This window comes from Pseudophryne corroboree, chromosome 3, assembly GCF_028390025.1.
Source record: "Pseudophryne corroboree isolate aPseCor3 chromosome 3, aPseCor3.hap2, whole genome shotgun sequence".
Lineage (NCBI taxonomy): Eukaryota > Metazoa > Chordata > Amphibia > Anura > Myobatrachidae > Pseudophryne > Pseudophryne corroboree.
The window spans coordinates 631,123,263-631,411,620 of record NC_086446.1 but is presented as its reverse complement, the minus strand read 5'-3'; the positions used below and the strand labels follow the sequence as shown (position 1 = coordinate 631,411,620).

The window sequence follows — 288,358 nt, the reverse complement described above, 5'->3', positions numbered from 1 at the left end:
GTGGAACTTAACAACAATGGGAGTTGATTTACCTTTCATCGCATACTATGTCCAAATGTACCAACCATATCGAAATGCACTTTAAACTACTGCATGACCTTAATTTTACCCCTGCTAAGTTGCATAGGATCTCGCCTACAGTGCCCAAATTATGTTGGAGGAACTGTGCGGAGGTGGGCAACACCTTCCATATCTTCTGGGCATGTCCTATACTGCGTCAGCTCTGGAAAGATGTGTTTACACTTGCCTCCACGGTTATCCATACCCCCCTTTCTGTGACGCCCTCTCTGGTCTTATTACATATTTACCCAAAGGATCTCTCTAATACAGATTGATATGTTTTGGGCCACATCTTCATTGCCACTAGAGCGGCGATAGCACAGGATTGGATGAGTCCCTCTCCTCCGACCCTCCTAAAAATTGTCCGGAAGGTCCACCATGCTTTTCAAATGGAGACCTCTGGCATACCCCACTCATTTACGGCTAATTCCCCACTAGTAAAATGGTCCCGGAGGCATGAGTATTCGACTTCTCGAGATGAAGCTACTTTAATTTTAAATACAGATTGATCACCAGACCAGGAATTATAGGGTTCCCCATTGTTATATATTACTCATTGACATTCTATATTGTATCAACTCTCTTTGTGTGATGTATTGTATATGTTTTATGTATCAGTAACCAATATGGAAGTTGGGTTTTGGACTCCCCCTTCTTGGTTTCTGGGGGGGGGTTTCCCCCTTTTTTTCCTTCTGTATCCCCCCTCCCCCTTCCGTGATTCACGGAATTAAACTTTCAATAAAAAAAAGATTGATGGGAAAAAAAACTCCTCACACAACCCTTGTGCACCAATTTTTTACTCTCCTGTGTGCCATACAGACCTGTAGACAGTCACATATTTGCCAAAATAAAAAACAAACATATCAAAAATTGCTTTAACTTGCCTAATAATGCTTGCAATTTCTATTAAAATGAATGGCTGTGTTCTGATTGGTCAGAGCGTGAGAACACAGATTTAGATTAATATTATACTACCTGATGGGTTCAAGATGCCTGAAAGCTGATAACACACCAGTCTACAGTATATGAACCTACCTTATGAGCAGATTCATTCAACTGCGGAGATTCAATTAGCTGCAGAGAAAAAAAACAGGTTAAGTGCACCCTCTGGGACTTAAAGCGTAGGGTACCTGATAGATTTCAGCACTTAACGCAGGGGGTTACCGCACAAGGAAACTGTCTAATAATTTATTAGCGCTGGACGTTAAACCCAGAGCTTTACCCATGCAGTAAAGACCACAGGTAATTGCGTCTGCCCCTTAATGTCAATATATATTTAAATCTTAGTGAATTTAAAATAAACATACTGGTAGGTAAAAAGGCCACTGAAAAGTGTATATGTGTAAGTCAGTTTATGTTTGTGTATGTTTGTGATTGTGTGTGAGCGTGTGTGTGTGTGTGTGTGTGTGTGTGTGTGTGTGTGTGTGTGTGTGTGTGTGTGTGATACTGCAGATATGTCAGCAAGCTACAATGGTGCCTGTACTGATGAAAATGATTAGTTATTAACTGTAGAGTGCTATATACAGTAACATGTCAGTGAAATATAGATAAATCATAACAGCATGCAGTCTTATTTGGAACCAGCACTGGTTAGACCCTAATACCCAAACTTTGCAGGTCCAGGTTCAGTCCAGGTTCTAAGGATAGCCAAGCTGGAGTCCAGTATGTTAAATCAAATTGATTGAGGTACTAATTAATACCCATTTTCTATCGAAATGTCAGGCCAGGGTCAGACCCCGTTCACACCACAGCTTCAATCCGGGTTACTCCTCGGTCGGCCCCATTTACATTGCACCTGTTTGCAGTCTTTCTGTTCTGACAGCACTTGGAGAACACATCTCCAAGCACTGGTGATCATGCTCCCCATAGGCTTGTAATGGTACCCAGTCCAGAGGAGCAGTGTCACCAGTTTACACTGCACCCTTACTCAGGTCTTCCCGTGTCTGACCCTGGTAGCTACCCAGGTTAGATATCCATGTAATTGGGCCTGGCGTTTTTTTGGGGGGACCCTTTTCCACTGAGCCGCAATCCGGGTTGACCGGGCAATAACCCATGTTTTTGCACAGTGAAAAAGGGGTATAATTCACCTGTGTTCAACCATGTCCTAACACTTGGACTGTAATATCGGAGTTTGGGTGTCTGTGGGTTAGACATTCATAAAGAGTACACCGAACCATCCTAATATTCAAAATAACATGTTATTACAAGACAGAATGATAAAGAGGCAACAAAGTCCAGCAGTTGCGTCCAAAATGCTTTGCTCCTGGATATCCCACTTACTTTATGATTGCAGTCACCTGTGTTGAACTAATGAATTGACGAGAAGTGTATGTTACCAGGTGACTGTGATCATAAGTGCTAAGTCCAGAAGCAATCATTTTGTACCTAGTTTACTGGAAAGGGTCATGTTTGGGATCTTCTCTCAACACCAGCCATCTGTAACCAGGAGTGGTTCTAGGTGCGGGCAAGCAGTGACAGCGCCCGGGGCGCTTTGGCCAGGGGGCGCGGCCGCAGGCACCGCCGCCTACCCGCACCCCACTCCCCGGCTGCAATAGACGCCGTGGGCTGTGTGGGCGTCCGCTGCAGCCGGCTCCAGTGACAGACACTAGAGGTCATTATTGACCTCTAGTGTCTGTGCGGCGCTGCTATGGGAGAGACGTCATGACGTCTCTCCCGTAGAGAGGAGCCGTGGCGGCCAGACGGAGCAGCAGAAGCAGCAGCGGTCGGGAAGCAGGTGCGGGGCAGTGGTAAGTATTGTTTTTGATTTTTGTGTTTGTTTGTAAGCCGCTACAAAGGGGCAGAGCAACAGGGGGCACAGCTACTGGGGGCACAGCAACAGGGTGCACAACTACTGGGGGCAAAGCAACAGGGGGCACAGTAACATAGGGCACTACTACTGGGGCAAAGCAACAGGGGCACACTAACTCTTTTACGGCGGGGGGGGGGGGCGCCAGTGGAAACTTTCGCACTGGGCGCCACAAGGTGTAGAACCGGCCCTGTCTGTAACAACAAGTGTGGCCCAGAATGTAATCAAACTCATGCTGCTCTAGTAGCGGTGTACCTATAATAGGCAGCCGGGCGGAACCTCAGACAATAACTTTTCTCAGTGCATCAAATTAAAAGGCATTCATTTAAAATGATTATGTATTTGATATAAAAGTCTCAATAAATTGCACATTTCTTAATGGTAGACCTAGAAGTAGATACATTACATTTGTGTTTGGGTTTTTTTTTGTATGTGCCCACCCATCATTTACAAATGTTTTTGATAGTTTGTATATGGAACTGAATGCTTCAGGATCACCCAGGGCCCCCAAATAGAACTTGATAAATGTGAACTTTGGTTTATTTGCTCAACTGACTCTTAACTGATTTGTACAAAGCAAACGTTGAGGCATTTCGCTGTATAATAATGACAACTGTTACAACTGTATCCATGGATTTGCACTGTGTGTATATTTATTGCCATCTCTCTAGCTAGTGTTCCTGTACAATGCAGTAGACTGCAGAGAAGACGCTGGAAGAGAAAAAATAAGATTTTACTCACCGGTAAATCTATTTCTCGTAGTCCGTAGTGGATGCTGGGGACTCCGTAAGGACCATGGGGAATAGACGGGCTCCGCAGGAGACTGGGCTCTCTAAGAAAGATTTAGTACTACTGGTGTGCACTGGCTCCTCCCTCTATGCCCCTCCTCCAGACCTCAGTTAAGGAAACTGTGCCCGGAAGAGCTGACATTACAAGGAAAGGATTTTGGAATCCAGGGTAAGACTCATACCAGCCACACCAATCACACCGTATAACTTGTGATAAACTTACCCAGTCAACAGTATGAACAACAACAGAGCATCAACAATGGATGCCAACATAACGTAACCCTTTATTAAGCAATAACTATATACACGTATTGCAGAAAGTCCGCACTTGGGACGGGCGCCCAGCATCCACTACGGACTACGAGAAAATAAGATTTAACTCACCGGTAAATCTATTTCTCGTAGTCCGTAGTGGATGCTGGGACTCCGTAAGGACCATGTGGAATAGCGGCTCCGCAGGAGACTGGGCACAACTAAAGAAAGCTTTAGGACTACCTGGTGTGCACTGGCTCCGCCCATTATGACCCTCCTCCAGACCTCAGTTAGGATACTGTGCCCGGAAGAGCTGACACAATAAGGAAGGATTTTGAATCCCGGGTAAGACTCATACCAGCCACACCAATCACACCGTATAACTCGTGATACTATACCCAGTTAACAGTATGAAATATAACTGAGCCTCTCAACAGATGGCTCAACAATAACCCTTTAGTTAAACAATAACTATATACAAGTATTGCAGACAATCCGCACTTGGGATGGGCGCCCAGCATCCACTACGGACTACGAGAAATAGATTTACCGGTGAGTAAAATCTTATTTTCTCTGACGTCCTAAGTGGATGCTGGGACTCCGTAAGGACCATGGGGATTATACCAAAGCTCCCAAACGGGCGGGAGAGTGCGGATGACTCTGCAGCGCCGAATGGCCAAACTCTAGGTCCTCCTCAGCCAGGGTGTCAAACTTGTAGAATTTATCAAATGTGTTTGACCCCGACCAAGTAGCTGCTCGGCAAAGTTGTAGAGCCGAGACCCCTCGGGCAGCCGCCCAAGAAGAGCCCACCTTCCTCGTGGAATGGGCTTTCACTGATTTAGGATGCGGCAGTCCAGCCGCAGAATGTGCAAGCTGAATCGTACTACAGATCCAGCGAGCAACAGTCTGCTTTGAAGCAGGAGCACCCAGCTTGTTGGGTGCATACAGGATAAACAATGAGTCAGTTTTCCTGACACTAGCTGTCCTGGAAACATAAATTCTCAGGGCCCTGACTACGTCCAACAACTTGGAAGCCTCCAAGTCTTTAGTAGCCGCAGGCACCACGATAGGTTGGTTCAAATGAAAGGCTGATACCACCTTAGGGAGAAACTGGGGACGAGTCCTCAATTCTGCCCTATCCATATGGAAAATCAGATAAGGGCTTTTACATGACAAAGCCGCCAATTCTGACACACGCCTGGCCGAAGCCAAGGCCAACAGCATGACCACTTTCCACGTGAGATATTTTAATTCCACGGTTTTAAGTGGCTCAAACCAATGTGACTTTAGGAAATCCAACACCACGTTGAGATTAGTGATGAGCGGGTTCGGTTCCTCGGAATCCGAACCCCCCCGAACTTCAGCCTTTTTACACGGGTCCGAGGCAGACTCGGATCTTCCCGCCTTGCTCGGTTAACCCGAGCGCGCCCGAACGTCATCATCCCGCTGTCGGATTCTCGCGAGGCTCGGATTCTATATAAGGAGCTGCGCGTCGCCGCCATTTTCACACGTGCATTGAGATTGATAGGGAGAGGACGTGGCTGGCGTCCTCTCCGTTTAGAATAGAAATAGATAGAGAGTGAGAGTGAGACACTTGATTTACTGGAGCTTAGGAGTACTCAGAGAGTGCAGAGTTTACTAGTGACTGACCAGTGACCACCAGTGCAGTTTTATTATTATTTAATATAATCCGTTCTCTGCCTGAAAAAAAACGATACACAGTGACACAGTATACCATATCTGTGCTCAGCCTCAGTGTGCTGCATCATCTATGTATATCTGACTGTGCTGAGTGCTCACTGCTCACACAGCTTAATTGTGGGGGAGACTGGGGAGCAGTTATAGCAGGAGTACATTAACAGTGCACACTTTTGCTGCCAGAGTGCCACTGCCAGTGTGACTGACCAGTGACCACTGACCACCAGTATATTGTGATTGTCTGCCTGAAAAAGTTAAACACTCGTCGTGTGGTGTTTTTATTCTATAAACGCATTCTGCTGACAGTGTCCAGCAGGTCCGTCATTATATAATATATACCTGTCCTGCACTAGTGATATATATATATTTTTTATATCATTATCATCCAGTCTATATTAGCAGCAGACGCAGTACGGTAGTCCACGGCTGTAGCTACCTCTGTGTCGGCAGTCGCTCGTCCATTCATAATTGTATACCACCTACCTGTGGTGTTTTTTTTTTTCTATCTTCTTGATACTAGTAGCTTACTTTAGGAGTCTGCAGTGCTGACAGTGTCCAGCAGGTCCGTCATTATATAATATATACCTGTCCGGCTGCAGTAGTGATATATATATATTTTTTATATCATTATCATCCAGTCTATATTAGCAGCAGACGCAGTACGGTAGTCCACGGCTGTAGCTACCTCTGTGTCGGCAGTCGCTCGTCCATCCATAATTGTATACCACCTACCTGTTGTGTTGTTTTTTTTTCTATCTTCTTGATACTAGTAGCTTACTTTAGGAGTCTGCAGTGCTGACAGTGTCCAGCAGGTCCGTCATTATATAATATATACCTGTCCGGCTGCAGTAGTGATATATATATATTTTTATATCATTATCATCCAGTCTATATTAGCAGCAGACGCAGTACGGTAGTCCACGGCTGTAGCTACCTCTGTGTCGGCAGTCGCTCGTCCATCCATAATTGTATACCACCTACCTGTGGTGTTTTTTTTTTCTATCTTCTTGATACTAGTAGCTTACTTTAGGAGTCTGCAGTGCTGACAGTGTCCAGCAGGTCCGTCATTATATAATATATACCTGTCCGGCTGCAGTAGTGATATATATATATATTTTTTATATCATTATCATCCAGTCTATATTAGCAGCAGACGCAGTACGGTAGTCCATGGCTGTAGCTACCTCTGTGTCGGCAGTCGCTTGTCCATCCATAATTGTATACCACCTACCTGTGGTGTTTTTTTTCTTTCTATCTTCTTGATACTAGTAGCTTACTTTAGGAGTCTGCAGTGCTGACAGTGTCCAGCAGGTCCGTCATTATATAATATATACCTGTCCGGCTGCAGTAGTGATATATATATATTTTTTATATCATTATCATCCAGTCTATATTAGCAGCAGACGCAGTACGGTAGTCCACGGCTGTAGCTACCTCTGTGTCGGCAGTCGCTCGTCCATCCATAAGTATACTAGTATCCATCCATCTCCATTGTTTACCTGAGGAACCTTTTAGTTGTGCCTATTAAAATATGGAGAACAAAAATGTTGAGGTTCCAAAAATAGGGAAAGATCAAGATCGACTTCCACCTCGTGCTGAAGCTGCTGCCACTAGTCATGGCCGAGACGATGAAATGCCATCAACGTCGTCTGCCAAGGCCGATGCCCAATGTCATAGTACAGAGCATGTAAAATCCAAAACACCAAATATCAGTAAAAAAAGGACTCAAAAATCTAAAATAAAATTGTCGGAGGAGAAGCGTAAACTTGCCAATATGCCATTTACCACACGGGGTGGCAAGGAACGGCTGAGGCCCTGGCCTATGTTCATGGCTAGTGGTTCAGCTTCACATGAGGATGGAAGCACTCAGCCTCTCGCTAGAAAAATGAAAAGACTCAAGCTGGCAAAAGCACAGCAAAGAACTGTGCGTTCTTCGAAATCACAAATCCACAAGGAGAGTCCAATTGTGTCGTTTGCGATGCCTGACCTTCCCAACACTGGACGTGAAGAGCATGCGCCTTCCACAATTTGCACGCCCCCTGCAAGTGCTGGAAGGAGCACCCGCAGTCCAGTTCCTGATAGTCAGATTGAAGATGTCAGTGTTGAAGTACACCAGGATGAGGAGGATATGGGTGTTGCTGGCGCTGGGGAGGAAATTGACCAGGAGGATTCTGATGGTGAGGTGGTTTGTTTAAGTCAGGCACCCGGGGAGACACCTGTTGTCCGTGGGAGGAATAGGGCCATTGACATGCCTGGTGAAAATACCAAAAAAATCAGCTCTTCGGTGTGGAAGTATTTCAACAGAAATGCGGACAACATTTGTCAAGCCGTGTGTTGCCTTTGTCAAGCTGTAATAAGTAGGGGTAAGGACGTTAACCACCTCGGAACATCCTCCCTTATACGTCACCTGCAGCGCATTCATCATAAGTCAGTGACAAGTTCAAAAACTTTGGGCGACAGCGGAAGCAGTCCACTGACCAGTAAATCCCTTCCTCTTGTAACCAAGCTCACGCAAACCACCCCACCAACTCCCTCAGTGTCAATTTCCTCCTTCCCCAGGAATGCCAATAGTCCTGCAGGCCATGTCACTGGCAATTCTGACGAGTCCTCTCCTGCCTGGGATTCCTCCGATGCATCCTTGCGTGTAACGCCTACTGCTGCTGGCGCTGCTGTTGTTGCTGCTGGGAGTCGATGGTCATCCCAGAGGGGAAGTCGTAAGACCACTTTTACTACTTCCACCAAGCAAATGACTGTCCAACAGTCCTTTGCGAGGAAGATGAAATATCACAGCAGTCATCCTGCTGCAAAGTGGATAACTGAGGCCTTGGCATCCTGGGCGGTGAGAAACGTGGTTCCGGTATCCATCATTACTGCAGAGCCAACTAGAGACTTGTTGGAGGTACTGTGTCCCCGGTACCAAATACCATCTAGGTTCCATTTCTCTAGGCAGGCGATACCGAAAATGTACACAGACCTCAGAAAAAAACTCACCAGTGTCCTAAAAAATGCAGTTGTACCCAATGTCCACTTAACCACGGACATGTGGACAAGTGGAGCAGGGCAGGCTCAGGACTATATGACTGTGACAGCCCACTGGGTAGATGTATGGACTCCCACCGCAAGAACAGCAGCGGCGGCACCAGTAGCAGCATCTCGCAAACGCCAACTCTTTCCTAGGCAGGCTACGCTTTGTATCACCGCTTTCCAGAATACGCACACAGCTGAAAACCTCTTACGGCAACTGAGGAAGATCATCGCGGAATGGCTTACCCCAATTGGACTCTCCTGTGGATTTGTGGCATCGGACAACGCCAGCAATATTGTGTGTGCATTAAATCTGGGCAAATTCCAGCACGTCCCATGTTTTGCACATACCTTGAATTTGGTGGTGCAGAATTATTTAAAAAACGAGAGGGGCGTGCAAGAGATGCTGTCGGTGGCCAGAAGAATTGCGGGACACTTTCGGCGTACAGGCACCACGTACAGAAGACTGGAGCACCACCAAAAACGCCTGAACCTGCCCTGCCATCATCTGAAGCAAGAAGTGGTAACGAGGTGGAATTCAACCCTCTATATGCTTCAGAGGTTGGAGGAGCAGCAAAAGGCCATTCAAGCCTATACAACTGAGCACGATATAGGAGGTGGAATGCACCTGTCTCAAGCGCAGTAGAGAATGATTTCAACGTTGTGCAAGGTTCTGCAACCTTTTGAACTTGCCACACGTGAAGTCAGTTCAGACACTGCCAGCCTGAGTCAGGTCATTCCCCTCATCAGGCTTTTGCAGAAGAAGCTGGAGACATTGAAGGAGGAGCTAACACAGAGCGATTCCGCTAGGCATGTGGGACTTGTGGATGGAGCCCTTAATTCGCTTAACAAGGATTCACGGGTGGTCAATCTGTTGAAATCAGAGCACTACATTTTGGCCACCGTGCTCGATCCTAGATTTAAAACCTACCTTGGATCTCTCTTTCCGGCAGACACAAGTCTGCTGGGGTTCAAAGAACTGCTGGTGACAAAATTGTCAAGTCAAGCGGAACGCGACCTGTCAACATCTCCTCCTTCACATTCTCCCGCAACTGGGGGTGCGAGGAAAAGGCTCAGAATTCCGAGCCCACCCGCTGGCGGTGAAGCAGGGCAGTCTGGAGCGACTGCTGATGCTGACATCTGGTCCGGACTGAAGGACCTGACAACGATTACGGACATGTCGTCTACTGTCACTGCATATGATTCTCTCCCCATTGAAAGAATGGTGGAGGATTATATGAGTGACCACATCCAAGTAGGCACGTCAGACAGTCCGTACTTATACTGGCAGGAAAAAGAGGCAATTTGGAGGCCCTTGCACAAACTGGCTTTATTCTACCTAAGTTGCCCTCCCACAAGTGTGTACTCCGAAAGAGTGTTTAGTGCCGCCGCTCACCTTGTCAGCAATCGGCGTACGAGGTTACATCCAGAAAATGTGGAGAAGATGATGTTCATTAAAATGAATTATAATCAATTCCTCCGTGGAGACATTCACCAGCAGCAATTGCCTCCACAAAGTACACAGGGAGCTGAGATGGTGGATTCCAGTGGGGACGAATTGATAATCTGTGAGGAGGGGGATGTACACGGTGATATATCGGAGGATGATGATGAGGTGGACATCTTGCCTCTGTAGAGCCAGTTTGTGCAAGGAGAGATTAATTGCTTCTTTTTTGGTGGGGGTCCAAACCAACCCGTCATTTCAGTCACAGTCGTGTGGCAGACCTTGTCACTGAAATGATGGGTTGGTTAAAGTGTGCATGTCCTGTTTATACAACATAAGGGTGGGTGGGAGGGCCCAAGGACAATTCCATCTTGCACCTCTTTTTTCTTTCATTTTTCTTTGCGTCATGTGCTGTTTGGGGAGTAGTTTTTGGAAGGGCCATCCTGCGTGACACTGCAGTGCCACTCCTAGATGGGCCAGGTGTTTGTGTCGGCCACTTGGGTCGCTTATCTTAGTCACACAGCTACCTCATTGCGCCTCTTTTTTTCTTTGCGTCATGTGCTGTTTGAGGGGTGTTTTTTGGAAGGGCCATCCTGCGTGACACTGCAGTGCCACTCCTAGATGGGCCAGGTGTTTGTGTCGGCCACTAGGGTCGCTTATCTTAGTCACACAGCTACCTCATTGCGCATCTTTTTTTTCTTCTTTGCGTCATGTGCTGTTTGGGGAGTAGTTTTTTGAAGGGCCATCCTGCGTGACACTGCAGTGCCACTCCTAGATGGGCCAGGTGTTTGTGTCGGCCACTAGGGTCGCTTAGCTTAGTCACACAGCTACCTCATTGCGCCTCTTTTTTTCTTTGCGTCATGTGCTGTTTGGGGGGTGTTTTTTGGAAGGGCCATCCTGCGTGACACTGCAGTGCCACTCCTAGATGGGCCAGGTGTTTGTGTCGGCCACTTGGGTCGCTTATCTTAGTCACACAGCTACCTCATTGCGCCTCTTTTTTTCTTTGCGTCATGTGCTGTTTGGGGGGTGTTTTTTGGAAGGGCCATCCTGCGTGACACTGCAGTGCCACTCCTAGATGGGCCAGGTGTTTGTGTCGGCCACTAGGGTCGCTTATCTTAGTCACACAGCTACCTCATTGCGCATCTTTTTTTTCTTCTTTGCGTCATGTGCTGTTTGGGGAGTAGTTTTTTGAAGGGCCATCCTGCGTGACACTGCAGTGCCACTCCTAGATGGGCCAGGTGTTTGTGTCGGCCACTAGGGTCGCTTAGCTTAGTCACACAGCTACCTCATTGCGCCTCTTTTTTTCTTTGCGTCATGTGCTGTTTGGGGGGTGTTTTTTGGAAGGGCCATCCTGCGTGACACTGCAGTGCCACTCCTAGATGGGCCAGGTGTTTGTGTCGGCCACTAGGGTCGCTTATCTTAGTCACACAGCTACCTCATTGCACATCTTTTTTTTCTTCTTTGCGTCATGTGCTGTTTGGGGAGTAGTTTTTTGAAGGGCTATCCTGCGTGACACTGCAGTGACACTCCTAGATGGGCCAGGTGTTTGTGTCGGCCACTAGGGTCGCTTAGCTTAGTCACACAGCTACCTCATTGCGCCTCTTTTTTTCTTTGCGTCATGTGCTGTTTGGGGGGTGTTTTTTGGAAGGGCCATCCTGCGTGACACTGCAGTGCCACTCCTGGATGGGCCAGGTGTTTGTGTCGGCCACTTGGGTCGCTTAGCTTAGCCACACAGCTACCTCATTGCACCTCTTTTTTTCTTTGCGTCATGTGCTGTTTGGGGAGTAGTTTTTTGAAGGGCCATCCTGCGTGACACTGCAGTGCCACTCCTAGATGGGCCAGGTGTTTGAGTCGGCCACTTGGGTCGCTGAGCTTAGTCATCCAGCGACCTCGGTGCAAATTTTAGGACTAAAAATAGTATTGTGAGGTGTGAGGTGTTCAGAATAGACTGAAAATGAGTGGAAATTATGGTTATTGAGGTTAATAATACTTTGGGATCAAAATGACCCCCAAATTCTATGATTTAAGCTGTTTTTTAGGGTTTTTTGAAAAAAACACCCGAATCCAAAACACACCCGAATCCGACAAAAAAAATTCGGTGAGGTTTTGCCAAAACGCGTTCGAACCCAAAACACGGCCGCGGAACCGAACACAAAACCAAAACACAAAACCCGAAAAATTTCCGGTGCTCATCACTAGTTGAGATCCCAAGGTGCCACTGGAGGCACAAAAGGGGGCTGAATATGCAGCACTCCCTTAACAAAAGTCTGAACTTCAGGTAGTGAAGCCAGTTCTCTCTGGAAGAAAATCGATAGAGCCGAAATCTGGACCTTAATGGAACCCAATTTTAGGCCCATAGTCACCCCTGACTGTAGGAAGTGCAGAAAACGGCCCAGCTGAAATTCCTCCGTTGGGGCCTTCCTGGCCTCACACCACGCAACATATTTTCGCCAAATGCGGTGATAATGGTTTGCGGTCACTTCTTTCCTAGCTTTAATCAGCGTAGGAATGACTTCCTCCGGAATGCCCTTTTCCTTCAGGATCCGGCGTTCAACCGCCATGCCGTCAAACGCAGCCGCGGTAAGTCTTGGAACAGACAGGGCCCCTGCTGCAGCAGGTCCTGTCTGAGCGGCAGAGGCCATGGGTCCTCTGAGATCATCTCTTGAAGTTCCGGGTACCAAGCTCTTCTTGGCCAATCCGGAACAATGAGTATAGTTCTTACTCCTCTTCTCCTTATTATTCTCAGTACCTTGGGTATGAGAGGAAGAGGAGGGAACACATAAACCGACCGGTACACCCACGGTGTCACTAGAGCGTCCACAGCTATTGCCTGAGGGTCTCTCGACCTGGCGCAATATCTTTCTAGCTTTTTGTTTAGGCGGGACGCCATCATGTCCACCTGTGGCCTTTCCCAATGGTTTACAATCATTTGGAAGACTTCTGGATGAAGTCCCCACTCTCCCGGCTGGAGGTCGTGCCTGCTGAGGAAGTCTGCTTCCCAGTTGTCCACTCCAGGAATGAACACTGCTGACAGTGCTAACACGTGATTTTCCGCCCATCGGAGAATCCTTGTGGCTTCTGCCATCGCCGTCCTGCTTCTTGTGCCGCCCTGTCGGTTTACATGGGCGACTGCCGTGATGTTGTCTGACTGGATCAGTACCGGCTGGTTTTGAAGCAGGGGTTTTGCCTGACTTAGGGCATTGTAAATGGCCCTCAGTTCCAGAATATTTATGTGTAGGGAAGTCTCCTGACTTGACCATAGTCCTTGGAAGTTTCTTCCCTGTGTGACTGCCCCCCAGCCTCGAAGGCTGGCATCCGTGGTCACCAGGACCAAGTCCTGTATGCCGAATCTGCGGCCCTATTGAAGATGAGCACTTTACAGCCACCACAGCAGAGACACCCTGGTCCTTGGAATCAGCCGATGCATCTGAAGATGCGATCCGGACCACTTGTCCAACAGGTCCCACTGAAAAGTCCTTGCATGGAACCTGCCGAATGGAATTGCTTCGTAGGAAGCTACCATTTTTCCCAGGACTCGCGTGCAGTGATGCACCGACACCTGTTTTGGTTTTAGGAGGCCTCTGACTAGAGATGACAGCTCCTTGGCCTTCTCCTCCGGGAGAAACACTTTTTTCTGTTCTGTGTCCAGAACCATCCCCAGGAACAGTAGACGTGTCGTAGGGACCAGCTGTGACTTTAGAATATTTAGAATCCAACCGTGCTGTTGTAGCACCTCCCAAGATAGTGCTACCCCGACCAACAACTGCTCCCTGGACCTCGCCTTTATCAGGAGATCGTCCAAGTACGGGATAATTAAAACTCCCTTTTTTCGAAGGAGTATCATCATTTCGGCCATTACCTTGGTAAATACCCTCGGTGCCGTGGACAGACCAAACGGCAACGTCTGGAATTGGTAATGACAATCCTGTACCACAAATCTGAGGTACTCCTGGTGAGGATGGTAAATGGGGACATGCAGGTAAGCATCCTTGATGTCCAGTGATACCATGTAATCCCCCTCGTCCAGGCTTGCAATAACCGCCCTGAGCGATTCCATCTTGAACTTTAATTTTTTTATATATGTGTTCAAGGATTTCAAATTTAAAATGGGTCTCACCGAACCGTCCGGTTTCGGTACCACAAACATTGTGGAATAGTAACCCCGTCCTTGTTGAAGGAGGGGCACCTTGACTATCACCTGCTGGGAATACAGCTTGTGTATTGCCTCTAACACTGCCTCCCTGCCTGAGGGAGTTGTAGGCAAGGCAGATTTGAGGAAACGGCGGGGGGGAGACGTCTCGAATTCCAGCTTGTACCCCTGAGATACTACTTGAAGGATCCAGGGATCCACCCGTGAGCGAGCCCACTGATTGCTGAAGTTTTTGAGACGGGCCCCCACCGTACCTGGCTCCGCCTGTGGAGCCCCAGCGTCATGCGGCGGACTTGGAGGAAGCGGGGGAGGACTTTTGCTCCTGGGAACTGGCTGTATGCTGCAGCTTTTTCCCTCTACCTCTGCCTCTGGGCAGAAAGGACGCGCCTTTAACCCGCTTGCCCTTATGGGGCCGAAAGGACTGTACCTGATAATACGGTGCTTTCTTTGGCTGTGAGGGAACATGGGGTAAAAATGCTGACTTCCCAGCTGTTGCTGTGGAAACGAGGTCCGAGAGACCATCCCCGAACTCCTCACCCTTATAAGGCAAAACTTCCATGTGCCTTTTAGAATCTGCATCACCTGTCCACTGCCGAGTCCATAACCCTCTCCTGGCAGAAATGGACATTGCACTTATTTTAGATGCCAGCCGGCAAATATCCCTCTGTGCATCTCTCATGTATAAGACTGCGTCTTTAATATGCTCTACGGTTAGCAATATAGTGTCCCTGTCTAGGGTATCAATATTTTCCGACAGGGAATCTGACCACGCAGCTGCAGCACTGCACATCCATGCTGAAGCAATAGCTGGTCTCAGTATAATACCTGTGTGTGTATATACAGACTTCAGGATAGCCTCCTGCTTCCTATCAGCAGGCTCCTTTAGGGCGGCCGTATCCGGAGACGGTAGTGCCACCTTCTTTGACAAGCGTGTGAGCGCTTTATCCACCCTAGGGGATGTTTCCCAACGTGACCTATCCTCTGGCGGGAAAGGGTACGCCATTAGTAACCATTTAGAAATTACCAGTTTCTTATCGGGGGAAGCCCACGCTTCTTCACACACTTCATTTAATTCCTCAGATGGGGGAAAAAATAAGAATTTACTCACCGGTAATTCTATTTCTCGTAGTCCGTAGTGGATGCTGGGAACTCCGTAAGGACCATGGGGAAATAGCGGGCTCCGAAGGAGGCTGGGCACTCTAGAAAGATTTCAGACTACCTGGTGTGCACTGGCTCCTCCCACTATGACCCTCCTCCAAGCCTCAGTTAGGATACTGTGCCCGGACGAGCGTACACAATAAGGAAGGATTTTGAATCCCGGGTAAGACTCATACCAGCCACACCAATCACACCGTACAACTTGTGATATGAAACCCAGTTAACAGTATGAAACAACTGAGCCTCTCAACAGATGGCTCAACAATAACCCGATTTAGTTACAATAACTATGTACAAGTATTGCAGATAAACCGCACTTGGGATGGGCGCCCAGCATCCACTACGGACTACGAGAAATAGAATTACCGGTGAGTAAATTCTTATTTTCTCTAACGTCCTAGTGGATGCTGGGAACTCCGTAAGGACCATGGGGATTATACCAAAGCTCCCAAACGGGCGGGAGAGTGCGGATGACTCTGCAACACCGAATGAGAGAACTCCAGGTCCTCCTCAGCCAGGGTATCAAATTTATAGAATTTTGCAAACGTGTTTGCCCCTGACCAAGTAGCAGCTCGGCAAAGTTGTAAAGCCGAGACCCCTCGGGCAGCCGCCCAAGATGAGCCCACCTTCCTTGTGGAATGGGCATTGACAGATTTAGGCTGTGGCAGGCCTGCCACAGAATGTGCAAGTTGAATTGTACTACAAATCCAACGAGCAATAGTCTGCTTAGAAGCAGGAGCACCCAGCTTGTTGGGTGCATATAGGATAAACAGCGAGTCAGATTTTCTGACTCCAGCCGTCCTGGAAACATATATTTTCAGGGCCCTGACCACGTCTAACAACTTGGAGTCCTCCAAGTCCCTAGTGGCCGCAGGCACCACAATAGGCTGGTTCAAATGAAACGCTGACACCACCTTAGGGAGAAACTGGGGACGAGTCCTCAATTCTGCCCTATCCATATGGAAAATCAGATAAGGGCTTTTATAAGACAAAGCCGCCAATTCTGATACTCGCCTGGCAGAAGCCAAGGCCAATAACATGACCACCTTCCACGTGAGATATTTCAGATCCACGGTTTTTAGTGGTTCAAACCAATGTGATTTTAAGAAACTCAACACCACGTTGAGATCCCAAGGTGCCACAGGAGGCACATATGGGGTCTGAATATGCAGCACTCCCTTTACAAATGTCTGAACTTCAGGTACTGAAGCTAGTTCTTTCTGAAAGAAAATCGATAGAGCCGAGATCTGTACCTTAATGGAACCCAGTTTTAGGCCCATATTCACTCCTGCTTGCAGGAAATGCAGAAATCGACCTAGTTGAAATTCCTCAGTTGGGGCCTTTTCGGCCTCACACCATGCAACATATTTCCGCCATATGCGGTGATAATGATTTGCTGTAACCTCTTTCCTGGCTTTAATAAGCGTAGGAATGACTTCCTCCGGAATGCCCTTTTCTTTCAGGATCCGGCGTTCAACCGCCATGCCGTCAAACGCAGCCGCGGTAAGTCTTGGAACAGACAGGGCCCCTGCTGTAGCAGGTCTTGTCTTAGCGGCAGAGGCCACGGGTCCTCTGAGATCATCTCTTGAAGTTCCGGGTACCATGTTCTTCTTGGCCAATCCGGAACCACGAGAATTGTGTTTACTCCTCGCTTTCTTATTATTCTCAATACCTTTGGTATGAGAGGCAGCGGAGGGAACACATAAACTGACTGGTACACCCACGGTGTCACCAGAGCGTCCACAGCTATCGCTTGAGGGTCTCTTGACCTGGCGCAATACCTCTCTAGTTTTTTGTTTAGGCGGGACGCCATCATGTCCACCTGTGGACGACCCTACTGATGTACAATCATTTGGAAGACTTCTGGATGAAGTCCCCACTCTCCCTGGTGGAGGTCGTGTCTGCTGAGGAAGTCTGCTTCCCAGTTGTCCACTCCCGGAATGAACACTGCTGACAGTGCTAGTACATGATTTTCCGCCCATCGGAGAATTCTTGTGGCTTCTGTCATTGCCATCCTGCTTCTTGTGCCGCCCTGTCGATTCACATGGGCGACTGCCGTGATGTTGTCTGACTGGATCAGCACCGGCTGGTGTAGGAGCAGGGATTTTGCTTGACTTAGGGCATTGTAGATGGCCCTTAGTTCCAGAATATTTATGTGAAGGGAAGTCTCCTGACTTGTCCATAGTCCTTGGAAGTTTCTTCCCTTTGTGACTGCCCCCCAGCCTCGCAGGCTGGCATCCGTGGTCACCAGGACCCAGTCCTGAATGCCGAATCTGCGACCCTCCAGAAGATGAGCACTCTGCAGCCACCACAGAAGAGACACCCTGGTTCTTGCAGACAGGGTTATCAAGCGATGCATCTGAAGATGCGATCCGGACCACTTGTCCAACAGGTCCCACTGAAAGATTCTGGCATGGAACCTGCCGAATGGAATTGCTTCGTAAGAAGCTACCATCTTTCCCAGGACCCGCGTGCAGTGATGCACCGATACCTGTTTTGGTTTCAGGAGGTCTCTGACTAGAGAAGACAACTCCCTGGCTTTCTCCTCCGGGAGAAACACTTTTTTCTGGACTGTGTCCAGAATCATCCCCAGGAACAGTAGACATGTCATCGGGACCAGCTGTGACTTTGGGATATTCAGAATCCAGCCGTGCTGGTTCAGCACTTCCTGAGATAGTGCTACTCCCACCAACAACTGTTCTTTGGACCGTGCCTTTATTAGGAGATCGTCCAAGTACGGGATAATTAAAACTCCCTTTCTTCGAAGGAGTATCATCATTTCCGCCATAACCTTGGTAAATACCCTTGGTGCCGTGGAGAGTCCAAACGGCAGCGTCTGGAATTGGTAATGGCAATCCTGTACCACAAATCTGAGGTACTCCTGGTGAGGATGGTAAATGGGGACATGTAGGTAAGCATCCTTGATGTCCAGGGAAACCATGTAATCCCCCTCGTCCAGGCTTGCAATAACCGCCCTGAGCGATTCCATCTTGAACTTGAATTTTTTTATGTACATGTTCAAGGACTTCAAATTTAAAATGGGTCTCACCGAACCGTCCGGCTTCGGTACCACAAATAGTGTGGAATAGTAACCCCGGCCTTGTTGAAGTAGGGGTACCTTGATTATCACCTGCTGAGAATACAGCTTGTGAATTGCCGCTAGCACCGCCTCCCTGTCTGAGGGAGCAATCAGCAAGGCAGATTTTAGGAACCGGTGGGGTGGAGCCGCCTCGAATTCCAGCATGTATCCCTGAGATACTACTTGAAGGATCCAGGGATCCACCTGTGAGCGAGCCCACTGATCGCTGAAATTTCTGAGGCGGGCCCCCACCGTACCTGGCTCCACCTGTGGAGCCCCACCGTCCTGCGGCGGACTTGGAAGAGGAAGCGGGGGAGGACTTTTGTTCCTGGGAACCTGCTGTCTGTTGCAGCCTTTTTCCCCTACCTCTGCCTCTAGACAGAAAAGACCCTCCTTTTCCACGCTTGCTTTTCTGGGTCCGAAAGGACTGAACCTGATAAAATGGCGCCTTCTTAGGCTGTGAGGGAACATGGGGTAAAAATGCTGACTTCCCAGACGTTGCTGTGGAAACTAGGTCGGAGAGACCATACCCAAATAATTCCTCCCCTTTATAAGGCAAAACTTCCATGTGCCTCTTGGAATCTGCATCTCCCGTCCACTGACGAGTCCATAAGCATCTCCTAGCAGAGATAGACAATGCACTTACTTTAGATGCCAGCCGGCAAATTTCCCTCTGTGCATCTCTCATATATAAGACTGAATCTTTTATATGGTCAATCGTTAGCAGAATAGTGTCTCTGTCTAGTGTGTCAATATTTTCTGACAGTTTATCTGACCATGCAGCAGCAGCACTGCACATCCAAGCTGACGCAATAGCTGGTCTAAGTATAACGCCTGAGTGTGTGTATACAGACTTCAGGATTGCCTCCTGCTTTCTATCAGCAGGCTCCTTAAGGGCGGCCGTATCCAGAGAGGGTAGTGCCACCTTTTTTGACAAACGTGTGAGCGCTTTATCCACCCTAGGTGGTGTTTCCCAACGTGACCTATCCTCTGGCGGGAAAGGGAACGCCATTAGTACCTTCTTAGGAATTACAAATTTTTTATCAGGGAAAAGCCACGCTTCTTCACACACTTCATTTAGTTCATCTGATGGGGGAAAAACTACGGGTAGTTTTTTCTCCCCAAACATAATACCCTTTTTTGTGGTACCTGGATGTAAATCAGAAATGTTTAACACCTCTTTCATTGCCTCAATCATGCAGTGAATGGCCCTGACAGGCATTAGGTTTGACTCATCGTCGTTGACACTGTTATCAGTATCCGTGTCGACATCCGGGTCTGCAAACTGAGGTAGCGGGCGTTTTAGAGCCCCTGACGACCCCTGAGGCACCTGGACAGGCACGAGCTGAGATCCCGGCTGTCCCACATTTGGCATGTCGTCAAATTTCTTATGTAAAGAATCTATACGTGCACTCATTTCTTTCCATAAGTTCATCCACTCGGGTGTCTGCCCCGCAGGGGGTGACGTCCCATCAAAATGCATCTGCTCCGCCTCCACCTCATTATCCTCATCAAACATGTCGACACAGCCGTACCGACACACCCCACACACACAGGGAATGCTCAACAGAGGACAGGACCCACAAAAAGCCCTTTGGGGGGACAGAGTGAGAGTATGCCAGCACACACCAGAGCGCTATATTTATACAGGGACTAACTGAGTTATGTCCCTAATAGCTGCTTTTCATATAATATATATGTATATATACTGCCAAATTTAATGCCCCCCCTCTCTTTTCCCTCTTACTGTTACTGTATATTGCAGGGAAGAGCCAGGGAGCTTCCTTCCAGCCGAGCTGTGAGGGAAAAATGGCGCCAGTGTGCTGAGGAGATAGGCTCCGCCCCTTTTTCGCGGCCTATTCTCCCGCTTTTTATGGCATTCTGGCAGGGGTATTTGCCTCATATATAGCCTCTGGGGCTATATATTGAGGTATTTTAGCCAGCCAAGGTGTTATTATTGCTGCCTCAGGGCGCCCCCCCCCCAGCGCCCTGCACCCTCAGTGACCGGAGTGTGAAGTGTGAGAGGAGCAATGGCGCACAGCTGCAGTGCTGTGCGCTACCTTGGTGAAGACAGAGTCTTCATGCCGCCGATTTTCCGGACCATCTTCTTGCTTCTGGCTCTGTAAGGGGGACGGCGGCGCGGCTCCGGGACCGAACACCAAGGACTGGGCATGCGGTCGATCCCTCTGGAGCTAATGGTGTCCAGTAGCCTAAGAAGCCCAATCCGGCTGCAAGCAGGCGAGTTCGCTTCTTCTCCCCTTAGTCCCTCGCTGCAGTGAGCCTGTTGCCAGCAGGTCTCACTGAAAATAAAAAACCTAAGTCTATTCTTTCTAAGAGCTCAGGAGAGCCCCTAGTGTGCATCCAACCTCGGCCGGGCACGAATTCTAACTGGGGCTTGGAGGAGGGTCATAGTGGGAGGAGCCAGTGCACACCAGGTAGTCTGAAATCTTTCTAGAGTGCCCAGCCTCCTTCGGAGCCCGCTATTTCCCCATGGTCCTTACGGAGTTCCCAGCATCCACTAGGACGTCAGAGAAACTACTGGTAGTTTTTTCTCTCCAAACATAATACCCTTTTTTGTGGTTCCTGGGGTAACATCAGAAATGTGCAACACATTTTTCATTGCCTCAATCATGTAACGTGTGGCCCTATTGGAAGTTACATTAGTCTCATCGTCGTCGACACTGGAGTCAGTATCCGTGTCGACATCTGTGTCTGCCATCTGAGGTAGCGGGCGTTTTAGAGCCCCTGATGGCTTTTGAGACGCCTGGGCAGGCACAGGCTGAGAAGCCGGCTGTCCCATATTTGGTATGTCGTCAAACCTTTTATGTAAGGACTTGACACTTTCACGTAATTCCTTCCACAAGTCCATCCACTCAAGTGTCGGCCCCGCAGGGGGTGACATCACATTTATCGGCATCTGCTCCGCCTCCACATAAGCCTCCTCATCAAACATGTCGACACAGCCGTACCGACACACCGCACACACACAGGGAATGCTCTGACAGAGGACAGGACCCCACAAAGCCCTTTGGGGAGACAGAGAGAGAGTATGCCAGCACACACCAGAGCGCTATATAACACAGGGATGAACACTATAACTGAGTGATTTTCCCTTATAGCTGCTTTATATATATACTGCTGCGCCTAAATTTAGTGCCCCCCCTCTCTTTTTTACCCTTTGTAGTCTTAAAAACTGCAGGGGAGAGCCTGGGAGCGATCCTTCCAGCGGAGCTGTGAGGGAAAAATGGCGCCAGTGTGCTGAGGGAGATAGCCCCGCCCCTTTTTTGGCTGACTTTTTCCCGCTTTTTTATGGATCTCTGGCAGGGGTATTTTTCACATATATAGCCTCTAGGACTATATATTGTGATTTTTTTGCCAGCCAAGGTGTTAATATTGCTGCTCAGGGCGCCCCCCCCCCCCCCCCCCCCAGCGCCCTGCACCCATCAGTGACCGGAGTGTGAGGTGTGCATGAGGAGCAATGGCGCACAGCTGCAGTGCTGTGCGCTACCTTGTTGAAGACCGAAGTCTTCTGCCGCCGATTTTCAGGACCATCTTCTTGCTTCTGGCTCTGTAAGGGGGACGGCGGCGCGGCTCCGGGACCGGACGATCGAGGTCGGGCCCTGTGTTCGATCCCTCTGGAGCTAATGGTGTCCAGTAGCCTAAGAAGCCCAAGCTAGCTGCAAGCAGGTAGGTTCGCTTCTTCTCCCCTTAGGCCCTCGTAGCAGTGAATCTGTTGCCAGCAGATCTCACTGAAAATAAAAAAACCTAAAATATACTTTCTTTTCTAGGAGCTCAGGAGAGCCCCTAGTGTGCATCCAGCTCAGCCGGGCACAAGATTCTAACTGAGGTCTGGAGGAGGGTCATAGTGGGAGGAGCCAGTGCACACCAGGTAGTTCTAAAGCTTTCTTTAGTTATGCCCAGTCTCCTGCGGAGCCGCTATTCCCCATGGTCCTTACGGAGTCCCAGCATCCACTTAGGACGTCAGAGAAATAGATTTACCGGTGAGTAAAATCTTATTTTCTCTAACGTCCTAGTGGATGCTGGGGACTCCGTAAGGACCATGGGGATTATACCAAAGCTCCCAAACGGGCGGGAGAGTGCGGATGACTCTGCAGCACCGAATGGGCAAACACAAGGTCCTCCTCAGCCAGGGTATCAAACTTGTAGAACTTAGCAAATGTGTTTGAACCCGACCAAGTAGCTGCTTGGCAAAGCTGTAATGCCGAGACCCCTCGGGCAGCCGCCCAAGAAGAGCCCACTTTCCTTGTGGAATGGGCTTTCACTGATTATGGATGCGGCAATCCAGCCGCAGAATGAGCCTGCTGAATCGTGCTACAGATCCAGCGAGCAATAGTTTGCTTTGAAGCAGGGGCACCCAGCTTTGTTGGATGCATACAGGATAAACAGCGAGTCAGTGTTCCTGACTCCAGCCGTCCTGGCTACATAGATCTTCAAAGCCCTGACTACATCAAGCAACTTGGAATCCTCCAAGTCACGAGTAGCCGCAGGCACCAAAATAGGTTGGTTCAAATGAAAAGATGACACCACCTTCGGCAGAAATTGCGGACGAGTCCGTAATTCTGCCCTGTACATATGGAAAACTAGATAGGGGCTTTTACATGACAAAGCCGCCAATTCTGACACACGCCTAGCCGAAGCTAAGGCCAATAGCATGACCACCTTCCACGTGAGATACTTTAGCTCCACGGTCTTAAGTGGCTCAAACCAGTGGGATTTCAGGAAACCCAACACCACGTTGAGATCCCAAGGTGCCACTGGTGGCACAAAAGGGGGCTGAATATGCAGCACTCCCTTAACAAACGTCTGAACTTCAGGAAGAGAAGCCAGTTCCTTTTGAAAGAAAATAGATAGGGCCGAAATCTGGACCTTTAGGGACCCCAACTTCAGGCCCATAGTCACTCCAGACTGTAGGAAGTGCAGGAACCAGCCCAGCTGGAATTCCTCTGTAGGGGCCTTCCTGGCCTCACACCAGGCAACATATTTTCGCCATATACGGTGATAGTGTTTTGCTGTCACGTCCTTCCTAGCCTTTATCAGCGTAGGAATAACTTCATCCGGAATGCCTTTTTCCGCTAGGATCCTGCGTTCAACCGCCATGCCATAAAACGCAGCCGCGGTAAGTCTTGGAACAGACAGGGCCCCTGTTGCAACAGGTCCTGTCTGAGAGGCAGAGGCCATGGGTCCTCTGTGAGCATTTCTTGCAGTTCCGGGTACCAAGTCCTTCTTGGCCAATCCGGAACAATAAGTATTGTTCTCACTCCTCTTTTTCTTACGATTCTCAGCACCTTGGGTATGAGAGGAAGAGGAGGAAACACATAGACCGACTGGAACAGGGCGTCCACAGCTATCGCCTGAGGGTCTCTTGACCTGGCGCAATACCTTTGTAGCTTTTTGTTGAGACGGGACGCCATCATGTCCACCTGTGGCAGTTCCCATCGATTTGCAATCTGAGTGAAGACTTCGTGATGAAGTCCCCACTCTCCCGGGTGGAGGTCGTGCCTGCTGAGGAAGTCTGCTTCCCAGTTGTCCACTCCCGGAATGAACACTGCTGACAGTGCTTGCACGTAATTCTCCGCCCAACGAAGAATCCTGGTGGCTTCTGCCATCGCCACTCTGCTTCTTGTGCCGCCCTGGCGGTTTACATGAGCCACTGCGGTGATGTTGTCTGACTGAATCAGCACCGGTTGGTTGCGAAGCAGAGGCTCCGCTTGACTCAGGGTGTTGTATATGGCCCTTAGTTCCAGGATATTTATGTGCAGACAAGCCTCCTCACTTGTCCACAACCCTTGGAAGTTTCTTCCCTGAGTGACTGCCCCCCATCCTCGGAGGCTCGCATCCGTGGTCACCAGGACCCAGTCCTGTATGCCGAACCTGCGGCCCTCGAGAAGGTGAGCACTCTGCAGCCACCACAGAAGAGACACCCTGGCCCTCGGGGACAGGGTTATCAGCCGATGCATCTGAAGATGCGATCCGGACCACTTGTCCAACAGATCCCACTGAAAGATCCTCGCATGGAACCTGCCGAAGGGAATGGCTTCGTATGATGCCACCATCTTTCCCCGGACTCGCGTGCAGCGATGCACCGACACCTGTTTCGGTTTTAAGAGGTCTCTGACTATAGTCACGAGCTCTTGAGCCTTCTCCGCCGGGAGAAACACCTTCTTCTGGTCCGTGTCCAGAATCATGCCCAGAAAAGGCAGACGCGTAGTAGGAATCAGCTGCGACTTTGGAATATTCAGAATCCAGCCGTGCTGTTGCAACACTTCCTGAGAGTGTGCTACGCTGATTAGCAACTGCTCTCTGGACCTCGCCTTTATGAGGAGATCGTCCAAGTATGGGATAATTGTGACTCCTTGCTTTCGAAGGAGCACCATCATTTCTGCCATTACCTTGGTAAATATTCTCGGTGCCGTGAAGAGCCCAAACGGCACCGTCTGGAATTGGTAATGACAGTCCTGTACCACAAATCTGAGGTACTCCTGATGAGGTGGATAAATGGGGACATGCAAGTAAGCATCCTTGATGTCCAGAGACACCATAAAATCCCCCTCTTCCAGGCTTGCAATGACCGCTCTGAGCGATTCCATTTTGAACTTGAATCTTTTCAGATAAATGTTCAGGGATATTAAATTCAATATGGGTCTGACCGAACCGTCCGGTTTCGGTACCACAAACATTGTGGAATAGTATCCTCTTCCTTGTTGAAGGAGGGAAACCTTTACCACCACCTGCTGGAGATATAACTTGTGAATTGCCGCTAACACTACTTCCCTTTCTATGGGGGAAGCTGGCAGGGCCGATTTGAGGTAACGGTGAGGGGGCATCACTTCGAATTCCAGCTTGTATCCCTGAGACACAATCTGTATAGCCCAGGGATCCACCTGTGAGTGAACCCACTGGTGGCTAAAATTTCGGAGACGCGCCCCCACCGCTCCTGGCTCCTGTGGAGCCCCAGCGTCATGCGGTGGATTTAGTGGAAGCTGGGGAGGACTTCTGTTCCTGGGAACTAGCTGTATGGTGCAGATTCTTTCCTCTACCTCTGCCTCTGGCAAGAAAGGACGCACCTCTGACCTTCTTGCTTCTCTGTGATCGAAAGGACTGCATTTGGTAATACGGTGCTTTCTTAGGCTGTGAGGGAATATATGGCAAAAGTTTGACTTCCCAGCCGTAGCTGTGGAAACTAGGTCCGAGAGACCGTCCCCAAACAATTCCTCACCCTTTTAAGGTAACACCTCCATGTGCTTTTTGGAGTCGGTATCACCTGTCCATTGCCGAGTCCACAGGACCCTTCTGGCAGAAATTGACATTGCATTTATTCTAGAGCCCAGTAGGCAAATGTCCCTCTGTGCATCCCTCATATATAGGACAGCGTCTTTTATATGCCCCAGGGTCAGTAAAATGGTATCCTTGTCTAAGGTATCCATTTCCTCAGACAGATTATCTGTCCATGCTGCTACAGCACTACACATCCAGGCCGACGCAATAGCCGGCCTCAGTATAGTACCTGAGTGTGCATAAACAGACTTCAGGATACTTTCCTGCTTCCTATCTGCAGGATCCTTTAGGGCGGCCGTATCCTGTGACGGCAGGGCCACCTTTTTAGATAAGCGTGTCAGAGCTTTATCTACCCTAGGGGAGGATTCCCAGCGCATCCTGTCCGTTGGCGGGAAAGGGTACGCCATAAGTAACCTCTTGGAAATCAGCACTTTCTTATCGGGGGAATCCCACGCTTTTTTACATAATTCATTTAACTCATGTGAAGGGGGAAAAGTCACCTCTTGCTTTTTCTCCCCATACATATACACCCTTTTGTCAGGGACAGGGTTTACCTCTGATATGTGCAATACATCCTTCATTGCTATAATCATGTAGCGGATGGCTTTAGCCATTTTAGGCTGCAATTTTGCATCATTGTCATCGACACTGGAGTCAGAATCCGTGTCGATATTTGTGTCAACCATTTTGGATAGTGGGCGCTTCTGAGACCCTGACGGCCTCTGCACTGTAGGATCAGGCATGGGCTGAGACCCCGACTGTCCCAAGGCATCAGCTTTATCCAACCTTTTATGTAAGGAGTTTACATTATCATTTAACACCTTCCACATATCCATCCAATCAGGTGTCGGCGCCGTCGGCGGAGACACGTCATTCATCTGTACTTGCTCTGCCTCCACATAGCCCTCTTCGTCAAACATGTCGACACACGCGTACCGACACACCACACACACAGGGGATGCTCTATATGAGGACAGGACCCCCACAAGGCCTTTTGGAGAGACAGAGAGAGAGTATGCCAGCACACACCCCAGCGCTATATGACCCAGGAATCACACAGTAACTTAGTGTTTATCCAGTAGCTGCTATATATATATTAAATGCGCTAAATTTATGTGCCCCCCCTCTCTTTTTACCCTTACTACCGTGAGTCTGCAGGGGAGAGCCTGGGGAGCTTCCTCTCAGCGGAGCTGTGGAGAGAAAATGGCTCTGTTGAGTGCTGAGGAAGAAGGCCCCGCCCCCTCAGCGGCGGGCTTCTGTCCCGCGATTTTGTGTAAAATTAATGGCGGGGGCTCATGCATATAACAGTGTCCAACTGTATATATGCTGCTTTTGCCAGGAGGTATCTAATTGCTGCCCAGGGTGCCCCCCCCTGCGCACTGCACCCTACATTGACCGGAGTGTGTGGGTTAGTGTGGGCGCAATGGCGCACAGCTGCAGTGCTGTGCGCTACCTCATATGAAGACAGGAGTCTTCTGCCGCCGATTTTGACGTCTTCTTTCTTTCTTTGACGGCTTCTGACTTCTGGCTCTGCGAGGGGGACGGCGGCGCGGCTCCGGGAACGGATGACAAGGTCAGGTCCTGTGTTCGATCCCTCTGGAGATAATGGTGTCCAGTAGCCTAAGAAGCGCAACCTAGCCGCAGTTAGTAGGTTTGCTTCTCTCCCCTCAGTCCCACGTAGCAGAGAGTCTGTTGCCAGCAGAAGCTCTCTGAAAATAAAAAAACCTAACTAAAATACTTTCTTATTAGCAAGCTCAGGAGAGCTCACTAAAATGCACCCAGCTCTGTCCGGGCACAGATTCTAACTGAGGTCTGGAGGAGGGGCATAGAGGGAGGAGCCAGTGCACACCAGGTAGTACTAAATCTTTCTTAAAGTGCCCAGTCTCCTGCGGAGCCCGTCTATTCTCCATGGTCCTTACGGAGTCCCCAGCATCCACTAGGACGTTAGAGAAAGGAAGTTCATGCATCTGATCAAAATGTATAAAATGAAAACTGAAATGTTTCTTATTCACACAGAAAGTTTTACCATTCTTGACAGTACTCAAAAGACTACAAAATTAGAATCATTGGGGTATATTTACTAAGGTCCCGATTTTGACCGAGATGCCGTTTTTTCTTCAAAGTGTCATCTCTGTAATTTACTAAGCAAAAATCACAGCAGTGATGAGGGCATTCGTAATATTTTGGAAGTCCTAGGAAAAAATCACGAATCAATACACCATCGGTCAAATACGCCTGCAATTTGGTAGAAATCGGGAATTTACTAAAAAGTGCAAATCACAAACACTGCCGACAATAGCCAAACACTGCCGTGCAGAAATACAATTCGTAAAAAAGTGCTAAAAAAAAACAGACCTGCTTTTTTATCCCGTGTTTGGATAGGCATGCAGGGATCCATGAGATCCGTGCATGTTTATCAGTGGGAAGGGGATGGGAAAGTGTTCATTTTTAGAAAAAAAATTGCGTGGGGTCCCCCCTCCTAAGCAAAACCAGCCTCGGGCTCTTTGAGCCGGTCCTGGTTGCAAAAATATGGGGGGGAAATTGACAGGGGTTCCCCCATATTTAAACAACCAGCACCGGGCTCTGCGCCTGGTCCTGGTTCCAAAAATACGGGGGACAAAAAGCGTAGGGGTCCCCCGTATTTTTGAAACCAGCACCGGGCTCCACTAGCTGGACAGATAATGCCACAGCCGGGGGTCACTTTTATACAGCGCCCTGCGGCCGTGGCAATAAATACCCAACTAGTCACCCCTGGCCGGGGTACCCTGGAGGAGTGGGAACCCCTTCAATCAAGGGGTCCCCCCCCTCCAGCCACCCAAAGGCCAGGGGTGAAGCCCGAGGCTGTCCCCCCCCCATCCATGGGCTGCGGATGGGAGGCTGATAGCCATTGTGTAAAAAAATGAATATTGTTTTTAGTAGCAGTACTACAAGTCCCAGCAAGCCTCCCCCGCAAGCTGGTACTTGGAGAACCACAAGTACCAGCATGCGGTGGAAAACCGGGCCCGCTGGTACCTGTAGTACTACTACTAAAAAAATACCCCAATAAAAACATAAGACACACACCTTGAAAGTATAACTTTAATACATACATCCACACCACCATATACACATACTTACCTTATGTTCACACGAGGGTCGGTCCTCTTCTCCATGTAGAATCCATGGTGTACCTGTTGAAAAAATTATACTCACAAAATCCAGGGTAGAAGGCTCTTCTGCTTGTAATCCATTTGTAATCCACGTACTTGTCAAAATAAAAAAACGGACACCCGACCTCGAACTGAAAGGGGCCCCATGTTTTCACATGGGACCCCTTTCCCCGAATGCCAGGAACCCCCTCTGACTTATGTCTAAGTGGGTTCCATCAGCCAATCAGGGAACGCCACGTTGTGGCATCCTCCTTATCGGCTGTGTGCTCCTGTACTGTCTGACAGGCGGCACACGGCAGTGTTACAATGTAGCGCCTATGCGCTCCATTGTAACCAATGGTGGGAACTTTGTGGTCAGCGGTTGACCGAAAGTAACCTCACCGCTGACCACAAAGTCCCCCCCAGCCCTTGGATGGGGGGGGACAGCCTCGGGCTTCACCCCTGGCCCTTGGGTGGCCAGGGGTGACTAGTTGGGTATTTAATGCCACGGCCGCAGGGCGCTGTATAAAAGGCGCTGTGGCATTATCTGTCCAGCTAGTGGAGCCCGGTGCTGGTTTCAAAAATACGGGGGACCCCTACGCTTTTTGTCCCCCGTATTTTTGGAACCAGGACCAGGCGCAGAGCCCGGTGCTGGTTGTTTAAATATGGGGGAACCCCTGTCAATTTTTTCCCCATATTTTTGCAACCAGGACCGGCTCAAAGAGCCCGAGGCTGGTTTGGCTTAGGAGGGGGGACCCCACGCAATTTTTTTTTTAAAGTTTAAACATTTTTTTTTTTTTTTACAAGGTGCACAATGAAGCCCAGCACGGATCTCTCAGAACCGGCCGAGATTCATTGTATTAAAGTCGGCAGTGTTTTACAAGTCACTCACGTAAAACACTGCCTAAAAAAACGAATGACATAGACATCGGAAAAAACGAAAATGCAGAATACGGCAGCTTAGTAAATTAGTCGTAATAAATTCAAAAAGTTGCATATTTACACTTTCGATGTCATTCGTGATTGAACTTTGACCTCAAACGGAAAATTACGAATGTTAGTAAATTTACCCCATTGTCTTTGGGGTTTGAGAAGAGACTGGAGCTTGTGGTAGAAATCCACACAAGCACAAGGAGAACATTTAAACTGTCTACAGGTAAAGTATTGGTCACAATCAAGCCCATGACCCTATGGCTATAAAAACGGCAATACTAACCACTGTACCACCATCCAGGTGTACAAACTGTTCAATGAATGCTGTCATACTATTTGATAGAGTATCTTAAGGTGCGTACACACTGGCCGATATATCGGGCGTTCTATTGAATGGCAAGTGTGTACGAACGACATGTCTGTGAACGCCATTGTTCACAGACATATCACATTGGCCCTGCAGTACAACTAATGGCCAATATATCTAATGATAAATTGGTGCATCGCTGTGTGCCGACCACCCGTACACATGCTGCAGCAGCCGGCGGTGATTGACAACTGAACTGGGCGGGCGCACATAAACGCTTAACACACTGCCCGGTCCGTCCATAGATACTGTATATGTTATATCTACTAGTGTGTACCCACCATTAGACTTGCAATCCATCTAAAGATTGATTGTCAAATCCTGCTGGTTGGAATGAAAATCTGGTAATATATGGGAGCAAATGACAATTGCGCTGAAATGCCGTAAAACTAACAAACTGTCGTTCAAACAAATTGGTTAAAATAAAATGGATTTAACCAATTTGTCTGATGGACCATTTTTTTCTGCTTTTCAGTGTTTGGGAGCAAATGGTCAATTATCCTTTGCTCCCACACATTACCAGATTTTCGTTCCAACCAGCCAGAATGAACAAGCAAGACATATATATAATATGTGTCCTATATTTAAGTGGCATCACCAGCAAGTAATTATTTTGTGATTTCCCAAATGTTTTTTATTTTGGTAAATTTTTTTCCATTTTTGCAGTTTGTAGGCAGCTGACAACACATAGCAAATAAGAGTCAGCCTGCAGCAACAGCATTCTGTCCACCGTCATTTAATCAGGTTCAGTTAAGGGCATCAGATAAAAGTGTTTGTTGAAACACTGATTAGCCATGAACTTTTAGGAAAACAGAACATTTCCAACCCCTTCATCTTTTACATGAATTTATCTCTTTTATGCTTTAATAAGTGTCTGAATACAATACAAAGGTACTGTATATACAAAGAATAATTACTGTATTACGTACTGTATTTTAAAGAGAATTAAATAAATAGTCACCCTCATCAGTTTTATCACAATGATTAGTGAGATTATCGAGGCTGTTGTTTTTAGAAGATTTGCAATGCAATGTTGATTTTTCTTTTCTCCACAGAACATAATAGCTACAGTACATCCGGAAAGTATTCACAGCGCTTCGCTTTTTCCACATTTTGTTATGTCACAGCCTTATTCCACAATGGAATAAATTCATTTTTCCCTCAAAATTCTACACACAATACCCCATAACGACAATGTGGAAAAAGTTTTATTGAGATTTTTGCTAATTTATTAAAGGTAAAAAAAACTAAGAAATCACATATACATACGGGGTTGGACTGGCCCACAGGGGTACAGACAGTGCCAGATTAAGGTCCTCATGGGCCTGGAGCTGAAATTCACAAAAGGCCTATTGTGTGCTGCCAAAGGGGGTGTGACCAGCATGGTGGGGGTGTGGCAACTGATATGAGGGTGTGGTCTGTACCGCAGGGTGTGGCTAGCACCATGGAGGACATAGCTACCCACCTACCTTCAACCCCCTCAATCTCCATCCCTTCTTTGTTTATGTTTAGCATACACCACCTATTATATTATTGCCCACTGAAGTAAAAAAAAAAAAAAAAGATACATAAAAATACATAGCATACGGTATGAGCCGAAATTCACATTATAGCACATGGTATGAGCCAAGATTCAAATTATAGCACACGGAATGAGCCAAAATTCACTATATGCCACCTGGAATGAGCCAAAATTCACGATATGCCACACAGTATAAGCCAAAATTCACTATATGCCACACAGAATGAGCCAAAGGGGGTCATTCCGAGTTGTTCGTTCGGTAAATTTCTTCGCATCGCAGCGATTTTCCGCTTAGTGCGCATGCGCAATGTTCGCACTGCGACTGCGCCAAGTAAATTTGCTATGAAGTTAGGAATTTTACTCATGGCTTTTTCATCGTTCAGGCGATCGTAATGTGATTGACAGGAAGTGGGTGTTTCTGGGCGGAAACTGGCCGTTTTATGGGTGTGTGTGTAAAAACGCTACAGTTTCTGGGAAAAACGCGGGAGTGGCTGGAGAAACGGAGGAGTGTCTGGGCGAACGCTGGGTGTGTTTGTGACGTCAAACCAGGAACGACAAGCACTGAACTGATCGCAGATGCCGAGTAAGTCTGGAGCTACTCAGAAACTGCTAAGACTTGTGTAATCGCAATATTGCGAATCTTTCGTTCGCAATTTTACTATGCTAAGATTCACTCCCAGTAGGCGGCGGCTTAGCGTGTGCAAAGCTGCTAAAAACAGCTTGCGAGCGAACAACTCGGAATGACCACCAATATTCACTATATGCCACATGGAATGAGCCAAAATTCACTATATGCCACACAGTATAAGCCAAAATTCACTATATTCCACACATTATGATCCAAATTTCACAATATGCCACACAGTATGATCCACAATTCAGGGACAGGGAGAGAGAGTGACAGCAGGGACAGGGAGAGTGAAAGCAGGGACATAGGTAAGCAGGGGAACATTACCTGAGATGAGCAGCAGAGGTGCGGAAGGGACTGTGGTTGTCGTTGGCGGAGGAGACCACATACAGCGACGGTGACGGCAGTGAGAAGGAGGCCTTCAGTGCGGCGGCGGTGAGGTCCCTCTGACCGCTACCATTAATGGTCAGCGGCGGCCGGCTGTGAGTCTAGTGCCTCACAGGTCCGGCGCTCTACACAGCCGCATAGTCGGCGTGGGTGCCAGGGCTGCCATCAGAGATTGTGGGGCCCGGGACTGACTAAATAGGCAGGGCCCCCCTGCGGAATCACACATATAACATGCAGGTATAGGGCACACTGCACACAGGGACATATAGTATGACATGTAGGTCTAGGACACGCCGCACACAGGAATATACAGTATAATATGTAGGTATAGGACACCCCGCACACAGGAATATACAGTATAATATGTACAGTAGGTCTAGAACACGTTGCACACATTACAGTAAGATAGTTATCTGGAGATCTAACTCATCATCATACAGTGGTTTTATTAATTCCATTGAGCTACATATATTTTAGCACCTAATCTTCTCAGCCAGTAACTGTGTTATGTTCTGCGCATCCATGTTGCCTCTATGCAGCCCTAGTTGCGGCCCTGGCCAAGGGGACGAAGGATGCACATTTTTCTAGTGAAAACAAACCACCACCAATTAAACATACTATATACAAAGTAGAACCAAACCCAACCCAAGAAAACAGCATGGAGAAACACATCCAAATATTAAATAATTGTACTGTCATGCATGAGAAGGCTGCACACACTGATGTTCCATTCCCCTCTACCTCAATAACTGCAGCTTTGCACATACAAATGTTCCAGCCCCCTTCTACCTCACCCAGCATATGAAACTTACCCTCCATCGTTCTCCTTCTCTTCCAGGCTGTTCCTCCGACGCCGTGCTCCTCTCTCTTCCAGGCAGGAGGAAGCAGGACTGGGGCCCTCCTTTACATGCGCTGGTAGCAGTGGCGGCCGGCAGGTGGGCACAGGAGGGAGTAGCGGCAGACGCGTGCAGGAGAGAGTAGCAGCAGACGGGTGCAGGAGAGGGTACTGGCAAGTGGGCGCACACAGGAGGGAGTAGCAGCGGGAGGTAGTGGAATGGGGTCTACAGTAGTGCACTGGCAGTAGCAATGGCAGCAGACTGGCCACTTCCCTCGCCTCCTGCTGCACACTAAAAAAAAAAAAAAAAGACTTCCGAGTCAGTAGAAGAAGTGCCTCATACCGGCCCACTTCAATCACTATATATATATATATATATATATATACTACCCGGTAAGGCGGCACTCAGAAGTCAATCACGTCTTAAGGCAGAAGATTACAACGTTTCGGAGACCTTTATTCACACTCCGTCATCAGGTAAAACAAACATACAAAAGACATACCTTAAATAGAATCCCCACCACGAGTGACGCTAGGCGCGCGGCTCCGCGCCCGCTGATGACGTCCGTACTCCTCACAACCACAGAAAGGCCTCCATGTGACCCAGCATGTGATTTCAGAGAGTGGACGCTCGTTGATGACGTCCGCTCCGGTCCTAGCAACACCATAACGATCACTGTAAACAAAGCAAAAAATACAGTACATTTAAAAACAAAGGGACATATCGGAATCTGTGTCAAGGACACTTAGCAAAACACTCCCTTCCATACAATAAGGCTGAAAATATCCAACTGGCAGCAAAATACATCTTATAACAAACCCCTTATTAAACAGAGAATCACATTATAATCGATGGGAGTACATACAAACTCCCCAAGGATGTAAAAACACATTGCAATCTACAGAAAGCAATGAAGACCAGGAGTTTCATTTAGACCTCTAGGTGAAAGTGTTCCTAGCTCATGGATCCACCGTGCTTCCTTCTGTAAGAGGCGTAGAGATCGATCCCCACCTCTAAGCCTAGCCGGTTCATGATCTATGATGATATACTTAAGTGATGCCAAACTGTGCCCAGCACTTAAAAAGTGTCGTGCCACAGGTTGGTCACTATTACCAGAACTAAGGGCATTCCGAATTGCCAATTTATGATTGGCCATGCGCTCTCTGAGGGTGCGGTCAGTTTTTCCTATGTAGTTTTTGCCACAAGGACATACAATCATATATATTATAAATTTTGTGGTGCATGTAACTCGATGTCTGATCTCGTATTTCCTACCACTATGTGGATGTGAGAAAAATTTTCCCACCATCAACGCACTACACGTGACACAGTTAAGACACCTAAAGCATCCTTTTTTAAGGGTCATGAAGTTACTTTGCATACTCTGATGGGATTGAAGACCCGTAATATCCGTTTTCATTACCCAGTCCCTGATGTTACGTCCGCGTGTATAACATGGCATGATAGTTGTATTACCCAAATTTAGATCTTGATCAGTGGCAACTATAGGCCATAACTTCCTTGCTGAATTGATCACAAATCCACTTGCGGTACTATAATGGTTAACCCAGGGCATCCTGCTAGATTCTTGTTTAGCATTCCTGGAATGTAGCAAAGACTCCCTGCTGCATCCCAAGGCTCGTGCCTTAGCCTTAAGTAATAAATCCATGTCATACCCTCTGCTGTTAAATTTGCGAACCATGTCATCTATCTGAACTACTGCCTGTTCGTGATTACTACAAATCCTGATAGCACGCAGGAACTGTGAATAGGGTAACCCAAATTTCAATGGTCTAGGATGAAAGCTCCGTGCATGGAGCAATGTATTCCTGTCGGTCAACTTACTGTATAATTCTGTGGAGATTTTACCATGCATAATCATCACCTTAACATCTAGGTAATTAACTGTATCAGGGCTAATATTATACGTAAATTTGACCAGATGATCAGATCCATTATGTTCTTCTAATAATTGAATGAGGGCATCCTGTCCCCCTGACCAAATCATGAACAGGTCAACGATGTATCTCACGTAGAAATGGATATGCTCATTGAAAGAACAATTATTGAAAAATATATCCTGTTCAACCATAAACATATAAGCATTTGCGTACGACGGGGCCACACTGGACCCCATCGCACACCCAGATGTTGCAAATAAAATTTCCCATCAAAGAGAAAGAAATTGCACTTCAAAACCATTTCTAGCAGCTCCAAGAAAAATTCAACCTCAGGACCCTTATACAAAGCATTACCAGTTATCAGCCTTTTAACAGCCAATAAGCCCTGCTCATTCGGAATCACTGTGTAAAGGCTAGAAATATCAATGCTGCTTAGCAGGCTACCTGATTTAATATCACCCAATGACTCTAGCTTATTAAGAAACATAGTGGTATCAAGTAAGTACCTAGAGTGATTGGCTATACAAGGCTGAAGTAGCGCATCAAGGTATGTAGATACCTTTTGGAATAAACCACCTCGGGCAGAAATGATCGGTCTGCCAGGGGGATCTATAACACTCTTGTGGATTTTAGGTAGTGAATAAAGAACTGGTGTCACTGGTGATTCAGTTATTAATGCCAACATCACTTCACTAGTGATGACACCAGCATCAACAGCCCTTTGGAGTGTATCCCTTAATTGTTTACAGAAAACTTTGGTGGGGTCCCCCTTAAGTAATCTATATACATTATTGTCCCCCAACTGATGCTCAAGTTCAGCCCTGTATGTACCAATATCTTGTATCACGATAGCCCCGCCTTTATCAGCGGGGCGTATCGTGATATCCGTGTATGATGAAAGATCACGTAAAGCATTATACTCATCCTTAGTCATATTATTAGCCACAAATTTATTAGCTACTGTATTGTCAGACAACTCAGCACTGTCCACAGAACTGTCCAGCATACGACTGAAGGTTTTAATAGCAGCGCTATTGGAAACTGGATCAAATCTGGATCTTTTCTGTAGTTTCACCAATTGAGCCGGTAACTCTTGCTGCCCTTGAGATCTAGAAGTGGATTTAGACCCCCTAAAGTGTTCATGCAATTTCAATTTTCTTGCATGAACACTTTAGGGGGTCTAAATCCACTTCTAAATCTCAAGGGCAGCAAGAGTTACCGGCTCAATTGGTGAAACTACAGAAAAGATCCAGATTTGATCCAGTTTCCAATAGCGCTGCTATTAAAACCTTCAGTCGTATGCTGGACAGTTCTGTGGACAGTGCTGAGTTGTCTGACAATACAGTAGCTAATAAATTTGTGGCTAATAATATGACTAAGGATGAGTATAATGCTTTACGTGATCTTTCATCATACACGGATATCACGATACGCCCCGCTGATAAAGGCGGGGCTATCGTGATACACGATATTGGTACATACAGGGCTGAACTTGAGCATCAGTTGGGGGACAATAATGTATATAGATTACTTAAGGGGGACCCCACCAAAGTTTTCTGTAAACAATTAAGGGATACACTCCAAAGGGCTGTTGATGCTGGTGTCATCACTAGTGAAGTGATGTTGGCATTAATAACTGAATCACCAGTGACACCAGTTCTTTATTCACTACCTAAAATCCACAAGAGTGTTATAGATCCCCCTGGCAGACCGATCATTTCTGCCCGAGGTGGTTTATTCCAAAAGGTATCTACATACCTTGATGCGCTACTTCAGCCTTGTATAGCCAATCACTCTAGGTACTTACTTGATACCACTATGTTTCTTAATAAGCTAGAGTCATTGGGTGATATTAAATCAGGTAGCCTGCTAAGCAGCATTGATATTTCTAGCCTTTACACAGTGATTCCGAATGAGCAGGGCTTATTGGCTGTTAAAAGGCTGATAACTGGTAATGCTTTGTATAAGGGTCCTGAGGTTGAATTTTTCTTGGAGCTGCTAGAAATGGTTTTGAAGTGCAATTTCTTTCTCTTTGATGGGAAATTTTATTTGCAAACATCTGGGTGTGCAATGGGGTCCAGTGTGGCCCCGTCGTACGCAAATGCTTATATGTTTATGGTTGAACAGGATATATTTTTCAGTAATTGTTCTTTCAATGAGCATATCCATTTCTACGTGAGATACATCGATGACCTGTTCATGATCTGGTCAGGGGGACAGGATGCCCTCATTCAATTATTAGAAGAACATAATGGATCTGGTCATCCGGTCAAATTTACGTATAATATTAGCCCTGATACAGTTAATTACCTAGATGTTAAGGTGATGATTAAGCATGGTAAAATCTCCACAGAATTATACAGTAAGTTGACCGACAGGAATACATTGCTCCATGCACGGAGCTTTCATCCTAGACCATTGAAATTTGGGTTACCCTATTCATAGTTCCTGCGTGCTATCAGGATTTGTAGTAATCACGAGCAGGCAGTAGTTCAGATAGATGACATGGTTCGCAAATTTAACAGCAGAGGGTATGACATGGATTTATTACTTAAGGCTAAGGCACGAGCCTTGGGATGCAGCAGGGAGTCTTTGCTACATTCCAGGAATGCTAAACAAGAATCTAGCAGGATGCCCTGGGTTAACCATTATAGTACCGCAGGTGGATTTGTGATCAATTCAGCAAGGAAGTTATGGCCTATAGTTGCCACTGATCAAGATCTAAATTTGGGTAATACAACTATCATGCCATGTTATACACGCGGACGTAACATCAGGGACTGGGTAATGAAAACGGATATTACGGGTCTTCAATCCCATCAGAGTATGCAAAGTAACTTCATGACCCTTAAAAAAGGATGCTTTAGGTGTCTTAACTGTGTCACGTGTAGTGCGTTGATGGTGGGAAAATTTTTCTCACATCCACATAGTGGTAGGAAATACGAGATCAGACATCAAGTTACATGCACCACAAAATTTATAATATATATGATTGTATGTCCTTGTGGCAAAAACTACATAGGAAAAACTGACCGCACCCTCAGAGAGCGCATGGCCAATCATAAATTGGCAATTCGGAATGCCCTTAGTTCTGGTAATAGTGACCAACCTGTGGCACGACACTTTTTAAGTGCTGGGCACAGTTTGGCATCACTTAAGTATATCATCATAGATCATGAACCGGCTAGGCTTAGAGGTGGGGATCGATCGCTACGCCTCTTACAGAAGGAAGCACGGTGGATCCATGAGCTAGGAACACTTTCACCTAGAGGTCTAAATGAAACTCCTGGTCTTCATTGCTTTCTGTAGATTGCAATGTGTTTTTACATCCTTGGGGAGTTTGTATGTACTCCCATCGATTATAATGTGATTCTCTGTTTAATAAGGGGTTTGTTATAAGATGTATTTTGCTGCCAGTTGGATATTTTCAGCCTTATTGTATGGAAGGGAGTGTTTTGCTAAGTGTCCTTGACACAGATTCCGATATGTCCCTTTGTTTTTAAATGTACTGTATTTTTTGCTTTGTTTACAGTGATCGTTATGGTGTTGCTAGGACCGGAGCGGACGTCATCAACGAGCGTCCACTCTCTGAAATCACATGCTGGGTCACATGGAGGCCTTTCTGTGGTTGTGAGGAGTACGGACGTCATCAGCGGGCGCCCGCCCTCCGGAGCCGCGCGCCTAGCGTCACTCGTGGTGGGGATTCTATTTAAGGTATGTCTTTTGTATGTTTGTTTTACCTGATGACGGAGTGTGAATAAAGGTCTCCGAAACGTTGTAATCTTCTGCCTTAAGACGTGATTGACTTCTGAGTGCCGCCTTACCGGGTAGTATGTTGTGGGCCCATGCGGGCTTCTAGGAGGGCACCAGAGCAGATGCAGATTTAATTGGAGTGCTGCCCTAATTGTGGATGTATATATATATATATATATATATATGTATATATATATATATATATATATGAGAGAGAGATAGTATTAGATATATATATATATATATATATATATGTAAGAAGAAGGAGGTTGTGCAATCAATGTTAACGTCCTTAAAAGTCCATATAATCCGTATGTAATTTCTGATGTCGGTGCTAGCTCTTCTAAACAGTGTAACCACACTGTTAATGTAAACTGAAAAAGAATGATGAAGGCGCACTCAGTGAATCAAGGTATAAAGTAGATTTACTACAAGTAACAGGCTCACATACATCAAGGTTTAAACGTGGTTGTGGATGCAAGAGGTGGAGATATACTAAAACTACTAAGTAAAAGAGAGACTTTTTGGATATACAAACTAAACACTCTCGCACCGTCGATTATAGAATATATTAGCATATTGTCCACTCTGCATAATTTAATCTCCCTTCTATACGGTTAATTCTGCTGTTATAGATATCTTTCCCTTTTAATGATATATTTCATCCTTTTATTCTTTCTATTTCCTTATATTATTATTATAGTATCTTAATTGAGTAATTTATGATTAGACGGTTTGGTACAGATAAAGAGTGTATGATAAAAGTAAGATTCTGTGTTATGATTAACGAATTATATATCTGTAATGTATGCCACTGACTGGTGATATTGCTATAAGCAACTGATTGGGGTTGCGTTTTAGACTGGTTGAGTTGCCATATGGGGGGGAGAAACGGCGGGTGGTGTGACCTTTCCATGTTTGCCCCGGCTTCTTCCGGCAGTTGCGGTGGTAGCTTGGTTTGTTCTTGTCCCTGCGGTCGCCCCTCCCTTAGTGGGTACGTATCCCCGCCAGTTGTTTCACTAATTATTAAAGAATTTATATCGAACTAAATATAAGTCATCTAATAGAAAACTGTTTGGTGTTTTATAATATTGTTATTAATTTGTTCTTTACTGCCTAAATTCTATACTGACTGATTTGAACTTCAGTTACAGACATTTTAGTACTGCTTGCTATATACGTTTTATAGTTTTTTCTCCTGATCTTTTTTATGATAATCTTTGTATGATAATCTTTTTAACATTAGTATATTCTTTTTATAAATAAAGTCTACTCAGAATATATATATCTGTATTAAAGAAAAGTAAGATAAAAGATGTTTATAGAGTTACTGTTATAAAAGTTTGTATAAGATTGATAGTAATATGTCACACCTGAATATATGATGTGAGCAATCAGTGCGTATAAAAAGACATCGCTGGAGACACTGACCACACCCCCTGACGAAGTCATACAGTGACGAAACGCGTTGGGCGTGGCCTAAACGAAGACGTGTTCGTTCTAACTAAGAACACTTGTTCCGTAAGCTGAGACGCTGACCTGATAATTGTTGCATGCCGGCAACCTGAGAGACGGACCGCTGTGAGAGACACTGGATACAGCGCTTTCGATTTCCATGAGCCGGTGATTTTAAACCTTGATGTATGTGAGCCTGTTACTTGTAGTAAATCTACTTTATACCTTGATTCACTGAGTGCGCCTTCATCATTCTTTTTCATATATATATATGTGTTAATAAAAAGCTGCGCATTAGACACACTTTCCTTTTGACGTATTAGTCCATTATTAGTGTCCTGTGTCCCGTTCCTTATGATGTACGCTGCCGCTTCCTCCGTTAGGAAATAGAGCCACTAATTCCAATGTACATGTAACGAAAGAAGAGTGGAGGGCGCAGGTATAAATAAAAGGGTTTACAATTCCATTTATTAAGAACAAATGCTCACATACATCTCAGTTTAAAATAGTGAACTCAATCCTCCATACGACAGTCAAGCCTCGGAACCGCTCTCTCCCATACTCGATCGTCCGTCTAGTTTCAGGGATCACGGGTGCCGCTCGTTCTTTCACCGGGACCAAGACAAAGTTCAGACAGTCTGTCTGGCCTGTGGAGCAAATAGAACTCACTAAATATAAAAAAGAAAAGCTACGCAAGGTGCAAGCTGATTACGAGCAACACAGAGTCTATACATGGCTGGCTAATACTGCCAGCAATCAAGGAGGCTCACGCCCAAGCCGGAGGCGTAGATGGAGAACACCCAGACATCAACAAAGTACATCAGCTAGTGACACTGACGACACAGTCGCCTCAGAAACAGTCTCCACTTCTAAGGAAGTCCCTTTAGGGGCCATCACCCGGGCAGTGGCCTCGGGAAAGAGAAAAAACCCACAAGGCGGGGCGGCCAGTCGAGGAGGCAGGAGGGGCGGAAGACCCCCCCGGGCACATCGGACTTAATCTTTAATCTGTCCACCTCCCCTCTTTCCCCAGCAGAAACAGCTGTGCTCAGTAAGGGCCTCTCATATATACCCACCAACTTTCCGAATAAATTTGGGTGGAAGGTTGAGACATATAAGTTCAATAGGACGTTAAAACTTAAAGAACATTTCGGTAAAACTACGGAGAAATCTACTGAGAGTGCTTCGAAGCCACAGATCAGGAAATTGGGACAACCTTCGCAATTTGATCCAGTATCCCAGCATCCCTCAATCAGAACTTTCACACGTATGATGGACTCCCTACAGGATGAACCAGCCCCGATGATGTACAAGAATCTTACCAAAGAAGAAGATCTCGCCCTTAAGTCCCTTGGGGACAGGCAGGACATCATCATCAGGGGGGCGGATAAGGGGGGTGCTATTGTAGTGATGAATACGACAGATTACATCAAAGAATGTGATCGATTATTATCTGATTGTGATACATACCTAGCATTGGATAGTGACCCCACCACGGCCTTTAAGGCCGAACTTGACTCCATATTATTGGAGGCCAAGGGGGAGGGGCTCATTTCATCAGAAATTTATAACAAATTAATCTGTGTACACCCGGTGGTCCCTGTGTTTTACATTATCCCAAAAGTTCACAAGGATGCCAGAAATCCTCCCGGGCGTCCGATTATATCGGCCAGGGGTTCCTTATGTGAACCAATATCGATCTTTTTAGACACGTTTTTGCAACCGTGTGTACAGGCCACTTTTTCACATTTGAAAGATACGAATATGCTCCTTAACAAATTGCTATCCTTAGACAGGATACCACCCGGGATGACCATGGCATCCATGGACGTAACAAGCCTATATACTTGCATTCCTCATCAGGCTGGCATCATGGCAGTCAAGCATTTGATCTCAAATAATGCCGCCTATGAGGGGCCTGACATTGAGTTCTTTGCACAGTTATTAGAGTTTACGCTAACCAAGAATTATTTTTTATTCAATGGGCGTTTTTTTCAACAAATTGCCGGATGTGCCATGGGGTCGGCAGTGGCTCCATCCCTGGCTAATGCGTACATGTGGGAAGTGGAGAGACAACTGTTCTTTACGGACACGTCCATCTCCACACATGTAATATTGTATTACAGGTACATTGATGATTTACTGCTGTTCTGGGATGGGGAACCAGAGGCTGTGAGATCCCTTGTTGATAAACAGAACGCCTCGGATAGTCCAGTGAAGCTCACTTTAGTCATGGATGAACAACAAATCTGTTTTTTAGATGTGAAAATTATGATCAAACATGGTCAGATACAGACATCCATCTATACTAAACCTACAGACCGCAACACTCTGTTGCGGTTTGATAGCTTCCATCCCCCGGCCACAGTCAGAGGTTTACCCTTTTCCCAGTTCCTCAGAGTTCGTAGGATTACTAGTGAACCCGACGAGCTGGAGTTACAATTAAATATCATGACAGAGAAATTCTTACAAAGAGGATATCCTCTGAAATTGTTACAGATAGCGAGAAAGAAAGCCATTGCTAAGAGTAGATTGGAGCTACTCCAAGGCCATTCAGCCAAATCCTCTGACAACCGGGTTCCATGGATAAATGAATTTAACACAGCCAGTCGGAGAACGGGTAAACAAATGAAACAGCTATGGCCGATGGTGGCATCGGACGCCAGTCTACCCACCTTACAACACAAAACAATCATGCCATGTTATACCCGCAGTGCAAACCTCAAAGATCTATTGGTAAAAAGTGACGTCACAGGGTTCACTAGTACAGCATCTGCGACAAATTTCTTGAGTCGTAAGCCAGGATGCTATAAGTGCCTGGGATGCACGACCTGCAGCTACATGCTGACAGGGAATTATACATCCCCATACAGGAAAAAAGATCCCAATTAAAAGGCCACTGACATGCAGCTCTAATTTTGTAATTTATGTGCTCTCTTGCCCTTGCAGTACCTACTATGTAGGAAAATCACAATGCCAATTTAAGGAGCGGATGGCCCAACACAGGTCGGCCATCCGGGCAGCACTACAATCGGGAGCAAGCGAACAGCCTGTAGCACGGCATTTCGCCCATGCACGACACCCATTAGCCTCCCTGCGATACAAAATTGTAGACCAGGTTCCAGCATCCCTCCGGGGAGGAAACAGGGCAAAAAAACTGCTACAGCTCGAATCACGGTGGATCTACAAATTAGACACCATTAACCCCAGAGCAGTGCCGTAACTAGGCATTTTAGCGCTGTGTGCAAGAAACGATAGTGGTGCCCCCCCCCCCAATGTAAGATAGGGGCAGTGCGCGCCGTAGGCGCGCCAAAAATTATAGGGGCGTGGCTTAATGGGGAAGGGGCGTGGCCACAAAATAATAGCAATTCATACTACGGTGCACAGTAGTCTACATTATTCAAATTACGCTGCACAGTAGCGCCACTACACCAGGTAGAGCCCCTTTTATACATTACAATAGACAGCGTCCCCCTTTTTACACATTACAGCAGCCAGTCCCCCTTTTTACACATTGCGGCATCCAGTCCCCCTTTTTACACATTGCGGCAGCCAGTCCCCATTTTTACACATTGCGGCATCCAGGACCCCTTTTTACACATTGCGGCAGCCAGGCCTCCTTTTTACACATTGCGGCAGCCGGGACCCCATTTTACACATTGCGGCAGTCGGGACCCCTTTTTACACATTGCGGCAGCCGGGACCCCTTTTTACACATTGCGGCAGCTGGGACCCCTTTTTACACATTGCGGCAGCTGGGACCCCATTTTACACATTGCGGCAGACGAGACCCCGTTTTACACATTGTGGCAGACGAGACCCCATTTTACACATTGCGGCAGACGGTGAGAGAGAGAGAGAGAGAGAGAGAGAGAGGGAGGGAGGATATACTTACCTTCTCCCCGCTGACAGGCTCCTCGTGCAGCTTCCTCTCGGTGCAGGCTGTGTGAGGTGAGAAGGAGGAGGAGGGAGGGGGAGCAGGGAGCCGCAGCAGCGCTATTTGATTGGTAGTAAGCGCCGCTGCAGCATCCCCCTCTCCTCCTGTATTGGTTGCCTGGCGCTGCAGTGGATGCTGGGGAACCGCATCCCAGCATCCTTAGCAGCGCCGGGCAGCCAATACAGGAGGAGAGGGGGATGCTGCAGCGGCGCTTACTACCAATCAAATAGCGCTGCTGCGGCTCACTGCTCCCCCTCCCTCCTCCTCCTTCTCTCCGCTGCCCGGCGCTGGTCCTCTTCTCCCTACACAGCGGGGCGCACGGCGCAGACTTCGGCGGCATGTAATGAGTCAATTTGACTCATTACATGCCGCTGGCTGTTGCGCCCTCAGGGCAACTGCGCTGTGTGCCAAGCCCCCTTGGCACAGACGTAGTTACGGCCCTGCCCCAGAGGTCTGAATGACAGCTTAGGGCTGAGCTGCTTTCTTTAAAAGTAGGGAGTTAAACATAGATCAGCAAGACAAGTAATATGCACCAACTAGAGGGCTGGTATGTCCCACACTGGGATGTGTGACTGGATTCGTGACACACAAAAAATAGGATAATGTCTGGAGCCAATAGAATAGGTGCTATGTGCTGCTTAATGTTTAATATTTGTATATATATAAAATATGCTTCATGTGTAACGATAACAGGTTTTTGCAGGACCCAGAATGTGATGCAGTGCTCATTTTATTGTATTATATTTTCACCAAGCTTCACACTGGGATATTTAGAGCCAGTGTGTCTTATATCGGCACTATTTATCACATTGTATAGAAGATTAACAGTCTGATTTATGATACTGTTTTATGTCTGTCCAGCCCTGATGTGTGAACGGGCTGCACGGAGTTGTGCTGTGTACACACACTGTTTTTAGGAGTGGATAATGTATTTATTGACATGTTTCCATGCCAACAGCCGCTGCAGGGCGCCGTCGGGCTACGTGGTGACGTAGCTTCCGAGAACAGAGGAGTCACGTGTCCGGAAGTACGGGACCTGGAGCCGCGGGCGGCGCCTTCGCACCGGAGGCTGGCGTTTCATGGAGGGGTGAGTTATTTAAGTTTGTACACTGTGTGATACACTTGTTTTGTGTTTCCTGAAGACGGGGGTCCGTCCCCCGAAACGTTGAAATAAACACGGGTCGGTTTTTCACCAATTTCTTGAGACTCTGAGTGCCGCCTCCTTTTTGCGATTATATATATATATATATATATATATATCAGTCAGTCTATTTTAACCCGACACTCATGTTTTTTAGAAGTCACACAGACGATACTTGCTTGGGTACCTTCCTCTGTGGAGCCCCCCAATTAAAGCAGCAATGGATGAAGACGGCACTCCGACCCTAACAGCATAAAGTAGTTTAATGTGCTAAACAGAGCACGTAACCCCATAATTCTGATGATGGGGTTATGTGCCCTGTTGAGCACATTAAACCACTTGGAATGATGCTTTAAGCTATTGCTGCTATACAGTATATATATACAAATCCAAAGTCGAGAATAAACGGCACTCACAAGGTATATTTAAAAAAAAAAAAAAAAAAACTAGTATATATTTTGACGTTTCAGAGCATCTGCTCCTTCTTCCAGAAACCAGAAAACACCAGAATCCGAAACGTCAAAATATATACCAGTTTTTTTTGTTTGCTTTTTTAAATATACCTCCTGAGTGCCGTTTATTTTCGACTTTGGATTTGTACACATTCCAGGACTCAGGCAACGGGGGAGGCTGTCCATGAGACTATGGGGTATATTTACTAAAATTCGTATTTTTCAGAATGAGGTTAAAGTTCAAACACGAATGACATCGAAAGTGTAAATTTGCAACTTTTTGAATTTATTACGACTAATTTACTAAGCTGTCGTATTTTGCATTTTCGTGTTTTCCGATGTCGATGTCATTCGTATTTTTTGGCAGTGTTTTACGGGAGTGAATAGTAAAACACTGCCGACATTAACACAATGAATCTCGGCCGGATCTGTGAGATCCGTGCAGGGCTTCATTGTTCACCTTTCGTAAAAAAAATAACATTGTTACAAATCTAAAAAAAAAAATGCGTGGGGTCCCCCCCTCCCCCTAAGCAAAACCAGCCTTGGGCTCTTTGAGCCAGTCCTGGTTGACAAAATATGGGGGAAAAAATGATAGGGGTTTCCCCATATTTCATAAACCAACAGCGGGCTCTGCGCCTGGTCCTGGTTCCAAAAATACGGGGGTCAAAAAGCGTAGGGGTCCCCTGTATTTTTGAAACCAGCACCGGGCTCCACTAGCCAGGTACATAATGTCACAGCCGGGGGACACTTTTATACTGGTCCCGGCGGCCCTGGCATTACATACCCAACTAGTCACCCCTGGCCGGGGTACCCTGGAGGAGTGTGAACCCCTTAAATCAAGGGGTCCCCCCCCTCCAGCCACCCAAGGGCCAGGGGTGAAGCCCGAGGCTGTCCCCCCCATCCAAGGGCGGCAGATGGGGGGCTGATAGCCTTTTGAAAAAATGTGAATATTGTTTTAAGTAGCAGTACTACAAGTCCCAGCAAGCCTCCCCCGCAAGCTGGTACTTGGAGAACCACAAGTACCAGCATGCGGTGGAAAACCAGGCCCGCTGGTACCTGTAGTACTACTACTAAAAAAATACCCCCAAAAAAATAGGACACACACACACCGTGACAGTATAAGTTTATTACATACATGCACACCTCCAAACATACATACTTACCTATGTTCACACGAAGCTCGTCCTCTTCTCCATGTAGAATCCTAGGGGTACCTGTGAAAAAAATTATACTCACATAATCCAGTGTACCTTCTGTTCTTTGTATAATCCACGTACTTGGCAAAATAAAAAAACGGTTGACCAAAAGTAACCTCACCACTGACCACAAAGTTCCCACCATTGGAAACAATGGAGCGCATAGGCGCTACATTGTATCTCTGCCGTGTGCTGCCTGACAGACACTACAGGAGCACACAGCCAATCAGGAGGGTGCCACGACGTGGCGCTCCCTGATTGGCTGAAGGGACCCTCTTTGACAGGAGTCAGGGGGGGTCCTGGCAGTCGGGGAAGGGGGTCCCATGTGTAAACATGGGACCCCTTTCAGTGCGTGGTCGGGTTTCCGTTTTTTTATTTTGCCAAGTACGTGGATTATACAAAGAACAGAAGGTACACTGGATTATGTGAGTATAATTTTTTTCACAGGTACCCCTAGGATTCTACATGGAGAAGAGGACCGAGCCTTGTGTGAACATAGGTAAGTATGTATGTTTGGAGGTGTGCATGTATGTAATAAACTTATACTGTCACGGTGTGTGTGTCCTGTTTTTTTGGGGTATTATTTTAGTAGTAGTACTACCGGTACCAGCGGGCCCGGTTTTCCACCGCATGCTGGTACTTGTGGTTCTCCAAGTACCAGCTTGCGGGGGAGGCTTGCTGGGACTTGTAGTACTGCTACTAAAAACAATATTCACATTTTTTTCAAAAGGCTATCAGCCCCCCATATGCCGCCCTTGGATGGGGGGGACAGCCTCGGGCTTCACCCCTGGCCCTTGGGTGGCTGGAGGGGGGGACCCCTTGATTTAAGGGGTTCACACTCCTCCAGGGTACCCCGGCCAGGGGTGACTAGTTGGGTATGTAATGCCAGGGCCGCAGGGACCTAGATAAAAGTGTCCCCCGGCTGTGGCATTATGTACCTGGCTAGTGGAGCCCGGTGCTGGTTTCAAAAATACGGGGGACCCCTACGCTTTTTGTCCCCCGTATTTTTGGAACCAGGACCAGGCGCAGAGCCCGGTGCTGGTTGATTAAATATGGGGGAACCCCTGACATTTTTTCCCCCATATTTTTTCAACCAGGTCCGGCTCAAAGAGCCCGAGGCTGGTTTTGCTTAGGAGGGGGGCCCCCACGCATTTTTTTCCTGCAAATTTAACACTTTCCCACCCCTTCCCCCTGATAAACGTGCACGGATCTCATGGATCCGTGCATGCCTATCAGAACACGGTAAAAAAAAGCAGGTCTGTTTTAAATCTGCTTTTTTTTACGATTTGTATTTTTTCACGGCAGTGTTTGGCTATTGCCGGCAGTGTTCGTGAAATACACTTTTTAGTAAATTACCGAGTTGTATCAAAAAACAGTCGTATTTGACCGATGGTGTATTCATTCGTATTTTTTTTCTTTGACTTCCAAAAAAATACGAATGCCCTCATCACTGCCGAGATTTGAGTTTAGTAAATTCCCGAGATGACACTTTGAAGAAAAAACACCATATCGGTCAAAATCGGGAGCTTAGTAAATATACCCCACTGAGTGCCGACCGACTTGGAGGACTCATATATATATATATATACATATATATATATATATATACATACATATATATATACATACATATATATACATATATATATTAGAGATGAGCGCCGGAAATTTTTCAGGTTTTGTGTTTTGGTTTTGGGTTCGGTTCCGCGGCCGTGTTTTGGGTTCGACCGCGTTTTGGCAAAACCTCACCGAATTTTTTTTGTCGGATTCGGGTGTGTTTTGGATTCGGGTGTTTTTTTTTAAAAACACTAAAAAACAGCTTAAATCATAGAATTTGGGGGTCATTTTGATCCCAAAGTATTATTAACCTCAAAAACCATAATTTACACTCATTTTCAGTCTATTCTGAATACCTCACACCTCACAATATTATTTTTAGTCCTAAAATTTGCACCTAGGTCGCTGGATGACTAAGCTAAGCGACCCTAGTGGCCGACACAAACACCGGGCCCATCTAGGAGTGGCACTGCAGTGTCACGCAGGATGTCCCTTCCAAAAAACCCTCCCCAAACAGCACATGACGCAAAGAAAAAAAGAGGCGCAATGAGGTAGCTGTGTGAGTAAGATAAGCGACCCTAGTGGCCGACACAAACACCGGGCCCATCTAGGAGTGTCACTGCAGTGTCACGCAGGATGTCCCTTCCAAAAAACCCTCCCCAAACAGCACATGACGCAAAGAAAAAAAGAGGCGCAATGAGATATCTAATTACCTGTGGATGTGGGAAACAATACGTGGGACGTACAACACGTACTCTCCATATACGATTCTCTGAACACAGGAGAAATATTCAGAAGGGTCTTAATACCCATCCCCTTTCGTTTCATATATCACGCTGCCAGAGACAAGGTCTAAATGAAGTAACCATAAAAGCAATAGAACAAATAAGGGTAACCAAACGGGGCGGAGATAGATTCAATCTATTATGCAAAAGAGAGGCATATTGGATCTATGTTCAAGGAACTCTAATGCCAGGCGGTCTTAATGACACGGTGGAATTGAATAATATTTAAGATGTCCCTTGATCCTATGTAACTCCACTATACATATAAGAAAATGTATTACTCTGTATATAATTATTTATAAGAATATATAAAAATACCTATCTTCTAATTACTATAGAGATATGGATTTTTTGGATCTAATTATTAAATAATTGGATTATGGTGATAATAATTAATATTGTATGTGTGTCAAATTCTATTAAGAGGCACGGCTAATAACATCTCCTCTATTTATGTTAAACCATCTGCTCTACTTCCATCTCTAGACATCTATTATGAACGTTTATAAGTGTGTGAAAATCTGCAGTTTTTCCTCTGAAAAATATGAGTGGTTTAAATAATGAACTAATCAATTGATAGATAAATATTTTAATAAGAACGAATTAAAGTTTGTGTTTATATTCATATTTATATATATATACTAATATTAGTGTTATATGTCCGGACAAAGAAGTCAATTTAACTGTGGCTATAAGTGTGTGCATATGATTAACCAACTGGATATTTATTTAAATCTACTGTAATTATTACTGTCAATGTAATTGTATTGAGCTTTATATTAATACATTCATTGGCAATAACACTCCGTGCATTTGAATTTTGGTAGAATTATAGGGCTTAAAGCAGACTGTTTGATTGTTTTTCCGATAGAAGCGAAGTAGAATTTGTCTATGCTTCTGACCATTTTAATTATATATATATATATCATTGTATTACACTATTAGAAAAAAACAATATTGTCTCCCTAATTGGGACTTGTGATGCAGTCATTTAACTACGGAAGAATACGAGCAAATTGAAGTCTGCCTACGTATGCGTTCCATTCCTATAATGAGGCTTGGTATGGACACGTGATGAATATTATGCCCTCATTAGCGGGAGTATCTCTGCTATTTAAATGGAAGCACGGAGTAATGGTGACATATCTCTCTGAGGAAGCCGCTGAGCTATTATCAGGCGGAGAAACGCGTAAGAGCTCTCACCAACTGTCCGGTACCGGCCGTGCTAAAATGTTTCCACCTGCTTAGACCTGGACCCGTGGCGTTTGGAACTCCGGATAAGACCCACTAAAAACGGCTATTAAAAGCACCAGGAGTCGGGAGTCACCAACCATCGGTCCATAACGGATCAATTCCGGATCCTTGAAGCAAGTTGTATTCATGGCTAATTGACTTTCTATACAAGCCTGGCAGTCGATATTACATTGATATATGTCAAATCTATCAATATTGCTCTAAATCTCTTCTACGAACAGTCGCCTACTATGTTGCAGTGTGAACTGTCAATCACTGCCTCACTTGCTGCTATCAATTGAACGGTTCACGACTAATTCACTGTGCTCTGCAAGAGACTGTCATACTGATTGAGTTTTTATACAAAGGATTAATTTGAATGAGTCTTCGGACTATATTTAATAATCTCTATGTTCTGAATTGCATTATATTAATTGTTCTGAATTGCATTATATTAATTGTATTAATTACGTCATACCTTGCACGGATAACCGGTTTCTAGGATTTAGCCATATTTATGTGTTTTTTAATATGTTTTATTTGTGTAAAAATTAAAAGCACACTTATGTTTTAAATTAGCGCTGTTTTGGTGTGTATGTACAATGAGGTAGCTGTGTGAGTAAGATAAGCGACCCTAGTGGCCGACACAAACACCGGGCCCATCTAGGAGTGTCACTGCAGTGTCACGCAGGATGTCCCTTCCAAAAAACCCTCCCCAAACAGCACATGACGCAAAGAAAAAAAGAGGCGCAATGAGGTAGCTGTGTGAGTAAGATAAGTGACCCTAGTGGCCGACACAAACACCGGGCCCATCTAGGAGTGTCACTGCAGTGTCACGCAGGATGTCCCTTCCAAAAAACCCTCCCCAAACAGCACATGACGCAAAGAAAAAAAGAGGCGCAATGAGGTAGCTGTGTGAGTAAGATAAGCGACCCTAGTGGCCGACACAAACACCGGGCCCATCTAGGAGTGTCACTGCAGTGTCACGCAGGATGTCCCTTCCAAAAAACCCTCCCCAAAGAGCACATGACGCAAAGAAAAATTAAAGAAAAAAGAGGTGCAAGATGGAATTGTCCTTGGGCCCTCCCACCCACCCTTATGTTGTATAAACAGGACATGCACACTTTAACCAACCCATCATTTCAGTGACAGGGTCTGCCACACGACTGTGACTGAAATGACGGGTTGGTTTGGACCCCCACCAAAAAAGAAGCAATTAATCTCTCCTTGCACAAACTGGCTCTACAGAGGCAAGATGTCCACCTCATCATCATCCTCCGATATATCACCGTGTACATCCCCCTCCTCACAGATTATCAATTCGTCCCCACTGGAATCCACCATCTCAGCTCCCTGTGTACTTTGTGGAGGCAATTGCTGCTGGTCAATGTCTCCACGGAGGAATTGATTATAATTCATTTTAATGAACATCATCTTCTCCACATTTTCTGGATGTAACCTCGTACGCCGATTGCTGACAAGGTGAGCGGCGGCACTAAACACTCTTTCGGAGTACACACTTGTGGGAGGGCAACTTAGGTAGAATAAAGCCAGTTTGTGCAAGGGCCTCCAAATTGCCTCTTTTTCCTGCCAGTATAAGTACGGACTGTGTGACGTGCCTACTTGGATGCGGTCACTCATATAATCCTCCACCATTCTTTCAATGGTGAGAGAATCATATGCAGTGACAGTAGACGACATGTCCGTAATCGTTGTCAGGTCCTTCAGTCCGGACCAGATGTCAGCATCAGCAGTCGCTCCAGACTGCCCTGCATCACCGCCAGCGGGTGGGCTCGGAATTCTGAGCCTTTTCCTCGCACCCCCAGTTGCGGGAGAATGTGAAGGAGGAGATGTTGACAGGTCTGTACTGTGTCTGCTGCTAATATAGACTGGATGATAATGAGATGTAGTATGTATAAAGAAGAAAGAAAAAAAAAACCACGGGTAGGTGGTATACAATTATGGATGGACTGCCGAGTGCCGACACAGAGGTAGCTACAGCCGTGGACTACCGTACTGTACTGTGTCTGCTGCTAATATAGACTGGTTGATAATGAGATGTAGTATGTATAAAGAAGAAAGAAAAAAAAAACCACGGGTAGGTGGTATACAATTATGGATGGACTGCCGAGTGCCGACACAGAGGTAGCTACAGCCGTGGACTACCGTACTGTACTGTGTCTGCTGCTAATATAGACTGGATGATAATGAGATGTAGTATGTATAAAGAAGAAAGAAGAAAAAAACCACGGGTAGGTGGTATACAATTATGGATGGACTGCCGAGTGCCGACACAGAGGTAGCTACAGCCGTGGACTACCGTACTGTACTGTGTCTGCTGCTAATATAGACTGGATGATAATGAGATGTAGTATGTATGTATAAAGAAGAAAGAAAAAAAAAACACGGGTAGGTGGTATACAATTATGGATGGACTGCCGAGTGCCGACACAGAGGTAGCTACAGCCGTGAACTACCGTACTGTGTCTGCTGCTAATATAGACTGGTTGATAATGAGATGTAGTATGTATAAAGAAGAAAGAAAAAAAAAACACGGGTAGGTGGTATACAATTATGGATGGACTGCCGAGTGCCGACACAGAGGTAGCTACAGCCGTGGACTACCGTACTGTACTGTGTCTGCTGCTAATATAGACTGGATGATAATGAGATGTAGTATGTATAAAGAAGAAAGAAAAAAAAAACCACGGGTAGGTGGTATACAATTATGGATGGACTGCCGAGTGCCGACACAGAGGTAGCTACAGCCGTGAACTACCGTACTGTGTCTGCTGCTAGTAGACTGGATGATAAATAATGATATAAAAAATATATATATATCACTACTGCAGCCGGACAGGTATATATTATATAATGACGGACCTGCTGGAGTGGACACTGTCTGTCAGCAGAATGAGTTTTTTAATTTTTATAGAATAAAAAAACACCACACAAGTCACACGACGAGTGTACTTTTTCAGGCAGACATTCAATCACAATATACTATACTGGTGGTCAGTGTGGTCAGGTCACTGGTCACAGTGGTCAGTGGTCAGTCACACTGGCAGTGGCACTCTGGCAGCAAAAGTGTGCACTGTTTAATATGTACTCCTGGCTCCTGCTATAAACTATAACTGCTCCCCAGTCTCCCCCACAATTAAGCTGTGTGAGCACAGTCAGATATTATACATAGATGATGCAGCACACTGGGCTGAGCACAGATATGGTATGTGAGTGTGACTGAGTCACTGTGTATCGTTTTTTTCAGGCAGAGAACAAGAACAGAACGGATTATTAAATAATAATAAATTATAAAACTGCACTGGTGGTCAGGTCACTGGTCATCAGTCACTAGTATAACTCCTCCTAAGCTCCAGTAAGTAAATGAAGTGTCTCACTCTCACTCTCCTATCTATTTTAATTTCTAAACGGAGAGGACGCCAGCCACGTCCTCTCCCTATCAATCTCAATGCACGTGTGAAAATGGCCGCGACGCGCGGCTCCTTATATAGAATCCGAGTCTCGCGATAGAATCCGAGCCTCGCGAGAATCCGACAGCGTGATGATGACGTTCGGGCGCGCTCGGGTTAACCGAGCAAGGCGGGAAGATCCGAGTCGCTCGGACCCGTGTAAAAAAACATGAAGTTCGGGCGGGTTCGGATTCAGAGAAACCGAACCCGCTCATCTCTAATATATATATACATACACATATACATATATATACATACACATATACATATATATATATATATATATATATATATATACATACACATACACATATACATATATATATATATATATATATACATACACATATATATATATATACATATACATTATACTGTATTGGGCATCATGCAAAATGCTACATAGTTAAATATATATTTATAGAATTATTATATTTATATTGTAAATACAGCCAGCCCTTGAAGTGTCTGACAACTCACCGTGACCTCTCTACTGAGGAGCGACGGCGTCAGACACTCTTCAGCAGTACAGGCAGCCAGAGCTTCCTTCACGGGGCTTCGCTCTGAGCTGCGTAGCTGGAGACTGGGAGCGCCGGCGGGGTGGTGCCTTTGTGACGTCATACGTCATAACGTCTGCGGCGTGGAGGAGTCGCCGAGTCTCTGTGCAAGAACACGGCACAGGGAGGGATAGGAAAGCCTTTCACTGCGCCGCCATTGTAGTAATCTTAATGCTTGTGGCGGCATTTCATTAAATCTGAACCGCCAGCGGCGGAGGAGGGGAGGAGGGGGCAGGCAGCGAGGATGTTAGAATGCTGCATTAGAAGGAAAAAAAAATTCCTGCCTACAGCAGCATAGAGCAGTGGAGATGCTGTGGGCCTATTTGTAGGTGTGGGCCTGGAGCGGCAGCTCCATCTGCCCCATTGTTAATCCGGCCCTGGGTACAGAAGAAACCACCGGTAGGCCTCACTGCCTGGGGGGACCTCCTCCTCTAGGAATTAGGTTCTAGACTGTGCCCTTGAATTATATATTATACTTATGTTACCTTATACTGCACAGGATTATGATGTAGTCTCTACATTGCTGTCATTAATCTGGCACATTATCATGCATGCACTAGCATTAAATAGGATTTTAATACCTACTGGTAAATCCTTTTCTCTTAGTCCGTAGAGGATGCTGGGGATGCTTCAAGAACCATGGGGTATAGACGGGATCCGCAGGAGACATGGGCACACTATAAGACTTTGAATGGGTGTGAACTGGCTCCTTCCTCTATGCCCCTCCCCAGACTCCAGTTATGGGAACTGTGCCCAGGGAGACGGACATTTAGAGGAAAAGGATTTATTTAATTAATTTAAAATAAGATTTTACTCACCGGTAAATCTATTTCTCGTAGTCCGTAGTGGATGCTGGGACTCCGTAAGGACCATGGGGAATAGCGGCTCCACAGGAGACTGGGCACAACTAAAGAAAGCTTTAGGACTACCTGGTGTGCACTGGCTCCTCCCACTATGACCCTCCTCCAGACCTCAGTTAGGATACTGTGCCCGGAAGAGCTGACACAATAAGGAAGGATTTTGAATCCCGGGTAAGACTCATACCAGCCACACCAATCACACCGTATAACTCGTGATACTATACCCAGTTAACAGTATGAAATATAACTGAGCCTCTCAACAGATGGCTCAACAATAACCCTTTAGTTAGGCAATAACTATATACAAGTATTGCAGACAATCCGCACTTGGGATGGGCGCCCAGCATCCACTACGGACTACGAGAAATAGATTTACCGGTGAGTAAAATCTTATTTTCTCTGACGTCCTAAGTGGATGCTGGGACTCCGTAAGGACCATGGGGATTATACCAAAGCTCCCAAACGGGAGAGAGAGTGCGGATGACTCTGCAGCACCGAATGAGCAAACTCTAGGTCCTCCTCAGCCAGGGTATCAGACTTGTAGACTCTTGCAAAAATGTTTGAACCCGACCAAGTAACAGCTCGGCAAATTTGTAAAGCCGAGACCCCTCGGGCAGCCGCCCAAGAAGAGCCCACTTTCCTCGTGGAATGGGCTTTTACAGATTTAGGGTGCGGCAGTCCAGCCGCAGAATGTGCAAGTTGAATCGTGCTACAGATCCAGCGAGCAATAGTCTGCTTAGAAGCAGGAGCACCCAGCTTGTTGGGTGCATACAGGATAAATAGCGAGTCAGTTTTCCTGACTCCAGCCGTCCTGGAAACATATATTTTTCAGGGCCCTGACTACGTCCAGTAACTTGGAATCCTCCAAGTCCCAAGTAGCCGCAGGCACCACAATAGGTTGGTTCACATGAAAAACTGATACCACCTAAGGAAGGAATTGGGAACGAGTCCTCAATTCCGCCTTATCCATATAAAAAATCAGATAAGGGCTTTTGCATGACAAAGCCGCCAATTCTGATACACGCCTGGCCGACGCCAAGGCCAACAGCATGACCACTTTCCACGTGAGGTATTTTAGCTCCACGGATTTAAGTGGCTCAACCCAATGCGACTTCAGGAAATCCAACACCACGTTGAGATCCCACGGCGCCACTGGAGGCACAAACGGGGGCTGACTATGCAGCACTCCCTTAACAAAAGTCTGAACTTCAGGCAGTGAAACCAGTTCTATTTTTGGAAGAAAATCGATAGAGCCGAAATCTGGACCTTAATGGAACCCAATTTTAGGCCCATAGTCACCCCTGACTGTAGGAAGTGCAGAAATCGACCTAGCTGAAATTCCTCCGTTGGGGCCTTCCTGGCCTCACAGCACGCAACATATTTCCGCCATATGCGGTGATAATGGTTTGCGTTCACTTCTTTCCTAGCTTTAATTAGCGTAGGGATGACTTCCTCCGGAATGCCCTTTTCCTTCAGGATCCGGCGTTCAACCGCCATGCCGTCAAACGCAGCCGCGGTACGTCTTGGAACAGACAGGCCCCCTGCTGCAGCAGGTCCTGTCTGAGCGGCAGAGGCCATGGGTCCTCTGAGATCATTTCTTGGAGTTCTGGGTACCAAGCTCTTCTTGGCCAATCCGGAACAATGAGTATAGTTCTTACTCCTCTCCTTCTTATTATTCTCATTACCCTGGGTATGAGAGGCAGAGAAGGGAACACATACACCGACTGGTACACCCACGGTGTTACCAGAGCGTCCACAGCTATCGCCTGAGGGTCCCTTGACCTGGCGCAATATCTTTTTAGCTTTTTGTTGAGGAGGGACGCCATCATATCCACCTGTGGCCTTTCCCAACGGTGTACAATCATTTGGAAGACTTCTGGATGAAGTCCCCACTCTCCCGGGTGGAGGTCGTGTCTGCTGAGAAAGTCTGCTTCCCAGTTGTCCACTCCGGGAATGAACACTGCTGACAGTGCTAACACATGATTTTCCGCCCATCGGAGAATCCTTGTGGCTTCTGCCATCGCCATCCTGCTTCTTGTGCCGCCCTGTCGGTTTACATGAGCGACCGCCGTGATGTTGTCTGACTGGATCAGCACCGGCCGGTGTTGAAGCAGGGGTCTAGCCTGACTTAGGGCATTGTAAATGGCCCTTAGTTCCAGAATATTTATGTGTAGGGAAGTCTCCTGACTTTTCCATAGTCCTTGGAAGTTTCTTCCCTGTGTGACTGCCCCCGAGCCTCGAAGGCTGCCATCCGTGGTCACCAGGACCCAGTCCTGTATGCCGAATCTGCGGCCCTCTCGAAGATGAACACTCTGCAGCCACCACAACAGCGACACCCTGGCCCTTGGAGACAGGGTTATCCGCCGATGCATCTGAAGATGCGACCCGGACCACTTGTCCAACAGATCCCACTGGAAGATCCTTGCATGGAACCTGCCGAATGGAATTTCTTCGTAAGAAGCTACCATCTTTCCCAGGGCTCGCGTGCATTGATGCACCGACACCTGTATTTGTATTAGGAGGTCTCTGACTAGAGATGACAACTCCTTGGCCTTCTCCTCCGGGAGAAACCCTTTTTCCTGTTCTGTGTCCAGAACCATACCCCGGAACAGTAGACGCGTCGTAGGAACCAGCTGCGACTTTGGAATATTCAGAATCCAGCCGTGCTGTTGTAGCACTTCCCGAGATAGTGCTACTCCGACGAACAACTGCTCCCTGGACCTCGTCTTTATAAGGAGATCGTCCAATTACGGGATAATTATTTCGGCCATTACCTTGGTAAATACCCTCGGTGCCGGGGCCTGACCAACGGCAACGTCTGGAATTGGTAATGACAATCCTGTACCACAATTTTGAGGTACTCCTGGTGAGGAGGGTAAATAGGGACATGCAGGTAAGCATCCTTGATGTCCAGTGATACCATGAAATTCTCCAGGCTTGCAATAATCGCCCTGAGCGATTCCATTTTGAACTTGAACCTTCGTATATAAGTGTTCAAGGATTTCAATTTTAGAATGGGTCTCACCGAACCGTCTGGTTTCGGTACCCCAAACATTTTGGAATAGTAACCCCGGCCTTGTTGAAGGAGGGGTCCCTTGATTTCACCTGCTGGAAGTACAGCTCGTGAATTGCCGCCAATACTACCTCCCTTTCTCCGAGGGCAGCAGGCAAGGCTTATGTGAGGTAACGGCGAGGGGGAGTCGCCTCGAACTCCAGCTTGTATCCCTGTGATACTACTTGCAGAACCTAGGGATCCACCTGTGGGCAAGCCCACTGGTCCCTGAAGTTCCCGAGACGCGCCCCCACCGCACTTGTCTCCACCTGTGGAGCCCCAGCGTCATGCGGTGGACTCAGAGGAAGCGGGGGAAGATTTTTGATCCTGGGAACTGGCTGTCTGGTGCAGCTTTTTCCTTCTTCTTTTGTCTCTGTGCAGAAAGGAAGCGCCTTTGACCCGCTTGCTTTTCTTAAGCCGAAAGGACTGTACCTGAAAATACGGTGTTTTCTTAGGCTGTGAGGAAACCTGAGGTAAAAAAATTTCTTCCCAGCTGTTGCTGTGGATACGAGTTCCCAGAGACCATCCCCAAACAATTCCTCACCCTTATAAGGCAGAATCTCCATGTGCCTTTTAAAGGCAGCATCACCTGTCCACTGCCGGGTCTCTAATACCCTCCTGGCAGAATGGACATTGCCTTAATTCTGGATGCCAGCCGGCAAAATATCCCTCTGTGCATCCCTCATATATAAGACAACGTCTTTAATATGCTTTATGTTAGCAAAATATTATCTCTGTCTAGGGTATTAATATTATCTGACAGGGTATCAGACCACGCTGCAGCAGCACTATTCATGCTGAGGCAATTGCAGGTCTCAGTATAGTACCTGAGTGTGTATATACAGACTTCAGGATAGCCTCCTTCAAAGTGGCCGTATCCTAAGACGGCAGTGCCACCTTTTTTGACAAACGTGTGAGCGCCTTATCCACCCTAGGGGATATCTCCCAACGTGACCTATCCTCTGGCGGGAAAGGGTACGCCATCAGTAACTTTTTAGAAATTACCAGTTTCTTATCGGGGGAACCCACGCTTCTTTACACACTTCATTCACTCATCTGATGGGGGAACAAAACACTGGCTGCTTTTTCTCCCCAAACATAAAACCCTTTTTATGTGGTACTTGGGTTCATGTCAGAAATGTGTAACAAATTTTTCATTGCCGAGATCATGCAACGGATGTTCCTAGTGGATTGTGTATATGTCTCAAACTCGTCGACACTGGAGTCAGACTCCGTGTCGACATCTGTGTCTGCCATCTGAGGTAACGGGCGTTTTTTGAGCCCCTGATGGCCTTTGAGACGCCTGGGCAGGTGCGGGCTGAGAAGCCGGCTGTCCCACAGCTGTTACGTCATCTAGCCTTTTATGTAAGGAGTTGACATTGTCGGTTAATACCTTCCACCTATCCATCCACTCTGATGTCGGCCCCACAGGGGGCGACATCCCATTTATCGGCCTCTGCTCTGCCTCCACGTAACCTTCCTCATCCAACATGTCGACACAGCCGTACCGACACACCGCACACACACAGGGAATGCTCTGACTGAGGACAGGACCCCACAAAGTCCTTTGGGGAGACAGAGAGAGAGTATGCCAGCACACACCAGAGCGCTATATAATGCAGGAATTAACAATATAACTGAGTGATTTTTCCCCCAATAGCTGCTTGTATACACATATTGCGCCTAAATTTAGAGCCCCCCCTCTATTTTTAACCCTTTGAGCCTGAAAACTACAGGGGAGAGCCTGGGGAGCTGTCTTCCAGCTGCACTGTGAAGAAAAAATGGCGCCAGTGTGCTGAGGGAGATAGCCCCGCCCCTTTTTCGGCGGACTTTTCTCCCGCTTTTTTTCATGGATTCTGGCAGGGGTATTTTTCACATATATAGCCTCTGGGACTATATATTGTGATTTTTTGCCAGCCAAGGTATTCATATTGCTGCTCAGGGCGCCCCCCCCCCCCCCCAGCGCCCTGCACCCATCAGTGACCGGAATGTGAGGTGTGCATGAGGAGCAATGGCGCACAGCTGCAGTGCTGTGCGCTACCTTGTTGAAGACCGAAGTCTTCTGCCGCCGATTTCCAGGACCATCTTCATGCTTCTGGCTCTGTAAGGGGGACGGCGGCGCGGCTCCGGGACCGAACGATCGAGGTCGGGTCCTGTGTTCGATACTTTCTTTTCTAGGAGCTCAGGAGAGCCCCTAGTGTGCATCCAGCTCAGCCGGGCACAAGATTCTAACTGAGGTCTGGAGGAGGGTCATAGTGGGAGGAGCCAGTGCACACCAGGTAGTCCTAAAGCTTTCTTTAGTTGTGCCCAGTCTCCTGCGGAGCCGCTATTCCCCATGGTCCTTACGGAGTCCCAGCATCCACTTAGGACGTCAGAGAAACTAAGGTGAGATACATACCAGCTCACACCACTAACACGCCGTACAACATGGCATTCAACAACAACGCATGCAACGGCATGACCAACAACAGTCACAGATTGACTGAACTCAACGCAACATGAGCGTAACTATAACCAAACTGCAGATACAGCCCGCACTGGGACGGGCGCCCAGCATCCTCTACGGACTAAGAGAAAAGGATTTACCGGTAGGTATTAAAATCCTATTTTCTCATACATCCTAGAGAATGCTGGGGATGCTTCAAGAACCATAGGGTTTATACCGAAGCTCTAGAACGGCGGGAGAGTGCGGATGACTCTGCAGCACCGATTGACCAAACAAGAGGTCCTCCTCAGCCAGGGTATCATACTTGTAAAACTTTGCAAAGGTGTTTGAACCCGACCAAGTAGCAGCTCGGCAAAGAGGTAACGCCGAGACCCCCCGGGCAGCCGCCCAGGATGAGCCCACCTTTCTGGTAGAATGGGCTTTCACCGATTTCGGTAACGGCAAGCCTGCCGTAGAAAGAGCCTGCTGCATCGTATTACAAATCCAGTGCGCAATAGTCTGCTTAGAAGCAGGAGCCACAATCTTGTTGGGAGCCCACAGGACAAACAGAGCCTCTGTTTTCCTAATCTGCGCCGTTCTGGCGACATAGATCTTCAAAGCTCTGACCACATCGAGATACTTTGACTCCGCCAAGGCATCAGTAGCCACTGGCACCACAATTGGCTGGTTAACATGAAATGATGAAACCACTTTTGGCAGAAATTGCTGACGAGTTCTCAACTCCGCTCTATCAGCATGGAAAATCAAACAGGGGCTTTTGTGAGACAAAGCCGCCAACTCAGACACTCACCTTGTAGACGCCAAGGCCAACAACATGACCACTTTCCAAGTAAGAAATTTTAACTCAACCTTGCGCAAAGGTTCAAACCAATGTGATTGCAAGAATTGCAACACCACATTAAGGTCCCATGGTGCCACTGGGGGCACAAAGGGAGGTTGGATGTGCAGCACGCATTTTACGAAGGTCTGAACTTCTGGAAGGGAGGCCAATTCATTTTGAAAAAAGATCGACAAGGCGGAAATCTGTACTTTAATAGAGCCTAACTTTAGGCCCGCATCCACACCTGCTTGTAGGAAATGGAGCAAACGCCCCAGGTGAAATTCTTCCGTAGGAACTGTCTTGGATTCACACCAAGACACATATTTTCTCCAAATACGGTGGTAATGCTTTGCTGTTACTTTTTTTCTAGCCTGAAGAAGTGTAGGAATGACTTCACTGGGAATACCCTTCCGGGCTAGGATTTGGCGTTCAACCGCCACGCTGTCAAACGCAGCCGCGGTAAGTCCTCATACACGCATGGCCCCTGTTGTAACAGGTCCTCCCGAAGAGGAAGAGGCCAGGGATCTTCTATGAGCAACTCCTGAAGATCTGGATACCAGGCCCTTTTTGGCCAATTCGGAACAATGAGGATCGCATGAACCCCTGTTCTTCTTATAATTTTTATCACCTTTGGAGTGAGTGGAAGTGGAGGGAACACATAGACCGACTGAAAAACCCACGGTGTCACTAGGGCGTCCATCGCCTGTAGGTCCCTTGACCTGGAACAATATCTCTGAAGTTTCTTGTTGAGGCAGGACGCCATCATATCCACTTGAGGAACTCCCCAATGACTTGTCACTTGTGCAAAGACCTCTTGATGAAGACCCCACTCTCCTAGATGGAGATTGTGTCTGCTGAGGTAGTCTGCTTCCCAGTTGTTCACTCCTGGAATGAAGACCGCTGCCAGAGCGCTGGCATGTCTTTCCGCCCAGCAAAGAATCTTTGTGGCCTCGGCCATCGCCGCTCTGCTCTTTGTTCTGCCCTGGTGGTTTATGTACGCCACTGCTGTCACGTTGTCTGACTGAATCAAGACCGGCAGACCTCCCGTTGTGGATGGCTCTTAATTCCAGAATGTTTATGTGTAGACAAGCTTCCTGGCTTGACCACTTTCCCTGAAAGTTTTTTCCCTGTGTGACTGCTACCCAGCCTCGGAGGCTTGCATCCGTGGTCACCAGGATCCAATCCTGAATCCCGAACCTGCGTCCCTCCAGAAGGTGAGAACAGTGCAGCCACCACAGAAGGGAAAATCTCACCCAAGCCGAAGCAACGGCAGGCCTGAGTAGCGACCCTGTAGTGACATAAATGGATTTCAGGGTATTTTCCTGCTTACGATCCGCAGGATCCTTTAGGGCTGCCGTGTCAGGGGACGGAAGCGCTACCTTTTTGGATAGACGCGATAAAGCTTTGTCTACCGTGGGGATTGACTCCCACCTTTCCCTGTCCCCAGAGGGGAACGGATATGCCATTGCAATTCTTTTGGGAACATGTATCTTTTTGTCAGGATTTTCCCAAGCTTTTTCAAAAAGTGCGTTCAGTTCAAGAGAGGGAGGAAACGTTACCTCAGGTTTCTTTCCTTTAAACATACAGACCCTAGTATCAGGAACAGCAGGGTCCTCAGTGATATCTAATACGTCTTTTATCGCCACAATCATGTACTGAATACTCTTATCCAGTTATGGATGTAATCTGGCATCACTATTGTCGACACTGGAATCAGAGTCCGTGTCGGTATCTGTATCTGCTATCTGGGTAAATGCACGTTTCCTTGACCCCGAAGGGGTCTGGACCTGTGACAAAGCATCCTCCATGGATTTCCTCCATGTCTGGTTCTTAGACTCAGATTTATCAAATCTTTTAGCCAACTTAGTCACATTTGCGTTTAAAACACTTAACATATTCACCCAATCATCTGTCGGGGGTGCCGACACTGCCACTCTCACAGAATTGTCTGTCCCCACTCCAGCGTCCTCCTGGGAAGAGCATTCAGCCTCAGACATGTCGACACACACACACAGCCCCAACCACACTGGGGCTATAGGAGACAGACCCACACTAAAGCCTGCCAGAGAGACCCAGAGAGAGGTCTGCCAGCTCACACCCAGCGCCTATCCCAGTACTGAGGCCAGTAAAAAGACTGCCCAGACCTGCCAGCGCTTTTTTATATAAAAATAAACCACCAAATTGCCAGTGCCCCCCCGTTTTGCACCTGTTACTTGCACAGTGTGGAGGACAGAGCCAGCGTCTCTGCAGCCTTCTGTGAAGAGTAAAATGGTGCTGGTCAGAGCTGTGCGCGCTTCCGTCCCGCTCAAATTCTTTATACTGGCAGGGGTCCCTTAACTAGTGCCCGGGCACTGTTAACTACTATGCCAGTGCTGTCTGAAGTCCCCCCATGCTGCCCAGGGCGCCCACCCTGCGCCCTGCACCCTCAGTGCCGTGATCTGTGTGGGAGATTGGCGCGCAGCATGGCCGCTGCGCGGTACCTCAGATGCGTCTTCTACTGTCACTGAAGTCTTCAGTTCTTCTCATACTCACCCGGCTTCAATCTTCTGGCTCTGTGAGGGGGGTGACGGCGCGGCTCCAGGAACAAGCAGCTAGGCGTACCAAGTGATCAAACCCTCTGGAGCGTTTGGTGTCCAGTAGCCTAAGAAGCAGAGCCCTTGAACTCTTAAGAAGTAGGTCTGCTTCTCTCCCCTCAGTCCCACGATGCAGGGAGCCTGTTGCCAGCAGGTCTCCCTGAAAATAACAAAACTAATAATGTCTTTTCCTGAGAAACTCTGGAGAGCTCCTCAGTGTGCATCCAGTCTCACTGGGCACAAAATCTAACTGGAGTCTGGGGGAGGGGCATAGAGGGAGGAGCCAGTTCACACCCATTCAAAGTCTTATAGTGTGCCCATGTCTCCTGCGGATCCCGTCTATACCCCATGGTTCTTGAAGCATCCCCAGCATCCTCTAGGATGTATGAGAAATTTCTATATAAATTATCAAGGAGCCAGACCAGGTACTCTCTAATGGTTAGCCAATCCTCTGTAGTGGCAGACCACACACCCTTTAGAGGCTGGCCACACCTCTAAGCATGGGCCCCTACCACTACCCCGATGGGCCCTTTATGCTCCAGTCCGACACTGTGTACATAAATATTCACAGCCTTTGCCATTAAGCTGAAAATTGAGCTCAGGTGCATCCTGTTTTCACTGATCATCCTTAATATGTTCCTACAGTTTAATTGGAGTCCATCTGTGGTAAATTCAGTTGATTGGACATGATTTGGAGAGGCACACAACTGTCTATATAAGGTCCCACACTTGAGAGTGCATGTCTGAGCACAAACCAAGCATGAAGTGAAATGAATTGTCTGTAGACCTCCGAGACAGGATTGTCTCGAGGCACAAATCTGGGGAAGGGCACAGAAAAATATCTGCTGCTTCAAATGTTCCAATGAGCATGGTGGCCTCCATTATCCATAAATGGAAGAAGTTTGGAACCACCAGGACTCTTCCTAGAGCTGGCCGGCAATCTAAACTGAGCGATCAGGGGAGAAGAGCCCTAGTCAGGGAGGTGACCAAGAACCCGATGGCCACTCTGTCTGAGCTACAGCATTCCTGTGTGGAGAGAGAACCTTCCAGAAGGACAACCATTACTGCAGCAATCCACCAATCAGGCCTGTATGGTAGAGTGGCCAGACGGAAGCCACTCCTCAGTAAAAAGCACATAGCAGCTGTCAAAGTCGAAAAATATCATGCTACACGTTGCCATATATTCACCCCATGCGCTTGCCCGCTGCACGTGCACATTCTCTCCCGTGCGTGCGGATACTCGCAGCTGCGTGATGGCACTTCCTCGGCCATGCGCTCGAGCGCGTGGTATGTGCATTTACGGTAGAGTTTGTGTGCGTCTAGTCGGCGACTCAGTCGTTACATAGTAAAACCAAATAGTATGTTTTATAGGTAATGTTCCCCTTAATAATAACTGTAAGTCTGTTTAGTGTAACTGGGCGCTGGACAAAGGAATTCCTCTTTGTATGATACGAAGGGTCAGACAGGGTTTGAGCAGTTGTGTTTGGTACCTAACTAAAGAACATTTTATTAGAAACAAACCGGTGCTGGTTAGGTAAAGATTAATCGCTCCTGCGTATAGTTATGTCTATTAGTAGTTTCTGGACATTTACTATATTTGCGGTTCGTTATCCATGCGGCGGGAATCCTGAGATTCCCTCCCACCTGAGCAGTTCGATATAGTCACAGCCCACCTGTTCAAACTAACCTATGACCTTTTGTTATAGTGCGAGGAGACATTCCTGTGTCCAATGAACAATGAGATTATAGGACCCTTTGTAGTGCACTGTATATTGGGGGTCATTCCGAGTTGTTCGCTCTGTAAATTTCTTCGCATCGCAGCGATTTTCCGCATAGTGCGCATGCGCAATGTCCGCACTGCGACTGCGCCAAGTAAATTTGCTATGCAGTTAGGAATTTTACTCACGGTTTTTTCTTCGTTCTGGTGATCGTAATGTGATTGACAGGAAGTGGGTGTTTCTGGGCGGAAACTGGACGTTTTATGGGAGTGTGTGAAAAAACGCTACCGTTTCTGGGGAAAACGCGGGAGTGGCTGGAGAAACTAAGGAGTGTCTGGGCGAACGCTGGGTGTGTTTGTGACGTCAAACCAGGAACGACAAGCACTGAACTGATCGCAGATGCCGAGTAAGTCTCGAGTTACTCAGAAACTGCACAGAGATGTCTTATCGCAATATTGCGAATCTTTCGTTCGCAATTTTAAGAAGCTAAGATTCACTCCCAGTAGGCGGCGGCTTAGCGTGTGCAAAGCTGCTAAAAGCAGCTTGCGAGCGAACAACTCGGAATGACCACCATTGTGTATATAAGGGTCACTGTCCCCAGACCGGCCAGTACTCTCTCTCATCAACATTTATCTCTGATAATTGGAGGACTGGATCCGGTTGCGCTAGCGAGTGTTCCCCGTATGGTATGTTTCTCTGTGGCCACTTTGTTACCCATGTAATGTTAGCCGTTCATTCTTAGTCTATGTATTTGTGTTTGTGATTGTGCCGCTATTGTATATTCACGTGTAGTTATTCTGTTAGATATTTATGTTAGCCTGTAGTGTATGAACTGTTAACTGTTTTTCCTTTTTTACTTAGCTAAATATTGTTAGTAAAGGTGTTGGAACCTTAGCAAGGTATTGTGTGTTTATTACATTTCTGAGGGTAATCGGAGCGTCTCAATCGCTCAAGCAGCTTTTATATTAGCAAGGTTAAGCAGCGTTATATCGCTACAGTATTTCAGTAGTAAGGTTTACAGTACAAACTCAATCTATCAGTGTGTTGCATACAAGGTTTACTGAGTGTCATCCCGTGAGCGTCTGCACCGCTCGTGTTCCCCTCGTGGTCACGAGCGTCCGCTACGCTGTTTGCGTAGCATTACGGTAGTCGGCCGCCTATAGCGTGCTCGACACCAATCGTTAAGCAGTGAGCGAGCGTGCCGCATGTGCGTCTCGACCACGGCTGAGCGTCTGCTACGCTAAGTGCGTACCCTTACGGTACCCCATACGCCAATTGCGTACTGAGTCTCTTACCCATATATATTGAATTTTATAAGGTAATAAATCGGCATTATCAATTGGGGCCTCGTCCGTCCTCCACATATCCACACTAGTGCACACAGACTTTATCTGTCAGCAAAGGGTGGGAAAGCAGTATCCTTTCGTATCCGTATTGGTGGTGAGGGATACAGTGGTGCTGACTAGATAAGCGTCTGTTACGCTACGCTGTAGGAGTGCTGGGGTGGAATCCGGAACCGGAAGGTAGGAAGGTAAGAACAATACGCTATTATCTTTTAAAACTGTTTATTTCTGTTTTGCGTACACACGCACGCACACACCTGCATTTCTTTTCATTTGTACATTGTTGCATCTCACTCTCTTGTTGCCATTAGAATCGATTATTAGACACGTGCCGAGGAAATCTGGTGCTATTTAGTTGAGATTATAAAGGATAATTTTTAAGGGAATACTGTGTGGTGTACGGTAAGCGATTACAGTTGAACATCGTTTACATTTATAGAAACGTGTTAGTTGTGTTTCTGTGGACATATCTGGCCTGCGTACACGTGTCCCTAACAAAGGGTGGGACTAGCGTACGTGACGCGAGGGTCGATGCACGGAGCGTATATTACGCAACGGAGCGTACGGATACGCCCACCGAAACTCAAATCACACAATAGCATTATCTTTGGTGTGGGCGGTATAGTATAGCCACCTGATAATAGCACAGGTTTGTTCAGTTTCCAAAAAGCTTAGTTAAAAGAGAACCTTTTTCTATTTGCAATACTCAGGGATTGGACTACTGCCTGTATGAAAGGAATTTCTGTACAGAAAGATCAGTGTGCACATGAGTAAATAGGAGTGAGTGTGGAAATAAAGGTATTATTTTGTGAACCCAGAAATCGGGATCCCGTCGGAGACCACATCAGGTGAGTGGACACTTGGTGGCGTGGGACTGGCTTGCCCGCGTTAACATTATACAAGGTAAAAGGAGCAAGTAGTATCCGCAGACAAAAGGACTGCGAAGGTTTAAGCGCAGCCCGGGGGGTTTTGCGTAGTACCCATATAGACAAGTTGAGCTCCGGCTGAAGGTTTCACAGCCTAAACAACCGATTCCGTTGGTCATACAGCGTATAAATATTAAGTTACTTATGCGCAGTGCGACTGGACCGCACGTAATTGTGTGCATTAGTTTGTTACCTTGATACCCATTAAAATTTACTGTGGGATCATAAACGCTATTTGTACATTCTAACGTGATTTGTGTAGGTTTTTGTTATTTTAAGGGAGTTTCGCTGTTCACTCAGGAAATCTCCAACAACCAATACTTACTGGGGAGGGTAGCATACTCCCACACGCCCCAGTAAATAGAGGTTACAAAAAGATCCCGCGAATTGGGTACGACCAGTGGTGGGCACATTGCTGGAACTCGTATTGGCCAATTGGGGCGTAAAGTGAGTGAAGGCACTAGTTGAACTTTCACCGTCGCCTTACCGCGGGCAACTTGGTTTGTTTTGTAAGAATTCGCTGAGACAGCAATATCTGCAAACAATGGGGGCCAATTGCTCAAAGAAGGGACGTCCAACAAGGGTTCACGTTGGTATTTGTTGGCCCAAAGGGTCAGCACGGTATATAATGTGTGAAGAATACGGATCACACACACAGGTATTATGCAAAGAATGGGAACGAATGACAGAGGATGATGGGGAACAGTTTCCCCGGGTAGGCAGTTTGAACCCTGAGATATTGCAAAATCTAAGAAGAAGGATAGGTCTAATAAAATCTGCAAAGCAGAGGATTAGACATTACGATTGTTTACAGGTATGGCAACAGGAAAGTGAAATACAACAGGAGTTAGCTCAGAAAGCAAATTCAAATCCTGATAGAAGTCTGATAGCAACGGCACCACCACCGTATATAGTAGGGGAAAAAGTGGCTGCAGAGAATGGCATGCGGGTGTTCGATAAGGGTGCACTTAACCAATGTAGTAGTGATAAGAATAAAATGAAAGTTAATGCAAATGTTGATACTAACGCTAACCCATGCAAGTTGTATCCCATTTTAAACTTCCCCCAGGAATACGACCAGGAAGATGAGTCCACTACGATTTCAGCTCTCTCTCTAGCGGCCACCATAAACGATACTCCAGTGGGTACCGCCCAACCAGTAAGAGTGGTATCAAAGGCCCATAGTTCAGGGACAGGTGAGGTTGTGTCTAAAGGTAAGTACGGCACTGTACAATATGCTGAAACTGTTGCACCACATACTGTAGAATCAACCCAGAATGAAGTAATTAATCTTAATCCTGTTAGAGTGATAGCGGTCCCCAATGGGAAGACCGACACAAATGGGGTCACACCCATCAGGAATATTGCAATGCACTGTCCCTGGTCCCGAGCAGAATTAAGAACAATTTTGTCTGAATTCCCTGATCCCAGAAAAGATTTAGCCGCATGTCAGAGGTTCATTAAGGACCTGGGTAACTCCACTGAACCTAACAACAAAGATTGGCGGACACTACTGCGGGCATGCCTGCCCTCTAGTATTGACCCTGTGAAATTTATAGCTGACTGTAAATTAGACGAAGAGGTACCCCTTACGGATGAGTATAATCAAGATAACGTAACCAGAATCAATCTGCAGCTGGGAATATACTTCCCAGCTGTGGTAAAATGGAACAAAATTTTCTCCATCAAACAAATGGAAGGAGAAACTGCCTCTGACTATTTCCACCGGGCACTGGAGGAAATGGCTAAATATACTGGGATCGTGGACATTGAGGCAAATATACACCATAGAGAGGTAGCGGTGTCCGTCTTGATGGACGGTTTAAAGGAGGTATTAAGGAATAGGGTACAAACCACTCACCCTAACTGGAGAGGCATGTCGGTGGCCGCCTTAAGAGAGACTGCTGTTGGGCACGACAGGAACATCACAAGACGCAGGGAGTCACAGAGTGATAAACTGATGGCTATAAGTATCCAAGCCCTTACAACAAGGCCGCCTCAGTCTAAATCTCAGACCCCTGGTGGTAAGTCGTATATGGTAAAATGTTACAATTGTAGCAGGGAAGGACATTTTGCACGTAACTGCACCAGTAACGCACACAATGCATATAAAAACTCTAGACAACGACATGACATACGAGATTGGGATCAAGGACCGCAGAGACGGAGTTATGAGCCACACGCAGGGGAAACAAGAAGGTATCCCCCAAGAAGAGACTGGCAAGTCTCTGATAGTTCCTATTTACCCCCTTCACAGGTAATGGCTGCCAGCGCAATGCAGGGAGGTCACCACGCACCATAGGGGTGGGGCCACACCTGTAATCTGCAGCCAGTGTAATTAATTGCGAGCCTTGGAAGTGAACCCGAGGTCACAATTGATGTAGCTGGTAAATCTCTAAATTTCCTTGTAGATACGGGGGCGGCCAAGTCAGTGATAAATTCGACCATGGGCATGAGAACCACTGGTAAAACAATTCCAGCCATGGGAGTAACATGAGTAGTGCAACAATATCCTTTAAGCAAACCAGCAGAGATTATGATAGGGCCTTTGCACACCAAGCATTCTTTTCTGCCGGCTGCATCGGCTCCGACTAATCTCCTAGGGAGAGATTTACTGTGCAAAATGGGATGCGTCATATATTGTACTCCTGAAGGTGTGTTCTTGGATATACCCGAAAACCACGCTCAGGAAGCGCAGGATATGCTAGACTCCCCTACAAGATTAATGTCACACTCTGTTATTGTAAATAGGTGTCCGTCCAAGGTAGAAGAAATGACTTCCCAGATACCGGAGTCACTTTGGACCAAGGACGGACAAGACACTGGATTAATGGCAAACGTAGCCCCAGTAGTTGTGCAAGTAAAAGATGGTAGGATAGCTCCAAAAATCCCACAATACCCTCTGAAGCCAGAGGTGGAGTTAGGAGTTTACCCTGTAATAGAGCGCTTGCTACAACAGGGCATTCTGGTAAGGACGTCCAGCACTGCCAATAGTCCCATCTTCCCTGTTAAAAAGAGTGGTGGGAGGGGTTACAGATTAGTGCAGGATCTAAGGGGGATCAACAAAATAGTTGAGAGTCAATTCCCTGTAGTGCCAAATCCAGCTGTCATCCTTATGCAAATCCCTCCCACTGCCAAATTTTTCACTGTGATTGACCTCTGCTCCGCCTTCTTCTCGGTACCTCTGCACCCTGACAGTCAATACTTATTCGCATTTACATACAGAGGAGTTCAGTACACCTGGACTCGCTTACCACAAGGTTTCATTGACAGCCCAAGTATTTTCTCTCAGGCCTTGCATGATTGTTTACAGTCTTTCCAACCTGAGAGTGGATCAGTATTAACAGTACGTAGATGATTTACTGCTGTGTTCTGATTCACTAGAAGCGTCCCTGAGAGATACGAAACAACTCCTGTTTCATCTTTCAGACACAGGACACAAGGTTTCCAAAGATAAGTTACAGTTATGCCAGACCAGGGTGAAGTATTTAGGACACTGTCTGACACAAGGACTGAGACACCTCACCGCTGATAGAATTCAAGCAATTCGTGACATGACCCTGCCACAAACCCAGCAACAGATTAGAACATTTTTAGGAATGTGTGGGTATTGCCGTAACTGGATCCCAGGTTTTTCCATACTGGCCCTACCTTTACAGGAGATGGTCTCATCAAGCAAACCTGATCGGATTTCGCACACAGACGAGTCTGAGATGGCATTTGAGAGACTTAAACAGTGCCTAACGCAGGCACCAGCATTAGGTATGCCAGATTATGGAAAACCCTTTGAACTGTACGGAACAGAGAGTGCTGGGTGCGCAGCAGGTGTCTTAACCCAGAAGCATGGTGATGCCAGCAGGCCGTTAGCCTACTATAGCGCTCAGCTAGATACGGTAGCGCGATCCCTCCCCACATGCTTGCGAAGTGTTGCAGCGATAGCATTGCTAGTAAGTAAAAGCGAAGATGTAGTGCTAGGACACAACCTCACAATTCATACACCACATGCAGTGTCAGCTTTACTGAATTCTGCCCAAACCAGGCACGTCTCATCAGCGCGGTTTACAAGATGGGAATCAAGTCTTATTGACCAGCACAACAGCATTGAAGGTTGCCGAGAGAGAGACTTGGGTCCATTCGTCTCATTGTAAAAAGGTTGCTGACCCAGAGAGGTCCCGTGATAAAGAACAGACGGTAAAGGTTGTATCACTAGAGTGTCTGTTCAGGGAGGATTGAGACGACACCTGAGCACTGAGAATAATAAGACCAGAGGCGTTTGTCGAGCCGGATTTCTTTTTCCCTTTTGTTATTTTCTCCAGTTCCCATCTCCCTCCTATTCTCCTCCCCGCTTCTTATTTTTCTCCTTTTTACTCCTCTAAGATGGACTTGCCCCAAGAGACTGTGATCTGGATTTTCCTGTTGACCATGATTGGTCATAGAATCATCCTTTGATAGATATTGATCAATGACAACAGGTCATATTTTGCATCACAATTATTTTATATTTGATTCACGGTATTATTTACAGACACGTGGTACGGCGATGGGAACCAGGTTCGCCCCGAGCTTCGCGAACCTATACATGGGTGGTTTTGAAGACCAACATGTGTGGGGGAGCGAGCTCGGGGCGGGCCTGGTTCTCTATTGTCGCTTTATAGATGATTTATTTTTTATTTGGGATCACAACCAAGCACCCCTCACACCTTTTTTAAATAGTTTTAATAATAATCACTTTGGTCTTACCTTCACTAGTAATTATAATTTTACTAATATCACTTACCTAGATATAGCTCTCTCCGTTGAAAATAATACAATAACTACAGAAACCCATGTTAAGGAGGTAGATCAACATGGGTTTCTAAATTATCAGAGTAATCATTTGAAAAAATGGCGGGATAATATCCCAAAAGGACAATTTATCCGTATGAAACGGAATTGTTCATCAGAACTGGCCTTTGAGAGACAAGCACATAGACTACACAATTCCTTTATGGAACAGGGCTATCCTAGAGAGGTGATAGATAAAGCTTACAAGGAAGTACAGGGAATGAAAAGAGAGCCCATACTTATGAGATCAAAAAATAAAAATAAAAATGATAATAATAAAAATAATAATAATAAAAATAAAAGTAAAAACAAAGGACAAGTAGAAGATGGAGAAATTGATAGGTCACTGAATTTTGTAACTCAATACAACTCACACGCGGTGGAAATTAAAAACATCATAAAAAAGAATAGTCAACTTTTAGTGTTAGATAACTATATTGGGGATCTCATTGGACCAGAAAAGGGAGTAACATTTCGAAAAGCAGGGAATATTAAAAGTATACTAGCCCCAAGTCATTATAAAAAGACAAATAAAAATAGAAATAATGAGAATAAAGGGGAAAATTGGCTACCAATAAAATTACCTATGGGTTTCCACAGATGTGGGAAAGATAGATGTGAGACCTGTAAGTTTACTGAAAAAAAGTCCACTACCATAAGATCATTTGTCACAAATGAATGCTATAATATTAAAGATTTTATAAATTGTAGTTCCAATTATGTCATATATGTACTAACTTGTGGTTGTGGTAAACAATACGTGGGACGTACCACAAGGACCTTACACACGAGATTTATGGAGCATAAACGAAACATCACTAAAAATTTGAAAACGCATTGCCTGTCAAGTCATGTATCAAATTGTGTGGAGGGTTCACTTGATAAAATTAATATAATTGGCATTGAGCAAATTGGAGCGACACAGAGAGGGGGTGATCGCTTTAATAGGCTATGCAGACGCGAAGCATTTTGGATTTTTAGATTATGCACACTAAAACCGCAAGGATTAAATGATACTGTGGAATTAAACAATATATGAATACATAAAAATTAACAAACTGAATACTAATTGGCTAGAATTTGAGCATCTATATGATTGATATATGTAGATAATTCTTTCCCTATAATTGTGAGATATGATATTATACTACATCATATGCTTATATATCTTCCTCCTTCTAATAGTTGATTCCTATGATTAGGTTCCCTTCTATATATATATATATGTGCGTATATATTTTGAGGTATATGCACATATATATATTTATGTTTATATATATGTAATATCATTTTTAACTGTTATCTTTAGCCTCCAGATATATTATTTGCGATATGATGAATTAATAAATTAATAAATTATTAATATAACAAAATATTATTATGTGTTTGATTGTTTGAAAATCATGTGATAACTGTGGTGGTTGTTATCATTATAACTACTATACTTATTATGAGTATTATTATTTAATATATATTTTATAATAATTTCTTAATATGAACTGAGATAGATTAAATATATCATTGGTGTGGAAAATTGCGATGATGATTGATATATAGTCTATTAAGTAACGATTAATGTATGTATAGCAAACCGATGCTTGTTTTTAAATAATATCACATAAGTAATATATATATAATGAATGAGCAAAACACGAGATTAATATAAACAGGAACTGATACCATAACAACCATGAAAACGCTTGATGGAACGCATGATTGGAACGCACGGAGTGCGCATGCGCAATCTACGGAAACAGGAAAGAGAGGGAGGTTCCTGAGCTCCGTTAAATACAGAGCGGTGTAAGACAGCACCATTCACTCATTCATTCTCTCTGAAGAAGCCGCCGAGCTGCACAAAGGCGGGGAAACGCGTTAGAGAAGTGCTATCCTCGGCTGGGATCAATTGCTGCATACAACCAGCACCGCAAGCGTGAGGACCTGTCTGGAGTAAAAGGAGTGAGACGTCACCCCGGTAAAACCTTACCATGGTCTGAAGACACGCCGAGTTGCTGTTTGCTTAGCGTGGCCACGCTGGACTGATAAGTACAATAACATATTAAGATCTGTCTGCAGTTGTTACAATTAAGCAAGGAGATTCCTGCACTAATACGCTTGCTACTAACCAATTTCAAGCCTTGAACTATAATCAAACCATCAGCTGAAAGAGATTTATGCTTTTTAACTTTTTCCATGCTTCATTAAGGCATGCTAATGGCTACTAACATTCAGCCTACTAATTCAGCCTAAATTATTCCGGAGTGGCTACATTATTTACCATATATTATATATGTTTTAAATGATAATAGAATTAACACCGGCCGTGTGATTCATGTTTGTCTTGTAATTGTTAATTAAATGTTATATGTTTTAAATATATATTGATTTGTACAGCGCTTCATTATTCTTTATATAACCTATGACCTTTTGTTATAGTGCGAGGAGACATTCCTGTGTCCAATGAACAATGAGATTATAGGACCCTTTGTAGTGCACTGTATATTGTGTATATAAGGGTCACTGTCCCCAGACCGGCCAGTACTCTCTCTCATCAACATTTATCTCTGATAATTGGAGGACTGGATCCGGTTGCGCTAGCGAGTGTTCCCCGTATGGTATGTTTCTCTGTGGCCACTTTGTTACCCATGTAATGTTAGCCGTTCATTCTTAGTCTATGTATTTGTGTTTGTGATTGTGCCGCTATTGTATATTCACGTGTAGTTATTCTGTTAGATATTTATGTTAGCCTGTAGTGTATGAACTGTTAACTGTTTTTCCTTTTTTACTTAGCTAAATATTGTTAGTAAAGGTGTTGGAACCTTAGCAAGGTATTGTGTGTTTATTACATTGCTGAGGGTAATCGGAGCGTCTCAATCGCTCAAGCAGCTTTTATATTAGCAAGGTTAAGCAGCGTTATTTCGCTACAGTATTTCAGTAGTAAGGTTTACAGTACAAACTCAATCTTTCAGTGTGTTGCATACAAGGTTTACTGAGTGTCATCCAGTGAGCGTCTGCGCCGCTCGTGTTCCCCTCGTGGTCACGAGCGTCCGCTACGCTGTTTGCGTAGCATTACGGTAGTCGGCCGCCTATAGCGTGCTCGACACCAATCGTTAAGCTGTGAGCGAGCGTGCCGCATGTGCGTCTCGACCACGGCTGAGCGTCTGCTACGCTAAGTGCGTACCCTTACGGTACCCCATACGCCAATTGCGTACTGAGTCTCTTACCCATATATATTGAATTTTATAAGGTAATAAATCGGCATTATCACAGCCCATCTGGAGTTTGCCAAAATGCACCTGTAGGACTCTCAGACCATGAGAAACAAAATTATCTGGTCTGATGAGACAAAGATTGAACTCTTTGGCGTGAATGCCAGGCGTCATGTTTGGTGGAAACCAGGCACCACTCATCACCAGGCCAATACCATCCCTACAGTGTAGCATGGTGGTTGCACCATCATGCTGTGGGGATGTTTATCAGCAGCAGGAACTGGGAGGCTAGTCAGGATAGAGGTATAAGATGAATCCAGCAATGTACAGAGACATCCTGGATGAAAACCTGCTCCAGAACGGTCTTGACCTCCGACTGGGGACTGGGGCCCTAAGCACACAGCCAAGATATCAAAGGAGTGGCTTCAGGACAACTCTGTGAATGTCCTTGAGTAGCCCAGCCAGGGCCCAGAATCCGACTGAACATCTCTGGAGAGGTCTGAAAATGGCTGTGCACCGATGCTTCCCATCCAACCTGATGGAGCTTGAGAGGTGCTGCAAAGAGGAATGGGCAAAGCTGCCCAAAGATAGGCGTTCCAAGCTTGTGGCATCATATTCAAAATGACTTGACGCTGTAATTGCTGCCAAAGGTGCATCAACAAAGTATTGAACAAAGGCTGTGAATACTTATGTATATGTGAGTTCTTATTTTTTTATTTTTAATAAATTTGCAAATATCTAAAAAAAAAAAATTCACGTTGTCATTATGGGGTATTGTGTGTAGAATTTTTGAGGGGAAACATTTTGTAATAAGGCTGTAACATAACAAAATGTGGAAAAAGTAAAGCACTGTGAATACTTTCTGTATGCACTGTATGTTAACACTGTGTATGTATAGAGATATGTATATATATTGTATATGTCACTCAAATGTTGAAGCACTCCTTTTATAAATGACATTAAAACGTTGACTTTGATAACGTAGTCGTTTGTATGCTAGGAGCACAGCACCATTTGAGTGACCTGTACTATGAACGGGATGTTGTTATGTAACCGGTCACATTACCTCCCCCTACATCCCGTCCCCTCACAATCCTGACAGTCGGCATGTCTACTAGCAGGGACTATTCCACGACACCCATAGAGTGGGAATAGAACCCATGGCTACCGCAGCGTGATGAGCGCAGCGAGCATGCAAGGTGCCTGCTACGCTCACCTAACCCCCCCCCGCCGGCATTCTGCAGCTGGGATCCCGGCGTTGGGATTATGACCGCTGGGAGTTACACACCCGTATGTGCCCTCTGTGAGAGCACCCAACAAAACAAGAAAAATATATATATTGGAAACCAGTCCCCACATAGAGAGAGAGAGATAAATAGCTGTAGTATACTGATAGACAGAAAAATAAATGTAGAAACCCCTAGAGAGAGAAAGAGACACTGTAGATCAGGGGTGGTAGTCATGTGACCGCCGGTCGGCTGACCGACAGTCACATGACCTCCTCCGTGAGCCCGACGGCTCACTATCCCGATGGTCGGCATGCCGACCAACAGGGACTATTTCCACTCGTGGGTGTCCACGACACCCATAGAGTGGGAATAGAACCCGTGGCGACTGCAGGTCGCCACCGAGCCCGCAGCGTGGCGAGTGCAGCGAGCCCGCAAGGGGCTTGCTGCACTCTCCCCTCCCCGCCGGGATCCCGGCGTCGGTATGCTGCCGGGATCCCGGCGTCGGTAAGGTGACCGGTGGTCAGGAGACCGCCGGTCACCCGTACTACACTCGTAGATCAGGGGTGGAAAACTTCCGTCCCGCTGGCCGTATAAGGCCCGCAAAGCCGTTGGTTCCGGCCTACCTGCTTGTGTCAGTGAGACACGCCGCCACTCAGTCCGGCGGCAACGTGTCTCAGCAGTCAGGGAGGAGAGCGCAGCTACTATGTCCAACGGCAGGTAAGATCTCAAACCAGCCGCCGGTTCATGAGCCAATCAGAGCTCGCGGACCAGCAGCCAATCAGGAGCCGCCGCTGCCGGTCCACGAGCTCTGATTGGCTCACGAACCGGCGGCTGGTTTGAGGTCCTACACGCCGCCGCCCGTCATAGCCACACTCTCCTCCCTGTCCTGACCCCCTGATACCCGCCGGATGGAGCAGCAGCAGCAGTGAGCAGCAAAGTATGGTGGGGGGGGCACTGTTGGGGCATTTGTGGATCTGACACTGCGGGGGCATTTGTATACCTGGCACTGTGGGGGCATTTGTGGATCTGGCACTGTGGAGGCATTTGTATACCTGACACTGTGGGGGCATTTGTATACCTGACACTGTGGGGGCATTTGTGGATCTGGCACTGTGGGGGCATTTGTGGATCTGGCACTGTGGGGCATTTGTGGATCTGACACTGTTGGGGGCATTTGTAAACCTGACACTGTGGGGGCATTTGTATACCTGACACTGTGGGGGCATTTGTGGATCTGGCACTGTGGGGGCATTTGTGGATCTGGCACTGTGGGGCATTTGTGGATCTGACACTGTTGGGGGCATTTGTAAACCTGACACTGTGGGGGCATTTGTATACCTGACACTGTGGGAGCATTTGTGGATCTGGCACTGTGGGGGCAATTGTGGATCTGGCACTGTGGGGGCAATTGTGGATCTGGCACTGCACTATTGGGGGCATATGTGTATCACGTCCCATTTTAATTGACCACACCCATTTTTTTGGTGCACACACACAGTACCTCTAAGGGGCAGACCTACTGGGGGGCAGGGTCATTTTTTAAGTTGAGAATTTTTGTATGGCCCCGAAGGATTTTATAAATATCCAAATGGTCCTTGGTAGAAAAAAGGTTCCCCAACCCTGCTGTAGATAGATAGAAACCCCCTAGAGATATAGAGACTGTAGATAGACGGTAGCGTCTAGTTTCCCTTCGTGGAGAGGACCTTTCCCATAAGTCCCTGGGTCCATGTCACAAACTATTTAGAATAGTAACCTGTGGCGAGCGAAGCGTAGCGAGACACCGAGCCCGAAGTGTGGCAAGCGAAGCGAGCCTGCGAGGGTCCAATGGTGCATAGAAAAAAAATAACCTTAAACAACAGGAGAACGGAGAAAACATTTAGGTGCAGTAAGGGCGTAAGTTTTCTCCTGCCCTCTCGTTATGTCATTTCCAGGTCCTGTTCACAAAGGGAACATAGACACAATGATAGATAGATAGATAGATAGATAGATAGATAGATAGATAGATAGATAGATAGAAACTGACAGAGAGATACTGTAAATATATCACACACATAGCTAAAACTTACTTCACATGTAGGATCATAGCTCCTGAGTGTGGTCTCTGGAATCCCCTGTCAGGTCTCTCCCCCACGCTGCATGCTCCTGCCTCTGAGCTGCATGCCTCAGCTCAGTGTTCAGTTTGTGCTCAGCAGGGACGACTTCTGCACAATGGAAATGGGGGCATCTAGAGGCACCCGGCAGTACTGCACTCGGCTGTGACAGTGATAGTAGCTCTCTGTTAGCTTCTGGGCGGCTCATAACAGCCATCCTCTGATCGGAGATGTAGACAGTGTCTGCCGGCCAGCACTGATCAGGGAGGGTTTCTGGGTATTTAGAAACCCCCCTGCATGCACTACTGAATATATCATGTAGATCCAACTGCTAACAACAGTTTTTAAGAAACAAAATTACTTCCTAATATATTCACACAGTTGCTGCCCAGCCTATAATAAAGATGCCACCAACGGTTTAATTCTATATAACTACAAACTAGAGGTAGAACATCTGTTATACTGTATATGGCTATTCTACTTTGTCTCAGAGATATTATCAATAGAGGAGTCAGGAGTGTACAGTAAATGTGCTGGCTGTTCACTGTTTCCAGTGGTGCAAGTAAAAAAAATGTCTTATAGGTACTGTGTGCATGCGTGGTGAAAAGGGGTGTGGCCAAATGTCATATTGGGTGTGGCCAATTAAAATGGGGGCATGATACACATATGGGGGGACAGATACACATCGCCCCAGAGTGTCAGATACACATAGCCCCAGAGTGTCAGATACACATATGCCCCCACAGTGCCAGATATGTCCCCACTGCGCTATATACATATGCCCCCACAGTGCCAGATACACATGCCCCCACAGTGCCAGATACACATATGCCCCCAGAGTGCCAGATATGCCCCAGCAGTGCAACTCACCGTTGTTGCTGCTGCCTGGGGCTGGCACTATCTTCTGCTGCTGGCCTGCTGCTGGGGAGAGGAGCGCGCAGCACGGGCTCCTCCTGCCCCTCTCCTGCCCTCAGTCCGGTCTCCTGTATAATAAAACTGGCGCCAATCAGGGCTCGCGGTCCGGCAGCAGTGGCTCCTGATTGGATGCCGGCTTCTGATTGGCTCTCAAACCGACTCAGTGCACGCCGCTGCCTGACTCAAGGGGACTTGGACAGGTAAGAGTGGAGAGGTGCATGCTACACTCTCCTCTCTCCAACATCAGGTGTCTGCAAGGTGGCGGCCTGGCGGTTCGGCGTACCTGCTGGGATTTTCTTACAGGTGCGCCATACCGCCCCGTACCGCCATACTTGCAGCACTGACTGTTTCAGAGGTCTTATCTACTATGGCTATCTACTGTGTTTAAGGGGGATATTTATCAAAGCTTGGAGAGAGATAAAGTGAAGAGGTTGCCTATACCAACCAATCAGCTTCTGTCATTATATATACTGTGCTACAAAAAAAGACAGAAGCTGATTAGTTGGTCATTTATCTCTCTTCGCTTTATCTCTCTCCAAGATTTAATAAATCTCTCTCTAAGTGAGTACTACTACTCAGGAGTTGTACACAGAGCTTCAGTATTTTTGTGTTGTTTTTTGTTTGATTTTTATTCTATAAATAAACACAGGATTTCTTGAGGGAGAATGCCATATTTTTTATTTTAGAGCGATTGTCGCCAGCTCATGAAGGATGCATAATTAGCATGTAACAAGCTATTGTCTGTCATATACAAAGTACAGTTTATGTAATACAGTACCGCAGACATACTGAATGCAGGCCCAATGTCACACGGTGTTATGAAGGGCCCACCAGGGGAATGCAGTGGTATTGGCCCATATTTAGGAGTGTGGTCAGTCTCCAGAAAGGATGTGGCCAGAGGCCACATTGGTTTTCCCAGCCATTAGAGAGTATATGGTAGAGATGAGCGCCGGAAATTTTTCGGGTTTTGTGTTTTGGTTTTGGGTTCGGTTCCGCGGCCGTGTTTTGGGTTCGACCGCGTTTTGGCAAAACCTCACCGAATTTTTTTTGTCGGATTCGGGTGTGTTTTGGATTCGGGTGTTTTTTTCAAAAAACCCTAAAAAACAGCTTAAATCATAGAATTTGGGGGTCATTTTGATCCCAAAGTATTATTAACCTCAAAAACCATAATTTACACTCATTTTCAGTCTATTCTGAATACCTCACACCTCACAATATTATTTTTAGTCCTAAAATTTGCACCGAGGTCGCTGTGTGAGTAAGATAAGCGACCCTAGTGGCCGACACAAACACCGGGCCCATCTAGGAGTGGCACTGCAGTGTCACGCAGGATGTCCCTTCCAAAAAACCCTCCCCAAACAGCACATGACGCAAAGAAAAAAAGAGGCGCAATGAGGTAGCTGTGTGAGTAAGATAAGCGACCCTAGTGGCCGACACAAACACCGGGCCCATCTAGGAGTGGCACTGCAGTGTCACGCAGGATGTCCCTTCCAAAAAACCCTCCCCAAACAGCACATGACGCAAAGAAAAAAAGAGGCGCAATGAGGTAGCTGACTGTGTGAGTAAGATAAGCAACCCTAGTGGCCGACACAAACACCGGGCCCATCTAGGAGTGGCACTGCAGTGTCACGCAGGATGGCCCTTTCAAAAAACCCTCCCCAAACAGCACATGACGCAAAGAAAAAAAGAGGCGCAATGAGGTAGCTGACTGTGTGAGTAAGATAAGCGACCCTAGTGGCCGACACAAACACCGGGCCCATCTAGGAGTGGCACTGCAGTGTCACGCAGGATGGCCCTTCCAAAAAACCCTCCCCAAACAGCACATGACGCAAAGAAAAAAAGAGGCGCAATGAGGTAGCTGACTGTGTGAGTAAGATAAGCGACCCTAGTGGCCGACACAAACACCGGGCCCATCTAGGAGTGGCACTGCAGTGTCACGCAGGATGGCCCTTCCAAAAAACCCTCCCCAAACAGCACATGACGCAAAGAAAAAAAGAGGCGCAATGAGGTAGCTGACTGTGTGAGTAAGATAAGCGACCCTAGTGGCCGACACAAACACCGGGCCCATCTAGGAGTGGCACTGCAGTGTCACGCAGGATGGCCCTTCCAAAAAACCCTCCCCAAACAGCACATGACGCAAAGAAAAAAAGAGGCGCAATGAGGTAGCTGACTGTGTGAGTAAGATAAGCGACCCTAGTGGCCGACACAAACACCGGGCCCATCTAGGAGTGGCACTGCAGTGTCACGCAGGATGGCCCTTCCAAAAAACTCTCCCCAAACAGCACATGACGCAAAGAAAAAAAGAGGCGCAATGAGGTAGCTGACTGTGTGAGTAAGATAAGCGACCCTAGTGGCCGACACAAACACCGGGCCCATCTAGGAGTGGCACTGCAGTGTCACGCAGGATGGCCCTTCCAAAAAACCCTCCCCAAACAGCACATGACGCAAAGAAAAATAAAAGAAAAAAGAGGTGCAAGATGGAATTGTCCTTGGGCCCTCCCACCCACCCTTATGTTGTATAAACAGGACATGCACACTTTAACCAACCCATCATTTCAGTGACAGGGTCTGCCACACGACTGTGACTGATATGACGGGTTGGTTTGGACCCCCCCCAAAAAAGAAGCAATTAATCTCTCCTTGCACAAACTGGCTCTACAGAGGCAAGATGTCCACCTCATCATCATCCTCCGATATATCACCGTGTACATCCCCCTCCTCACAGATTATCAATTCGTCCCCACTGGAATCCACCATCTCAGCTCCCTGTGTACTTTGTGGAGGCAATTGCTGCTGGTCAATGTCTCCGCGGAGGAATTGATTATAATTCATTTTAATGAACATCATCTTCTCCACATTTTCTGGATGTAACCTCGTACGCCGATTGCTGACAAGGTGAGCGGCGGCACTAAACACTCTTTCGGAGTACACACTTGTGGGAGGGCAACTTAGGTAGAATAAAGCCAGTTTGTGCAAGGGCCTCCAAATTGCCTCTTTTTCCTGCCAGTATAAGTACGGACTGTGTGACGTGCCTACTTGGATGCGGTCACTCATATAATCCTCCACCATTCTTTCAATGTTGAGAGAATCATATGCAGTGACAGTAGACGACATGTCCGTAATCGTTGTCAGGTCCTTCAGTCCGGACCAGATGTCAGCATCAGCAGTCGCTCCAGACTGCCCTGCATCACCGCCAGCGGGTGGGCTCGGAATTCTGAGCCTTTTCCTCGCACCCCCAGTTGCGGGAGAATGTGAAGGAGGAGATGTTGACAGGTCGCGTTCCGCTTGACTTGACAATTTTCTCACCAGCAGGTCTTTCAACCCCAGCAGACTTGTGTCTGCCGGAAAGAGAGATCCAAGGTAGGTTTTAAATCTAGGATCGAGCACGGTGGCCAAAATGTAGTGCTCTGATTTCAACAGATTGACCACCCGTGAATCCTTGTTAAGCGAATTAAGGGCTCCATCCACAAGTCCCACATGCCTAGCGGAATCGCTCCGTGTTAGCTCCTCCTTCAATGTCTCCAGCTTCTTCTGCAAAAGCCTGATGAGGGGAATGACCTGACTCAGGCTGGCAGTGTCTGAACTGACTTCACGTGTGGCAAGTTCAAAGGGCATCAGAACCTTGCACAACGTTGAAATCATTCTCCACTGCACTTGAGACAGGTGCATTCCACCTCCTATATCGTGCTCAATTGTATAGGCTTGAATGGCCTTTTGCTGCTCCTCCAACCTCTGAAGCATATAGAGGGTTGAATTCCACCTCGTTACCACTTCTTGCTTCAGATGATGGCAGGGCAGGTTCAGTAGTTTTTGGTGGTGCTCCAGTCTTCTGTACGTGGTGCCTGTACGCCGAAAGTGTCCCGCAATTCTTCTGGCCACCGACAGCATCTCTTGCACGCCCCTGTCGTTTTTTAAAAAATTCTGCACCACCAAATTCAAGGTATGTGCAAAACATGGGACGTGCTGGAATTTGCCCATATTTAATGCACACACAATATTGCTGGCATTGTCCGATGCCACAAATCCACAGGAGAGTCCAATTGGGGTAAGCCATTCTGCGATGATCTTCCTCAGTTGCCGTAAGAGGTTTTTAGCTGTGTGCGTATTCTGGAAAGCGGTGATACAAAGCGTAGCCTGCCTAGGAAAGAGTTGGCGTTTGCGAGATGCTGCTACTGGTGCCGCCGCTGCTGTTCTTGCGGCGGGAGTCCATACATCTACCCAGTGGGCTGTCACAGTCATATAGTCCTGACCCTGCCCTGCTCCACTTGTCCACATGTCCGTGGTTAAGTGGACATTGGGTACAACTGCATTTTTTAGGACACTGGTGAGTCTTTTTCTGACGTCCGTGTACATTTTCGGTATCGCCTGCCTACAGAAGTGGAACCTAGATGGTATTTGGTAACGGGGGCACACTGCCTCAATAAATTGTCTAGTTCCCTGTGAACTAACGGCGGATACCGGACGCACGTCTAACACCAACATAGTTGTCAAGGCCTCAGTTATCCGCTTTGCAGCAGGATGACTGCTGTGATATTTCATCTTCCTCGCAAAGGACTGTTGGACAGTCAATTGCTTACTGGAAGTAGTACAAGTGGGCTTACGACTTCCCCTCTGGGATGACCATCGACTCCCAGCAGCAACAACAGCAGCGCCAGCAGCAGTAGGCGTTACACGCAAGGATGCATCGGAGGAATCCCAGGCAGGAGAGGACTCGTCAGAATTGCCAGTGACATGGCCTGCAGGACAATAGGCATTCCTGGGGAAGGAGGAAATTGACACTGAGGGAGTTGGTGGGGTGGTTTGCGTGAGCTTGGTTACAAGAGGAAGGGATTTACTGGTCAGTGGACTGCTTCCGCTGTCGCCCAAAGTTTTTGAACTTGTCACTGACTTATTATGAATGCGCTGCAGGTGACGTATAAGGGAGGATGTTCCGAGGTGGTTAACGTCCTTACCCCTACTTATTACAGCTTGACAAAGGGAACACACGGCTTGACAAATGTTGTCCGCATTTCTGGTGAAATACTTCCACACCGAAGAGCTGATTTTTTTGGTATTTTCACCAGGCATGTCAACGGCCATATTCCTCCCACGGACAACAGGTGTCTCCCTGGGTGCCTGACTTAAACAAACCACCTCACCATCAGAATCCTCCTGGTCAATTTCCTCCCCAACGCCAGCAACACCCATATCCTCCTCATCCTGGTGTACTTCAACACTGACATCTTCAATCTGACTATCAGGAACTGGACTGCGGGTGCTCCTTCCAGCACTTGCAGGGGGCGTGCAAATGGTGGAAGGCGCATGCTCTTCACGTCCAGTGTTGGGAAGGTCAGGCATCGCAACCGACACAATTGGACTCTCCTTGTGGATTTGGGATTTCGAAGAACGCACAGTTCTTTGCGGTGCTTTTGCCAGCTTGAGTCTTTTCAGTTTTCTAGCGAGAGGCTGAGTGCTTCCATCCTCATGTGAAGCTGAACCACTAGCCATGAACATAGGCCAGGGCCTCAGCCGTTCCTTGCCACTCCGTGTGGTAAATGGCATATTGGCAAGTTTACGCTTCTCCTCCGACAATTTTATTTTAGGTTTTGGAGTCCTTTTTTTACTGATATTTGGTGTTTTGGATTTGACATGCTCTGTACTATGACATTGGGCATCGGCCTTGGCAGACGACGTTGCTGGCATTTCATCGTCTCGGCCATGACCAGTGGCAGCAGCTTCAGCACGAGGTGGAAGTGGATCTTGATCTTTCCCTAATTTTGGAACCTCAACATTTTTGTTCTCCATATTTTAATAGGCACAACTAAAAGGCACCTCAGGTAAACAATGGAAATGGATGGATACTAGTATACAATTATGGATGGACTGCCGAGTGCCGACACAGAGGTAGCTACAGCCGTGGACTATTGTACTGTACTGTGTCTGCTGCTAATATAGACTGGATGATAATGAGATGTAGTATGTATGTATAAAGAAGAAAGAAAAAAAAACCACGGGTAGGTGGTATACAATTATGGACGGACTGCCGAGTGCCGACACAGAGGTAGCTACAGCCGTGGACTACCGTACTGTACTGTGTCTGCTGCTAATATAGACTGGATGATAATGAGATGTAGTATGTATAAAGAAGAAAGAAAAAAAAACCACGGGTAGGTGGTATACAATTATGGATGGACTGCCGAGTGCCGACACAGAGGTAGCTACAGCCGTGGACTACCGTACTGTACTGTGTCTGCTGCTAATATAGACTGGATGATAATGAGATGTAGTATGTATAAAGAAGAAAGAAAAAAAAACCACGGGTAGGTGGTATACAATTATGGACGGACTGCCGAGTGCCGACACAGAGGTAGCTACAGCCGTGGACTACCGTACTGTACTGTGTCTGCTGCTAATATAGACTGGATGATAATGAGATGTAGTATGTATAAAGAAGAAAGAAAAAAAAACCACGGGTAGGTGGTATACAATTATGGACTGACTGCCGAGTGCCGACACAGAGGTAGCTACAGCCGTGGACTACCGTACTGTACTGTGTCTGCTGCTAATATAGACTGGATGATAATGAGATGTAGTATGTATAAAGAAGAAAGAAAAAAAAACCACGGGTAGGTGGTATACAATTATGGATGGACTGCCGAGTGCCGACACAGAGGTAGCTACAGCCGTGGACTACCGTACTGTACTGTGTCTGCTGCTAATATAGACTGGATGATAATGAGATGTAGTATGTATAAAGAAGAAAGAAAAAAAAAACACGGGTAGGTGGTATACAATTATGGACGGACTGCCGAGTGCCGACACAGAGGTAGCTACAGCCGTGGACTACCGTACTGTGTCTGCTGCTAATATAGACTGGTTGATAATGAGATGTAGTATGTATAAAGAAGAAAGAAAAAAAAAACCACGGGTAGGTGGTATACAATTATGGACGGACTGCCGAGTGCCGACACAGAGGTAGCTACAGCCGTGGACTACCGTACTGTACTGTGTCTGCTGCTAATATAGACTGGATGATAATGAGATGTAGTATGTATAAAGAAGAAAGAAAAAAAAACCACGGGTAGGTGGTATACAATTATGGACGGACTGCCGAGTGCCGAAACAGAGGTAGCTACAGCCGTGGACTACCGTACTGTACTGTGTCTGCTGCTAATATAGACTGGATGATAATGAGATGTAGTATGTATAAAGAAGAAAGAAAAAAAAACCACGGGTAGGTGGTATACAATTATGGATGGACTGCCGAGTGCCGACACAGAGGTAGCTACAGCCGTGGACTACCGTACTGTGTCTGCTGCTAATATAGACTGGTTGATAATGAGATGTAGTATGTATAAAGAAGAAAGAAAAAAAAAACCACGGGTAGGTGGTATACAATTATGGACGGACTGCCGAGTGCCGACACAGAGGTAGCTACAGCCGTGGACTACCGTACTGTACTGTGTCTGCTGCTAATATAGACTGGATGATAATGAGATGTAGTATGTATAAAGAAGAAAGAAAAAAAAACCACGGGTAGGTGGTATACAATTATGGATGGACTGCCGAGTGCCGACACAGAGGTAGCTACAGCCGTGAACTACCGTACTGTGTCTGCTGCGACTGGATGATAAATAATGATATAAAAAATATATATATATCACTACTGCAGCCGGACAGGTATATATTATATAATGACGGACCTGCTGGACACTGTCTGTCAGCAGAATGAGTTTTTTATTTTATAGAATAAAAAAACACCACACAAGTCACACGACGTGTGTTTAACTTTTACAGGCAGACATTCACAATACAATATAGTATACTATATACTGGTGGTCAGGTCACTGGTCAGTCACACTGGCAGTGGCACTCCTGCAGAAAAAAAGTGTGCACTGTTTAATTTTAATATGTACTCCTGGCTCCTGCTATAACCTAACTGCTCCCCAGTCTCCCCCACAATTAAGCTGTGTGAGCACAGTCAGATATTATACATAGATGATGCAGCAGCACACTGGGCTGAGCACAGATATGGTATGTGACTGAGTCACTGTGTATCGTTTTTTCAGGCAGAGAACGGATTATATTAAATAATATAAAACTGCACTGGTGGTCACTGGTCAGTCACTAGCATAACTAACTAATACTATCAGCAAAATTCTGCACTCTCTGTCTGAGTACTCCTCCTAAGCTCCAGTAAATGAAGTGTCACTGTCTCACTCTGTCACTAGTATAACTAACTAATACAACTATCAGCAAAATTCTGCACTCTCTGTCTGAGTACTCCTCCTAAGCTCCAGTAAATGAAGTGTCACTGTCTCACTCTCACTCTCCTATCTATTTCTTCTCTAAACGGAGAGGACGCCAGCCACGTCCTCTCACTATCAATCTCAATGCACGTGTAAAATGGCGGCGACGCGCGGCTCCTTATATAGAATCCGAGTCTCGCGATAGAATCCGAGCCTCGCGATAGAATCCGAGCCTCGCGAGAATCCGACAGCGTCATGATGACGTTCGGGCGCGCTCGGGTTAACCGAGCAAGGCGGGAAGATCCGAGTCGCTCGGATCCGTGTAAAAAAAGCTGAAGTTCGGGCGGGTTCGGATTCCGAGGAACCGAACCCGCTCATCTCTAGTATATGGTCTGGGCCCCTTGATAAATATATACAGTAAATACTGCTAATGCATGCAGGATGACAGGGGCAAACGCAGGATTTAGCGAGGGGAGTTTCCGTGGGTGGGTGTATATGTATACGTCCATGTATGTGTACTATATATATATATATATATATACATACACATACTCACACATACATACATACATACATACATACATACATATACACACATATGTATATATATTATATATATATATATATATATGTACAAATAAATATATATATATATATATATATATATATATATACCAGTGTTGTGCACTGAGGATAGTAGCTGAAGAGACACACATGGGGGTGTAAAGGGGAAGGGGGGTTATGCTTTCACTCACCCCAACTCCTGACATTTACTGTCTCCCACTGTCTGCGGCTGTAAGCTCCGGGGACTAATGGAAGAAGATCCAGGGAAGGATGATCCCTGCTGGCCACGGCTGCATGCTCCGGCGGGGGTCGTGTCGGGTCTAAGTACACGCGGCTGCATGCTCAGGTGCGGGAGGTCAGGTCTTGAGCGGGGATTAGTGCCCACGGCTCAGCAGCACTCCGCGGTCGCGGCTTTTACTGAGGTGGAGACACTGCTGTCTCCATCTCAAAATAGAAAATTTGTCTCTTCAGGGGGGGTTTCCAGGTACTCGGGAAACCCCCCTCCGTGCACCATTGGCTAATGTACCAGGTTAATAACAGCAATGCACTGTAGACAATACACCTTAGTCCTGTGCAGTATTAGGTAACATACATATAATTCAAGTGCACATTCTGTAATATGAATCTTAGTGTAGGGGATGGGGCCCCACGTAGTGGGGCCCACCAGGGTTTTCCTCTGTACCCCTGTAGGCCAATCCAACCCTATGCAGGCCCAATGATCACAGTAAGTCACGTACCAGACTCTTTCTCTGGTGCGATGATCCATAGAAACATACACACAGCAGACTTGTTCAGAAAATCAGTTGCCACTGGGCATGTGCAGCAGCTCCCTTCTGCCCTTTATACTGCATGTAGTGTCCACTGGCCAAGCTGTGGGGAAGGGGGGTTTCTGAGCAACTGGAACCCCCCCTACATTTGCCTATGATTGTGGTTTAATGAAACTTAGATGGACCTTTACTTGTACACAGTTATATAGTCACCACCATTACCTAAATATATATATGTGATTTGGAAAATACAGTGTTTGGAATATATATAGTTGTTACAAGTTACAAAATAACATATGGCATATATCTTGTGGCTTTAATCAATTTTGTAAACGTTGTTACTTGATGAGATTTGTGTTGCTGCTTTTTATGGATTAAAGAATCTACTTTTGCACCTTAACCTTTGGGATCAGTCTCTGAGTGCCGCTGCATGTCTCCAATTTTGCCTATATATATATATATATATATATATATATATATATATATATATAATTTTTTAAATATTTCCTTGGTTTTAGCTATTCTATTTATAACTGTAGATGACTAGCTCATATCCGACTCAGTCCTTACCGCCAAGCTTGGTTCTGAAACAGAGGCAATAAGTCATCTTCCTCAGAAAGCTCAGATCTCACATTGCTTGGAACATTCATATCTGTTTTGAACTAAGTTATTACGCATAATTTAAAATATATGTACTCAATTGTGGTATCTAAAGTAGTCGTATTTGTGTCAATATATAATTGACTTAGATGAAGAACAAAACAAAAAGTTATTTCGGTAAAACTGATTCAGAGCTTAATAGTGAAAAGTGGCCTCTATTAGCTTAAAGCTTATACGGTTAACAAACAAATATATGTCATGAACTCTGCTAAAATGAGAATGTCTGTCTGTATTTTCTTATCCAACACTGACATCTAATGGTGAATTTAGCAGCAGCAATGCTCATTATTAATTGTATTAAAGGGGATCTGGTCCTTAGGTCGACTGCACTTAGGTCGACACTCATTAGAAACATAGAATTTGATGGCAGATAAGACCCACTTGGCCCATCTAGTATGCCCCTTTTTATTTACCATATTATTATCTCAAACCTTATTTGATCCTTATTTCTATGTAATGATATCCTTGTCTATCCCATCCATGTTTAAATTTCTCTACTGTCTTAGCCTCTATCACCTCTGATGGGAGGCTATTCCACTTGCCCACTACCCTTTCTGTGAAGTAATTTTTCCTCAAATTTGCCCTGAACCTCCCCCCCTCCAGTCATGCCCTCATGTCCTATTCTCTTCATTCGGAGAATGTCTCTTTCCTGGACTTTGTTAAAACCCTTGATATATTTGAAAGTTTCTATCATGTCTCCCCTTTCCCTTCTCTGCTCCAAACTATACATATTGAGATTTTCTTATTCTTCCTGGGTATGTTTTGTGATATAGACCATGCACCATTTTTGTTGCTCGTCTTTGTACAGTCTGTAATGTATTAATATCCTTTTGAAGATATGGGCTCCAGAATTGAACACAGTAATCTAGATGAGGCCGCACCAATGACCTATACAGTGGCATTATTATTACTTCTTTCTGTCTGCTGCTGATTCCTCTCCCAATGCAGCCAAGCATCTGACTAGCCTTCCTCATTGCTTTGTTACATTTCTTATCTGCCTTTGTCATCTGAAATAGTTACTCCTAGATCCCTTTCCTCCTCAGTAGTTTCCAGTATAGTGCCATTAATACTGTATTTATCCTTAGGATTTTTGAGACCCAAGTGCATGATTTTGCATTTTTTGGCATTAAACTGTAATTGCCACACTCTTGACCATTCCTCTAGTCTACCTAGATCCTCAATCATTTGTTTTACCCCACCTGGGTCATTTGTTGTACCCCACTATTGGTCGACATACATTAGGTCGACATCGTCACTAGGTGGACATGAGTGTTTAAATGTTTTTCTTTTTTGAACTTTTTCATACTCAACGATCCACGTGGACTAAAATTAGGAACGGTAACCTGTACCAAGCACAGCGGTAGCGGAGCGAGCGAGCCATGCGAGGGGACATGGTGCACTAATTGGAGTTTACGGTCACTTTACGAAGAAAACGACACCAAATTAGAAAAAAAAAAAGCTCATGTCAACCTTTTTCCATGTTGACCTTGTTCGTGTCAACCTAAAGACCCTGTCGAACTATTTCAGTTGTCGACCTAGCCACTGTCGACCAATAGTGTATCTGTCGACCTAGATACAGACCTATGATCCACACCCATATTAAAGTCTGGTTAAAGTCTAATTTTGAATTGATGTCAGCTGGCATCTGATACCCCTTTTACACTGCCGCTAAAAACCCGGGTTATTGCTGTTATAACCCGGGAGCAGCTCAGTGTAAAAGGGTTTACCCGTGTCCAGTGACCCAGGAATCCAACCCGGCTAGCTTGCAGGGTTGGTCCCGGGAAGGATCTGGGTCACGGTGTAGTGTAAACGGGTAAGCCTGGTCAACGCGACCCTGCATCCATTCACTGCATAGAAAGAGGAGGCGCTTGGAGATCATCTGATCTCCAAGAGCTGCTTCCACACGCAACGGCATTGGCATCACCAACTCGGCATATTGGCAAGTCGGGCCACCTGCCTGAAAGGGGTCTCGCTGAGTCGCACCTGGGAAGGAGCTGTGTACAAATCCCAGGTGCGACTTGGTATTTAGGTATAAAAGCAGTGTAAGTTTAGTCCTCCTTGTGAAGAGCTTATTGCAACCGCAAGTACCTGGGTTTTAGCAAACCAGCATGGTCAGTATAGGAAATACTTATTTTAAAGGGAATTTTATTGTATCTCTGTAACATTTTATTGTTGTTGTTCAATCTTTCTATTTTATTTTAATACAAATGCTTTTAGTGTTTTTGCAGCCCTGTTTCTTCTTACAGAGCACTTGTATACGCTTTTAAGAAAATTGGGTTTTATGGTTTACGCCGATATTGTTTTCATATGTAACAATAAAAGTGAGAACCTTATGAACGTGTTCACTGAGGACCACGTAGCCGCCTTGCACAATTTTTTCAAGGGTCGCACCACGTCAGTCCACCCAAGAAGATCCAACAGACAGAGTAGAATGGGTTGTGATGGTAGCAGTAGCTGGACGACCAGCCTGTACATAAGCATGTGCAATCACCATTCTAATCCATCTGGCCAAGGTCTGCTTATTAGCAGGCTGGCCACGTTTGTGAAAACCAAAAAGGACAAAGAGGGAATCAGATCTCCTAAGAGAAGCTGTTCTCTTCACATAAATACGGAGAGCCCGTACCACATCCAAAGACCGCTCTTTGGAGGATAAACCTGGAGAGGTAAATGCCAGAACCACAATTTCCTGGTTAAGGTGGAAAGACGAACCCACCTTAGGCAAATAACCAGGACGAGTTCTAAGAACCACCTGGTCACGGTGAAAAATCAGAAAGGGATACCTGCAGGACAAGTCACCCAAGTCTGAAACCCGTCTAGCAGAGGCAATAGCCAGCAGGAACAAGACCTTAAGAGTAAGCCACCTAAGGTCTACAGACTCAAGAGGTTCAAACGGAGACTCTTGTAAGATGTCCAGAACAACCGACAAATCCCAAGGAGCCACAGGCGGGACATAGGGAGGTTGAATCCGTAAAACACCCTGAGTGAATGTATGAACATCAGGCAGAGTCACAATTTTTCTCTGAAACCATATCGACAAGGCAGAAATATGAACCTTACGAAGGCCTAAGTCCAGGCCCTGTTGCAGGAAGGCCAAAAGCTTAGCAGTGCTGAACTTATATGCATCATAATGGTCCCACATTAGGTGAAGTAAGAATTCCAGACCCTATAATAAATCCGAGCAGACGCCGGTTTACGGGCCTTCAACATAGTTTGAATGACCACCTCAGAAAATCCTTTGGCCCTCAGTACGGAAGCTTTAAGAGCCATGCCATCAAAGCCAGTCGGGCCAAATTCTGGTAGACACAAGGGCCCTGAACGAGGAGGTCTGGGCGCTGTGGAAGTAGAAGAGGATGCTCTATCGAGAGACCTTGCAGGTCTGAGAACCAATGCTGTCTGGGCCAGGCTGGAGCGATTAGAAGTAGAATTCCTCCTTCTTGCTCGAACTTCCTTATCACCCCGGGCAGAAGTGACACAGGAGGGAACACGTACGGCAGCCGAAAGTTCCATGGAATTGACAGTGCATCCACGAACACTGCTTGAGGATCCCTTGTCCTTGCTCCGAAGACGGAACCTTGTGATTGTGTCGAGACGCCATCAGGTCTATACCTGGTAGGCCCCACTAGGAGTTGAAAGACTTCTGGATGAAGGCTCCACTCTCCGGCATGTACGTTCTGACAACTGAGGAAGTCCGCTTCCTAGTTGAAGACTCCCGGATTGAACACTGCCGAGATGGCTGGCAGATGGCATTCGGCCCAGCAAAGGATTTTTGACACTTCCATCATTGCCATTCGGCTTCAAGTGCCGCCTTGATGATTTATGTATGCCACCATTGTGGCGGTGTCAGACTGTACTTGAACAGGCCTGTTCTGTACTAGAGTCAGGGCTAGTGTCAACGCATTGAACACTGCCTGCAATTCTAGAATGTTTATCAGGAGGAGAGATTCCTCCCTTGTCCACTGACCCTGAAGACAGTGTTGCTCCAACACCGCTCCCCAGCCCCGCAGATTGGCATCCGTCATCAGAAGGACCCAGTTGGAGATCCAGAAGGGACGACCCCTGCTCAATTGCTGGTCCTGTAGCCATCAGCTCAGTGACAAGCGGACCTCCGGAGTCAAGGAGATCATGTGAGTCCTGATCCAGTGAGGCAGGCCGTCCCACTTGGAGAGTATCAACCGCTGCAGAGGGCGGGAATGAAATTGAGCGCACTCTACCATGTCGAAAGCCGACACCATGAAGCTTAGTACTTGCATCGCCGAGTGTACCGACACACGTGGGTGAGCGAGGAAGCATCTTATCTTGTCCTGAAGTTTCAGGACCTTTTCCGGAGACAAAAACAACCGCTGGTAGAGGGTGTCCAATAGTGCTCCCAGGTGCACCATGCTCTGAGCAGGGACCAGGGAAGATTTCTTCCAGCTGATGAGCCTCCCGTGGGCTTGCAGGAATTGGACCATCAGTTCCAGATAACAGAGGAGAACCTCTGGAGAGTTCGCCAGGATCAACAAGTCGTCCAGATACGGCAGGATCCTGATACCCTGACGGCGGAGCAGAGCCATCATGACCACCATGATCTTGGTGAAAATTCTTGGAGCCATGATCAGACCGAAAGGTAAGGCCTGGAATTGAAAATGTAGGTTGCCAATAGCAAACCGCAGGTATTGCTGATGCGACACTGCAATAGGTATATGCAGGTAAGCATCCTGTATGTCCATGTATGTCCAGGGATACCATATAGTCCTTGGGCTCCAAAGCCAGAACAATAAAGCAAAGCATTTCCATACGGAATTTGGAAACTTTCACAAATTTGTTCAAAGATTTGAGGTTGAGAATGGGCCGAGAGGACCCATTCAGTTTCGGGACTAGGAACAGCGTGGAATAGAACCCCCTGCCTCTCTGAGCCAGAGGCACCGGAACTCTCACTCCTGTATCCAGGAGACATTGTACCACCAAATGGAGAGTTTTTGCTTTTACCTGATCCAAAGGGATGTTTGTTGAGCAAAATTGGCGAGGGGGACATTTCTTGAAAGAAATGGCGTATCCGTGAGTGACGACTTCCCTTACCAAGGCGTACGAAGTGGTCTGTAACCACGCCTGAGAAAACCGTAGAAGTCGGCCTCCCACCCTGGGATCCCCCAGGGGGAGGCCCACTCCATCATGCAGCAGGCTTGTCTGTTTTGGAAGCAGGCTAAGGGGCAGCCTAGGCACGTTTAGGTTTGGGCTTATAGGTTTTGGAAGTGCGAGCCTGTTTAAGGTACGCCTGACCCTTTGCTTTACCTGGAGGTCGAAAAGAACGAAAGGAAGTACTCTTAGCCTTCATAGCCGAAGAAGAAGTACTAGGCAGACATGTAGTCTTAGCTGATGCCAAGTCAGCAACAATCTTGTTGAGATCTTCCCCAAAAAGAATGTTTCCCTTAAAAGGGATCACCTCCAAGGTTTTTTTAGAGTCCAGATCTACAGACCAGGACCGCAACCAGAGAATTCGTAGAGTCAGAATGGACGTAGTAAACACCTTGGCCGCCAGGACACCTGCATCAGATGCCGCCTCCTGAATATAATGAGAGGCTGTAATAATATATGAAAGACACTGGTTAGCATTATCAGGAAAATCCGACGGTAGTTCCGCTTCAACTTCCTGAACCCAGGCTTCAGTAGCTTTTGCCGCCAAAGAAGACGCAATAGTGGGCCTATGCACAGCTCCAGCAAGAGTGTAAATGGACTTCAAGCAACCCTCCACACGCTTATCCGTCTGTTCGGGGGTCATTCCGAGTTGTTCGCTCGGTAAAAATCTTCGCATCGCAGCGATTTTCCGCTTAATGCGCATGCGCAATGTCCGCACTGCGACTGCGCCAAGTAAATTTGCTATGCACTTAGGAATTTTACTCACGGCTTTTTCATCGTTCTGGCGATCGTAATGTGATTGACAGGAAATGGGTGTTACTGGGCGGAAACAGGCCGTTTTATGGGCGTGTGGGAAAAAACGCTACCGTTTCCGGAAAAACGCAGGAGTGGCCGGAGAAACGGGGGAGTGTCTGGGCGAACGCTGGGTGTGTTTGTGACGTCAAACCAGGAACGACAAGCACTGAACTGATCGCAGATGCCGAGTAAGTCTGGAGCTACTCAGAAACTGCTACGAGGTGTGTAATCGCAATATTGCGAATACATCGTTCGCAATTTTAAGATGCTAAGATTCACTCCAGTAGGCGGCGGCTTAGCATGAGCAAATCTGCTAAAATCCGCTTGCGAGCGAACAACTCGGAATGACCCCCGTTCCTTCAGTGAGGTGACGGTAGTGACAGGCAGAGCAGAGGACACCACGAGACGACCGGCGGAGGTGTTTCCCAATTTTCACTCAACTCTGCAGCGAGAGGATAACGAGCTACTGTAGCATCTTTTTAGACAGGGAAAATTTATTTCCTGGATTTTCCCAGGATTTCTGACGAATGTCAACCAAGTGATCAGAATGAGGTAAAACTAGTTCAGTAACCTTCTGTCGTTTAAACTTATCTGGTTTCTTAGAGGTAGCTGGAGGCTCTTAGTCATCGTCGATTTAAAGAATCAGCCTGATAGTCTCCAAGAAGTCAGGAACATCCACTTGTGTCAGAGATACCCCATAAAAAGCATCTGCATCAGTGTCTGAAAGGTCAGTGTAAGCGCCATCTTCATCGGACAAGGTATCCGAAACATATGTGGATTGTGAGGAAGTAATGGCCCGTTTAGATAACCCTTTGGTCTAAGGCGGGCGAGAGTCAGGATTTTGCTTAGCCATAGACTTATTTAATTGCTGTAACTGAGAGTACAGGGTATCTGCCCATGGGCGGATTAACTGCAGGGACAATATGTGGCTGTAATGGCACAGGAGGTCCCATAGGGGGCGCAAGTCTAGTTACTAGTGTAGTCAGTAAATTAGAGAAAGCAGCCCAAGGTGGGTCTTGATTTGCCCCCGTTGCTGTAGACTGACAATGGGGTATAGAACCCCCAGTAACTGAACCCTCAGCTGCTATGTTTTCCTCCGAGCAATCCGTGGCGTCAGTGGTAGATCAGCCATGGATCTACCACCCTGTTTAGCAGACATTATATGTAAGCGTAACTTAAGGGTGAAATAGTACAAAATAAGCAGACAAAATACCTGACAAAAAAAACCCTGTATAGTATGACTGCAAAGCAGAGCACAAACAGAGGATTTAAGAGGTATGTGGTGACTGTAAAACACAGAGAAAAATACTATAACAGGATTTTAATACCTACCGGTAAATCCTTTTCTCCTAGTCCGTAGATGATGCTGGGGTCCATTTCATGACCATGGGGTATAGACGGTTCCACAGGAGCCATGGGCACGTTAAGACTTTTCAAGGGTGTGAACTGGCTCCTCCCTCTAAGCCCCTCCTCCAGACCTCAGTTATAGGAACTGTGCGCAGGGAGACGGACATTTCGAGGAAAGGATTTACTTTTATACTAATGGTGAGATTCATACCAGCTCACACCTCAACCATGCCGCACAACATGGCATTCAACCTAACACACGCCAACAGGCATGAACCATTTACAGCAACATGCTGAAAACAAGTGTAACACACTTGTGTAACTAACTGAAACAAAACTGCAGGTAAAGTACGCACTGGGTCGGGCGCCCAGCATCCTCTACGGACTAGGAGAAAAGGATTTACCGGTAGGTATTAAAATCCTGTTTTCTCCTAGAGGATGCTGGGGTCCATTTCATGACCATGGGGTTTATACCAAAGCTCCAGTACGGGCGGGAGAGTGCGGATGACCCTGCAACACCGATTGACCAAACTTGAGGTCCTCATTGGCCAAAGTGTAAAAATTTAGCAAAAGTGTTTGACTCTGACCAAGTAGCTGCTCGGCAAAGTTGCCCAGGACGAGCCCACCTTCCTAGTAGAATGGGCCTTCACCGACGTAGGTAACGGAAACCAGCCATAGAATGAGCGTGCTGAATCGTACCTCTGATCCAGCGTGCAATAGTCTGCTTAGAAGCAGGACACCTAAACTTGCTGGGAGCATACAGGACAAACAGAGCCTCTGTTTTCCGTAACCAAGCTGTTCTTGCGACATAAATCTTCAAAGCTCTAACCACATCTAGAGACTGTGACTCAGTGAAGGTGTCAGTAGCTACTGCCACCACAATAGGTTGGTTTATGTGGAAGGACGAAACCACCTTTGGAAGAAATTGTTGACGAGTTCTTAACTCTGCCCTATCTTCATGGAAGATCAGGTAAGGGCTCTTCTGAGACAAGGCCCCCAACTCAGACACCCGTCTTGCGGATGCCAAGGCCAAAAGCATCACCACTTTCCAAGTGAGAAAACTTCAATTCTATCTCCTGCAGAGGTTCAAACCAATCTGATTGAAGGATCTGCAACACCACATTAAGGTCCCATGGTGCCACTGGAGGCACAAATGGAGGCTGGATGTGCAGAACCCCTTTCACGAACGTCTGAACTTCTGGAAAGGAGGCCAATTGTTTTTGAAAGAAAACTGATAAGGCCGAAATCTGGACCTTGATTGACCCCAATCTAAGGCCCGCATCCACACCAGCCTGCAGAAAATGGAGAAAACGTCCCAACTCAAACTCTTCCGTAGGAGCCTTCTTGGATTCACACCAAGACACATATTTTCTCCAAATACGGTGGTAATGTTTAGACGTTACTCCTTTCCTGGCCTGAATAAGAGTGGGGATGACTTCCTTGGGAATACCCTTTCGGGCTAGGATCCGGCGCTCAACAGCCATGCCGTCAAACGTAGCCGCGGCAAGTCTTGATACACACACGGCCCCTGCTGTAGTAGGTCCTTTCGAGGAGGAAGAGGCCGAGGCTCTTCTATGAGCAACTCATGAAGATCTGGATACCAAGCCCTCCTTGGCCAGTCTGGGGCAATGAAGATTGCTTGAACTCTTGTTCTTCTTATTATTTTGAGAACTTTTGGAATCAGTGGAAGTGGAGGGAAAACATATACCGACCGAAACACCCACTGTGTCACCAGTGCATCCACTGCTATTGCTTGAGGGTCTCTCGACCTGGAACAATATCTCTGAAGCTTCTTGTTTAATCGAGATGTCATCATGTCTACTTGAGGAACTCCCCAAAGACTTGTCACCTCTGCGAAGACATCTTGGTGGGGGCCCCACTCTCCTGTATGGAGATCGTGTCTGCTGAGGAAGTCTGCTTCCCAGTTGTCCACTCCCGCAATGAAAATTGCTGACAGAGCTCTTACATGTCTTTCTGCCCAGAGGAGAGTCCTTGTCACCTCTGCCATTGCTGCTCTGCTTTTCGTTCCGCCTTGCCTGTTTATGTACACGACTGCTGTTACATTGTCCGACTGGATCTGCACGGGATGATCTTGAAGAAGATGTACCGCTTGTAGAAGGCCGTTGTAAATGGCTCTCAATTCCAGAACGTTTATGTGAAGGCAGTCTTCCTGACTTGACCATTTTCCTTTAAAGCTTTCCCCCTGTGTGACAGCTCCCCAGCCTCGGAGACTTGCATCCGTGGTTATTAGGACCCAGTCATGAATCCCAAACCTGCATCCCTCTAGTAGGTGAGAACTGTGTAGCCACCACAGGAGCGAAATCCTGGCTTTGGGGGACAGGATTATTCCGGTGCATGTGTAGGTGGGATCCGGACCACTTGTCCAACAGGTCTCACTGGAATACTCTGGCATGAAATCGGCCAAACTGTATGGCCTTGTTAGGCCGCTACCATTTTCCCCAACAACCGAATGCATTGATGGATCAACACGCTTGTTGGTTTCAATATTTGTTTGACCATTTTCTGGATTTCCAGAGCCTTTTCCACTGGAAGAAATACTCTCCGTACTTCTGTGTCCAGAATCATCCCTAAAAAGGACAATCTTGTGGTCGGTTCCAACTGCGACTTTGGAAAATTCATGATCCAACCGTGTTGTTGGAGTATTGACAGGGAGAGTGCGATGTTCTGGACCAACTGTTCCCTGGATCTCGCTTTTATCAGAAGATCTTCCAGATAAGGATTATATTGACTCCTTTTTTACGAAGGGGGATCATCATCTCCTCCATCACCTTGGTGAATACCCTCTGTGCCGTGGAGAGTCCGAACGGCAACGTCTGGAACTGGTAACGGCAATACTGTACTGCGAATCTCAGATGAGCTTGGTGAGGAGGATAAATGGGAACATGCAAGTAAGCATCCTTTATGTCTACTGACACCATGAAGTCCCCCTCCTCCAGACTGGAAATCACTACCCTCAGGGATTCCATCTTGAACTTGAACCTTTTCAGGTAGAGATTCAGATTTTTCAGGTTTAAAATCGGTCTGACCGAGCCGCCCGGCTTCGGAACTATGAAGAGGCTTGAATAAAAACCTTCTCCTTGCTGTGACAAGGGTAACAGGACAATGACCTGATCCTGACATAATTTTTGAATTGCCGTTGTTACTGCCTCTCTTCTGGAAGAGAAGCTGGCAAGGTCGATTTGAAAAATCGGCATGGGGGGACGTCTTGAAACTCTAGTTTGTACCCATGGGACACTATTTGTAAGACCCATGGGTCCAGGCCAGATTGAATCCAGATTTGACTGAAAAGTTTCAGACGTGCTCCCACCTGAGCGGACTCCCACAAGGGAGCCCCAGCGTCATGCTGCAGATTTGCCAGAAGCAGGGGTGGACTTCTGCTCCTGCGAACCGGGAGACGCTGCGGATTTCTTTCCTTTCCCCATTCCCCTACCTGCAAAAAAGGGGGAACCTTTGGCCTTTTTGTATTTGTTGGCCGAAAGGACTGCATGTGAGAGTGATGTGTCTTTTTTGCCAGTGTAGTAGCATAAGGCAAGAATGTCGACTTACCTGCGGTAGCCGCCAAGACTAACGCACCCAGCCCATCACCAAACAAGGCCTCACCTTAATACGGGAGAGCCTCCATATTTCTTTTGGAATCTGCATCAGCATTCCACTGGCGAATCCACAACGCCCTCCGAGCCAATACTGCCATGGTAGCGGTTCTTGATCCCAAGAGACCAATATATTTCATGGTTTCTAGTACGTACGCAGCAGCATCTTTGATATGACCTAACGTTAGGAGTATCTCGTCTCCATCTATTGTGTCAATGTCTAATGACAAGTTTTCTGACCACTTCTCAATAGCACTACTCACCCACGCACAGACAATGGCAGGCCATAGTAGTGTCCCATTGGCCACATCAATAGATCACCTCACTCACTTGCGTCTGTCGGCTCCTTAAGTGAAGCCATTCCAGGTGCAGGGAGAAACACCTTTTCTCTTTTATGACAGGGCCCTGTCTAAAATGCGGGGTGACTCCCACCTTTTGGAAAAAGGTAAGCTGACTGAATTCCTTTTGGGAATCTGAAATTTCTTTTCAGGTTAAATCAGACTCCCTCCAAGAGACTGTTCCTGAGGTGGAGGGAAAATTACATTACTTCTTTACTAAAGTAAACCCTCTCCTTGTGGTAAAAGAGGGGCTTCGTAACTTCTAACACCACCTTTATAGCTAAAACATGTTTTGAATGCTTTTTTGCTAATTTAGGACCTATTCCCCTGGAATCACTAGTGTCGACACAGGAAAAAGAGTCCGTGTCGGTATCAGTTTGTACTACTTGCAAATTTGTATGTGACCCAGAGGGGTCCCTGTGGATGAAAGGCAGAACTATTAAAAATCACATCTTCAACAGATTATATTCAGTTTTCTGTATGAGATTCAGTAGTGATTCACACTATCATGTAACCTTTCACCCAGTCAGGCTCTTGGTGTCATATTACACCTCTGTGTCTCTAACATGTCTTCCACAGAGGAAGAGATATCCTGCCACAGAAATGTCACACACGTGCTCAACCACACCACAGACACTCCGGGACTTATAGGGGACAAACCCACAGTAAAATCTGTCAGAGGGACACAGATAGGATTTGCCAGTTCACAACCCAGCGCCAGTAACACAATGTCTGTGAACACAAAATGCCCACTGACATGCAGTGCTTTTATAATGCTAATCACACAATTATATAGCACCAAATTCACTGTGGGCCCCCCCCTGTTTTGTACCCTGATACTTGTTCAGTAGTGGAGGATGACCAGCGTTGTCTCTGCAGCCTGAGGAGAGAGAGAAAATGGTGCTGAGCAGTGTGCTGGCTGACTGAGGAGGAAGCTCCACTCTTCAATGGTGTGTTTCTCCTCAGCTTTTATGAGGTAATTTTTTATACTGGCGGGGATAGGACTGTGCCTCAGCAATTTATGCCCCTTATTTATGCCAGTTTCCATAGGTTTCATGCTGCCCAGGGCGCCCCCCCACGCCCTGCACCCTGCAGTGCCTGTGTATGTGTGGTCAACATGGCGCGCTGCGCTCCCGCCAGCCACGCGGTACCTTTAGCCGTCACTTTCTTGATTGAAGATCTGTCTTCTAACACTCACCTGTCTTCTGACTTCTGGCTCTGTGAGGGGGGTGACGGCATGCTGTGGGAGTGGGCATCTAGGCACGGCTAGCGTTCAGTTCCCTTCAGGAGCTAATGGTGTCCTGTCAGCCAGAAGCAGAGCCATGAAACTCTTTAGGAAGTTGGTTCCTACTTCTGCCCCCTCAGTCCCATGAAGCAGGGAGACTGTTGCCAGCAGTTCTCCCTGAAAATAACAAATCTAACATAAGTCTTTTCAGAGAAACTCAGTAGAGCTCCTCTGGAGTGCATCCAGTCTGCCTGGGCACATTTCTAAAACTGAGGTCTGCAGGAGGGGCATAGAGGGAGGAGCCAGTTCACACCCTTGAAAAGTCTTAATGTGCCCATGGCTCCTGCGGAACCGTCTATACCCCATGGTCATGAAATGGACCCCAGCATCCTCTAGGACGTATCAGAAATTATATGATAACTCTAAATCACTTAGCCACCCTCAGGGTACAAAATATAGGGATGGCAATATGTGTGAGATACACGAAATAGAAATCAAACAGCAGCTATTGGCACACACTCAGTCACATATACAATGCAGAAATTATTAAAACAATAAAACTGCACTGGACTAGCAATACTAAGTACAAACTGTACCACTAAGTAAAGCTATATAGGTATATAGATATAACAATGCACAGTAAAGACTGGATGTATATCACAGGGTACTTGTACTAAATATATCCCTGTAGTTGTGCACTTGTTCTTAACTAACACTGTCTAAATGACATGTAGAATACTTAAGTGTCTTGTAAATGCACAGCGCTGATGATGCAGGCGGCTTTACAGAGGAGACATTGCCCAGCAGTCCCAGAATCAGCTCAGCATGTGTGTAATGGCGCCCAAATGCTGACAGGGAGTGAGGGAGACAGAGAGATGCAGTTCCCGGGTGGAAACATTTGCAGTAAATGGCGCCTGGGGCTGGGGGTGGGGCTACAGGTCAGAGCCTTATCCCCTTGCTGGACTTCACCACCGGGTACTGCGGGGCCTATTAAAGTGGATTATGAGGTAATCCAACCTGTGCCCCTTGCCCTGGTGGTCTAGTAGGGTCCCTGTACGGCCACAGTATCCACGGCAGCGCGCTCGGCCCGTCTCCTAGAGACAGCGGTGGATCGCGGTTTTCAGCGGGTCTCGTCTGGGGGACCCTCTTACCTCTTCCCTGTACTGCGGCCACTCGATCCTGGAGAGCAGCGGTCAGTGTGTGTGCCTGAAGAGAAACCGGAGCCTTCCGCTGTAAGTACCCGGCAACCAGGGCACGGGAGTATACAGCGCTGCTGGGGGAGGTGAGGGAGCCGCAGCACGATATGTCAGAATGACATATAGCACTTTTAAGTGCCTGTGCTGCTGCCTTTGAAGTCTTCTGTCTTCTAAAAAAGCTCTTTTCAGGGCTGCCTAGCGCAGCCCTCCCTGTTAGCTGCCTGCACCACAGTCACCAACTTACAAACTGAGCTCCTGTGCACGGAGGAGGGGTTATAGAGGAGGCGGCGCTGTGCATCTTGGGAACAGTCAAAGCTTTTAGCCTGTTGGTGCCTCGGATCAAGATCCAACTCTACACCCCGATGTTATCCCTGTGGAACCCCAGTGTACTCCGCTACAGAAATCCTAATGTCGATCGCCTAGTCTCGTATTGCTGGCAAATGGACCGGATGATGCCAGCACAACCACAGGGATGTAGGTGGGCAGAAATTACAGTTGAACTCTAGTCTCTGACCAGTTTCGCTTCTATATGGAAGCTCTATCATTTTGGTCAATACAGGAAATATTTGTTTTAAAGGAATTTTATAGTGTCTCTGTCACAAGAGTAATCAAATTTTTTTTTTTTTCAAAAACTCTCTCTTTACGAAGTCTTTTTATATGCTTTTTTAAAAATAGTTTTTTGTTGTTGTTTGCACCCATATTCCTCACCTTCTCCTTGCCCTGAATTATTTCCTCTGGGTGTCCTGTCAGTGTCCCACTCTCACCCTTCCGTCCCACTCTTACAGGGTATTGAAAATGAGCAGGACTGACTGGATCGCAGCAGAACACACCTCAATCAGGGCTGGAGTCAGGGGTGCATGCAGTGTTGATGTTGAACACAGCTGAGCGTCTTTTTTAACACTGCGCACACACACCAATTGATTAGAATACCATCCATCCAACTGTCTGCTAAAGAATGAATCTGTGGTATTGTGTGCAAATGTTCTGCTGACATAAGGGACTAGTTTCACCAAGCGGTGACTATTGAAAGCCACAAAGCAAGGCATGTGTGGCACTTGGGAGGTCATTCCGAGTTGGTCGCTAAGTTTTTCGTTCGCACAACATATTCGCAAAGTTGCGTTAATGTAGTAAATTTGCGAACATCCGCCCCCAACGTATTTTTGCACATTCGTACGCAGTATTACACAAAGTGGGCGTACGCCAAATGACATCGCAGTAATGCGAAACCATCGCAGCAATGCGAAACCATCGCATTAACACATACTTCATCGTAAAAATACTAAGTTGTAGTAGATTTACACATTTTTCCTTAAAAGTGCACACTTTTAAGGAAAAACGCACAACAATGGCCCTCATTCCGAGTTGGTCGCTCGCAAGGCGATTTTAGCAGAGTTGCTCACGCTAAGCCGCCGCCTACTGGGAGTGAATCTTAGCATCTTAAAATTGCGAACGATGTATTCGCAATATTGCGATTACACACCTCGTAGCAGTTTCAGAGTAGCTCCAGACTTACTCGCCATCTGCGATCAGTTCAGTGCTTGTCGTTCCTGGTTTGACGTCACAAACACACCCAGCGTTCGCCCAGACACTCCCCCGTTTCTCCGGCCACTCCTGCGTTTTTTCCGGAAACGGTAGCGTTTTTTCCCACACGCCCATAAAACGGCCTGTTTCCGCCCAGTAACACCCATTTCCTGTCAATCACATTACGATCGCCAGACCGATGAAAAAGCCGTGAGTAAAATTCCTAATTACATAGCAAATTTACTTGGCGCAGTCGCAGTGCGAACATTGCGCATGCGCATTAAGCGGAAAATCGCTGCGATGCGAAGATTTTTACCGAGCGATCAACTCGGAATGAGGGCCAATGTGTTTTTTTGCTATTAAGTCAAATTACACCTTTCAGTTTAAAGTCCACAAGCCCTCATCAATTACGAATCCAATTAGTGTAATGATTGATAATGGCCCTCATTCCGAGTTGATCGGTCGCAAGGCGAATTTAGCAGAGTTACACACGCTAAGCCGCCGCCTACTGGGAGTGAATCTTAGCTTCTTAAAATTGCGACCGATGTATTCGCAATATTGCGATTACTAACTACTTAGCAGTTTCAGAGTAGCTTCAGACTTACTCTGCCTGTGCGATCAGTTCAGTGCTTGTCGTTCCTGGTTGACGTCACAAACACACCCAGCGTTCGCCCAGGCACTCCCACCGTTTATCCGGCCACTCCTGCGTTTTTTCTGGAAACGGTAGCGTTTTCAGCCACACGCCCCTGAAACGCCGTGTTTCCGCCCAGTAACACCCATTTCCTGTCAATCACATTACGATCGCCGGAGCGAAGAAAAAGCCATGAGTAAAAATACTATCTTCATAGTAAAGTTACTTGGCGCAGTCGCAGTGCGAACATTGCGCATGCGTACTAAGCGGATTTTCACTGCGATGCGATGAAAAATACCGAGCGAACAACTCGGAATGAGGGCCAATGTTCCTAACCAATTAAGTCAGCCAAAAATACCTGAAGAACACTTTGTTGCCATAATTGGCCATCAACATGTAAAAGTCTAAAATATAAATATAGATGTTTTAAATGTTTTTTTTTTTTTTTTGGTGTAAAGGTGTTGTTTGTGAATGAAGGTGTTTACATGTTTATTAACACAATAATCTCCTAATTTTTTTATTTTTTTAAAATCTTACGTTAGATGTGTGAAATGTTTTAGGAAATCAATTTCTGCTTGGCAATCTGCTGATCCTTTTTTGCATTAATAAACACAACACCCGGTTAACTTTAAATAACTTGTTTTTATTTTTACATTTTTTGTAATCAGTAAAAATAAAAATACAAAATGTAATCAAGCAAATTTTTGTAACTGATCAATACAATTCAATAATCCATGCAGGTGTTGGCGCATGTTTTCCAGAATGCCCCCAAAACTTGTGGGATCTCCAACTGCAACATCTGAAATTAAGATGCAACATAAACATTAATAACTTAATCACATTACTTATTATCCAAGCAAGGCACAAAGCACACTTAAATGCATGCATGTCCAAACTGCTGGCCTCCAGCTGTTGTGAAACTACATATACCAGCATGCCTTGACACAGTTTTGTGGTCAGAGAATGCCAAAGCTGTGTCAGGGCATGCTGGGATGTGTAGTTTTTCACCAGCTGGAGGGCCGCAGTTTGGACAGGCCTGCTTTAATGCCTAAGTGACTACATCATGGCTGCTTTAAGGATAAATCAGTAGCAGAACAACACACAAGCCTGCTCAGCAATGTTTTTGTATTTTTTACAAGAAAGTGTACCACACCATGGGGTACATTTACTACTACGGGAGTTCTATTTAAGATGGGACGTTGACCATAGCAACCAATCAAATTAAACATGTTATCTTGTAAAAGTGGGCATAAAAATTACAATTATAATCTTATTGGTTGCTATGGGCAACATCCCATGTTAAAGAGAACTACCATCTTAGTAAATGTAACACCATGTTGGCATTCAATCACATCTGTAGTGAAGAGAATTAAAGTTTTGGAGGTTTGGTCCTGCATCATCACACTGCATATCACTATCTTCAGAAGGACTACATATCCTAGCATGCCCACACTACCTGAAAACCGCCTTTACTAAATAAGGTCAAACAGGTTTTGAAAAATACAATAAGCATTTTGTGAGTGTAACTTTCACACCACAAATCATTGTGTTGTTCGGTTGGCTAACAAAGTGAAGCATGTGATTTGAAAGTGCAAACATTATGAATACACAGGCACAAGTGTAAAAGACTAACAACATACTAAACTCCACTCAGGTAGAAATGTTAGGCTGAAAACTGAGCACATATTAAACCATGTTGTCCTGGCAACCCTGTCGAACTAATGAGTGTCGACCTAGAGTGGACACACAAAACATTGCACACATAAACACTACATATAATGATACTCACAAAAATTTCAATGCAACATGAACACCATCAATAATAACTCAAAATGTTTTCCTTGCTAGCTGATTTTCAACAGTACAACAGTGCATGTTTTTACATTGTAAGTGTAAGTAGGTAATATTTATTTTACAAATGTTAAAACACTTACTTTGCTCTGCAACATGATGATCACCACTGAGTCCATCAGGGGCTTCTTCTGCCCATTCACTGGGTGGTGAAGGCAGCTGGATGGGGGAAGGAGGAGGGATTGGGGAAGGAGGAGGGATGGGGGAAGGAGGCTGGATGGGGGAAGGAGGAGGGATTGGGGAAGGAGGAGAGATGGGGTAAGGAGGAGGGATCGGGGATGTATTTTCTGAGGGTGGGTCTGATTGAGAGGGCGAGGGGGCGGAGAGAATGTTTGGGGCGGAGAGAATGTTTGTCCAATAGAAGGTGAGGGGGGCTGAGAAGGGGAGTTGGAAGGAGAAGGAGAAGGGGACTGGGAAGGAGGAGAAGGGGGCACAGAAAGAGAAGGAGAGGTGGGCTGAGAAGGGGAGTGGAAAGGGGAGGGGGACTGGGAAGCTGAGGGGGACTGGGAAGCTGAGGGGGAATGGGAAGCTGAGGGGGACTGGGAAGCTGAGGGGGACTGGGAAGGGGAGGGGGAGTGAGAAGGGGAGGGGGAGTGAGAAGGGGAGGGGGGCTGAGAAGGGGCCTGATGTTGCCTCCCTGCATCAGCTTGCCGTTGTGGTCGTCCTATAATGATATATGTATTATATTTTAGATTGCATGTTAAATTTCAGAAACACCATTTGTCAATTACACTGTTCTGTCCCATGTAAAAGACACAGGGCTTGGTTTTTTTTTTATTCTTATGATTTTTAAAACTGTTCATGTTGTCCACAGCAACCAAAATGATTATACTAAACTTTTTTGATGCTCATTACTGAATCTATTCCATTGAGTCATATTGATTGGTATAGGCAACATCACCAGATCACTATTCAAGCCACCTTATTATATAGACACCACTGATCAAGTTATTTGGTACAGTTTCCAGCCTGGGTATTAATTCTGTACAACATGCACTTGTTTTGAATCACTTTGCTACAGTCAGTACTGTTTGCCCTAACCACACACACTGTCATATTTATTAAATTAGTTCAGTTAGTGTTGCAATTACAGACTACCACTTAGTGTAAATTTGCTAAGTTTATGCTAATAATCTCTGTTATGTAATGTAACTTACTGCGTGCACGCATTTGCCGGATTTGCTGGCGGATCACCGCCAACAGTTCCGGAGTCCTCCTGTGGAGATCACTCCATCTCCTCTCGAGTTGGATGATGGTCCGCCTGCTGCGGACGCGAGACCTCAGTAGGTGGCGGACCTCCGCGTAGGCCTCGCGCTTAACCCAATTTGGGATAAAGCGCCCAACGCGGCTTACGCGGCGGACCATCACCGCAACCAGGACGCGGAGCTCCCGCCTGGTGAAAGGTGCTGCACGCATCATGGCAATGGCGTTTTCCTTATTTGGGCATATATTTATAGTGTGTGTTAGCATGTTATTTGTCTAAAATCTATGCTGTCATTTCAATAAACTTTATTGATCTTTGCAATGCTGTGAAGAGCAGAGTGGTAATTTCGCACGAGCGGAAATACGCAGTCGCGGAAGAGGAAAAATCAAATAAAAATTTAACACACAACCACCAACTAAAACACCCACACAAACACACACACACACACACACACACACACACACACACACACACACACTTTGTTTAAAATTTAAAAAATACTCTGTGTACTCACCACATTTTGTGTGATAATTCAGCTGCACAGTCACAAAGTGGCCAACATTTAGTTTCATTTGTTTGTGTTTTTTTCATTAAAAACAGGATTAGATGAAAGAAAACTAATAAGGACACTATTTAGCAACATCACATTATTAGATTCTAAAATAAAACATTGTAAGCTTAACTTGTTTAAGGTTATTTTTAAAAAACATAATTAGAGATTCCCACACACCCGATTAATTACACAATGACCTTACAATAGCAAGCCAAATTACATCGTAACAAAATGAGCATAAGCATACAGTGTTTTAGATTATTTTCGAAAAGTAAATCAAAATACACTATACCTGAAATATTCTTCAACAATGCTTGCCCTGACTTGGCTTCCCCTCCGTGAAACACTCCCCCCACCGAATCGACGGACAACCCCTGGCTCCTCATCTGGCAATTCCTCTGTCTGAGGAAGCTCTACGCTACTCCTTACCGCGATGTTATGTAGTATAGCGCACAGGACCACTATTTTACTTGCCATCTCCGGCGAATACATGATGTCGCCACCAGTGCGGTGGAGCACACGAAAACGGCCTTTAAGGACCCCAATTGTGCGCTCCACCAGCTGTCTAGTGGCAGTAAGCGCGGAGTTAAATTCCGTCTGTGGTCCTGGCCTGGGATTACGGTAAGGAGTCATGAGCCAGGGGGTGCAAGGATATCCACGGTCTCCTGTTTGAGGAGAAGAAAAAATTAGAAAGAGTATATTCCTAAAATTGTTTAAAAATGGCTGGAAATTATGTTGGCCAACTCACCCAATAACCACATGTCTGCTCGTTGTCTTGATCTTAATCTGTGCCATATCCCTGATTGTCTAATGACATAAGCATCATGCGAGTTTCCGAGAAACTTGGCATTCAGGGAAAGGATCTGGAGGGATGGCCCACAAACAACCATTACATTCAGAGAATGAAACAGTTTCCTGTTTCTATAAATTTCTTCATTATGTCTTGGTGGCACAATAGCTACATGTGTGCCATCCACAACCCCAATAACATGTGGGAAGCGACTACCACCTTCCTCAAATTGCCGCTTCACCACATCTAGGGCACCATCATCCAGAGGCATAGCAATAAATTGCTTCACACGCTTTATGAAAGCCTGGCTGACACGCCGCAGGACCTTACTGAACTGGCCCTGCGACATGCCAACCAGGTCTCCAACAACATGCTGAAATGACCCTGTGGCCAAAAAATGTAACACAGCAAGGAATTGTGTCAATGGTGGTATTGCTGTAGGATACCGAATTGAAGACTCCAGATCACTCTCTATTATGGAGAGAGTGTCTAGGATTAGATGTGGTGGCAGCCTGTATCTACGCACAACAACATCATCTGGCATCCCAAAAAGTAGGACACGGGTGCGGAAAATTGGTGGCCTAGCACGCCTCCGTTGCCTTGGTTGATAAGGAGCCGGTTGTGGTTGTGGGGCTGGCGGTTGGGGTGGGAGTGCTGCTGTGGGTTGGGGTGGGAGGGCTTCTGCTGCCACAAACACTGACATCACACACTTAAAAAAATTTAAAAAGATATGGTGAATAAGACAAATCCAATAAAAAAACAAAAACACCATAATATTTTTATTTTATTATGCAGGAGCATACGACATTTTTTCTGGATTCAATTCCGGAACAATTTGAAATTGAGACAAAAAAGGAAAAACACAAATTAAAAGTGAGAAACCTATATAGTTTATTGAAAATACAACACAAATATGTCAACCAACCAAACAGACACATAATAAGAGCATCAAATACATAACAAACACCTAAGTATAAATTAAGAAAAATAGGTTATACATCTAAAATAGATTCACAACAAAATTTAGCCCTTTAGTAGCTATTACAGGCAAGAACAGCACTACTTTGCTGAACAATCCTGGGAAAAATTAGTTAATTTATTATAAAGATGGATGACAAACATAAGCAAAACACTTTGAACAAACACAAACAGCCACAAACACAGGCCAAGGGGACTTACCTGCTCCTCCAAAAACAACTGAAGATTAGTGTTGTAAGGCACACCAAACAAATAAAGTGTAAGTGATTCCAAATAAAATAACGGGATAATTCTCCCAAAATAAGACACCTACAAGAGACACAAAATGACACTAAGAACAACATTTTTACATTAGTCCACAAAACAGAAACACTAAAGCACAGGTTTTGTTTTATAAATTTTCAATCAAAATATAGATTAACAACATTTAATATTTAATAAAAAAAAAACATACATTGCAACAACAGAGTTGCATTTAACAACAAGACGATTGCACGAATACTCACAAACGGAACTTCGCAAAAAGTATGCAATACTGTCTATATGCTAAACGCGAACAAACGGGAAAATGTATGCTTGACAATTACTCACTCAGAAAAGCACAATAGCACCTTCACGCACGGGCCACAAACTCCAAACTGCAAAATCCAAACAACTCCAAACTCAAAACTACCAACACTCACAGCGTGCAAACTAGGCCCTTAAATAAGCAGTGCAATCATTAGCAAGATTACCAGACTGTACACCTGTGTGAATGAACGCGCCGCACGTAGGTATAAATAGGCACACACCTGGGCGTACACACGTCATCTCCAACATGGCTTCTCGTGAGGAATTAGCAGCAGAGATGGACCGCATTGCACAGCAGCAGATGGCATTGGCGAAAAAACGCCTAGAGTGCCAGAGACGGATGTTGGAATTCGCCTCTGCGGATTCTGAAGAGGCAGGACCTAGTACTCTGCAAATGTCAGCTTCTGAGCCCCAACAATTGAGTGGGGATACCCTGCCACACACACATACTGGCCAAACTGAGGGAGAATCAGCATTAGCCACACAAACACAACAGACAGAAGCTGCTAGTGAGGAGGAAGATGGTGAGGAGCAACAGGAAGAAACCTCACAGGCTACCTCCAGACGTAAGAAAAGACAGCCAGCATTCACTAAGAGGGAGTTGCGTGTCTTGGTCACGCAGGCCATGTCCAAAATACATAGAGGCCCCAAAAACATGGGTGCTGCTACAAAAGATCGCATCTGGAGGGACATCACACATTCTGTGAATGAAGTTGGCTCTGTCGTCAGAACATCGCAGGAAGTTAGACGACGGTAAGTGCATCTTGCCAGTCCTTTTTCTGTGCTAAGTTGACTTAAAAATGTAGTTACATGTGATGTTATGTATAGCAAACACAAGCAGAACATGTGTCCTATATATTTACATACACAAATAATAAGACTCTACTTTGCCCCTCTTTCACAATACATATGTAGGTGGGCCGACTTCAAATCCCGCCTGAAGGCAAAGAGGTCTGCGGAGTGGAATGCCTCAAGGGCTACAGGTGGAGGACCATCTGTCGCTGTGGAGTTTACAGACTTGGAGGAGATGGCGATGGCCTGTGTCAGTTATGAGGAGGGCCAAGGGGTGTCTAATATGGACACGGACCTGCCTGAGATCCTGACGGGACATGACTTGCCAGGTAAGTTTACACATGTATTTGTCTGCAATTTAAACTGTATTTATAAAAAAAAAACTAATTTTTAATTTTATTTTTCCCCCACACATTCTTCTATTTGCTTGCCACAAAACACAGCACAGGGGGGTGATCAGTTTGAGTCACAGGAGGGTTATGTGGCTGAGGTGGAGGGACCTAGTGGGTCTGCCAGTGTGGGGCCACAAATCCCACCTCTGCAGGTTCCTACTGGCCCCCCCACCCAACCCTCTGCTATCCCGGAGATCCTGCTTGAAATCGCTAGGTATGGTGAGAGCCTAAATGCGTTTCAAGACAGGGTCATCCAGGAGGTAAGCCAGATAGCTGTCCGGCTCACTGAGCACCGAACCAGTGTTGAGCAAGGTGTTGCTCAACTCTGCCAAGGTCTGGCAGAGATCAGGCAGGGCCAAGAACAACTTGCCTCCTCATTCCAAAGCCTTGCAAATAACATCTTGCAAGGGCTCCAGGCCATCGCTGTCTCCCTTGCCCACAGTGGCAGAGAGCCACCCACATCGGCTCCCTCCCCTGCCCCTGCCCAGGAAGAACAGCCCACTGGGCAGGCCCAATGAAGGTCGCTCCGCAGACCAAGCCAAGAAGAACAGCCTCAGGCGGGGAGAAAAAAAAGAAAGTGATGTCTCTCCAGATGGGCAGCACCCATGTTTTTCATGTTGCCTCTATGTTATTTTGGAGTTGGCTTGTGTGGCCAGAATGGATAACTCCCTCTTAGTGAAATGTATTATTTATGTTTGGAGGTATTGTAGCCTGTGAGTTTTTTTGTATAAACACCAGAGCCATCTTCCTCTTACTAGTGTGCTATGTATTGTTGTGTTTGTGTGGTGGATCCTAATTCTTTCTCAGTTGGGTCCAAATTTTTGTGTGGCAGGGTGTGTAATATGTTTTATTTATGCTTACAAATTATAATTTTGTCAGAAGCTGAATTTTGCAGAGTACTGAGTTCTGCTATATCATTTGTGTCAGTGCCATATGCTTGCTGCTTGGTCCATCTCTGCCTGTGAGACTCACGTGTAGCCATGTTGTTTTCATGTTGTGAAATATTACTACAGTAATAAAAACTTAAAAAAAAAAATTGGGCAGTTTATTCAAGGTAATGCATTAGGTAAATCTTAGTTCCAGAAAGATTAGGTCAGCATATAGACACTTGTAGACCAATCTGCAATTTATACCAAAATATTGCATCAACCCAAAAATACAGGTATGCTTTGCACCACACTTTAATGTCCATATTAAGTAAACTGACACAACACTTTTTAGATTTATCTATGGTCAACAGGACATCATTTAAAACATTGTCAGATATTATAAACAAATATTAATGTTACATTTCTGACAAAATTAAAGTGTATGCTGCATTATGTGGGTGTCGGTTTCTTTTGCAAAAATGTTGCAGCTTTCAAATTAATTTTGAAATAATTTCACTTGTTTGTATTTGTTAGTCTTACACACATTAAAACAATTTTAACAAATGTTTACACACCAACTTGAACACAAATAACAACCTTATTTGGCAGTGTGTGAGATTTATATGTGAGTAGAATAAACATGTAATGTGGGTTCAGACAATTGCTGGTTGCTAACTTTCATCTGCGCAGTAATTAACAAGTAATTGCCCATCAGATGAATGTGCTCTCCAATTAACAGCTAATTACTGCATACACACTTGTAACAGTACTTCGCAAATGTAGAGTAACTGCAGACCTACTCGGCTGCTGCGTGGAGGTTGCTACGGTTTCCTATGTTAGTTTTAACAGCGACAATGTTTAATTGCGAAAAACACGCCCATTGCGAGTTGCATACTCCCACACTGTACGCCCACTTTCACGCCCATGTCGGAGCATTGCGAAGTCTCGCCTCCGCCACGCCTCCGCCACTCCTCGTTTTCGTTTGCCAGTTACGTGTGGTTTTTTTTTTTGTATTTTTGCACCAATGTCGTACAGATGTACTCGCGCATGCGTATTCACGCTTTTGCGCATGCGCAGACACTTAGTTTTCGCACATTTGCGATGCGATGAATCTCTGCGATCAACTCGGAATGAGGGCCTTAATTATTGTAGTGCTGCAATAACTTTTTAGGTCAAACTCGCTGAAAAGTAGCAGTTTTTTTGCAAGACAGCATTTTTTGGTGAGTTGACCTCAAAACTTTAATATCTCAGTTTATTCAAGCAATTGCCATGCAATTTACATAGCAGAACCAGGTTGATTTTGCCATGTAAATGATTGCCACTTTAAAAAACAGAAGAACTCGGACACAGAGACTAAATTTATACTGCTTTTAAATTGAGTTCTCCTATATAACCCATTTAATCAAACAGAGTAGGTGAAGCGAGACTTTGTATGAAGATTATGTATATGCATACTGTATGTCACAAGTTCTTCTTGTGTTTAGCTCAGGTAACGCGCTATTTGTGCTGTCCCTTGTTTCTCTTTCTTTCAAAGACACACATGCACGCACATTCCCACAGATGGCATACTGTTCTTGGATACAAAAAATGTGCACCCTTTTTTCTCTACTTTGTTTTTCTTTTAGCTTTTCATTAAACCTAACAGATTTTCTATATATTTCTCAATGCCATCTTCCCCCCCCATGTGCCTAATTCCGATATGTAATGTACGGTATTGCACTGCCACAGGGTAGAAGCTGTGCTATACCGTACAACTAATATGGTAATGCTGTAGGAGGAGTAAGTAGGAAATAGACGCCTCCTGCCAGCATCTGCGATCCGAGCGCTGCGTCGATGCAGCATCGAATAATCATCGTGGCCATCAGGATCATCGGTCAGCCCTCAGCCATCTGTGTAAGCCGAAACTTACTCAGATGGGCCATCAGAACTTCTCTGCCAGGTCCAGGAAGTCTGCATCTGACGACGCAGATCCGGGGCTCACCATCAGGGGTTAAAGGGAGCTGGAACGGGGCGGAACTGTGTTCCGTCAGTTCCACTTCCTCCGGCTCACCTAACCCGATGTGTACCCGGCGCCGCAGGGAGATGCCGGGCACCCGCTGAGATTGTGTTACCAGCAGGCGCCCTGCTCCCCACAGCGGAAGCCGGCGGCAGGAGCTCAAAACTGAGCTCCGGCTTCCGGCTGTGTCAGTGTGCGCTATGGGAGAGACGTCATGACGTCTCTCTCATAGTGCTGAGGAGCGGTCGCCAGGTGGACTGCTGCGGTCGGGCAGGGCTTGGTAAGTATGGTGTTTTTTATTTAAAAACATATGTGTGAGTGTATTAGCGGTGTGTCTACTGGGGGCAAGCTACAGGGAGCTAAGCACTTGGGGCAAACTACTGGGGGATAACTACTAGGGGCAGACTACAAGGGGGCAAGCTACTGGGGCAAACTACAAGGGGGCAAGCTACTGGGGGCAAACTACAAGGGGGCAAGCTACTGGGGGCAAACTACAAGGGGGCAAGCTACTGAGGGCAAACTACAAGGAGGCAAGCTACTGGGGGCTAACTACTGGGGGCAAACTACAAGGGGGCAAACTACAGGGGCGCATTACTACTGGGGCATTACTACAGGGGTGCATTACTACTGGGGGCATTACTACAGGGGCATTACTACTTGGGGGCAAACTACTGGGGCATAACTACAGGGGCTAAACTACTGGAGGCATTATTACTTGGGGAAAACTACTGGGGGCAAACTACATGGGGCTAAACTACAGGGGCTAACCACAAGGGAGCAAGCTACTGGGGGCAAACTACAGGGGCGCATTACTACTGGGGGCATTACTACTGGGGCATTACTACTGGGGGCATTACTACTTGGGGGCTAAACTACAGGGGTCTAAACTACAAGTGGGCAAACTACATGGGGGCATTACTACAGGGGGGCATAACTACAGGGGGGTATTATTACTGGGGGCATTACTACTGGGGGCATAACTGCAGGGGCTAAACTACAGGGGGCATGACCACTGGGGGCTAAACTACATGGGGCAAATTACATGAGGACTAAACTACAGGGGCTAAACTACCGCGGGCAATACCACTGGGAGGCTAAACTAAAGTGGGGGTATACTAGTAGGGTCATAACTGCAGGGGCATTACCACTGGGGGCTAAACTACTGGGGGCATAACTACTGGGGCTAAACTACAGGGGGCTAAATGACTGGAGGCATTTCTACTGGGGGCAATACTACACAGGGGCATTACCATTAAGGGCATTACTAATGGGGGCACTACTAATGAGGGCATTGTAAAGGGGCATCACTCCTGGTGACATAAGGGGCATTACTACTGGGGGCATTGCATAAGGTGCACCACTACTACGGGCTCTATATAAGGGGCACTACCAGTACAGTGGACATCGCATAAGGAGCACTTCTACTGTGGGCATTGTAAAAGGGGCGCTACTGCTGTGGCATTGTGTTTTACAGGGTGCTACTACTGTGGGCATTATGTGTTATTAGGGGTGCTACTACTGTGCATGGGCGCCGGGTGGATGAGGAGTGAGTTCCACCACCTCTCTAGGACCACTTTAAGCACCGCTCGCCACCCTACAAAACGTGTTCGTTACACCCCCACTTTGGATAACGGTCCCTGTCACCACCCCCACTCCACCACTAAACTCTGCAGCAGGTCAGTCATGGTAGCGTTCACGCAGAACGGGTACTGCACATACACAGTGCACACACCGTCGGAATCAGGCCCATTATTGGAAAACAATAACAAGCAGTGCGCGCAGTCCTACAGACAAGTTATCTTCCCTGAGTTTACATCTCTTTGTCAGTAATCAGAATATAGTAACAAATGTCTGCCTGTGGCAGGAAATATATACCACAAGGCAATGTTTTGCTTATTTTAATGGTGATATCTGAATGTTACATTCATAATGAGGCAGCTGTTTCTGTTTCCAGCAGGATTCAGTACTACAAAATATCCTTGAGTTAGAATAAGGTATACAGTGTTTACTTTACAGATTCATAAAAGGCAGGTGTAAATGCACAGCACATATATTTTTGAGTCGATGACAACTGTTTGTCACAGGACATCTCTTCTGAATACCCCACATACAGCATCTGTTCTGTAAGCTGAGAGCTGTTTGATCAGTTAGTGATCTGAAACTGATCTGAAGTCCCATTATAGGACCTTATGATGGCAGGGATGAAGGACTGCTTATAGTGACCGAAGTGACGGATCCTGTAGGTTCCAGAGTCGGCTGATGCAGGTATGTGCCACTCAATTGTAGCATTGCTCTGAGATCCTGTGCCCTTGTGCCAGTAATATCTGAAGAAAAATAAGCTCAATGTTAATTCATGATAAATAAATGACAGGATGTTAGACCATAGATAGCAGAATGAATCTCCGGTGTAGTGGTTCTCAAACTGTGAGTTACAGTAGGACTTCATTTCCGAAGATGTACATCTCTTTTAGTTAGATAGACATACTGTACCAGCCCTGATTCTGAGTCAGACGCAAGAAGAAATGCAGACAGCTGCAAACAGTAGTGCACCATAGAAAACAATTGCAGCCATGTGCAGCACAGTGTGCACACACAAGCAGAGATTGCAAGTGCAGGTGGATTAATCTGTCTGTTGAAAGACCACTCTTTATGTGTACTGGCCATTTCTGGGCAGAAACTGGGCGATGACCATGAAGGTGGGACACCTGACTCAGAGTGAGTGTTTGCACCTAGCATGGTGCTGGTGCAAGTTCTGACTCCAATGATGACTACTTAGGATGGAAAATCAGTGGGTGGGCCAGCCTTCTGCATGGAGGCACACGAATACCCGCCATATCCAGGCGTTTACTCCCTTTATAATCAGGTAGTCAGCGGGCTGCCAGAGCCATACAGTAAAGTGGCTGCAGACCTGTCCAATTTAGAATCAGCCCCATACAGTCTAAAAGTGGCCATACACAGGTCCATCTTAATATAGGGGCTCACTGGGCAGCTGCCCAGTGGCCCACGGTTCTTGGAGCCTTGGACCCGGGGCAGGCTGGTCTCAGGCCATTTAGCTTCTTGGGGGGCAGGTGAGAATGTTCCCGGCTGCTCTGGTTGTGAATTCACAGGGCGGTGAGGACGCATTCTCTACCTGCATCACAGTTTGCAGCCAGAAAGTTAATGACCAACACTCTGATTGGTGGACAGCTGGAGTTGTCCACCAACCAAAGTGCGCATTCTCTACCTGCCTCCCAGCCTACAATCACACAGTGAATGGCTGTCAGCATGCTGATGGGTGGATGTCTTAAGTTATTCACCAATCAGAGTGCCTACAGCCATTCACTGTCTGGAAGCATGTGGAGAGATGGAGTGGGACTGCAGAAGGGGTAAGTTATTATTGTTTTAGTTTGTTTGTGTGAATGGGTGGGTAGGGTAGTGCATTGCATTGCTTTGCCCATGGTCTATAATGTTGTTAAGATGACCCTGGCCATACACAACCTAAGCTACGAGAAGCAGGATCACTTATGTACCTCATCTAATTTTATAGGCAGTGGCATACCAATAGCCCCAGCTGGCCCCGTGGTGGCTTGTGGGTGCTGGGGGTCTATGGGGGCTCTTGTTATGCAACTACATGGACCTAGAGAAACTTATATGTGGTCCCGTCACACCTGCTTCCATTGAAAATGTCCCTCCCAAAATGGCCACCTCCTCATAATAGAACAGTTATTAAGGATGCTAGAGGAGGTGGCAGCCATTTTGGGAGGGACATTTGGGAGGGGAAGGCGTAACAGTTCTGCAGACCTACGGCGGCGGCAGCCGGAGGGGGGGGGGCCTGACAACGAGCAGGACAGGCATGATGGGACCGCAGACCCGTGGCAGTCGGGGAATCCCCTGACAACAAGCAGGTACTATAGGGTGGGGCATCTGAAACTTTTTGGGCAGGGGGGTACATAATTTATTGTTACGCCACTGGTTATAGGTACGCCCAATACTAACTGTCTCATTTCTGGGCATGGTGATCGGTTTAGAGTAATATTGCAGAAAATGAATCCAGAAATATGGAACAGAGACTTCCTTCAGCTAAAGTGCAGTGATGTACAGAAGAAGCCGGTGTAGCCACAGAATGCAGCTGGCTTGCAGGTGCGGTGTGGAATGCAAAATTAACTACAAAGCAAAGGAAATCCACATTATGACTATTCCTTTTATAGATTTTAACCTTTTCCAGTCTTCATAAGATCCACTTACTGCACACAACACATATCACATTTATACCACTCACCTCGTCTCCCAGGAGGCATCGTTATGTACCGTGTGCCATGTCCCCTTTACATTGTCGTACTTTTCTACTTTTATATAAGTATCATTAGTCTGAAACATAAATTACAAAAATGCTAAATATTTTCTAATGTCTTTTTTACAATGGTTTCATTAAGATGTGATACCTCCTTAATTCTAGGTTCAGCGGCAATATAGAGAGACCAGTTTAAGCACTTATTTCTATTACGATATTAAATCCATTGGTCAAAGCCACCGATCATCTGCGGTTACTAGTAAATATACCCCACTAACTACTATCTCATACATAGAAATAGCAACATCTACAACATGGATCCAAAATATTGATAAGAAAAAACTCAGAACAACGCAAACATAAGGAGACCCTGTGGTGAGATCATAAGAAAAATGTCTGTTAGATCATTTGTTTGTAGTTATACTGTACTTTCAGCATTCTCTGTCTAAAACTATTTACTTCTTAGTAACTTTGATTTAATATTTAACAAATGTTGTAGGATTATGAAAATGGTGGTGCATTAATGATCATTATATTTGGTAGAAAACATTTCAAAGGTCCATATATCAGTCGAATGGATGGCATCCAAGGTGCAACAACAGCAGTTTAGCAGATTAACAGGTAAAAAGGAAATGTAGGGGGTAATTCCAAGTTGATCGCAGCAGGATTTTTGATAGCAATTGGGCAAAACCATGTGCACTGCAGGGGAGGCAGATATAACATGTGCAGAAAGAGTTAGATTTGGGTGGGTTATTTAATTTCTGTGCAGAGTAAATACTGGCTGCTTTATTTTTACACTGCAATTTAGATTGCAGATTGAACTCACCACACCCAAATCTAACTCTCTCTGCACATGTTATATCTGCCTCCCCTGCAGTGCACATGGTTTTGCCCAATTGCTAACAAAAATCCTGCTGCGATCAACTTGGAATTACCCCCGTAATCACCAGCAAAAATTAGTAATAAACAGGAAAACCACAGGGAGAGAGAGAAAAAGACTGATAGGAAGCTCATGGTGAAAGAGACTAAGGGGGTCATTCCGAGTTGATCGCTCGATAGCAACTTTTTGCAGCGCTGCGATCAGATAGTCGCCGCCTATGGGGGAATGTATTTTCGCTTTGCAACGCTTTTGCAGCCAACAGCACAAAAAAGTTTTTTGCAGTTTCTGAGTAGCTTTGGACTTACTCAGCCGCTGCGATCACTTCAGTCTTTTTGGTCCCAGAATTGACGTCAGACAACCGCCCTGCAAACGCTTGGACATGCCTGCATTTTTCCAAACACTCCCAGAAAACAGTCAGTTGATACCCACAAATGCCCTCTTTCTGTCAATTACCTTGCGATCGGCTGTGCGAATGGATTCTTTGTTAAATCCATTGCCCAGCACGATCTTCTTTGTAACTGTACAACGCGCCTGCGCATTGCGGTGCATATGCATGTGCAGTTTTGCTGAGATTTAACCTGATTGCAGCGCTGCAAAAAGTTGCTAGCGAGCAATCAACTTGGAATGACTCCCTTAGATGCCCATTTATTAACATTATTTTTACTAAAATAATGTTAAAAAGGGTGTTTTCACACCTTTTTCACATTATTTTAGTATCGCCTGAATGTATTAAAGGACATTTGGAGCACGTTTCATGAAAAACTGCTCCAAACCCTTTAATTGTCCATTTTTTAGTAACCCAGATCACATTCCCCATACTTATAATGGTAAATGCGATGTGGCCAAATTTACAACAACAACAAAAAAATGAAAAAAATTCCAGCAGTGTGCCCTGTGATAATGTCGCCAGCTCAGGCGAAATCATAGTCCGATGGACACACACAAGCTGAGCACTGGTTAAAAAAACGGGGAAAAAAAGTGGAAAAAAAACCCATACTCACCTGTCCAGGGAGCCGGTGTCCGCTGCCCCAGTGAGCGCTGCCGAAGGACCCTGCACCCGGCATCCTCCTGAAGCAGCAGACACTGCCTCCTGGACTGGTAAGTATAAAATCTGTTGTGGGGGGGCTCTTTTGCACGCGGGTTTAGTCGTGACGGGGGGAACCCGGTGGCAGCGGCGGAGCATGCGCAGCAGAACATTGGGGTATTTTTTACGTTAAAAAAAAATACCCCGATGATGCTGCGGAGAGGCATCGCAGGGACAGAGCTTGAACGCAAACTTTGTGCCTGCATGGGATAATTGATACATCCATGCGATGTACTCAATTATCGCAGGGCGAGTTGGGTCGAGTTTATCACCTGTCATCCGCATCATCAGATGTGGATGGTGATAATAGACCCCTAAGTACACAAGACAAGTTCTTCTCCATGGGCTGTTAAATACCAACAGATATGCTACTATTGGAACGCTAGTGTGCAATACAAGATTGAGTCACATACTATTCTTTGGGGCCTCTAAGATACCTGTTACTCCAAGGCAGCACCCTCACTGGTGTTATAATTTAACAATCCATTTCTAAGGGTTTATTCTCATTCAGATGCAGTCATACTATCCTATATAATAAAAGGCTAACACTGCTCCTCACCTCTATGGGGGGAATTCAAGCATTTTGCATGCTGGTGGCCACTAGATGGAGCCCGGTGGATCAATTCAATTGTTACTCCATTCGGGCGCGCACAGCTGCCAGCGCTGACATTACTGTTATGTTGTTCTGTCATATTGATGGGCTGGTAACTAGTGATGAGCGGGTTCGGTTTCTCGGAAACCGAACCCCCCCGAACTTCACGCTTTTTACACGGGTCCGAGGCAGACTCGGATCTTCCTGCCTTGCTCGGTTAACCCGAGCGCGCCCGAACGTCATCATCCCGCTGTCGGATTCTCGCGAGGCTCGTATTCTATCGCGAGACTCGGATTCTATATAAGGAGCCGCGCGTCGCCGCCATTTTCACACGTGCATTGAGATTGATAGGGAGAGGACGTGGCTGGCGTCCTCTCCGTTTAGAGTAGACTAGAGAGTAGTAGAGACACTTGATTTACTAATTTTGGGGAGCATATTAGGAGTACTACTTGCTGATAGTGTGACCAGTGACCACCAGTTTAATTAATCCGTTCTCTGCCTGAAAAAAAACGATACACAGTGTGACACAGTCACATACCATATCTGTGCTCAGCCTCAGTGTGCCCTCAGTGTGCTGCATCATCTATGTAATACTGTATATCTGACTGTGCTGAGTGCTCACTGCTCACACAGCTTAATTGTGGGGGAGACTGGGGAGCAGTTATAGCAGGAGTACATATTTTAACAGTGCACACTTTTGCTGCCAGAGTGCCACTGCCAGTGTGACTGACCAGTGACCACTGACCACCAGTATATTGTGATTGTCTGCCTGAAAAAGTTAAACACTCGTCGTGTGGTGTTTTTATTCTATAAACGCATTCTGCTGACAGTGTCCAGCAGGTCCGTCATTATATAATATATACCTGTCCGGCTGCAGTAGTGATATATATATATATTTTTATATCATTATCATCCAGTCTATATTAGCAGCAGACGCAGTACGGTAGTCCACGGCTGTAGCTACCTCTGTGTCGGCAGTCGCTCGTCCATCCATAATTGTATACCACCTACCCGTGGTGTTTTGTTTTTTTCTATCTTCTTGATACTAGTAGCTTACTTTAGGAGTCTGCAGTGCTGAGCTGACAGTGTCCAGCAGGTCCGTCATTATATAATATATACCTGTCCGGCTGCAGTAGTGATATATATATATTTTTTATATCATTATCATCCAGTCTATATTAGCAGCAGACGCAGTACGGTAGTCCACGGCTGTAGCTACCTCTGTGTCGGCAGTCGCTCGTCCATCCATAATTGTATACCACCTACCTGTGGTGTTTTGTTTTTTTTCTATCTTCTTGATACTACTAGTAGCTTACTTTAGGAGTCTGCAGTGCTGAGCTGACAGTGTCCAGCAGGTCCGTCATTATATAATATATACCTGTCCGGCTGCAGTAGTGATATATATATATATTTTATATCATTATCATCCAGTCTATATTAGCAGCAGACGCAGTACGGTAGTCCACGGCTGTAGCTACCTCTGTGTCGGCAGTCGCTCGTCCATCCATAATTGTATACCACCTACCTGTGGTGTTTTGTTTTTTTTCTATCTTCTTGATACTACTAGTAGCTTACTTTAGGAGTCTGCAGTGCTGAGCTGACAGTGTCCAGCAGGTCCGTCATGATATAATATATACCTGTCCGGCTGCAGTAGTGATATATATATATATTTTATATCTCATTATCATCCAGTCTATATTAGCAGCAGACACAGTACGGTAGTCCACGGCTGTAGCTACCTCTGTGTCGGCAGTCGCTCGTCCATCCATAATTGTATACCACCTACCTGTGGTGTTTTTTTTTTTTCTATCTTCTTGATACTACTAGTAGCTTACTTTAGGAGTCTGCAGTGCTGAGCTGACAGTGTCCAGCAGGTCCGTCATTATATAATATATACCTGTCCGGCTGCAGTAGTGATATATTTTTTATCTCATTATCATCCAGTCTATATTAGCAGCAGACGCAGTACGGTAGTCCACGGCTATAGCTACCTCTGTGTCGGCAGTCGCTCGTCCATCCATAATTGTATACCACCTACCCGTGGTGTTTTTTTTTTTTTTCTATCTTCCTGATACTAGTAGCTTACTTTAGGAGTCTGCAGTGCTGAGCTGACAGTGTCCAGCAGGTCCGTCATTATATAATATATACCTGTCCGGCTGCAGTAGTGATATATATATATATTTTTTATATCATTATCATCCAGTCTATATTAGCAGCAGACGCAGTACGGTAGTCCACGGCTATAGCTACCTCTGTGTCGGCAGTCGCTCGTCCATCCATAATTGTATACCACCTACCCGTGGTGTTTTTTTTTTTTCTATCTTCTTGATACTAGTAGCTTACTTTAGGAGTCTGCAGTGCTGAGCTGACAGTGTCCAGCAGGTCCGTCATTATATAATATATACCTGTCCGGCTGCAGTAGTGATATATATATATATATTTTATATCATTATCATCCAGTCTATATTAGCAGCAGATGCAGTACGGTAGTCCACGGCTGTAGCTACCTCTGTGTCGGCAGTCGCTCGTCCATCCATAATTGTATACCACCTACCTGTGGTGTTTTTTTTTCTATCTTCTTGATACTAGTAGCTTACTTTAGGAGTCTGCAGTGCTGACAGTGTCCAGCAGGTCCGTCATTATATAATATATACCTGTCCGGCTGCAGTAGTGATATATATATATTTTTTTATATCATTATCATCCAGTCTATATTAGCAGCAGACGCAGTACGGTAGTCCACGGCTGTAGCTAGCTACCTCTGTGTCGGCAGTCGCTCGTCCATCCATAAGTATACTAGTATCCATCCATCTCCATTGTTTACCTGAGGTGCCTTTTAGTTGTGCCTATTAAAATATGGAGAACAAAAATGTTGAGGTTCCAAAAATAGGGAAAGATCAAGATCGACTTCCACCTCGTGCTGAAGCTGCTGCCACTAGTCATGGCCGAGATGATGAAATGCCAGCAACGTCGTCTGCCAAGGCCGATGCCCAATGTCATAGTACAGAGCATGTAAAATCCAAAACACCAAATATCAGTAAAAAAAGGACTCAAAAATCTAAAATAAAATTGTCGGAGGAGAAGCGTAAACTTGCCAATATGCCATTTACCACACGGAGTGGCAAGGAACTGGTGAGGCCCTGGCCTATGTTCATGGCTAGTGGTTCAGCTTCACATGAGGATGGAAGCACTCAGCCTCTCGCTAGAAAAATGAAAAGACTCAAGCTGGCAAAAGCACAGCAAAGAACTGTGCGTTCTTCGAAATCACAAATCCACAAGGAGAGTCCAATTGTGTCGTTTGCGATGCCTGACCTTCCCAACACTAGACGTGAAGAGCATGCGCCTTCCACCATTTGCACGCCCCCTGCAAGTGCTGGAAGGAGCACCCGCAGTCCAGTTCCTGATAGTCAGATTGAAGATGTCAGTGTTGAAGTACACCAGGATGAGGAGGATATGGGTGTTGCTGGCGCTGGGGAGGAAATTGACCAGGAGGATTCTGATGGTGAGGTGGTTTGTTTAAGTCAGGCACCCGGGGAGACACCTGTTGTCCGTGGGAGGAATATGGCCATTGACATGCCTGGTGAAAATACCAAAAAAATCAGCTCTTCGGTGTGGAAGTATTTCAACAGAAATGCGGACAACATTTGTCAAGCCGTGTGTTGCCTTTGTCAAGCTGTAATAAGTAGGGGTAAGGACGTTAACCACCTCGGAACATCCTCCCTTATACGTCACCTGCAGCGCATTCATCATAAGTCAGTGACAAGTTCAAAAACTTTGGGCGACAGCGGAAGCAGTCCACTGACCAGTAAATCCCTTCCTCTTGTAACCAAGCTCACGCAAACCACCCCACCAACTCCCTCAGTGTCAATTTCCTCCTTCCCCAGGAATGCCAATAGTCCTGCAGGCCATGTCACTGGCAATTCTGACGAGTCCTCTCCTGCCTGGGATTCCTCCGATGCATCCTTGCGTGTAACGCCTACTGCTGCTGGCGCTGCTGTTGTTGCTGCTGGGAGTCGATGGTCATCCCAGAGGGGAAGTCGTACTCGTAAGACCACTTTTACTACTTCCACCAAGCAATTGACTGTCCAACAGTCCTTTGCGAGGAAGATGAAATATCACAGCAGTCATCCTGCTGCAAAGCGGATAACTGAGGCCTTGGCATCCTGGGCGGTGAGAAACGTGGTTCCGGTATCCATCATTACTGCAGAGGCAACTAGAGACTTGTTGGAGGTACTGTGTCCCCGGTACCAAATACCATCTAGGTTCCATTTCTCTAGGCAGGCGATACCGAAAATGTACACAGACCTCAGAAAAAGACTCACCAGTGTCCTAAAAAATGCAGTTGTACCCAATGTCCACTTAACCACGGACATGTGGACAAGTGGAGCAGGGCAGGCTCAGGACTATATGACTGTGACAGCCCACTGGGTAGATGTATGGACTCCCGCCGCAAGAACAGCAGCGGCGGCACCAGTAGCAGCATCTCGCAAACGCCAACTCTTTCCTAGGCAGGCTACGCTTTGTATCACCGCTTTCCAGAATACGCACACAGCTAAAAACCTCTTACGGCAACTGAGGAAGATCATCGCAGAATGGCTTACCCCAATTGAACTCTCCTGTGGATTTGTGGCATCGGACAACGCCAGCAATATTGTGTGTGCATTAAATCTGGGCAAATTCCAGCACGTCCCATGTTTTGCACATACCTTGAATTTGGTGGTGCAGAATTATTTAAAAAACGAGAGGGGCGTGCAAGAGATGCTGTCGGTGGCCAGAAGAATTGCGGGACACTTTCGGCGTACAGGCACCACGTACAGAAGACTGGAGCACCACCAAAAACGCCTGAACCTGCCCTGCCATCATCTGAAGCAAGAAGTGGTAACGAGGTGGAATTCAACCCTCTATATGCTCCAGAGGTTGGAGGAGCAGCAAAAGGCCATTCAAGCCTATACAACTGAGCACGATATAGGAGGTGGAATGCACCTGTCTCAAGCGCAGTGGAGAATGATTTCAACGTTGTGCAAGGTTCTGCAACCTTTTGAACTTGCCACACGTGAAGTCAGTTCAGACACTGCCAGCCTGAGTCAGGTCATTCCCCTCATCAGGCTTTTGCAGAAGAAGCTGGAGACATTGAAGGAGGAGCTAACACAGAGCGATTCCGCTAGGCATGTGGGACTTGTGGAAGGAGCCCTTAATTCGCTTAACAAGGATTCACGGGTGGTCAATCTGTTGAAATCAGAGCACTACATTTTGGCCACCGTGCTCGATCCTAGATTTAAAACCTACCTTGGATCTCTCTTTCCGGCAGACACAAGTCTGCTGGGGTTCAAAGAACTGCTGGTGACAAAATTGTCAAGTCAAGCGGAACGCGACCTGTCAACATCTCCTCCTTCACATTCTCCCGCAACTGGGGGTGCGAGGAAAAGGCTCAGAATTCCGAGCCCACCCGCTGGCGGTGATGCAGGGCAGTCTGGAGCGACTGCTGATGCTGACATCTGGTCCGGACTGAAGGACCTGACAACGATTACGGACATGTCGTCTACTGTCACTGCATATGATTCTCTCCCCATTGAAAGAATGGTGGAGGATTATATGAGTGACCGCATCCAAGTAGGCACGTCAGACAGTCCGTACTTATACTGGCAGGAAAAAGAGGCAATTTGGAGGCCCTTGCACAAACTGGCTTTATTCTACCTAAGTTGCCCTCCCACAAGTGTGTACTCCGAAAGAGTGTTTAGTGCCGCCGCACACCTTGTCAGCAATCGGCGTACGAGGTTACATCCAGAAAATGTGGAGAAGATGATGTTCATTAAAATGAATTATAATCAATTCCTCCGTGGAGACATTGACCAGCAGCAATTGCCTCCACAAAGTACACAGGGAGCTGAGATGGTGGATTCCAGTGGGGACGAATTGATAATCTGTGAGGAGGGGGATGTACACGGTGATATATCGGAGGATGATGATGAGGTGGACATCTTGCCTCTGTAGAGCCAGTTTGTGCAAGGAGAGATTAATTGCTTCTTTTTTGGTGGGGGTCCAACCAACCCGTCATTTCAGTCACAGTCGTGTGGCAGACCCTGTCACTGAAATGATGGGTTGGTTAAAGTGTGCATGTCCTGTTTATACAACATAAGGGTGGGTGGGAGGGCCCAAGGACAATTCCATCTTGCACCTCTTTTTTCTTTCATTTTTCTTTGCGTCATGTGCTGTTTGGGGAGTGTTTTTTGGAAGGGCCATCCTGCGTGACACTGCAGTGCCACTCCTAGATGGGCCAGGTGTTTGTGTCGGCCACTAGGGTCGCTTAGCTTACTCACACAGCTACCTCATTGCGCCTCTTTTTTTCTTTGCGTCATGTGCTGTTTGGGGCGTGTTTTTTGGAAGGGCCATCCTGAGTGACACTGCAGTGCCACTCCTAGATGGGCCAGGTGTTTGTGTCGGCCACTAGGGTCGCTTAGCTTACTCACACAGCTACCTCATTGCGCCTCTTTTTTTCTTTGCGTCATGTGCTGTTTGGGGAGTGTTTTTTGGAAGGGCCATCCTGCGTGACACTGCAGTGCCACTCCTAGATGGGCCAGGTGTTTGTGTCGGCCACTAGGGTCGCTTAGCTTACTCACACAGCTACCTCATTGCGCCTCTTTTTTCTTTGCGTCATGTGCTGTTTGGGGAGTGTTTTTTGGAAGGGCCATCCTGCGTGACACTGCAGTGCCACTCCTAGATGGGCCAGGTGTTTGTGTCGGCCACTTGGGTCGCTTAGCTTAGCCATCCAGCGACCTCGGTGCAAATTTTAGGACTAAAAATAATATTGTGAGGTGTGAGGTGTTCAGAATAGACTGAAAATGAGTGGAAATTATGGTTATTGAGGTTAATAATACTTTGGGATCAAAATGACCCCCAAATTCTATAATTTAAGCTGTTTTTTAGGGTTTTTTGAAAAAAACACCCGAATCCGACAAAAAAAATTCGGTGAGGTTTTGCCAAAACGCGTTCGAACCCAAAACACGGCCGCGGAACCGAACCCAAAACCAAAACACAAAACCCGAAAAATTTCCGGTGCTCATCACTACTGGTAACTAGTCTAAATTAATTATCCTGTGCAGAAAATACTGTATTTCCCTTTTATGAGGACATGCTGCTAAATAAGATTAGACTGGATAATGGGTAGCAGAAGCTTGAATTATTTATAAAGAGATGTCATTGGAGTTCATTTAAAATGAAAAAAATCCGCAGGAGCACAACGCACTTTACAGTTCACATCACACATTATGTAGAGCTCTCCCACCTCTTATATATATCCTGGCCTGCTCAGCATGGCTCATCAGAACATGGGAATATTGCTTCCTTGTCTATGCTGTCTTTTTGTAGGGTAGGGTATGATTTACCAGCAGTCGGGATGCCGGCTGTCAGTATACCCACAGCAGCATCCCGTCTGCTGGCAGCGAGTCCTCTCGCGGGCTCACCACACTTCGGCACCGGTGGCTTGCTTTGGTTGCCACAGGTTCTATTCCCACTTGGTTGGTAGACCGGGTGGCGGTTGGGATTTCAGCTGTCGGAATTCCGGCGTCGGTCTCCTGAATGCCGGGTTCACGACAGCCGGCATTTTAACTGCATCCCCTTTTTGTCATACGAGGCATTGTGATTTTAAACAAAAATAGGGGCAAACAACTTTAGCAATTTGTTTTTAATGTCCATAGAGATCATTGGAAAATATATTAAACTTTCTAAAAGCAGAGAGGTGGACAACTGGAGGTATTGCCCATAGCAATCAACCAGATTCTACCTACAATTATACAGAATGTGCTTGATAAATGCTAGCTTGGTTTCTATAGGTAACTTCTCACCCACTTGTCACTGCTCGACTCTTTATTAGATGATTTGACATTTTTCACCCATATCACAGATAAAAAAGGAGGAACGCAGATGCCACACTCACCATATATGTCACAGAACTCCTGGGGTTTCCCGCAACAAAGGTTACTGAAGCTACGTCACCCTGTGAATACCATAATATAAAAATTGTTCACTCCATAGATTGTGAAATATATTTATTGTCCCTGTGAGCTACAAAGAGGAAACAAGTGACATCAGTGTTGCAGACCTGAATGATAGCATAGAGGGCAGCAGCAGTGGTGCCGAGAGGGGGGGCAGGTATAAAGTAATCTCTTCTCTCTAATGGCCAACATCATCTTCCCAAATATCACTGGGAAGACGGTGCTGGCCGGAGAGGAGGAACCCGCTTCCTGATAAAGTAAGGTTGGAAGCGGGTGCTCTGCCCCCGCTCTTCCTGTGTTAAAATTGCGCCCCACTGTGGAACATGCAATATTTTAATAGTAAAGGGTGTCATCACGCCCCCTTTTTTAAGCCATGCCCCACCTTCCTTTACCGGGGCCCCACTTGGCTCTCTACGGCCATGGGTGGCAGGGCTGATTTTAGGAAAGTAAGGGTGCTGGTTCTTACAGTTCTGACAAATAATACTTGTCTGCTGGGTACATCCATGTCCCCATTGCCTTCTCACAGAACAACCCAGCCTAGGAGGGGTAGATGGATAAAATTAAATTTGAATATATGTTTAGCATCTATATGTCTTTGTCACTTTGCGCAGAGAGAATGAATGCATATGCGGGCCGGTAAATTTGTTCTTCAAACAGAAGAAAACAAAAAAATCTAAATTATTTTTATGCCTGATTTTTGGACCCCAATAAGAAAGAGACTAGAGCAAACGGGTGTATATATGGTTGGGCAGAGAAGAATGGGGCTAATTTGTGTCACTGTTTTTTTTTTTAACTATTGCAAGCTGAACAAGTTATAGTTTTAATATCAAGTAAGTAATAAAACTTCTTTTCTTACTTACCGGCCGGTATTGTGGCATAACCTGAACCAATACATCTCCAAAGGTTTTGGTGTCAGGAGCTTTATCTGCAAGAACGGGACCCAAGAATGTAAAAAGCTGGGATTGATTAAAAAACGGTGGCTGTGGTCCTCTTGGCAGTTTATCCACGGTAGCCTAAAAAGACATGCTTTATGAGTATATAAACCACTTGTACTCATTGCACCTTTTCAGCCCTACTTTTCTGATAAAGATGCATGCCACACCCCTTTGGGGGTGAGGCAGTGCGCAGCTTCTGCAAACAACAGGATGAAACCAAGCCCCAACATGTCCGGCCACACCCACTAGTGCTGGGGACAGATAGTTCACACTGGGGCTCTGTTCCTATTATGTAAATATTATGAGATTTTAGTGTAGGGCAGTGGTTGCCAAACATTTTAGAATCACAGCGCCCTAGAATAACAGAATTTTTACACGGCACTCCTATTGAAAAATGTAGAAAATATATTAAATGAAGTAAATTGTGTTTATATGTCATCCTTCGGTTCAGTTGTGTGGTGATACTTGTGTTTGTCCACATATTTTATGATTGACAGCCACCAGCTCTGGTTTTACCTATTAGATTGACAATAAATAATTTGAATTGGTCCTGGACCACCAATCCAAGGCACCCCTGCAAGTGTCCCATGACACCCCAGAGTGCATAGGCATGCAGGTTGAGTACCACTGGTGGAGGGAATTGTCACAGATGTCCTGTACAGAGATGTGATTACACAGTGTACAAGATCATTCTGGAACTGTGTAGAGGTCACGCAGGTGATTCGAAGGTCACACAGGAAAGGCGACAAATAGTAGACTTATTTGATATTAGGGTCAAATTATATTGCAATAGATACCACAGTTTCTAGCCATGTCCCTGAGTTATTTATATTATTTATCATGAAGAAACATGGCTTTTAAGTATCTAATGCAACACCACAAAAAATTGCAACATAATACGCTCAAAAGTATATCATGAGACTCAGAGCCGGCCCTAACCAATATGATGCCCTAGGCAAGATTTTGGCTAGTGCCCCCTAGCACCGCCGCTAGTTCTGCAGGAGAAGCCTGGCATGAGTCAGCTGTCAGCTCTGCTAACGTCGGGCACCTTTTGTTTATAAAAATGCATATTATTTGTATTATTATATGGCTAGGATGCACAAGCAGCTTCTGCTGATTAAAATGATATGCAGCATGCCTATGTGACTGCAGCTGTATCTGCATACGAAATCCTACATTACAGTGATTTCCAGGAATACACGCAACGTAGCATTTCGTATGCAGATACAGCCGCAGTCACACACAGAATATAGACATGCCGCATATCATTTTAATCAGCAGGAGCTGCTGGTGCCCCTAAGCATGCCAAATGCCCTAGGCATTTGCCTAGTTTGCCTATGCCTAAGGCCGGTTCTGACGAGACTATGGGGTTACCACCTCATCCCTTTAATTCTGGACACATATTAATTACACAGTTTACAGTATGTGGCGGTAGCGTCTAGTTTCCCTTCGTGGAGAGGACCTTTCCCATAAGCCCCTGGGTCCATGTCACAAACTATTTGGAATAGTAACCTGTGGTGAGAGAAGCGGAGTGGAGCGCACAGTAAAAAAATAACAACCTCAAATGAACGGAGAATGGAGAAAACATTTAGGTGCTGTAAGGGCGGAAGTTCTCTCCTGCCCTCTCTTTATGTCACTTCCAGGTCCTGATCACGAAGAAAGCATAGACACATCCGTTCTGCGGCTGGCTGACTTCAAGACTCCATTTCACCTGGTTTTAATCAGCCACAGAACCTGTGTAATTATTAATATGTTTCCAGAATTAAAGGGATGAGGTAGTAACCCTATGAGAATAGTACTGTTCTTTAGCACAAATAAAACCATTTGCCCTTTCATGTAACTGTGTGCGCTGTTACTACACAAAGAATATACATTGCAGCTTTACACTGGTCAGAACAACACATCTACAGTAGTTTCACTTTCTGGTACCTCTGTGATGGCTTTGGCCAGCCCCCTATACAGCTGCAGGTAAGCAGACAATGTGTGTGGCCCATAAATAGTAGATGCAGCTTCGTATCGCTGAGCCTGTAATGATAAGTATATTAGCTCTTTCACTTGCTATCAGGAGTTGGGTGAACCCAGTCATTATAATTCCAGAGATTACCAGTTACTGATTCATTTTCACACATTAAGAACTAATCTGATTATTCATAGTTCTAGGACAAAGTTTATATTGCAGACATTGCAGTAAAGCACATTACATGCAACAATAAAGATGTTTCTTTTTCATCCACTAGGGGTCACTGGAGTACTCTTGGGATATGGACGGCTTCCACAGGAAGTAGGCACTGAATAAATTAATTTTGAAACTACACCTCCCCTCCATATCCCTGAGTACCTCAGTGTTTTTTCTGTGCTCGACACAGTTAGTAGGCTTGTGGAGTTTGTCCACATTTCATTAGAATTTTTTCTAAGTTTTTTCTTTTTTTCAACGATTTACCACATCCCTTCCCCCCTTCCAATAGGCGTGGGTCCGGGATAGTGAAGGCTGCTATAGCAGCTGTGGGTGTCGGACCTCTCTAAAAAAGAGCTCCCTCACTACCACGCGCAGGACTAAAACCTGCAGTAAAGGCTGGACGGAACTTACAGAGAAGCCCCGTCATAGCCCTCACCACAGGGTCCAGGTATGTTGAACGGGGCGGTCAGCTCATGCTGCCGCCCCGCTGTGTAGGATACTGTGTGTGTGGCCGCCCGCCGCTGCCTTCAGCCGCCCGCCGCCGCTTCCAGCGCCGCTGTTTAAGCTGTCTCCCCCGCCGCTCTGAGCCGCGTCGGCCACGTGGTTTTATGCATAGGCCGCTTCACGGCTCTATGCAGCGCGCTCCCAGGCCCTCGAGGTACACGGAGCGCGGGGGGGGGGGCACACAAATGAGAGACAAAGGGCAGGCTCCTTAGCCTAGTGAGTAACTTTGCTGCCACAGTGATGTTCCCTGTACACAGAAATGTCAGGGTCACTGGATATAATCTCATGATTCAACTCTTATTGATAAAGGGAATACAGCAGCGCTGCATATGTATTACAATAGGCTATGAAGTCTTTGTTAAAACAAGATTAACCATGTTTCCTGTTGTATTTCCAGAATTTCCTGTGTTACATCTCTCCTCCATTGAAGGCGCAGGGGTGTTAAGGGGAATTTGGGATCAGGCATATTGCTGGCGTGCACTGCACTTGGCCAGATATATATTTATAGAGACACCTTAGTGCTATTTACTGAGTCGTGCAAGTTGTCTGTCTTTGTTTTTTGTTTTTTTTGTATTGTCTGTCTGCATGAGTAAGACACCAGCAATTACTAATAAGCAGTTTCCCTGCCATGTCTAAAACATGGGTATACACTCACTTCTTTTACTAATTATTTATTTCATAACTGTTTATAATGATCCTAAAGACTGCAAATCTGAATCATGGCTGTGGCAGCCAAATACTGGCTTTGTTCACTGTTGTAAAGTAAGATATGTTATATCAATTGGTCAGCACATGGTGCTTATAAAACAGTATCTGTGGAGCACTGCAAAGCATTGTGAGTTCAGGTCTCACCTGCAGCAGCTTTGGCTTAATTCACTTGGCCACACCACACTGGATACGCCCAATCTCATCTGATTTTGGAAGCTAAGCAGTGTTGGGCCTGATTAGCCACCTAGGAGTACAAGGTGCTGTAGGTAATTTTAATCTACAGCCACACCACTCTGGATACGCCCAAACTCATCTGAGCTTGGAAGCTAAGCAATGTTGCATATTGTTTTGCCATCTGGGGGAAACTGGTGATCCAACTAGATTGCATACTAATACATGCTAGTTTAAACTGTTAAAAATAGCTCAGTTTGGGCTTACACTATCAATATAAACCTACCATAGGTTTTACAGTCAGGATAGCTCTCCAGAGGCCGCTCCCAAGAGTGCGCTCCCGGCGCCGGCCACTAGATAGGGCCCATTAACTAAGCTGTGGTTAAGCAGCAGTCATCTCAGGTTTTAAGCCTATGTGAGGTCACATTTAGTTTCAGACTTCTAAAAATGTATTATACCTCTGTATCAGGATATATCTGGATATTTGTATATGGGTATATAATTTATATGTGTATGTATGCATATATGGAATATATATATATATATTTATTAAGGTCTGAGTATGTGTGAATATACATTGTTGTATGTATGTGTAGATATATATATATATATATATATATATATATATAATATGCTGACATTAAAAATCTATTTTGCAGTAAGCAAGACTAATTGATCAGCACACAGTGCTTATTAAACAGTATCTGTTGAGCACGGCAAACATGGTGAGTTCAGGCCTCATCTGCAGCAGCTTTGCTTATTGTTTTTACAGGTGGCTCTGTAGATAAGTGGTTAGGCTTTCCGGCCACAGTGAACATTGTGATTGCATGGACACTGGTTCAGATCCTGGTTTAACAGGTGTTAAAAAAAAAAAAAAAACATGGTAGGACACCATTTTCTTTTAACGTTACTTCCTGGTTCTTTCCCGGAGGTTGCTGCTTTACAACACTTAGCATCTGGAGGAGCGGGGTGTTGTTAGGAGTTTAATTTATTAATTGTTTTTTGTACAGCATGACTCTACAGGAAGATTCACTATTGCTGGTAACCACATGCACGGTAATGCAGGTTAATACACACGTTACTTCCGTGGTGTACTTACTGGTTGGAGTACATGATCACTAAGTCTAATGCATAGTCAAACAAGCAGCTTCGCTGCAAAGTCGGTCACACAGTGTGTCGGACAAATACGAATCTGGGCCAGTGGCGCAATGTATAACGCATCTGACTACAGATAACAAGATTGTAGGTTCGTCTCCTACCTGGCTCGTTTAAGTTGTCGTGATCGTATAGTGGTTAGTACTCTGCGTAAAAACTGCACAGACAGACCCTTACCGGTCCTCTTTTAGGGGAATGCGGGGGCATGTACTGCCTGAGGGGGAAAAAAATTTTTTTTTTTTTTTTTTTTTTTTACTGTTTCAGTTAGATTGTTGCGGTCGTTTTGCCGCCAGCCCTCATAGCACCAGGCCAGTACGTCAGGTTCTCAGCGAAGGCTGAACGATTTCCAATGAGAGACAATTACAATTATTGGGTGTTTTACTACCTATCGGAGTGTACCCTTCACAGCAGTAGGGCTGTTGCTTCGCCCTGCTTTGGTAAGGGTTTTGAGGTAACAAGGCTGTAGTGGCAGGGCACTCCAGTTCAGGTTTGCCCTAAATAAAGACCACCTTACACTTCTTGCTGCCTACAGCTTCTTTGGACGTTGGCAGTTGGTTCTTGCGTTTTCAGCTTCGCTAGTGGCGCATACCGTCCACTTTGGCTACGTTCCTAACAGGCGGAGTCGGATTCCAAACGAGATAGATCGCAGACCAAGTGGGGGGGAAAATCTGATTTCCTACCATTGTCTACGCGAATTCCTGAATGATTCCATCTCAACGACTTCAATTCCTAGGCATGATTCTCGATACGGTAAATCAAAGAATTTACCTACCCGAACAGAAAGTAGAGGTCATTCGTCATCTGGTACAATTAGTGCTCAAGCCACGCACAGTCTCGGTTCATTTGTGCATTCGCCTATTAGACACAATAGTGGCGGCTTTCGAAGCGCTTCAGTTCGGAGGACTTCACTCACGTCCTTTTCAATTGGATGTGCTCGCACAGTGGTCGGGCTCGCATCAGCAGATTTACCGCAGGGTGAGGTTGTCTCCAAGGGCCAGAGTGTCTCTACTCTGGTGGCTCAAAGTACAGAATCTAACCACAGGGAAATGGTTTGGTGCCTGGAATTGGACAATTCTCACGGCGGACGCGAGTCTCAGAGGTTGGGGAGCTGTAGTTCAAAATTATCAGCTCCAGGGTCTCTGGGCGGTTCACGAAAGATTGCTGTCTATAAATGTCCTGGAACTCCGGGCAATTTACAATGCGCTACGACAAGCAGTGCACAGGCTGCAGGCTCAGGCTGTTCAGGTGCAGTCAGACAATGCGACGGCGGTCGCATACATCAACAAACAAGAAGGAACGAAAAGCCGTATGGCAATGCGGGAAGTAGCTTGAATCCTCTATTGGGCCGAGTATCACCAAATGATATTGTCGGCAGTAGTCATTCCGGGAGTGGACAACTGGGAGGCGGATTATCTCAGCCGTCTGAATTTTCATCCAGGAGAATGAGCATTAAATCCAGAAGTATTTCACATGCTGGTCCAGAAATGGAGTTACCCGCAGGTGGACCTGATGGCATCTCGCCACAATCATCAAACGCCCCAGGTCGTGTCCAGAACGAGAGATCCAAAGGCAGTGGCGGTGGATGCTCTCACAATCACGTGGCCATACAGTCTCGTGTATCTGTTTCCACCGTTTCCACTGCTCCCTCTGTGGCTAAAACGGATCAAAGGAGAGTCCGTCACAGTCATACTAGTGGCGCTTCTTTGGCCTCGGAGAGCTTGGTTCTCGGATCTCCGTGGTCTACTCGCAGTCGGTCTTTGGCCGCTCCCACTACGTTCTGACCTGTTACAGCAGGGTCCTTCCTTTACCCCGATTTAGCGCGGCCGCGTTTGACGGGGTGGCTGTTGAGACAGCCCTCTTAAGAAGAGAGGGCATTCCAGAATCGGTTATACCAACCATGTTACGAGCTAGGAAGCCGGTTACGGCAGCTCATTATTACAGAATTTGGCGTGCCTATGTAGGTTGGTGTGAAGCTCGGAAGTTTCCGACATCATCTTTTAAGTTATCCCGTCTTTTGTTATTTCTACAGATGGGGTTAGATAGAGGTCTGAGTTTATCCACACTTAAAGTGCAGATATCGGCGTTGTCCATTTATTTTCATAGTAGATTGGCCCTATTGCCGTCGGTTCACACCTTTATGCAGGGTGTCCTCAGAGTTCAGCCTCCATTCACTCCACCTACTGCGCCATAAGACTTGAATCTGGTTTTTACTGATTTCTTACAGTCTTTTTATTATGAACCCTTACAACAAGTGGATATTAAATTTCTCAATTGGGAAAACAATTTTTCTTTTAGCCTTAGCGTCAGCAAGGCGTGTTTCAGATTTGGGTGCTTTGTCGTGCAAGCCACCGTATTTAGTGTTTCATGATGACAGAGCGAAACTCCGGACGAATTCCGCTTTTCTACCAAAGGTAGTGTCATCTTTTCACATCAATCAACCAATAGTAGTTCCTGTGTTACAGGAGACTCTGGTAGGTTGGATGTGGTACGCGCATTACGCATTTATGTATCCCGAACGTCGACCGTTCGTAAGACGGATACGTTGTTTGCTCTCTATGATGCTGCCAAGATGAGTTGGCCAGCTTCTAGGCAGACCTTTTCCAGTTGGATTAAACTGACCATACGTCAGGCTTACCTTCATGCTAGGTTACAGCCGCCTACATCAGTAACAGCTCATTCCACACGTGCTGTGGGAACATCATGGGCAGCGAGTCGTGGAGCTTCTACGACACAGCTTTGCCGGGCGGCTACATGGTCTTCGGTGCACACGTTTGTGCGCCTCTACAAGTTTGATACGTTGGCGGCATCAGCATCTAGCTTTGGCCGCCTAGTGTTACAGGTGCCAAACGGCTCTCCCGCCCACGGGGGAAACTTTGGTACGTCCCAAGAGTACTCCAGTGACCCCTAGTGGATGAAAAAGAAAATAGGATTTTGGTACTTACCAGGTAAATCCTTTTCTTTGAATCCATAGGGGGCACTGGACGCCCACCCAGAGCAGTTTACCTGGTTTGGGGTAGGTTCAGTAGATCTTATGGTAACACATTTTCACCGACTGGTTCAGATTAACAAGTTATGGTGTCAACTGTTTAGTTGTCAGTAATGTTGTGTCAACTTTATTGTTGTCCGTTATGTTATATGTAATTCTACATTGTCAACCTCTCTATCGCTCCTGTTCGGCTCAGTAAAAAACACTGAGGTACTCAGGGATATGGAGGGGAGGTGTAGTTTCAAAATTAATTTATTCAGTGCCTACTTCCTGTGGAAGCCGTCCATATCCCAAGAGTACTCCAGTGCCCCCTATGGATTCAAAGAAAAGGATTTACCTGGTAAGAACCAAAATCCTATTTTTTGTGTACACCGGAAGAACTTTGTGCAAGTTACATAAATACTGTGATTATGATTTTTCCCCCATTCCCATACAAAGGAGACATGTATTGTTGTACAGGAGCATAGCATGGAACAAGGATAGGGCAATTGATGGGAATAGTAATGATATAAGGATTATTTAATGGGCTTTTAAACAGGAACACAACCCCATATTTTTAGAAGAGTGGGTGCAATGTACCGTCCATTCTCATAGTTATCAGTACACAGTGAGTTTGCTACTTGCTGAGGGTCATTACCATGGCAGTGCCAGAGACACTTTTGGCCTGAGTTACTAAGCATGAGAACATATTTGAAAAGTCATGAATAAATTGCGCTCTAATTGTGAGATGAACAATTGCTTGCTCAAAATGAGTGTTGGACCCAGGGGACATGGGTGGGCCACGTTGTTCCATAAGAAATGAAGGATATCCTTTATAACGCGAATGGCTATGCACAGAAATGGGAAATGGGGAATTTGAAACTGATAGAGATTTGTGCGGTCACAAGATCTCTGCATACGCAGTCTGTAGGTGCGTGTGCCCGGCTCCTAAGCATGTGCACAAAATTAATCTCTAAATTAGCTGAATGTTCTACTTTTGTAAAAAGGCAGATATTTACACCACCAGCTCAGAGAAACTGAACACAATGGAAGTTCATATGAAAATTGTGCAGAGTAATGTATTCCTATGGTAGTAACATGTGATCAGTTAACACGTTGCTGTGTAGATCAGTTGGTATTGTAAAAAAAACTGACAAGCACTTTATTAATATTCAATCATTAACAGTGTGGAATGCAGACAGATGAAGTCAAGGATAATTATTATCAAGGACAATTGTCTTTTGCCAGCAGGAGATCAATTTTATGAGAACCCTTGAGCGGGCCATAGATCCTGTTATCAAAGATAAAAACCTTACTGAACATAGGTACATCGGAATGGAAGGGAAGAGGAACAGCAGAGAGGGGCAAAGGTGTTCTAAGTCAGGAGACAGGCTTATGTACAAATCTCTGTGGGCCACATACCTGCAGTGCATGTGCATTATTTCCTGCCACCATATTGATTTATAACCATCCAAATCGCTGCATGATACATATGTTGGTTTGGATGGTAACGCCAATTTTTTCTATACACTCCCAGCCAGAATTTAAGCAATTTACAATATAAATAATCCAAAACTGTCCTGGAGGTCTGACACTATATTTAAAAACTCAGGGCCGGATTCAGAGATGGATACAACGCAGATGTTGTGCTCCGTGGAGCGATTTGTTTGCCACTGAGCATCTATATACTGCAGGTCTCACTGCACATGGATCTGAGTCATGCTGCGCATGTATCTTAGTCGCACTGCGCATGTATCTAAGTCACGCTGCGCATGTATCTAAGTCACGCTGCGCGTCTATCTAAGTCACGCTGCGTATCTATCTAAGTCACGCTGCGTATCTATCTAAGTCACGCTGTGCATGTATCTAAGTCACGCTGCGCATGTATCTAAGTCGCACTGCGCATGTATCTAAGTCACGCTGCGTGTGTATATAAGTCACGCTGCGTATGTATCTAAGTCACGCTGCGTTTGTATCTAAGTCATGCTGCGCATCTAAGTCACACTGCGCATCTATCTATGTCACGATTCACATCTATCTGAGTCACGATTCACATCTAAGTCATACTGCGATCTGTCCAAGTCACGCTGCGCATCTATCTAAGTCACACTGCACATCTAAGTCACGCTGCGCATCTGTCTAAGTCATGCTGCGCATCTGTCTAAGTCACACTGCGCATCTGTCTAAGTCACACTGCGCATCTAAGTCACACTGCACATCTAAGTCACGCTGCGTATCTATCTAAGTCACTCTGCACATCTATCTAAGTCACGCTGCACATCTATCTAAGTCACGCTGCGTATCTATCTAAGTCACGCTGCGTATTTATCTAAGTCACGCTGCACATCTATCTAAGTCACGCTGCACATCTATCTAAGTCACGCTGCACATCTAAGTCACGCTGCACATCTACCTAAGTCCCGCTGCGCATCTATCTAAGTCACGCTGCGCATGTATCTAAGTAACACTGCGCATGAATCTAAGTCACGCTGTGCATGTATCTAAATCACGCTGCGCATGTATCTAAATCACGATGCGCATCTATCTAAGTCCCGCTGCACATCTATCTAAGTCACGCTGCCCATGTATCTAAGTCACGCTGCACATCTATCTAAGTCACGCTGCACATCTATCTAAGTCACGCTGCACATCTATCTAAGTCACGCTGCCATGTATCTAAGTCACTCTGCGCATGTATCTAAGTCACGCTGCACATCTATCTAAGTCACGCTGCACATCTATCTAAGTCACGCTGCACATCTATCTAAGTCACGCTGCACATCTATCTAAGTCACGCTGCGCATCTATCTAAGTCACGCTGCGCATCTATCTAAGTCACGCTGCGCATCTATCTAAGTCACGCTGCACATGTATCTAAGTAACACTGCGCATGAATCTAAGTCACGCTGTGCATGTATCTAAATCACGCTGTGCATGTATCTAAATCACGATGCGCATCTATCTAAGTCCCGCTGCACACCTATCTAAGTCACGCCGCACACCTATCTAAGTCACGCTGCGCATCTATCTAAGTCACGCTGCGCATGTATCTAAGTCACGCTGCGCATGTACCTAAGTCACTCTGCACATCTATCTAAGTCACGCTGCACATCTATCTAAGTCACGCCGCACATCTATCTAAGTCACGCTGCACATCTATCTAAGTCACGCTGCGCATGTATCTAAGTCACGCTGCATATCTATCTAAGTCACGCTGCACATCTATCTAAGTCACGCTGCGCATCTATCTAAGTCACGCTGCGCATCTAAGTCACACTGCGCATCTGTCTAAGTCACGCTGCATATCTGTCTAAGTCACACTGCGCATCTGTCTAAGTCACACTGCGAATCTGTCTAAGTCACGCTGCGCATCTTTCTAAGTCACGCTGCGCATCTAAGTCACACTGCACATCTATCTAAGTCACGCTGCGCATCTAAGTCACTCTGCACATCTATCTAAGTCACGCTGCGCATGTATCTAAGTAACACTGCACATGTATCTAAGCCACGCTGCGCATGTATCTAAATCACGATGCGCATGTATCTAAGTCACGCCGCACATCTATCTAAGTCACGCCGCACATCTATCTAAGTCACGCTACGCATCTTTCTAAGTCACGCTGCGCATCTGTCTAAGTCCCACTGCGCATCTGTCTAAGTCACGCTGCGCATCTAAGTCACACTGCACATCTATCTAAGTCACGCTGTGCATCTAAGTCACTCTGCACATCTATCTAAGTCACGCTGCACATCTGTCTAAGTCACACTGCGCATCTGTCTAAGTCACGCTGCGCATCTTTCTAAGTCACGCTGCGCATCTAAGTCACACTGCACATCTATCTAAGTCACGCTACGCATCTAAGTCACACTGCACATCTATCTAAGTCACGCTACGCATCTAAGTCACACTGCACATCTATCTAAGTCACGCTGCGCATCTAAGTCACTCTGCACATCTATCTAAGTCACGCTGCGCATGTATCTAAGTAACACTGCGCATGTATCTAAGCCACGCTGCGCATGTATCTAAATCACGATGCGCATGTATCTAAGTCACGCCGCACATCTATCTAAGTCACGCCGCACATCTATCTAAGTCACGCTGCGCATCTTTCTAAGTCACGCTGCGCATCTGTCTAAGTCCCACTGCGCATCTGTCTAAGTCACGCTGCGCATCTAAGTCACACTGCACATCTATCTAAGTCACGCTGTGCATCTAAGTCACTCTGCACATCTATCTAAGTCACGCTGCGCATCTATCTAAGTCACGCTGCGCATGTATCTAAGTCACGCTGCGCATGTATCTAAGTAACACTGCGCATGTATCTAAGCCACGCTGCGCATGTATCTAAATCACGATGCGCATGTATCTAAATCACGCTGCGCATCTATCTAAGTCACGCTGCACACCTATCTAAGTCACGCTGCGCATGTATCTAAGTCACGCTGCGCATGTATCTAAGTCACGCTGCGCATGTATCTAAGTCACGCTGCGCTTGTATCTAAGTAACACTGCGCATGTATCTAAGTCACGCTGCGCATGTATCTAAGTCACACTGCGCATGTATCTAAGTCACGCTGCGCATGTATCTAAATCACGCTGCGCATGTATCTAAATCACGCTGCGCATGTATCTAAGTCACGCTACACATCTATCTAAGTCACGCTGCACATCTATCTAAGTCACGCTGCTCATGTATCTAAGTCACGCTGCTCATGTATCTAAGTCACGCTGCGCATGTATCTAAGTCACGCTGCGCATGTATCTAAGTCACACTGCGCTTGTATCTAAGTAACGCTGCGCATGTATCTAAGTAACACTGCGCATGTATCTAAGCCACGCTGCGCATGTATCTAAATCACGATGCGCATGTATCTAAGTCACGCTGCACATCTATCTAAGTCACGCTGCACATCTATCTAAGTCACGCTGCGCATCTTAGTCACGCTGCGCATGTATCGAAGTCACGCTGCACATCTATCTAAGTCACGCTGCACATCTATCTAAGTCACGCTGCACATCTATCTAAGTCACGCTGCGCATGTATCTAAGTCACGCTGCGCATGTATCTAAGTCACGCTGCGCTTGTATCTAAGTAACACTGCGCATGTATCTAAGTCACGCTGCGCATGTATCTAAATCACGCTGCGCATGTATATAAATCACGCTGCACATCTATCTTAGTCACGCTGCTCATGTATCTAAGTCACGCTGCTCATGTATCTAAGTCACGCTGCGCATGTATCTAAGTCACGCTGCGCATGTATCTAAGTCACGCTGCGCATCTATCTAAGTCACGCTCCGCTTGTATCTAAGTAACACTGCGCATGTATCTAAGTCACGCTGCGCATGTATCTAAATCACGCTGCGCATGTATCTAAGTCACGCTGCACATCTAAGTCACGCTGCACATCTATCTAAGTCGCGTTGCTCATGTATCTAAGTCACGCTGCGCATGTATCTAAGTCACGCTGCGCATGTATCTAAGTCACGCTGCGCATGCATCTAAGTAACACTGCGCATGTATCTTAGTCACGCTGCGCATGTATCTAAATCACGCTGCGCATGTATCTAAATCACGCTGCGCATGTATCTAAATCACGCTGCGCATCTATCTAAGTCACGCCGCGCATGTATCTAAATCACGCTGCACATCTATCTAAGTCACGCTGCGCATCTAAGTCACACTGCGCATCTGTCTAAGTCACGCTGCGCATCTGTCTAAGTCACGCTGCGCATCTGTCTAAGTCACGCTGCGCATCTGTCTAAGTCACGCTGCGCATCTTTCTAAGTCACGCTGCGCATCTATCTAAGTCACGCTGCGCATCTAAGTCACACTGCACATCTATCTAAGTCACGTAGCGTAGCGCATCAAAGTCACTCTGCACATCTATCTAAGTCACGCTGCGCATGTATCTAAGTCACGCTGCGCATGTATCTAAGTAACACTGCGCATGTATCTAAGTCACGCTGCGCATGTATCTAAATCACGCTGCGCATGTATCTAAATCACGCTGCACATGTATCTAAATCACGCTGCGCATCTATCTAAGTCACGCTGCACACCTATCTACGTCACGCTGCACATCTATCTAAGTCACGCTGCGCATCTAAGTCACACTGTGCATCTAAGTCACGCTGCACATCTATCTAAGTCACTTTGCGCATCTATCTAAGTCAAGCTGCGCATCTTTCTAAATCACGTTGCGCATCTATCTAAGTCACGCTGCACATCTATCTAAGTCACGCTGCACACCTAAGTCACGCTGCACACCTAAGTCACGCTGCACATCTAAGTCACGCTGCACATCTAAGTCACGCTGCACATCTAAGTCACGCTGCACATCTATCTAAGTCACGCTGCAAATCTATCTAAGTCACGTTGCACATCTATCTAAGTCACGCTGCAAACCTAAGTCACGCTGCACACCTAAGTCACGCTGCACACCTAAGTCACGCTGCACATGTATCTAAGTCACGCTGCGCATGTATCTAAGTCACACTGCGCATCTATCTAAGTCACACTGCACATCTATCTAAGTCACGCTGCGCATCTATCTAAGTCACGCTGCACATCTATCTAAGTCACGCAGCACATCTATCTAAGTCCCACTGCGCATCTGTCTAAGTCACGCTGTGCATCTAAGTCACTCTGCACATCTATCTAAGTCACGCTGCGCATGTATCTAAGTCACGCTGCGCATGTATCTAAGTAATACTGCGCATGTATCTAAGCCACGCTGCGCATGTATCTAAATCACGATGCGCATGTATCTAAATCACGCTGCGCATCTATCTAAGTCACGCTGCACACCTATCTAAGTTACACTGCGCATGTATCTAAGTCACGCTGCGCATGTATCTAAGTCACGCTGCGCATGTATCTAAGTCACGCTGCGCATGTATCTAAGTCACGCTGCGCATGTATCTAAGTCACGCTGCGCTTGTATCTAAGTAACACTGCGCATGTATCTAAGTCACGCTGCGCATGTATCTAAGTCACGCTGCGCATGTATCTAAATCACGCTGCGCATGTATCTAAATCACGCTGCGCATGTATCTAAGTCACGCTACACATCTATCTAAGTCACGCTGCACATCTATCTAAGTCACGCTGCTCATGTATCTAAGTCACGCTGCTCATGTATCTAAGTCACGCTGCGCATGTATCTAAGTAACGCTGCGCATGTATCTAAGTAACACTGCGCATGTATCTAAGCCACGCTGCGCATGTATCAAAGCCACGCTGCGCATGTATCTAAATCACGATGCGCATGTATCTAAATCACGCTGCGCATCTATCTAAGTCACGCTGCACACCTATCTAAGTCACGCCGCACATCTATCTAAGTCACGCTGCACATCTATCTAAGTCACGCTGCACATCTATCTAAGTCACGCTGCGCATCTTAGTCACGCTGCGCATGTATCGAAGTCACGCTGCACATCTATCTAAGTCACGCTGCACATCTATCTAAGTCACGCTGCACATCTATCTAAGTCACGCTGCGCATGTATCTAAGTCACGCTGCGCATGTATCTAAGTCACGCTGCGCTTGTATCTAAGTAACACTGCGCATGTATCTAAGTCACGCTGCGCATGTATCTAAATCACGCTGCGCATGTATCTAAATCACGCTGCGCATGTATCTAAGTCACGCTGCACATCTATCTAAGTCACGCTGCTCATGTATCTAAGTCACGCTGCTCATGTATCTAAGTCACGCTGCGCATGTATCTAAGTCACGCTGCGCATGTATCTAAGTCACGCTGCGCATGTATCTAAGTCACGCTCCGCTTGTATCTAAGTAACACTGCGCATGTATCTAAGTCACGCTGCGCATGTATCTAAATCATGCTGCGCATGTATCTAAGTCACGCTGCACATCTAAGTCACACTGCGCATCTGTCTAAGTCACGCTGCGCATCTGTCTAAGTCACGCTGCGCATCTGTCTAAGTCACGCTGCGCATCTTTCTAAGTCACGCTGCGCATCTATCTAAGTCACGCTGCGCATCTAAGTCACACTGCACATCTATCTAAGTCACGCTACGCATCTAAGTCACTCTGCACATCTATCTAAGTCACGATGCGCATGTATCTAAGTCACGCTGCGCATGTATCTAAGTAACACTGCGCATGTATCTAAGTCACGCTGCGCATGTATCTAAATCACGCTGCGCATGTATCTAAATCACGCTGCACATGTATCTAAATCACGCTGCGCATCTATCTAAATCACGCTGCGCATCTATCTAAGTCACGCTGCACACCTATCTACGTCACGCCGCACATCTATCTAAGTCACGCTGCGCTTCTAAGTCACACTGTGCATCTAAGTCACGCTGCACATCTATCTAAGTCACGTTGCGCATCTATCTAAGTCAAGCTGCGCATCTTTCTAAATCACGTTGCGCATCTATCTAAGTGACGCTGCACATCTATCTAAGTCACGCTGCACATCTATCTAAGTCACGCTGCACATCTATCTAAGTCACGCTGCACACCTAAGTCACGCTGCACACCTAAGTCACGCTGCACATCTAAGTCACGCTGCACATCTAAGTCACGCTGCACAACTATCTAAGTCACGCTGCAAATCTATCTAAGTCACGTTGCACATCTATCTAAGTCACGCTGCAAACCTAAGTCACGCTGCACACCTAAGTCACGCTGCACACCTAAGTCACGCTGCACATGTATCTAAGTCACGCTGCGCATGTATCTAAGTCACACTGCGCATCTATCTAAGTCACACTGCACATCTATCTAAGTCACGCTGCGCATCTATCTAAGTCACGCTGCACATCTATCTAAGTCACGCAGCACATCTATCTAAGTCACGCAGCACATCTATCTAAGTCACGCAGCACATCTATCTAAGTCACCCTGCGCATGTATCTAAGTCACGCTGCGCATGTATCTAAGTCACGCTGCGCATGTATCTTAGTCACGCTGCACATCTATCTAAGTTACACTGCACACCTATCTAAGTCACGCTGCACATCTATCTAAGTCACACTGCACACCTATCTAAGTAACACTGCACATCTATCTAAGTCACGCTGCACATCTATCTAAGTCACGCTGCGCATCTATCTAAGTCACGCTGCGCATCTAAGTCACGCTGCGCATATATCTAAGTCACGCTGCACATCTATCTAAGTCACGCTACACATCCATCTAAGTCACGCTGCGCATGTATCTAAGTCACGCTGCGCATGTATCTAAGTCACGCTGCGCTTGTATCTAAGTAACACTGCGCATGTATCTAAGTCACGCTGCGCATGTATCTAAATCACGCTGCGCATGTATCTAAATCACGCTGCACATGTATCTAAGTCACGCTGCACATCTATCTAAGTCACGCTGCACATCTTTCTAAGTCACGCTGCGCATGTATCTAAGTCACGCTGCGCATGTATCTAAGTAACACTGCGCGTGTATCTAAGTAACACTGCGCGTGTATCTAAGTCACGCTGCGCATGTATCTAAATCACGCTGCGCATCTATCTAAGTCACGCAGCACATCTATCTAAGTCACGCTGCACATCTATCTAAGTCACGCTGCGCATCTATCTAAGTCACGCTGCACATCTATCTAAGTCACGCTGCACATCTATCTAAGTCACGCTGCGCATGTATCTAAGTCACGCTGCATATCTATCTAAGTCACGCTGCACATCTATCTAAGTCACGCTGCGCATCTATCTAAGTCACGCTGCGCATCTAAGTCACACTGCGCATCTGTCTAAGTCACGCTGCATATCTGTCTAAGTCACACTGCGCATCTGTCTAAGTCACACTGCGAATCTGTCTAAGTCACGCTGCGCATCTTTCTAAGTCACGCTGCGCATCTAAGTCACACTGCACATCTATCTAAGTCACGCTGCGCATCTAAGTCACTCTGCACATCTATCTAAGTCACGCTGCGCATGTATCTAAGTAACACTGCACATGTATCTAAGCCACGCTGCGCATGTATCTAAATCACGATGCGCATGTATCTAAGTCACGCCGCACATCTATCTAAGTCACGCCGCACATCTATCTAAGTCACGCTACGCATCTTTCTAAGTCACGCTGCGCATCTGTCTAAGTCCCACTGCGCATCTGTCTAAGTCACGCTGCGCATCTAAGTCACACTGCACATCTATCTAAGTCACGCTGTGCATCTAAGTCACTCTGCACATCTATCTAAGTCACGCTGCACATCTGTCTAAGTCACACTGCGCATCTGTCTAAGTCACGCTGCGCATCTTTCTAAGTCACGCTGCGCATCTAAGTCACACTGCACATCTATCTAAGTCACGCTACGCATCTAAGTCACACTGCACATCTATCTAAGTCACGCTACGCATCTAAGTCACACTGCACATCTATCTAAGTCACGCTGCGCATCTAAGTCACTCTGCACATCTATCTAAGTCACGCTGCGCATGTATCTAAGTAACACTGCGCATGTATCTAAGCCACGCTGCGCATGTATCTAAATCACGATGCGCATGTATCTAAGTCACGCCGCACATCTATCTAAGTCACGCCGCACATCTATCTAAGTCACGCTGCGCATCTTTCTAAGTCACGCTGCGCATCTGTCTAAGTCCCACTGCGCATCTGTCTAAGTCACGCTGCGCATCTAAGTCACACTGCACATCTATCTAAGTCACGCTGTGCATCTAAGTCACTCTGCACATCTATCTAAGTCACGCTGCGCATCTATCTAAGTCACGCTGCGCATGTATCTAAGTCACGCTGCGCATGTATCTAAGTAACACTGCGCATGTATCTAAGCCACGCTGCGCATGTATCTAAATCACGATGCGCATGTATCTAAATCACGCTGCGCATCTATCTAAGTCACGCTGCACACCTATCTAAGTCACGCTGCGCATGTATCTAAGTCACGCTGCGCATGTATCTAAGTCACGCTGCGCATGTATCTAAGTCACGCTGCGCTTGTATCTAAGTAACACTGCGCATGTATCTAAGTCACGCTGCGCATGTATCTAAGTCACACTGCGCATGTATCTAAGTCACGCTGCGCATGTATCTAAATCACGCTGCGCATGTATCTAAATCACGCTGCGCATGTATCTAAGTCACGCTACACATCTATCTAAGTCACGCTGCACATCTATCTAAGTCACGCTGCTCATGTATCTAAGTCACGCTGCTCATGTATCTAAGTCACGCTGCGCATGTATCTAAGTCACGCTGCGCATGTATCTAAGTCACACTGCGCTTGTATCTAAGTAACGCTGCGCATGTATCTAAGTAACACTGCGCATGTATCTAAGCCACGCTGCGCATGTATCTAAATCACGATGCGCATGTATCTAAGTCACGCTGCACATCTATCTAAGTCACGCTGCACATCTATCTAAGTCACGCTGCGCATCTTAGTCACGCTGCGCATGTATCGAAGTCACGCTGCACATCTATCTAAGTCACGCTGCACATCTATCTAAGTCACGCTGCACATCTATCTAAGTCACGCTGCGCATGTATCTAAGTCACGCTGCGCATGTATCTAAGTCACGCTGCGCTTGTATCTAAGTAACACTGCGCATGTATCTAAGTCACGCTGCGCATGTATCTAAATCACGCTGCGCATGTATATAAATCACGCTGCACATCTATCTTAGTCACGCTGCTCATGTATCTAAGTCACGCTGCTCATGTATCTAAGTCACGCTGCGCATGTATCTAAGTCACGCTGCGCATGTATCTAAGTCACGCTGCGCATCTATCTAAGTCACGCTCCGCTTGTATCTAAGTAACACTGCGCATGTATCTAAGTCACGCTGCGCATGTATCTAAATCACGCTGCGCATGTATCTAAGTCACGCTGCACATCTAAGTCACGCTGCACATCTATCTAAGTCGCGTTGCTCATGTATCTAAGTCACGCTGCGCATGTATCTAAGTCACGCTGCGCATGTATCTAAGTCACGCTGCGCATGCATCTAAGTAACACTGCGCATGTATCTTAGTCACGCTGCGCATGTATCTAAATCACGCTGCGCATGTATCTAAATCACGCTGCGCATGTATCTAAATCACGCTGCGCATCTATCTAAGTCACGCCGCGCATGTATCTAAATCACGCTGCACATCTATCTAAGTCACGCTGCGCATCTAAGTCACACTGCGCATCTGTCTAAGTCACGCTGCGCATCTGTCTAAGTCACGCTGCGCATCTGTCTAAGTCACGCTGCGCATCTGTCTAAGTCACGCTGCGCATCTTTCTAAGTCACGCTGCGCATCTATCTAAGTCACGCTGCGCATCTAAGTCACACTGCACATCTATCTAAGTCACGTAGCGTAGCGCATCAAAGTCACTCTGCACATCTATCTAAGTCACGCTGCGCATGTATCTAAGTCACGCTGCGCATGTATCTAAGTAACACTGCGCATGTATCTAAGTCACGCTGCGCATGTATCTAAATCACGCTGCGCATGTATCTAAATCACGCTGCACATGTATCTAAATCACGCTGCGCATCTATCTAAGTCACGCTGCACACCTATCTACGTCACGCTGCACATCTATCTAAGTCACGCTGCGCATCTAAGTCACACTGTGCATCTAAGTCACGCTGCACATCTATCTAAGTCACTTTGCGCATCTATCTAAGTCAAGCTGCGCATCTTTCTAAATCACGTTGCGCATCTATCTAAGTCACGCTGCACATCTATCTAAGTCACGCTGCACACCTAAGTCACGCTGCACACCTAAGTCACGCTGCACATCTAAGTCACGCTGCACATCTAAGTCACGCTGCACATCTAAGTCACGCTGCACATCTATCTAAGTCACGCTGCAAATCTATCTAAGTCACGTTGCACATCTATCTAAGTCACGCTGCAAACCTAAGTCACGCTGCACACCTAAGTCACGCTGCACACCTAAGTCACGCTGCACATGTATCTAAGTCACGCTGCGCATGTATCTAAGTCACACTGCGCATCTATCTAAGTCACACTGCACATCTATCTAAGTCACGCTGCGCATCTATCTAAGTCACGCTGCACATCTATCTAAGTCACGCAGCACATCTATCTAAGTCCCACTGCGCATCTGTCTAAGTCACGCTGTGCATCTAAGTCACTCTGCACATCTATCTAAGTCACGCTGCGCATGTATCTAAGTCACGCTGCGCATGTATCTAAGTAATACTGCGCATGTATCTAAGCCACGCTGCGCATGTATCTAAATCACGATGCGCATGTATCTAAATCACGCTGCGCATCTATCTAAGTCACGCTGCACACCTATCTAAGTTACACTGCGCATGTATCTAAGTCACGCTGCGCATGTATCTAAGTCACGCTGCGCATGTATCTAAGTCACGCTGCGCATGTATCTAAGTCACGCTGCGCATGTATCTAAGTCACGCTGCGCTTGTATCTAAGTAACACTGCGCATGTATCTAAGTCACGCTGCGCATGTATCTAAGTCACGCTGCGCATGTATCTAAATCACGCTGCGCATGTATCTAAATCACGCTGCGCATGTATCTAAGTCACGCTACACATCTATCTAAGTCACGCTGCACATCTATCTAAGTCACGCTGCTCATGTATCTAAGTCACGCTGCTCATGTATCTAAGTCACGCTGCGCATGTATCTAAGTAACGCTGCGCATGTATCTAAGTAACACTGCGCATGTATCTAAGCCACGCTGCGCATGTATCAAAGCCACGCTGCGCATGTATCTAAATCACGATGCGCATGTATCTAAATCACGCTGCGCATCTATCTAAGTCACGCTGCACACCTATCTAAGTCACGCCGCACATCTATCTAAGTCACGCTGCACATCTATCTAAGTCACGCTGCACATCTATCTAAGTCACGCTGCGCATCTTAGTCACGCTGCGCATGTATCGAAGTCACGCTGCACATCTATCTAAGTCACGCTGCACATCTATCTAAGTCACGCTGCACATCTATCTAAGTCACGCTGCGCATGTATCTAAGTCACGCTGCGCATGTATCTAAGTCACGCTGCGCTTGTATCTAAGTAACACTGCGCATGTATCTAAGTCACGCTGCGCATGTATCTAAATCACGCTGCGCATGTATCTAAATCACGCTGCGCATGTATCTAAGTCACGCTGCACATCTATCTAAGTCACGCTGCTCATGTATCTAAGTCACGCTGCTCATGTATCTAAGTCACGCTGCGCATGTATCTAAGTCACGCTGCGCATGTATCTAAGTCACGCTGCGCATGTATCTAAGTCACGCTCCGCTTGTATCTAAGTAACACTGCGCATGTATCTAAGTCACGCTGCGCATGTATCTAAATCATGCTGCGCATGTATCTAAGTCACGCTGCACATCTAAGTCACACTGCGCATCTGTCTAAGTCACGCTGCGCATCTGTCTAAGTCACGCTGCGCATCTGTCTAAGTCACGCTGCGCATCTTTCTAAGTCACGCTGCGCATCTATCTAAGTCACGCTGCGCATCTAAGTCACACTGCACATCTATCTAAGTCACGCTACGCATCTAAGTCACTCTGCACATCTATCTAAGTCACGATGCGCATGTATCTAAGTCACGCTGCGCATGTATCTAAGTAACACTGCGCATGTATCTAAGTCACGCTGCGCATGTATCTAAATCACGCTGCGCATGTATCTAAATCACGCTGCACATGTATCTAAATCACGCTGCGCATCTATCTAAATCACGCTGCGCATCTATCTAAGTCACGCTGCACACCTATCTACGTCACGCCGCACACCTATCTAAGTCACGCTGCACATCTATCTAAGTCACGCTGCGCTTCTAAGTCACACTGTGCATCTAAGTCACGCTGCACATCTATCTAAGTCACGTTGCGCATCTATCTAAGTCAAGCTGCGCATCTTTCTAAATCACGTTGCGCATCTATCTAAGTCACGCTGCACATCTATCTAAGTCACGCTGCACATCTATCTAAGTCACGCTGCACATCTATCTAAGTCACGCTGCACATCTATCTAAGTCACGCTGCACACCTAAGTCACGCTGCACACCTAAGTCACGCTGCACATCTAAGTCACGCTGCACATCTAAGTCACGCTGCACAACTATCTAAGTCACGCTGCAAATCTATCTAAGTCACGTTGCACATCTATCTAAGTCACGCTGCACACCTAAGTCACGCTGCACACCTAAGTCACGCTGCACATGTATCTAAGTCACGCTGCGCATGTATCTAAGTCACACTGCGCATCTATCTAAGTCACACTGCACATCTATCTAAGTCACGCTGCGCATCTATCTAAGTCACGCTGCACATCTATCTAAGTCACGCAGCACATCTATCTAAGTCACGCAGCACATCTATCTAAGTCACGCAGCACATCTATCTAAGTCACCCTGCGCATGTATCTAAGTCACGCTGCGCATGTATCTAAGTCACGCTGCGCATGTATCTTAGTCACGCTGCACATCTATCTAAGTTACACTGCACACCTATCTAAGTCACGCTGCACATCTATCTAAGTCACACTGCACACCTATCTAAGTAACACTGCACATCTATCTAAGTCACGCTGCACATCTATCTAAGTCACGCTGCGCATCTATCTAAGTCACGCTGCGCATCTAAGTCACGCTGCGCATATATCTAAGTCACGCTGCACATCTATCTAAGTCACGCTACACATCCATCTAAGTCACGCTGCGCATGTATCTAAGTCACGCTGCGCATGTATCTAAGTCACGCTGCGCTTGTATCTAAGTAACACTGCGCATGTATCTAAGTCACGCTGCGCATGTATCTAAATCACGCTGCGCATGTATCTAAATCACGCTGCACATGTATCTAAGTCACGCTGCACATCTATCTAAGTCACGCTGCACATCTTTCTAAGTCACGCTGCGCATGTATCTAAGTCACGCTGCGCATGTATCTAAGTCACGCTGCGCATGTATCTAAGTCACGCTGCGCATGTATCTAAGTAACACTGCGCGTGTATCTAAGTAACACTGCGCGTGTATCTAAGTCACGCTGCGCATGTATCTAAATCACGCTGCGCATCTATCTAAGTCACGCAGCACATCTATCTAAGTCACGCTGCACATCTATCTAAGTCACGCTGCGCATCTATCTAAGTCACGCTGCACATCTATCTAAGTCACGCTGCGCATCTATCTAAGTCACGCTGCGCATCTATCTAAGTCACGCTGCGCATCTATCTAAGTCACGCTGCACATTTATCTAAGTCACGCTGCGCATCTAAGTAACACTGCGCATGAATCTAAGTCACGCTGCGCATGTATCTAAATCACGCTGCGCATGTATCTAAATCACGCTGCACATCTATCTATGTCACACTGCGCATGTATCTATGTCACGCTGCACATGTATCTATGTCACGCTGCACATGTATCTAAGTCACGCTGCGCATCTATCTAAGTCACGCTGCACATCTAAGTCACGCTGCACATGTATCTAAGTCACGCTGCACATCTATCTAAGTCACACTGCACATCTATCTAAGTCACGCTGCACATCTATCTAAGTCACGCTGCACATCCATCTAAGTCACGCAGCACATCTATCTAAGTGACGCTGCGTATGTATCTAAGTCACGCTGCGCATGTATCTAAGTCACGCTGCGCATGTATCTAAGTCACGCTGCGCATGTATCTAAGTCACGCTGCACATCTATCTAAGTCACGCTGCGCATCTATCTAAGTCACACTGCACATCTATCTAAGTCACGCTGCGCATGTATCTAAGTCATGCTGCACATGTATCTAAGTCACACTGCACATCTATCTAAGTTACACTGCACACCTATCTATGTCACGCAGCACATCTATCTAAGTCACGCTGCATATCTATCTAAGTTACGCTGTGTATCTATCTAAGTCACGCTGCACACCTATCTAAGTCACGCTGCACACCTATCTAAGTCACGCTGCACACCTGTCTAAGTCACGCTGCGCATGTATCTAAGTCGCATATGCCGCGATGGTCTTGTAGCGGCGGTCGCAGTGAGGATTTATTAGCAAAGTGAGTGACAGTCAGTGAGCACTTGTGGGAAGTCATGAGGGAGTGGCGGCTAAAACGCAGGTGTAGTGACCAGTTTCTGGGATGTGTTACAGTTTCAGACTGAAATCTTATATACAGTAAGCATGGCTCTGGTGTTTTACTTCCAGCTGCCCTGCTGCGCAGCCATAGGAATACTCAGAAAATAGATGTTGGACAGATGTGCATCCGATGGTTGGTCATGTCTACATATAGAGATGCCTCCAGTGGGCGTCACCAATACATATCCCGGTGGGTGTGACATAGCATATTTTCACTTATCCGCTGCATACAAAATCACATTGCCTACATCTCATGAAGACCTTAATCTGGTTCTCGGACAGTTATGAAGGGGCTCAGAAGCCGGTGAACACCCAAGATGCGTATAGGCGAATATATGCACTGACTTTTATGCACACAAAATGCAATGTCTATGTCTGAAAAGTTACAGCTGGCAAATGTTTAACAGTTACCAGGTTAGACAATTCAGGCTATATAACCATCCTGGGGCATATATCTCTGCACACTCTGCCCAGGATTTCACATCTGGTTAGCAAGCGACCGCACAAACAGTATTAGTAGATTATAGTTATCGATCAACCAGAATTTGGACAAAGAACTCTTTGGAGCCGGTTTGGTCTAAACAACCAGCAGCTTTATAGACAGATTAATAGTTTTCTGTCATTACACAATGTTAGACTTTCTTCTTTGAGACCTGTGAATTATTCTTGTACCCTGTATCACATTCAGGTCTCCCATGCGCTTCTCATTTTAAAGGGTCAAACATAGTACAATATTTATGTTTCATTTCCATGTTAAAAGTCTTTCCCCATCCAGACTGCACTGTTTGGTTTACCTGATATTCTTCAAAAGTAGTAATGTAGTGTGTGTATACATTACTCAGCCCTGAAATAACCACATCAATATTATGTGTGTCAGACGGATCCAGTTCCTATGAAAACAAGGCAGATGGTAAGTGAGCAGATTCATTTATAATGAACTCTAAGAAATATTACACGGTGTTGTAATCACTTCAACCAGTGTTTAGCCAACTATATTAATGAAAAACTTGAGAATGCCTTGAATAAATGACAAGGGGCCTAATTGAGACCTGAACACAGCCAAACGTCTGTACTCAGCGGTTGCATTTGGGTGGTCTGCGCACGTGCACTGGCCGCAGTGCGCATGCACAACCTTACACATTGCGGCCACATCCAGGAAGGATGCGGCTGCAGTGTGATTGACGGCGTCAGCCGTCAGAGGGGGTGTAGTTATGGCATTGGGGGGCATTCAAACAGGGGTGGCCGGTACCGTTTTCGGGGTGGATGATGTCAAACGCAGACGCTCTGAGAAAAAAATAGCAGCCAGGCTGCGCTGCCAGGGGTCAACCTTAGTTCCAATGCAGCCGCAATCTAATTGCGGACGCATCGGTAGGCGGCCTCACACATGCTGGGTGGCCCCCAGCATGTGAAGGGATGAACGCAGACCTGGCTGCATAACTCCCAATATGTTTAGCCTGATGGGGTGATCTGATCGCTGCTGTGTGTTTTCGGGTACTAACTGCGCATGCGTATGCACCGCAATGCACACACGCGTCGGATAGCAACAAAGGGCATTGCTGGTCAGCGACGGGATGGTGTGAAAAATCCATTTGCATGGGTGTTCGCAAGGTGATTGACAAGAGGAAGCCATTAGTGGGTTGCAACTGACCGTTTACTGGGAGTGTCTGGAAAAAAATGCCGGCGTGCCCAAGCGTTTTCAGGGAGGGTGTCTAACGTCAGCTCCAGCCCCAATCAGCCGGATATGATCGCACTGTAGGATCCTGGGTCCTGGGCTGCGCAGAGACTGCACAAAGTGGATTTTAGCAGCTCGGCATACACATAGGATCGCACACTTGCACTGCAAATATACACTCCCCCTGGAGTCAGCAACTATCTGAACGCAGGACAGCAAAATTAGCAGCACAGCGATCAGGTCTGAATCACCCTCTTAGTATACATACTTTTCACTATAAAAGAAACCTCACAGGCAAAAATGCAACAATAACAGTTAATAGAGAAAGAGCTTGTGCAATATACCTCCAACCATTTTAAAAATGATCAATCATACAGCAGATAACCAGTATGACAGGTAGGGTTGCTGGGCCAGTCACAAACACATGTACAGAATACAGTCCTCATGGCTACCTTGCAGCTGTAGGAATCAGGGACGTGCGGTGAGGTAAATTTCTCAGGTGGCACTGCTTAGTACCAGAGCCAGATCTACACACAATGGGGGTAATTCCAAGATGATCGCAGCAGGAAATTTTTTAGCAGTTGGGCAAAACCATGTGCACTGCAGGGGGGGGCAGATATAACATGTGCAGAAAGAGTTAGATTTGGGTGGGTTATTTTGTTTCTGTGCAGGGTAAATACTGGCTGCTTTATTTTTACACTGCAAATTAGATTGCAGATTGAACACACCACACCCAAATCTAACTCTCTCTGCACATGTTATATCTGCCTCCCCTGCAGTGCACATGGTTTTGCCCAGTTGCTAACAGAATTCCTGCTGCGATCAACTTGGAATTACCCCCAATATATGAGCCAAATGGTTCATGTGTGCATTATACACAGGTGCAGCAGTATAAAGTCCTGGAAATTTGGTGGGGTTTGATCAGAGATGGGTGGAAAAGATAAGCAGGTGAGCCATAGACGTTTTACTCCAGAGATTTGACTATAACAATGATTAAAATAATGCAAAGAAGATATTTTAACATGATCTTTGTATTTTTCATATACTTTATACAGTCAGAACTCTGGCAGAAATGTTAGTATGACAGGAAAGGCTCTGCCGCACCTGCCTCACCCTATGGCACGTCACTGGTAGGAATGCAGTGGGTACAATGGATCACGCCTCTCAGTGCCGTAACTAGACATTTTAGCGCTGTGTGCAAGAAACGGCATCGGCGCCCCCCCCCCTCCCTATTTAATATAGGGCCAGTGCGCACCAAAAATATAGGGGCATGGCTTCATTAGGAAGGGGTGTGGCCACAAAATAATATCAATTCATATTATACTGCACAGTAGTCTCCATTATTCAAATTACGCTGCACAGTAGTGCCACTACACCAGGTAGAGACCCTTTTACACATTACGGCAGGCAGAGTCCCGCATGTCCCAGTCGCACACAGGGCACGCATGTCCCAGTCGCACAGGGCACGCATGTCCCAGTCGCACAGGGCACGCATGTCCCAGTCGCACAGGGCACGCATGTCCCAGTCGCACAGCGCACCCATCACAGTCGCACAGCGCACGCGTCCCAGTCGCACCCGTCACATTTGGATAGCACAAGTGTCTTGGTTCTTAGCGTTCAGAGGAACAAAACAGGGTTGGAGTAGCAGGACAGGATACAGATGAGTGTACCTTGCAGTGCCCGGTATATCAGGACACCTGCTGTAGCCGCTTTGCTGTGGGTGTGCATGGTGCTGCCGGCGACAGACAGCCTGGAATCTAGCAGGAAGCAAGATCATGTGACCGCCTGGGTACGAGTGCCCAGTGCGAGGCTTGGAACGCACAGCCAGGAAGTCAGTTGGAAAGCACAGGCTAAGAGCGCCGCTGTGTTTCCCATTACGGTAGCGTCTAGTTACCAGACACAACCTTCCCATCACACTGGTGGCTTCCGGCTGCCGGCGGCATTGAGCGCATCCCCATTGTAGTCACAATAGGGATGTAGACAGTTACGTCTTCAGGGCGACTGCGCTGTGTGCCAGGCACCCCTGGCACACACGCAGTTACGGCCCTGCTCCTCGCTACTGAGTGTTCAAACTTAAATACAGCTCCCAGCAGCAAGGGCTGCTGAACCAACAGTGTAGTGCAGTGAGGTGTCGGACTGTCCGGCACCAGTAACAGATCTCCCTTAGCCCTGTTTAGTAAACTACCTAAGCACTGTAACTTATTATAAATGCTGCCGGGTCAGAGTGTGTTCAGTTCACCCGGCAGGCAGCATTTACTAAAGCCCTCCTCCCTCCCGCGGCACCCTCTGACATGCGTGCAGTCACTCTCCAGCCCAGCTTGGAAATGAATGAGAGGAGCTGAGCGGCACACAGGCAGACGGTGAGCAGTTAGTGTCAGTGATGGAGCCGGACACCACATACCCTCCCGCAGCAGCAGCAGCCCACACACAATCTCACAGCTGCCGTGTGGGAATGGGATGCAGGAGTAGCGTGGGTAAGCCAGCAGCACAGACAAGCCAGGGAGTGGGTGGACCGAATGGGAGGGGGGACCGGGCAGGATGCAGAACAAGCCGGGGGAGTGTACAGACAGCTACAGCTTTGCTGCCATGTGTAATGGCAGCGCAGCATTATGCCCAACTGAGAAGTAGCCGGGCGCTGCCGCTTAGACTTACTAGTGCGGTGCGGCCCTGCGGGTGTTGCCGGCGGTTCTGCGCCCACAGTGCTTATGCGCTGTGTGCCAGGCACCGCCGGCACACACCTAGTTACGGCGCTGACACCTCTGGAGTAACTTCCAGGCTCCCACATGTACAGTTTGTGCTGGCCCAACAAACACAATCCACTGGTTTTCCATAATGGGGGGAATTCAATTGTTTGAAAAGTCGGTTGGGTGTCTGTTTTTTCCTGTCTATTAGACACCCAAATGACTTTTCAAACAATTGAATACACCCCAATGAGTCTTGATCTTCTGCAGCTTCTCCGAGCATATGGACAGGACATCCATGCAAGAGTGACTGGTTACAATTAACAGACAGGATGTAATGGATGGTCATGCCGGGCTCAATCTACAGTAAACTGTAACTGTAATTAGTTGGGCTAAACATCATGATAACACTGATGGGTCGATGTTGATTAGACGTTGGTTTTTGAAAAATGAAACATGCAGTTACCTTTCTGACTGCTTCTCTTAACCTCCTTCCAGACATGGTCCTGATAAAACATGTAATTCAAATAAATTGAATCAGACAGATTTTGGCCAGTGTACTGCAAAGGGGAGATGGGGGTTACTACGTGTCCAGTTTTAGGATTATCCCTCACTGCAGTAGTGATGGTGATTGGGTAACAGACAAGAACACAGTGCAAACTTGAACTATTATTCTCTTTCACAAGTTGCTGATTTTCTATTGGAGCAATTACACAACAAAGCAGCACATTTTTTTCATGACCAGATAGCCACAGCCAGCAAGTGTTGTGGTTTCCCCAAGGGAAAGAAGAGACAAGTGGTTGTGCCCTGTAGTTACACTATCACCGGCACTATTGCTATTGTAACAGGTCCTACGCTTACACGGGAAACTGGAAGTGACAATAGAAAGAAGTGTTCAGTAATGCAATTAACAGTTCACAAAAAATATGTTGTTTATTTATATATTAGTTGGTCACATTTGCATACCAGTTGTTACAGCACATTTTCCCACAAGACAATCAGGAGAGAAAATAACCCTAATACAGTACCTAATGAAAACAGGGCAGATGGCTCATTATTGACTTCCGCCTTTGCATTTACTTGTCACTATATATAGTTACCCCTTTTCCACTAGCTCCTTAAAACACGGTCCTTAAAGCTCCTTAAATGCGCTGGGGCGCGCATTTACCCGTGTTTTTCCCTAGTGGAAACGGGTCCCCCGGCAAATTCCCGGATCAAGTGATCCGGGAATCCTACCCTGGTAGCTAGCCGGGTTGAACACGTGTTCAACCCGGCTAGCTGTCTAGTGTGAACGGGAGCCGCGTCGAGGTGACAGTGCATAGGGAAGGCGGCGCTGGGAGATCATGTGATCTCCCAGCGCCGCCCCTGCCGCGTCACTAGCGCGTCACCAACCCAGCAATTGCCGGGTTTGTGAGCGCTGTCTGCAGGGGGCTGTAGCACGGGTCGCAGCCGTGTCAGGCGACACGGCTGCGACCCGTGCTACTCTAGTGGAAAAGGGGTGTGAGGTGAATTTGCAGTTTATGGGCTACTGCACCAATGCCTACATAATGGGTTACAGATTGTAATGTCTCTCTTCTAATGTCAGCACTGACGACATCGACCACTATAATGTAACCGTTTACAGCACCTTATTATTGGTTTAGAGTAGATACTCATGGATTGTAAACAAATGGATTGGTGTGTTCATGTAATTTAATATTGACTTTGTTATGTTGTTAGGCTTATTTATAATTTTAACGTATTTCAGAAACCTACGTTGTTAATTATGTGGCTCGGTATATGAAAATACTCAAATAAATAGTTGCGGCAGAGGCATGTCCCGCGGCAAGACATTTTAATCAGGTGACTAATTAAGTCTGCAGCAAGAACAGTGGGAATCTTTCAGCAGAATTCCTCAGTTGGGTAATTATAGAATTATAGGCAATTAATTATAGGTCCCGGTGCTTCTTAATCATCACTGTTAAAATGTCCAGAATATATACATGGATATATATGAGAAGGAAGATCAAAAATAACCATAGTCTACACTGTGGTAGAAGGGTAGGAGATTATAATGTGAATATACTGTATATACTCCCCTTGTCTAGGGTGCTAGTAGACGTTGGACAGGAATTGCACCAGTATCCTACAGTGGTTACAAATACAACTAGTTGGTACAGGTTGATGTGAGGATGTTTCTTCTGCTGCACAGGGACGGTGTACCGGGATACTTTTCTCTTCTGTAGGCTGCTAACTTTTTTATGTCTTCCCAGGGACAGTATTAGATGTTTAATGATTTCATATGTAAGATAGATAGATAAGGTTCCAAACATGATAAAGATCAAATTCCAGAATAGTTTTTGTCCTAATGGACTTGAATAGGTATATTACTCAACATTTCTCTAGTTGAACAGGCACTTTGGAAGTTTATTTGTATAACCTGATGTTCGTGAGGGGGAAGGGTGCGGGAGCATTACATCACTGCTGCTTTACACAGCAGAGCAGCAGGTGAATCCTAAATAGATGCCGTGTGCATGTGCACAGCATGTAAATAGTGCAGGGAAGTGAGCCTGGGTGCTGTCAGGCATCTTGGGGAGAGCTGGGCATACACCCATCCACCCAAGGCCACACCCTTTTTTCTGCGCCCAAACATCATGGTTTCAAGACAGCATATTTTGAGAGGTAAGAGGAAGTTGCAGGATGTTGGTCCAGGCTGTGATACACAGGTAAAGCAAAAATGAATCCAGCAGGTCTTGGTATATTGCAGGCAGGAGCACACTGGTATATGGAAAGGCTAAGCACCACAGTAGAGCACTAGCACAGAGCTGCAATTTTGTACAGGAATGATGAATACAGTCAAATTGTGATGAAAAGGTGGAGTCATCAGACAAAGCTACTGACTAGGAACTAGAGGCGAGGCAAGTTGTATTGGCAATGTGCTAGTGAACTTTGGGAACTTAAATAGGGTGCTTAGGGAACGGATTGGCTGTAGTAATCATGTGGAATAATGAAGTCCAGGATAGGAGCACAATGATCATATGAGCAAAGACAATATGGTGGCGCCCATGTCGCACTGTGTCTTAGAAAATGCTGTCACCCAGAATCCATGTTTGGAATGGCATGTGGACTCTAGACAGTGGGGATATGCCATGAGAAATAGTAACAGAACCTGGTGGGATAAGTGGGTTTGGAGAACCGCAGCGTAATATGTTTTAATATTTCCGTACATGTATTTATGTTTATAATTCACGCCTTAAGTGTTATTTAACTTCTATTTTTAGTTTACACTAGCTCACATGTATATTGAGAAAGGAATACTTTTGTGAATTGACCGTCAATGCAGTTCAGAGAATAGTAATGTCTATTGGTTACTAACGTAAACTCTCCTGGAACAGCGACTATCGCCAAAGATCCAATGGTGATCATCTGAATATCAATTATTGTTGGGTGCCATGGTAAAAGTCTAGTCATCTGCAAGAAATAAAAATATATTAAGAATTCACTAAGCATTAGAAAAAACAGAATATGTGCCCATATAAGCTGTGCATGCTACAATGTACCACAGGGCCGTAACTAGGTGTGTGCGAGTGGTGCCTTGAACACAGCGCAGAGCCCTTGGAAGCACACCATCACAGCCCTGTTTAGCAGATCAGTACCTTCAGTCGGACATTGCTGAAATTGCAGGCTCCGTTCTCAAAGGAGCACTGCGCTGTGCATACAACAGAGTTCATGCGGCACCATAACGTCACGCACTAAAGTGCCGGAGCGCCGAGGGCCAGCCGATGCATCCACATTGGGGCAGGGAGAGTGTGTTTACATGGAGGTGCATTTACATGGGGGCAGGGGGAGTGCCTTTACATAGCCACAGGGGGGTGTATTTACATGGGGATAGGAGGGGGGTGCATTTACAAGGGGGCAGGGGGTGCATTTACATGGGGCAGGGGGAGTGTATTTGCATGGCGACAGTGGGGTGCATTTACATGGGGACAGGAGGGGAGGTGAATTTACATGAGGGCAGGGGGGGTGCAGTTACATGGGGGCAGGGGGAGTGCATTTACATGGCGACCGGTGGGTGCATTAACACGGAGACGGGGGGATTTACATGGGGGCAGTGGGAATGCATTTACATGGGGACATGAGGGGAGTGCATTTACATGGGGGCAGGGGAAGTGCATTTACATGGGGGCAGGGGCAGTGCATTTACATGGTTACAGGAGACCGCATTTACATGGGGATAGGGGGCTGCATTTACATGGGGATTGGGGTGCATTTACATAGGGACAGGGAGGTGTATTTACATGGGGACAGGAGGGAGGAATTTACAGGGGGCAGGGGTAGTGCATTTACATTACATGGGGACGGGGGGCATATACATGGGGACAGGGGGGTACATTTACATGGGAAAAGGGGGCTGCAGTTACATGGGGACAGGTGGGGTGCATTTACAATGGTAAAGGATGGCTGCAGTTACATGGGGACATGTGGATGCAGTTACATGGGGACAGGATAATGCAGTTACATGGGGACAGGAGGCTGCAGTTACAGATGGCTGGAAAGAGGGGGCAGGAATCTGGCGTGATGGCAGGAGACAAGTGACAGGGTAGTAGCGGGAAAGACAAGACTGAAAAGATTGGGCAAGAGGCTGGAGGGGCAGGAGACTGAGGACACGGCGCAGGTGTTGACACAGAGTGTACGAGTCTTGTAAAACCTTAGTTATATGAGGATGACATTGGTTAGATTCCTACACAAACAGGTGTCTTCAGGACCAGGTGATCTCCTACATGACTAGTGACTGAAGACACCGTCTGCCCATGAAGGATCAGTTTCTTCAAAGGTTCCCCATTGCAGAGAAGCCACCATATAGGTAAGGTGTATTTTTATGTGCTACAAACAAAAAACAGTATAGATTTTTTTTTAAGGGGCCTCTACAGGGCGCTAGAATCGGCCCTGTCCACCCTCTATCATCAGTCGGCTCTGGAACCCATTACTGACTCTGCGGTATCCTATCTTGGGCTGGAGTGGGCAATACTGTCTGTATGAGGCAAGAAAGTTGAGGAAAGAAACAATGAGGCAAGTACATTGGGAGATGCTAAAACTACTGATGCTCTTAAAGAGAAGGAGAAAATGAAGAAGGGATAGAGTGAGGTAAAGAAGAGGGTGATGCTAATGAGGGAGGAAGTTGCAGTCAGGTAAAATGGGACTAGATGGGGAAAAAGGTAGCTAAAGAGGAAGTAAAAATATAGAGGCTGGTGTTGAGGGAGGAGAAAGCAATATAGTCACATAATGAGAGTAGTGAAGGGAATTAGATGGGTACAGTAAAGGAGTGTGTACATTACAGCAGATATTACTCAGTAGACAGACTACCTGCTCCCCAGCCATCATCACATAGGTACCTCTGTGTGTATATCTCCCATGCCCCCCTCTTTCTCCTCTCTCCCGCTCCAACCCCTCTCTATTTGTCTCCTTCCCACCACTCTCTCTCTCTCTCTCTCTCTCTCTCTCTCTCTCTGTCTCTCTACCTACCACCTTTCTTTCTTTCTCTCTCCCTCCCAACCCTATCTCTCTCTCTCTTTCCCTCTCTCTGGTGACTCTACCTGCTGGAATGTGTAATAGGTGACTCTGCTGCCATACTGTGTAAAAGGGGACTCTGCCTGCCGTACTGTGTAGAAGGGGACTCTGCCTGCCGTACTGTGTAAAAGGGGACTCTGCCTGCCAAACTGGTTAAAAGGGGATGCTGCCTGCCGTAATGTGTAAAAGGGGACTCTACCTTCCGTAATATGTAAAAGGAAGCTCACCTGCCATAATGCGTGATCGAGCTCTACGTGGAGTAATATATAAAAGGGGTCTACCTGTTTGTAAGTGGCGATACCGTGCAGCGTAATTTGAATAATGGAGACTACTGTGCAGCGTAATATGAATTGGTATTATTTTGTGGCCACGCCCCTTCCCCACAAAGCCTACGGCGCGCACAGACCCTATTTTAAATATGGCTGTGGGGAAGGGGGGGTGCCAATGCTGTTTCTTGCACGCAGCTCTAAAATGTCTAGTTACGGCACTGATGTGCCAGGCTTTATGACATAAAAGCTAACTCTGCCTGGTTTAGCCCCTGTTAGCCAGCCCCCCGGAGGTCACCTGGTCTATGCCAGAATACCTGCAGCTTGTTACATTTTGCCTGAGAGTCACAGTATCTGGCCTAGAACCTGATAAGGAGGAACTTACATGTCCAGGTATTAGGGTATATAGAAAGTACTGTATATGGAATCAAAAGTAGAGGGAATACCTCAGTCAAGGCTGAAGCTAACAAGCTGGGTAAGACTTGCTCATCCATCAAGAGATCAAGGTGATCTGCAAGGAAAATAGTACTTCTAATGGTACAAAGACTAGGTACAGATGTGTCCTCTTACATCTTTGCTCTGTGCACTACAAGTCGCGTTACACATAATGCCTGAGTGCAGAGTGACTCAGTAGCACCTCACATCTTTTTTGTGTTTTTTTCCACGACAATGCGTCTTACACGTAAAGTAATGTAATATGATGCACAAGCAACTGCTGCTGATTAAAATGATATGCAGCATGCCTGTATTGTGTGTGTGTGTGTGTGTGTGTGTGTGTGTGTGTGTGTGTGTGTGTGTGTGTGTGTGTGTGTGTGTTGTCTAAAAAAAGGGGGTCCGGTCTGAAGATCGACACTGTCTAGGTCGACAATGTTTAGGTCGACCACTATATGTCGACAGTCACTAGGTCAACAGGGTTGGAAGGTCGACATGTGCTAGGTCGACAGGTCAAAAGATCGACATGAGTTTTTTTGTTGTTGTTTGTTTTGAACTTTTTCATACTTAACGATCCACGTGGACTACGATTGGAACGGTAATCTGTGCCGAGCGAAGCAGTAGCGGAGCGAGGCACCTTGCCCGAAGCATGGCGAGCGAAGTGAGACATGCGAGGGGACACGGTGCACTAACTGGGGTTCCCGGTCCCTCTACGAAGAAAACAACACCAAAAAAAAGCAAAAACTCATGTCGACCTAGAAACCCTGTCGACCTAGTGATTGTCCACCTAAACATTGTCAACCTAGACACTGTCGATCTAATGATCCACACTCTTAAAAAAGAGTTACTCTTCCCGTCTCTAACCCAACAACTCTCCAACTGATACAGTGATCTTGTAAAATCTTCATTATACATTCAGGTAGAACAAGCTAGGTAAATAAAGTGAGATCTCGTCACCAGGGGTCCAGTGTTAAAGAGATATAAAAAGGATGGACTGTACATACCTCGCCTGTGTTCAGCAGTATGGGTTTAGGTTGATGACATTTTTTTGTTTCATTTGATGGAACTCCGAGAAGTTCATCTCTAATGGAATCCCAATATGGATCTCCCTCAGTCATTCCTGTTAACACAAGTGAAAATTTGTGACTGCTAACTTCTGACCTTCAGCCTTTAGTAGCATTGTCTTTAATTTCAGATGCTACTGTAACAAGATCTATGGACTCATAGCAATGGGAGTTCCTGCCAGTGTGCAGGACTAATGCAAAAAGCACTCTTTTGGGGGGCACTTTTTGTTAATTATTTGAAATATATAAGATTTATATAAAAAAAAACTTTTATTTGTATGCATTACAATTGGTCATAGATCTCACAAAAACACCTCAACCTGAATCTTGGACGTCTATGTCTCGGGTGAAGATGCAAGATTTATTACACTCCTATAAATCTCTGGTGTACTTTCATTCAGCAACAAATAATCGTTATGGTAGACTTACCATCGATAACTCTATTTCTCCTAAGTCCACAGGATAACATTGTGATATAAGGTAGCGAAAGCGGATTGGCACCAAACGATCAAAGCTTTCGGCCTCCCAGAATGCAACGGGCGCGTCATAGGCAAACGCAGGGGGGGGGGTTTCCGGTTGCCCAGAAACCCCCCTCCTCTTGGAAAGTGGCTCACATTATAACAAACAATAGCAATGGTATATAACACAATTACTAGAGCTGCCTCCATATTATGCAGTTTAAGGGACACCGCAGATCTGCTGCACATGCCCAGTGGTAGCAGCTTCTTCTAACAAGTTTGCAGTGTGAATGGATCCGAGTCATGGATCCGAGTTCTTAATCAATGCACAGGACTAGATAGTAGCTACCAGGAAGAAGAGACAGGAGCTTTACCATGAGGTGGGAAAATGTGTATTATTTATTTATTATGCTATGTTTAACCTTTTCCTGACCACTTTGATACTGCCTATACTATATACCATCTTTAGTGTTAAATATTAATACTGTATTCCATACAGTATCCAATGTATAAAAAGACAAATGTTTACATTAATGTCTAGGGTTGGTGTTACGTTCTTCGACTGCTCTCCCAGAATTCAGCGTTTGCTCCAACGTTATGCAGAGTGGGAGATTGTGGACTGGTGTTTGGAAAACCCCCTCGTGAAATCCTGCGTTTGCCACTGCGCATTCCTATATCCCCGCCTACTGGCTCAGGCAATTCAGTTGTTTTCCAAAGCTCAAGGCAGGAGAATCATAGAGAGCCCTAATCAAGAGAGAAGAACACACATGCACACCCTTCCGTACAAGAAGGAAGAGGGTAGTAAGTGAAAGGATCCTCAAATCAGGTGCATCAGGGTGGGATACCTGTGGATCCTGTGGACTTAGGAGAAATAGAGTTATCAACGGTAAGTCTACCATAATGATGATTTCTCCTGCAGGGTCCACAGGTTAACCACAGGATAACATTAGGATGTCTCAAAGCACTTTAGTATTGGGGACCCTCCTGATTGGACAGGAGAATCCTTTGCCCGAATTCAGCGTCCTGAGATGCAAAGGTATCACAGGCATAATGTCTAATGAATGTGTTAATGGAAGACAATGTGGCTGCCTTGCATTTCTGTTCTGCTGAAGCACCACGTTGTGCTGCCCATGACGGACCTACCTTACGAGTAGAGTGAGCAGAGACATTAACCGAAACAGGGAGATCAGCTTGAGAATATGCTTCTGAACTTGTCATTCGAAGCCACCTCACCAGTGTCTGCTTGTCAGCAGGCCATCCTCTCTTGTGAAATCCGTAGAGAATGAAGAGAGTGTCTGTTTTTCTGATGGCACTGGTAAGATCCACGTAGATCCTTAAAGCATGGACTACGTCCAACTATGCATCTTCCGCAGAAAGGTCCGGTCCATGGAAGGCCAGGACTACAATTTCTTCGTTAAAGTGGAATTTAGACACCACCTTAGGAAGATACCCAGATTTGGTTCTGAGAATCGCTCTATCCGGATAAAAAAAAAAATCAGAAAAGGAGGGCGACATAGCAATGCCCCTAAATCTGAAACTCTTCTAGCTGAAGCAATAGCCAGTAGAAAGAGAACTTTAGCTGTCAACCATTTAAAATCCGCTCGATTTAGTGGTTCAAATGGGGCAAATTGAAGGGCGTTTAGGACTAAACTTAAGTCCCAAGGCACTGTAGTAGGAACAAAAGGAGTTTAAATGTGCAGCATTCCCTGGAAAAAAGTGCGCACATCCTGTAGGTTAGCAATTTTCTTTTGGAACTATACAGTCAATTCTGACACTTGCACTCTCAAGGACGCCACCCTTAGACCTTTGTCCATTCCTAACTGAAGGGATGCCAGGACTCTGGAAACTCTGAAAGACCTAGGATCAAATTTCCGGTCACTGCACCACTGAATATAGTCTTGCCATATTCGGTGATAAATGCGAGCTGAGGAAGGTTTCCTTGCTCTGAGCATTGTTTGAATTACCTGTTGTGAGAATCCTCTTGCTTTCAGGATGGAAGTCTCAAGAGCCACGCCGTCAAAGACAGTTGATCCAGATGTCTGTGATACCAAGGTCCCTGAGTCAGTAGATCTGGACATTGAAGGAGTAGGAATGGAGCATCCATCGACATCCTCTGCAGATCTGTGTACCAATGCCTTCTGGGCCAAGCCGGAGCTATTAGTATCACAGCACCCTTTCCTTGTTTTACCTTTCTCACCACCCTGGGTAAAACGTCGATGGGAGAAAACACATAGGCCAGATGAAAATCCCATCTCGCTGACAGGGCATCCACAAAGATCGCTTTGGGATCCTTTGTTCTTGACCCGTATGCGGGAACTTTGTTGTTTTGATGGGACGCCATGAGATCTATATCAGGCAACCCCCACTTGTCTATCAGAATTTGGAAGACCTTGGGGTGTAAAGCCTATTCATTTGCATGAATGGCGTGTCAACTGAGAAAATCCACTTTCCAGTTTAGGACTCCCGGAATGAACACTGCGGACAAGGCTGGATGATGACGTTCTGCCCACTTTAATGTGTGACTTACCTCCTTCATTGCATTTTGGCTGCGAGTTCCTCCCAGATGGTTGAGGTATGCTACTGCCGTTGTATTGTCCGAGCAGATTTGGACCGGTTTCCCCTGAAGGAAGTCCTTTGCCTGAATAAGTGCCATATATATGGCCCGAATGTTCCAATATATTTATTGGCAGGCAACTCTCTTCCTTGGTCAACTGCCCCTGGAAGCAACTCCTTCCTGACACCGATCCCCAGTCATGAAGGCTGGCATCCGTTGTCAGAATTTCCCAATCTGATATCCAAAAGGGTATCCCTTTGTCCAGATGGGATGTCTGCAGCCAACAAGGCTAATGACCTCCTTACTTCCAGAGGAAAAACCATAGTCTGCGTTTTTATTTTCTGATGAAAACCAGTCCATTTGGAAAGGATCAGACGTTACAAAGGCCTCAAGTGGAACTGAGTATACTCCACCATGTCAAATGTCGACACCATCAACCCCATCACACACATTACTATGTGAATGGATACCCTTTGACTGTGTAGCAGCTCCTGAATCCTTGACTGAATTTTGGATATTTTGTTCAGAGGTAAAATTACTCTCTGAAGACTTAAATCCAACACAGCCCCCAAGTGAGTCATCCGTTGTGACGGAACCAGGGATGACTTTGTCCAATTTATGAGCCAATGGTGTCTCTGCAAACAAGCTATTGTCTGCAGCAGATGACACTGAAGCAAATCCATGAGATAGTGCCAGGATTAATAAGTCATCGAGGTATGGAAAAATCCTTATCCCCTGCTGACGGAGATAAGATGCCATTACCAACTGAAATGTTGCTGGAGGCTAGCAAACCTGAGATAGCGCTGATGGGTCGGTGCTATAGGAACATGAAGGTAAGCATCCTGGATATCCAGAGATACCATAAAAACCTCTGACTCCATGGCCAAAATAATGGAACATAAAGTCTCCATATGAAAGCGAGGCACCCAAATGTACTTGTTCAGCACTTTGAGATTGAGTATGGGCCGGAACGACCCATTTGGCTTCTGGAAAAGAAACAGGTTGGAATAAAAACTTGTCCTCGTTGTGCAGGAGGAACTGGAATTATCACTCCTGACTGAAGCAACTTCTGAACTGCCTCTTGCAAAGCTCTGGCCTTCGTTTCCACTAAAGACAGGCTGGTACAAAAAAACCTTTAAGGAGGGTGTTTCTTGAAAGCAAATGCATAACCGTGAGATACCGCTTCTTGCACCCAGGCATACGTGGTAGACTGCTGCCAAATCTGTGCAAACTGAAGAAGTTGGCCCCCCACTCCGGGTGCCCCAGGTGGAGGTCCACACCATCAGGCTGATGGTTTATCTTCTGATTTGGAAGCTGGCCGTCTGGTAGCCCAATACTTTTTAGTCTTACCAAACTTGTCAGATTGAGACTGTTTGCCATAACTCTTTCCTTTTGCTTTTCCTTGAGTTCCAAAAGGCCCAAAAAGCTGGAAATCTAGGCTTGGGTTTATGTGTTTAAGGAACTCCACTTTCTTGGAGTCTGCTTCTGACTCCAAAATATTGTTTAATTCTTTACCAAAAAGAATATATCCAGTAAAAGGCAAAGACTCCAGAACCTTCTTAGATTCTGAGTCAGCTTTCCATGTACGTAGCCAAACCGCTCTGCGAGCTGCTACTGCTGAGAGGCAATTGTACACATATCCAAGGCTGCTTCTTCCATAAAAATAGCTGCCTGTTTGATATGTGCAATATGGGATTTTTTTTCTCTAGATGCCATTGAAAGGTCATCCCCCAATGCATCAGCCCAGACTGCCACTGCTTTTGCTATCCAAGCCGAAGCCATGGCTGGTCTTATGATTGCCCCAGACAAGGAGAAAATGGTTTTTAAGAAAACCATCTATTTTCCTATATGTGACATCATTTAATGATGTTGAAGGCAGAGGTAATGTAGATTTTCGCACCAACCAGATGACATGCATATCTACTTTGGGAACCACCCCCCTTTTTAAACAGTCACCAGCTGGAAGAAGATAATGGGAATTCCATTTCCTTGGAATTCTAAACTTCTTACTGTAACCCAAGCCTCTTGCATAATTTACACCAGCTGTTCTGACCCAGGAAACTCAGTCCTAACTATTGTGGGATATTTAAACACAGGTGCCTTAGATTTTAACAAAGGCTCTGCTGCCTCCTCTAGAATGGCTTTCATAGCGCTAATTAGCTCAAGAATGTCCACTAAGCTGAGACCTTCCTCCTCATCTCTGTATGCGGACCCGGAGTGCAATGAGTCCTCATCCTCCATCGAGTCCCCATCTGAAACATGTGTAGACTGTGAAGATGTTGTTTCATGTCTATGTGATTTACTTACCACCGGCCTTTCAGCCTGTTGCTGTTGAGAGGCTGCTGATTCCTGTATTAGATGTGATAACCCAGGTGGAATGTTGCATGTAAGGGTTAATAGGGTAACCTATCCCTGGTATAGGAGCTGTCATTATCCGCTCAGCTATACTGGATAAAGTCTGTGCAAAAGTAGCCCATGGGGGTTCAACCTGAACATGTGCCTGCCTTGGATTATTCAAGAGGCTTTGGTGAAAGCTAAAACAATTTGCACATAATCCATTTTGAACCAGATCCTGAGAGGTTAACCCAGCTTTACAAGACAAACATGACATTAGTGTTGGTGCTGCTGTGGAGAGTGTATCCTCCTCACCCAGTTTTACAGTGTTAACTACACAAATTGTGACTGCAATCACTTTAAAATTTCTTAAAGTGACATACAATCCCATACCTCCCTGCTTTGCTCCAGCATTGAGGATTGGAATACACAGAAACTGACAGAATTATAGTAAAGTCAGCAATCACACTAGCAATCAGTTATAGGTTATACATTATTATAATAAGCAATATGAGACATAATCAACTACAGATACATTTCAAGTATGTAGGAGAAACTGCATTACCTTATATAGGAGTTTAAACGTATTCAGTCACACAGCAACAGAAAAATAAGATTTTACTTACCGATAAATCTATTTCTCGGAGTCCGTAGTGGATGCTGGGGTTCCTGAAAGGACCATGGGGAATAGCGGCTCCGCAGGAGACAGGGCACAAAAAGTAAAGCTTTTCCAGATCAGGTGGTGTGCACTGGCTCCTCCCCCTATGACCCTCCTCCAGACTCCAGTTAGGTACTGTGCCCGGACGAGCGTACACAATAAGGGAGGATTTTGAATCCCGGGTAAGACTCATACCAGCCACACCAATCACACCGTACAACTTGTGATCTAAACCCAGTTAACAGTATGATAACAGCGGAGCCTCTGAAAGATGGCTTCCTTCAACAATAACCCGAATTTGTTAACAATAACTATGTACAATTATTGCAGATAAACCGCACTTGGGATGGGCGCCCAGCATCCACTACGGACTCCGAGAAATAGATTTATCGGTAAGTAAAATCTTATTTTCTCTATCGTCCTAGTGGATGCTGGGGTTCCTGAAAGGACCATGGGGATTATACCAAAGCTCCCAAACGGGCGGGAGAGTGCGGATGACTCTGCAGCACCGAATGAGAGAACTCCAGGTCCTCCTTAGCCAGAGTATCAAATTTGTAAAATTTTATAAACGTGTTCTCCCCTGACCACGTAGCTGCTCGGCAAAGTTGTAATGCCGAGACCCCTCGGGCAGCCGCCCAAGATGAGCCCACCTTCCTTGTGGAGTGGGCCTTTACAGATTTAGGCTGTGGCAGGCCTGCCACAGAATGTGCAAGTTGGATTGTGCTACAGATCCAACGAGCAATCGTCTGCTTAGACGCAGGAGCACCCATCTTGTTGGGTGCATACAATATAAACAACGAGTCAGATTTTCTGACTCCAGCTGTCCTTGCAATATATATTTTTAATGCTCTGACAACGTCCAGTAACTTGGAGTCCTCCAAGTCACTTGTAGCCGCAGGCACTACAATAGGCTGGTTCAGATGAAATGCTGACACCACCTTAGGGAGAAAATGCGGACGAGTCCGCAGTTCTGCCCTGTCCGAATGGAAAATCAGATATGGGCTTTTGTAAGATAAAGCTGCCAGTTCTGACACTCTCCTGGCCGAAGCCAGGGCTAGAAGCATGGTCACTTTCCATGTGAGATATTTCAAATCCACCTTTTTTAGTGGTTCAAACCAATGAGATTTTAGAAAGTCCAAAACCACATTGAGATCCCACGGTGCCACTGGAGGCACCACAGGAGGCTGTATATGCAGCACTCCCTTAACAAAGGTCTGGACTTCAGGGACTGAAGCCAATTCTTTTTGAAAGAAAATCGACAGGGCCGAAATTTGAACCTTAATAGATCCCAATTTGAGACCCATAGACAATCCTGATTGCAGGAAATGTAGGAATCGACCCAGTTGAAATTCCTCCGTCGGAGCACTCCGATCTTCGCACCACGCAACATATTTTCGCCAAATTCGGTGATAATGTTGCACGGTTACTTCCTTCCTTGCTTTAATCAAAGTAGGAATGACTTCTTCCGGCATGCCTTTTTCCTTTAGGATCCGGCGTTCAACCGCCATGCCGTCAAACGCAGCCGCGGTAAGTCTTGAAACAGACAGGGACCCTGCTGAAGCAAGTCCCTCCTTAGAGGTAGAGGCCACGGATCTTCCGTGATCATCTCTTGAAGTTCCGGGTACCAAGTCCTTCTTGGCCAATCCGGAACCACTAGTATCGTTCTTACGCCTCTTTGCCGTATAATTCTCAATACTTTTGGTATGAGAGGCAGAGGAGGAAACACATACACCGACTGGTACACCCAAGGCGTTACCAGCGCGTCCACAGCTATTGCCTGCGGATCTCTTGACCTGGCGCAATACCTGTCCAGTTTTTTGTTGAGGCGAGACGCCATCATATCCACCATTGGTCTTTCCCAACGGGTTACCAGCATGTGGAAGACTTCTGGATGAAGTCCCCACTCTCCCGGGTGAAGATCGTGTCTGCTGAGGAAGTCTGCTTCCCAGTTGTCCACTCCCGGGATGAACACTGCTGACAGTGCTATCACATGATTCTCTGCCCAGCGAAGAATCCTTGCAGCTTCTGCCATTGCACTCCTGCTTCTTGTGCCGCCCTGTCTGTTCACATGGGCGACTGCCGTGATGTTGTCCGACTGGATCAACACCGGTTTTCCCTGAAGCAGAGGTTCTGCCTGGCTTAGAGCATTGTAGATTGCTCTTAGTTCCAGAATGTTTATGTGAAGAGACGTTTCCAGGCTCGTCCATACTCCCTGGAAGTTTCTTCCTTGTGTGACTGCTCCCCAGCCTCTCAGGCTGGCGTCCGTGGTCACCAGGATCCAATCCTGTATGCCGAATCTGCGGCCCTCCAATAGATGAGCACTCTGCAACCACCACAGGAGAGACACCCTTGTCCTTGGAGACAGGGTTATCCGCAGGTGCATCTGAAGATGCGACCCTGACCATTTGTCCAACAGATCCCTTTGGAAAATTCTTGCGTGGAATCTGCCGAATGGAATTGCTTCGTAAGAAGCCACCATTTTTCCCAGGACTCTTGTGCATTGATGTACAGACACCTTTCCTGGTTTTAGGAGGTTCCTGACAAGCTCGGATAACTCCTTGGCTTTTTCCTCCGGGAGAAAAACCTTTTTCTGAACCGTGTCCAGAATCATCCCTAGGAACAGCAGACGAGTTGTCGGCATTAACTGGGATTTTGGAATATTCAGAATCCACCCGTGCTGTTTTAGCACTTCTTGAGACAGTGCTAATCCCATCTCTAGCTGTTCTCTGGACCTTGCCCTTATTAGGAGATCGTCCAAGTATGGGATAATTAATATGCCTTTTCTTCGAAGAAGAATCATCATCTCGGCCATTACCTTTGTAAAGACCCGAGGTGCCGTGGACAATCCGAACGGCAGCGTCTGAAACTGATAGTGACAGTTTTGTACAACGAACCTGAGGTACCCCTGGTGTGAGGGGTAAATTGGAACGTGGAGATACGCATCCTTGATGTCCAAGGATACCATAAAGTCCCCCTCTTCCAGGTTCGCTATCACTGCTCTGAGTGACTCCATCTTGAACTTGAACTTCTTTATGTACAGGTTCAAGGACTTCAGATTTAGAATAGGCCTTACCGAGCCATCCGGCTTCGGTACCACAAAAAGAGTGGAATAATACCCCTTCCCTTGTTGTAGAAGAGGTACCTTGACTATCACCTGCTGAGAGTACAGCTTGTGAATGGCTTCCAAAACCGTCTCCCTTTCGGAGGGGGACGTTGGTAAAGCAGACTTCAGGAAACGGTGAGGTGGATCTGTCTCTAATTCCAACCTGTACCCCTGAGATATTATCTGCAGGATCCAGGGATCTACTTGCGAGTGAGCCCACTGCGCGCTGTAATTTTTGAGACGACCGCCCACCGTCCCCGAGTCCGCTTGAGAAGCCCCAGCGTCATGCTGAGGCTTTTGTAGAAGCCGGGGAGGGCTTCTGTTCCTGGGAAGGAGCTGCCTGTTGCTGTCTCTTCCCTCGACCTCTGCCTCTTGGCAGATATGAATAGCCCTTTGCTCTCTTATTTTTAAAGGAACGAAAGGGCTGCGGTTGAAAAGTCGGTGCCTTTTTCTGTTGGGGAGTGACTTGAGGTAGAAAGGTGGATTTCCCGGCTGTAGCCGTGGCCACCAAATCTGATAGACCGACTCCAAATAAGTCCTCCCCTTTATACGGCAAAACTTCCATATGCCGTTTTGAATCCGCATCGCCTGTCCACTGTCGCGTCCATAAAGCTCTTCTGGCCGAAATGGACATAGCACTTACCCGTGATGCCAGTGTGCAGATATCCCTCTGTGCATCACGCATATAAAGAAATGCATCCTTTATTTGTTCTAACGACAGTAAAATATTGTCCCTGTCCAGGGTATCAATATTTTCAATCAGGGACTCTGACCAAACTACCCCAGCACTGCACATCCAGGCAGTCGCTATAGCTGGTCGTAGTATAACACCTGCATGTGTGTATATACTTTTTTGGATATTTTCCATCCTCCTATCTGATGGATCTTTAAGTGCGGCCGTCTCAGGAGAGGGTAACGCCACTTGTTTAGATAAGCGTGTTAGCGCCTTGTCCACCCTAGGAGATGTTTCCCAGCGCTCCCTAACCTCTGGCGGGAAAGGGTATAATGCCAATAATTTCTTTGAAATTTTCAGCTTTTTATCAGGAGCAACCCACGCTTCATTACACACGTCATTTAATTCTTCTGATTCAGGAAAAACTATAGGTAGTTTTTTCACACCCCACATAATACCCTGTTTAGTGGTACCTGTAGTATCAGCTAAATGTAACGCCTCCTTCATTGCCAAAATCATATAACGTGTGGCCCTACTGGAAAATACGGTTGATTCGTCACCGTCACCACTGGAGTCAGTGCCTGTGTCTGGGTCTGTGTCGACCGACTGAGGCAAAGGGCGTTTTACAGCCCCTGACGGTGTTTGAGTCGCCTGGACAGGCACTAATTGATTGTCCGGCCGTCTCATGTCGTCAAACGACTGCTTTAGCGTGTTGACTTGACACTATCCCGTAGTTCCATAAATAAAGGCATCCATTCTGGTGTCGACTCCCTAGGTGGTGACATCCTCATATTTGGCAATTGCTCCGCCTCCACACCAATATCGTCCTCATACATGTCGACACACACGTACCGACACACAGCAGACACACAGGGAATGCTCCTAACGAAGACAGGACCCACTAGCCCTTTGGGGAGACAGAGGGAGAGTTTGCCAGCACACACCAAAAGCGCTATATATAACAGGGATAGCCTTATAATAAGTGCTCCCTTATAGCTGCTTTATATATATAAAAATATCGCCATAAATTTGCCCCCCCTCTCTGTTTTACCCTGTTTCTGTAGTGCAGTGCAGGGGAGAGACCTGGGAGCCGTCCTGACCAGCGGAGCTGTGAGAGGAAATGGCGCCGTGTGCTGAGGAGATAGGCCCCGCCCCTTTTCCGGCGGGCTCGTCTCCCGCTATTTTGTGAATCCAGGCAGGGGTTAAATATCTCCATATAGCCTCTGGGGGCTATATGTGAGGTATTTTTAGCCTTTATATAGGTTACATTTGCCTCCCAGGGCGCCCCCCCCCAGCGCCCTGCACCCTCAGTGTCTGCGTGTGAAGTGTGCTGAGAGGAAAATGGCGCACAGCTGCAGTGCTGTGCGCTACCTTTAGAAGACTGCAGGAGTCTTCAGCCGCCGATTTTGGACCTCTTCTGACTTCAGCATCTGCAAGGGGGCCGGCGGCGCGGCTCCGGTGACCATCCAGGCTGTACCTGTGATCGTCCCTCTGGAGCTGATGTCCAGTAGCCAAGAAGCCAATCCATCCTGCACGCAGGTGAGTTCACTTCTTCTCCCCTCAGTCCCTCGTTGCAGTGATCCTGTTGCCAGCAGGACTCACTGTAAAATAAAAAACCTAAGCTAAACTTTTTCTAAGCAGCTCTTTAGGAGAGCCACCTAGATTGCACCCTTCTCGGCCGGGCACAAAAATCTAACTGGAGTCTGGAGGAGGGTCATAGGGGGAGGAGCCAGTGCACACCACCTGATCTGGAAAAGCTTTACTTTTTGTGCCCTGTCTCCTGCGGAGCCGCTATTCCCCATGGTCCTTTCAGGAACCCCAGCATCCACTAGGACGATAGAGAAACAGCAGCAATAGTTTACAGACTCATATGCATCAGGCACTTATCCAACTATTCGTACCAAAGGTAGATAGAGACTTAGTGAGTAATTCAGAGTTGATCGCAGCCAGGGCTGCCAAGAAAAATCCTGGGCCCCGGTATAGTAACTTCCTGCCCCCCCCTGCAGGGGGTGTGGCTACAACCTGTTAGTTTCATGGCTGCACCACTTTGGGGGCATGTCTAGCGCACGACATGTACCCACTCACAGGAGCATGACATACCTCCCAGCAGTTGGGACAAAAGTGTTAACTATTAGGATGGTGGGACAGTCAAATAAAAGCTGCATTGGTTGCAGAGCGCATTCGATAGAACACCATAATTTTGTTAAAGTGGGTCCTTCATTGTAATTTTGGGATAAAGGATGCGCTAAAGCGTAAGTGCAATCACTGTATACACACACACATATATAAACACACAAAAATATATAGTGTTGGAGCATAGTACACGGAGAAGGGGGTGCAGAGTATGCAGTATATGGTGGGAGCTGTATATGGAGGAGGGAGGTACCCTGTACATAGGGGGCACTATGTGGTGGGTGGTTTAGTGTACATAGGGGTGTGTGTGTGTGTGTGTGTGTGTGTGTGTGTGTGTGTGTGTGTGTGTGTGTGTGTGTGTGTGTGTGTCCTTGTCCCAAACGGCGCACCATCAGGCGCCCACCAGTGGTGGTCGGTGGCACTATATATATATATATATATATACTGTATATATATTAGTGATGTGTACCGGTAATTTTTGGGGATTTGTGTTTTGGTTTTGGATTCGGTTCCGCGGCCGTGTTTTGGATTCGGACGCGTTTTGGCAAAACCTCCCTTAAAATTTTTTGTCGGATTCGGGTGTGTTTTGGATTCGGGAGGTTTTTTTCAAAAACCCCTCAAAAACAGGTTAAATCATAGAATTTGGGGGTAATTTTGATCCCATGGTATTATTAACCTCAGTAACCATAATTTCCACTCATTTCCAGTGTATTCTGAACACCTCACACCACAATATTATTTTTAGTCCTAAACTTTGCACCGAGGTCGCTGGATGACTGAGCTAAGCGACCCAAGTGGCCGACACAAACACCTGGCCCATCTAGGAGTGGCACTGCAGTGTCAGACAGGATGGCACTTAAAAAAATTGGCCCCAAACATCACATGATGCAAAGATAAATAAAATAAAAAAAGAGATGCAAGATGGAATTGTCCTTGGGCCCTCCCACCCACCCTTATGTTGTATAAACAGGACATGCACACTTTAACAAACCCATCATTTCAGCGACAGGGTCTGCCACACGACTGTGGCTGAAATGACTGTTTGGTTTGGGCCCCCACCAAAAAAGAAGCAATCAATCTCTCCTTGCACAAACTAGCTCTACAGAGGCAAGATGTCGACCTCATCATCATCCTCCGATTCCTCACCCCTTTCACTGTGTACATCCCCCTCCTCACAGAGTATTATTCGTCCCCACTGGAATCCACCATCACAGGTCCCTGTATACTTTCTGGAGGCAATTGCTGGAAAATCTCTCCACGGAGGAATTGATTATAATTCATTTTGATGAACATCATCTTCTCCACATTTTGTGGAAGTAACCTTGTACGCCGATCGCTGACAAGGTGACCGGCTGCACTAAACACTCTTTCGGAGTACGCACTGGAGGGGGGGGCAACTTAGGTAAAATAAAGCCAGTTTGTGCAAGGGCCTCCAAATTGCCTCTTTTTCCTGCCAGTATATGTATGGACTGTCTGACGTGCCTACTTGGATGCTGTTACTCATATAATCCTCCACCATTCTTTCAATGGTGACAGAATCATATGCAGTGACAGTAGACGACATGTCAGTAATCGTTGGCAGGTCCTTCAGTCCGGACCAGATGTCAGTTTTCGCTCCTGACTGCCCTGCATCACCGCCAGCGGGTGGTTTTAGAAATTTGATCCTTTTCCTGGCAACTCCAGTGACGGTAGAAAATGAAAGAGGAGCTGTTGGCGGGTCACGTTCCGCTTGACTTGACAAGTGTCTCACCAGCAGGTCTTTGAACATCTGCACACTTGTGTCTGCCGGAAAGAGAGATACAATGTAGGCTTTAAACCTAGGATCGAGCACGGTGGTCAAAATGTAGTGCTCTGATTTCAACAGATTGACCACCCGTGAATCCTGGTTAAGCGAATGAAGGGCTCCATCTACAAGTCCCACATGCCTAGCGGAATCGCTCCGTTTTAGCTCCTCCTTCAATCTCTCCAGCTGCTTCTGCAAAAGCCTGATGAGGGGAATGACCTGCCTCAGGCTGGCAGTGTCTGAACTGACTTCACATGTGGCAAGTTCAAAGGGTTGCAGAACCTTGCACAACGTTGAAATCATTCTCCACTGCGCTTGAGTCAGGTACATTCCCCCTCCTTTGCCTATATCGTAGGCAGATGTATAGGCTTGAATGGCCTTTTGCTTCTCCACCATCCTCTGAAGCATATAGAGGGTTGAATTCCACCTTGTTACCACCTCTTGCTTCAGCTGATGGCGGGGAATGTTCAGGAGTGTTTGCTGGTGCTCCAGTCTTCGGCACGCAGTGGCTGAATGCAGAAAGTGGCCCGCAATTCTTCAGGCCACCGACAGCATCTCTTGCACGCTCCTGTCGTTTTTAAAAAAAATTCTGCACCACCAAATTAATTGTATGTGCAAAACATGGGATGTGCTGGAATTTGCCCACATGTAATGCACGCACAATATTGGTGGCGTTGTCCGATGTCACAAATCCCCAGGAGAGTACAGTTGGGGTAAGCCAATCTGCGATGATGTTCCTCAGTTTCCGTAAGAGGTTGTCAGCTGTGTGCCTCTTATGGAAAGCGGTGATACAAAGCATAGCCTGCCTAGGAACGAGTTGGCGTTTGCGAGATGCTGCTACTGGTGCTGCCGCTGCTGTTGTTGCTGCGGGAGACAATACATCTACCCAGTGGGCTGTCACAGTCATATAGTCCTTAGTCTGCCCTGCCCCACTTGTCCACATGTCCGTGGTTAAGTGGACTTTGGGTACAACTGCATTTTTTAGGACACTGGTGACTCTTTTTCTGACGTCTGTGTACATTCTCGGTATCGCCTGCCTAGAGAAGTGGAACCTAGATGGTATTTGGTACCGGGGACACACTACCTCAAGAAATTCTCTAAGTTCCTGTGAACTAGCGGCGGATACCGGACGCACGTCTAACACCAACACAGCTGTAAAGGCCTGAGTTATCCACTTTGCAACAGGTTGGCTGCTGTGATATTTCATCTTCCTCGCAAAGGACTGTGGGACAGTCAATTGCTTACTGGAAGTAGTACAAGTGGTCTTCTGACTTCTGACTTCCCCTCTGGGATAATGATCGACTCCCAGCAGCAACAACGGCAGCGCCAGCAGCAGTAGGCGTTACACTCAAGGATCCATCGGAGGAATCCCAGTCAGGAGAGGACTCGTCAGACTTGCCAGTGACATGACCTGCAGGACTATTAGCGTTCCTGTCTAAGGAGGAAATTGACACTGAGGGAGTTGGTGGTGTGGTTTGCAGGAGATTGGGTACAAGAGGAAGAAGGGATTTAGTTGTCAGTGGACTGCTTCCGCTGTCACCCAAAGTTTTTGAACTTGTCAATGACTTCTGATGAATGCGCTCCAGGTGACGTATAAGGGAGGATGTTCCTAGGTGGTTAACGTCCTTACCCCTACTTATTACAGCTTGACAAAGGCAACACACGGCTTGACACCAGAGGTGATTTTTTTTTTGTATTTTGACCAGGCATGTCAATGGCCTTATTTATCCACGGACAACAGGTGTCTTCCCGGGTGCCTGACTTAAACAAACCACCTCTCCATCAGAATCCTACTGGTCAATTTCCCCCTCAGCGCCAGCAACACCCATATCCTCATCCGGGTGTACTTCAACAGTGACATCTTCAATTTGAATATCAGGAACTGGACTGTGGGTGCTCATTCCAGCACTTGCAGGGGGCGTGCAAATGGTGGAAGGAGCCACCTCTTCCAATCCAGTGTTGGGAAGGTCAGGCATCGCAACCGACACAATTGGACTCTGCTTGGGGATTTGTGATTTAGAAGAACGCACAGTTCTTTGCTGTGCTTTTGCCAGCTTAACTCTTTTCATTTTTCTAGTGGGAGGATGAGTGCTTCCATCCTCATGTGAAGATGACCCACTAGTCATGAGGAACATAGGAGAGGGCCTTAGCTGTTCCTTGCCACTCCGTGTCGTAATTGGCATATTGGCAAGATTACGCTTCTCCTCAGACGCTTTTAATTTAGATTTTTGGGTCATTTTACTGAACTTTTGTTTTTTGGATTTTACATGCTCTCTACTATGACATTGGGCATCGGCCTTGGCAGACGACGTTGATGGCATTTCATCGTCTCTGCCATGACTAGTGGCAGAAGCTTCAGCACTAGGTGGAAGTGGATCTTGATCTTTTCCTATTTTACCCTCCACATTTTTGTTCTCCATTTTTTAATGTGTGGAATTATATGGCAGCAATATATCTGGAATTAGACGGCAGTAATGTCTGGAATTAGATACCACTAGATAGATACCAGATACCACTGTGACTGGAATGATGATGTCCTATGCACAGTGACAGGACACTATCACAGCACCCTACAGCAGCAAGATGCAGCACAAGACACTGGACTTTTAGTCACCACAATGCAGCACTGACACTGAGCACAGATATTAAGCACTGTTCAGGATACTAGAAGTGACACGGAGCTGCAAGATACAGCAATGGCCTACTGTACTGTACTACTATATACTGGTGGTCACCACAATGCAGCACTGTACTACGATATACTGGTCACAACAATGCAGCAGATATTGAGCACTTATCAGGAAAATTGAACTGAGTCTGACACAGAGCTGCAAGATACAGCAATGGACTACTGTACTGTACTACTATATACTGGTGGACACCACAATGCAGCACTGTACTACTATATACTGGTGGTCACCACAATGCAGCACAGATATTGAGCACTGATCAGGAGAATAGAAGTGAGTCTGACACGGAGCTGCAAGATACAGCAGTGGACTACTATACTGTACTACTATATACTGGTGGTCACCACAATGCAGCACTGTACTACTATATACTGGTGGTCACTACAATGCAGCACAGATATTGAGCACTGATCAGGAGAATAGAAGTGACACAGAGCAGCAAGTTACAGCAATGGCCTACTTTACTGTGCTATTATATACTGTTGGTCACCACAATGCAGCACAGATATTGAGCACTGATCAGGAGAATAGAAGTGACACAGAGCAGCAAGATACAGCAATGGCCTACTGTACTGTACTATTATATACTGGTGGTCACCACAATGCAGCACAGATATTGAACACTGATCAGGAGAATAGAAGTGACACAGAGCAGCAAGATACAGCAATGGCCTACTGTACTGTACTACTATATACTGGTGGTCACCACATTGCAGCACTGTACTACTATATACTGGTGGTCACCACAATGCAGCACAGATATTGAGCACTGATCAGGAGAATAGAAGTGACACAGAGCAGCAAGATACAGCAATGGCCTACTGTACTGTACTACTATATACTGGTGGTCACCACAATGCAGCACTGTACTACGATACACTGGTCACAACAATGCAGCAGATATTGAGCACTGATCAGGAGAATAGAACTGAGTCTGACATGGAGCTGCAAGATACAGCAATGGACTACTGTACTGTACTACTATATACTGGTGGTCACCACAATGCAGCACTGTACTACTATATACTGGTCACAACAATGCAGCAGATATTGAGCACTGATCAGGAGAATAGAACTGAGTCTGACACGGAGCTGCAAGATACAGCAATGGACTACTGTACTGTACTACTATATACTGGTGATCACCACAATGCAGCACTGTACTACTATATACTGGTGGTCACCACAATGCAGCACAGATATTGAGCACTGATCAGGAGAATAGAAGTGACACAGAGCAGCAAGATACAGCAATGGCCTACTGTACTGTACTACTATATACTGGTGGTCACCATAATGCAGCACTGTACTACGATATACTGGTCACAACAATGCAGCAGATATTGAGCACTGATCAGGAGAATAGAACTGAGTCTGACATGGAGCTGCAAGATACAGCAATGGACTACTATACTGTACTACTATATATATACTGGTGGTCACCACAATGCAGCACTGTACTACTATTTACTGGTGGTCACCACAATGCAGCACAGATATTGAGCACTGATCAGGAGAATAGAACTGAGTCTGACATGGAGCTGCAAGATACAGCAATGGACTACTGTACTGTACTAATATATACTGGTGGTCACCACAATGCAGCACACTGAGCACAGATATTGAGCTTTACAGGCAGAGAACGTAGCCACGTCCTCTCCGCTCAATCGACAATGCATGAGTGAAAATGGCGGCGATGCGTGGCTTTTTATATGGAATCCGAATCTTGCGAGAATCCAACAGTGGGATGATGAAGTTTTCCCCCATTCGGGTTTTGCGTGTTAGGCGGGAAGATCCGAGGCTGCCTCGGACCCGTATAAACCACGTGAAGTTCGGGGGGGTTCAGATCTCGACGAACTGAACCCGCTCATCTCTAATTATATATATATATATATATATATAGTGTGTATATATATATATATATATATATATATATTTAATTGTAAGTGGAAATCAAAGAAATGTATAGAAAATCAAGTGAATTTTGAATATGAAGGGTTGTTAAAAATGGCAACTGACACACCAAAACCTACCCCTAACCCCACTCACTCACTCTCTTTCTTTCTCTCTCCAGCATCCTCTCTCCATATTCATCAAGTGTGATACAGTCAGATCAGTATTTTTAATTAATTATCAGCAGGCTGTTACATCTCCCTGCTTGATCACTTTCACTTCATTTGGACTGTGTGGCGGCCTCTACTGGCCACCAGTGCACATAACAGAGGTGATGAGCAGCTTAGCCTTTTATATATACAGTATATAGGATTACCAAGCTGTATTCATTGCTACTATGTGACTATTCTCAGGATCCCACACAGAAGCATATCAGAGAACACAATGTTACTGTGTAGTTTATAAGACACAGGGGCCTATTTATTAACATTATTTATACCCAAAAATGTGAAAAAGGGTGTTTGTTCTTTTCACATTATTTTAGTATCACTCAAATGTATTAAAGGGCTTGTGGAGCAATTTTCGTGAAAAAAACTGCTCCAAATCCTTTAATTCACTTTTTTTTAGTAATCAAATTGCATTTCCCATAGTTATAATGGGTCTCTGAGTTCCACTTTTTGTTCTGCAATTTAAGGGAGGGAGGGATAGATGGGTATTGTAATAAAGCCTAATAGAAACACCCACCATGGGTAAAATTGATTAGTCCAGGGCCATCAATTGTTCCTGCAGCAAAGCTGTATCCAAGGGCAGGTTTGCAGGTTGTTGCCTAAGGAAAGGTAAAATATAGAGTGACAGGAAATTATTGACAATTATGTTCATATTGCCAGAAATTACAGATGCCTTCAACTAAAATGTGATGTGATAAATCCATTAAAATAGTCCATAAGGGGGGTAATTCCAAGTGGATCGCAGCAGGAATTTTGTTAGCAGTTGGGCAAAACCATGTGCACTGCAGAGGAGGCAGATTTAACATGTGCAGAGAGAGTTAGATTTGGGTGTGGTGTGTTCAATCTGCAATCTAATTTGCAGTGTAAAAATAAAGCAGCCAGTATTTACCCTGCACAGAAACAAAATAACCCACCAAAATCTAACTCTTTCTGCACATGTTATATCTGCCTCCCCTGCAGTGCACATGGTTTTGCCCAACTGCTAACAAAATTCCTGCTGCGATCAACTTGGAATTACCCCCAAAGACCTTTACTAGAATATATACACACATTTTGGAAAGTGTACACTGTATACATTTCTGAAAAAGGAATTATCAGTGACACTACTCAGTTCAGCCTGTCCGTCCTTTGTCTTTTCGAAAAAAAGCACCAAAAAATTGTGACTTCATAAAGTATCACTCTTCTGTACTTCACCTCGGTAATTTCTAATATCCTCATAAGGTATAGTACAGTATAAATCTCCCCCCACATAACTTGCGGAAGATCATCATCATGTGAGAGTAATTCAAGGTACACATGTAATGGCATTCATTATTTCCATCATTTTTAAATTAGAAACCAGAATACCAATATTACTTCCAAACAGACAATGACTTTATTATCACTTATCACGTCAGTGTGTGTTCAATAGGAGTTTCAATTAATTACAGTGAGTTGAAGATTTCTTGTCAGGGAACAAAAGGGGTTGCCTGAGTGATATGTGGACACATGAAAGCACTACTGTAATAACATAATTATAGTAATTAGAGGAAATTAGAAGAGCAAATTCTAAGGATATTGTAATACACTGAGGAGATCCAAGGCACTTTTTCTTATCCCACAATAAGGGATACGTCATTGCTTAAAAGTATAATTTACAGATATGTTAGACTCTAATTAATAATAGTTAATACAATTACAAGAGCAATCACCTGTAAACATGTGTTGTGTTTCTTTAACATAGATCACTGTTGTTACCTGCAAGATATCACATGGATATCTTTCTTTAGGGATGTGACTCACGCGGGTGGTATTCATGTGACCGGCGGTCTGCTGACCGACAGTCACATGACCTCCTCCACCATCCCGCCGGCTCAGTATCCCGCTACTATTAATAATTTGTAGTGTGGCAAGTGGCATGTGATTATAATGACAGCTACAGTCACATGAAATATGATGCAGTAAGAATGGAGACTGTGGAAAGCTCACAGTATAAAACCATTGCCCTGCCTTCCCCTGCCATCATGTGACCACCGAAGAGCTTGGTGATTTACTGGCCCAGTCTAAGAAATCAGGTTACTCCTTGCACCTGACATAGGACTGGTGCAAGTTTTGATGGTACGTATACGGACACACTAATCGGTGCTACAGCCTGTACGGGCGCTAGAAGTGGGCGTCTCAGTCCTTTACATATCTGGCCACATGGATTTATACAAGGGAAAGTTTTTCTATGCAATTTGATTAAACTTGCCGATGACATCAGCCAGTAAATACTGCTGTGTTTGCTTTTATGCGTGACTCAGCATCAGGCACTAAATATCCAATAAACATGCGAAAACTTGAAGTGGTAATTGAAATTACTGTTATAGAGTATACAGTAAATGTATAATGATAAACATAGAATGTAAAAGTAAGTAGAAGAAATATGAATCATTTTCAAGCAAGGCAATGAGGCTGCCTTTGTGATGGTCTGTTTATATGCATACTTACATTATGAGTGTCATTAAGCTTCACAGTGACATTACTCATGTCTACCCATTGGTGAGCAGAATTCACAGTAGCCAGCAATTTCCTGGATGCCGCATTGTAGAAATCCTTTCATTACAAAACAAAGTGTCATATTAAAGAGAACCTATATGCAAAGGAGCAAGCTAATAAGTGATAGTGATCATGGGAATAACTTGGGGCCTCAGCCCTTAATTAGTGGTTATAAAAGAAGTCTGGGGGTAGATTTACAAAAAGTATCTAAAACAGACAAGTGGTTTTAGCAAACAATCAGATTCTAGCTATAATTTTCTAGATTGCAATAGAGAAATGATAGCTAGACTCTGATTGGTTGCTATGGACAACACTTTCACTTTTGTTTTTAGAAACCTAACCCCATATTTTAGAAACTTTGTGAGAAATGTATCAAATCTTCTAAACAGTGGAGGAATAAAGAATATGCACATATACTGTAAACCAATCAGCTTCTAGCTAGCATTAATCAAGTACATTCTATAAAATGATAGGTAGAAGCTGATATGTTGCTATGGGCAACATTTCCACTTGCACTTCTCCACACTTTAGTAGGTTTGCTAATTGTCCCCCTTTATGACAGGTATAGGAAACCCCTGAAAGTGTCTAATGAGGACATGCTATTGTTCTTGGTTGTCCTCACATAGGAGAATAATTAGTAATTATCAGGTTTTATGCACAATAAGAGTTATGATAGAGTTACCATGGTCAATCTTTTTCTTTGCGGTCCATAGGACCCACAGTCCTTACATTGGGGTGTGGGTAGTAGGAGTAGACCGGTGCATGGGCCTACATATTTGCACAAATATGTGCTAAGACCTTCACTTATACTCCATGTTAATTGTGAGGTTTTATTTAAATTATTTATACTATCAATGTTCTTGTGCTAGTAGTGTGCATCAGCTTTTCTCTTACTCAAAGAAAAAGAGTTAACCATGGCAACTCTACTATAACGTTTATTTTCTTCATCAGGGTCCATAGTGATCCACAATCCTTACACTGGGGATGACCTAAAGCAGTTTTCCCTAAGGGTGGGGATGCTCCTGAGTAGACAGGAGAATCCAACTCCCAAAGAATGTATCCTGAGATACAAATACATCAAAGGCATAAATCCTCAGGAATGTGTTAATAGAAGACCACATAGCTGCCTTGCAGAGCTGTTCAGCAGTAGCACCTTGGCAAGCCACACATGAGGGACCTACTGAATGTGTAGAATGAGCAGAGACTGTATCCGGGACAAGAAGATCAGCTTGAATGTAAGCTTCTACAATAGTTATGTGGAGCCACCTGGACAGCGTTTGTTTACTAGCTGGCCAAACTCGCTTATGGAATCCATACAGGACAAATAGAGAATCCGTTTTCCTGATCACTCTGGTACATTCCACATAAATCCTTAGTGCACGAACCACATCTAATAAGGCCTCTCCAGCCGACAGGCCTGGGGAATGATAGACTGGAACGAATATCTCTGTATTTAGATGAAACATCGACACCACCTTAGGAATGTGACCCACCTTGGTCCGGAGAACTGCCCTATCTTGATGGAAGCTCAGAAACAGAGTACAACAGGAAAGTGCTTCCAAATCAGAAACCCTTCTCACAGAGGCAATAGCCAGGAAAAATAACACCTTTGCCGACAAAGGTGTTATTTCTCAAATGAGGAAGTCTTAAGAGCTTCCTCATTTGAGAAATAACAAAATGAGGAAGTCTTAAGAGCTCAAATGAGGAAGTCTTAAGAGCTTGCAGGACCAGCGGCCAAGGGACCACTGGATGTACAAAGGGAGGCTGGATATGGAGTATTCCTTGAAAAAAGGTATGCACATCTTACAGTGGATCGATCTTTTGCCCAAACTTGCACTTTCAGAGATGCTAGGCGAAGACCAAGGTCTAACCCTGCTTGCAGAAAGGTCAGTACACTGGAGACCCTAAAGGTATGAGGGTCATTGCACCTAGGAGCACACCACTGAAAATAAGCTTGCCACATCCGGAAATAGATGCGGGCTGAAGATGGCTTATGAGCCTGCAGCATTGTCTGTATCACTGCATCTGAGAACCCCTTAGCTCCGAGGACTGATGACTCGAGAGCCAAGCCATCAAAGACAGTCGAGCCAGGTCCCGATATAGACACGGACGCTGAGACAACAGGTCTGGTCATTGTGGTGGTAGGAATGGCATGTCCACGGAGAGATTTTGGAGATCGGTGTACCAATAGCTCCTGGGCCATGAGGGAGCTATCAGTATCATGGCGCCACCTTCCTATTTGAACTTGCAAAGAACTGTAGGTAACAGCAATACCAGAGGAAACAGGTATCCCAGATGGAAGGTCCACCGTACTGCTAGAGCATCCATGAAGGCTGCCTGTGGATCTCTGGTCCTGGATCCGTAGATTGGGACCTTGTGATTGTGATGAGAGGCCATTAGGTCTACATCCAGCAGTCCCCTTCTGTTTACCAGCTTCTGGAACACTTCAGGATGCAGAGCCCATTTGCTATTGTGGATGTACTGCCGACTGAGGAAGTCTGCTTCCCAGTTGAGGATTCCTGGCAGAAACGCAGCTGAGATGGCCATCCTTTGTCCAAGTGTGATGTCTGTAGCCACCAGTTTAGAAACAGACGCACCTCCAGAAACAGTACTATCATCTGGGCCCTGATCTGATGATACTTCCAGTTTCACCTGGAAAGAATAAGATGTTGTAGGGGCCTGGAGTGAAACTGGGCATACTCCACCACATGGATCCCAGAACCTGCATTGCCGAATGTATGAACACCCATATATTGTGCAGTAACTTGCAGACCCTTGACTGCAGTTTGGCAACTTTGTCCACTGGCAGGAAGAGCCTCTGTTCCTGCAAAACCAGAAGAGCCCCTAGATGCAACATCCACTGTGATGGGAAAAGGGAGGACTTTTCCCCCATGAGTTTGTAGAAAGGCAACGGTTATTTGAAGGTGGTGGTGCAAAACCTCCTGAGATTTTGCCAGGAGCAACAAGTCATCCAAATATGGGAGCACCCTGATTCCTTGCCGACGTAGCTGAGCTGCCATAACCGCCATCAACTTGGCAAATACCCATGGAGCCTTAGCTAACCCAAAGGGTAGTGCCTGAAACTGGTAATGCTGTTGCAGAACAGCAAAGTGGAGAAATCTCTGATGAGCAGGTGCTATAGGGATATGTAGGTAGGCATCCCGAATATCCAGGGATACCATAAAATTCCCTCGCTCTCACACCAGAGCAATAGACTGTAGTGTTTCCATACGGAATCTGGGCACCCGCAAAAACTTGTTCAGAGATTTCAGATTAAGAATAAGCCGATAGGTCCCATTAGGTTTCCGAATCAGGAAAATAGGGGAGTAAAAACCCTTCCCCTTTTGTTCTCGGGGAACAGGTACAATAACGCCTACGTTCAGTAAAGACTGAACATCATCTTGGTGCTCCATTGCTGTAACTGGATCCGATGGAGGATTGGTGCAAAAAAACTGCTGGGGGCCTGTCTCACAAGTGAGAGGGCATACCTGTGAGAGACCACTTCTCACACCCATGCATCTGTAGTTTACTGGCGCAATGAGGCTGAGAATCACAGAAGTCGGCCTCCCACCCTAGGGTCTCCCAGAAGTAGGCCTGCCTTGTCAGGTGGAGGGGTTATCCCCCTGCTTGGGGGTTGGGCGTCTGGGTGTCTGGCAGTCCAGGCTTGCTTAGTCCGCGACTTAGCCTCCTTGCTGGAGACATCCTGCCATGGAAAAGCCTTCCCTTTTACTTTGCCTTGAAACCAAAAATTCTGAAAGGAAGATGTTCCAGCCTTCGAGTTAGATGCTGACGGCGTAGCCACAGTCTTATCCAATTATGCACCAAACAGAATGTTTCCAGAGAAAGCAGAGCTTCCAACACCCTTTTAGACTCTAAATTCACCTTCCAGGAGTGTAGCCAGAGCGCACTGAAGCTGTGAAAGCCAACAAACTTGTATCCCAGGATGACTCTTCTAGATATCGGGCCGCTTGCCCTCTGTTAGCAATAAGAGACAGCTGGTCTCTGGAACCATCCAACTTCAAAATGTCTTCCATTACATTAGCCCTGTGCTCCACAGCTTTAGCCACACAGGCTGAAGCTAACACTGGACTAGTAATAGCCTCTATAAGGGAAAAATAGACTTAAGACCCACTTCAGTCTTCCTGACTGTTGCATCCTTAAGTGAGGAAGCTGACGGTATAGGTAATGTGGAGAAGCGCACCAGGCATGTCACATGTACATCCACCAAAGGGGGAATCTCCCATTTAGTACACTCTCCTTCTGGTAAAAGGTAAAGAGACACCAGTCTCTTAAACACCGGGAACTTCTTACTAGGAGCATTCCAAGCTTCCTGCATGAACACAGCATGATACTCAGAGTGAGGGAACTCAGCCTTAACCACCTTCTGATGCTTAAACAAAGACGTTTCATGTGCAGGACCTAGTTCTTTATCCTCAAAAACCAAAACAGATTTAACTGCCTTCACAAGAGCTGTCACATCCACCGAGAAATGATGATCTTCCTCACCTGAGGGAGGCCCAGGGAGAGAGGTTTTTTTTTGTCCAACTCTTCCTCTAAGGACTCCCCAGAGTCTGACCACTGTGTAGACTGTGAGGATAACACAGAGCGCTTCTGCACCGCACTCGTCTGAGGATGGTCTGCCTCCAACAACTGCTGAGAGGCAGCTGCCGTGTGGTCTGATTATATAAATGGGTTCATCCATGGAGGATACCCTGGGGCCTGCAATGTTGAGGCAATTGCTGTGGTAACCCCATATTAGGCGGCAAAGCAGGAGGTGCCAAGTGGTCCACTATGCGCGTTAACACCTGTACAAAAGAAGACGACCAGGGTGGTTCCTGCAAAGGGGCTGGTTGTGGGTTTGGCATACTGCATTTAACAGACAAACTGTCCTGCACAAGGTCCTGTGGTGATAATGCTGTTGCACAAGCCTTACATGGTTAGAAAAAAAAATGGCCAGATTAGATTGGACAAGTGGTTCTTATCTGCCGTCAAATTCTATGCTTCTATGTTTCTAAGCACACACAATGTACAGCTTTAGCATAATACAGTCTTTGGAATCCTAAAGACTTTATTATATTACCAAGAATAAATCAGTTTATAACAGTATGCTGATCACTAATAATGTATGCATTTGATTTCCGATAGCCAGTAGCTAAGTTCTACATACACGTTTGTTATCATATTGCGTCACCATTTTATGTTTATGACCTGAGCATTGTGCCTCAATAAAATGGCATTTACATACTACCACATCTGTGATTTCTTCACATAGGTTCCTACACCACAGCCACAGGTGAGCGCAGGTAAACTCATCCCTTAACTGTATTCTACCCAAGTTTGGACAGCTCATAGTTACCAGCTGCTCTCAAAACAGGAGACCCAGACACCTGTTGCGCTGATTTCCCATTTCTTCCCTACATAGCACCAGAGGTATACCATGTAACTATGGCAGTAGCACCACCCCTCAGATGTCAACAAACAAAACAGACTCAAATGCACATAGGCCCTCCGGGGCTCTTACCCCTCGCTGGCCACATGGTCAATCTAGTTCTGACCGTGGCAGATATGGAGATATTTGCTGTGGCCCCTACATGATTAATTTGGGGAATCCTATTTGGTACATTTGGTGGAATATTTGTGGGTACACCCTGAGAACAAGTTTTCGGGGAATAGGCCGAATAGGCTCCATACTCCAAACTATAAGTGATATTTAATGGCAATACTGGTCTCTGTGAACACAAATGCTGTATAAAGCTGTCCTTTTCTCAGAAAGTGGTGGCTCTCACATCAACATGCCCAGCATAAAGTATCCTTCTCCACTCTTTAGTAGAAGCATTAACATTTGTCAAATACGGTGTCAAAGCAATGCAGTCAGCGGGGAGGGCACCGGGCGCCGCGCTTGAGAAGCGCCTTCTCTGCTCTGCAGACTATTCACTGATCCTCTCCCTCTGGGGAGAGCTGAATAATCTGTTCCCATGGAGGAACTCTTATTCTCCAAGAGGCCTCTTGGCTTTAGGATGGGCTGGTGCTTAAAGGGGTTCCTCTGTAAGGGGTCCATGGAGATTGCTTTTACTATTTATAGGTCATTTTGGTTCTTAGGGGAAGGTAAGAAGCAGGAAGAAGCAGAGAAGGTTCAAAGACCCAAGCTCCATTACAGTTTTGCACAGCAATAGGTGTATTTGGAGCTTTCTATCTGGCACAATTATCCTTTAAAGGGTCTGTTGGCTCCATAGATTGGGGAATTAAGGGGTCCCCCCTAACTTTGGTAAAGGGGGACCTAAAGGTTCCCATTATACTTTAATAGGGGAAGGGGGTGCTTTTGGCTTCTAAAGGGTTAGGGAAACATGGAGCACTATTCCTTTGGCAGGAGGGCACACATTTATAGTTTGCAGGGGGTGTGCAAAACACTCTAGCACCAGCCCTGGTCACGCTTATGCCATTTAGTAAAACCATTTGTAAGCTTCATGCTAAAATATATTATTTTTCACTAAGTACTGTGGCATCTATTGATGTACCGCCCAACATTGCCTGCCCACACCTTACTAAGCACAGAAGAAGAAGCAGCAGCTGCTCATTAGGCACACAACATCGCATGACTTCCAAAATAGTTCTCAAAAGAATTGTTATGTGCACTTTACAGAAACCAAAAGAACCCCAAGCCTGTTCTATTTTGCCAGCATAGCTTAAAGTCGTATCCCTTTAAACAGGTATGGTACATTGTAGCCTACCTTGGCCTTCTTGAATATTTGTTCTCCAATTATATGTGTGCTTTCAAATATATCCGCTCCTGGACCAGTAGCAACGCATGCCGTAACCTTAAAACAGAATTAAAAAACACGTTGATTGGAAGACTTTCGTTTCAATGTTTCTTAAAATTCCAAATGACAGTTTCTTCAAACCATTAATGAAACCAAATAAATAATAGGAATTGTTTAACCTGCTAAGTTAAAAGCTAATTGGTTATTGGTTGATGCATTTAAATTAAAGCAATAATTCACATTTTTAAGAACTGTTGTAAAATAACTCAACTTGGTCCACTCACTATATCACAAAAGACAGGATTATCATTTATTTTGTATAAGCACATAGGTGGCAAATAGTGGTCATCTTCCAACCACATCTTCCATCTTGCCCCACAGTGATCCTGTGGACATTAACAGGGTATGTCTCATTGGTTTTGGTCCACACAAGCTATGATACCAGACCAGCTTCCTGATATTGGCTGCAATAATGCAGTATGTGCAAAGGGCAAACAACAACATATTGCAAATGTGCTGAAATTAATAGCAGTCAATGAGCTATGTGTTTACATCAGTGCAATGTATCTGGAGTGGTCACAGTAATGTTGGATTAGATTCCCTGTTGGGATCTCATTCTCTAGCAGGAGCTAGTACACAGCCATATTTTTCTCCCTATGTGTCCTGTGTTACATCTCCTACATAGAGCACAGACCTTTCCAGCACTTTACTATAAATCCATCCCTACATTACTTCAGATATATATGTGCATAGGCTGTCACTGCTGTAATGAAAACAGTAATGAAGTCACTGCATCTAACAGTGAATGTAGCCATTTTATTTACTAATCCAAGACATATACTGACCAGTGGCATCAGTGAGGTACAACATGATATTTGCTCAGCTCAGATGATGACTGTATCCACTAGCAAATTGTTTGACTGTGTTCTTGTGAATTTGGGTTCAGGCCCCATAATGGTTTCCTTAGTGTGTATACAACAGGCCCACTTTAAAGGAGGCCCACCTTAGCTCTCACAGACAATTTAGGCCTGATGCCAAGTACAACCTACACCAGTTTGTAGAACGTAAATTGTGCTAATTTGCACTGTGAATGACCAGACAAAAAATGCACATGTATGTACCACTGCAGACATTTACCTGTCTGCCACTTGCACTTATATGCAGGCAGCGCAGAGACTATAAAAATGCAGCTCATGCAGTCCTGCATAAACACCTGTTAGAGGGCATGATTTTGTTACTTGCCATAGTTGTGCAGAGGGTCTCAGTAAGGTGTGTGTGTGTGTGTGTGTGTGTGTGTGTGTGTGTGTGTGTGTGTGTGAAGAACACAAAACGATCACCTGCATGAACCTGTGCCTAAGTGCAGGGGCGGATTTGGGGGTGAGGGCACCCCTAGGCACAACAGTAACCACCGCCCCACGCCTGCTTAATTTTATTATTTTTATTGATTGGTTATAAGCCCTCATGGATGATAGGCAATTTAATAGAGTAATAAAAAAAGCCACTAACTATGACATTTTTATTTTATTTTTAATTATGTATACATATTTACTAAGTAGGACAGCTTACAGGGGCGGTATGTGCATGTCGTACCCATTTACACTACAGCCAAGATGGAATATGGTACAGTACATTGGAAATATTTTGCAGTTACTGGTGCTTTTTGGGCTGACAGTACCCCCAATCATCCAAGTGTTGCCCCCAAATGAGTGCCGCCCCTAAGCACGTGCCTCACGTGCCTAATGGGAAATTCACCAGTGCCTAAATGGTGTTTGGGCACTGTGGATTCAAAGCTTGATGTATCTCAAAGTGTCCACGTGTTATACCCGCTTCAAGTGGTCATACAGATGGAGTGGAGCAGGTGCAAGTTGGAGTTACCTCTTAGATCAACTTCCTGGCCTCTTTGTGTTTGGCGGTAACTTCCAAGTCATGTCCCTCTAGAGAAGAAAGGGTTCTTCCCCCAGACACAGTAAATGCACAACAGGGCTAGCATGTACAATGGACATTTTAATTTAAGTGACCCCAGCTGAGAACTGAAGTGGGGCAGCAAGATGGTTGTAATAAATGAAATGATTTTTACATGCATATTAAGTTAATTATAAATTAAATGCAGTCTCACAGTTACTGGTAACTTTATCACTAATGAAATATCACTATAAAACTACAGAATGTATAAGACAAATTCTATATACACAAAATACACAAAAACTAGATATTCACCAAAACCATGTATATATAACATATACAGGATAATATATATATATATATATATATATATCATGCGCTGATGTGTACATAAATGTACCAAAAACTATTCCTGTTCCACAACAATGGATTCTTGTAGACATATAAATGGTTTCATTTCACCATTTTACTATACTGAGTTAGGATGCTACTTCCCCCCCCTAGAAGATAAGTACAGTGGTCACTTCAGCAGGACTCTCTGTGTGGAATCATAAGTCTCATCAGTCTGCTTGCTGCAGTCTATCAGCGTCATGCTGCTCACTAACGTCTCCCAGCTCTCCTCTTTCACCAGCTCCAAATGCCACCCCTCCATCTGCTATGCTTTTTTTTTTTTATAATCAACCTTGGCACAAAATGGCTGTTTTCTTAATCGCCAGTAATAGTTTCTGAGAGTAGCATATCATATTGGCTGGAACAGGTCTTTAAGTGACACGGTATACCTCACAGCTTCAGGGTATAACACATGGCTTTGCATACAGGTGAAAATTTGCCTATTTTACTGCTAACTCTACATCAACCCTGTTATCTTGTCACTTCATTAGGAGGTCTGTGATGTGGCTTTCACATGTGCAGTTACAGTATACAAGACCGACCAGCATTTCAGCACCAAGTTAAGTTATGGAATGAGGGAAATAGAGCATTTCCCTACCCCACTATGGATTTGCTGTGACTTAATAGTTATCCCATGAAGAAACTGAATTTGATACTAATTTCTGCAACATCAAAACAAAACATTTGCAATGAACAGTTATATTAGTGCAAAATAATCAATGTCATTGTTATGACGCTTACACTGGGTCATTTTCCAGCTGACTGCTCTGAGATGGAAATTTAAGCTTATATTAGATTTGTGTGTCTTCATTTTTATAACCAGCAATAAACGTGAAAATAGTTTTTTCAATGAATTTTTCATTACCATAGTACATGGTTCTCTTATATTCATTCCCACATTCCTGTTTCACATATTTACAAATACGGTTAAGCAATAGCTTTAGAATAAATTATTGCATAGTATAAAAATAGGTCATCGCAATATATATAGGAAACTTGGTTACACTTTTATACATTCCTGTACTGATTTATACATGAATACCAGAGATTATGAATAATAGGGAAATGAGCTTTATTCTTATCCCACATTCTAACTCTATGTACATAGACTGCTCTGGTGGAATTCAGACAGAAATGTCTCATACTGAGTGAATAAACAAATTATAGCCTAGCCAGGGGCATTTTAAGAAATAAGAGGGCCCGTGTGCATGCTTTGTGTCATCACTAAGTTAAGGAGCTATTTTATGTCATACTCGTGGGCCCATGTCAAGGCTATGGGTGTCAGTGCCATAAAATGAATGAATAATATTATGTCACTCATTCAATGTTTTATGCATCCCCTAACTGTATTGTAGGCACCTGTCTCCAGGTCTGCGAGGTTGTAGACAAGTCAGTTTTTCATAAGTTGGTATCACTTGGAGAGGACACCACCCTTTAAGAATCAATTTGCATCCAACCTCCAAGACCTTCAATAAAAATCTTTGGAACTTCCTTTACATCATCTGCACCTTTATTCATCAACCAGCCAGGGAACCGAAAGACCATTTGCATGTTCCCCATTCATCATATATGCCAAGTGCATTCTTTTGCAAGCTCTTGTCCCAGGATTGCATGACTTTAACTTCATAGACTCATTGTATTTATTATTGTCTTTTTTTTTTTCATTATTGCGTTTTGAGGTTTCTCCAATCCTGTTTATTTTTGTTCTCTTTTCCATATTGGTGTGTTTTGTTTTGTTTTGTTTTGTTTTGTTTGATCTGAAGCTGCATTTTTGATCTGAAGCTGCATTTGTGTTAGATTACCTCAATTGGTGTCAGTATTTACACATAGACTGCTAACTCACCCCTCCTTCTGGACAGGTACTGGTTGGGTTTTCACATGATAGGCCTGTATTTATACAATGAGGCCCTCTGGTATTCGGTGTGACATCTCCAAGGTTTGATGATGCAAAAGCTGCTACAAATGATCCCTGTAAAAGAATAATAAAAACAGCTAGTCACAGTGGTGAGCATGTGCCCTCAAAAGCTTACGATATGTCATACATCCCTTAACAGGTGTGAAAGTTAATATTTTGTGTGATTGAAACTTAATTTCTTTTTAAATTGTTTACTTTGATGGTCTTAGTGCAACAAAAAATCTTGTTTTATAATTAGGCATTGTTTTTGAACTTAAAGACAGGATATTGAAAATGTAATGGAAACTCATATTTTGTCTTGTTATTATTCTACAATGTTCTTATTAACTTTCAAATGTGTTTATTGTTTCAAAGATATTTAAATAATATCAGGAATTACACTTTGAAGTCATTTATTCTGGCCTGTACATGAAAACTGTGCACAACTATCCAAAAAAATAATAATACATTTTTGTACATACACATATTGATTACATAATTTCTATAATTAATTTATGTGCCTGGCATGTAACATAACTGTATTAACAACATATATTTTTAAAGGACTACTATAGCTAAGTACAAGTTTATCCAACATGTAAAAGTATTTAGTGATATTTCTAAATGTGTATGTGCACGTGTTATAGGGTGTTTTCCGTGTGGCTTACAGACAGACAGAATGCTGTGTACAATAGTGGGGATGTAGTTACAGTATGTGACCGGCGGTCAGGAGTCCACTGGTCACAATACCTCCCCCTACATCCCGCCCCCCTGAAAATCCAGACGGTCGGCATGCCGACCTACAGGGACTATGCCCACTCATGGGGGTCCACAACACCCATAGAGTGGGAGTAGAACCTGCTACCGAGCCCGCAGCATGGCGAGCGCAGCGAGCCTGCAAGGGGCTTCTTGCCACCCCTTCCCCGCCGGCATTCCGCTGCCAGCGGAAGTATGCTGACTGGCAGTCTCCTGATCACCGGTCACGAATACCCAACCCCAATAGTGTATGTTCACCACCTGTTCATACTGGTAGCTCTGGTGGATGACAGTAATAAATGGACTAGAAAGTAATACTGTAAATGGACTTTGAGTTCTAAATTATAGTGCAATCCACTAGGCATTCCTGTCCACTAATCAGCTCTGGGTGGGTCATTCAGGTGTAGATGGAAAGTGGCAGTTCAAAGCATATCGGGGGTCATTCTGACCCGTTCGCTCGCTGCTTTTTATCGCAGCCAAGCGAACGGGTACCCACTGCGCATGCGCTGGCGCCGTAGTGCGCCGGCGCATGCCAGACGGCCGAAGGCCGTAGCTGGGCTGCGATCGCCTCTGCCTGATTGACAGGCAGAGGCGGTCACTGGGCGGGAGGGGCGGAACGGCGGCATTTGGCCACCGTTTCGTGGACACGGTCCGGCCAATGCAGGCCGGACCGTTTTCAACAAGTACGTGGATTACAAAGTGAAAGAAGAGGACAGATCTACACCGGATTGTTTGTAAGTATAATTTTAATTTTCAGGTACCCCGTGGATTCTACTGGACAAGAGGACCGGTAAGTATGTGGATAGGTAAGTATGTGTGTGTGTGTAAGTGTGCATGTATGTCAATTAAAGTTATACTGTCAGGGTGTGTGTGCTGTGTATTTTTTGGGGTATTTTTTTGTAGTAGAACTACAGGTACCAGTGGGCCCGTTATTTTCCCGCATGCTGGTACTTGTGGTTCTCCAAGTACCAGCTTGTGGGGGAGGCTTGCTGGGACTTGTAGTTCTTCTACAAAAAAAACCAATATTCTTTACTTTTACACAATGGCTATCAGCCTCCCATCCACCATCCACGGATGGGGGGACAGCCTCGGGCTTCATCCCTGGCCCTTAGGTGACTGGAGGGGGGGACCCCTAGATTTAAGGGGTCCCCACTCCTCCAGGGAACCCCGGACAGGGGTGACCAGTTGGGGGGGTTATGCCACGGCCGCAGGGACCAGTATAAAAGTGTCCCCCGGCTGTGGCATTATCTCTCTGGCTAGTGGAGCCCGGTGCTGGTTTAAGAAATACGGGGGACCCCTACGTCTTTTGTCCCCCATATTTTTTTAACCAGGACCAGGCGCAGAGCCCGGTGCTGGTTGATTAAATATGGGGGGGACCCCGTCATTTTTTCCCCTGTATTTTTTCAACCAGGACCGGCTCAAAGAGCCCGAGGCTGGTTATGCTTAGGAGGGGGGACCCCACGCAAATTTATTTTTTAACCCATTCACACCCCTGCACACTGATAAGCATGTACGGATCTCACTGATCCGTGCATGCCTATCAGAATACGGATAAAAAAAAGCAGGTCTATTTGAAAACTGCTTTTTTTTACAAATTGTAACATTCACCGGCAGTGTTTGGCTATTGTCGGCAGTGAATGTGAATTCTTAGTAAATTAGCGAGTGGTATACCTAAACAGGCGTGTTTGACCGATGGTGTATTCATTCGTATTTTTTTTTCTCTGCCCTCAAAACAAATACGAATGCCCTCATCACTGCCGAGATTTCTGTTTAGTAAATTCCCGAGATGACACTTTGAAAACAAAAAACAAAATCGGTCAAAATCGGGAGCTTAGTAAATATACCCTATGCTGTGCCATACGCAAAAGATGCAATCACTGTGGGCGTCTTTTTGCACAGGTTAGCTTCTGCACATATTAACATATAATCGCTATTGCATATGGAAAATCATTGCAACACGAGTAGGAAGAGCAGCCCCACCTGAATGACCCTCTAGATGTGTTACAGAAAATTTTAGTGGTTGTCACAAGTTTTTTATTTTGAGAAAGGAGAAGGGGAGGTGGCATGTCAGTAATTTTGAGAGATTATAGGGCAGCATGCAATTACTTACTGTCCAAGGGCATAACTATAGTGAGTACAAGGGAAGCCATTGTTATGGAGCCCCTGCACCTAGGTCACATCTAGAGCATGGTCAGCCAAAAGGGATGGTCCAGCATGGCCTTACTGAGCTGATCGAATCACAATCACATACAAATTTTGTTTTTCTAAAGGGACATTGAAGGAGGAGCTGTGTTTCTCAGCTAAAGTAATGAATTACTCCCCTTGTATGGGCGGATTACATATGTATTACCGGCGGATGGAATGTCGGCTGTCAATATCCCGACAGCAGCATCCCGCCCGCCAGAATGCCTGCAGTGGGGCTAGGGCTAAGAGTCCCTTTGCGGGCTCGCTGAACTTGCCAGGCTGCGGGCTCTGGATCTGTTCCCACTCTATGGGTGTCGTGGACACCCACAAATGGGAATAGCACTGGCGCGCCAGGATTCCGGCTGGCGGCATTGTCGGCTGGCGGGATTTCAGTGTTGGTATCCTGAATGCCGGGATTCCGAAAACTGTCATTTTAACTGCATCCCGTAGGGGATATGCAGATCAATGACAAAGTACACAGTGCATTTCCTGGTGGCCAATCCTCCTCATACACTGGGTTCCAAGCAGCATCTGGTAATTTGGCTGCTGTTTTGCTGTATAATATGAATTGTGTGATGGGGCACTGTGTGACATGCTGTGCACTGGCTGCCTTGTGTGTCATAATATAAACTGAGGGCGTTGTGTGGCATAAAGTGTATTGGGGCACTTGGTATCATAATGTGAACTGGGGGCCCTACAATTATGCATGCAAACTGGTGGCAATAAAATATGGCATAATATGAACTGGATGCACTGTGTGGCATAAAATGAAATAGGCCGCTACTATGAAATAAATATGAGCTGGAGCATTACTAGGGGAATAAATGTAACACTGCTGCAAAGGGTGTTTCTCTAGAAGCATTGCAGGCCCTCTCAATATGTTGCTACTGGGCCCACAATGTTCTAGTTACGCACATTCTACTGTCTATTCGACAGATCTCCTTGTGTAGCTGTATGCTCTACACACACCATATCAGGAATATCTTTCTTTACAAAAAATAAATAAATCCTAAAACAGTTTCATAGGTACCACGCAAAGTGATAAAGTGGAGAGAGGTAAAGGGGTCCATTAAATTACTAAGCCTTGGAGAGTGACAAATTGGAGAGAAAGAAAGTACCAGCCAATCAGCTCCCAACTGCCATGTTACAGACTTTGTTTGAAAAGTGACAAGAGATGACTGGTTGGTAATTTATCTCTGTTCACTTTATCTCTCTCCAAGGCTTAGTACATAGACCCTCATTCAGCTTGGATCGGTGACCTCAGAAAATCGCAAATGAGCGATTCTCTGAGTATTGCACATGTTCTGCGTCCCAGGACAATGCAATCGCACTTTGATTGACAGCAGACGCTGTTACGGGGAAGGGGGGTTGTCTGTACCAGACAGTGGAGGCGTATCTGGGGCAGTTGCGTGACGGCAAATGCACATACTCCGAAGAAAAGGATCATGGCGGTGCGCTTGCATATGCAGCAGGGGGTCATGCCTAATTTCTCGTTCTGCGATGTGATCGCAATTGAATTGCAATTGCATCACTGTACGGGATTTTGCATGCTGGGTGGTCTCTACCTGTGCTGGGCGACCCCCAGCATGCGATCGTACTCAGTAGCAAATTCTGCTTTTTAGCAGAATCTGCAACCGAAGCTGAACAGGGTCCATAGACCCCATAGTGAGATGTATTCAAAATTCAAGAGAGATGCTGTAAGTGGAAAGTGGCCATAGCAACTAATCAGCTTCTAGCTGTCATTTATCTAGCACTAGTGGCGTCCCTATAAGGGATGACACCAAAATGCCAGCTCCTCCTCAGTGACAGGTGCTGCATGGTAACATTACGTGCTGCACTCGGCTCCTATCACAGTGTTGGAGCCAGCACTGCAGACAGACAGTCTCCTGGGGCAGCCTAGCATCTCCTGGACCCCCGGAGTGATGAAAAGGCGGCCAGGCCACAAGGCAACACCCTTTTTGAGACGCCATGCCCCTTCCCAGGAGGCCACACCCATCTTTTTAGTGGCACATGCCTTCAGCACACACATGGGGTATTTCCCCCCGCACTGCGTAACACCAAGCATAGTGACGCACCAGTCTAGCACAGTCTAGGATGCCGGTGTCAAAATACAGATGCCCGGAATCCCAATCGCTCTATCAGAGGGATGCACTCGCTCCCTGCCGCGGGGGATGGGAGGTTATTATCAGGCTTTAGAAGGGGGATTAGGGTTACGGTGCAGGGACGGGAAGGATATGGTTAGGTACCAGGGAGTGGGGGTTAGGGTTAGGCCCCAAGCGGGGAGGATTAGGATTAGGCAGCGGGCGAGGGATGGTTAGGGTTAGGCACCACCGGGGATTGGTATGGTTAGGCACCAAGCGGGGAGGGTTAGAGTTAGGGTAGGGAACAGGTGATTTCTGGGGGGCTGTCGGGATTCTGATGATCGGGATGCTGCTGTTGGTATTCTGACCGCCGGCATCCCGTCCATCGGAATATCATACCTAAGAACAACTTCTCCACTTTATCTCTCTTGAAGATTTGATACATCTCCCACTCAATGCTAAAGGCATAATTATACTATAAAACAACATGTTTAGGGGTTATGTACAAAAGGCAGTTATACACTTGTATTTCTGAAACATTACTCAGATGTTGGTTTATTTTGCTATGCTATAACAGTCATGTATTTACTATTCAATGAGATACAAACCTCGCCAGGCAGAGATCCTTTATTCATATCCTGTTCAAACAAGTATGAGGCATAGCCCATGTTGTCACTACTGATCAGATGATTAGTGTTAGGCATGCTAACCGCATGTACTGCAAACCAACTGTAGAGCAGAAATCATTAATAGGATTATTATGTCCTTTTTTATTACCACTAGAAATAAAAAAGGATGAAAGAGAAAAGAATCATGTCGGTAAATTGTACAAAGATTTCACATGATTTGTGGTACTTCCTCTGATCCACCTAGAGTGTCCGACGGGTATGGTGGATACATGGTGACACTAGACAAGTAGGCTACCATTATTAGACTATGACCCGGATAGCAAAATAGTGAACAGATACATTATTAGGGTTAATGGTGTGTGTGTGGGTGTGTGTGTGTGTGTGTGTGTGTGTGTGTGTGTGTGTGTGTGTGTGTGTGTGTGTGTGTGTGTGTGTGTGTGTGTGTGTGGGGGGGGGTATTATCTAAAAAGGAAAGGGAGGGAGCGTGAGGAGTGATATTTGACATTGTGTGGGAGGGTGGGGGATGATGTCTGATAAGGTGAGGGAGGAAGGTGGGTAATATCTGGCAAGAGGAGGTATTGTGCGTGGGGTGTGTGTGGGGGAGGTGGGGTGCGGATAACTGTATCATCCATATTCATCCCAGGCTGCTGCCCAGATTATCTTAACCCATTTTTTTGTTATTGTTTCTTGACAAATGGAGCAGGGCTGTAACTAAGCATTGGCATATCTATGTGGCAGAACTAGGGAGTGGTGGGCCCAGGTGTAAAACTATGCTTTGGGCCATCCTCCTCCACCCCACCCCAAGTTCACAATATGCCACCTAGCAGTAAGTGATAAGGAGAGGTACAGGGTGACAGGGTGAGGCAGTGGGTGACAGGGAAAGGTTGACTGGGAGAAGGTAAATGGGAGAGGCAGAGGGTGATGGAGAGGTAAGTGGGTATTTGAGGTCACTGTAGGTGGGAATAAAGGTGGTAAATTGTGTTGAAAGGGTTTAATGGGACTTGAAGTAAAGTATAAGTGGGGGAGACAGACAGAAAAAAAAAGTGGCTTTAATTCAAGAGCTGAAGAAAGACAATGCTAGTGTAAGAATTTAGTAAAGGGATAGAAGAGGAATTATGTCAGGTGAGGGAGTGTGTGTGTGTGTGTGTGTGTGTGTGTGTGTGTGTGTGTGTGTGTGTGTGTGTGTGTGTGAGAGAGAAAGAGAGAGAGAGAGAGAGGAGAAAGGGACAGAGAGAGAGAAGGCGGAGAGAGAGAGAGAGAGAGAGAGAGGGTTGAAGAGAGAAGACAGAGAAAGAAAGAAAGAAAGAAAGAAAGAAAGAAAGAAAGAAAGAAAGAAAGAAAGAAAGAAAGAAAGAAAGAAAGAAAGAAAGAAAGAAAGAGCAGGGAGAGAGATAGATAGAAAGAGAGAGAGAAAGAGAGAGGAGAGGAAGAGAGAGAGAGGGGGAAGCAGGGAGAGCGAAAGAGGGGATATGGAGGGAAGGAGAGAGAGAGGGGAAAGGGAGGGAAAGAAAGAGAGAAGATGGAGAGGGGGGAGAAGGAGGGAAAGAGAGATGACGGAGAGAGGGGGGAGAGAGGGGGAGAGAGAAAGAAGGAAGTGGAGAGAGAGAAAAAGGGGTGATGGAGGGAATCAGAGAGAGGGAGAGGGAGGGAAAGAGAAAAGGAGATGGAGAGTGGGAGAGGGAGAGAGAGGGGGGAGAGAGAGGGAAGTGGAGAGAGAGAATCGGGGCAGATGGGGGAAGGAGAGGGAGGGGAGGGAGAGAGGGGGACAGGGAGGGAAACAGAGATGGAGAGAAGGGGAATATAGAGGGTGAAAGGGGGGGGGAGAGGAAGAACTGGAGAGAGAGATGGAGAGAAAGAGAGAGAGAGAGAAGGAGACAGAGAGATAGAGAGAGAGGGAGGGGGTGGGGGAGATCCCTGGTGTGAGTAAAGAGTTGACCTTACACAAAGTCCACAACATGCACTTGTCCACAGCAGGTAACCTTGACCGATACAGCAGGGGAAAATGTCCAGGGCCACTGGACGAGTGATGAAGAAGACTTGAAGCTGCATGCCTAACTGCAGCGTGATCTATAGTATGGAGGCTTCTGGTTTTCGCACCGGCTGATCTGATCCCTAAATCGTGACGACGGACCTCAGCAACATCAGCTTCAGAGAGGAGGATGGTAAAAAGAGGAGATGGGAGGAAAGGGCAGAGGATAAGGCAGAGTGACTCATTAGTACTGCTGTGCTGTCAATGCCACTGTGGGCTTCTACATTACCGCAGGCCCTGGTGCAATGCACCTAGGGAGGCCAATCCCGGGCTATTTTTTCAATCCCGGGTACCGGGATTTAAAAATGGTCAATCCCGGGATACCCGGGATTGGCTTTCTGCTTGTGTGTCCACCCGGCCTCTCCCCACCCGCCCCACACATAAATCAACTCACCAAACTGCTGAGGCGGGTGGGAGGGAAAATTCCGTCAGCCGCAGTGGCTGCAGGGGGAGGCGGGAGGAGGCGGCTGTTGAGGGCCACCTTACCAGCGGCGGCAGGTGACTGCGCAGTGTGACAGTCAGAGGTCATGCTGTGCTGGGGGAGCCCGGAGGAGAGAGCTGGCCAGCACTGAGCGTCCTGAGGATGCTCAATGCTGACTGACATTAAAGGGCCATCTGATCCCACAGTCCTTGGGATTGGAGCTTCCAGTCCTAGAATTGAATCCTGGCCTATTTTTGGCCTAAATCCCAGGATCCCACTGATTCCAATCCCGGGATTGACACTGGCAGTTCCGCTTCTAGGGTAGAGGGGAAGGGGGGCCCACACCGGACATCCCATATAATTATTATTTGCCTTCCTGGAGTCCTGTGTCAGCTGCAGCTGCAGTCAGAAATCACAAGGGAAATGGAGCAGCTGCCATTTTTGCACATGTGTAGTAGAAAAGTAGTAGCAGAGAACATAGCGCAGTCAGTAGACTCTGCATAGACAGAAAGCCAGAGTCTATTGTGCTGCCAGAGAGGAGGGGTCTGCACATGGGCCCTCTCCTCATACTGCCTCTGTAATCTCACATGTGAGGAGCCAGTCCAGTGCATACTATCGTCCTGCTATGGATCTGAAATGGAGATGGGAACAGAGCCCAAACCAGTGTGTTGGCTAGGGCTCAATGGGGTTTTAACCAAACTCTGGTGGAGGGTGATATCTGACCAGGAGGGTGGGAAGCGTAATATCTGAATGGGAAAGGATGTGGGTGTTCATATTTGACAAGGGAAGAGAGCACATGGGGTGATATCTGACAAAGTGAGGGGTGGGGGTGGCGCATGATACAAGGAAGAGAAGGTAGGGGGTAATATGTGAGAGAATGTAAGGTAATATGTGATAAGGGAAGGGAAGAAGGGTGGTCATCAGTAACAAGGAGAGGGAGGGTTGGGGCATAATGTGTGTACAGAGGTGAGATGGGAGCAAAATTTGTGGCCGAGGCCAAAAAGAGAGGTGTACGTAACAAGATCAGGAGAGGCAGCTGCATGGTACACCAATTATGGGGCTGATTCAGAGGTGGACACAGTTACAAGAGGCAGCAGCTGTGCTAAAACATGTAACAGCCACAGAAAGCGTTAAAAGATGCACACTGCTGGCTTCTGTGATCTGCTGCGTCCAAGGATGCAGCATCAGATCAACTGCAGAACAACGCACATCTGAGTAACCCTCAGGTTACTCAGGATATCTGGTGAAATCACTCTGCTGGAGCCTGTGACGCTGTATCCAAGGACGCAGCCCCTGACTACAGCATATACAAAACATGGAGCTGACGCATCCCCGTTTTCTGAGACGCTACCTGTCGCCACCCCAGATCTGCAAATGGGCACTGTGCGGCTTCTGCATCAGGTTTACATACGTCTCTGAATTAGGCTCTATGGGGGTTATGCAGACCTGATCGCTCGCTAGCTGTTTTTTTGCAGTCCTGCGTTCGCATAGTCGCAGCCCACCGGGGGGTGTATTTTAGCTGTGCGAGTGTGCGATCGCATGAGCTGCCAAGCGTTACCAAAAAACTTTGTGCAGTTTCTGAGTTGCCCAGGACTTACTCAGCTGCTGCGATCACTTCAGCCTGTCCGGGCTGGAATTGACGCCAGACACCCGCCCTGCAAACGCTTGGACACGCCTGCGTTTTTCTAACCACTCCCTGAAAACAGTCAGTTGCCACCCACAAACGCCTTCTTCCTGTCAATCTCCTTGCTATCGGCTGTGCAAATGGATTCTTTGTTAAACCCATTGCACAGCAACGATCCGCTTTGTACCCGTGCAACGCGCCTGCGCATTTCGGTGTATATGCATGCGCAGTTCTGACCCGAATGCAGCGCTGCAAAAAGCGCTAGCGAGCGATCAGGTCTGAATTACCCACTATGTACATTGACATGTACCTGCAAGTTGGCTTTCTGTTGTTCCAAAATGATGGGAGAGATTTATCAAATATTGGAGAGAGAGAAAGTGGAGAATTTGTGTGTTTAATGACAACATGCATGCCTGAACCTAATCTTGCTGAAGGTGATACAATATAATTGTTAGCATTGAAGATGCTGTATGGACAGATTTCTATACACAAAAAGAAAGCAGCATCATATTGATTGAAATGCTGTATTGTCATTCCTGAATACACCTGTGTTCTGACATATGGGGGCTGCTTACCTGATAAGCCCTACATCCTGACCATTCATATCCACCATCTTCAGTATCACCATGTCTTTGTCCGTGTTTGCCGGGTACCTGAGTGCAGCAGACAGATAAATAGTCACTCCAGCGCATAGACAGATACTGTACGCCTCAGAAAAGTCCATAAACAAAATAATGGTTTTCACTTTTCCTCTTATAGAATGATCTCCTAACCAGTAGAACATTACTTACTTTAATAACTCTCAGTACTTAGACATGGGCAATAACATGTGGCCAACTATATTAACATTTGCTTATGTTCCATATGTGCACATGAATATGCCAACAGAGGTAGCCAGGCAATATGTAACTTTAAAGTTGGGGTGTGCGCCGGGCCAAATCTTGGGTCTTGGTTTTGGATTTACATCTTTTTTTTTCGTATTTTGGATCTAGATTGGTTTTGTCAAAACCGCCCTTACGGATTTTGGTTTTGAATCTGTATTTTTTTAGAAAAATAATAAAAACAGCTAAAATTACAGAATGTTGGCTTGGTTTTGTTCCTACAGTATTATTAACCTCAATAACATTCATTTCCACTCAATTCCAGTTAGTTTTGACCACCTCACCAACATAGGCCAAAGCCTGGTTAATCAACAGAGGTACAAACACACGGCAGTTATTTCTGTTTAAAAATGTTTTACAACTTAGAAATGTTTTAGCAATAACCAATTGAACCAACTCACAAGTACTATCCACAGAAAACAATTCAACACTGAAATTTCCTGAGAATCGTGTGTAGAATATCATTGCTCTAAAGTAATTACCAAACAGCAAAGAAAAGAAACCTGAAACAATGTGTAAAATAGCAACAGCAGACATTGATGTCCTCTACACAAGTGCACATGCCCCCAGCACATGCCTATCCTCAGTGCCCAATCTTTACCTCCCTCCTGGGGGCCCTGGGTCACTGATTACTGGCACCCTGTGCCCATGAAAAGCCCCAATTAATCAGCCTTTTTGTCGAGCAGCTACCCAAAATCTCCCCAATCACAATAAACAGCATTCCGTATCTGCGTAGTACAGTGCGGAATACTTTGGGACACACAGTTAAATATTGACCAGATTACAGTGCTGGTCAGATACAGCGCTGGTCAGATACAATACAGGTCAGTCACAGTTTATAGATGCATTTGCATAACCTTGCACACATGTGACACCAATAGACACTACTGCATGTGTTTTTGCGTGCAACTGTATGTGGTCAAAAGTGTAATATCACAGTGACCCGTGCGTGGTCATAGGTGTGATATCACAGTGACCCATGGTGATAGGTGTAATATCACAGTGACCCGTGGTCTTAGGTGTAATATCACAGTGACCCGTGGTCTTAGGTGTAATATCACCGTGACCCATGGTCTTTGGTATAATATCACAGTGACCCGTGGTCATAGGTGTAATATCATAGTGACCCGTGGTCTTAGGTGTAATATCACAGTGACCCGTGGTCATAGGTGTAGTATCACAGTGACCTGTGGTCTTAGGTGTAATATCATATACCCCTTTCAGACATGCTCTAAATTCCCGGGTTTTTACACATGAACGCGCATCAATCCGGGAATTTGGTATGTCTGAAAGGCACCGACCCGGGAATGTGATCCCGGGTTAAGTCTGAAAGGCGCGACCCTGGAATTTGCTCTCTGGCTGCATGAAAAAGGTTTTCATTGGTCAGAAAGGGCCGCCTGATGCCTGCTGATGACCTCATCAGCGGCAGACGGAGGGGAACAGACGCCACAGCAGCATGGGAGGAAGCAGAGAGCTTTGCTGTGAAGTGTGGCAGTGCCAGAGTGCAGAAGGTACACAGAGCTGTGCATGTATGTGTGCCAGTGCCAGAGAGTGCCAGAGTAACACAGAGCTGTGCAGAGAAGTCTGCAGAAGTGTGCAGAGAAGTGTGCCAGAGGGTGCCAGTGAAGAGACTGCCATTTTGTTCATAATGGCTCACTGGAAGGAGGAGGAGGTCCAGGAGCTACTACATGTGAGGGGTGAGGAGGAAATTAAATCACAAATAACAGGGACTGTTAAGGATGCCATGATCTATGGCAACATTGCAAAGATCCTGTCCAGCAGAGGTATTGTGAAGACACAACAGCAAGTTCTTAACAAACTAAAGTCCCTTAAGAAACAATATACCAAGGTCCATGACCACAATCAAAATTGCAGTGGTATGGGAAGGATGGAGTGGCCCTTATATGAACTGTGCAGCAACGTGTTTGGCCATACAGCACTTAGCAATCCCATTGCCCTATCTTAATCTAGTGATGCTGGCATGCTGTCTGCTATACCATCAGTCGCGGCTACATCGTCTCCAGAGTGCAGCCAGCAGAGCCCGGCATCATCGCAGAGCCTATTTGATGATGATCCAGATATTGATTCGGATGTCACCATCATCATCGATCCAAACAAGGCCACAGATGTGACAGCATCATCGCAAAGCATGGGGGACGATTCCCTACCACAGACCCAGGGAGACAAGCCTACCCTACGCTCAAACAGTAAGTTTCCGGCATTATCATTGTCAGAGACATATTTAACATATAGTATATGACAATACTTTTATGTAGTATACTAACAGTAATGACTATGATATTGTGACGTAATAGGGTGTTATTATTAAACTGTACCTGTTGCTGCGTTCATATTGTGCTAGCGTATGGTAACCGCAAGCACAGATGTATTCATATATTTTATAAATCTATTTGTCCAACTTACACTTCTGTGCCATATCCCATTGATACCTTTGAGATGGTCAAAAAAAATTCTGTTTTGTTTTTTAGTTTACACAGTCCCGCCTCGTAGGAAAAAGAAGACCAAAATAGAGGTAGCTACAAAAGCCATGACAAATATCCTGTGCGACCAACTACGCGAGATGGATTCAGATTGGCAGAGTCAAGAGGATGCAAGATTGCAAAAATTTATGGACAATGAACGTGAACTGCAGAGGAATTTGCTAACGCAAATGGTAGCTATGCAGGATAAGATCAGCAGCAAGAACCGTGAATTCCTAAGTCAGCTTTTTTCCAAAATGACCTCTACACCACAATTTACAAACACTCATTCTGACCTACACTCGCATTTTCACACCACATTTGGTCCAAAAACACGGTATGCACAGCAAGCCCAGTCCCCTCCATCTTTTGGGCCTATATCCCAGTATATGCAACAAGCCCAGTCTCCACCATATTTTGGGCCTAGATCCCAGTATATGCAGCAAGCCCAGTCTCCCACCTCTTTTGGGGATACTCGCCAGTATATGCAGCAAGCCCGGTCTCCCACCTCTTTTGGGGATACTCACCAGTTTGCGCAGCAAGCCCAGTCTCCCACCACTTTTGGGGATACTCACCAGTATATGCAGCAAGCCCAGTCTCCCACCTCTTTTGGGGATACTCACCAGTTTGCGCAGCAAGCCCAGTCTCCCACCACTTTTGGGGATACTCACCAGTTTGCGCAGCAAACCCAGTCTCCCACCACTTTTGGGGATACTCACCAGTTTGCGCAGCAAGCCCAGTCTCCAACATCCTTTAATTCGACCTCGAATACATTGAAGAATAGACCGAGAGGTCCAGAATTTGGAGATTCATTATCTAGTACAACTCCAGAGGAATCTACTCCCAGCAATAAACCACAGTACCAAATTCTCTAATGTATACTGTGCACATACAGTAAATGTTTGTTCTATGTTTATTGGTTGGGTATTGTGCCCATAACTTTATTTTTGTTTAATGTTTTGTTTGTGAAATACGTATGTTTAAAATGCGTATGTTTGTCTGAAAAAATTCAGGTATTGCGCATACGCTCATAATTATGAGTACATCATACACCTTGGTCTTATGATTATCTCGTTTGTATTTTTCACTGCAATACCGCAGCACTTTTTTTTAATGTAGAACAGGGGTCTTCAAACATTGCCCTGCAGCTGTTATGGAACTACACTTCCCAGCATTTTCTGCCACCGTTTAGCATGGGCTAAAATCTAAAATGTGGATGGGCATGCTGGGAACTGAAGTTCCATAACAGCTGGCAAAGGTTTAAGACCCTTATGATACACCATGCCCTTCGGCAAAACTACTTTTTTGCACTGCAATACAGCAGCACTTTTATGTTATGGCTAAAGTGGGTGTAATGCGCCTGTCATTCCTAAAAAGTTTTTGTACTATACCATATATGTCCTCATAATTGGGAGGATCTCATTAAAGATGCAAAAGATGTGCACACACGTTTTACAAGTTGAAAAAAAACTTTTATTCTTTCTAAAATAAACATTTTTGGAAAAGAAAAACTGGTGTTCTATTTATTGGTATATAAATATGAAATTACTGTATTCCTAACATGGAATTTAATAGCCTCCCCTCCCCTTTGCATGACCTCATTATTATGTGCCTGCAAACCGTCCCCTTAAAATGATGACACTGCCTTAAAAAACTGAAAAATCCAGCTTATGTCTGAAAGGGGCCAACCCGGGAATTTCCCGGGTCTGTGGTGTAGTATGAAAGGGGGTCTAAAGAAAAACCCGGGTTTTTGCTGGAGAGAAAATACCGGGACTTGAGCAGGGTAATTCCCGGGTCATATGTCTGAAAGGGGTAATAGTGACCTCCTCACCTGTCTCGCTCCGACTGTGGGTTGCGGTTATACGAGGAAGGGCTTCTGTTGATGTGACTGTTATCCACGGAGCCCTTATTTACAAAGATCCTTCCTCTTTTCAGGCTTGCATGTGCTATGTCAATGCTCTAGACACAGGACGATACAATAAAATCACAAGCAGCTATTAGATTTATAATGGACCATTATAACCACTTACATCTTTGATGGAGTAATGGAACATCTATCTATTGCATTTAATGGACACAGTGTATTGCTTCCTCTGAAAAGGTAAAATGTTCTAGAAGAAATATATGATTGCATATTGCTAGGGAGGGTAAGGGTTATATAAGTATCAGCTCAAATGTGTGTTAGAGACATGCTAGACAATACATCCTATAAAAGGTTAACGATGCTCTTCACCTCTGTGGGTGGGAATTCAAGTGTTCGGTGCGGATGGCGCCTGACGGTTGCAATTCAAGTGTTGCTCCGTTTGGGAGTGCATAGCTGCCTGCGCTGACATTACTGTTATGTTGTTCTGTCATTTTGTGGGGCTGGTAACTGGGGACTAAATAAAACAGCACCCACTGAATAACACAGGAGATAAAAGTAACAGTGTACTCTGATTTATATAATGATATACCAGTAACTTTTCAAACTATCATACCTTGACAATACCATTGACAATGGCATCAGTGGCCTCTCGGTGAAATCCCATGCTTGTCAACATAAAGATTGTGTACTGAAAATACCCAGATGGTCCTGAATGTGTGTGTGTGCCACTTAGGACAACATTGTCTTGTCTGTAGAGGTCTCCGTACTTCGCTTTCAGTTTCTCCATCACCTTAGCAGAAAAATACAAGACACTGATTCCAACTTCACATGACATATTCTCAAAAGTTGCTCCTGGATAAAACATGACCCTAGCTATACCTTTACATTGGTTTTTAATATCGGCGAGTGTCTGTGGGAAGGTAAGCTCCCTAGGGATCAGCACTGTGTATCACAACCCTGCAGCTGGGACAGAGCAATCAGCGCCTCCCTCCTGTATCTGCTCGCAACTTAAGACTCCCACAGGCTAGTTTATACAGGAGTCTGGGGGGTGGGCAGATACACCAGGAAGGTGGCTGTGATATCGTGCTGATCTCTGTGGAGCTTACCGTTCCACAGACACTCACCAATATTAAAAACAAATTTAAAGGCGCAACTAGAGTTATGTATTGATTCCCTCCCCCCCCCCCCCCCCCCCCCCCTGCTGATTTTAAACTTGGTCTGAGCAATGGCCACTGGACACAGGGCTTATTAAGGGAGGGTAGCTGCGAGCGTTAATGCTTGGAGCAACAGGCGGCTCCTACCTGACTGTGGCAGTGGCGGTGCTGCTACCCATGCCTGCTCAGTGAGGGAAGAGGAGAAGAGACGGTCAGCCCATCAGACAGGTTCCGTAACCTGCACATGTGCGCCAGCGGCGGCTGGACTGGGCAAATACAATCCCCCCAGCTTCTATGGACTGCATTTGTTGCAGCCCATAGAAGCAAGCTAGGGGTGACGAGACAGGGAGTGGCTTCCTACTGGAATCCAGCTCTCTGCGAATCACAGCCTGGTCTGGCAGTCCCAGAGGAAGGAAACAGCTCGCCAGTGGGAATTAATTTGTTTGGGAGTGGTGGGGGTGTTTTTGGCAGCCCATAGATAAAATCTGCCATTGCTTGGAGCTATTCAATTGTAAGTTCAATTTCTCTAGTGGTAAGCCCTCAGCTAACATGTGTTGTTAACCCATAGATTCCAGCTTAAGTGCCCAGACCTATGGGTTAAGGTAAAATTCCAAAAAGACAAATTTATGTTCTTATATTCAAGTGTTAACCTGTGTGAATACAGCATCTGATCTCTACTCCTTAAAAAGGTAAAATGAAAAAGAGTAGCAGATTTCTGCGCTTGTATTGCATACCTGATTTTCACAGGACAGTACAGTTTTTTGGGGGCTATCCCGCTTAGGGTCCGCTTAGGGTTGCCACCTCTCCCGGATTTCCTGGATTCTCCAGGATTTGGTGGCAACCCTCCAGCCCCAATCCCCCCCCCCCCCCCCCCGAGTAAAATCCACCACCTTAGCTCAGTGTCAGTGAAGCCAGATGCAGTCCGTGACTGCGCTGGATTCACTGTGGCTGGCAGTAACATCCTATTGGAAGTCTCACCTGCCAATCTATGACACTACACGCAGTCCCATTGGGAGGTGTTTTCTGTAGGAAGCCAGCTCCCTGCCTCATCAACCCTAGATGACATCTATGGTCTGCAGCCAATGCAACATCATAATAGCCCGTCCATTACAGATATACAGCACATAGATAAATAGATAGATAGATACAGAAGCGTCGGAACTGGGGGGGCAAGGGGGCAGCTCGCCCCCCCCCCCCCCAAAACATACAGAGGCGCCGGCTGATGTATAGGAAGAGTGGAGAAGCGACGTGCGGTAGCAGTGCATTCCATCGGTTCAGTAGAGGAAGGCGGGGTTTGCCGCCCCCGGCAGTGTGTCAGGCAATGCGCCCGCCTCCTCACAGCCCTGCTCACTTGTCTCCCGCCAGCTCTCTCCCCACCCCCGCCTCAGAGGCTAAGCTTGATGTCAGGACGCGGGAGCTGCTGCTGCTGTCAGGAGATGCCTCTTCTGTAGGTGAGGAGCGCCAGCGGTGGCTGTAGTGTTAGGGACGTGTGTGTGTATATATACATAGGTTTGTGTGTGTGTCCTATATGGCGCTGTGTGTATATATACATGGGGCTGTACAGTACGTGTGTCTATATGGGAGTGTGTGTATATACATGGGGTCGTGTGTGTTTCTATATGGGGCTGTGTGTATATACATGAGGCTGTGTGTGTATATATATATATATATATACACGTGGGGTTGAGTGTGTGTCTATATGGGGCTTTCTGTGTGTGTGTGTGTGTGTGTGTGTGTGTGTGTGTGTGTGTGTGTGTGTGTGTATATATATATATATATATAGGGCTGTGTGTGTGTGTGTGTGTGTGTGTGTGTGTGTGTGTGTGTGTGTGTGTGTGTGTGTATATATATATATATATATATACACAAACAGCCCCATACGCACACACACACAGCCCTATACATATATATATATATATACATACATACATACATACACACGTATGTGTGTGTGTGTGTGTGTGTGTGTGTGTGTGTGTGTGTGTGTGTGTATATATGGGGCTGTGTTGATATATCTGTATATATATATATATATATATATATATATATACATATACAGTGGTCGAAGTGGGGCGGTATACGGCGGTATGGTATACCGCCACTTTTTCCACTGACCCGGAAATGCGGAACTGAAAGTGCAGCAGGAGGCGAGGGAAGTGGCCATCCTGCTGCACATGGTGCTCCCCGTCCCTGCGCGGCGGCCGGCGGCTGTGTAGAGCGCTGTATTAGCTCACAGCCGCTCACCGCCGCCCACCGCTCACCACCGCTCACTGCTGCCAGCAAAAATGAGGTAATGTTGCCTTGCTGTCACCTCTCCCTGTCGTTACCGTCCCTGTACCTACTGTCACTCTCTCTCTCCCTGCTGTCACTGTTGTCACTCTGTCTCCCTGTCGTCACTGTCGTCACTCTCTCTCTCTTCCTGTCGTCACTGTCGTCACTCTCTCTCTCTTCCTGTCGTCACTCTCTCTCTCCCTGTTGTCACAATTTCGGCTCATTCAGTGTCCTATAATGTGAATTTCGGCTCATTCAGTGTGCTACAATGTAAATTTCGGCTCATTCAGTGTGCTACATTGTGAATTTCGGCTAATTCAGTGTGCTACAATATGAATTTCGGCTCATTCAGTGTGCTACAATGTGAATTTCGGATCGTACCGTGTGCTACAATGTGAGTTTCGGCTCATTCAGTGTGCTACAATGTGAATTTCGGCTCCTACCGTGTGCTATAATGTGAATTTCAGCTCATTCAGTGTGCTATAAGGTGAAAGGGGCACCAGTACTAGATAGTATAAGGGGTTCTGCTACACGGGGCACGCCCCCTTTTGGGTGACCACCCCCATTTTGGGTGACCACGCCCCCTTTTCTGGAGAGCGCACCTTCGGCGTGCGCATAATTACGTCCTTGCCTTTTGCATACCCCCACTTCAAAATTTCCACTTCGACCACTGTGTGTGTGTGTGTGTGTGTGTGTGTGTGTGTGTGTGTGTATATATATATATATATATATATATACACTGCTCAAAAAAATAAAGGGAACACTATAATAACACATCCTAGATCTGAATGAATGAAATATTTTTATTAAATACTTTGTTCTTTACATAGTTGAATGTGCTGACAACAAAATCACACAAAAATTATCAATGGAAATCAAATTTATTAACCCATGGAGGTCTGGATTTGGAGTCACACTCAAAATTAAAGTGGAAAAACACACTACAGGATGATCCAACTTTGATGTAATGGCCTTAAAACAAGTCAAAATGAGGCTCAGTAGTGTGTGTGGCCTCCACGTGCCTGAATGACCTCCCTACAACACCTGGGCATGCTCCTGATGAGGTGGCGGATGGTCTCCTGAGGGATCTCCTCCCAGACCTGGACTAAAGCATCCGCCAACTCCTGGACAGTCTGTGGTGCAACGTAGCGTTGGTGGATGGAGTGAGACATGATGTCCCAGATGTGCTCAATTGTATTCAGGTCTGGGGAACGGGAGGGCCAGTCCATAGCATCAATGCCTTAGTCTTGCAGGAACTGCTGACACACTCCAGCCACATGAGGTCTAGCATTGTCTTGCATTAGGAGGAACCCAGGGCCAACCGCACCAGCATATGGTCTCACAAGGGGTCTGAGGATCTCATCTCGGTACCTAATGGCAGTCAGGCTACCTCTGGCGAGCACATGGAGCGCTGTGCGTCCCCCCAAAGAAATGCCACCCCACACCATTACTGACCCACTGCCAAACCGGTCATGCTGGAGGATGTCGCAGGCAGCAGAACGTTCTCCTTGGCGTCTCCAGACTCTGTCACGTCTGTCACGTGTGCTCAGTGAGAACCTGCTTTCATCTGTGAAGAGCACAGGGCGCCAGTGGCGAATTTGCCAATCTTGGTGTTCTCTGGCAAATGCCAAACGTCCTGCACGGTGTTGGGCTGTAAGCACAACCCCCACCTGTGGACTTCTGGCCCTCATACCACCCTCATGGAGTTTGTTTCTGATCGTTTGAGTAGACACATGCACATTTGTGGCTTGCTGGAGGTCATTTTGCAGGGCTCTGGCAGTGCTCCTCCTGTTCCTCCTTGCACAAAGGCGGAGGTAGCGGTCCTGCTGCTTGGTTGTTGCCCTCCTACGGCCTCCTCCACGTCTCCTGATGTACTGGCCTGTATGCTGGTAGCGCCTCCATGCTCTGGACACTACGCTGACAGACACAGCAAACCTTCTTGCCACAGCTCGCATTGATGTGCTATCCTGGATGAGCTGCACTACCTGAGCCACTTGTTTAGGTTGTAGGGAGGTCATACAGGCACGTGGAGGCCACACACACTACTGAGCCTCATTTTGACTTGTTTTAAGGACATTTCATCAAAGTTGGATCAGCCTGTAGTGTGTTTTTCCACTTTAATTTTGAGGTTGACTCCAAATCCAGACCTCCATGGGTTAATAAATTTGATTTCCATTGATAATTTTTGTGTGATTTTGTTGTCAGCACATTCAACTATGTAAAGAACAAAGTATTTAATAAGAATATTTCATTCATTCAGATCTAGGATGTGTTATTTTAGTGTTCCCTTTATTTTTTTGAGCAGTGTATATATATATATATATTAGTGATGTGCCCCGGAAATTTTTCGGGTTTTGTGTTTTGGTTTTGGATTCGGTTCCGCGGCCGTGTTTTGGATTCGGACGCGTTTTGGCAAAACCTCCCTGAAAATTTTTTGTCGGATTCGGGTGTGTTTTGGATTCGGGTGTTTTTTTCACAAAAAACCCTCAAAAACAGCTTAAATCATAGAATTTGGGGGTCATTTTGATCCCATAGTATTATTAACCTCAATAACCATAATTTCCACTCATTTTCAGTCTATTCTGAACACCTCACACCTCACAATATTATTTTTAGTCCTAAAATTTGCACCGAGGTCGCTGGATGGCTAAGCTAAGCGATACAAGTGGCCGACACAAACACCTGGCCCATCTAGGAGTGGCACTGCAGTGTCAGGCAGGATGGCACTTAAAAAAAATTGTCCCCAAACAGCACATGATGCAAAGAAAAAAAGAGGCGCACCAAGGTCGCTGTGTGACTAAGCTAAGCGACACAAGTGGCCGACACAAACACCTGGCCCATCTAGGAGTGGCACTGCAGTGTCAGACAGGATGGCACTTCAAAAAAATAGTCTCCAAACAGCACATGATGCAAAGAAAAAAAGAGGCGCACCAAGGTCGCTGTGTGACTAAGCTAAGCGACACAAGTGGCCGACACAAACACCTGGCCCATCTAGGAGTGGCACTGCAGTGTCAGGCAGGATGGCACTTCAAAAAAATTGTCCCCAAACAGCACATGATGCAAAGAAAAATGAAAGAAAAAAGAGGTGCAAGATGGAATTGTCCTTGGGCCCTCCCACCCACCCTTATGTTGTATAAACAGGACATGCACACTTTAACGAACCCATCATTTAAGCGACAGGGTCTGCCACACGACTGTGACTGAAATGACTGGTTGGTTTGGGAACCCACCAAAAAAGAAGCAATCAATCTCTCCTTGCACAAACTGGCTCTACAGAGGCAAGATGTCCACCTCATCATCATCCTCCGATTCCTCACCCCCTTTCACTGTGTACATCTTGATTATAGGATTAAACCATTAGTGGAAAAAACTAGATCACATCTGAGGGATACTGTTTCAGTGATAAACAAATTATCTTCCATCAAGTGGGAATCGGATTTCCTCCTGGTGACTGCAGATGTAAAATCACTGTACACCATTATTAGTCATGATTTGGGAATAGAAGCTGTTGAGTATCATCTTAGGAAAGAAGTACACAGTGAAAAGGAGATTAAGTTCATTAAAGAGGGGATTTTGTTCATTCTCCAAAATAATTTCTTTTGGTATGGGGGGGACTTCTTCTTACAACTCCTTGGAACAGCGATGGGCACTAGGTTGGCACCCAGTTATGCTAATTTATTTATGGCACACTGGGAGGACCTATCCGTATGGACCGGACACCAGTGGGATGCCAACCTAGTGCTCTGGGCCAGATATATAGATGACATCATATTTATCTGGAAAGGAGAACAAGGGACCTTAGCCTCCTTTTGCCAATACCTCAACTCTAACAATAAAAATAAAAATATTGAATTGTCATTCCAAATTAGTTCCTCTGAGGTTAATTTCCTGGATTTAAAAATATACCCATCAGGAGATATGATATGCACTGAGAATTACATCAAACCTACTGATTGTAATTCTTATATAAGTTTTGAAAGTAACCATCATACCAATTGGATTAGAAGCATTCCAAAAAGTCAGTTCCAGCGTCTTCGAAGGAACTGTACACACATAGAAGCGTTTAATAAACATGCCGATATTATGGAACAAAAATTTGTCAGTAAAGGTTATGACAGGCAGGCGGTATCTTCAGCAAGACAAACCAGCCATGAAATGGATAGGGCTACAACTCTTAGCAATTGCAGCCGAGTAAAAAAGAAATCCAATGCAGGGGTGATGTTCATCACGAAATACACATCACAGTATGAACAGCTAGAAAAAAATAATTAATAGGCATTGGAAAATTTTAACCAAAGATCCATTGTTACAGGAACATATATCTGAGAAGCCCAGGTTTGTCTATAGGAGGGCAGATAATTTGAAAAATAGTCTGGTAAAGAGTGCACTCCCAGTTGATAAAAGAATGACCCGGGTTCTTACCAAGGGCTTTCAACGGTGTGGGATGTGCACCATGTGCAAACATTGTAGTACAGAGAGAAAGGTTACCCATTTCACCTCCAATCAAACCAAAAAGAGTTTCCCTATAAAGCAATTCATTACCTGTGGAAGCAAGAATGTCGTTTACTTGTTAGAATGTAAATGTGGCTCACAATATGTGGGGAGAACAGGGCGAATGCTCAAAGAACGTCTTAGTGAGCACGTCAGAAACATCAAAAAGGGTTTTGAATTACACAGTGTATCGCTTCATTTTAAAGAAAAACATGCATGTGACATTAAAGACCTTACAAGTTTTTGCGGGATTAAAATTGCTAAAGGGAATTGGAGGAGAAGAGGGGTGGAGGAAACTTTGGCCAGACTAGAAATGCAAACCATTTACCAGCTGAAAACTTTAACACCGTTAGGGTTAAATATGGATTTTGAAACCAAGTGGTTTTTATAATATCACACACTAATTCTTTTCTTTCTCTATGTATGTCTGCACTGGTTTTGAGTGTATACAGATCTCACTATCACTGATGGACTTGATACCTACCGGATACTAAATATAGGAGTGACGGATCAGTGGACCTAAAGGATTGGACGCAATTTGGGGACATGTCTCAAATGGAAGAAGATGAGACCTAAAACCAGCTGTTTATGAGTGGTTTAATTGATATGTTTTGTTCCATTGTCTTAGCAGTTTGATGGGATATTGGATGTGATAAATTATTTTTACCCAGTTGATGTATTATCTGTGGAGAGTATCTTACCCTCCTCTATTTGATACTACTCCCCTTCGGATTTTCTACTGTCCTCTCGGACGGGTTGTGGAACCACGGATGATAAAATTCATTGTAAAGCCGACATTTACATTCAGTGTGTATGGCTCATTTTTACCAGCGTTTTTTTAAAGTTTGCAATTAGTGACTTATATAGATGTTGTCACATCTGATCCTTTTTTGGGACTCCGGTCTCCACTTGTTATGGGATACCATTACACCCGATGTTTTTTTATATAAGGGCATTTTTAATTCTTATGTATTTTTTTATCCATTTCTACGCTGGATTCTAATACCTGGATCTAAAAGTCGGTTGTTTTATTAGTGGCCTTTATTTGATTGTAATGTGTTTTAGTTGTGTGGTTTAAACCAGCCACACAGGTGTATTTTAATACCAGTCATGTGATGTGATTGGGGAGGGATAAAACCCCTGACTAGTAACAGAACGGCACTTCTTGACAAAGGTGAAAGTATTCACAGAAACGCGTTGAAGCCGTTCGGTACAGGAGGACTGTCATTTTACCGGAGAGACATTTGGGAGACACCGCTAGGACTGTATCCAGCTTTTGCACCACGATCCTGTGACTGCAGCCGGGACGGAGGTGCCAGTCCATTTTCCATCCTGCTGGTTTCCCAGGTGAACCGGAAGATTGTCCACACCTGTTTCTTTCTGTCTATGTTTTATGTGAACTGTGGAATAAACCTGTTTGTGAAGATTGTGGAGGACGTCAGTTTTATGGGGATTGAAGGATTTTAAAGAACCTGTTACGTGTATGCGGGACAGAAATCTCATGTAAGTGTCTCATCTTTCTATACTGCACAGCAATATTTCCCACCAGAGAAGAGAGGATAGTGTTTAAAGATACCTTTACGGGCATACGAGAAAGGAATTAAATGTAAGTTCCTTTCCAATGAAGTAAAGAACACGGTGTCTCTTAGTTTCTCCTGAGAAGGATCATATACACTCCTCTGTTGTATTGGTGGTACAAGTTATATCCAGAGTGTCAGATTCACCCTCTGCACAGCGCTAGTTTCAGACCATTTGTTTTTTGTTCTTATGTGTCAATTTTTTCAAAGTGTTGGATGTACTTTGTGTGTCTGAAACTTGGAGCCTAATTAATTTAGATAGCGCAAGGCTGACCCCATCACCTAGCTGCACAGTATATTCCTTTCAAACATCCAGGTGTCTGTCTTGCTGCTGTAGTAATTTTCTACACATTGATTGTCAGTCATGTTTAAACATAGGAAAACTAGACGTGACCGTTTACATGATCTATTTGAAGGGGGAGATAATCCCACCAATATAAAAGATCATGATTTAGAGAGCGCTATGAAGAAGGTAGAGAAATTGTTACTTGAGGAAGGGAATTTTTGGTGGGAAATAGCCACCCTGGCACAATATATTAAGGAAGGACTTATTCCCAGAGGTCTTCGTTTAGAGAAAATTCCCTCCTTTGATACAGAAACGGACAGTTTTAAGAAAGAATGGAATAAAACACTTGATACATGTTCCACCAAATTAATGGAACTCATTATTAAAGAAAAGAAAAATAAACTTATTACCATTGAACAAGAAATTGATACAATGGAAACACTCATTAGACCCTATGTAGAACTAAAAGAATATAAGGAATTAGAGGAACGGACCCGCATTAGAGTGGAAAAAAATGAAAAGGACTTAATTTTTAAAAAACAGAAAAAATACCATAGGGATAAAAAAGATTTTGCAGAGAATAATATTCACCCACTGAGGAAAGGTATGATAGAGTTGGATCCTCCAAAAATAGGAGATGAATCCCAAAACTATTTTAATGGGAATAAATTTAATCGGCCCGTGAGGAATCAATTTCAATCGAGAGACAGTAGGAAACTATATGAAACACAAACAGGTGATTATAAACAGAGATATGTATCCCCCTCATGGAGAAGGAACAACTATCCAAACAATAATTATCGATATAGGGATCAGTATAGACAACAAGAGAGGCCCCTCTCGTCTAGGAGAGAAAGAGGCAGACCATTCCAACCAAGGGATTTTACGCCCTAAAAAGAGAGAAGGACCCCCTCCCCTTATGATAGGGAATCGAATAGAGGTGGGAACTTGCCCCTTAGGTCAGATTATGACAAAAAAGGTGAGGGACATTTTTTAGGAGAGGGACTACATCGAAGGAGGTATATGTGATTGGGGGTAAACCACGAGTATCACAAAGGAGAGGCTGTAGAGCAGGCAAATATTTGGGTATGTCCAAAAATAAACGCTTAAAATTAGAAAAATCCATGAATGAAGGGCCCTCTAATGAGAATAAGTCCGGTGAGAGTGTAGATGTACCTATTCCAGAAGCAGACTCAGAGTGGAAAACTAAAATATATAATTTAAGCGATTACCAACTAACCAAGGATGAACAGGATCTTCTTGAAAAGGGTTTAAAATTTGCACCCACTAGTAAAGTCAATCAGTTTGAGGTTTTTGTAGATTTACAGAAATTCGTAAGGAAACTATGCTTGAAACGTTTTTTTGCAGAGAAAGATGGCCAAGAGGACAATATAGATGGTCCTCCAGATCATATTAAAGTTTTTAAAAAGAAGTCCACCTTCTTCCCGAAACATAAGAAAGGATGTTTCATTGAGACTTTTGAGCGTTTAGTTAAAGAGGATCTAGAAACTACCAACTTTAGACCACCAAGGAAAGGTAATCTCTCCACTCTGCAGAAGAAAGCTATGAAAGAATTACGTAATAACCACAAAATCGTTATTAAACCTGCTGACAGGGGGGGGGGGTCATTCTGAACAGGGATGACTACCACTCAGAGATCCTACGACAACTGTCAGATAGTACCACGTATAAGAAACTGAGAGGGGACCCCTCTGTCAACATTCAGAAAAAAATGGATGTTTTCTTGCAATTATATACAGTGGGAGGGATCCTTACTGAGGATCAGAAAACCTACATTAAGTTGGATAATCCATCCATTCCTGTACTCTATGTGCTACCTAAAGTACATAAGAGTCTGGAATGTCCCCCTGGACGGCCCATAGTGGCAGGGACAGGGTCTATTACCTCTAATTTATCTGAATTTCTTGATTATAGGATTAAACCATTAGTGGAAAAAACTAGATCACATCTGAGGGATACTGTTTCAGTGATAAACAAATTATCTTCCATCAAGTGGGAATCGGATTTCCTCCTGGTGACTGCAGATGTAAAATCACTGTACACCATTATTAGTCATGATTTGGGAATAGAAGCTGTTGAGTATCATCTTAGGAAAGAAGTACACAGTGAAAAGGAGATTAAGTTCATTAAAGAGGGGATTATGTTCATTCTCCAAAATAATTTCTTTTGGTATGGGGGGGGGACTTCTTCTTACAACTCCTTGGAACAGCGATGGGCACTAGGTTGGCACCCAGTTATGCTAATTTATTTATGGCACACTGGGAGGACCTATCCGTATGGACCGGACACCAGTGGGATGCCAACCTAGTGCTCTGGGCCAGATATATAGATGACATCATATTTATCTGGAAAGGAGAACAAGGGACCTTAGCCTCCTTTTGCCAATACCTCAACTCTAACAATAAAAATAAAAATATTGAATTGTCATTCCAAATTAGTTCCTCTGAGGTTAATTTCCTGGATTTAAAAATATACCCATCAGGAGATATGATATGCACTGAGAATTACATCAAACCTACTGATTGTAATTCTTATATAAGTTTTGAAAGTAACCATCATACCAATTGGATTAGAAGCATTCCAAAAAGTCAGTTCCAGCGTCTTCGAAGGAACTGTACACACATAGAAGCGTTTAATAAACATGCCGATATTATGGAACAAAAATTTGTCAGTAAAGGTTATGACAGGCAGGCGGTATCTTCAGCAAGACAAACCAGCCATGAAATGGATAGGGCTACAACTCTTAGCAATTGCAGCCGAGTAAAAAAGAAATCCAATGCAGGGGTGATGTTCATCACGAAATACACATCACAGTATGAACAGCTAGAAAAAATAATTAATAGGCATTGGAAAATTTTAACCAAAGATCCATTGTTACAGGAACATATATCTGAGAAGCCCAGGTTTGTCTATAGGAGGGCAGATAATTTGAAAAATAGTCTGGTAAAGAGTGCACTCCCAGTTGATAAAAGAATGACCCGGGTTCTTACCAAGGGCTTTCAACGGTGTGGGATGTGCACCATGTGCAAACATTGTAGTACAGAGAGAAAGGTTACCCATTTCACCTCCAATCAAACCAAAAAGAGTTTCCCTATAAAGGAATTCATTACCTGTGGAAGCAAGAATGTCGTTTACTTGTTAGAATGTAAATGTGGCTCACAATATGTGGGGAGAACAGGGCGAATGCTCAAAGAACGTCTTAGTGAGCACGTCAGAAACATCAAAAAGGGTTTTGAATTACACAGTGTATCGCTTCATTTTAAAGAAAAACATGCATGTGACATTAAAGACCTTACAAGTTTTTGCGGGATTAAAATTGCTAAAGGGAATTGGAGGAGAAGAGGGGTGGAGGAAACTTTGGCCAGACTAGAAATGCAAACCATTTACCAGCTGAAAACTTTAACACCGTTAGGGTTAAATATGGATTTTGAAACCAAGTGGTTTTTATAATATCACACACTAATTCTTTTCTTTCTCTATGTATGTCTGTACTGGTTTTGAGTGTATACAGATCTCACTATCACTGATGGACTTGATACCTACCGGATACTAAATATAGGAGTGACGGATCAGTGGACCTATAGGATTGGACGCAATTTGGGGACATGTCTCAAATGGAAGAAGATGAGACCTAAAACCAGCTGTTTATGAGTGGTTTAATTGATATGTTTTGTTCCATTGTCTTAGCAGTTTGATGGGATATTGGATGTGATAAATTATTTTTACCCAGTTGATGTATTATCTGTGGAGAGTATCTTACCCTCCTATATTTGATACTACTCCCCTTCGGATTTTCTACTGTCCTCTCGGACGGGTTGTGGAACCACGGATGATAAAATTCATTGTAAAGCCGACATTTACATTCAGTGTGTATGGCTCATTTTTACCAGCGTTTTTTTAAAGTTTGCAATTAGTGACTTATATAGATGTTGTCACATCTGATCCTTTTTTGGGACTCCGGTCTCCACTTGTTATGGGATACCATTACACCCGATGTTTTTTTATATAAGGGCATTTTTAATTCTTATGTATTTTTTTATCCATTTCTACGCTGGATTCTAATACCTGGATCTAAAAGTCGGTTGTTTTATTAGTGGCCTTTATTTGATTGTAATGTGTTTTAGTTGTGTGGTTTAAACCAGCCACACAGGCAGGGCCGGAGCAAGGTTTCTCAGCATCCTAGGCAAAATTTCAGCCTGCTGCCATCCCCCCCAAACCACACACCAAGTCAGACTTAATACATACAGGATATGCAGTAAAACCCAGGAAACAGGTTTTATCTAGTACATCCCATCCAGCTGACTCTTAAAGTGCATACACACTGGGCATAGCAGGACACTATGGAAAGCCGCTCACCCCGCCGTTCATCTACTCGTAATACCAGCGATGAAGCGGGAGTGCGCATCAGCGCTCACCGCTCATCGCTGGGGCATATACACTGGGCGGTTTTGAACTGAAAGCAGCTCAACACAAAAGTAAGCGGCTTTCAGCTCAAAATCACCCAGTGTGTATGGGCCTTAAGTGGGAACTTCAGGACAGATTGCTGCTGTAATGCTACAGGCGTTCTACCCAGGGTGCGCAAGAACTGCTAGACTAGGGCTGGATTAAGCCTTCAGGTGGCCCAGGGCTACTTAGGGGGGGGGGGTGTCCTTCAGTGTAGTAGGATCCCTTATACAATCTAGTACTGATGCCCCTTTCACTTTTATACCACACAGTATGAGCCAAAATTCACATTATAGCACCCGGTATGAGACGAAATTCACATTATAGCACATAGAATGAGACGAAAGTCACATTATAGCACATGGTATGAGATGAAATTCACATTATAGCACGCGGAATGAGCCAAAATTCACATTATAGCACACAGTATGAGACGAAATTCACATTATAGCACACAGAATGAGCCGAAATTCACATTATAGCACACAGTATGAGACGAAATTCACATTATAGCACATGGTATGAGACGAAAATCACATTATAGCACATGGTATGAGACGAAAGTCACATTATAGCACATGGTATGAGATGACATTCACATTATAGCACGCGGTATGAGCCGAAATTCACATTACAGCACACGGTATGAGTTCGAAATTCACATTATAGCACATGGTATGAGACGAAATTCACATTATAGCACACGAATGAGCCGAAATTCACAATATAGCTCATGGTATGAGCCAAAATTAACAATATAGCACACAGAATGAGCTGAAATTCACATTATAGCACACGGTATGAGACGAAACATGGGGGACAGGGTGTCACACACGCAGGGCACAGGTTGTCATCACACAGGGCAACAAGGGTAGGGGAGCACTGGGTGACACACACACATTGGCAGCGGGAGGGGGGCAGGGGGGCACAAGGTGTCATACACAGAGGCAAGGTCCACACACATGGGGAATGGGGGGGCAGGAGGGCACAGGGCTCTCCAGCAGTCACTCACCACCACCATGTCGTCAACCTTAGCTTGAGCTGCACGGTATCACTGTCAACAAAGGAGTCCCGCGGCGTGGACCCTGGCACAGCCCGAAGAGGCCGGCAGCAGGAAGATCCGAGCGCCAGCGTCTATGCAGCCCCATGGTGACGCGGCCGCCCGGTTGAGTAATTGGAGGAATCGAGGCACTCTGCGCGAGCGGCTGCTGGAGGAGGGAAGGGGGAGTGTGTGTCCGCCGTAACTGCTGGAGAGTAGTGTGGCTCACAGCTCCGGCACCAACCGCCGTGACTGGGAGCAGCGGTGGGAAGAACATGAGCACGATTGGCCATAGCAGGAGTTGATTAAAAAAAAAAAAAACTTCCTGGTCTGTGGAGAAGTGCCGGTATGCCATACCGCCGCATACCGGACCACTTCGACCACTCTATATACTATACACACCAACTATGTAATAAAATACCAATGCTGCTCCTCATCTGTGCAGGGGGAATTAAAGTGTTTTGCGTGCTTGCGGTAACTATATGGTGCACATAGCCACCGACACTGACATTACTGTTACGATGTTCCGTCATTTTGACGGGCCGGTAACTAGTGTATTTTTATATATATATATATATATATATATATATATAATTACTTTCCCCCTTCCAGCAACCTCTCTACCTTTTATATATTTAAATTCCCCCCCCTACCCTTGACTTTACTGTATAAATTTACTGCTCCCCCACCCTGATCCTTTATACAATTAGTGAAGTTCATACAATTGGCAGTCTGTTTTTGTGGTGCGGGGCGGGAGTATGACGGGCGTTACCACGGAGAAGAGCGGAAGACGGTTGCTATAGCAACTGTAACAATTTCCGGCAGCACTGCTTCTTACTCTATGTGCATAGAGCCGCTGCCGACGGGTTATACAGCCGCTCACACTGTCCGTACTAAAGGGATGCCGCGGCGCGCAGCCGCCCAACTGTTATCAGCCGCCAGCACGGACAGTGTGAGTGACAGTACGGACCCCATCGGCAGCGGCGCTATGCATATAGAGTAAGCAGCGCCCTGCCGGATATTGTTACAGTTGCTATAGCAACTGTCTTCCGCTCCTCTCCGCAGTAATTCTCGTCATAAGCATTCATCGGCAGCGTGAGATGCCGCCCGCAAGTGGCCGGCGCCCATAGGCAGCTGCCTAAAGCTGCCTAGTGGTGGCGCCGGCCCTGCACACAGGTGTATTTTAATACCAGTCATGTGATGTGATTGGGGAGGGATAAAACCCCTGACTAGTAACAGAACGGCACTTCTTGACAAAGGTGAAAGTATTCACAGAAACGCGTTGAAGCCGTTCGGTACAGGAGGACTGTCATTTTACCGGAGAGACATTTGGGAGACACCGCTAGGACTGTATCCAGCTTTTGCACCACGATCCTGTGACTGCAGCCGGGACGGAGGTGCCAGTCCATTTTCCATCCTGCTGGTTTCCCAGGTGAACCGGAAGATTGTCCACACCTGTTTCTTTCTGTCTATGTTTTATGTGAACTGTGGAATAAACCTGTTTGTGAAGATTGTGGAGGACGTCAGTTTTATGGGGATTGAAGGATCTTAAAGAACCTGTTACGTGTATGCGGGACAGAAATCTCATGTAAGTGTCTCATCTTTCTATACTGCACAGCAATATTTCCCACCAGAGAAGAGAGGATAGTGTTTAAAGATACCTTTACGGGCATACGAGAAAGGAATTAAATGTAAGTTCCTTTCCAATGAAGTAAAGAACACGGTGTCTCTTAGTTTCTCCTGAGAAGGATCATATACACTCCTCTGTTGTATTGGTGGTACAAGTTATATCCAGAGTGTCAGATTCACCCTCTGCACAGCGCTAGTTTCAGACCATTTGTTTTTTGTTCTTATGTGTCAATTTTTTCAAAGTGTTGGATGTACTTTGTGTGTCTGAAACTTGGAGCCTAATTAATTTAGATAGCGCAAGGCTGACCCCATCACCTAGCTGCACAGTATCCCCCTCCTCACAGATTATTAATTCGTCCCCACTGGAATCCACCATCTCAGGTCCCTGTGTACTTTCTGGAGGCAATTGCTGGTGAATGTCTCCACGGATGAATTGATTATAATTCATTTTGATGAACATCATCTTCTCCACATTTTCTGGAAGTAACCTCGTACGCCAATTGCTGACAAGGTGAGCGGCTGCACTAAACACTCTTTCGGAGTACACACTGGAGGGAGGGCAACTTAGGTAGAATAAAGCCAGTTTGTGCAAGGGCCTCCAAATTGCCTCTTTTTCCTGCCAGTATACGTACGGACTGTCTGACGTGCCTACTTGGATGCGGTCACTCATATAATCCTCCACCATTCTTTCAATGGTGACAGAATCATATGCAGTGACAGTAGACGACATGTCAGTAATTGTTGGCAAGTCCTTCAGTCCGGACCAGATGTCAGCACTCGCTCCAGACTGCCCTGCATCACCGCCAGTGGGTGGGCTCGGAATTCTTAGCCTTTTCCTCCCACCCCCAGTTGCGGGAGAATGTGAAGGAGGAGCTGCTGACGGGTCACATTCCGCTTGACTTGACAATTTTCTCACCAGCAGGTCTTTGAACCTCTGCAGACTTGTGTCTGCCGGAAAGAGAGATACAATGTAGATTTTAAATCTAGGATCGAGCACGGTGGCCAAAATGTAGTACTCTGATTTCAACAGATTGACCACCCGTGAATCCTGGTTAAGCGAATTAAGGGCTCCATCCACAAGTCCCACATGCCTAGCGGAATCGCTCTGTTTAGCTCCTCCTTCAATGTCTTCAGCTTCTTCTGCAAAAGCCTGATGAGGGGAATGACCTGACTCAGGCTGGCAGTGTCTGAACTGACTTCACGTGTGGTAAGTACAAAGGGTTGCAGAACCTTGCACAACGTTGAAATCATTCTCCACTGCGCTTGAGTCAGGTGCATTCCACCTCCTTTGCCTATATCGTGGGCAGATGTATAGGCTTGAATGGCCTTTTGCTGCTCCTCCATCCTCTGAAGCATATAGAGGGTTGAATTCCACCTCTTTACCACCTCTTGCTTCAGATGATGGCAGGGCAGGTTCAGGACTGTTTGCTGGTGCTCCAGTCTTCGGCACGCGGTGGCTGAATGCCGAAAGTGGCCCGCAATTCTTCGGGCCACCGACAGCATCTCTTGCACGCCCCTGTTGTTTTTTAAATAATTCTGCACCATCAAATTCAATGTATGTGCAAAACATGGGACGTGCTGGAATTTGCCCAGATGTAATGCACGCACAATATTGGTGGCGTTGTCCGATGTCACAAATCCCCAGGAGAGTCCAATTGGGGTAAGCCATTCTGCGATGATGTTCCTCAGTTTCCGTAAGAGGTTGTCAGCTGTGTGCCTCCTATGGAAAGCAGTGATACAAAGCGTAGCCTGCCTAGGAACGAGTTGGCGTTTGCGAGATGCTGCTACTGGTGCCGCCGCTGCTGTTCTTGCTGCGGGAGGCAATACATCTACCCAGTGGGCTGTCACAGTCATATAGTCCTGAGTCTGCCCTGCTCCACTTGTCCACATGTCCGTGGTTAAGTGGACATTGGGTACAACTGCATTTTTTAGGACACTGGTGACTCTTTTTCTGACGTCTGTGTACATTTTCGGTATCGCCTGCCTAGAGAAATGGAACCTAGATGGTATTTGGTACCGGGGACACAGTACCTCAAACAAGTCTCTAGTTGCCTGTGAATTAACGGTGGATACCGGAACCACGTTTCTCACCACCCAGGCTGACAAGACCTGAGTTATCCGCTTTGCAGCAGGATGACTGCTGTGATATTTCATCTTCCTCGCAAAGGACTGTTGGACAGTCAATTGCTTACTGGAAGTAGTACAAGTGGTCTACCGACTTCCCCTCTGGGATGATGATCGACTCCCAGCAGCAACAGCAGCGCCAGCAGCAGTAGGCGTTACACTCAAGGATGCATCGGAGGAATCCCAGGCAGGAGAGGACTCGTCAGACTTGCCAGTGACATGGCCTGCAGGACTATTGGCTTTCCTGTGTAAGGTGGAAATTGACACTGAGGGAGTTGGTGGTGTGGTTTGCAGTAGCTTGGTTACAAGAGGAAGGGATTTAGTGGTCAGTGGACTGCTTCCGCTGTCATCCAAAGTTTTTTAACTTGTCACTGACTTCTGATGAATGCGGACCAGGTGACGTATAAGGGAGGATGTTCCTAGGTGGTTAACGTCCTTACCCCTACTTATTACAGCTTGACAAAGGCAACACACGGCTTGACACCTGTTGTCTCCCCGGGTGCCTGACTTAAACAAACCACCTCACCATCAGAATCCTCCTTGTCAATTTCCTCCCCAGCGCCAGCAACACCCATATCCTCATCCTGGTGTACTTCAACAGTGACATCTTCAATTTGACTATCAGGAACTGGACTGCGGGTGCTCCTTCCAGCACTTGCAGGGGGCGTGCAAATGGTGGAAGGTGCAAGCTCTTCCCGTCCAGTGTTGGGAAGGTCAGGCATCGCAACCGACACAATTGGACTCTCCTTGGGGATTTGTGATTTAGAAGAACGCACAGTCTTTTGCTGTGCTTTTGCCAGCTTAAGTCTTTTCCTTTTTCTAGCGAGAGGATGAGTGCTTCCATCCTCATGTGAATCTGAACCACTAGCCATGAACATAGGCCAGGGCCTCAGCCGTTCCTTGCCACTCCGTGACGTAAATGGCATATTGGCAAGTTTACGCTTCTCATCAGACGCTTTCAATTTTGATTTTTGGGTCACTTTACTGAACTTTTGTTTTTTGGAGTTTACATGCTCTCTACTATGACATTGGGCATCGGCCTTGGCAGACGACGTTGATGACATTTCATCATCTCGGCCATGACTAGTGGCAGCAGCTTCAGCACGAGGTGGAAGTGGATCTTGATCTTTCCCTATTTTAACCTCCACATTTTTGTTCTCCATTTTTTAATGTGTGGAATTATATGCCAGCATCAATAGCAATGGCCTACTACTATATATACTGCGCACAACTGAAATGCACCACAGGTATGGATGGATAGTATACTTAACGACACAGAGGTAGGTAGAGCAGTGGCCTTCCATACCGTACTGCTATATATACTGGTGGTCACTGTCAGCAAACTGCAAAACTAAAATGCACCACAGGTATAGAATCTAGATGGATAGTATACTTGACGACACAGAGGTAGGTAGAGCAGTGGCCTTCCGTACTGTACTGCTATATATACTGGTGGTCACTGTCAGCAAACTGCAAAACTAAAATGCACCACAGGTATAGAATCTAGATGGATAGTATACTTGACGACACAGAGGTAGGTAGAGCAGTGGCCTTCCGTACCGTACTGCTATATATACTGGTGGTCACTGTCAGCAAACTGCAAAACTAAAATGCGCCACAGGTATAGAATCTAGATGGATAGTATACTTGACGACACAGAGGTAGGTAGAGCAGTGGCCTTCCGTACCGTACTGCTATATATACTGGTGGTCACTGTCAGCAAACTGCAAAACTAAAATGCACCACAGGTATAGAATCTAGATGGATAGTATACTTGACGACACAGAGGTAGGTAGAGCAGTGGCCTTCCGTGCCATACTGCTATATATACTGGTGGTCACTGTCAGCAAAACTCTGCACTGTACTCCTCCTATATAATACTGCTGGTCCCCAGTCCCCACAATAAAGCAGTGTGAGCACAGATATATGCAGCACACTGAGCACAGATATGGAGTGTTTTTCAGGCAGACAACATATACTGGTGGTCACTGGTCAGAAAAACACTGCACTGTACTCCTCCTATATAATATACTGGTGGTCCCCAGTCCCCACAATAAAGCAGTGTGAGCACAGATATATGCAGCACACTGAGCACAGATATGGAGTGTTTTTCAGGCAGACAACGTATACTGGTGGTCACTGTCAGCAAAACTCTGCACTGTACTCCTCCTATATAATACTGCTGGTCCCCAGTCCCCACAATAAAGCAGTGTGAGCGCAGATATATGCAGCACACTTAGCACAGATATGGAGTGTTTTTCAGGCAGACAACATATACTGGTGGTCACTGTCAGCAAAACTCTGCACTGTACTCCTCCTATATAATATACTGGTGGTCCCCAGTCCCCACAATAAAGCAGTGTGAGCACAGATATATGCAGCACACTGAGCACAGATATGGAGTGTTTTTCAGGCAGACAACGTATACTGGTGGTCACTGTCAGCAAAACTCTGCACTGTACTCCTCCTATATAATACAGTTGCTCCCCAGTCCCCACAATTAAGCAATAAGCACAATTATTTGCATCAAGATTAATAAACGGAGAGGACGCCAGCCACGTCCTCTCCCTAACATTTCCAATGCACGAGTGAAAATGGCGGTGACGCGCGGCTGCTTATATAGAATCCGAATCTCGCGAGAATCCGACAGCGGGATGATGACGTTCGGGCGCGCTCGGGTTAACCGAGCCATACGGGAGAATCCGAGTATGCCTCGGACCCGTGTAAAATGGGTGAAGTTCGGGGGGGTTCGGTTTCCGAGGAACCGAACCCGCTCATCACTAATATATATATATATATATATATATATATTTAGGGCTGTATGTTTATAATATGGGGCAGTGTGTGTATGTATGTATGTATATGGGGCTATGTGCGTATTGTGTGCACATATGACTTTGTGTGAGTGGGGGTCACACCATTGTCTAATTCGCCTCCGGGCGTCTGGTTTAAACTTACCTATCTGACCTTTAGCGATTCAGCAATTTAGGGGCGCTGAAATTAGATTATATATTGCCCCCAACCTAAAAACGTTCTGACGCCCCTAGATAGATAGATAGATAGATAGATAGATAGATAGATAGATAGATAGATAGATAGATAGATAGAAAAGGCTAATGCATGACAGAGCCCCAGCTCCCAGCAGCAAGACTTCCAGAAACCCGGCAGCTCCTGTGTGAGTAGTTACCTCCCACTCCTATGAGTTAGCCCTGGTGTCCATCATTCTGATAGGCTAACTTATATGCAGTGGTCGACATGGAAATTTTGAAGTGGGGGTATGGAAAAGTGCGTGACCACTAAAAATGGGCGTCGCCACAAAAAGGGCGTGGTCTTAAGTGTAGTGTACCTCACCATATACCCTTTACACATTATGCCACATGGAATGAGCCAAAATTCACATTATGCCACACAGAATGAACCAAAATTCCCACGGAATGAGCCAAAATTCACATTATGCCAATGGACGCTTACATACATTACGCCAGGTACAGCCATTTATACACATTATGCGAGGTAGAGCCCCTTACACTCATTACCCTAGGTAGAGTCCCTTACACACATTATGCCAGGTGCAGCCCCTTGCACACATTACGCCAAGTACAGCCTCTTGCACACATTATGCCAGGTACAGCCCCTTGCACACGTTATGCTAGGTACAGTCCCTTGCACATGTTATGCCAGGTACAGCCCGTTGCACATGTTATGTTAGGAACAGCCCCTTGCACACGTTACGCCAGGTACAGCTCCTTGCACACGATACTCCTGAACAGCCCCTTGACATACGTTACTCCAGGTAATCCCCCACCCCTAAAAAGCACTCACCGCTCCCTTTTAGCAGGGACATGGCGGGGGTAGACGAGAGGGAGGTTGCAGTGTCATGCTCTGGGCTCGAGCTCCAGCGGCGACTAAACGGGTGCACCACAGGTGGGCACCCAGAGAGCTCCAGTGGCTCCGGGTGAAGGAACCAGGTGCAACCCACGTGGGCACCCGGCACCTATTGATGTATGTATCCCCCATCCTCCTGCTGCTTAGAGCTAAGCGCTGCCCCTACTAATAGCAGTGTGCAGACTCAAGCCTGTACACTGCTATTAGTTTCAAAAAAACTTACGGGTCAGTGGCGAAGTGCTGGTATGCCATACCTTTGCATACTGGCCCACTTCGACCACTGCTTTTATATATATATATATAATTATATCACTTGGAAATGAAGAGGCGGCACTCGGAGTCTTGCAAAATAACAACACGCTGTATTGGTGCAGTGATCAACGTTTCGGGGTTTCCCCCTTCGTCAGGATAAATGCATAACACACAACAGTGACTTTAAATACCACTTACCCCCTCCTCCAGTGCATCCCTCTCTGTCCGGTGTCGCTGGCCGCGCCGTCCCGGGCCTTCGAGTGACGTCAGCGGCGTCCCGCCGGAAGTGACACGTCGGCGCCGGGAGGCGCGTCCATAGCAACCCAGCTAACAATCTGCAAAAACACCATGGTAACCAATATGTACATCTCGCCGTGAATACTCAATCTTATGACACGGCTTACAAACCTCAATATTAGTTATAGTGATATATCTCTTGGCAATCCCCGATAATCAAGAGAGTTAAAGTGCATAATGCCGTGATAAAAAAGTTATTTTCAGTGTACAACACCAGTCTATCCAATGGTGAAAAAAACAGAAAACTAAAACAACATCAACATACAGTAAACATTAAAAACACAAGGAAACTAGGTTTCTAGCCATTTCTCGGATGTCTAAATCATGTCTATAGGTGAAAATTTTCATTTCTAATCCACGTACACTATCTGTCCCTTCATTCCATATAGTTATCCCACTCTCCCTGCACTCACGTTGTGTAACTGGATGTCAGTGATAGCTAGTGCTAAGGATGTTCTTAATTACATTTTATGTTTTAATTAATAAATTCAATTTTTCTGTTCATATGGACCAGATCTAGATGAAGTTAATGAGGCCTAGACTATCGTTGAGTCCTGCTGGTTTAAGGGTGTTTAGTTTATGGATCCACCTGGACTCTAGCTGCAAAAGTTTTTTGCCTCTATTTCCTCCACGCGTGGAATCTGGTACATGATCTATAATCCTGTGCTTAAAGGTGGCCATTGTGTGTCTGTGCTCAACAAAGTGTTTAGCCACCCTCGTTTGCGAACGCCTTTATGTGGGAGGTGGAACGCAATCTATTTTTCACGGATCGCAGTATTTCCAGCAGATTATTTCTATATTACAGATATATAGATGATCTGTTTGTAATGTGGCACGGTGAGGTGGCTGACTTGGAAAGGATTGTCGCAGAGCACAACAGCTCAGACAGTCCAGTAAAATTAACAATGGTCAGTAGCCCCAGAGAAATTTGTTTTCTAGACCTTAAAATAATAATTCAGGAAGGCAAACTGACGACATCCCTATTCAGAAAAGCCACGGACCGCAACACCATATTGAGATATGACAGCTGTCATCCCAGGTCCACAGTGAGAGGTGTGCCCTACTCGCAGTTTTTGAGAGTATGTAGAAGTAATAGCAATGTGCAACAGAGAGATATACAATTAGATGAGATGGAACAGAGATTGAGGACCAGAGGCTACCCACGGTGGCTATTGGCTCAAGCAAGAAAAAAAGCAGAAAGCATGAACAGAGATGAAAGCCTCAAACCCAAAGAAGGGAAAGCATTGGGTGAAGTAATCCCTTGGGTCTGCGAATTTGATGTTCATAGCACTCAAACAAGTAAGGAAGCCAGACGACTGTGGCCCTTGGTGGCCACGGATCCAGATTTACCAATGTTCCGACACCTACGGATCATGCCCAGCTATAAAAGAGGGCGGAGCATCAAAGACATGGTGGTTAAAACTGACATGTCTAAACTGAAAATCAACCCGGAACACTTCCTTAAGCGAAAAAATGGGTGCTTCAAGTGCACAGGTTGCACTACGTGCTCACACATGTCAGTAGGTGATCACATAGTGCATCCGTGCTCGGGAAAAAGTTTCCCATAAAATGGCCACTCACCTGCACCTCAAAGTTTGTGGTTTATGCGATCATATGCCCATGTGGTAGGTACTATAGCGGCAAAACCGAGTGTGCTTTCAAAATTAGAATGGCACAACATAGGTTGGCAATAAGAAATGCCCTTGCCTCAGGCAAAGGGGACCAACCTGTGGCTAAACACTTTGTTGAGCACAGACACACAATGGCCACCTTTAAGCACAGGATTATAGATCATGTACCAGATTCCACGCGTGGAGGAAATAGAGGCAAAAAACTTTTGCAGCTAGAGTCCAGGTGGATCCATAAACTAAACACCCTTAAACCAGCAGGACTCAACGATAGTCTAGGCCTCATTAACTTCATCTAGATCTGGTCCATATGAACAGAAAAATTGAATTTATTAATTAAAACATAAAATGTAATTAAGAACATCCTTAGCACTAGCTATCACTGACATCCAGTTACACAACGTGAGTGCAGGGAGAGTGGGATAACTATATGGAATGAAGGGATCTATGAGCCGATACAGGGACAGATAGTGTACGTGGATTAGAAATGAAAATTTTCACCTATAGACATGATTTAGACATCCGAGAAATGGCTAGAAACCTAGTTTCCTTGTGTTTTTAATGTTTACTGTATGTTGATGTTGTTTTAGTTTTCTGTTTTTTTCACCATTGGATAGACTGGTGTTGTACACTGAAAATAACTTTTTTATCACGGCATTATGCACTTTAACTCTCTTGATTATCGGGGATTGCCAAGAGATATATCACTATAACTAATATTGAGGTTTGTAAGCCGTGTCATAAGATTGAGTATTCACGGCGAGATGTACATATTGGTTACCATGGTGTTTTTGCAGATTGTTAGCTGGGTTGCTATGGACGCGCCTCCCGGCGCCGACGTGTCACTTCCGGCGGGACGCCGCTGACGTCACTCGAAGGCCCGGGACGGCGCGGCCAGCGACACCGGACAGAGAGGGATGCACTGGAGGAGGGGGTAAGTGGTATTTAAAGTCACTGTTGTGTGTTATGCATTTATCCTGACGAAGGGGGAAACCCCGAAACGTTGATCACTGCACCAATACAGCGTGTTGTTATTTTGCAAGACTCCGAGTGCCGCCTCTTCATTTCCAAGTGATATACTACATAGGGCAGTGTCCCTGACGGAGGGCACCTGAGCAAGCCAGCCCCACAGCAGGGGTTCGTGCCGAGTGCCGGAGCAAGATTGTTGGTTATATATAATTATATATATTGTGGCAGTCCAGTCCAGTACGGACACAGCAGGTTGTCATTAGGCCTTTGTACGGCCGGTTTTGGGTTCTTGGGGTTTGGATGAGAGAGAGTGGCCGGGATCCCATCCACGCAGGTCCGGTCCAGGTTCTGGAGCAAGCGCTCACAGCAATCAGGCACACCTGTGCCACACTTTTCTAAATCTCATTAGAGCAAGGTCTCGGAGCTCCTGATGCCGACAAGTGGCCTGGCGATAGAGCGTGGGCCAGTGGGTTAGAGACAGGGAGCCTGAGATTTGTGCATATGCTGTTTGTGGACCAGTGCCTGGTTATCCGGTAAACTTGCTGTTACAAAAAGACCTGATTACTGTGCTGTGGAAGTAAGCGGACTGCTTTTCCTACAACTGTATCAGTGTCTTGTCTGGTGGAAGGTCGCTTGTTACAGTAATATATATAAATATATATATTATAGTCATGGGTTCAATTCCCACCATGGCCCTAGTTGTGTGAAGTTTGTATATTCTTCCCGTGCTTGCATGGGTTTCCTGCTGGTACTCCGGTTTCCTCTCACAATCCAAAAATATGCTGATCGATAACCATATGAATGTGAATGTGTCTGTGTGTACATGTGGTAGGGAATATAGATTGTAAGCTCCACTGGTGCAGGGACTGATGTGAATGGCCAAATATTCTCTGTAAAGCGCTGCAGAATAAATGTGTGCTCCCCCCTCTGGCGATGCCCCCCTGAACACACAGCGCATCAGCTGTGCCTCCCTGCCCTGCTGGCTCCACTGTGCAGGCGCGGGATTTCACTACTCACGCGATATCCCCTGCACAATCCGGAACCGGCGTCCGCCACAGCCAGAGACAACTCTGTACCTGCTGTGGTGTATGGGCATTGCCACCTGCAGCTGTCAAAATCGACAGCTACAGGTTTGGAACGGCCATACATTGCCCTCTCATATTGGCCTATGGACAAGGACGTAGAGCGCCCCTGCCACTGAGCACCACAGCTGTCATACATTGGGGGGAAGTGGTTTCAGACCACATAACGTGCGCTTATACTGCTTCTTCCCCATAATGGAGGGTAATACATTTACCCCTTGTTCTGAAAATGCACATACTGTATGGGCCAAACATAATAAATTTTGTTCTGGATGATAAATCTTTACAAACTAAGGTTATCTCACATTACTTTAATGCACTCTGACATTAGCTAAACATACCTCTAGTCTGACTCTCTGAGACACCATTCCTATGTCAGCACTGACAAACACCACCCTTTTGGAATTATCTGGTTCTGCCACAATAAATGCTCGACTGTACTGCCTCGTGTGAAGTCCTCCAGCCTTCTGGTCACTACTGGCATATCCCATCTGAAGCAAGAGGTAGAATAACAGTTATTAATTATGTATCATGGAAAATAACGTGAGTACATTGTGATAAACAAACTAATGACATACAATAATTTCATTATTTTATTGGGACTGAGCTGAAAACAGAAAAACCTAAAGAAAAATAAAATAGGGAAACACTGGTAAAAATAAATACATCTATTCTTTTGGATGTCTTTATCAAAATTCCTTTTACTATTACAGACCAAGATTACTTGCTAGCTTTGCCATACTTTTGACCAATGCACTTGTCTAGAATTCAGTAGTCTCCTCTCACATACAAAGCATCTCTTGTGTTACTAACCATTTATGGAATTAACTAGCACGCCCAATCAGACTCTCTCAAGCTCATTGATAACCCATCTCTATAGAAGATCTTCCCGTGCCTCTTCCATTTAGAATATAACTCTCTCACGAGGTGGGTCCTTCATTCCCTTTTTTTTTTGTCTGCATCTACTGTATATTGCCTGCTATCTACAATATGTCCCTATTTTAAGCAAGTCCTGAATCCCACGAGTCAATATTATTAATAATGACACACATCGTTTACATTAAGACAACTAGTCCATTCTTTTCCGCTAGCTAAAAATGCCTAACATAAAATTGTCTGACTATTGAAATATTAATACATATACAGAGGCTCATATACTGTACCAAAGGAACATCTGACAAATATCCAGTACAATCTGCTCGTCCAGCTCCTAGGAGATAGGCATTAGTGTAAGGATCAGTTGCTGCTGATAGAGTTTGTTGTGGTGAGGAAGTTGTTGCTGCACCTGAACAAAAATCACTAGTTAGAAGAACATAGTTATAAAAATTCCAAAAGTCTCTAAAACCAAAGTTATAAAATAATAAGCAAAATGGCCAGTGGATGATAATATTAGAGGCATTGGAATACTGAAACTAGAAGAGGGTCTAGACATGTTACTTCAGCTAGCACATTCCCATTCAGATTCAATGGCACCAGAAAATTCAAGTTCTTGAAGTTCTTGTGAGGAAGATGAACAAGGAGAGAGAGAGAGAGAGAGAGAGAGAGAGAGAGAGAGAGAGAGAGACAGACACAGAGGCAGTACAGGTTGAGTATCCCATATCCAAATATTCCGAAATACGGAATATTCCAAAATACGGTCTTTTTTGAGTGAGAGTGAGATAGTGAAACCTTTGTTTTTTGATGACTCAATGTACACAAACTTTGTTTAATACACAAAGTTATTAAAGATATTGTATTACATGACCTTCAGGCTGTGTGTATAAGGTGTATATGAAACATAAATGAATTGTGTGAATGTACACACACTTTGTTTAATGTACAAAGTTATAAAAAAAATATTGGCTAAAATGACCTTCAGGTGGTGTATATTAAACATAAATGCATTCTGTGCTTAGATTTAGGTCCCATCACCATGATATCTCAATGGTATGCAATTATTCCAAAATACGGAAAAATCCGATATCCAAAATACCTCTGGTCCCAAGCATTTTGGATAAGGGATACTCAACCTGTATTCAATTATTTTCGCCCCCTTCCACACCCATTCTGTTTCTTCTGACAGGCGTGGTATCATCATTTCAGGTGCCCTAACCCTTTACTCAGCTAAACCTGATTACTATGGGTGCAATATGCACGATAACGGGGATCACTTTAGAAAGGAGATTGGGCGTGATATTTCATTTGAATATCGTCCATTGTGCCTAATTCAGAGGTGCAGGCATATCACTAGTTCTCAAATACAAAAACATAGAAATGCCAGGTTAAGCATTCTGCTTGTATACTGCAACGGACTGAGCAAATCCCCCACTTTGCATATCTGGACATTGTAGTATAAAATTAAGGCTGCTCATTCAAATTAGTAATACCCCCCAGGTGCCCAAAGGGAGAGGTTGTAAACTTTGAAGATACACAAAATAGATTTTCCCCAGCACACCAAGGGGAACTAGCAATTCGATTTGAAGAGATCTTAGGCCCACATATATTAAGCCTTAAAAAGTAATGAAGTGGAGACGGATGAAAAGTGATAAATAACCAGACTTCCTAAATGCCATATAACAGGCTGTGGGCGGGATGTACTAAAGCAAAAATGCGGTAAAACCCCAAAAAACGGGGGTTTTACCGCATTTTCATATTTACTAACACCCTACCGCCGCGTTTTCATCGTCCAGGGTTTCGCCATCTCTGGATGGCGATACCCTATAGAAGCCTATGGGCTTCTTTTCGCCGACCGCCGCAACCCGCCGGCACCGCCGACACCCGCTGCAGACGCCCCCCTGGCTTACCTTCCTCCAGGCTGCCCTGGACCCGGAAGGTAGTCTCCTCCCCCTAGCAACGCAGCCGGACGTCCTTCCGGCTGCAAGGGGGAGGAGGAGGCACCGGGGGCAGCCTGCTGCTGCTTCCCGGCGTCTAGCCAGTGTGGGGACCCCTGGGAGGTGACGGAGGCCCCCCGCAGATCACCTAACAGGTATCGCGGGGGGCCTCCGTCACCACATCGCGATGTTGATCGCATATGTTAGTACATATGCGATCAACATCACTGCGGTAACCGGCGAGGGGCGGCGATGTATGTTAATACATCCCGCCCTGTATTTGAAAAATTATAGTTAGGAGCTGGTTGGCTAGTACTTTATCACTCTTTATCCATATCCACCTTATCAGTTTTTAAGGCTTAATGACATATATTTGAAAAGATATGGTGAGCCTCCAGGCCAACGTCAAGGCATCTCTGCTACTGGAGGTCCCTACACTGCATGATAACAGTACCTACCCTGGGCCATATAATTGTCTACTGTAAGGCTACATGATAATAGCACATCCAAAAATAAATATATCTACATTGAGAGCCAGCTTACGAGGGGTCACCCCTATGTCCTCCAAATGGCACTACAGGAACCAGCATGCCCTCCAAATGCAGGTCCCACCTATGCCTGTCTAAACTGTATTGGAAAATGAAAGCTGCTCATTCAAATTAGTAATACCCCTCAGGTGCTGAAAGGGAGGGGTTGTTCTAAACTAGAAATATCTGAGCATTGCTCCAGTGTGCTGGTAGATCTGATCTCTCCACCATCAATGCACTATCAGTCACAACATCGACTCCTCATGCAGCCTCAACCTAGCGCAGAGTCTCCCTAGTAACTTTCTTAAGATATGGCCACTGAGGTTGCATTGCTGTAAAAGAGATCACAGCCGCATGCAGAAGAAACACACCCATAACACTCCCATGACATGCCCATATATGCGCATGCCATCATACACCTTGGTTTGCACGTTAGTAAGGATTTCATAGACATTTTGCATCTGCGCAATAGCAACTGTGCACACAATGGGGGTAATTCCAAGTTGATCGCAGCAGGATTTTTGTTAGCAATTGGGCAAAACCATGTGCACTGCAGGGGAGGCAGATATAACATGTGCAGAGAGAGATAGATTTGGGTGGGGTGGGTTCAATCTGCAATCTAAATTGCAGTGTAAAAATAAAGCAGCCATTATTTACCCTGCACAGAAACAAAATAACCCACCCAAATCTAACTCTCTCTGCAAATGTTATATCTGCCCCCCCTGCAGTGCACATTGGGGGTAATTCCAAGTTGATCGCAGCAGGAATTTAGTTAGCAATTGGGCAAAACCATGTGCACTGCAGGGGAGGCAGATTTAACATGTGCAGAGAGAGTTAGATTTGGGTGGGTTATTTTATTTCTGTGCAGGGTAAATACTGGCTGCTTTATTTGTACACTGCAAATTAGATTGCAGATTGAACACACCCCACCCAAATCTAACTCTCTCTGCACATGTTATATCTGCCCCCCCTGCAGTGCACATGGTTTTGCCCAATTGCTAACTAAATTCCTGCTGCGATCAACTTGGAATTACCCCCAATGGTACTGCATCCACCTCTGAATCAGGCCCAAGGAGAGAGTCAGAGAAAACCATGATTTAGTTTCAATGTGCAAATGAAAATGGTCATAGATAAGATACTAAGGGGCCTATTTATTAACATATATTTTCAGAAAATTCCCTGAAAACACCTGCAAATATTAGGGATCCCAGCAAATTAAGAAGGGGTGAATGAAGCAGATATGTCTGATATCTGCCACAGGGGGTAACTCAAACTTGATCGCAGCAGCAAATGTGTTAGCAGTTGGGCAAAACCATGGTGGTCATTCTGAGTTGTTCGCTCGCTGTTATTTTTAGCAGAATTGCTAATAGGCTAAAATCCGGCAGTTCTGCGCATGCGTATGCACAGCAGGGCGCACGCGCTATGCAATTTTACACAAAACTATGCTATTTTACTCACGGGCGAACAAAGCTTTTCAATCGCTCTGCTGATCGTAATGTGATTGACAGGAAGTGGGTGTTTCTGGGCGGAAACTGGACGTTTTCAGGGAGTGTGCTAAAAAAACGCAGGTGTGCCAGGTAAAAATGCAGGAGTGGCTGGAGAAACGGGGGAGTGGCTGGCCGGACGCAGGGCGTGTTTGTGACGTCAAACCAGGAACTAAACGGACTGAGGTGATCACAATCTAGGAGTAGGTCTGGAGCTACTCAGAAACTGCAAGGAAATACTTAATAGCAGAATTGCTAATCTTTCGTTAGCAATTCTGCTATGCTAAGATACACTCCCAGAGGGCGGCGGCCTAGCGTGTGCAATGCAGCTAAAAGTAGCTAGCGAGCGAACAACTCGGAATGAGGGCCCATGTGCACTGCAGGTGGGGCAGATATAACATTTGCAGAGATAATTAGATTTGGGTGGGGTGTGTTCAAACTGAAATCTAAATTGCAGTGTAAAAATAAATCAGCCAGTATTTACCCTGCACAGAAACAATATAACCTACCCAAATCTAACTCTCTCTGCACATGTTATATCTGTCACACCTGCAGTGCGCATGGTTTTGCCCAACTGCTAACAAATTTGCTGCTGCGATCAACTCTGAATTATCCCCAGAGTCCCTCCATTTTCAGCTGCAAAGTAGGCCCCTTGGGTTTCGATGGAACTGCTATGCTATCAATTGTCAGTTGATTGCGTTAGCCTATAGTAATCTATGGGCTACTCTTTCCCAAAATTTACCGTAGAGGAATCTTCCTGATCCCTTTCCATCAGCACCACTGATACATGCACAGGCTGACCACAAGTGCATTTTATATATATATGTTTTTATATATATATATATATATATATATATATATATATATGTTGTTGGTAAATATACCCTGTACAGTATAAATTGTTTTCTACAGGCATATTTCCCACTAACTGCGGTTGTGGTGTGTTATTCCTGCTCCAACTCACAATGCGGTTATGAAAATTACTGCTTGCATTTATTATACAGCAGATGGAGTGCCAACAAAGAGCTTAGAAAAAACCTTAACCTGGTGAGTGGCTAGTAGCAAAGTGGCAATTATCACATTGCTCCCAAGATCAGATCGGGCACACATCCGGCTGTGCATGTGTGAGCGAGAGCTGGCGGGAGCGATCCAGACGAAAATATAAGACAGAGTAACCAGTAGACTATTACGGACTAATGCCATCTGAAGATGGTGGTAGCTACCGGGGGCCAAGATACTTTGTAAATCTGACCATGTAGCAGCCCGCGTATAAATTATGGGGGTAATTCCAAGTTGATCGCAGCAGGAAATTTTTTAGCAGTTGGGCAAAACCATGTGCACTGTAGGGAGGGCAGATATAACATGTGCAGAGAGAGTTAGATTTGGGTGTGTTATTTTGTTTCTGTTCAGGGTAAATACTGGCTGCTTTATTTTTACACTGCAAATTAGATTGCAGATTGAACACACCACACCCAAATCTAACTCTCTCTGCAAATGTTATATCTGCCTTAGAGATGTGCACTTGAAATTTTTCGGGTTTTGTGTTTGGGTTTTGGGTTCGGTTCCGCGGCCGTGTTTTGGGTTCGACCGCGTTTTGGCAAAACCTCACCGAATTTTTTTTGTCGGATTCGGGTGTGTTTTGGATTCGGGTGTTTTTTTCAAAAAACACTAAAAAACAGCTTAAATCATTGAATTTGGGGGTCATTTTGATCCCAAAGTATTATTAACCTCAAAAACCATAATTTCCACTCATTTTCAGTCTATTCTGAATACCTCACACCTCACAATATTATTTTTAGTCCTAAAATTTGCACCGAGGTCGCTGGATGACTAAGCTAAGCGACCCTAGTGGCTGACACAAACACCTGGCCCATCTAGGAGTGGCACTGCAGTGTCACGCAGGATGGCCCTTCCAAAAAACACTCCCCAAACAGCACATGACGCAAAGAAAAAAAGAGGCGCAATGAGGTAGCTGTGTGACTAAGCTCAACGACCCAAGTGGCCGACACAAACACCTGGCCCATCTAGGAGTGGCACTGCAGTGTCACGCAGGATGGCCCTTCCAAAAAACACTCCCCAAACAGCACATGACGCAAAGAAGAAAAAAAGAGGCGCAATGAGGTAGCTGTGTGAGTAAGATAAGCGACCCTAGTGGCCGACACAAACACCTGGCCCATCTAGGAGTGGCACTGCAGTGTCACGCAGGATGGCCCTTCCAAAAAACACTCCCCAAACAGCACATGACGCAAAGAAAAAAAGAGGCGCAATGAGGTAGCTGTGTGAGTAAGATAAGCGACCCTAGTGGCCGACACAAACACCTGGCCCATCTAGGAGTGGCACTGCAGTGTCACGCAGGATGGCCCTTCCAAAAAACACTCCCCAAACAGCACATGACGCAAAGAAGAAAAAAAGAGGCGCAATGAGGTAGCTGTGTGAGTAAGCTAAGCGACCCTAGTGGCCGACACAAACACCTGGCCCATCTAGGAGTGGCACTGCAGTGTCACGCAGGATGGCCCTTCCAAAAAACACTCCCCAAACAGCACATGACGCAAAGAAGAAAAAAAGAGGTGCAATGAGGTAGCTGTGTGAGTAAGCTAAGCGACCCTAGTGGCCGACACAAACACCTGGCCCATCTAGGAGTGGCACTGCAGTGTCACGCAGGATGGCCCTTCCAAAAAACACTCCCCAAACAGCACATGACGCAAAGAAAAAAAGAGGCGCAATGAGCTAGCTGTGTGAGTAAGCTAAGCGACCCTAGTGGCCGACACAAACACCTGGCCCATCTAGGAGTGGCACTGCAGTGTCACGCAGGATGGCCCTTCCAAAAAACACTCCCCAAACAGCACATGACGCAAAGAAGAAAAAAAGAGGCGCAATGAGGTAGCTGTGTGAGTAAGCTAAGCGACCCTAGTGGCCGACACAAACACCTGGCCCATCTAGGAGTGGCACTGCAGTGTCACACAGGATGGCCCTTCCAAAAAACACTCCCCAAACAGCACATGACGCAAAGAAAAAAAGAGGCGCAATGAGGTAGCTGTGTGAGTAAGATAAGCGACCCTAGTGGCCGACACAAACACCTGGCCCATCTAGGAGTGGCACTGCAGTGTCACGTAGGATGGCCCTTCCAAAAAACACTCCCCAAACAGCACATGACGCAAAGAAGAAAAAAAGAGGCGCAATGAGGTAGCTGTGTGAGTAAGCTAAGCGACCCTAGTGGCCGACACAAACACCTGGCCCATCTAGGAGTGGCACTGCAGTGTCACGCAGGATGGCCCTTCCAAAAAACACTCCCCAAACAGCACATGACGCAAAGAAAAAAAGAGGCGCAATGAGGTAGCTGTGTGAGTAAGCTAAGCGACCCTAGTGGCCGACACAAACACCTGGCCCATCTAGGAGTGGCACTGCAGTGTCACGCAGGATGGCCCTTCCAAAAAACACTCCCCAAACAGCACATGACGCAAAGAAGAAAAAAAGAGGCGCAATGAGGTAGCTGTGTGAGTAAGCTAAGCAACCCTAGTGGCCGACACAAACACCTGGCCCATCTAGGAGTGGCACTGCAGTGTCACGCAGGATGGCCCTTCCAAAAAACACTCCCCAAACAGCACATGATGCAAAGAAAAAAAGAGGCACAATGAGGTAGCTGTGTGAGTTAGATAAGCGACCCTAGTGGCCGACACAAACACCTGGCCCATCTAGGAGTGGCACTGCAGTGTCACGCAGGATGGCCCTTCCAAAAAACACTCCCCAAACAGCACATGACGCAAAGAAGAAAAAAAGAGGCACAATGAGGTAGCTGTGTGAGTAAGATAAGCGACCCTAGTGGCCGACACAAACACCTGGCCCATCTAGGAGTGGCACTGCAGTGTCACGCAGGATGGCCCTTCCAAAAAACACTCCCCAAACAGCACATGACGCAAAGAAAAAAAGAGGCGCAATGAGGTAGCTGTGTGAGTAAGATAAGCGACCCTAGTGGCCGACACAAACACCTGGCCCATCTAGGAGTGGCACTGCAGTGTCACGCAGGATGGCCCTTCCAAAAAACACTCCCCAAACAGCACATGACGCAAAGAAGAAAAAAAGAGGCGCAATGAGGTAGCTGTGTGAGTAAGCTAAGCGACCCTAGTGGCCGACACAAACACCTGGCCCATCTAGGAGTGGCACTGCAGTGTCACGCAGGATGGCCCTTCCAAAAAACACTCCCCAAACAGCACATGACGCAAAGAAAAAAAGAGGCGCAATGAGGTAGCTGTGTGAGTAAGATAAGCGACCCTAGAGGCCGACACAAACACCTGGCCCATCTAGGAGTGGCACTGCAGTGTCACGCAGGATGGCCCTTCCAAAAAACACTCCCCAAACAGCACATGACGCAAAGAAAAAAAGAGGCGCAATGAGGTAGCTGTGTGAGTAAGCTAAGCGACCCTAGTGGCCGACACAAACACTTGGCCCATCTAGGAGTGGCACTGCAGTTTCACGCAGGATGGCCCTTCCAAAAAACACTCCCCAAACAGCACATGACGCAAAGAAGAAAAAAAGAGGCGCAATGAGGTAGCTGTGTGAGTAAGCTAAGCGACCCTAGTGGCCGACACAAACACCTGGCCCATCTAGGAGTGGCACTGCAGTGTCACGCAGGATGGCCCTTCCAAAAAACACTCCCCAAACAGCACATGACGCAAAGAAAAAAAGAGGCGCAATGAGGTAGCTGTGTGAGTAAGATAAGCGACCCTAGTGGCCGACACAAACACCTGGCCCATCTAGGAGTGGCACTGCAGTGTCACGCAGGATGGCCCTTCCAAAAAACACTCCCCAAACAGCACATGACGCAAAGAAAAAAAGAGGCGCAATGAGGTAGCTGTGTGAGTAAGATAAGCGACCCTAGTGGCCGACACAAACACCTGGCCCATCTAGGAGTGGCACTGCAGTGTCACGCAGGATGGCCCTTCCAAAAAACACTCCCCAAACAGCACATGACGCAAAGAAAAATGAAAGAAAAAAGAGGTGCAAGATGGAATTGTCCTTGGGCCCTCCCACCCACCCTTATGTTGTATAAACAGGACATGCACACTTTAACCAACCCATCATTTCAGTGACAGGGTCTGCCACACGACTGTGACTGAAATGACGGGTTGGTTTGGACCCCCACCGAAAAAGAAGCAATTAATCTCTCCTTGCACAAACTGGCTCTACAGAGGCAAGATGTCCACCTCATCATCATCCTCCGATATATCACCGTGTACATCCCGCTCCTCACAGATTATCAATTCGTCCCCACTGGAATCCACCATCTCAGCTCCCTGTGTACTTTGTGGAGGCAATTGCTGCTGGTCAATGTCTCCACGGAGGAATTGATTATAATTCATTTTAATGAACATCATCTTCTCCACATTTTCTGGAAGTAACCTCGTACGCCGATTGCTGACAAGGTGAGCGGCGGCACTAAACACTCTTTCGGAGTACACACTTGTGGGAGGGCAACTTAGGTAGAATAAAGCCAGTTTGTGCAAGGGCCTCCAAATTGCCTCTTTTTCCTGCCAGTATAAGTACGGACTGTCTGACGTGCCTACTTGGATGCGGTCACTCATATAATCCTCCACCATTCTTTCAATGGTGACAGAATCATATGCAGTGACAGTAGACGACATGTCCGTAATCGTTGTCAGGTCCTTCAGTCCGGACCAGATGTCAGCATCAGCAGTCGCTCCAGACTGCCCTGCATCACCGCCAGCGGGTGGGCTCGGAATTCTGAGCCTTTTCCTCGCACCCCCAGTTGCGGGAGAATGTGAAGGAGGAGATGTTGACAGGTCGCGTTCCGCTTGACTTGACAATTTTGTCTCCAGCAGGTCTTTGAACCCCAGCAGACTTGTGTCTGCCGGAAAGAGAGATCCAAGGTAGGTTTTAAATCTAGGATCGAGCACGGTGGCCAAAATGTAGTGCTCTGATTTCAACAGATTGACCACCCGTGAATCCTTGTTAAGCGAATTAAGGGCTCCATCCACAAGTCCCACATGCCTAGCGGAATCGCTCCCTTTTAGCTCCTCCTTCAATGCCTCCAGCTTCTTCTGCAAAAGCCTGATGAGGGGAATGACCTGACTCAGGCTGGCAGTGTCTGAACTGACTTCACGTGTGGCAAGTTCAAAAGGTTGCAGAACCTTGCACAACGTTGAAATCATTCTCCACTGCGCTTGAGACAGGTACATTCCACCTCCTATATCGTGCTCAATTGTATAGGCTTGAATGGCCTTTTGCTGCTCCTCCAACCTCTGAAGCATATATAGGGTTGAATTCCACCTCGTTACCACTTCTTGCTTCAGATGATGGCAGGGCAGGTTCAGGCGTTTTTGGTGGTGCTCCAGTCTTCTGTACGTGGTGCCTGTACGCCGAAAGTGTCCCGCAATTCTTCTGGCCACCGACAGCATCTCTTGCACGCCCCTGTCGTTTTTTTAAAAATTCTGCACCACCAAATTCAAGGTATGTGCAAAACATGGGACGTGCTGGAATTTGCCCATATTTAATGCACACACAATATTGCTGGCGTTGTCCGATGCCACAAATCCACAGGAGAGTCCAATTGGGGTAAGCCATTCCGCGATGATCTTCCTCAGTTGCCGTAAGAGGTTTTCAGCTGTGTGCGTATTCTGGAAACCGGTGATACAAAGCGTAGCCTGCCTAGGAAAGAGTTGGCGTTTGCGAGATGCTGCTACTGGTGCCGCCGCTGCTGTTCTTGCGGCGGGAGTCCATACATCTACCCAGTGGGATGTCACAGTCATATAGTCCTGACCCTGCCCTGCTCCACTTGTCCACATGTCCGTGGTTAAGTGGACATTGGGTACAACTGCATTTTTTAGGACACTGGTGAGTCTTTTTCTGACGTCCGTGTACATTCTCGGTATCGCCTGCCTAGAGAAGTGGAACCTAGATGGTATTTGGTAACGGGGGCACACTACCTCAAGAAATTGTCTAGTTCCCTGTGAACTAACGGCGGATACCGGACGCACGTCTAACACCAACATAGTTGTCAAGGCCTCAGTTATCCGCTTTGCAACAGGATGACTGCTGTGATATTTCATCATCCTCGCAAAGGACTGTTGGACAGTCAATTGCTTGGTGGAAGTAGTAAAAGTGGGCTTACGACTTCCCCTCTGGGATGACCATCGACTCCCAGCAGCAACAACAGCAGCGCCATCAGCAGTAGGCGTTACACGCAAGGATGCATCGGAGGAATCCCAGGCAGGAGAGGACTCGTCAGAATTGCCAGTGACATGGCCTGCAGGACTATTGGCATTCCTGGGGAAGGAGGAAATTGACACTGAGGGAATTGGTGGGGTGGTTTGCGTGAGCTTGGTTACAAGAGGAAGGGATTTACTGGTCAGTGGACTGCTTCCGCTGTCGCCCAAAGTTTTTGAACTTGTCACTGACTTATTATGAATGCGCTGCAGGTGACGTATAAGGGAGGATGTTCCGAGGTGGTTAACGTCCTTACCCCTACTTATTACAGCTTGACAAAGGCAACACACGGCTTGACAAATGTTGTCCGCATTTCTGTTGAAATACTTCCACACCGAAGAGCTGATTTTTTTGGTATTTTCACCAGGCATGTCAATGGCCCTATTCCTCCCACGGACAACAGGTGTCTCCCCGGGTGCCTGACTTAAACAAACCACCTCACCATCAGAATCCTCCTTGTCAATTTCCTCCCCAGCGCCAGCAACACCCATATCCTCCTCATCCTGGTGTACTTCAACACTGACATCTTCAATCTGACTATCAGGAACTGGACTGCGGGTGCTCCTTCCAGCACTTGCAGGGGGCGTGCAAATGGTGGAAGGCGCATGCTCTTCACGTCCAGTGTTGGGAAGGTCAGGCATCGCAACCGACACAATTGGACTCTCCTTGTGGATTTGGGATTTCGAAGAACGCACAGTTCTTTGCGGTGCTTTTGCCAGCTTGAGTCTTTTCATTTTTCTAGCGAGAGGCTGAGTGCTTCCATCCTCATGTGAAGCTTAACCACTAGCCATGAACATAGGCCAGGGCCTCAGCCGTTCCTTGCCACTCCGTGTGGTAAATGGCATATTGGCAAGTTTACGCTTCTCCTCCGACAATTTTATTTTAGATTTTGGAGTCCTTCTTTTACTGATATTTGGTGTTTTGGATTTTACATGCTCTGTACTATGACATTGGGCATCGGCCTTGGCAGACGACGTTGCTGGCATTTCATCGTCTCGGCCATGACTAGTAGCAGCAGCTTCAGCACGAGGTGGAAGTGGATCTTGATCTTTCCCTAATTTTGGAACCTCAACATTTTTGTTCTCCATATTTTAATAGGCACAACTAAAAGGCACCTCAGGTAAACAATGGAGATGGATGGATACTAGTATACTTATGGATGGACGAGCGACTGCCGACACAGAGGTAGCTACAGCCGTGGACTACCGTACTGTGTCTGCTGCTAATATAGACTGGATGATAATGAGATGAAATTAAATATATATATATATATAATATCACTAGTACTGCAGCCGGACAGGTATATATATTTATTATGTAATGACTGATGACGGACTTGCTGGACACTGTCAGCTCAGCAGCACCGCAGACTGCTACAGTAAGCTACTATAGTAGTATGTATCAAGAAGAAAGAAAAAAAAAACCACGGGTAGGTGGTATACAATTATGGATGGACCAGCGACTGCCGACACAGAGGTAGCTACAGCCATGGACTACCGTACTGTGTCTGCTGCTAATATAGACTGGATGATAATGAGATGAAATTAATATATATACAGGTTGAGTATCCCATATCCAAATATCCAAAATACGGAATATTCCGAAATACGGACTTTTTTGAGCGAGAGTGAGATAGTGAAACTTTTGTTTTCTGATGGCTCAATGTACACAAACTTTGTTTAATAAACACAGTTATTAAAAATATTGTATTAAATGACCTTCAGACTGTGTATATAAGGTGTATATGAAACATAAATGAATTGTGTGAATGTAGACACACTTTGTTTAATGCACAAAGTTATAAAAAATATTGGCTAAAATTGCCTTCAGGCTGTGTGTATAAGGTGCATATAAAACATAAATGCATTCTGTGCTTAGATTTAGGTCCCATTGCCATGATATCTCATTATGGTATGCAATTATTCCAAAATACGGAAAAATCCGATATCCAAAATACCTCTGGTCCCAAGCATTTTGGATAAGGGATACTCAACCTGTATATATATAATATCACTAGTACTGCAGCCGGACAGGTATATATATTTATTATGTAATGACTGATGACGGACCTGCTGGACACTGTCAGCTCAGCAGCACCGCAGACTGCTACAGTAAGCTACTATAGTAGTATGTATCAAGAAGAAAGAAAAAAAAAACCACGGGTAGGTGGTATACAATTATGGATGGACCAGCGACTGCCGACACAGAGGTAGCTACAGCCGTGGACTACCGTACTGTGTCTGCTGCTAATATAGACTGGATGATAATGAGATGAAATTAAATATATATATATATAATATCACTAGTACTGCAGCCGGACAGGTATATATATTTATTATGTAATGACTGATGACGGACCTGCTGGACACTGTCAGCTCAGCAGCACCGCAGACTGCTACAGTAAGCTACTATAGTAGTATGTATCAAGAAGAAAGAAAAAAAAAAAAACACGGGTAGGTGGTATACAATTATGGATGGACCAGCGACTGCCGACACAGAGGTAGCTACAGCCGTGGACTACCGTACTGTGTCTGCTGCTAATATAGACTGGATGATAATGAGATGAAATTAATATATATATATATAATATCACTAGTACTGCAGCCGGACAGGTATATATATTTATTATGTAATGACTGATGACGGACCTGCTGGACACTGTCAGCTCAGCAGCACCGCAGACTGCTACAGTAAGCTACTATAGTAGTATGTATCAAGAAGAAAGAAAAAAAAAACCACGGGTAGGTGGTATACAATTATGGATGGACCAGCGACTGCCGACACAGAGGTAGCTACAGCCGTGGACTACCGTACTGTGTCTGCTGCTAATATAGACTGGATGATAATGAGATGAAATTAATATATATATATATATATATATAAAATATCACTAGTACTGCAGCCGGACAGGTATATATATTTATTATGTAATGACTGATGACGGACCAGCTGGACACTGTCAGCTCAGCAGCACCGCAGACTGCTACAGTAAGCTACTATAGTAGTATGTATCAAGAAGAAAGAAAAAAAAAAACACGGGTAGGTGGTATACAATTATGGATGGACCAGCGACTGCCGACACAGAGGTAGCTACAGCCGTGGACTACCGTACTGTGTCTGCTGCTAATATAGACTGGATGATACTGAGATGAAATTAATATATATATATATATATAATATCACTAGTACTGCAGCCGGACAGGTATATATATTTATTATGTAATGACTGATGACGGACCTGCTGGACACTGTCAGCTCAGCAGCACCGCAGACTGCTACAGTAAGCTACTATAGTAGTATGTATCAAGAAGAAAGAAAAAAAAAACACGGGTAGGTGGTATACAATTATGGATGGGCCAGCGACTGCCGACACAGAGGTAGCTACAGCCGTGGACTACCGTACTGTGTCTGCTGCTAATATAGACTGGATGATAATGAGATGAAATTAATATATATATATATATATAATATCACTAGTACTGCAGCCGGACAGGTATATATATTTATTATGTAATGACTGATGACGGACCTGCTGGACACTGTCAGCTCAGCAACACCGCAGACTGCTACAGTAAGCTACTATAGTATTATGTATCAAGAAGAAAGAAAAGAAAAAAAACACGGGTAGGTGGTATACAATTATGGATGGACCAGCGACTGCCGACACAGATGTAGCTACAGCCGTGGACTACCGTACTGTGTCTGCTGCTAATATAGACTGGATGATAATGAGATGAAATTAATATATATATATATAATATCACTAGTACTGCAGCCGGACAGGTATATATATTTATTATGTAATGACTGATGACGGGCCTGCTGGACACTGTCAGCTCAGCAGCACCGCAGACTGCTACAGTAAGCTACTATAGTAGTATGTATCAAGAAGAAAGAAAAAAAAAAACACGGGTAGGTGGTATACAATTATGGATGGACCAGCGACTGCCGACACAGAGGTAGCTACAGCCGTGGACTACCGTACTGTGTCTGCTGCTAATATAGACTGGATGATAATGAGATGAAATTAATATATATATATATATAATATCACTAGTACTGCAGCCGGACAGGTATATATATTTATTATGTAATGACTGATGACGGACCTGCTGGACACTGTCAGCTCAGCAGCACCGCAGACTGCTACAGTAAGCTACTATAGTAGTATGTATCAAGAAGAAAGAAAAAAAAAACCACGGGTAGGTGGTATACAATTATGGATGGACCAGCGACTGCCGACACAGAGGTAGCTACAGCCGTGGACTACCGTACTGTGTCTGCTGCTAATATAGACTGGATGATAATGAGATGAAATTAATATATATATATATATAATATCACTAGTACTGCAGCCGGACAGGTATATATATTTATTATGTAATGACTGATGACGGACCTGCTGGACACTGTCAGCTCAGCAGCACCGCAGACTGCTACAGTAAGCTACTATAGTAGTATGTATCAAGAAGAAAGAAAAAAAAAACACGGGTAGGTGGTATACAATTATGGATGGACCAGCGACTGCCGACACAGAGGTAGCTACAGCCGTGGACTACCGTACTGTGTCTGCTGCTAATATAGACTGGATGATAATGAGATGAAATTAATATATATATATATAATATCACTAGTACTGCAGCCGGACAGGTATATATATTTATTATGTAATGACTGATGACGGACCTGCTGGACACTGTCAGCTCAGCAGCACCGCAGACTGCTACAGTAAGCTACTATAGTAGTATGTATCAAGAAGAAAGAGAAAAAAAAAAAACACGGGTAGGTGGTATACAATTATGGATGGACCAGCGACTGCCGACACAGAGGTAGCTACAGCCGTGGACTACCGTACTGTGTCTGCTGCTAATATAGACTGGATGATAATGAGATGAAATTAATATATATATATATAATATCACTAGTACTGCAGCCGGACAGGTATATATATTAATTATGTAATGACTGATGACGGACCTGCTGGACACTGTCAGCTCAGCAGCACCGCAGACTGCTACAGTAAGCTACTATAGTAGTATGTATCAAGAAGAAAGAAAAAAAAAAACACGGGTAGGTGGTATACAATTATGGATGGACCAGCGACTGCCGACACAGAGGTAGCTACAGCCGTGGACTACCGTACTGTGTCTGCTGCTAATATAGACTGGATGATAATGAGATGAAATTAATATATATATATATAATATCACTAGTACTGCAGCCGGACAGGTATATATATTTATTATGTAATGACTGATGACGGACCTGCTGGACACTGTCAGCTCAGCACCGCAGACTGCTACAGTAAGCTACTATAGTAGTATGTATCAAGAAGAAAGAAAAAAAAAAAAACACGGGTAGGTGGTATACAATTATATATATTATATACTATTATATATATATATATATATATTAAACTGGTGGTGATTAATTAAACTGGTGGTCAGGTCACTGGTCACACTATCAGCAACTTGCAAGTAGTACTCCTAACAAGCAGACAATCACAATATATACTGGTGGTCAGTGTGGTCACAATGGCAGTGTGGCACTCTGGCAGCAAAAGTGTGCACTGTACGTTAATATGTACTCCTGCTCTCAGACTCTAACTGCTCCCCACTGTCTCCCCCACAAGTCAGATATACAGTCACACTATCACTTCAGCAAGTAGTAGTACTCCTCCTAATGCTCCCCAAAATTACTAAAGTAAATACTGTGTCTCTCTCTACTCTAGTCTCACTCTCTTCTCTATAAACGGAGAGGACGCCAGCCACGTCCTCTCCCTATCAATCTCAATGCACGTGTGAAAATGGCGGCGACGCGCGGCTCCTTATATAGAATCCGAGTCTCGCGATAGAATCCGAGCCTCGCGAGAATCCGACAGCGGGATGATGACGTTCGGGCGCGCTTGGGTTAACCGAGCAAGGCGGGAAGATCCGAGTCGCTCGGACCCGTGTAAAAAAACCTGAAGTTCGGGCGGGTTCGGATTCCGAGGAACCGAACCCGCTCATCTCTAATCTGCCTCCCCTGCAGTGCACATGGTTTTGCCCAGTTGCTAAAAAATGTCCTGCTGCGATCAACTTGGAATTACCCCCTATGTTTCTATGATGGCTGCTTTTGTGGTTGAAAATTGAGGGACTGTGGCAGATAGCAGAGAAATATGGCCCTAAGTGAGACCATATTATACTACAGTATGAAATGGTTTTAATCTTCCATTTAGATGTGTTTATGGAATATGACCTGATTTGAGTTTTATTGCTCAGAGAGTTGTTTGGTCGCTCACAAAATTCTAAAGTTGGGTGGAAATTGATCATTTGTACGTTTTTCTCCATATGCAGAGTTGTATTCATCATGTTATGGACCTGTCACCTATGTGTACGCTTGGTTTCCTGCTGGTCATCACCCTCAGTGTGCACATAACACCTGCCCTATACTGTGTGCAATCTATGGGGATCATTCCGAGTTGTTCGCTCGTTGCCGATTTTCGCAACGGAGCGATTAAGGCGAAAATGCACATGCGCATGGTACACAGTGTGCATGCGCTAAGTATTTTAGCACAAAACTTAGTAGATTTACTCACGTCCAAACGAAGAATTTTCATCGTTGAAGTGATCAGAGTGTGATTGACAGGAAGTGGGTGTTTCTGGGCGGAAACTGACGGATTTTCTGAGAGTGTGCGGAAAAACCCAGGCATGCCAGGATAAAACGCGGGAGTGGCTGGAGAAACGGGGGAGTTGCTGGCCGAACGCAGGGCGTGTTTGTGACGTCAAACCAGGAACGAAACGGCCTGAGCTGGTCGCAGTGTAGGAGTAAGTCTCGAGCTACTCAGAAACTGCTAAGAATTTTCTATTCGCAATTCTGCTAATCTTTCGTTCGCAATTCTGCTAAGCTAAGATACACTCCCAGAGGGCGGCGGCCTAGCGTGTGCAATGCTGCTAAAATCTGCTAGCGAGCGATCAACTCGGAATGACCCCCTACGTCTGAAATCAGAGCTATATACACTTATAACCCAAAATGCATAGCCCACAGTTCCATCTACTTGTCCTCACAAAATCTTGCCTACATGACAATGGGGTCTACTTACTAAGCATTGGATGGAGATAAAGTGGACGGAGATAAAGTATCAACCAATCAGCAGACAACTGTCATTTTTCAAATGCAGCCTGTAACATGGCAGTTAGAAGCTGATTGGCTGGAACTTTGGGGGTCATTCCGAGTTGTTCGCTCGTTGCCGATTTTTAGCAGCATTGCACACGCTAGGCCGCCGCCCCCTGGGAGTGTATTTTAGCTTATCAGAATTGCGAACGAAAGATTAGCAGAATTGCGAATAGAAAATTCTTAGCAGTTTCTGAGTAGCTCGAGACTTACTCCTACACTGCGATCAGCTCAGGCCGTTTCGTTCCTGGTTTGACGTCACAAACACGCCCTGCGTTCGGCCAGCAACTCCCCCGTTTCTCCAGACACTCCCGCGTTTTATCCTGGCACGCCTGCGTTTTTCCGCACACTCCCAGAAAACGGCCAGTTTCCGCCCAGAAACACCCACTTCCTGTCAATCACACTCCGATCACTTCAACGATGAAAATTCTTAGTTCGGACGTGAGTAAATCTACTAAGTTTTGTGCTAAAATACTTAGCGCATGTGCACTGCGTACCATGCGCATGCGCATTTTCGCCTTAATCGCTCCGTTGCGAAAATCGGCAACGAGCGAACAACTCGGAATGACCCCCTTTATCTCCATCCAAGACTTAGTAAATAGACTCCAATGTCTGTTATAGTCCAATTATACCTTTGCTAGATATCAGATGTATAAGTGGGTGTCTTATGCATGCATTCGGCCAACTAACGTATACAGGTGGGTCTCTTATGCAAGCAACCGGCCAACTAACGTATACAGGCAGGTGTCTTATAGTTACAAGCAGCCGCTGTGGCTCATCTCTCCCGCAGGTCCGAGACATCACTAGGCAACCGGGATTTCATGACGCTTCCACCCGGAGATCCCCGCCAGTCGCTAGGCAACTGGAATGCTGGGCGGCCACAGGGGATCCTAGGGCTGCCTCCACTGTCAGCCAGGATTGTGGGAGACGTGAGGTGCAGCAGCTGCACTAGGTTAGTCATTAAGAGGTGCTCTTCCCTCCAGCACTGATAATTGGTCCTGGTTTCTTTTAAAAGTCAGTCAGACCTATCCCTGCCGGTTATAGTTTACGCTGTAGTGTAAGCTGCTTGGTTGTGTCCGAGGTTCCTGTAGCTAGTGGCTGTCCTGTGAATACACAGGGCAGAAGAGAGCCTGGCTGGGCCCAGGTACATTTCTGGGGGGTTGGCCTAATCACAGGAGGCGTGGCTATGCACCCTTAGGGGGGGGGGAGAAAAAAACGGAAAAAAAAATAATTTTAAGTGCCGCCTCCTCCTCAGCCCAGCACAGAGTAGCGTGTGCTGGGCTGAGGGTAAGAGCTGCAGCATGTGCTGCCATGTAAGGGGGAGATTCTGGACACCCACTAGGCCCCTCCATCAGACCTGGGCACGGGTAATTAGTACCCCCTCCCTCTCTGCGCCACTGTGAATACCCTGAACCATCTAGTGGATACTCTGCCCGCCTAAAGCCTTTGTCTCCTTGTCCACTGTACTTGTTTGTGCCTGTGCTATATTAACCTCTTGTTTGTCTCCCAGTGTATATCCTTTGCTCAGCCTTCGAGTTATACGATCCTCACAGTACTCCATTCCAACTCACTGTGTCTCACCCACACCTACTGGGTTACTGGGTCATATACTACCCTTACCCTCCGTGCTCCAGTCTGACCTTTTCTATATATTACTCCAGCCTCCAGTCCAGCAGTCTCCAGCCAATTGCGTAAATTTCTACTGCCAGAGGTTTAAGACCTGGCAGCATCCTAACTGTAACACTATCTGCAACACTTGCAAACATTTGAACAACTAATGTATGTCACGTTTAGCTTGAGTTGGGGACCTGACGACTGATAATTGACTGAGGGAGCAGCTATCAGCAAAGGAAGGAAATGAGGTGGCTAAATGTAGTTCTTACTCATGGATTGAAGACGTAGGCCTGAAGATGTAGAGGAGTAGGCAATGAGGACAATGAACGAGAACAATACACTGAAGAAAGATTAATTCAGCTTTACTGAGACCTCAGTCATACACAATGACTAGGAGATAAGTCTGAGTGAATTCTGAAAGACGAAATGTTCGTGACTTGTAAACGATGCTGAAGAATACTGATTGAAGAAGTGACTTGTGATTTGTAAACGATGCTGAAGAACTCTGAATGATGAGATGACGTGATTTGTAAACGATGCTGAAGAGATGGCTTGAAGAACGATGTTGAAGAGAATAAAATGCTGTGAGCACCGTCAGCAAACGGAGACCCTCTACCAGATAGAGGACCCAGCGGTTAAACCACAAGAGCAGGTGGACTTGGAGCAAAGGATTGCAATAACAGAACTGACCACCGGGTGGCCACAACAGAACCAGGATACCAGGGGTTAACCTGGGAGCACAGAGCTTGAGCACCTCACAGCAGCAAGTAACTTGAAGCACTGGCACCATGATTAAGCATCAACCCCTTTTTATAAGGGAAGACTGCACCGGATTGGCTGGATGTGAACTGAGATACCTATTGGCTTGGCTTGGTCTCCAAATGGCAGCTCCCTGCACAGAGGACACATGTGTAACCAGCACACAGCCACTACCTCAGGCCTCAGCCTCCCAGACGCCGCACTCCAGCAACAGAACACTTGGAAATAGACACTTCTGGCTGCCATGCTCTGCTCCCTAGGACCCAGACCCCGGCCTCCAGACAAACGGCAGCTGCACCGGAGGACCTCACCAGCCGGCTAACAGGAAGGCCGCAGGGACCAGAACCGGAGGTAAGACTCCGTATGCTGACAACGTTTACAAACTGGTGTCTTATGCAAGCATTTGACCAACTAACATATACAGGTGGGTGTCTTATGCAAGTGATAATGCTGATTTATCCTTAGGAATGAAAGCTATACCTAAAAGCACACCTTAAATACACTTTACCATGGAGCCGCTGCGGCCGCTGTACTTAATACACACTCTACGCTATTAGCGTACAAAGTCCCATTCTGTGTACGGACTTAGCGTACAAACGCCGCGCTGACGGTACAAAGTACTCACAGCGCGTACACACCCAGAGATACACTTTAAACCTTTTACAGCAATGCAATGCAATGATAATACACTTTAAACTTTAGCAGGGCAATGAAGACACGACACCAATTGTGATTTTACCGCTGGGTTCCGACACCACAGTGGATTATTGCTGAAAGGAGGTTACAATACAAACAATATAATACAATATAACAGAGTAAATGGCTGCATTCAATGGTACATACGTGAGTGGACAAGCTTGCGCAACCCGGCCGGTCCTCGGTCATCTGATAGATAACTTTGTGAGTCTTGTGTCTGACCAGGCCTGCAGCAGCTCTCTTTATACAATTCTTCCAAAAAGCAATAAAATAGATACTGTAATCTCTTTGTCCATTGGACACAGAAATGCACATTTACAGTACAGGAGAGGTCATAGGTCGTTTGAATAGGTAGGCGATGTCTTTCCCAACTGCTCTTGTGGGTGGTCTCCTCTGGATTCCCACCGCATACATAATGTACAGTAAATACAGTTTATATCTATATTCTGCTCCTGCACATAACTATCCGCAGAAACATGCAATCTTTCTCAAACCAACACCGGAATGTTACCCTTAAAATACCCTTCAGCTGGAATCCAAACACCACCTTATAACCTTGTTCTGTCCTCTCCTATTCTGTAAAGGTGAATCCCTTTGTTCTGAAACCATTTAAACTGTTGTTACTTTCTGGTGTGGTGCAGGGAGGCTATGTGTACATTGTGCTCTATTTGGATTAAATATGTAATGTGTTTTGATAGCTTTCCATGCATTCACAAACTCTACCGTAAATACCCATACCACGCGCTAATGCGCAGGACCGCGGGAGCGACCATACGCAAATTGCGGATATGTGCACAGCAGAGCAAGTACGTGCATGGAGACCATCTGTGTGTAGTTCGTACATGATGTGTGTACTGCAATATTTTTCGACTTTGACAGTCCACCCTTTGGTAGTCACCAATAACTGCCACTATCTAATCACTAAAAACAGAAAAATATCTACACAATATCTACAGAAGCTTGGAGTTGTCGGAGGAGAATTGTAGGTGGGAAATGTATGACCTAGTGGGATAGTAAAAGTATGTATGTATGAATCCATGTCTGAGGGGCATGTATCATCGTGCCGTATATGTTCTACATAAGCTTCAAGGTATTGCGAAGTATACATTAAATCCTTCTCATCCCTTACTAAGGGTCTGTAAATGGGCCAACAAACACTACCAAGCTCTTTTCGGCTTCTTGTTCCAACAAATGGGGTGCACATTTATTTGATGATACATGGAGGGGGAACATATGTGAGTGCTAGTATGTGGATATCACCTGTTGACTATGTGTGCCATTAACTGGAGGTTGCAGAGATGAAGATAAGACACATATCTAAAATACATTCACATAAACATTTTGGGTAGGGCTGATGTCTTTTCCAAATGGATGTATCTGGGCAGAGGGGGAAACAAAAGAAAAATGGGTGAAAGAAACAGGCCATGAAATTCATTTGCAATCCTTATCATAACACTGTCTCTATGGATGGGTCATAAATTAAATCTGCTGCTATAACAGCGCCCTCGCTCCTTAGACTCATCAAATTTGTGCCGTGCTTGCACCGCATCAGAATTCGAATACACCTAAATATCAAACCAATAATTATGACGACTCCCAGGATACAAAGGAGAAACTTCCCTACACTCATAATAACATTTTGAGCCCACTCTCCTAAACCTGAGAACCAATTTCGTGGGTTCAACCATGAGACCCAGCCGGTCAGTTCATTACTCACAGTCGCCAAGGTAAGGTTGTGTTTCCTCCTGAACTCCCACTTCAACTGCAAGATATCGTCAGTCTTTTGATCGATAATCTCCGTTGGATCATCAGTACTGTTCGTAATATATGTACAGCACTTCACCCCATATTGAGTTGCCAGACTAACACAGTACCCACCTGTCACGGCTGTGATATAATTTAGGACCATCCTGTGCTGAATCAGTTCCTTCTTGTAAGCTTGTAACTCCCTTCCCGTATACCTGAAGGTGTCGTCATACATCTCAGTGATATTATCTATCAAGTTCGCTAGCGCATGGATATACCTATAATTTATAATTCCTCTGGCAGTACGGGTGATGTCTAATGCGAGAAGGAATTGAATCCCGGTGGATTCGTGGATCAAATCAGAGGCTGCGTGCTCTGTTCTATCTATGAGGTGTCTCTTGATAATGTGTTCATAGTGAGTATGAGTATAAGGAGCCTGAGCACTGCGGTGAACGTCTTTCATCTTGTCATGGGTTATGGTCATGACCTCTGGTAGTACTCTACCAATATAACACAATCCCTCTGAGCTCGGGGCAAGCCACTTGTACGCCTTCCTCCCACATATGAAATAGACATCATCTGGGAGAACATAGGGGACAAAATATAACATCACCATATTACAAATTTTCCAAGTAAAGAAACCTATCCCTAGTTCTCCCATCTGCTCAGTACAAGTATCGGGCTGGATGATATGAGCACAATACCCTGGCGATACTTTTCCAACCCACATGGTCTTGCTTCCACGAGTATACCTATACCGAAAATACCTCCCACTGTTGGCTATTTGGCGTACAAGTACAGAGTCTTTGGGTATCCTATCAGCTCTGTGTGAAAAGGTCATTGTCTGGTTATTCCACGTCACTTCACAATTTCCCAGTTTTCGGTAATTGGAAATATTAAAACATAATAAGGATCTGTCTACATGATACTGGTGGAGCTTCAAACTAGGGGGCGTAGAGATATTGAATTTCATGTCCACCGATCTCCCACCCAGTAATTCGAGTACCTCATCTATTGCTAAAGGGTACGGTACTAATCCTGACTTGCTCTGACCTTGAGGTACCTGTGAGCACACCCAGCATTCTGTCTGGTTTAAGACCTTACCCACTAGTGAGTGGTAATCACTCAACGGATGACAGTCCATGTCGATATTAAGGTTGGACTGACATCTCTGGATGCACCCATCCTCAACTATATTCTCACAATTCCTACAAATGCAATATTCATCAGACAATAACCCCTCACAGTGCCTCCGAGCTCCTTGACTACCAGAGCGCTTACTGATGCCAGCCTTTACTAAAGTGATGTGCTGATCCTGAGATCCTACAAATTCATACTTGCCATCAGAACCCATTCCAGATCCCTGCTCGACCTCTCTGGGATCCTCACAAAAACAAACTGTCCTTATCAAAACCAGAATTACTAATAGAACCCGAAACGCAGTCTCTTGTGATCGATCCATTTCGTTAGGGGAAAGGAGGAAAAAAAGAAGGAGAAAAGAAAGGAGAAATGCAGGGGGAGGCAAAAAAAGAAAGTGGTATGACAACCGTTCTATCTCTTGTTACTCTCTGTGCTCAGATGCCCTTCAATAGTCCTGCCTCTCAACTTTCCCGGAACAGACACTCCAGTGATACGAGATTCTCTACACTCTGCTCTTTGTCACTAGTTCTCTACGGGTCAGCAACCTTCTTGCAGTGGGACGAGTGGATCCAAGTCTCTCTTTCGGCGACCTTCAATGCTGTTGTGCTGGTTAACAAGACTTGATACGGTCCTTCCCACCTGTCTATAAGGCAACCTGAGCGCAAGAAATTTCGAATCATCACATAATCCCCAGGTTCAATGTCATGACAATTACTGTTAGGCAGGTCAGGAATCACCAGCTTTAAATTTCTTTGTTGATTTATCAGCTGCTGGCTCATCCCAACCAAATATTTCACAGTCACTTTATTATTACATTTCAAATCATCCTGGGGGTCTATCATTACATGAGGTTGTCGACCAAAAAGAATTTCAAAGGGTGATAGGTTAAGGGAAGACCTGGGAGTGGTTCTGATGCTGTACAACACTAGTGGCAAAGCTTCTGGCCACGACAATCCAGTTTCAACCATTAATTTGCTCAGATTGTTCTTAATAGTGCTATTCACTCTCTCCACCTTTGCACTCGCCTGTGGACTGTACGGAGTATGCAGTTTGCTATTAATTCCCATCAGTTTGCACATGACCTGAAAGACTTCACCTGTAAAATGGGTACCCCTATCACTTTCAATTATTCTAGGGATACCATATCTACACACAAATTCCTGCACAATTTTCTTTGCAGTGAACGTAGCAGTATTTGTGGCAGCAGGGAACGCTTCTACCCAATTTGAATATACGTCAAAACAAACTAACACATATTTTAAATTCCTACAGGGTGGTAACTGTATGAAATCGATTTGTATTACCTGAAAAGGGCCGTCTGTCGGAGGGATATGGGATGGCTCTGTTGATATTGACTTTCCAATATTCTTCCTCAAGCAAGTAAAACATGTCATTGCTCTCTTACCTGCATGAGAAGAAAATTCTGGCGCACACCAGTAGGCTCTCACCAGCTTACACATACCCTCTTTACCCAGATGAGTCAGACCGTGTGCCGCCTCAGCTAAGCTTGGAAGATATGCTCTGGGGGCTACTGTCTTACCTTGTCCACCTGTCCACAGTCCCGAGGATTCCTGGCCATATCCCTTTGACCTCCAGACTGCCTTTTCCTGTAGAGAACACAAATCTTGCATTTCAATTAATTGTTGTGTATTGATCGTGTTAAATGTCATCAGTGATGTGATGTTCGTTTGTATGGGGGTGCTGGCTGCTGATTTAGCAGCTTCGTCTGCCCGGCTGTTACCAAGTGAAATTGGGTCTTGGTTGTAAGTATGTGCTTTGCACTTGATAACAGCCACTCTGTCTGGTTCCTGTATCGCTGTTAGAAGTCTTTTTATGTGGGACGCATGCGCTAGGGGTGTGCCAGCTGCCGTCATGAAATTTCTGAGGCGCCATAGGGCCCCGATATCATGCACTACTTCAAAGGCATACCTAGAATCTGTGTATATATAAGCTGACTTACCCTTGGCCAATTCAGACGCTCTGGTTAGGGCGACCAACTCAGCAACTTGTGCTGAGTGCGGTGGGCCCAGGGGTTCAGCTTCTATGATACCTCTGTCATCTACAACTGCATATCCAGTGCACAGGTCTCCTGAGTCCGTTTGTCTGTGGCAACTACCGTCAGTGTAGAAGGTAAAGTCTACTCCTTCCAGTGGGTTGTCACTGATGTCAGGTCTTGCAGTGAAAGTCTGATTCAGGTATTCCATACAATCATGCGTATCAGTGTCTGCACTAAATCCTCCTTCACCATCATTCTTATCCTCCATCCTTTGTGCCTGTCCAGGCACACTTGGCAAGTAAGTTGCAGGATTTAGTGAGCTGCATCTCTTAATGGTGATGTTTACAGGGGCCATCAGTGATAATTCCCACTTTGTAAACCGAGTAGATGAGACATGTCTGGTTTGGGCGGAGTTCAGTAAGGCTGATACTGCATGAGGTGTATGGATGGTCAGGTTGTGTCCTAACACTACGTCCTCGCTTTTACTTACTAGCAAAGCTATCGTTGCAACACTTCGCAAGCATGTGGGGAGAGACCGAGCTACAGTGTCCAACTGTGCACTGTAGTAAGCTACCGGCCTGCTGGCATCACCATGTCTCTGGGTTAAAACTCCTGCCGCGCACCCTGCTCTTTCTGTACCATATAATTCAAAGGGCTTCCCATAATCTGGCATACCTAATGCAGGTGCCTGTGATAGGCACTGTTTGAGTCTCTCAAATACCAGTTCGGACTCATCTGTGTGCGAGACCCGTTCTGGTTTGTTTGAAGAGACCATTTCTTGCAAAGGTAAAGCCAGTATAGAGAACCCTGGAATCCAGTTTCGACAGTACCCACACATTCCAAGGAAAGTGCGGATCTGTTGCTGCGTTTGTGGTAGAGTCATGTCGCGAATCACCTGTATTCTATCAGCGGTGAGGTGTCTAAGTCCTTGAGTCAAGCAATGTCCCAAATATTTTACCCTGGTCTGACACAACTGCAACTTGTCCTTTGAAACCCTGTGTCCCATTTGAGAAAGATGAAACAGAAGCTGTTTCGTGTCTTTCAAGGACGATTCGAGTGAATCAGAACACAACAATAAGTCATCGACATACTGTATTAGCACTGATCCACTCTCAGGTTGAAAGGATTGTAAACAGTCATGCAAGGCCTGGGAGAAAATACTCGGGTTGTCAATGAAGCCTTGGGGAAATCGAGTCCAGGTGTACTGTACTCCTCTGTATGTAAATGCAAAGAGGTATTGGCTGTCAGGGTGCAGAGGGACATAAAAGAAAGCAGAACAGAGGTCAATAACAGTGAAAAATTTTGCGGTAGGGGGAATTTGCATGAGGATGACAGCTGGATTGGGCACTACTGGGAATTGGCTCTCAACTATCTTGTTTATCCCCCTTAAATCCTGCACTAGCCTGTAACCCCTCCCCCCACTCTTTTTCACAGGGAAGATGGGACTATTGGCAGTGCTGGATGTCCTGACTAGGTTGCCCTGTTGTAGCAACCGCTCTATGACGGAGTACACTCCTAATTCTACCTCTGTCTTCAGAGGATACTGAGGGATTTTTGGAGCTATCCTACCATCTTTTACTTGCACTACTACTGGAGCTACATTCGCCATCAATCCAGTGTTGTTGTCCATCTTTGGTCCAAAGGGAACCCGGTATTTGTGAGATCATTTCCTTTACCTTTGATGGACACTTGTCTATAACAGCAGAGTGCGACATCAGCCTTTGTGGGGTGTCCAACATATCCTGCACTTCCTGAACGTGATTCTCGGGTATATCCAAGAAGACACCCTCAGGAGTACAATATATGACACACCGCATTTTACACAATAAATCTCTGCCGAGCAGATTAGTCGGAGCCGATGCAGCCAGCAGAAAAGAGTGTTTGGTCTGCAGGGGCCCTATCGTAATCTCTGCCGGTCTACTCAAAGGGTAGTGTTGCACCGTTCCTGTTACTCCCATTGCCGAAATTGTTTTACCCGTGGTTTTTATACCTACAGTCGAATTTAGCACTGACCTGGCCGCCCCTGTATCTACAAGAAAAGGTAATGGTACACCAGCTACATCAACCATGACCTTAGGTTCACTAACAAGGCTAGCAATCAACTTCACTGGCTGCAGACTATAGGTGTGGCCCAACCCCTATTGTGTGGTGAGACCCTCCCACAGCGCATTGGCAGCTACGATATGTGGGGGAGGTAGCTGAGAATTTCCGGAGGTCTGCCCATCTCCCCTTGGTGGGTACCTCCTTGTTTCCCCTGCATGCGGCTCGTAACTTCTCCTATGTGGTCCCTGATCCCAATTTTGTGAGTAGTAGTGTGGTTCGTATTCTCTGTCTAGGGGTCTATCTTGGCTATGCGCTCTACTACTCTTACAGTCTTTGGCAAAATGCCCTTCCTTCCTACAAATGTAACATGTTCTAGGTCTGTCCCAAACAACAGGGGTCCCGGTTTTCGGCTGATGGGGTTTTGCCGTAAGGGCCTGTATACTTACCGTCATCAGTTTTTCCCCCTGTGACTCCCTGTGTTTAATGATGTTCCTATCATGCTCGATAGTGGACTCTCTCAATGCAGCCACCGAGATACCTCTCCAGTTTGGTAGAGAGGTCTGTACTCTTGTTCTTAATGCCTCTTTTAACCCATCCATTAATACTGAAACAGCTACCTCCCTATGATGTACATTGTCTCTAATGTCCTCGATCCCAGTGTATCTAGCCATTTCCTGCAGTGCTCGATGGAAATATTCGGATGCCATTTCACTTCCTTTTGTCTTATGGAAAAGATTTTATTCCATTTGGCAACAGTAGGGAAATATATTCCTAATTGCAGATTGATTTGTCGTACATTCTCCTGAGTGTACTCATCAGTGAGAGGTACTTCTGCGTCTAAGTTGCAATCAGTTATAAATTTCGCGGGGTCAATATTGGAGGGTAAACATACCCATAGCACTGTTCGCCAATCTTTGTTTGTGGGTTCGGTGGCGTTACCTAACTCTTTAATGAACCTCTGGCATGCGACTAGATCTTATCTGGGATCGGGAAATTCTGACATAATTGACCTTAATTCTGTCCGGGACCAGGGACAATGCATGGCAATGTTCCTGACGGGAGTTACTCCCTGTGCGTCAGTCTTCCCATTGGGGACTGCAATCACCCTGACAGGATTTAATTCAATTACATAATTTTGATTTGACTCTACAATGTGAGGTGCTATTGTCTCTGCATAATGTATGGTACCGTACTTACCTGTGGACACGACCTCACTTATCCCTCCACTAGGGGGCCTGACTACTGCTTTTGTTGGTTGGGCCGTGCCCACCTGAGTGTCTTGTATGGTGGCTGCTAGAGAAAGTGCCGATATCGTGCTGGGCTCATTTTGCTCGCAGTCCTGGGAAAAATTTAAAATGGGATACAACTGGCAAGGGTTAGCATTAGTACATTTATCAATTACTCTCCTATCCTGTACCAATGTACCATTGTCTGTAGCCACTTTCTCCCCCACAATATATGGTGGTGGTGGTGCGGTCGCCATTGCTTTCCCGCTAGGTTTGGAACCTGCTGGTCGAGCTAATACCCTTTGCATATCCCCCTCCTGTTGCCATAAATTTAAACAGTCTGTATGTTTAATCCTTTGTTTCTTGGATTTTATCAGACATATCCTTAACCTTAAGTTCTGTAATACCTCTGGTTCAAAGCTGCCCACCCTAGGGAATGGTACCCTATCATTGTTAGTCATACATACCTACTCATTGCATAAAACTTCTGTGTGTGAACCATATTTTTCACACATGATAAACCTTGCTGAGCCTTTTGGCCACAATTCTGCCTGAACCCTGTCTAAACATCTCTTACTTGAGCAACTGGCTCCCATATTTGTGGGTCTTTTCTAATAACTTTAAAAAATTCCCACAAACACCAAAATACTCAATATAAGTAGACGGTGGAAGTATACCCGAGCGCCTTCCACTCGCTCTCGCCCACGCTGGCCAGTACAACGATACACTGTTGGTAGCGGATCGCAATGTACTCAACTTAGGGCTCCTATCAGACCTTACGCCGTAATTTCTTTCGGTGAAAGTTCTGTTTGGAATATTTTCCTGAGAGAGGCAGCGAAAAATTCCTTTTTTGGTATCTTTCAACTGGAATTGTTTGTAGGGTGAAAAACAGAGAAATTAGATAACTATCATTCACCCTTTCCAGTGAAGCCCACCAGGGAGATTTCCCGAAGTTATCAAAGAAAAACCCCTTTGTCTATACAATCACGTCTGCGTATGCTCTTCCACAGCGCATATGACACAATAATATCACGTTGCGCTGTGCAGAACAAACGGACATGTGATGCAATAGCCCAGCCTATAGATACTAGTTATCTATATGCCCTACGATTGCTGTAGACCACCTAGCCTAGACCACTTCAGACCACTAAGAGTTGTATGGGATACCACTCAGTCCACTAAGACCACCTAGTTAATAACGCAGGGTTACAAACCCTACGCCACCGGGCCTCTACTAACCCAGTGTGTCCACCTAGACCACCTAGCTTAGACCACCTAGACCACTTCAGTTCTTGGGTTCAGTATCCACTCACTCCTGCATTCGCTCACTCAAATACACTTTATTTTTCTGTACAGAAAATTAGGATTCATTCAAGTTGGCAGCTTTACCCCCAGAGGCAATTTAAAGAAAAATTATTTATACTAAATTTTGTTTTTATATTAAATTTCTTTAGAAACCAGGTAGTTTGGTGCTATTGTAGCGTGGCTACTGTCCCGCCTTTTAACTAAGCGAAACTATCGTGTGGTTTTATTATGCGCGCACAACCCTATGCAAGCTAGCGTAATTACGCAACCGTGCGTACCTCTATGCCACGTGTGCGGCCTTGAGCTACGTGCACGTTTTTGTACGCTGTCCTCACGTTCCGTACCACGTATACCAATGTGCGTACGCAATAAAACAAATCACACAATGTCTATAAATGTGAGCAATACTAACTATATTCGCTCACTTAACACAACACAGTTTCTTTCTGTATAAACCTTTACAACTAGGCCAGACTGTGTTTGTGCTTTACACTTACTTCCTTAAACATTCATTTTAGTTTTAACTATATAGCAACAAATATCTCCGGTTTCACACAGGTCTAAATGAATCTAGCAATCTGAATGTTATGGCAACAATGTGAGAGAGTATGCAAAGTATGGGTGCCCTTTTGTGTACGCTTTTGGCGGCAAAAAAATTTTCACAGATTTTAAATAGCTTTTTTCCTGTTGTACTACGGGTTCTACCAGCACCTCTACAAACCATACAGAGCAGACGCCATCTAATCAGCATACAAGTAGGGTATTCAGTGTCTCTAACGACCACAAAAGGGTTACGTAGGATACTGTCCTGTCCACCCTTTGCTGATAGATAAAGTTTGCTGTGACCTGTTAGGTAGTAAGTATGTGGAAAACCGGAGGAGCCCCCAATTGATAATGCTGATTTATCCTTAGGAATGAAAGCCATACCTTAAAACACACCTTAAATACACTTTACCATGGAGCCGCTGCGGCCGCTGTACTTAATACACACTCTACGTACTTTGTACGCTATTAGCGTACAAAGTCCCGTTCTGTGTACGGACTTAGCGTACAAACGCCGCGCTGACGGTACAAAGTACTCACAGCGCGTACACACCCAGAGATACACTTTAAACCTTTTACAGCGATGCAATGATAATACACTTTAAACCTTAGCAGGGCAATGAAGACATGACACCAATTGTGATTTTACCGCTGGGTTCCGACACTACAGTGGATTATTGCTGAAAGGGGGTTACAATACAAACAATACAATACAATATAACAGAGTAAATGGCTACATTCAATGGTACTTACGTGAGTGGACAAGCTTGCGCAACCCGGCCGGTCCTCGGTCATCTGATAGATAACTTTGTGAGTCTTGTGTCTGACCAGGCCTGCAGCAGCTCTCTTTATACAATTCTTCCAAAAAGCAATAAAATAGATACTGTAATCTCTTTGTCCATTGGACACAGGAATGCAAATTTACAGTACAGGAGAGGTCATAGGTCGGTTTGAATAGGTAGGCGATGTCTTTCCCAACTGCTCTTGTGGGTGGTCTCCTCTGGATTCCCGCCGCATACATAATGTACAGTAAATACAGTTTATATCTATATTCTGCTCCTGCACATAACTATCCGCAGAAACATGCGATCTTTCTCATACCAACACCGGAATGTTACCCTTAAAATACCCTTCAGCTGGATACCAAACACCACCTTATAACCTTGTTCTGTCCCCTCCTATTCTGTAAAGGTGAATCCCTTTGTTCTGAAACCATTTAAACTGTTGTTACTTTCTGGTGTGGTGCAGGGAGGCTATGTGTACATTGTGCTCTATTTGGATTAAATATGTAATGTGTTTTGATAGCTTTCCATGCGTTCACAAACTCTACCGTAAATACCCATACCACGCGCTAATGCACAGGACCGCGGGAGCGACCATACGCAAATTGCGGATATGTGCACGCACAGCAGAGCAAGTACGCGCACGGAGGCCATCTGTGTGTAGTTTGTACATGATGTGTGTACTGCAATATTTTTCGACTTTGACACAAGCATTTGGCCAACTAACAGGGATCGGTATGAGATCCTGCCATCGGCATCCCAAGCGGCAGAATGCCGGCAGGGGGGCGAGCGCAACGAAGACCCTTGCAGGCTCGCTGTGCACATCATGCTGCGGGCTCGGTGATAAGCATATACCGGCAACGCCCATAGAGGGGGAAATACCTACCTCACTGGTATAACGGCGGCGGTATGGTGGCCCTGTTGGGATCCCGGCATCGGTATTGTGACAACCGGGATCCCGACTATCAGTGTGCTGACTACATACCAACTAACATGTACAGGCGGGAGTCTTATGCAAGCATCCAGCCAACTAACATACAGTATACAGGCGGGTGTCTTATGCAAGCATCCAGCCAACTAACATACCGTATACAGGCGGGTGTCTTATGCAAGCATCCAGCCAACTAAAAAATTCTATTACCAGTGGTCCATTTTTTCAACTGCCCTGGATATTATTATAGCTATACTAGCTATACTGATATTTGTTTTCTGCCAATATGTTTATATCATCCTACAGTGATTTAATTACACTCTAGTATATGAACTAAAGCTGCTCTCTGGATAAAATAATATCTAACGCAAAGCTGTATCATTCATAACCCACGGAGACAAGAATGCACAAACCAGTAGATAGAAGAATCAGCTTAACTGTCATAAGAAGAGAGTTTACATACTGTATGGATGACTATTAGAAGAAGTAGTATAATTGTGCATCACACAGTATAAAGCCACAATAAAGTGTATTAAGATGGTTGAACTTACTAGGGTTACATTGCCTATTTCCCAGGACAAATATTACTGTGATAAACCCTGCTAAAACACCAATTAGTAACACGATAATCACAATGAGGGCCACTTCCAGCTGGCTGAAAGTCCTTTTCTTTTTTCCCATTTTTCTTTTGATGTCACAGGTCACTCGATAAAAATCTACAAGGTAAAGAGACAAAGAAAACATTAGACAAAGACCCATTTTCCATAGATGGTGAAAGGGCACATAGTACCCTGTCTCTCCCTACTGGCCATATGGGGGCACCTCTTTCAAACAACATGTCCCATTAGTAGTTATTGGGGGAGATGTACTAAACCTAGGAGAGTGATAAAGTGGAGAGCAATGAATGACCAACCAATCAGCTCCTGTCATTTTTCGAATGCAGCCTTTAACATGGCAGTTAGAAGCTGATTGGTGGTTACTTTATCTCCCTCCACTTTATCACTCTCCAGGGTTCTGGTGATCACCAGGCAACAACTGAAACAGTACACAAAAAATACACATATCTCCCCCATCTTGTGTCAAACGAAAAAAGTGATCCTTCATTAAGGTGTCTAGCATGGAAGAAGCATTCACATGATAAAGGTATGTGAAGTGTGCACACGCGCAGAAGCTGCACTGCGTGTGCGCACACAGAGAGATGCGCGGGGCAGGGGGGGTCATCGCGGTGGCGTTGGGGGGCGCAGTCCAGACAACGCAGGCGTGTCTGGACCATTTGAAGGGGAACATGTTTGCGAGGGGGGGGGGGGGGCATCACCCCGCATGTCATTGTAATGGATTGTGGATGTGCAATTTTATGATTAATATTGATGTTTGAATGTGACAAAAAAATGACCTTAGCACAAGGGTGAAAAAACATTCGGCAGTGAAGGGGTTAAATAGTAATCTGTGAGAAATATATATTAACCAAATATGTACTAATCAGGAACAATGTCCCTTAAACCACTGTAGATCATTAATATCCCCCGCAATGAAGAGGCGTCAGTATTAATAAAATCATATCAATATTATTATTAATATAATCATATTAAGGTAAAGCCCAACCACACACCACTGAGAAGTCTGTTTCCAAACAGGTACAATTCTGTTTGTAACGAGCGGAAGTTTGGATAGGATTGAAGCAGCAAATAAATAAATAAATCTCTCTCTGAATCAGAACACCAGACTTAGCACATTCAATTAGATCTACTGGAAATTAATCAAATAAATATCAGTGGAATTCAGTTTAGTCAATGAACACTCCAAGATAAACAGCTGCGTACCCGTACACGTATCCTCAAGTACAGTACCTAATACAGTCAGAGCCGGCCCTAACCAATATGATGCCCTAGGCAAGATTTTGGCTGGTGCCCCCTAGCAACGCCGCTAGTTCTGCAGGAGATGCCTGGCATGAGTCAGCTGTCAGCTCTGCTAACATCGGGCGCCTTTTGTTTATGAAAATGCATCTTATTTGCATTACTATGTGGCTAGGATGCACAAGCAACTTCTGCTGATTAAAATGATATGCAGCATGCCTATATTCTGTGTGCGACTGCGGCTGTATCTGCATATGAATTGCTACATTACAGTGATTTCCAGGACTACACTGCAACATAGCATTTCGTATGCAGATACAGCCGCAGTCACACACAGAATATAGGCATGCCGCATATCATTTTAATCAGCAGAAGCTGCTGGTGCCCCTAAGCATACCAAATGCCCTAGGCATTTGCCTAGTTTGCCTATGCCTAAGGCCGGCTCTGAATACAGTATTTGCTAACAAAGGCTGAAGACTGAGGAAAAAGCAGCACAATGAAAGAAAAGGCAACTGAAAAAAAGTAGCAAAGGTGAGGGAAAAGTACACAGAGCGAGTGACCCTCACCATTCATAATTCTGCTTAATCTCCCACTTTCTACCAGTTCATTTCTGACAAAAAAAAACCTACTACACTAGCTGCAAACTAAGGCGCAAGATTCAGTGGCGTCACCATGTGTGGTGTACTCCAGTATGGCGCTGTCAACGCCTCACGTGTGCATGAAAGGGGGCATGACCTTGTGTCTGCAAAGTCACGTCCCCTGGTGTGACGATTTGGGTGCATGATAACATATCATATCCCTGTTCTCATCACGCTGGAGGCTGTGACAGTCTTGAGAAAGAGCATACTGTGCTTGAAATGCGTTGGCTCTCGTACATGCTGTTCCACTGATATGCTGCCGTGTTACATTTCAAAGGTCTTTTGGGACACGTATTAAAAAGAGGAGCCTATTCGGAGCAGCACAGAGTGTATCAGGAGATACATAATGTGCTGCACTATATCATAAACTGTGAAAAAATTGATAATTTCACAGGGGCACTGACATGATGTGAGGAGAGGAATAGAGGCAGCAGGAAGCCACAGACTGAGAGTTGTATAGTGGGTAGAGCAGGGTCCCTTGGGGGACCAAAAAGGGGTCCGGCCACTACACAAAGTGCGTCAGGGAAGCAAGATATGTCTACTGTATATACTAGATCTCCAACCAACATAAATTAACAAACAACTACAGTATCATTCTAATTTACCATCCTCATCCCGTAGCGAAGCACGGGTATTCAGCTATCTACAATGTTATTTATACTGTGTGTTTAATATTTACATTTATTTTTGTAAACAGACATTCTTAAAATCCCGGGCATCGCCAGGTACTCCAGCCAGGGGCGGAACTGTGGGAGGCAGTGGAGTCGGCTGCCGCCGGGCTCCTGACCTCAAGGGGGCACTTCTCCTCCACTATCTCCCGCTGACGATTGCTTGCTGCTACTTTTTTTTTTAATGATTCTTACAGATGGGGGAGCTGTGTCCGTGACACGAAAGCTGCCTCCTGTATATACAGAGAGCTGGCACTGGCTGCAGCTAGGGGGAGCTCCAGAGCGCAGCTCCTCCCAAGCCCTTCCAGTTAAGCAAGCCAGCCGAGTGAAGCTTTCTGGTGGTCATTCCGAGTTGTTTGCTCGTTGCCGTTTTTCGCAACGCAGCGATTAGGTGGAAAATGTGCATGCGCATGGTACGCAGTGCGCATGCGCAAAGTTATTTAACACAAAACTTAGTAGATTTGCTGATGTTCGTGCTGCGCTTTTCAGTCGCACTGCTGATCGGTGAGTGATTGACAGGAAAGGGGCGTTTCTGGGAGGTAACTGAGCGTTTTCCGGGAGTGTGTTAAAAAACGCAGGCGTGACAGGTAAAAACGCAGGAGTGGCTGGAGAAACGGGGGAGTGGGTGGCCGAACGCAGGGCGTGTTTGTGACATCAAACCAGGAACTAAACGGACTGAGGTGATCGCAATCTAGGAGTAGGTCTGGAACTACTCAGAAACTGCAAGGAATTATTTTGTAGCAGTTCTGCTAATCTTTCGTTCGCTATTCTGCTAAGCTAAGATACACTCCCAGAGGGCGGCGGCCTAGCGTTTGCAATGCTGCTAAAAGCAGCTAGCGAGCGAACAACTCGGAATGAGGGCCTCTGTTCCTCCATCAGGCTGATGATAGCCAAAGGTAGGCACTGGCCGCAAGCTGCACTGTGGTGGGGAAGGTGTAGTTGGGGGTGCTGGGGGGCTTTGATGAATGTTGGAAGCACTGTGTTGTGTGTGTGTGTGTGTGTGTGCGTGTGCGTGCGTGCGTGTGTGTGTGTGTGTGTGTGTGTGTGTGCGTGTGTGTGTGCGTGTGTGTGTGTGTTTTTAAGGAAAGTTGTGCGTTCAAGTAAAAGAGGCGTGTGTGTGTAAGTGAGAGGCATGTGTGAGAGGCATGTGTGTGTGTAAGTGAGAGGCATGTGTAAGTGAGAGGCATGTGTGTGTGTGTGTGTGTGTGTGTGTGTGTGTGTGTGTAAGTGAGAGGCATGTGTGTGTGTGTGTGTAAGTGAGAGGCATGTGTGTGAGAGGCATGTGTGTATGTGTGTGTAAGTGAGAGGTGTGTGTGTGTGTAAGTGAGAGGCATGTGTGTGAGAGGCATGTGTGTATGTGTGTGTAAGTGAGAGGCGTGCGTGTGTGTGTGTGTGTGTGTGTGTGTGTGTGTGTGTGTGTGTGTGTAAGTGAGGAGTGTGTGTGAGTGTGTGTGTGTGTGTGTGTGTGTGTGTGTGTGTGTGTGTGTGTGTGTGTGAGAGGCATGTGTGTATAAGTGAGAGGCATGTGTGTGAGAGGCATGCGTGTGTGTGAGAGTTATCAAAAAAGAAAGATAACCCAGCGCAAGCTGATAATATTCAAATATCTGCAGCCTCTAAAGTGGGTATGCTCCTCCCACAAAATGGCAAAAAGACTAGAAAATTTCCTTCCACAAGTGAAAAGAAAGTAGAGGCGCTGATATGAGAATATTATTAATACACACGTCTATGACAATATATATATATAATTAATAATTTTTTATTTTAAGCAATAAAAACAATTATTTATATTAATATTAGTACCGGCCGGTAAATACATTAAATGCTTTACATAATTTGTATAATTCTTAAAACTAAATAATATAAAACAAATACGTTCCTATATAAAAAAAGGAATATTTGTCAGAATGTCCTTTATAGCAGACAATTATCAGGGCATTTTGGGATCTATTGCACTGATGTATATACCCAGCTCAATGATAATGATCCCTCTTCCCGTCCGCTGGTAGCAGTTCCTTTTAGTGCGGACCTATCTGGAAGTGGGGTATATTCAAATGCTGGGCTATCTTGTGTGCAGTATTTAAACTGGATGTTGGTATACCCAGTACAGTTCGCTCATGAGGCAGTCTCTTTATTTATTAACGTGCAGGGGAGGCACACTTTTGCTTTTTTGTGCAAGTGGTGGTCTTACTTGATAGTGGGAGAGCTGTATGGCAATAATTCCATTTCTATGAGGTGTATAGTGAAGTGCTCACCTCGTCCTCTCCTCCGGAACACACACCACTTCCAAGCTTAGGTGCCGACGCTGCCTCCAGTGCTAATCTCTCCCACAGCCGCTTCTCAGTCTGCTCCCTCTGAACTGCGGTGTCGGACTCTAGGCTGCACGCTGCTTGGAGCCACAGCTGTCTCCTGATTGTTTCTCTCTGTGGCTGCAGTATCGATCTCCACACTGCCCATATGCCGCGCGGTGGTTTGCTGTACCCAGCGCCGCTTCTCCTCGTATATCCACAAGCTTATTAGCCGTAGGAGGCAAATGGATGGAATAGATGAAATGCCGGCTTTTGATAGAGAATGTAAAAAGGTTTACGCGTTTCTCTGCCTTTAAATCAACTCGGCAGCTTCCTCAGAACCTAGTGAGGTTGTCTGCATAGGAGTATGTTTTTAAGCATTTTGACAATTCAATACACCTGTGTGGGGTTTAATTAAACCTCTCCTATTTTAACCCCTACATATGCAGACAGCCTCTTACTGCTTAGAACGATAAGTACATTAAAATCACAAAAATATTTCATGGTGTATTTTATGGCTCCATTGAGATATGTTCACACTTACTAATCCTTTTTTATAGACCCATAAATTACTAGTTGTTAGTTTAGCAGAGGTAAAGTAATAAAATATTAGAATATTTAGAAAATTTAGAAACTCTACCCAATTTTAATATGTATAGCAGGTTTCAAGAAACAAGGGGAAAAGGGGGGAAAGGAAAAAGACGGGAAAGAGAGAGAAAACAAACCTGATATAGATATATCAATTTATTACTATAATAGTGTAACAAATCTATATACTAGTTATATAGTATATATATATATATATATATATATATATATATATATATATCTCTAGGGATCTCCTATATATACATACACAAACTCGTCAGCAGTACCAGCATGCATATATATTTTTTATTTTAATTGTATATATGTTAACAAAGAGAAAAATCCAACTAAAACAGAATAGATGTCATCATACATATACATATATAAATCCACACATACATGTATGACACATATATATGTATAGAGCCATCCCCAATGATTATATAAACACTAGGACAGATATCAGATGTTATTGAGCTCCACTGTATCATTAAGTCCATGTGGTACCAATGTTTCTAATCTGTAGATCCAAAATGCTTCTCTCCTGCAGAGCAAATTGAATCTATCGCCACCCCTTTTTGTATTTTTGATGGTTTCAATGGCCCTAACATTAATACTACCAAAGGTATCTGTTTTCATGCATTGTGAGATGTGGCTTGAAAGGGGGTGGGTCTTAATTCCCTTATTTATATTTCGCCAGTGTTCCATGAATCTGGTGTGCAACATACGTGTAGTTCTTCCTACGTATTGCTTACCACAACTACATTGAATTACGTAGATAACATATGTAGATCTACAATTCATAAAATTTTTTATGGTAAATACTTTTCCATTACTATTTGAAGTAAACTCTATAGTTTTTCTTAGAGCATGTTTACAAGTAGTGCAAGTGGATTTACCACAGACATGGAACCCCTTAGGGCGTTCTGGTATCCACGTTTTATTGGTAACCTGTTCTTTTGAAAAATGACTCTTCACTAGTAATGATTGTAGATTTGTGGATTTTCTGAAAATTACTGTACCTTCCAAGTCCACATTTTCACGTAGTATGTTATCCAATTTAAGTAGAGCTGAATTCTTTTTTATAATAGACCTGATTTTAAATGCACAGTTGTTATATTGCGTGGTGAACAGAGCAGTCCTATCTGTATTACTCTTACTTTTAGATTTTTTAGAAGTCTTAAGGAGGTTTGCTCGATCTATTTCATTGACCTCTGTCAGGGCCTTTTGTAATATATTATCTGGATATCCCTGTTCTCGAAATGATTGATATAATTTAGCCGCCTGTACCTTAAAATTACTATCTACACCACAATTCCTCTTTAGTCTGATGAATTGACCCTTCGGGATATTAATTTTCCATGAATTTTTGTGTGAACTGGAAAAGTTTAAATATCGGTTTTGATCAACCGGCTTAATATATGTTTGAGTAATTAATTTTCCCTCAGTGACATATAATGAAATATCTAGAAAATTAATTGAAGTTTCATGTATAGTACATGTGAAATGCAGACCAAATTCATTACTATTTAAATTAGAAGCAAACTGTTGTGCAGAAAGTAAATCCCCATCCCAAATAAAAAACAAATCATCTATAAATCTGCCATATAGGGCGAGGTTCGCTTCGTATGCCCCCCCCCCCCCATATATGATGTTCTTCAAATCTTCCCATGAAGAGATTTGCTAGGCTCGGAGCGAACCCCGCCCCCATCGCAGCACCCCGTGTCTGCAAAAAAAACTGTGAATCAAATGTGAAACAGTTGTGACTCAAAATAAATTTAATGGATTGTAAAATAAAATTCCGTAGTTGTGATGACATATTGTGATCTTGGAGAAGGTAGTGTTCTACTGCTTTAATTCCCAGTGTATGTGAAATGTTTGAATATAATGCTTCTACGTCACAAGTCATCAGTATATAATTTTGTTTCCAGGGAATAGTGTTCACTAAGTTCAAAAAGTGAGTGGTGTCTTTAATATAGGACCGCAGATTTTTTACATGTTCCTGTAAATAGTGATCAACAAAAAGTGATAAATTGCTAGTGAGAGACCCCACACCAGAAATAATAGGACGACCAGGGGGTGTGGTGAGGGATTTGTGTATCTTGGGTAAATAATAAAAAGTGGGAATAATGGGATGTGCATTAAATAAAAAGTGATAGGTATCTTTATTTATTGCACAGACTTCCAGACCCATATTTAATAGGTCTGAGAGCTGTTTTTGAAAGAGGGGGGTGGGATCGCGATCCAATTTCTTATAATAATGTTCATTGGATAATTGTCTATTAACCTCAAATAGGTAATCCTCCGTATTAAGTATCACGATCCCACCCCCCTTGTCTGCTGGCTTAATAATGATATTTTTATCAGAATATAAGGACTTTATTGCCTTTCTTTCACCTTTATTAAGATTGTCCTTAAATTTTTTCTTTTCTGACAGTTCACACATGTTCTTAAAGTGTTCTAAAGTGCTATTATAGAAGCTCTCAATGAAGGGACCTCTGTATTGTAAAGGATAAAATTCTGATTTTTTTCTTTGTGAGAAACTATTTTTTATATCATATATTTTTATAGTATCCTCATTATTAGAACCCCCTTCTTGTTGTAAGAGTTCTAATGCCTCAATTGCTATATTATCCTCCTGATCTAAAATAATGGGTGTTCCTATGATTCCTTTCTGTTTGATTGTTTTCATTGCAAAATAGCGTTTGCGGCTGAGGGTCCTAACATATCTATTAAGGTCCACAAACAGACTAAAAAGGTTGGGTTTCATTACCGGCGCAAAATTCAATCCCTTTTCAAGTAGGGCAAGCTCATATTCATTTAGGTTTTTGTTAGATAAATTAAAAATTCCTCTACCAGTAGATTTTATCTTGTGCACAGATTTTTGGTGGGATTTTCGTCTCCCTCCCCTACTTCCCCTTTTCCGTTTTCCCTTGGTCTTTTTTGTCCTCCCCCTGTCGGATACCTGGAGAGGGGTAGGAAACGTTTCTCTAAAAAAACGTCACTTCGGGGAGACATATCCAAATCATCTTCAGTTTCTGATTGTCTGAAGTTTTGATAATATCTCGGTGAGGGCTGATGAACAGGAGATTCATAATCATTGAGAACCTCATATCTGTTTTTATGCATAAAATTCACATGTCTATGTCCATCCCTGGGAGGTCTTCTATTCTGAGGGACGTAAGCTACTGGTCTTTCTAATTGATTTTTCCTGTTATTTGAACCATATCTAGATCGCTGTTTCCACTGTGCATGAAAAGGTTTTCTATACACCTCATTGGGAGTGTTGTAGTTTCTCCTATACTCCAACTGGCCTGTATTATTTCTCCTATTGTAACTATGAATTTCTCCTTTTTGATAATCTTGTCTATCCCTGCTGATTTTATTTTCCTTGCGTGTCACAAGAATCTGTTCATAATTTTCTATCTTTTTATTCACTCTAATGTCTCTCTCTATAAAGTCTGGATTATTCTCAAACACTTTTAATGCTTTTTGTGTGGATTCAATTTCCACCTGTAGTTCTTTAACTTTTTCCTCTCTATAACGAATAAGGAGTTTCATGAGATTTCTTGAGCATGAGTCAAGTATCTGATTCCACTCTTCCGTGAAGGATTTATCTTCACTGAAAGTGGATGTTTTCAATATTCTTAAGCCCCTAGGTATTAAGTTATTATCCAGGTATTTTTGTAAAGTAACCTGGTCCCACCAATGTCGCATCTCTGCTGTGCAGAGATGTTCTAGCTTGTTAAACAAACTATGCATGCTCAAAGAATCTCCCTCCACCTCCGTAGTTATAATAGATACTGTATCTTTAAGATAGGCACTTCTCCTCTGCATCCTATCTGTCACACATCTCAATGAAGCCATCTTTATTCAGCCTGCAGCTAGGTTTGAGCAACCAAAGGGATATATCAAAAAAGAAAGATAACCCAGCGCAAGCTGATAATATTCAAATATCTGCAGCCTCTAAAGTGGGTATGCTCCTCCCACAAAATGGCAAAAAGACTAGAAAATTTCCTTCCACAAGTGAAAAGAAAGTAGAGGCGCTGATATGAGAATATTATTAATACACACGTCTATGACAATATATATATATATAATTAATAATTTTTTATTTTAAGCAATAAAAACAATTATTTATATTAATATTAGTACCGGCCGGTAAATACATTAAATGCTTTACATAATTTGTATAATTCTTAAAACTAAATAATATAAAACAAATACGTTCCTATATAAAAAAAGGAATATTTGTCAGAATGTCCTTTATAGCAGACAATTATCAGGGCATTTTGGGATCTATTGCACTGATGTATATACCCAGCTCAATGATAATGATCCCTCTTCCCGTCCGCTGGTAGCAGTTCCTTTTAGTGCGGACCTATCTGGAAGTGGGGTATATTCAAATGCTGGGCTATCTTGGGTGCAGTATTTAAACTGGATGTTGGTATACCCAGTACAGTTCGCTCATGAGGCAGTCTCTTTATTTATTAACGTGCAGGGGAGGCACACTTTTGCTTTTTTGTGCAAGTGGTGGTCTTACTTGATAGTGGGAGAGCTGTATGGCAATAATTCCATTTCTATGAGGTGTATAGTGAAGTGCTCACCTCGTCCTCTCCTCCGGAACACACACCACTTCCAAGCTTAGGTGCCGACGCTGCCTCCAGTGCTAATCTCTCCCACAGCCGCTTCTCAGTCTGCTCCCTCTGAACTGCGGTGTCGGACTCTAGGCTGCACGCTGCTTGGAGCCACAGCTGTCTCCTGATTGTTTCTCTCTGTGGCTGCAGTATCGATCTCCACACTGCCCATATGCCGCGCGGTGGTTTGCTGTACCCAGCGCCGCTTCTCCTCGTATATCCACAAGCTTATTAGCCGTAGGAGGCAAATGGATGGAATAGATGAAATGCCGGCTTTTGATAGAGAATGTAAAAAGGTTTACGCGTTTCTCTGCCTTTAAATCAACTCGGCAGCTTCCTCAGAACCTAGTGAGGTTGTCTGCATAGGAGTATGTTTTTAAGCATTTTGACAATTCAATACACCTGTGTGGGGTTTAATTAAACCTCTCCTATTTTAACCCCTACATATGCAGACAGCCTCTTACTGCTTAGA

The 288,358-nt window shown here is 45.6% G+C and overlaps 1 protein-coding gene across 1 annotated transcript; it reads right to left on the bottom strand.

The window, feature by feature from the left end:
* Positions 1–118,882: 118,882 nt before the first annotated feature.
* On the bottom strand, positions 118,883–286,019 carry LOC135057361 (putative neutral ceramidase C). Its single transcript, XM_063963249.1, has 22 exons — positions 285,647–286,019; positions 284,272–284,715; positions 277,769–277,933; positions 244,406–244,527; positions 243,584–243,733; positions 216,708–216,884; positions 216,062–216,189; positions 211,445–211,522; positions 206,775–206,895; positions 201,095–201,220; positions 196,930–197,016; positions 190,154–190,258; positions 188,202–188,283; positions 169,119–169,234; positions 165,225–165,319; positions 162,336–162,375; positions 158,311–158,406; positions 134,667–134,762; positions 132,663–132,815; positions 131,745–131,804; positions 121,244–121,332; positions 118,883–119,309 (listed from the first exon to the last, which is right to left on the bottom strand). The coding sequence occupies exons 1-22, from the start codon at positions 286,017–286,019 to the stop codon at positions 119,129–119,131; spliced, it is 3,084 nt and encodes a 1,027-aa protein (XP_063819319.1). The 3' UTR covers positions 118,883–119,128.
* Between the last annotated feature and the right edge of the window lie 2,339 nt (positions 286,020–288,358).

What these genes read in the sequence shown, in the direction of transcription:
- LOC135057361 (XM_063963249.1), bottom strand. Translation starts at nt 286,019, where the DNA reads ATGAAACCCAACCTTTTTAGTCTGTTTGTGGACCTTAATAGATATGTT. An exon ending in CTCAGAGAGTCAGACTAGAG is followed by an intron (nt 216,885 to 243,583) that starts GTATGTTTAGCT and finishes TTTTCTGCTAAG; the next exon opens with GTGATGGAGAAACTGAAAGC. An exon ending in ACTAATCAATTTTACCCATG is followed by an intron (nt 169,235 to 188,201) that starts GTGGGTGTTTCT and finishes TTGTGTTAACAG; the next exon opens with GAATGACTGAGGGAGATCCA.